Source organism: Melanotaenia boesemani, chromosome 18 (assembly GCF_017639745.1).
Source record: "Melanotaenia boesemani isolate fMelBoe1 chromosome 18, fMelBoe1.pri, whole genome shotgun sequence".
Taxonomy (NCBI): domain Eukaryota; kingdom Metazoa; phylum Chordata; class Actinopteri; order Atheriniformes; family Melanotaeniidae; genus Melanotaenia; species Melanotaenia boesemani.
In genome coordinates this window covers 4,766,196-5,054,553 of record NC_055699.1, presented here as the reverse complement: position 1 = coordinate 5,054,553, position 288,358 = coordinate 4,766,196, and the positions used below count along the sequence as shown (strand labels likewise).

Sequence of the window (288,358 nt, the reverse complement as noted above, 5' to 3'; positions counted from 1 at the left end):
TTCTATGAGGCCTAACATCTATTTAAGAAAGGATTTTTTAATTTTTTTTTAATGACCGAAATGATTAGGAGCTAGAGAATGTCAGCTGTATTAAACAGGCAGAGCTGGCATGCCTCCAGTCTGGAGAAGCAGACAGGCATCCCAACAATGAAATGATGTTAACAGAATCAGCAGCAAAATAATCACCAGGAAAGAAAGAACGAGAAAAAAAACAAAAAAAACATTAATCCTAAATTAAACATCAATAACAGTTTAAGTGTAAGATGTGTTTAGAGTTTTCTCATTGCTTTATCATTCTGTCAGGCAGTGCTTTTTGACTGGAAAGTGAAGCAATTATATTTATTTCTAAAACAAAAGAAAATAAAAGAAAAATAATTGCACTTTACAGAATATGTGCTGGTCAGCTGCTAGGTTCAGTTTGGAGTTTTAAAGGATTAGTTCAAATCTAAATGAATATGTTAAAACCACAATTTGAAAACTATGTTTATGACTAGTCCAGCCAATCTAAGTTTTTAAAGCAGAAAAAGAAAATTCACATGGTTAAACCCCTAATTCATGCAGCTTTTGTATGTGATTTCTCTTTAGGCTTCGATCGTCACGTTCTATTTTAGAATATATAGAATAAATCTGAATTAAACTAGTGTTTATTCTTTCAGCCTAAATTTTTGTTGATTAATTTTAAGTTAAATTTAAATAGTGCAGATTAAACTGTTTATCTTAAAGTAGTTGTCAGTAGAAACAATGAAGCACTTGGTGCACTGTAATTGTATTTTAATAAACTAACCTAGTAGCACCAAGAAAGTGATTCATAAACAGATCAAATGAAAACAATTTAAGTCCCAAACTGTGGTGCTGCAAGGGAAATACAACTGTAATAGATTTAGATCAATTCACTGAAATAACAGTGAGAAATTAAAACAAGGATGAAGTGAAAGAGCTCAATATAGCAGCTCAGGGAGATACTTGGACACATCCTTTTCCATCTTCATGATCATATTGCTGTAAATATTTCCTCTAAACTTGTGGTTTATTTTAAACAGTTCATTTAATTATTATGATGCATTTTTATCAGCATATGGAAGCAAAAAGCAATATGGAAATAGATATTTGTTCCATGATAATAGGAGTGCAATTTCAGCACAGTTTCACGTGAAAATGTATGCTAATAAATTCGTCCAGATGCCCAAAATGTTGTAGTGTGATTCAAATGAAATTAAATGGGATTAACAGCATATTAAGTTCTGCTCAATGACTCATTAATTTGAATCTGGAGTGTTGTAACAGGGAAACATCTCAAACTTGTAAGACGGCAGCTCTTGATGACTGGGATTGTCTACCTCTGCATAGTGTTGTCGTAGTAGCTTGATGTATGTAATTCCTCTGTTGTAGATGGCTCTGTAGAGCAAATTAAGTCTCAAGATGTTTTGCCCTTGGGTGGACCAATTTCATGAAAAGCTTCAATGCTTCACTAGACTTCACCATGCAAAGGTAGGATGATGCATAAAAGAGAGAGGAAGAGTTTTTATTGATGGATGCAATCTTTCTAAAATCCCCTATGACATCCTATCTGAAAGGTTCATATATTCATTGGATCTGCGTTACATTTGTTGCCTGATGGAGCTATATGTAGTTATGTAACGCATCGCAGTCAGGTGCTCAGTGTACTACAGACTGTGTGCACAGCACTGAAGATTTTTTTTCAATGAAATTTATTTGAGGAAGCACTCTATCCCAAACATCTGGGCCATAAAAAATGGTGAAATTGAATTATCAGAGTGCTGTCTGTTTATATTGTACAATGAAATAATATTGTAAAATCTCACAAACTTACGGATTAAACGTCCCAAATTTTCTGCCAGCATTGTGTATGCATTTACAAATGTATTTACAGTTACAATATAGTCATAACATAAGTAACATAAAGAAAATGGCATAAAATCCCAGCATCCACATCAATTCCGTACCTTCCATTGACTAACATTACTTGTTTGATAGAAACAGCATGTTCTACTTAAAGGACTAAAGTGCTTTTAGGCTTAACAATAAAGGCTCTTAGCCAAACCCATTGCTCATAGGCACTTTTTCAAGGAAAAAGTTGGTTGCTCTGGAAACATTGGTACTGTATGCAGAGAGACAACTTGAAACTGACAAGAGAGTGACTTGGACACATTTAGCATTGGGTTCTTCATACAGAAACAAACACAGAAAAAAAGCCTGACACACTTTTACCCTCAGCACACTGTGGGGTTAAGTAGTGGCTATAACTTATTAGAGGATTTGTCCAGCGTCAGACACGCACACACATACGGGATACTCACTTCACCACGTCGGTCATATTGCAAGAATAAACTGTGCACAAGCAAATGCTGCTCAAAAACCTGCTCACCGGACCAGCAGCTGTTTACTCCCTCCCCCGGTTTCTAGACTACTATCTCTGGGCACATCAGGGCAGTGGGTGCACGCCTTTGTGGATCATGTGACCTAACGGAGGAAGCACTAAATCATTATTTTGTTTGATTTGTTATTTTGGACCACACTGACAGACTTTGATATACACATATATGCAAAAAAAAAAAAAAAAAAAACGTGGACAAAAGGGCACTTTGGGCATCAAGGAGCAAGAAAACTGGAGGAATCATTTGTGACCTAAAGTTGTGTTCTGTACCACTCATGGCTATATTGTTTACAGAGGCAAAATAGTTGAAGTGGCTGTTGATAATTGCAGGCTTTGTTTTGACATTTCCAAAACCTTTATGGAAATCAATTTGGTTCCAAGTTATCATTTCCCCCATGGGTTGAATGATTGTTTCATTAACTTTGGTACTCTGCATCAGCAGAGTGGGATCTTGTGCTTCTTTCCTTGTGAGGTAATATTAATCTCTAAAATAGGTATGACATTATGCAAATGGCTGTGGAGGACATCATCCATGCAAGACATTTTTTTTTCCTTTTTTTTCCCCCAAAACAACCTTGGGGGTTGTTTTACAAGAGGTGCAGAGCAAGAACATGTGCCTCTGTCACTGTGCTGGTGTGTGTATCCCCTCTAGCTCTGCATTATCCATTCTGCTGCTGGATTAATGGGGCAATTGATCAACAGCAGACTTGTGTATCCAAGAGAGCAGCTGATCACTCACCTACAGCAGGGCCCGACACTGGAGCACCAATCAGCACCACAACGGCCAGACTGATTGCAGACGCATGGCTGGGCCAGGCAGCAGAGGAGCCATCACAGGCTCCCACCGCCTTTGACAGAGTTGACATTGATAGGAGAAAGAGCTGCAGTAAGGTAGCACAGAAGAAGCTGAAGATGGGCTCAACAAGGCAGAAACCTAACAGGGATGAAAACATAGGTGTAAAGCTCAATCGCACACCTGAGAACAGGCTAGGAGGGAGAAAAATGTTGCCCTGCTCCATCAATATAATGACATACACTTGAACAGACATCACAGTTGAGTGTATGGATTAAGATAAAGATTCAACAGTTTACAGCAGTGTCCTGCTGTTGACACAAAGCAAATGATTATTTCCTAGGCAGCACACATTTCAAAAACATTAACTGCATAAGACAGTTATCTCAAATCTTGCTTCACATGGTAACGGAAAATAGATTTAAAGCTGAGAAATTGTGACTTTCACGATTGTTTTTTGTCAATACAAATAACATCTAGGAGCTGCTTCAGAGTCTCCCTGAGTGCCCCCCCCCCCCACTCATAAAGGTATAAAACAAGCATATAGACATTACAAAATAAAGAAAACATTATCTGTAATTATACATTAACATTTACAGATAAACATAAAAAAATAGTGATTAGAACATAGCACAGTTTCTAGTAGCTAAAACAAAACACTGAAACAGGGCTCAAGTGGTCAGGATATTAATAATTTTCACCCTGTCTACACAAGTGGTGTCCTTGCCCTCCTCTTCCCAGCAAACGCTTGCCCATCACCATTACATATCTGACTCTCAGTGCTGAATATAGTCTGACATGGAACCCAGAGGGTTGTAACTCTCACCATGCACTGCTGTAGCAGTGTAGGTTCTTGAAGCTTTCAATCAATGCAGGAAATGATTCATTTAATTCTGCTGTGAATTTTAGCTTTCACACAGAGGCAGTAAAGACGGCCAGTAATGCAGTGTAATGTAACTAACGTTGAAATAGTAGAGGAGAGTGGCTTCAAGTTGCAGACCATATGGCTTTTTGCCTGGGATGGGCCAGACACCAGACACTTATTTTTTTCTCTTTTTTTTTTTTTTTTTTTTTGAGTTGGGGGGGGGGCAGTTTGTTCAGATTAAATCTGTAGTTTAGTAGTTGCTGCTCAACATGAGAGAATTCAGCTCAAGGGTCTGAAAGGGCCAAATTAACTTTGAGTGAGGCATAACTTACACATTTTGTGGTTATAGACTTAGATATGGAGGAAGTAGATGATGTTTGAGGAGCTTTTAATGGAAATCTACTCATGCTTTTGTTTATTAGATAAGGCTGCTGCTGGGCTGACTGGATAGACTGCAGCAGAAAGTGAAAGTTAAAATGTTGTGTTTAGAAAAAAAAAACAAAGACAAAGAAAAATAATGCATTTTATGGAAATTTTATGTTAAATTAGCTGTCCAATTAGAGCTGCATTAATATGGTTCTTGTGCCATAATCACAAACCTGAAAAGAATTAGCAACTGACAACAGTCTTCGGCTCTATGAAAAGTTAAAGTATGCAACAGTTGTTTTGTCTTTTTACCACACACTGTTTAGCCTTACCTTTTTCCACTTACTTTTCAGCTACAACACTCAGCTTTTTAATGAGGAAAATGCTGGGAAATCCAACAGCTTCCCAGCACTGAGCAGCACAGATAGACTAAATTTCTTGGCAAATGTGTTGGAGCATTTCACAGTTATGACTAAGATGTTTCAGTTGGGAGTTCATAGGAGCATTATAAATGTCAAAAAGGAGCGTGATGGAACATATTTATGCTGCGTCCAGAAAAACTAACTTAAATTAACCTGCTAATGCTGCTGTATGTCTGCTAGTTAACTTCTTGAGATATTTTAAGGCAATTCGTGTAGGAACAACTTACAATGTCCACTCAGTCAGGCATGATGAGGACACACACCACCACAGGGCTCTTAAAGAGACGGTGCATTATTTATGTGTGTCATACTAAATAGTTCAACATTCAACAGTTGTCATTTCTTTTTACTCAAGACACCTTTTGTTATTTTTTTTTAAGTCTGTGTGTGAGAGAGAGAGAGCTATTGCTGTCATTAAATTTAATACATTACTGTTTTGCAGTAAATAAAATAATAAAATGTTCCACTTTCAAAACTAGAAAATACTATGAATAAAATATTAATTTAATTAGCTTATTATTGCATTCTGTTTAGATATTTTACTCAGTGTTCCAACCTTTGTGGAATCAAAGAAGTAAACAAAAAAAAGTACAGAAAAAAACACTTAATGTTCAATTAATGACAGTGGAAATATCCTTGGGTAAATTTACAAAATAATAATAATCTGCATCTCTACAAATCATGTCATCAAATAAAGAGGGATGCTATATTTATACGAAGCTCTGATAAAGAATCCCAGTTATTGATCAGTGAATTAAATATACAAAGAATAATTAGCAACAGTTAGTGCATGAGCAGACTGTAAATACTTAATATTTACTCTCCATACATGTGGTTACATGTATAATAGGGAAAATAAAGTAAAGGGAAAATGTAGCATCTAAGCTTAAGCTGAAAAGCTGTTCCTCATAATATCTGTAACACTCCTCTGCCATACTCCTTCCCATATAGCATCTCCCCTGCCTCCATCCATTACATCCCATCCCAGCCTCACCAGATACCCTCTACTCTGCTCACTGCACCGACCCAGCCCTTCAGTGGACTATGCCATTTGATCCATGCCGAGGATGATTCACGCTCTGCGATCTAGGGGGCAGAGGAATCCCTCTCTCACCCCTCCACATCCATAATTCAGCATTTGCGCCTTTTTCCTCCTCCCCACCTCCCCTCCCCTCCCCACCTCCAGTCTCCTTCCTCTCACTGCTTCTGCTGTTGCTACCTCCTAATGCGTGCTCTCTCACAACATCCACAACCCGAGGTATCAGTCATCTGTAAATCACAGGTAAGGTGAGTGCAAATCTAAGTGCTAGTTTGCGTTCATAAGATTCACAGTTTGTGGTGTGTGAAACATACAGCAGCTGTATGTATATTTTAAAGTCTTGTGGATGCTTCGCTTCCCATCTCACTGCATAATTTACCCTTTATGATTCTTGTTGCTCAGACTGTATGAAACTGTTGCTATGGTAGCTTAGTGAAGCAGCTGGAAACTAAAGTAAAATATCTTGTGGTTCCATTAGAAATTCTTGGAGCGTGTTTCTTTGGCATGCAATAAAGTTTAATATCCCTGTGTGAGTTGCTAATTCCTCCACTCTCAATACACACATGCACACAACATCCACCTATTTTGTAGGCTGCACTGCTTTTATTCACTCGTAAAGGGAATCTATGAAGCTTATCATAAGACCTCAGTCACTGGACTCTTGGTAGTCCTCAAACGGAACTTGACTGTGGTCCTTTGTCATACAGAAGCATAGTAACAGGCTGTTTATGTTTGGTTTCATATGGTGTTTTGATTTTGAAAAAGGTATTACAATTCCGTCATATTTTTTCCCACCCTGAAGAACATATTAAGACGTGGAACATTAAAAAGAAAACCTATCCAAAAACACAGATTTTAACTTAGCTTAACACACTGTAGCATGACAGGCACACCTATACTTCTATCACAGACACTCACATGAACACACATAGCAATATGCGGTCACAGGTTGATGTGCAACCCCAGCCTGAGGGGAGTGAATTGATTTGATACGCTGTGGCATAGCTTTAAGTTGATTTTAGTTGACTTTCTCTTTTATAATGCAGTAGGTGTAGAGCAAGCTGCTGGAGGGAACAGAAAGGAAAACATGTAGAGACAAAGAATGCGTAACATCTCAGTGAGACTGGCTGTTGATGTGCTCCTACATAAGAAAGTATTGGGGAGCACTGAGGTTGAAGTCTGATGTATGATTGTCAACATAGCTGGATTTCAAAAGGGCCGATTCAGAGTGGAATCAAGTTAAGATTTTTCCAACTAGACAATTGCGCCTGAAACAGTGATGTTTACATGGAAAACAAGCTGTAAGAAGCTATTTAAATGTACATTAACATGAGTAAATTGGAATGTCCTGTTAAATAGATATAAACACATTAGTTTGATTGTTTCAAATGTCATTTGTGGCTTTTCATGTAATGTTATACATTGGAACATCTTTACTGCTGAACCAACCTAAAGGTTGAACCTGAGAGTACTGAAACTTGTTGATATAAGATGTAAATGTGATTCAATACTGGGAAAAAAAAAAAAAAAAAAAAAAAAAAAAAAAAAAAAAAATATATATATATATATATATATATATATATATATATATATATATATATATATATATATAGTACTGTATTGGCTTTGGATGTTTCACACACAGAAAAGTGTGCATAAGTGGATCATTTGCTATGTTGAAAACCAATTCTTTCTAACCTAAAAGTTGAAAGTGTTTAAAATATTTTGTTAAATTTGTGTTTTTTTTAATTTTTTTATTATTTCTTTTTGCTTTTATTATTATTATTTTTCCTTTTTTGGCGACATTATTGGTGACATAGTCACAGCCAAGAAAGAACTGGCCATCTGGCATACCAAACATTTTCCCGGTAGACTGGTGTGTTTTTTTGAGCATACAGAGTCTATTTAACTGGTATGAGTGATCCATAAAACTCAGTAGATTGGCGGCCCATCTAACACTGGTCTGGCCTGCTCAAATTTTTAAACACCTTCCCCTTTGGTGTGGTTCTTCTTCCTGAATAATTCATCCATTCAGTTAGTCAGCACAGAACTGACTGCTTCTGGACAAAGTGTAGAAACAGTGTCTTTTTAGCCACTGCCTGCTCTTCTCTTCTGCACCACCTGACCACCGGCCCATGAAATACGTTGATCTGTGACTCTTGGTTCTTTATTTAAATGATACTGGACTGAACCAGTTAGATACTTTAAAACTCTCTTGGATCTGTGCTAATGGCTGCAGCTACCTGTAAGACCTGTGGAGACAAAACAGAAAGGAGGCTCAGAGAGACAGAGAGACAAAAAAAAAAAAAAAAGAAAAAAAAAATGCTGCCAAATTTTCCAAAAGTTCAACCACAGAAGAACCTTCACCAACTGCTGTGGATAATGATGATGATGAAGAAGCTGTAGCAAGCTGGTCTGATTTCACATCACTGAGGTTCTGCTCTGAGTAAAGACAGCCATGATGATACAATAATACGAGCCAGTTAGCAGTGAGCATGCTAGCTGTTTACAAAGTTATGGTAAAAATGCATTAAAGAAACAGCATTTTTTTTTTTTTTACCACATTAATTTGTATCGTTACAAGTATAAAATTAGTTGATGACATCAGAGTTTCCAACAGGAGAACAATTGGTTAACTGGTTGTGTCACTGGTTGAAACAGCAGATCCTAAATTAAGTTATTTTCTGTTTTCCTGAACAAAATAATCCCATTGAAAGTGAGAAAAGGATTTTTAACCATCATTCATCAATACTAACAGTAAGTCAGCAGCTTTCTAATTGTCTTTATTAGCCTGTTTGTTATTGTTATTGTTACTGTAGAATTGATTTTTATTTTTATTTTTATTAACAAATGAGACATATTGGAAGTATTTAACGGGTCTCCTCTCACTGATATCTGCTAACTTAGTGCATGGTTTTAGTGGTTTTAGGGAGTTTCATGGTTAATTTTCTCTTTTAAGGAAGTGCAAACTTTCTGTTGTGTATGATGGTCCATCCGGACCGAAATACCTGAGTTGATTTTTGACCAGTCCGCCCCTCGTCACGGCTTTGTTGTTTATCTTAATATCCTAAATTTAAGGAGTAACTAATATAGTAAAATTACTATTCTGATATAAAATACCATTAGTTGCTACAGTTTCTCCGACTAAAATGATCATATCACTTGTTTGTTCATACCTTTATATATGACTCACAGTTTCCTTCTGTAAAGAACCATCTCTACAAGCAGCATGAAAAAGACATATGACTCATATAAGCGTCTCCACATTAGAGCTGACATCATTAACTCAATCATTTAACAAGCCACAGTGTCCTTAAAAGAAGGAAGTTGAGATGAATGGATGGTGCAGTTAAGTAAAGCACTTTTAGTCATGGACCTTTGTTAGATGTGAGGTCAAAGAACAGCATATATTCTTAATGTAAAAATAAAACTATGATAGCACTTCCTGGTTGGGTCTAGACAACAACATCACTTGGGTTGATTAAAAAAAAAAATTATGTATGATCACACTGCTGAATAAAGTCAGGTTTTTTTCTGAACCATAACTGTGGCTTGGGGGTAACAAATCAACAAAGTACCAATTTCACCATCAAAGGGATGTGTATCTGCATACAAAGACATGTTTGCCTAAACTTCTGATGTCCCAAATGTCAGTGAATGCAGCACAGTCAGTTCACGATTAAAGAAGCAACAGGAGAGGGAGGAGGAGAGTCATGCTGGAACAAAATGTTTGCAAAAGTTTGTAATTTTTTTTTAAATAAATAAAAAAATAAAATAAAAACACTTACATCCCCCATGGGTGTGATGCCCATGCTAGTCTCTCTCTCTCAAACACACACACACACACACACACACACCTACATAAATATAGTATTACAGCAGTGTGATCAAAAACACAGTTACTGCCAATAACACTCTGCTACTACTATGCAGCTGATTCAATCAGAAACACCTCATTCAGGGATAGAAAATTCCAATATGACCCATAAAAGCAAGAAAATTAAGTAGCTGCTGACCATAAAACTCTGACTCACTTTAAATGCCCAGAGCATTATGTACATTGCTGGAGCCATTGTTACCCTGCAGCATCCTGTTGGTGAGAAATTGCTTTTAACAACTTCTGGGGTCACATGCCAGCAACTGGATAACACACTGCCCAACTCGCTCTGTCACTGTTACATTAAAGAAAAGCCAGAGGACATAAACAGAGGAAGAGAAGAAAAGAAAGAAATGGACAGAGCAAGAGATAAGACAAGATTTAACATCAGGCTGACTTTTACTGTCTGAAGAGAGCTCAGAGAACAGGTAGGATGCAGTAAGGATGCCGAATTAGCCATCAGTAATGAGTGCCTCACTCAGAAAATCTGCTGAAGTTCAACAGTGCTTCTTTAAGGCACCTTACGTTATTGAAAATAAAATATTTTATTTTTTTAATATTCACTTGTTAGCTCCCCTGTAATCTGAACCCTTCCTAATCCCAATAACAGTATACGTCTACCCTTAAAAATTATTGTTTTTTCAGCAAACCTGATTCCTGGTTTTATGCCCACTATTTGCCGATTGCAGTTTATAAGTGTGGGACTGCATTCCTCACCTAGAAAAGCAGCTTAAGTAAACTTAAATACGTTGTTTAATATAGTTGTATGTAGTTAATAAGTTATATTTATTGTACATATTTGTCCTATAGATATTCACTGTTGCATTTAACATATTTCTGAACCAGCCAATGTTTTGGAAGATGTGTCCATATGAGTGGCAGTCTTAGTTAGAGTTAATGTAATGCACAAACATTCAATAATCACACAAAATAATTTCATGCAATTTTGCCTTTTCTTTCTCATCAACAAAATCAGAATAGTTGTGATTTGGCATTAGATTGAAACAAGAATGCAGGAATGAAATCAGACGATGAGGCTAATAAAAACAATACTGCTTTTGTGTGAACAGTGCTATTAGCTCCGAATGGTCTGCACCTGGATTCCAGAGTTAACAGAATTTCATTGGTGCACTTTCCATGTAGCTGTTGATTAAAAATGCCTCCAGCAGATAGGTGTGATTACCCAGCTGCTGACCGGTACCGGAACACAATAAGCATAATGGAGGCGACACTAAATTACTTTCATGTCGCAGACTGAACTCTGTTTGACATACAGCTTTAAAATGAGACATTCATTGTTCTCAAGTGGCTCTGAAAACAGTGTGGAAAATCTTTTAAATGTCAAGATTGTCAGGCATGTCTGTTAACTCATTTTTATTGCTGCATATAGTCATGAAGTAAAATTTGTGCATCACCACAGTAGTTAGATTTTGTCAGTAATTCGGGTCCTGTCAATGTGACTCTCGCTTGTTTGTCTCCTTCAGTCAGATTTCATGCATGTGGAATAGCTGCCAAAATGTTTTTTGGCTGTCAAGCTGCATTTGTAAGAAACTCAAATCGCTAGTTTAAAACTTAGCTGGCATCTGCTTTGCTCACCTTATATTTTGAATCATTTATTTTTATAGGTCTCATTTTAGCACGGATATAGTGGCTGTTTAACATGAGATATACACAATATTCTACATCAAACCCTATGATCTAAAACAGAAACATGCCTTGGAATCTAATCTAATAGATTTTATATTCAATGTAAGAAATGGGAGGGGGGTGTAATAAGAAATAAAGAAATTTAATAAACATGGAACAGTTTATAGGGTTAGGTAAAAGAGAAGCTTTGAAATTATTTTTCACCTTTGAAGTTTTATTCACTTTGAGAGAAGATTCATTATATACACACACAAAGACACACACACACACACACACACACACACATATATATATATATATATATATATATATATATATATATATATATATATATATATATATTTTTTTTTTTTCCCCCTTTAAAGTCTCCCTGGGGTGCATCCTTGCACCAAATCCTCTGACTGCGTGTTGGAAAGTGCCCTTTAAAATATTACTTTGATGGCATTTCTTCATCATTAGTCAGCTAGAATTGAAAAGACAGAAGAGCTGTGTGAGAGGGGGTGCAACAAAGCAACATAGACCCAGGCAAACCTGAGATTCTGCCTCTACTTGTAAATACCGTCACCAGCTGAGGCTCAGTGATTCATACGTCTGCTGGCTGTGTCTTGGAAGTTATAATCATCTGTTTTGCAGTGAACATCAGGATATTCTCTTTGCCTTTTACATTAAAACTTCAATATTTAGAATTTCTAGTGGATTTTGGGCATTTTCTTATTTCTTTTTATAAAACTTGAATAAATTATAATTTATCAATGGGACATCATCTGTCTGACCAGGCAAACTAACCTTTGATATTTACAGGCCTTTTGTAGCCTGTTTGGTGGGATCTCATTGATCCCCATTTATTCATTCCACACGAGGATTTCTTGGAGCGCGTTTTCTTTGATCAGTGGGTCCAAGGGGTAAATTTAAACGGCTTCCATCTTTTTTCCTGCTTCAACCAGTCCAAAGTAATCTCTGTGTATGGTTTGAAAATGATAGCATATTGCTAAGACACAGATCACCCAGGCTTAGAGGGCAATTCTTTCTCTTTTTATCAAGTTCTGCTACATTTAGATTTTTTTCTGCATTCTACAAGCACCTTGGGGTCTGGTAAAGTTTTGCCATACAACACTTATTCTGTTGCCCTCCCTCCTTTTCTTTTCTTACATTTTTTAATAAAAAAAAGTACCATTAAATGGATTGATTCTCATACAGAGAGCTAGTGTGCCACAGAGAGGCAGAGAGTACAGGTTCAATCTAGAACGTGAAAATCACTGAAAAATGCCACATGAGACAGCAGCAGTGCTTTGTTGCCAGAGGAATGGATGTTGTTTCCAAAGGGCCCAGAGGAGGTGGTGTTTTTCCACTGATGTGATTCTTCAAAACAAACTTGACTTAACTGCTAAGGGACAAAAAAATCAAGCCACCCCCCCCCCAACAAATATATAAATAAATAATAATAAATAAATAAAAAGTTTTGAGAGCTAAAGACAAAAGAGGTGACAAAAACAAACAAAAAAATCTCTCAAGTGTGTCAAATTAATAAGATGAAAAACATTTTGATCTGTTTCAACATTTCACAAAAATCATTCAAACATTGACAGATTGGGCTGAATCCATAAAAACATTGTTGTTTTCCAATTTCACAATATAAAACTGACTGCTGCAGTCCACTGTGCAGGCTCAGCCCAAACTGTTTTATAGCCCAGTTCCGCACTTCGAATTTATTCTGGTCATAATAAGCACAAGAATAAAAGCCTGTTTTAGTCAGTTGCCCATGAAAAACAGCAGCATTTACTTAGAATTCTCTTAAATGATAAAATACACAAAGATGATGAGTGTGTTGTTGTGAAAAACTGTTATAAACCAAAATGAGTCAGATTAAAGAGCCTGGAAATGCTAATTCAAAAATCACCCAAGAGAAGAAAAAAGTCTAGCCCATAAACAGCTCTTTCTGGACTATATGTATAACAGCAGATCTCACAAGGAGTGTAGGAGGAGAAAAGAAAGAAAAATGAAACTGCAGGTGTACAACAAAGGGTGATTAGGCAAGTGGAAACAGGTGTGTGTGTGCTATGGGATCAATGAGCAGATGTAAAGGCGGCAAACTGAAGAAAAGAAAGTAAGTGGTGAGGCGCTTAAATCAAACGGACCCAAATAAATAAGAATATACATATATATATATATATATATATATATATATATATATAAAGCAATATTCAATGCATCTCTGTCTTCACTTTGGGGCATGTTGCACTTGAAGTTTTGCATTGACCCAAATTACTCTTATAAGCCCACATGAAAAGCACATGCATAAGCTGTATTTTCATTGATTGCACAGACATATTAAAAAGGTGAAGAGGGAGGTGAGCATGTGGTACTTAAACCTGGCTTAGAGACAAAGGCTGTCAAGATGGGACTTGACAGCTTGAGGTGATTTTACGTTCACCTCTGACTTTCTAAAATGGTGCAGTGGCGAAATGAAATATCCGACTTGAACTGCCTCCAATTCTAAATTAGTTCTGAATGTAATAGTGTCATGATTTCTTTTTTCCGCATGAGAAAACTCATTATCCAGAATCACCACAGTATGTCAGCAATACTGCCAACAGTAGCAATGAAGCAGTTATGGCAAAAATATTGTGTCTTATGGCAGTACGCAGGTTTGTCACCTATCAGTCTACTTTTTGAAAGATTAAAATTGACCCCCGGGGGTATTTCAGGCCTTGTTCTGGCTTTAAAAAAGTGGCAGCATGGTGCAAGCAACAAACAGTAGCAGTTGTATTATGCATGACCTAATTTTATCATAATCTGCCCAACACTGAGCCATTTCCCAAATGGCACCATGGGATAACTACATTTGTGAAGATGGTAATTGAAAGGCTGCCACACTGAAGTTGCAAATCAAAACTGCTCACCCTAAATCCCTTTCTGTTGTCTTGAAACATTACTCTCCCGAACGCAAGTGATGAATGTCACTCAGTTACAAGGCAATTTGACTTGTATAGAGTTCCTGGGGATCGATTGGAGTCTGGAATCTGGTGGAGTGGCTTGCCTTGCCTCATTTTATTGGCACAGAAAACAAATCGCTGCAGTGTAGAAGTGAAAACCTCATTTCCACTTCAGAAAAGTACACTTTTAACTCTCTGCAGCTGAATGATTTGTTTCAGTTTCCTTAAATAGTTAAAAGATTAAAGCAAAGACAACTGAAATGATGACTTTATTCACACAATATGTAGACATAGTATCAGCCATAATCATATTTACTATAAATGAGATTCATCATGAGAGGCAGTGGCCACAGGAATATCTGCTTTAGGATTAATTTTGTTCCTGTGGGTTACTGTAGTAACATAGTGGACGTGTGAAAAAAATCACAGAGGTAAAGCAAACTCAAAACAACCCTATCACTGTACCTTAAGAAAAAATAAAAAAAAAAGGATTTTCTCAAGTATCTTTCAAATATCAAAACAACTATTTTGAAATTAAAAGATAAATTCACAAACTCAAAATGTTAATTCATGTCTATCAAGTTAGAGTATTTAATAAGCTGCATGTGTCTGTTATGGAGCTTACAAAGCTTTAACTCATATATGGTCAATTTGTCATTATATTTTAATTCCTGGAACCACAAATCAGATAATTTCACATGACTACAACTACAAATCAGCCCAAATAGCCTTGAGTGAGTGGAGGTGTGGGGGTGCATATTCACCTGCAGTGTGGAGGCACAGTCTTTAGCCATGACCTATTCTTTTTGGCCAATGGAACAGAAAAGTGTGCCAGCATGATTAATGATCATGATTACCTACTCAAACCAAATGTGGTTTTCTGGCCCAGCAGCTTCACTTTTATGACTTAAACCTGGGGCAAGATGTTTTATCATGCAGGCAACGCTGCACACAGACTGCACAGAAAGTGTGTGGTGATGACCAATGTATTACAGATAAAGTATTCAACATGTTTGGGGAGAGAGGTAAAGCCTCCTGTGGATTGCAACACAGATATTTAAGATGAAGTTTATTTTCAATACTGGCCTCAGGAGTTTAGGCCTGATGTTAAATTTCAATCTTACGGTGCGCTTGTGTGGGTGGGGATCAGTACAAAACAAACTAATTCAGTTGCAGACTGTGCTGAGCTGGAGAAAACTGAGGTTAAAAGATATTTGAAATCCCAACCAATATTTGATCTGAATCCAGATCTGATTTTTATCAAAGGAAAGCTGCTGAGCAAAGCTGAGCAAATTATCTAACTGAGCCTTAAGAGATTCACTGACAAAACCACAGGTCCCATTTACCATACTACGCACTTCTTAAATGTCTTTTGGCGAATGCTTCTCGATTGTGCAGGATAGCATTAAAGTCTTTATGTCTGCTTCTGCGCCAAGAAGCTCCCAGACGACAGTCCCAAATCATCAACCTAGAGGTAATTTCTGCCACAAACACTACAGCAATCTTCATTATGACGCAGCACTGCCCCACCTGCACCAAACCACGCTCCATCTAGCCTTAAAGGTTAGTCCCTCTAAAAGGTTACAGCTCCCTGTGACATTTTCCTCAATGACTTATTTGGTACTATGTTTTTGATAAATATCAACTCAGCTGTTGTGGACACTCAGAAATACTTGCTCATTAACCAGTAAGAAGAGGGTTTGTCCTGGATAACAGTGAATTTTTAATGAGGAAAGCAGTCCTGTGATTCATTAACAATATAAATTAGCACTCTACCTGAAAGGGGGGCAAAGTAATCTATGCCTTTGGTCAATCTTAGCCAGAAATCTAAGGGTTTTTAACAACATCAGCAACATCAGAGTTGATGGTGACATGCAACTGACACACATATTAAAGTCACATTACTCAAAGTGAGTAACAGACACCTAGAGCAGAGAGGAAATGCATCAATTGCTAAGTACTCTAATAATCTTTTTCCATTAGCTTTTTTGGCCAGGGAGCAAATTTTCTTGTGGCAGTAACACCATCATCCATCACCAAACAGCTGAAAAAATGAGACCGGCTGAGGTTGTTGCAGTGCTAATAGTTATTGTATTTTTAGCACCTTTAAATATCTCAGTAGGCTCCCACTGTGTCTGTCATTGGAAGATTTTGCCCAAAATAAGTACAAATTTATCTGCACAAACTTCCACATTTTTTCTAAAAAACAGAGGCAGAACAAGTGACTGCATGAATTTTGCAGTTAGTTTAAATGTTAATCAAGAAAATGTACTCACTTTGCATTTGGAGATATGCTGTTTTACAACAGCATTTTATCACATTGTGGCAGAACTAACAAAATCCTTTGCAAACACTAATGTTTTACCAAGAAATCATAACGATAGTACAGCCATACAGCTGCTGGAAGTTCTCAATTTGTAAATGAGTAAATGATGTATATTAGAATAACAGTGGTATATTATGCATAATAAATACCTTATGAACCATGCATGGAACATTTACTATCACTAAAAGACCAACACAGACCCTCATACTGCACATAAGCAGTTGCAGCCAAATCATAGGGATATAAAAATGTGTTACGTCTCTAGTCTCCATCATTTCAGAATGAATAAACCATTTCTGTGCAGACTCAGTTATTTCTTTAATGACTGGCAGCTCCTGTGTTGCTGCCAGGAGACCCACAGCAGCAGCTCAACTGCAGCTTTATGTGCTACTCAGCCACTGGGGCAATGGAGTTTGTTGCCACCATGCATCTGGTGTGCAGTCCCCCTGGTTTCCCTCCTACCATTGCCAAGATTTTTTGCTGCCTGGTATTTTTTTCTTTTTCTGCTATTTCTGATTGCTTTAGCAAAGCTGAAGTATTCTTATATCACCTGTCAGCAGAATGGTGTAGTCTGTGTGGTGTTTATATTGAAGATTGAAGCTTCTGGTCTTAAATCTTTGCAGTGAAAGATGCTTTTTGGAAAGGCACATGTCCCAAAGCGAAGTTATTTCTGTGGTTTCAACCACTGTTGAACACTGTGGCCTAATTGAAGAGTTCACTATTAAAGATTATGTGTAGCAGGGAGATGTTAGAAAATGAAAAGGCATGCTCAGCAAACCTTCCTTAGTTTTATAAATATTTTCATGTTGAGGTGTTAAATTTTTGATCTCAGGCGCATGCTCGATTTAGTCAGTGATGCTCTGACTCACTGTACTGTTCAAATTGATGTTCTGGGTGTTTGTTTACAGCAGATTAAGGCCACACTGCAAAACAGTGTAAGCAGAATCAAAGCTGTGATAGAATGCAGTCATTTATATTCATTCATACGAGTTAAAAATAATAATGAACCCTTAATTAACTCCTACCAAGCTTTATTTGCTTCAATTCAAAATAAATAAATTAAAAAATGATAAGATGATATCATAGAATTAATACTTACATAAATAAAATTCTTGCTTGAGTGGATAATTGATGTGTAAAAAAAAGACTATTGGCGCTTTTTAATACTATCCTGCACAATAACTACATTTATGATCATAAAGATCATGCAAGACATCAATTATTTGAGATAAGTGCTGAAACTTCAAAAATCCATTTGGTAGCTCATATTTACATAAATTGCAGCTCCTTTGCAGTTATGTGTAATCATCCGTAGGATTATACCACAATCACCACCACATTTATGACCACTCTCTCACACATTGTTTAAAGCATCACCTACACACATCAGTGATTTCTGTGTATTGGAACATTTACTGTGCTACTGTGTATATGTAACTGTTCTGTATATGTAAATGTAAACATACAAGTGTAGGGAAAACAATGGCATTTTTTCTTAATGCTAAGGATCTCCTGGTTCATTTGTCCCACATTTTGTTTGTTTTAACCACATTATATGGACTGCAAAGTTAGAGGCTGTTAATCGCTCCACTATTTTGTCTCTAGTCCCATCTTATGGTGCGATCACATCTGAGACATTAGTTTTCATTTGCAGCAAAGTGTAGATCTAACACTATCTACTTAATAAAGTATCATAATGCCACCATAAACACATTTTATGACACTCTTATTAATTTATGTTGTGATCTACTTTCAGAGCAATTCCATGGTGTGAAGAAAACAATTTATATTAGATTGTATATCTCAATAATGTCAGGGGCCGAGGCAACCCTTCTTGTTTGTGCTTAATCTCTGTGTAACTCTAAAGTAACCAGTGGTGTTAAATCCTTTCATTTCTTTAGCACCTATCCTGTTTAAGGAATAGATCTAGATACAGTGAAGACATAATAAATTTAATATGTATTTCTCATGCAACTGAAACAACTAAATCAACAGCACTCACTTTATGCTTCAGAGCTAAAAAGTGTGGAAACAGTCCAATAGGGTCTGACTGCTGCATCACTGTCTCCAGGCTCCTCTCATGCACTTTTTGTTAGTTAAAGGCTGTCATTATGGAAAATGTTTGGGGTGAAAAATATTCTAAATCTAGTGTGAAATTTTCTGTAATTTATTGAGGTGTTTATTGCAGCACAATAACATACTTTTGTGATAGATGCCACAACAGATTTTGACAATAGTCTATCTCAACAGCAGCTGTCCATGTCATGAGGCTTGATCAAGGCAGCTATAAACCAAGGACCTGACCAACAGAACTGGGGGGATGAGATTAAACCCAACATGAAATACCACAGTGTACGTTCACATTAAAGCCTCAACATTGCTTACTTACTGAGCTCTTTCTCATTTTGAATCCTCCACTAATGTACCTAAAGTTTCAAATCTTTATAAGGTTGACCTTCTTCATCAGTATGTTAACATCCAATGTGTCCATATGAGTGATGATGACCACTTTCCATATTTTGCCATTGTTCATTACACCAGTTACACTTTATAGGAAACTTTGCTTTATCCAGAGACGCTATGATATTTTTGTGCAAGACATTGCTTGTTTGATACTTGTGAACGTCAGTGTTTTCAGCAGCGGTATTTTTTTTTCTACTTTTAAATTCTTAATTTTCTTTTGCTCTCAGCTCTGAAAAGGTACAAGTTAGGAGTTTTAAACACTAGTTGGAGCCAGAGTTTATGCATGTAGTTAGGTCTACATGTTAAAATACATTCCTAATAAAATCAACATGGTTGCAACTTACACTTTTTTAATTGATCAAATGATGTTATGTCATGTAATTGCTACCTTACAGAAAACAACCTCATGATTTACAGCCATGTAAAGTGACACTTTAATATATTAAACAAGTAGATAAGCACAGTTTTTGCAAGTTGGGTTGGATTGAGAGGAGCCCTGTTGCAGATCATTTACAATCTCTACAAGTGTCTCTGTCCATGGTGCTGAGGCATTTTTACCATAGACTGTAAGAAGGGGTTTCATTGTTCAGACTCCCATATTAACATATATTATTCTCCTAACTGTAAAAATAAAAGGTATAAACAATATATACTTAATTTATTCGTGAGATGATTTAAGTTTGGGGGATCTATTTAGGGCGGGGGTGGCCCACGTCGGTCCTCGAGAGCCACAATCCTGCTGGTTTTCCATGCATCCCTGCACAGACAGAACTGACTTAAAACCTGCAGGATTGTGGCTGTTGAGGACCGACGTTGGCCACCCCTGATTTAGGGCATGAAGAAAACTTTAGTAAAATAATATATAGTTCAAAGCTAACTTCATAATTTTCAGGGCTGCAAAAAAAAAATAAATAAATAAAATAAAATAAAATAAAATAATAATAATAAATAAATAAAAAAAATAAAAAAAATAACAACACTGTAGCTGTTCGTCAAGCATCCAGCGTAGCTTAAAGAAAGTGTTCAGTTATACTTGCCTCCACATATTGAGTATTAGATAGAAATATACTTGAGATTCCTGCACTTCGTAATAGAAAACCTTCTAATTTAAGCTAATTACTGTTAAAAGAGCCTTTGAAACCTCTGATGCATAAAAGAAAACCTCACTGACAGAGAATGATCTGGAACCTTGGTGGGTTAAAACTGCATGATTATGGACTGTAAAATGGAAATATCTGTCTATTGGAAAATGAAAAAAAAAGTAAAAAACAAAATAAAAAAAAAAAAATTCACACATGCTTCACTCCCTGGACTGGGAATTATATTATGAGTTTTATATACCATAACATTCACAGCTAATAATTTTGCAACCTTTTGTTTGTGTGTTTTAAAAAAAGACACATCCAATTCACCTCAGACTGACAGTTCAGCAGTCCTTTTAAATGAGTTAGAAATAACCTACCTTCCAGTAAAAGACTGTAGCTTCCACTTGAAAACCCTTTAAATAGTAAATAAGTAGCTTGTGCCTTAATCAAGCAATAAACCTCTTGACAGGCACAAAAATACAAAAGAAAGAATTGCCTTCTCTTGAATTAATAATCATGTATATGAACTCATATTCAAAGACTTACACTAAATACCCTAATATAGTAAAAGAGAGAAACATATAATTACCTACTAGTGAAATAAGAAAATGCTAAATAATTTCCTAATGGAATACCAATCAGAGTGGTACAGACTAATCAAATGTCAAATGAAGCTGACTGGCTTCTTTCCAAGAGAAATCTTGACAACGCATTATAAATCACAGGCCCTTAAAGTGCTGATAACACACTTTCCCATTCTGAAACTATCCTTCTGAGCTTTGGGACCTGGGGTGGAAAATGAGTCTGACGTACCAAACTTTAATTATTTGGACAAAAAGTGGAGTCATTAGAAGTCATCTGTGTCTTAGACTAATGTCTTTGACATGCAAACGGACGTGAAAGTCAAGGTTACATTAGTTATGATTAACTGCAGGTCTCAGACATAAAGATGTGCTGCCTTTATTCCCATTTTTACATCAAGGTTACATAAATCAAATCCAACTAATCAATATTTTTTTATGCAGAAAACTGCAGTATTGATAAACAGCTATTGATAAATACAGAAAAATAATAGTCCCTGTATGAGATTACTCATATAATAAGTCAACCCCTTAAGGTACATATGGCTATTACTTAAGAGATTTTAGGATGTGCATGCCAGCTCCAAGACAGAAGGTTTTTGTCCATTTCAATCATATCCCTGTTCAGTGATTATCCCCTGAAGTATCCGAACAGCCTAAATAGTTCCCACTCTATTACTCATAAAGCTTTACTGATTATATTACTCATGTCTGGAAAGACTAGATTATAGTAAAGCCCTTTGACTCTATCACTATTGATTTCCCTCAAGACATTAAAATGAAGTATAATGAATCTCCATTTTCACCAAAACTCCTTGCTGTGAGGAGCTTGAAATTGGCATGCCATGGGCAATAAATGAACCAAATAGCCAGACATATCAAATGACTAAAGTTGGCAGGCTTTGACCCAGGTCTGTAATTTCTCATTTTAGCCCAAAGTCCTTAATCAAAACAATTGTCAGAAAATAGTTAAATATTTCAAGCAGTGCATGACTTGCCAGTAAGTTCTGTTGGAATAATTTGACTTTAGAAGAAGAAGAAAAGCATCGGTGAGTATGGAATTGAACTTACTTTGCACATCAAGGCAACTTGACAAAATAAAATCATCATTAACATGTTTTGTTTTATTTTTTAATACATTTTCAGTATATTGGGGCAAATCTCATTTACAGCTTTTTAAACAAAAATGTTTTGTGAGGATGAGCTGGACACTTTAGCAGTAAGCTTGGGTATTTTTTAATTTTTTTTTTATTGAGCAATGAGTATACAGTGTAAAAGAGTGTATTTTAAGTCCTTTCACCTAAAGGTACATTGGATATAGTGATATTCAGTGGCCCAGTTGACAGATTAAAACCAATTCAATATTGTTTATTGCCAGTCCGTAACATTTATGGTTTTCTATCTATCTATGGCTAGAAATGTAATATAATTTTTGTTAGGTAATAGTAGTAACAAACTTGAATGGTTATTGTAGATTCCAATAATGTGGAACGCAGGCGTGTTACTTAACCTTAAGCAAAATAATAACCACGAACGAGAGAAGCAAAACATCTTAAAGAAACATAAGAAATAAGAACAAAAAGACTTAAAGATGAAGAACAAGACAAAAACACTTAAGATTACATCTTTGGTGTAGAGAGGGGGTCTGAGTCTCCCAGTTGGTATGCACCTCCTACCATATTTCTGTTACTTATTGATTCCTGTTTGATAAGATCCATTTTGGTTTTAGTTGACTGGATAGAGAATGGCTCTACTGGCTGAATTGTGGGTTAGGAGTGTTCCTAAAATCAATTTTCTCCTAAGTTGCCTCAAACCTCCCATATTCAAACTATTAATTTTGTCAGACAAGAGTATTCTCTTTCAGGAACAACTATCCTCTGGTTATCTGTGTCATATCCAACTGTGATATCTGTTGATCATTACAGTTCCAAAGCAGGGCTTTTTAGGTGTGTGTCTCATCTTGATGTGCCCTCACCCTCTACACAGTAGTTTTATAGAATCTGACTAAAATTATCACTACAGAAGAAAAACACTCAAGGATGTCACTGGAGCACATTGCTCTCTGAGGTATATAATGCCATCACTGTTGTGTCATGACTATAGTATACTTATTTATACTGTTATCTCATGCTTTGATAAAACAAAAGCAGATTTAATTTGGCTTTAAAAAAAGTATTTTTCATTTCCTCTAATATTCATACTTAAATACAATATTTAAAAGATTGTTATGGCTGTGAAAAATGCCTTATAGCCATCTTTTCATCAAGCATATTCATCACAAAAAAAGTAAAACTATAAAAAAAAAGTTTAAAAAGTTGTATTTATCTATGCCTTTGCTTTGCTTTAACTAATTCAGTTTACTTTTAGAAATTAAAGCCTAGATTAACTTAATATGTTCAAAAACATTGTTTAATAGTGAAACTCAAATGTTAAAATCTAATCAGACAGCAGTGACCTGACATTATTCTCTAACATGATGTAACCTAGTTGCAATGAGAGTTTAAATTCAGCACATGTGATGCAGGGATTAAGTCAGTAGTCCATGGCTCCAGTGACCTCCATCCAATATGGCTGTTTTAATTTTATAAATGTCAGTCAATGTCAATGTTAAATAAATCTCCAAATTGTATCGGGGTGATAGTGTGTCTTTTGTTGTCCTCATTTTGTGAATAATTCATTCTTTAGATGCCTAAATTTGGTGTTTGAATGTTTTAGTACAGATCCTGTATGTAAGGGATTGCAAAGTCAAATCCTGTTTTTAAATTCCACGCCTCCCAAAATATGTCTTTGTGGAGTAGCTGATTTCATACACAGCTTTGTTGTTTTAAATTTTTGACAGACTCATAGGCTTTCTAGCCAAGGACCAATGAGCTCTCATGAATCAACACTGTCAAAGCTGTATAGCAGTAGGGACAGAGATTCTTGTTTGTTCATGCTTACACAAATGTGGTTTAATTCTTGTGGTAGAAAGGTTTTTCATTTTAAAAATGTGGAAAGTTATGAAGAGGAATTTTTTTGGCTCTGTTCACACTACAGCTCAATTCCAGTGTTTTGCCCATGTGTGACTCATTTTTTTAATAACAGTTGTCGTAGATAAATTCTTTATCAAAAGGGCTGCTGATATTAAGAGTCTGCAGACAGAGGTCTTTAATGATCCTTTATTCGGCCGACCAGGGGGGACACCCCTTCAGGACAAAAGACCCCGTACAATCATTCTCCCAAGCTTATATAGCCTGCCTGTCACTATTTGCAGACACACAGTACCCAGGTATGCAGCCTTGTAGGGCTGACTGGTTGACATCATTTTGATATCATGTTATAATGTCATCCTATTAATATTGTGCTGACCAGGGCAACTGCACCTGTTGTTTTTCAACTCTGATGCATTCAAACTTCCACATTTCCCCCTTTCAAATATTTCAGAGTAATCGGCCCTAAGACGATACTCTGAAACTTACAATAGGGAAACCTTTTTTAAGCACACTTGTCCACACACGCAGGTCTCAAGCATAACATAGGAGCCAATCTGAACCTCCCGTACGAGGGCGAAAAAAAACCCCGAAGGGAGAAAAAAATTCCCCCATGCCCCCCCTGTTGGGCGAGCACCGGTAACTTTTGATCTCACTTGACACTCAGGCACGGGTAGGCCAGTGGACCCCTGCATGAGACCTTCTAAGTACTATGACAGCAAGTAACCATACACACACAACAAAGAAACTCCATTACAATCTGTTTTCACAAGGATAACCTATTACAGAGGATTTCTGACTACAAAAACCACACGTGAATAACACAAGATAGAGTCTTTTTCCAGTCCGGAGGCAGACAGGAGCATTGGGTCACCAGCCTTCCGTTACAGGCTGCTGCCCCTTTTGTCCAACCGACTGTAGTTCTCTTGAGACGTCACAGGTCCAACTCAGTACGGACCAATTGGGCAGCCATGATGAAGGATGTCTGTTTCTTGAGACTCGTACTCCATGCTCTCCTCAGGGCGGGAACGATGCACATGCCAAACAAGAAAAGAAGGATCAGAACCAAAGCTGACCCAACTCCCACCTTTATCAATACATTTTTCCAGTCAGCCATTAACTGGTCCAACCAATCAAGGGACCAGTCGCTCTTCCCAGCATGCTCCCAAGAGTTGTACTTGTCTGGGATAACAACCGGAGGGGCTCCAGGCGCCTTTGAGCACCATATGCATTCCTCCGAAGTCATTTCCTTTACTGACAGCCAAGCCCAGCGATACCAAGTGTTGGCCATCGCTTCCTTCCATAAGTAATCTTCACTAGGTCTAAACCCTCGTACTTCCGGTTGCCCCTTTACATCCTCCCCCCCCTCTAATGTTTTATCATGATAACTATCTACCAAAGTATCTAACCCTAGAGGGGGAAGAGTGAATGACTCAACCACCCCACTGTCTGGTTGGCCATCAGCAACCACGGTGGGCTGCGGTTCAGGTGTAAAAGCAACTTTATTCACAACAGGGGTATTAACTGTGGTCTGGTAAGAACTTACAACCTTCCCAATCTCCAATCGACCTTCCAGTGTGTTCCAAGCAGCAGCCCATACCTGGTCAACCATTAAGGATGTTATACGTGCTAAGTGTTCATACCCCAGTCCTCCTGGTACTGACTGATGGTTACCTATTCCTGCCTGTGGGCGTGGAGTAATGATTGCTTCAAGACCAACCTTATCCGGCTCCAGGGCCGGAACCACAGCTAGAGGGGGAGTGGGCCCCTCCTTTACAAAGTGAACTCCCCATTGCTTGGCAGTAGCAGCTGTGGTAACATAAACACTTAAGTCTGAGCCCAGAGGTTCTAGCCTGGACCCCAAAACCTCACCTCCCTGAGCACCGCTTTTATCATCCACCCCAGGATTCACTGGAATGTTATGGCCCTCTACATCTTGTTCCTTAATTGATCTTACTTTCCGCCTATGTTGTGCCAAAAGGGCAACATCTGTCTGAAATACTGAGTCACGGGTGGTGTGTAGATGTGTGCGGGTGCATGCCGGCAAGAGACCTGACCGATAGTGACATTTGGCATGTGAGTCGTACTCCCCTTGGTCACTGAGGTCGCTCCCTCGTTGCGCAGCTGCCCCTCTGTTTCCTTGAGAAGGCCCTGGTGATGGGACGACGTGGTGACTGTTGCTTCGGGTCCGGATTGGTTGAATTGTCCCTGCCGAGATCCCTGTCTCGCCCAGAAGAAGAAACCAAAGGAATGTCAACCACAACATCATCGGGCGGGAACTCTGAATCTGCCCTGACAGGACTATCTTCGTCAGATGCATGTGAGGCGATACTTCCCCTTTTGGGGGACTGGTCATTTGAGAACGCTGTACAGTCCGACCAGTCCCCAGGGCCCGTTTTGCAGTTGTTGGTCGTAGGTGCCAACGAACAATGGTTCAGATGATGCCAAGCGACGCTCCCTTCGACCTGGACCGCAGTCGGTGTGGCACGGACCACCGTGTAAGGACCTCGGCGTCTAGGAGTGTTCCACTTTCTTCGAAACTCCTTAATGTACACCTTATCCCCGGGCACCACTGGACCAGATGTCACAGAGACTGGTTTTGGCTCGTTCGCTTTTTCCTGAAAATAAATCGCTTTATGGATAGCAGACAACTGTTTCATATAACTGTGCAGCTCCTTCTCCAACTGCTCCAGCGGGGGTCCTTTGAAAGGACCCCGAAACTGCGGACCCGGCATAGGGCGACCTGTTAACATTTCATGAGGAGACAAATGTGTGACCCGATGAGCTTGCATGCGGTAACTCATTAGGGCCAGCGGTAATGCGTCATGCCACCGCAACCCAGTACATGCACAAATCTTATTAATTTTTGCTTTAAGTGTGCCATTCACTCGTTCCACCCCTCCCTGGCTGGAGGGAGTGTAGATACTTCCATGGCGGACTTTGATTCCCAGCTGACGCAGGACGCCCTCGTAGACTTTATTGATAAACGCTGGTCCCGAGTCTGATGAAAGGATGGATGGTAAGCCAAACCTAGGGATTACCTCACGGACCAGGAACTTCACAACCGTTCCCGCCCCCATGTCCTTCGACGGAGTGGCCTCCACCCAACGACTGAAATGATCAAAAACCACCAAAAGGTAGCGCTTACCGTGTACCGGGACCAACATGTCCACAAAATCTAAAATCAGATGACGAAACGGGCCTTCCGGGACAGGAATTCGCGCTGTGGGGGTGACAATACCTTTTCGAATGTTATTTTGCGAGCATATCTCGCACCGATTAAGCGCATCCGTTACCAGTGCCTGCAGGTACGGCGCCCAATAACCCTGTTGTTGTATTCGATGTATCACCTCATCTCGCCCACAGTGGTCTGGTTTGTGACACTCTGGAATTAAAAGAGACAAAAGTGAGATTGGAGCGACGATCAGGCCGGTATGTGACCGCCATAACCCTCGCCCATCTTTGGTAGCACCCCTTTTTTCCCACATGTTTTGTTCACTCGCGCTAGCACGCGCTTGCATTAATGTGATATCATCAGGTGTGACAGATGGTTCCAACTCCACAGCTGGGGCCAAGACGGCGACCTTGCAACCTGAAGCGTGCTTTGCAGCTTCGTCTGCCGCATTGTTTCCCATTGTGGTGATGGAGTTGTCTTTTCGATGAGCAGGACACTTGATAATGGCCAATCGATGTGGAAGCATCATGGCCGAGATCAACTTCATAATCTGTTTCCCATGCCGAACGGGTTTACCATCTGATTTTTGAAAGCCGCGCAGTTTCCAAACTGCTCCAAACAGGTGACAGACTCCGTGAGCGTATGCTGAATCTGTGTAAATATTAGCAGAGGAGTCTTTAGCAAGTTCACAAGCTGCAGTAAGTCCATACAATTCAGCTAATTGTGCAGAGCAAGGTTGTAAACATTTTTCAGCTTTTACTGTTACGAACGTCCCTTCCCTTTGTTGCACCACGGCGTAGCCTGCGTGAGTTCCCATGTGGTCTCGAAAGCATGACCCATCCACATAGTACGTGACCTGTGCGTCGTCCAACGGCTCAGATTCCAAGTCCAGTCTCAGTTTTGTGTACCTCGTGGTCTCAGCGACGCACTCGTGTGTATCACCTTCAAATTCAAAAGGTAACATATTAGCAGGATTTGTGGTCTCACATCTCTTAATTGTTACATCTGGATAGGTGAGCAATGGTAGATACTGAAGGCAACGTGCTGTTGTCAGAACAAGTTTGCTGTGATTGATCAACTCTGTGATTTTATGATGGGTGTAAATAACCACAGGATATGACTTAGTTATTGCAGACGCCTTTTCATACGCCATGTGAACAGCTGCGAGGCCCTGGTAGCAGGGGGGCCACCCTCGTGCTACGTCGTCCAACCTTGCACTGTAGTAAGCGATGGGTTGTTTCCTTCCACCAGCACATGAGTCTTGTGCCAATACAGCCGCTGCATACATGTTACATCTGTTTGAAACATAAAGATGAAAAGTTTTATCATAGTCTGGCATTTTCAGCGCTGGGGCATTTTGCAATTCCTGCTTGAGCACATCAAAAGCCAACAGTGCCTCTGTGGTCCACTCCAAAGACTTCTTTAAAGTCTTGACTTCAGAGGACTTCAGGAGTTCCCTAAGCGGCGCCGTCTTTACTGCGTAGTCCTCCAACCACTCCGCGCTGAATCCTGTGATACCTAAAAAGGTCATTAGTTGCGCGCATGTCTGTGGACGCGGTGCTCGACTTATGCCTTTGAGGTGGTCAGGAGACAGAGCTATTGTTCCATGGGAGATTACTCTGCCAAGGAATTCCACCTGAGGCTGGCAGAATTGCAGTTTTGTCCGAGATGCTTTGTGTCCACATTCTGCCAGTCTCTGCAGCACTTTGATCGAGTCGCGCTGACAATCTTCAATGGTGTCTGAACAAATCAATATATCGTCTACATACCGGATTAGGACGCCGCTCAAATCCAGCTCCTGTAGATCCTGACTCACCACACGATCAAACCACGCGGGGCTGCTTGTCAGTCCCTGGGGCATTCTGGCGTAGCTGTATTGTCGACCTCTAAAGGTAAACGAAAACAGATATCGTGACTCTTCTGCCAGAGGGATACTGAAAAATGCTGAACAAAGATCCACTACTGTAAAAAACTTAGCTTTAGTAGGGATGGCATTCAACAGTGTGTGAGGATTTGCGAAGTCTGCAGCGACATCTTCAAGAATGGCATTGATTGCCCTTAGATCATGGACCAGTCGGTACTTTGATTTATCTGCTTTTAGAACTGCAAGAATTGGGGTGTTACAAGGACTAGAAATCTCAATCAGCACTCCTACTTTTAAAAAACCATCAATTAAGATTCCAATCCCTTCTTCATCTGCGGGATTAAGTTTGTACTGTGGCCGCCAAGGTAAAACTGCACCTGGTTTTAATTTGACAGTAACTGGGCTGGCTGAAACTGCCAGTCCCACATCCGTCTCATGTCTGGACCACAGTTGGTCCGGAACCTGTGTTAAAATATCAGTTTCCAGATCACTGTTAAATCCAAGGGGGTTGGTTTTGCATGTCATCATTATGTTTTTCCCTGGTAGCACCACCATCTGAGGTGTTGCTTGTAATGACAGGTCACACCTAATTCTTAACATTGATCCATTCTCTGAAAGAGAGATTAATGGGTTCTCTGTACTGTTCCATGTTAAATGCTCTGCATTTCTTACCATCGGACCGAGGTCCCTTGAATGGTATCCTGGGTTTACCAACAGTGTAATGTGTGGTAAGGATTGAGTAACACAGTACCATTTATCAATAAAGGTGTTCCGGTTTACCTTTAATGCTGCACCCTGGCCTCCAATCAGGATATATGGAGCCTGTATTTTAACCATCACTCCATCCGTCTCCTTTTCCCACTTATCCTGAAAGGTTGAGCTGGCTGATGGATCAAAGAACATTGTACAGTGAGGAGGTAATTTTGGTGAAGAACCCTCCAGGGCCCAGGCCTCCATGCATGCCCTCCATTTCCCCAACTCCGAACCCAGAGGCCCCTCTATGTTCCCCAGCCAATAAACATTTGCTGGTTCTGCTTGGGCATTCATTTGTAAGTTTAATCCACAACTTTCCACATATATTCCCAAAGGTGAACATAAAATTTTGAGCCCGAGTTTACAAAGTGCATCTCTTCCTAACAGATTGACAGGAGTTTGGTCCGAGACCAAAATGGGTATTTTAATTTCATCATTACCTACTTTCATTTTTACGGGAGCAGTAATAGGAACCAATTGACTTTTTCCCGAGAATCCTACTGTCTTCACAAAGTTGTTTGACATGGGAAGGTTCTTGGCAAGGGATCCCTGTATGCATGAATGGGTCGCCCCCGTGTCAATCATCATTTGGACCTGTCGATCCTCAATTTGGACATTTATCATGGGGTCGGTGCGTGTATGCATAATCAATGGGTACGAACCTTTACCCGCAGGATCCTCGGGACCCCCCTAAAACTGAGAGGGTCTTGGTCGTGGGCCACCCAGGGGTCCACCTCCACCTCTTCTAGGGAAGCCTCCGTTTCTTCCAGGACCACCTGCTGGGAGGGGCATAAGCCGTGGGCACGCCCTTGCAAAATGTCCATACATGCCACAATACCAGCAGCGGTTGGATCCCTGCCACGCCCCAGACGAGGGAGTACCAAGCCTTGAGTATGAAGGACGGAACGGCTGGGGACCCCTAGCGGCCTGTGTTGACTCAGGAACTCCAGCAGTCCGTCCCGCACCTGGATCTGTGAACACAACAGCTTGAACCTTTTCTTTCAGCTTGCCTTGCAAATCATTTAGTTGCATCTGTGCCAGCTTCCTTTGAATCTGGAGGTCCTGTTCAGAAGTCTTAGTTAGGTCTTTCCTGTATCGGGTTACTGCATGAACCACATGATCACGGAACTGTTGCGCTGGCATAGATGTTAGACCAACGACATCCTCCAAACGTCTGCTGACATCCTTTGGCATTGAATCGATGACTGCATTTCTGAAAAGAGTGAGCAAAATAGGATCATTTTCCACATCTTTCTGAGACTCTTGACGCCACCTTTTTAACTGTGTATCGATGTATGCTGCTGGGTTCTGGTCGTCCTTCAGAGGTTCCCCTTTTAAAGCATCAACATCAATTTTATTAGGGTACTGTTTGCGTATTCCTTGCCAAATCACCCCCTTATAGGCTGCTAATTCTGTTCCATCTGCCCTTTCACTCAAAATCCAGTCCAGTTCATTGTCTCTGAAAAACTGCTGCATTTTAGACAACCCCAAAACCTGAGCGAGGACAGCTTTGATGTCACCCAGTGAAAGAAATGTTCCAGCCGTGTTTGATTCCAAAGCCTTAATCCACTTGCCTCCTCCTGCGGATATTTGAGGGAGCTCTGAGACCAAACCTGTCAGGTCCCGAGCTGAAAAAGGATGATAATCAGCCCTTGTTCCCCGTATCAGAATTGGGAACTCCCCCCCTTCAATCTGTCAGGAGGTCTGATGTTAGGTCTGTATCTTAAATCATATTCGTCTCTAGGGACCCCTGTGGACGTGCCGGGTTTCTGTAAGCATGCAGGCATGGAAACTCCGCCTCCTGAAGTCGCCCCCTCCACCTCCTCATTTAAGTCATCTATTTCCTGTTCCATCTCAACTATCTGGCTCCGTCCCAACTCACGTTGCAAATCTTGCTGACGTGGTCCTAAGTTCATCCAAAAGCTATCATCTGTCTTACCTTTCCGAGCCAGTTCGGTTCGATCCTGGTAACAGTTAATGATTCCAGACTGACGTCGCTGTGTACTACAGTATTTTGGAATTGTCATGTGGGGAGGAGTTTCCTGTTTTTCTCGAGGAGAATGTATAGAGGTTGAATGCCTTCCTACCTGGGCGTGTGCTTCCCCAGTGCCCTGTAAGGACGCACCCCGCTGTTTGAAGTTGGGTGGGTCTGGTTGGGGCAATGCATCAGTAGGAGGTCCCTTTTCCGCGAGCCCTGAAGCAGCAGATAACCTATTTTGGATATCACTTACATTTCCGGGTACGCCAGCATCAGTCAGTCCCCCTAGAAGGCTCTGCTGGTCATCAAGATTAAAGTCCCCATCAAATTTTATCGTTCCTGTTAAATTTGGAAAAAGTTCGGCGTTAGTAGTGTTTCCAGTTTCCCCTGGACTATCCGTGAAAGACACAATCGTTTTGACATTTCGTTTAATTGGCTTGCTAATTTTAAATAAGTTTAAAATTTCCAATTCAAGCTGTCGTTTCTTTTGTCGTTTCTTAGAATTATTTTCAGCTTTGTAATCTTCAATGCGATGTTGCATTAATTCACAAATCTGTGGGTCAAAGCTTCCTGTAACAGGCCATGGATTTATCAAATTTTTAGTTCTTTTGCACCATTTTTCAGACATGTGTTGAATCTCTTTCATCCTATGGGGATGACGAATGCCAACAATAGCCTGTGGCGTGCTCATTGTTATCCTATTTAATCAACCCTGCTTTTAATACAATATGATAATCATGCAACTCAAACGAAAACCACTTGGGTGCGCCGCAGCTCCGTTTCCTGTTTCTAGGCGTCGGTCCAATGGGAGGAGTCGTGTTCTGTTGGAAGGAAACCAAAAGAGTTCAGCGGTCTCATTTTAACAGTTATAATAGTACAGATTACATCCTTGTAGCTGCACGAGAGAAGAGCACTATTTTATTTTTGTCAGTGCTTGTGTCTATGCGCGTTAGCAAGTAGCTTAGTGTCAGATTTCACCAGACCACTATGAGTTTGGGGAACGAGTCAACTTATGCACTGCAATACAGATTAATTTTTTTCAACATGCAGCATGCAGTATCACTTCAAACAGAGGCCTCTGTCTCATGCATAAACTTTCTTCCAACAGTTACTTGCAGCGCTGCTTCAATCTCCAGTTACACTCAGTCACGCATTCCTTTCCACATTTAGTCCATTCTTTGACACACAAGCTTACTCGGTGTCCAGTTTCGCTCAGACACACACTCACTCAGACAATTCATCCTCAGCTTTTTCCTCCTCTCAAAGGAGAGTTTAAAGCTTTCTTCTCTTATTTTTCTCACACATGGACATAAGTTTACTTTCAGCGAGACAGGTAAGGCAATCAAGGAATAGTCACACACTCAGTCAGTCACACATTTCTGTCCGGTGCATCACCCACTATCATACACACACTTCAACAGCTGAGCAAATCACCATTAGTCAGAGGAGAATAAACCAGTCAAAACACAGTTTAAAACTTTTCCCTTATTTCCTCTCATAGAAGACATCAGTTTTTTCCGTTGGAGGGGTAAAGCAGTCAAAAGACAATTTTCAGCTCACTCAGACACCCATTCCTATCCGCTTCATACACACACTTTAACAGCTGAACAAATCATCATTAGTCAGAGAGGAATTAACAGTCAAGACCAGTTTAAAAGTCACAAGTTCGCTCCCAGTGAGCAGTCCAAAGAAGGAATATGTCAACAGTCAGTTTATAAAGCCTTTTTCCTTCCTTTTTCTACGTACGTTATTTAATGTTGCAACAAAGTTTTTCACAGCTGTACTGCGCTAAGCCCCTTTTACGCAGATTTCCCGGGTTAACAGAGCTTAAACCTTTCACTACTGGCTCTGTTTAATTTAGGATCAGATTTTTGATCGATCTTTGCACCTTGCTTTCCTATGAACCTAGTCATAAGCTACTCACACCCACTTAACTGACCCCGTACAAGACCAGACTATGGCTCGCAATCTTGCGGGCCCTGTGTTTAACTTTTTACTAAATTTGAACTCAAAACGGATCGATCGGTGCCTTCACATCATTTTCACTTTTACTTCACTTTCACTACTATTTTTGTTGCCAATTTACTTTCGCCGCTATACTGACCCTCCTCTCAAAGTTCCCGGGCGACCGCGTCCAGTAACGCCGAGGTTTTGATAGGGCCTTGAAATGTTACACCTTAAAACTGACTCCCCTCCCACTAATTGGTGGAGTCCTCCGCCTATCTCCTTAAACTGAGCCCCTTTCCACTAGGCTGGTGGGCTCCTCAAAAACTACTTTATTTCTCCTTAAACTGAGCTTCCTCCCAGCTACCTCTGGTAAGGCCCTCATAAACTACTTTATTTGTGCGCACAAATTTATCTGTCTGGCAGAGTCACACAGCAGCTGTATAACTAAGTTCAACTTGTAGCCAGGACGGCCCCCCCGCCCCGACTCACTTCACCCAGAAGGATTTAAAATGGGGCTTACCTCCTTGAGCGGTGAGTCGAAACGGTCCAGGCGTCCGGCCCCAGCGGTTAACTGGCTGGCTCGCCAAATGTCGTAGATAAATTCTTTATCAAAAGGGCTGCTGATATTAAGAGTCTGCAGACAGAGGTCTTTAATGATCCTTTATTCGGCCGACCAGGGGGGACACCCCTTCAGGACAAAAGACCCCGTACAATCATTCTCCCAAGCTTATATAGCCTGCCTGTCACTATTTGCAGACACACAGTACCCAGGTATGCAGCCTTGTAGGGCTGACTGGTTGACATCATTTTGATATCATGTTATAATGTCATCCTATTAATATTGTGCTGACCAGGGCAACTGCACCTGTTGTTTTTCAACTCTGATGCATTCAAACTTCCACACAGTCTAAATGGCACTAAATGACCTTTTTTTTAAATCCGACCAGGCCTTTCATGTGGTCTTAGGACAGCTACATAACCGATCTGTGTTGAAGCTGCTTCAGTCTAAACGGTCATATCATATTACATCCAACTTTGATGTCACAAATCACAACGGCACAGCATGACTTTAAATATATGAACAAATTAAGCAAAATAATACAATGAAGAGAGGGATGGGGGTGTGTATTTAAGGTCCAGATTTCTCTGGAAGATATCCACATGTCGCGTTTGGTAATCATCCTAATGGTTTGGGCGGTTGCGGGTTGGTGAAACTGGACCCACGAAGGACTCTGCACAGACAACTTGGCTGCATTGTCTGTACGTGCCTCTATAAAGCAGTAGGAGCCACTGATCCTCAAAGTGCTATTGTTAACATTTGTGCTCTCCTTTTTCTCAGTCTCCTTCTTTCGTTCATCAACTGGGCATAATTTTATCGGTTCTGAGTGGGCAAGTAAGTCCACATTGATAAACAGACGTGAAGCATCCATTTCATCTGCAATACTATGCACTGTATGATGTCATGGTATCCTCTTCCCGCATGTCACTTCAGGGCCACATACTGTCACACTTCAGTGGGATGAAGGTAGCAGTGAAATGATAATGTGAATAATGACGCAGAAAAATCTGATTTTATTTTTAAAAAAAACTGGATTTGAGGATTAAGATCTGCAATGTGAACATAGCCTTCATTTCAGTGGAAGTCTGAGCATTTACATTTCATTTAAATTATTTATTTATAAAATAGGTTTTAGCATTTATATTTTTTAGTACATTATTCATTAATTCATTAATGTTCTGTACCACTTAGTCCAATTAAGGGTGATGGGGAAAGTTGGAGCTTATCCCGGCAATTAGCAGGCAAGAGGCACCCTGGACAGGTCACCAGTCCATCTCAGTTTTTAGTATATTATATTATAACTTCAATTTATATTTGACAATTTTGAATTTATTATCACCTTTAGAGATGGTTGACCTCAAAACAGTGAGAGACCACACACAGACCAGCGACACTGACTGCATCACTATGACGGCATAAATTCTTATTTAAATAACTTCCACCCATCATGGCCACTGCGTGAAAAACAAGAAAACAGAAAAAAAAAATAATAATAAATACAAACAAAAATAAACAAATAAATTAAATGAGCAGGAAGAAGGAAACTTAAACTAAACTGTTTTTTTTTTTGTTTTTTTTTTTTTGTTTTTTTTTTTTTAACTAAAGGAGGTTTTATCATTGTAGATATCATTTTTGAGGCAAGACAGCAAAGGTAAGAGATTTTGTGACTATGTTTTAAAAACGTGAAGCATAAATTGAGCCTTCTTTTGCTTCTGGTTTGGTAAATCCTGGTCATAGCAAGATGAAACTTTCATGTGCTTCCAGTGGAGATCATTCTAGGGGTCCATGATTGACAGGGGCCCAGAAGGGCCCTCATTGCAGTGAGGAACAAAATGATCTGATACTCAATGATAAACTTACAATAATGCAAACATTTTTGTTAAAACGCAATGGTATTACTAAGTTTCTTTGTTCTGGAAACATTTCTGAACTAGTGGGAGGCCACCAGAAATAATGATTGTGATGCTATTACAAATGACATTACATCATTGGAGATACTATATAATAGAATAGCTGGATAGAATAGAAAGCTGGACTTGAAGGACCTAAAAAGTGATTTTCCAGGGAGAAAGCTCCACGTTGGGCTCTGGTGAAAAAGGCTGAGCAAGGCCCAGTGATTGTGAATGGGATTCCAAGAGCTTGACTCAGCAATAGTGTACCTTTACCTCTCCCTGATATCTTATTGCACAAAGTTCTACCGTTTAAAATGTGATTATTTAATTTTGAAAACTGCTCCCAGCCATTGTTTGGCTGTGAATCTCCACAGTGGTTTGCTTGTGACCGTATTACTTTCAGCTCATATAATAAGATTTTTGAGTTGTTCAAAACCTGGGGTCCGGGACCCCCAAGGGAGTCCCCCAAAGGGCACAGGGAGGTCCCTGAGGCTTTGAACATTAAAGCTATTGTGATTAATGTCTACAAATTGTCCCTATTTTAAGGGGAAAAAAGGAAGGCACTTTTGCTTTATCAAAGGACAGGGCTCAACAAGAATACATTATTTATGGTGAGAATCTTTTGAAAGCTTAAAACCAAGCATGGTTTCAGCACAGGCTGGAGCAGGGGATCCATGGCATTTTAGTATATGCATGAAGGGGGTTCCTGAGGGAAAAAAAAGGTTGGGGACCAATGCACTATACCTTGTGAGGTCCCACTTTTTTTTTTTTTTTTTTTTTTTTTTTTTGTTTCTGAGCCTACCTAATTTATGGGGGCTTCAGTTTCTTTTCACAGGACCAAAAGTCCCTGGCAGCACCCCTGACTACTATAGGAAGTTTGTTGTCATTTTTGAGACACACATTTTTATTTCTATTTTTAGTTTTTAATATGAAAACATAAAACTTGTTACTTTTTTGGATGTAGATATTTGTCAAAAAATTATGTAAAAAAAAACAAAAAAAAACAACAAAAAACAAACAAAAAAAAAAAAACAAACAAACCTAATGAGAAGGTCCAAGGTGTTATGTTTATTTAATAGATTAGTCATGAGATAACAACAGCTTTTTATTTCCTATCTTCTCGGATGCCTCAGTAATCTTTTAATGAGTTCAACTTGATCCCAGAACCAAAGAGCACCATAGGAATATAATTTTTTTACACCGAAGCAGCACCCAAGGCATTCTTCTTTTCTCTATTACACACACACACACACACACACACACACACACACAAAATAGTATTGGTACTTTTAATGTCATTATGTTGAGGAAATTCAATGCAATTATTTCATGACAAAAATGGAAAAATTGCTAAAACCTGCACTTTTTTTTTTTTTTTTTTTTTATCATTTTTGGCCATGTTTAAAGAGAAATTGTGGAAGGTCCAGAGAGCCACTTGCAGCTCTGGAGCCGTAGGTTGAACATCCCTGATTTAATCGTTGTAAACCAAAACTTACTGCATTTTCTACATTTTGTGCGTAACAATACAATTAATCACAACATTTTATGTGATTAATCATGATTAAAAATTGTAGGAAGCTTGTTGATTTGAATGGTAGGAAAAAGAGGTCATCAGAACATGTAAGCACAAATGACTCAATGACTGCTTATTTATGGTTAAAAAGGTGTAAACAAGCTGACCAAAAACCCAAATCTTAACCAGTTCAGCCCACCATAACCTTGAAAAACATAAATGTTAAATGCTTTGTTTGATCTTTATCATCTTGTGTTCTTCAAAAATCCTCATCCTCCAATGAATCCTTGTAAGCAGTTTAAATATTTCTGGAATGTAAAATAATCATTTTTACCAAGTTTCAAACCTTAAAATGCACAATCGATTGTTCTTTTTTAAGCTGTTCATTTGTTTATCTCAATGGAGTAGAGACCAGTCATGGCGACAGTATGTCAATTTCAAGATCAATTGTTGGCTCTTTGCCTCTGGCCTTTGCATTACATTAACATAGTAATGACTTTTTGACCCTCCTTCTTGAAGTGGAGGCTGTGCAATCCCAGTTGTAGACAGAAATGGCATACCTGAAAGTCATTTGTGGTGTGTAATGGATTATTCTTTCAGGACCTTGTGAATTCACATGTCAAGTTCCATAAATGGCTATCTATGGAATGGTTGTAATGAACTGTGAGGTAGCGACCTGAAAACGTCTTCCCATAAATGTACATCTTCCTTTACTACATGTAAATGACTTCTGGAAACAACATTGTATTTCTTTATTTTTTATAATATGTTTACAGAGATATTCCAGCGTAAAGATGTAGTAAAGTATCTATAATAATACATTATTAATCTTGTTTTGAAACACTATACACATTATGGTGGAAATGACAAAAATGCTGCATACTCATAACAAGTATGACTGAAAACATTATTCAGTGTAATTTTTGCAAGAACTTAAGGAATTCATGATTACTCATTGCTAGAGTAATCCAAATCATGATAGTATTTCTAATATTACAAGAAAACCACAAATCCACCATTTTTGTCTTTTTTATTTTTGGAAAGAAACATATTGTATTTAAGATTAAAGGGGGAAAGTCTGTTATAGCTACAGAATAAATGTACAGTTTAATTTAAAATTCTGTAATATTTTACCACTCTTCAAACAAGAATATAGTGACTGAGATCAAATTATAACCATCATTCTCTATGTGTTCTATTTTTTCCAATATAGATTTGTTAAGATCACGTTATAATATAACATACTAGTAAATTGCAACACCTTACTTTATATACACCGTGTTTTGCTTTTTATAATAATTTAAAGCTTTGTATGTCCATATTCTACTAAAACAGATAGTTAGCTTCATTTGTATAGTATTTCACAGCTCACACACACTTATTGAATTACATGGTTCACTCAGATCTGGCATTAATATGAATCTTGGTGATCTTATTACAATTGGAAAGCTGGAAAATGGAAAGACTATATTTACATGATCAGTCACAGTGTACAATTCTCATTCCACTCTCATTTAACACATCAACTTTGAGACTTCACTTGAATTTGAAGGTAATGAAAATACCCATTTAAATTGCAAAATGTGAGCATGACTTATAAGCAGGAGGCAGGTAAATTGTGAACACAAAGAATTAACCTCATGTCTGAAACAGGTAATATGAAGGACTTGACTGACAATGACAAATATTTGGGCGAGAACAAAGGAAACTCCACGGATTATGTACTGTGAGACAAATGAGAAATTTAAGAGGTTAAGAGTTAATAAGCAATGATAATACCAAAACCTCAGTAGGGCATTTGTAATGTGTCTTAATTGTGTTCTGCTGCTTTCTTGGCCTAAATGTTTTTGTAAAAGAGATTTCTGATCTCAATGAGACGACATCTCTGGTGAAATGAACTTATAAATATGAGTATACTCAATCTAGGACCACATACTGATGTGACACCAGTTGGATTTAGCAGTTCAAATTGAAGATCAATTTTTTAAAAAAAAGAAAAAGAATAATAAACTCTGTTTGGATTACTCCAGCAATGAGAAAGTACCTATAGTAACAATCAGGAAAATGATTAGACTGGCAACAAATCAAAAACTGTTTGGTGAATACCTGCTCTGCCACTTGAAAAGTTGAACATTTTTACTGCAAGCAAAGTTAGCCAAGCAAAGTCCAATTTAGCAAACCAAGATGTCACACCTTTCAATGGAAATTGGATGGAAGACCATTAAAGGCTAAAACTTGCTTATTTCAGCCAGCAGCTGCTCTTTTCCCTTTCATTAAAGTCTGACAAACTGACCTCTAATTACACCTGTGGGCTACATATTCACAAATTTTGAAGTGTTATATTTTTAAATGTGAATTAGGCAAATAATGTGAATGATATCAGCTGAACATGCAGTCTTTTAATATGGCTGTGGACCCAGATTTTCTCTTTTTGTTCAATAATAAGTATTAGGCATGAGGAATGCAGTCTAGTTTGGACCATGCCTTTACCTCACTGCTCAAAGAATACTTTGCATCATGGGCACATTTATGTTGTGGTTACACACTGAGAAAATGTAACCAGACATGCAAAAGTGTTTGTTAAAGATAATCGTGTTGGAAGTCCTCCAAAGAACAGGTTTGGAAAATGGCAGGCATTTTCACAAAATACTTGGTAGTTGATTAGATGATGCATATGTCTTTTAAAGTCAAAGAATGTAGTCAATCAGATAGACTAAGGGGAAGCAGCAGTCACGTGAAACCAGCAATATTGATTATCTTGACCCCTATAACTAAACCGTAATAGCTAAATGGTCCACCGCTTGGGTTTGGCAACAAATGGATAGTTTAGAACAAGGAAAGATGGATTCCCTCCTGATTAGGTTCCACATTTTCACGACACACATTTACAGGCACTGTAACACTCTTTCATTGTCGCAATCACATTTACGTTTTAGAAACCGTTTTTACATTTACAAAACAAAGTACAATGCTGAAACACTTTTATCAACGGCTAAACAACTTTACATTTAAAAAAAAAACAACAACTAGTAAGCGTGAAATGCTTCTGCAAATGCTTTTGTGCATCTGCAAAACATTTTTACAAAGTTCTAAACATGTTGCTGAAACAATTTTACTAATGACTAATAAAGTTTACCAAAACACTTTTGCAAGTTCAGGAAACAGAATCACAAAATCTGCGATCCATCAGAATCTGTGACCTACGGAAGTTGAGAGTGGTTGGGATTGCATGCTTTTTTTAACATTGTTTTTCTTGTTATAACATGATAATTGATCTTGCCATCTTGGGAAAACAAAGTTTGTTTTCTCGAGCTGGGGATGAGAGCTTATCCATTATCTTTTTCTCTTCCAACACCTCAACTGTTGGGTCCCATGGGCATCCCAGTACAGAGCTGTTCTATACTGTAACGTCTCAGTACAGCTATGGAGGGAAGCTGGCGTCAGAAATCAGTTGTCACACATTGACTTTTTAACCCACCTTAATCATGTTATCTCAAATAAACGACCTTTGTTTTTATTAGATAACGAGATAAATTTTCCCATTATCACGAGAAATCAGTCCTCGATATCTCGAGATAACAATTAAAAAAGAATAATAGCAGATAATGGCCGCTCTCAGCTTCCGTAGTGACTGTTGCTAGACTGTTGCTCGTCGTACTTGTACTGAAGTCGGAGTTCATCATAATGCAGGTACAGTGAATGCACACGTTGTGATGGCTAGCAGAAATGCTGACCTCTGTAATCCCTTTAGTCTGGGCTATTCTAACATCATGCCACTCTCACATAAGATCATTGAGACCACCATTTCTGGCTACAATTTAAAAGTTTTTCATTTATTTCATGATTATTCATCTTTTGCACTCATCGGCCACCATACATCGGCTGAGAACCACTGTTGCATTTAATTCCTCTCCTCAGGTCCATTTATTGTGTTTCTCTACTGCTAATAAATAAATGAGAGTAAAAAATATCCTATGATATAAGATCTGCTACAGGAAGAAATTCAAATTCAGCATTGTTAAAATGAGAGCAGAAGGTGATGACATACTTTATCTTCCATAACAAAGATGCCAATATGCTCTGCACGATAGAAGCCAAAAGAAACTTTGGCACTTAGTACTTAATTAAATGTTAAATTCTGTGTCAACATGATTGTAAAACGTAATATTGCTGCCTGCTCTTCAAATATTTCCTGAGTTTGAAACAACACAGAGAATATTTTATAAAGCAGAGTCAATGTGTCCCTCAAGTATACATGTAGCAGATTTGTTTTACTTATCCTGAGAACAGAGCAAACATGCTTAGAGTTGTTTCAGCTTTAAACTTCTTTACTTCAAGATATCACAAGTTGAACACATCTTTGAATCAGTGTGTACATGCATATACAAAACTCTTCAGTTTTCTTTGCAAAATGTCACATACTGTGTAGCATGGGAACTTGTACGTCAGGCAAGGACAGTTTGTCTACTTGGAATAGCTGAAAAAATGCTGGCTTAGAACACAGGGAGTGAGAGAGTCCCAAATTATCAAATAAATATATAAATAAGTGGTTCCCCTATTCACAGATGGCTGCGAGGCTGCCATGCAAAATGTCCCTCAGGATACAAACTTGCCTTCACTGCCAGGCAGATATTTGGCATTATAAGAACTGTCAGCAAGCCTTATTTGTTCGCATGGCATCCTGAGCTCATTTACATCGTCATGTAACTGTACAGCCCTGGACGGGTTAGGGCAAGCCCTGACTCAGTGGGGTAAAAAAAAAAAAGACAAATGTGCATTTCCAAGCAAAACATGTTTTAAATTCTACTTAGTGCATTTAAACACTTTGATGACAAGCCTAAAAATATGTTTTAATCTGTGGCAATACTTATAAACAGCAGATGGAAAGCAATATTTCCTACTTTTGGACAGAAGTCAACAATGCAACCAAAAATTTTTAATAGCTTTGCACATTTTTAAACATGTTAAACAGTTGCCAGTGTTAGCACACTTTTGTTCTTTCCAAGGATTAATCATCTGTTATATGTCACTGACCGACTGAACAAATAATATCTCAGAAGACTGGGTCCAAGAAGACTTTGTTCCTTATAATACCTCTGGTTCAGCTCAAAGGCAGCAAAGATAAGCAAAGTGATTTTCCTATAATTTTACAAGCTTGAAAGATTTTCTGTCTGTACTTTACTTCAGTTGCACAATGATATCTGACAGTGCATTGCCCTTGTTTCTTAGAGGCTCTCAGCTGAGACTTACACTCTCTTTTCCAACTGTCTAAAAGCATCACCTTGTGTCACCTTAAACCAGAATGACTGGCTGATTGATTTTCTTTTGATAGATCAATGCATTCTTACTCATCCAGCACTGTCTGACTGTGAGGTCTTTTAAGACACCACTCACCTAAAACATGAAATTCAGTCATTAGCTAATGATGCCAGAAGCTCCAGTTTAGGTGGATACCAGACACACTATAAGTTGTTAACATATCATGAGTGAACTGAATTGTGTTCCCTTCTTAGATGCATGCAGAGACAATGTTATCATTTTCTGCATCTTTTGTATTCTAACAACTAACTCACTGATAATCAGTTTTTCTCAGCTAATCATAAATTTCTGTATGCTCTACACTTTTTCTTGGCGTGCCCCTCCTCCTCTTTAAAAATGCATGTTGGTGCAGTTTTATATTTAAACTTATGTTGCAGTATTCAGTCCAACTGAGGCATTCTTTATGTCTTTCCATTAAATATTTAGGAAATCAAAGCATTATCTCTGCAGGACACTCACAAAAAATTGAACAAATATTCAATTCATACCATGATTTGTGATGAGGGAAATTTAACCACTACTTTAAACTAAAAAAGCAAATAATACAGCAGGAGCATGACACCACAAAAACCACAAGCTAACTGTAATTGGTGTGCAGTTACTCTGTCTTCTCTGGATTACAAATCTGACTGTCCTAATCAATGCATTTTTATTTTAAAATATAATCTTTATCACTTGACATCATGCTTAACGTTTTTCTACTCTAGATAAGAATTTCCACATTTCTGAGCTTAGATTACCTTTAAAATGTCTATACCACTTTTATTTTTGTAATTCTTAAAATAAGTTTACCAAAGTGAAGTTTACAAAACCTTATTGTAAGTTCATATCTACTTGGACCAGAATTAGCCTTAGGCTGATCTGTTAGGGTTAGGGTTAGGGGTTAGGGCACACTAAAAACCACACAAATACCATATATGCTTACAGCCCCCCAACCCACCCAGACTCAGACACACATTTATTCAGCACCACAAGAAGATGCTCTTATAGAGAGAATAAAATGTGCCATTTAAAGTTGATGTGGGTGATTTGTTGAACACCGCTTTAATCTGAGAATGTTTAGGATATATAAATTGTTTTTTGTTCTATCAAGTAAGAAAGCAAATGTTTTGCACCCAAACACCTGTTTGAAGTTATATATTGGTTCCAAAACTGCACAACCACTTGTTAATCAACTTGCATAGCAGTGGAAACGCATGTTTTCTTTTGATTTTTATGATTATATTGAATATTTACTGATGGCAGTGAAGTTTTCCTCAGATTTAACAGCTCATTTAGTTTCCGTCTCATCTGCTGCTTCAAACTTAAAATGTTGTTTCCTGCATGCCAGATGATTTGTTTACCTGGCTGAAGATCAAATGACTGTTATAAAGAACCAACACCTGGCTGGGCAGTGAGTTCTGCCCAGCCAAGTACACTATATTGCTCCTTTTGCTACTTCCTCCTTTACAGATTTTTATATGCATCGTTAACCCAAAGTTTCACTCTGTGCACTTGTGGACTTTATATCACTGACAAATGTCAGATTAATTAATTAACTTGACTCTTATGTGCTAAACTAATGTCAAAAAAGAGTAACAATAAAAAATATTTGACTGACAGAAATTTAGGATGATCATACTACAGTAAATCTCCTGTAATGAACTACTTATAACTATTAACCAATATGTTTGTAGTATTGGGCGACATGTTTATCTGCTGGTACAACGTAATAACCACAACAAACCAATACAGTCTAAATGCTTTCCAAACAAGCTAAACATAACTTGTCAAATTAAATAAGAGGCAAATCCAGTTGAGATGTGGCAGCATAAACCTTGTCTCTATGATGTAACCTCCAACTCATACCATGAACATTAAAAATAAATGGAAGACGGAGAAAAACTGAAGAGGAATTACAACTATGTTTATAAGTGCACACATTGGTAATCAAAGCTCTAATTTTTCAGTTTGTCAGTTCATTAAACATTAATGTGAAAAGCTGAATCTGTGTCTCTCCATAGTTGTAACTGGCTATGATTAAGCAAGTGTCATCATCATACAATCTACATACATCAGACATGATGATGTAGTCAGGATAATTGACATTTGTCACAAGGTATAACTTGCCAGTAATTAAAACAACAGTTAAAGTTTCACAGTGCTTTAAGATATAGTATGTATATGAGATCTTGGCCTGCTTAAGAGGACACATTTAATTTATTCACTGTGCTCAACAGGAAATAAGAGGGATTTCTCTCACTGATAGAAACAACCCTGATTCAGCATGTTGAATCAGATCAAAACAGGCAGAGCATCACTGCATGAAAAGACAGGCAGTTCACTTATGCCTCCAACATCCCCAACAGTCAGTTGTGAATTTGGTGTACAGAAGCTCTAAGATAGAAGAATAAGTCAAATGACATCAAACTTATGTTGAAGTGTTGTCATTCCCTGACTGGAAGACTAACATCAAGTATCTGATACTGTGGCTCCCATAATACTGTACTTACATTGTAGAATAAGATTCCTACTATGAAGCAAAACCGGCTTCTGATGAGGGTCAAGATGTTATGTAGCTGCATAAATTACATATACCTTTGGACCCAGTTGAGAGTCAGTAAACATAACAGTGAAATAGAGCTTCTAATCCTGATGATACATTGGCCTCATGCAGTGCACATGCATGTCCACAAATTTCACACAGCTCATTTATGCAAAAAAGAAAGAAAAACAAATTTCATATGATTAAAAAGAAACCCTTAGCAAGCAAAAGCTCAAAGTTATAAATCTGGCCATTAAACTAGCTGTGTTTAAAACTGAATGAAACACTGTGTGGTAATGATTGGTAATGATTCTGTTCACTAATGTTGCAATCTCACTGAATGACAATGAGGGCATGTTTTGCTTTTTACTAATATCAAACTGAAGACTACCACACATAGCCCTAGGTCTGTCTTCAAAGTGCAGTTAATGTGAATAATAATAATAATAATAATAATAATAATAATAATAATAAAGGTAATCTTGTTTGCTATAAATATTCAATGCTTTTATTATAACCATGATTTTAAGATACCTTGATAAATATTGCTGATAAATATGTGTTGATAAATATGCAATAACAAATGCTTGTGAATGACAAGTCTAGAACTAACATTCTTTAGCTTAAAGGGCAGAGGCTTATTCACCTTCCACCTAACATGGCATTTGCTGTCTTGGGCTGACAATAAACACATCCTTTGTGCAACTGGCTCAGTTGTGAGAATAACTGCTCACATAATTGCTTGTGTACTTTGTAACCAGATGATTCCACTAGGGGGCGCGTTAGAGAACTCAAACCAGATATTGTTGCCGAATTTGGTCTAAACACACTTGTTACGTCCCACTGTAGGGGTGTGGGAGGGAGTAACAAAAGGTATGCCGTGGACAGATGTAAAAGTGAAACAAGCAGGTTTTATTGTTGTGAGCATAAATAAAGTTTAAAGCCAGGTGGCAAACATAATCCAGTGTTAGGGTTAGTGAAACTGCTGAAAAAAAAAACACCAAAATGTTATTACTAAAACCTTACACCAAATCCGCCGGATAAACCAAGCTACGATTATACAAACAAACGAGTGCACATAAACCGGCGTACTTAACTAAATAACAAAAGTGCAGCAGTTCCAATATTCTAAAAGAAATACATTCACAACCAAATCACCTAAGCTAGCCCAACACAAGGAACCATTGTCCTCTAATATCTAAAAACAAAGGTTGAATTTAAAAGGCAGAACACAAACTAACTCAAAGCGCAGCCAAAACAAGCTGTGTGCTACACGAAGGTAGAGCCCAACCAAAACGAGACTACAATTACTCCCACAAGGGAAAACACAAACAGCCAGGTTTAACCCTGCTGAAACCTCAAAGTAGTCTAAGTACTAAAAGGCTACCATTTAAGCACAGCAAACATACAGTCTAGTAACGCAACCACAATTCTGCCAAGCGGAGGGGAAGGCCGTCTGTGCTATCCAGCTTCTCCCTCCAGAATGAACACAGCAGCAGTCCTTTATTTCCTGTATTCCGGCAAGCTGCAATGTGGTTGGCTGGGTGATGAGCCACTCAGCGGGGAGGAGACCGGGGGGGTGTCGGGTCTAGCCAGTCCGAACACACATCAGGGCCTGGCATTTGCATAAAGGACGAGCCACAGGTGTCAACAATGAGCGGTGTTTGTAACACACTATAAACATGGAGACAGCACAGGAGGTTAGTAATTGGTTAACTTTGATCTTGCAGCAGAAAAACAAAAACGAACAAACAAACAAACAAAAAAAAACAAAAACAAACAAACAAAAAAAACAAAACACAAGCACGGCCTATCTTGTTCTGGAAACTTTCCTTAATCTTTGCCGCGTTTGACCCTGTAGCCTTACTTATAAGCAAGTATATTTTCAGCCTTATTTAAAAGTCTATATATTGTATATCATAGATGTCCAGATCTGCTCCTCGAGGGCCACAGTCCTGCAGGTTTTCAATGTTCCCCTGCTCCAACACGCTCCAACCTGACTCAAATTACTGAGTCATTGTGCAGAACTTCATAGGCTGCGGGATCTATTTAATTGAGTCAGGTAGTATTGAGATTCAGTATTCTTTCCTGTACTCTACTCATTGTTTTTAGTGAATAGTAAACATTTTGCTTTTCATTCCTGTTATCCATATACTAATAAATGTACTGCATTCTGAAGCACAACCAGTGCTTTCTGATCCTAGCAGGTTCAAGTATACTTTATTTTGATTCTCATTTAGCAGCCTCTTCTGAGGTTGCTAAACAAGAGTTCAGAAAAGAATGGTTTCTAGATCATCATCTCACTGCTGGCTTTCACAAGAAATGAAAATGAAAAAAGGAGCATTGTGTTTTTACAAGGAAAAAGAAATGCTACTTCTCCAGTTTTAGAGCGTATGTGTACATTTGTGTTTGCCTTTGCAGCTGCTGAGAACGTAGTGGCAGTAAATGTTAGATCTGTACAGGTTCATCTCACCAGCAATTTACAGAATAATGCTGCTGTCTCTTGCCTTTTAACTTCAAAGATATCTTTTATGTTAAAAACATAATTCTTTTTAACACAATGCAAGAAAGAACAAAACTTACAAAAGAGAGAGGAACAATGTGACTTGTAGCATTTTGTATACCACTCTCTCTGAGGGCACATATGTAACCAATTATACGGTCTGTAAGCTACAGCAGAATAACATCTGTGTGTGCCACCTTAAATTAGCTTCAAATTTAACTTACTTTCTAATAAGGATGGCGTGAAATGAAATTGTTTGAAATTAATAAAAATTAAAATAGTTAAACATTTTATAAACCTAACAGCAAAATCTCTTCACCTTTACCATTGTTTCTCTTTTTGGCCTGATTTTATATGTAAAGGTTTTAAAATACATAAACAGAATTTTTCTGTGTTAACGTTTGTCAGGAATATTGGTTTCCTATTTGATTATTTACTCCTGTTTAAGCTTCTAGATGAATGTCAGCTAAAATCAATGCTATCTGTAATTGTGGAAATAATTACTGCAGGTGGAATCCTGCGGTAATCACGAGGGGAATTATAAATGAGATGTCTGTGCAGCTGTGCGTGATGTGAATGTAACCGTTGCATCTTTTATGTGCAAACATTGCGGGGTGATCTAGATGCATGCCCACATTGTGTAGACGTGCTGTGCTCTCCGACTTTTAACTGTGGAACCCTCCATTTCTACCTGCTGTTGTGAGAACACCTGGGTCTGATTGAGTTTTACTTTGTGGAGGCACACCCTATTGTGAAAGCCTACAGTGGACTTTGATGTCATTGATTTTCACTTTTGGGCAAACTACTTTACTCAGTGGCCATTACAAGAAAAACTTTGTAAGGATTAATGATGGTGACCAACACTGATTGCTGCTTTGTTCGTGTGCGCCTTTTAAAACACGATCAGAATGTTGAAGATATCAACTTCATGGTTCAACACCATTTAAATACCAACACTGACAGCTACATATATCCTTAGACCAGACATTTTTCCTTTGGATGATTAAAAAAAAAAAGAGAGAAAAAGCTGTCAGGATTATTTATAGAACTGACAAACAACAGTTGTCTATTTAAAATAAGCCATAGATTAGGTAGTTAGTAGTTAAGTGAGGTTTAGTTTTCCTATTTAAGTATTTTCTGCAGCCATTTAACCATCTGAACCTAATGAATGCACCGTTAAAATTGCTCAAGGACATAAATCAATAAATCACATTATGCTCATAGTGGATAACTGAGAAACTAGAAATCACTTGGGCGAGTTTGTGGAAAAATAAATAAATAAAAAGAAAAATAAATAATACAGACAAATTTGCATGAAAAATAGTAGTGTTTATGGATTCATTCCAGTGAGGAAGCTGCTTGATGTAGAGGCTACAGAGATGATTGGCAGTCAATGACTGCCTGCATTCCCCGAATCTGTTGAAATACTATGGAAAACATAAAGTACAGTTAACCAGAGAACAAAAATAGGAAACACAATCGTCTTGCTCTCCTATACATTATGAACCCTATAGGCCTATATTTACAGATATGCTTAATCTGTAAATGCGTAATATTAATTTTAATTTAGCTTTTACTTAATATTTATTCATTTTATTCTTATTTATTCTATTCCCTTAGCCTATTTATTTTTCTATGTTAACCCATTTTTATTTATTCTATGCTTTTATTCTATTTATATTATTTTTAGGTTATTGTTTTAACCATGGAAAGCACTTTGTGCTGCATTATTGTATGAAAAGTGCTTTATAAATAAAGGCTGATTGATTGATTGATTGAATAACCACCAGAATAATTATGTGTGCTCTGCCTCACAATAACTACATTACTGTTTGAAAAAAGATATTTCCAATGTGAACAATGTGTCAGGTAAAAATAACTCAAACAAGAGAAGTGGCTCTCTACCTTTACCAGTGGTTACACATGAGTCTCAGATAAATTGTGTTTTAAAACAGTCACACATACACACACACCTCCCCAGCAACACAACATGCTAGACTGAAATGCATTTTAGTAATTGTTACACTACTATAAAATTTCATTATTATACCCACGTGAATATTATGCATTTAACTCTGTAGGCAAATTGGGAAACCTTTTTCCACAGGGGGCTTAATGTGGAAATTCCAAGTCTGAATGTTTTGATTTGGGCTACGTAGGGTTGAACTAATCTTATTCAAAATCTGAAACTAGAAGCTACAGCAAAGTAATTTCAACAGTTGGGAATGTGATGTTAATAAAAAAGAAAAAGAAAAAATTGTGTTGTCATAAAGATTGCAATTTGGACCAATCCCAGTCCCCCCAATCTAGGCCTTTGTTTTACTATGAATGACGTATCTCTTTTCATTTGGAAATTAAAGAGTAATGGTCCATCAGCTAATCAAAAAGACTCTTATTCCCAGGTTGAAGGGAAAGTGACCAGTACACTTTTATTCCCAAAGGAAAAAGCAGTTTATCCATTAAAACATAGATGTAGGGCCAATAAATAAGGCCGAGGAAAAAATGGGATTGTGCCTTTGACCTGAATGTTAAGTTTCTTCTTTCTAATAGTTTAGTTCCAACAAGCTGCTACAAAAAGCCTTAAGTAAATTCCTCCTGGGTCCCACCTTTTGTATTGATGCAGTCCCACAAAAAAAAAGAAGTACTTAATTGCACCTTTAGGGGTATAAAGTTTTGCCACTGTGGTTAAAAATAAGACACAGAAAAAGTTTTTTTTTTTTGTTTTACCTTCCTCAGGATAACAAAACTACATACCCATTTGTTAATCTGCTTGGAATGTACAGGTAAAATATAGTAAAACCTTCAAATCTATGAATAAATCTTGTTTATTCAAGTTTTTTTTTTTTTTTTTTTTTTTTTTCCTACTGCATCCCCTTTTCTAATAGAGTACATTGGAACACCTGAGTTATTATCTGTCACAGGTAAGAAAATTTGATTTTTCCTGAGCTGTATCGGGTCATGCCCTACTGTCACCGTCCCTATATGAAATATTAATGCCAAGTATCTCAGATGGAGGTGGTCACAGTGGAGGTGGGTGACAACTTGTTACATCACATACTGTGGCCCATTTTAAAGTGATAATCTGCAAGAGACTGAAGTAGCAACAGCTTTCCACTCATGACGTCTTTGCTGTGGGTCATTTTTATCCCAGAAGATGAATTCTCAGTTAAATATATGTAGGTGGTAATCTTTGTGTATTCCTTTCTTTTCTGTGCATTAAACTTGTTTCTGACTTTTGTTATTGTCTCATTTGAATTTCTCCCTATTGCTTTGGAGGATAAATCTATTAGCTTTTAAAATTAATATTAAAGCGAATTACGACAATTTCAAAAGCATTTTATTATTTCAATAAGTGGTGAGACTAGAGTAACAGTGGATTAAGTATGAAAAATTGCAGAAAGCATCCCTCAAGATAACAAATAACGGTAATAAAATCTGAAAAAAAAAAAAAAAAATAAATCTGCACAGAAATTATGCTCAACATTGTTTTATTTTGGTTGTAAAGAGATGATAAATTGGTGATGGTCACAAACCAAAAAAAGGTCCAAAAACAGTTTATTATTAAAGAAAAGCTTGATAGGAATCCGGGCTTGGAGGGAGTCAGCTTCACAAATAAGTTGGATAAGTGGCAGGTAAAAGGCAAAGATGGTGTGGAGACACAAGATGAAAGACAAGTAGGAATATTTAAGAGCAGGCAAGAAGCAAAAGAGAGAGAGAAAAAAAAAAACAGGAACAGAAGAGGATCAAATGTGAAAACCAAAAACACAAGGAAACATGCAACATGTCCTTTATCTTAATGGTCAATTAACCATAAGTCTTTGTAAGATATGAGATTTTTCTCTTTTTGGGTTTAAACATAAACATTACTTACCCTTAATTAAATAAAAAAAAATATACATCATGGTTTGAGATTACCCCCGAATTCCAACGGGTGTGTGTGCACCACATTATAGCTGTGAAGTGTCCTCCGCAGCTATTCACAGCCATTTTAGTCAATGGTTTGGTTTACACTGGGTGCGCCATGGTGCATGAGAGATTCATCCCAGAAGCCCCTTGTCACTGCTCTCTGCTAAAATTTATGTGGCAAGTCAATTTTTAACAGATACATCAAACTCAGCAGTTTAGAAATGGGCAGTCAGGAAATAACACATGGGAGAAGTGTAAAAGCTTCCGGTTATTTTCAAAATAAAAGCCCCTGTTCAGATTTGCACTCGCTGAACTATGTAAACATTAGGTCATTATTCAATCAGGGTGTCTCAGTGGTTTTTTTTTTTTTTTTTTTTTTTTTTTTTCATCATGGACGACAAAATGTTTATCCAATTCTCCAATTATCCTGTGATTTTATGATCTCACAGATTCAGGCTAGGCCAGGGGTTTCCAACTCCGGTCCTCGTGAGCTAATGTCCTGCAGGTTTTGGATTCTACCCTGATGCAACACACCTGATTCAAATCACTGGGTCATCAATAGGCGTGTGCAGAGGTGTGTTGTAGTAGCAGACAACCTAAAACCTGAAGGACAGTAGCTCACGAGGACCGGAGTTAGAGACCCCTGAGCTAACATGCTCCCGATGTGGATTGACTTGCCACAGAGGTTGAAAAAAAATACAGCACAGCTGGGAGTTAGATTCATTCTTTATGTTACTCATGCATAATGTGAGCCACTTTTAAGGTCATAACAAATTTTTGCTTTTTTTTCTAGTTTTTGTTTTTGTTTTACTTCCACCAAGGTGGGTGTTATGTTTTTGTGGGTATTAGTTCATCTGTCTGTTTGTCTGTTAGTGACATAACTCTAAAAGTTATGGACAGATTGTGATTTCATTTTCAGGAAATCTCAGAAATGACATAAAGAAGAAATTATTCAATTTTGCGGGTGATCTGAATAACTGTATCCTGCACCCAGGAATTTATTCTTTACAGGTTCAGGGCAGGCGCAAATGTCCAAGAACATCTGTGAACTTTAAGTGTTTCGCCGGTGAAAACACTATAACTCCATTGGTTTTTCATCGTCTATCCTCGTAGATTTTCCTTTGGTTTTCATATTTCCTTTATATTTACCAAAAAGTTGAACAAGAGATTGTTCTCCGAACTGCCGAAAAAACACAAAAGCCCAGTAAGATATAATTTCTTGCTAGTGGTTATCAAGCATGTCAGTGACTAATGGACACCTTGGAGTCAATTGAAAAATTTGACAGCTTGTTCAGATCATTTTGTGTCGGTTGAATAAAACATTCAGAATAGAATAGAATACAATAGAATACAATAGAATAGAATTTTATTGTCATAGAAACAAAAGTCCAACGGAATTACAATATATGATACTACTGTTTGTTAAACCTTAAAAGTATGAGAACAAATTGTACACTTCAACATGGACACTGGTATGATGCAGGGTTTCACCAGCGAGCTGTCCATGGTCACATGACCACCTTATTGTGACACTGGTTTGCATCTGCCCTGGGAGATAGGGATAATTTTCCATTAAAACTTCTCTAACTCTAAAACTAATGCCACCAATCCTTGACAAAAATTAAAAAAAAGAGTGCCTCTAGGTTTTTGTTTGCTTTTGCCATGGTAACATAATGTGTTTGTAAGAGCTTCTGCCATAATCTAACAGCCATCATTTGTCTACAAATGCATTACATAAAAAAAAAACAACAAAAAACAACCATGACTATGATTTTTATTCATTGGACCTAACTGGACAAGAGTGCATATACCCCAAACCTTAAATGAATAAACAATCACAAACAAACATGGACACTCATGCATTTATACACTCCATTCCCCAACAAACACTTAAAAAAGTGACTTTTTATGGTGTATTTTCATTTAGTTCCATTTTGAAGATTGATCATATGGTTGCTTCAGTTTGAAAAAGCATTTATTTAAAATCCACATCTACAGATAAACAAAGTGAGAGGCTATGAATATGAATACAAATTCTGCTTATCCTTGACTAGTCTGCCTCATCCCATGCCTATAACGGATGGCCATGAAAACCTATTCTAAAAACTGAACTTGCATGCACACAAACACACACAAACACACACACACACACATACAAACAGACACTCCGGCGGCCGGAGGTCAAAACAAAGTAGTAACGCCAGAAGAAAAGATTAGAATGACAAAGGAGAATGGCACTGAGTCGAGAGCGCTGCAGGGAGGAGGACAGCAGAGATGGAGCTGCTAAATAATGGCTCTCTTGTGGATAAAATATAACCTCTACTGAAAGAGGGGAAAGCAGTGGAGGAAAGTAACCATAACATTTTAGAGGCAGACTGGCGAAAAAGAACACATAGTGTTTAGAAAGGAAAATAACCCTAAATCAACACCTTATGTTATTTATGGGTTATGTGGATGAGGAATGTCCAGCTGAGCTATTCATAAAAGCATTTCCTCTCAGCCTGTTTCATACTCATATAGATTAATTAAACTGTCACTGTATTATCTAAACATTTTAAGATGACTAATGATCAAAAAGATATCCAACATGGATGGAAATCAGAATGTGGGTGTTGACAAGCGAGGTTATTTTGTGAATGAGATGTTCACATATTCCTACAACATTGTGGGATTCATCATTATAGGCAAAGCCGTAAATGTGCATGTTGAATATTAAACACTCCAAACTAAAAGGATCTGTATTTCATCATCATAAGCACCATAAAGCTTATATTATACTACCACTGGATCAAAAATCAGAATTGTTTCTAACTAAATGGCGATCTTCAGTAACATTACAAGAAAGCAAAAAAAAAAAAAAAAAATTCAGGAGCCGACAATGAATTCAAAACCCATGAAATATAATTAATGGACACCCTCCATCCATTGCTAAAAGGCAGGTTAAGAGAAGGTCAGGTCTCTATTTTTTTGCATGTCCAATATGAGTAATAAGGCTATTAATCCCCTCACATGACCCAGAAGTAATGAATGTTCAGTTGTACTGCTTTCAAATGAAAAGAGGAGCTATGAATCTTGAGTATCATGCTTCTGGCAGAGCAGAGAAGTCAAAGGAATAGAACAAGAGAGTAGATAAGAGGAGGAAAGATGGCTCTGGCTGGGAGAAATGAAAACCACCATTGTAAAATAGATAACAGCCAGCTAGTAAAATAGAAAGTATTGAAATGATTTCAATCTGTCTCTTTTATGGTATTTTAGTATTTGGGAGCTTCAGAACAGGCAAAATGATATTTTGTGATGATGCTTTATCAGCTTCTGATGTAGAATCTACATTGCAGATCATACTTCAGCTGAAGCAGATTTGTCAGGTGTGTATCAAAGCTGAGCTCAAGAACAAAAAAGTGAGTGATTTTTGACTGGGATAATTATTATTTAGCCACTTCTTTGTTTCTAAAGTGAACAATAACCAAGCATTATCATGACGTTTTAAAATATAACTGGAGGCAAATGCATCCAACATTGATATTTATTAAACCATAACTGTATAATCATAGTAACATAATAAAACCTACTGAAAGTCTGGAGCACAATCAACTTAGTGATTTTGTTGCAGTTTTTATTGCAATGACAATTAAGTTCTATTCTATTCTAACTTACAAAAAAGTCATTTTAAGGCACTCTACATAAAAAAAACAGACAAACAACAAAAAAGAGCAAACTCTAAGTAAAAGTAATCTATTAATGTGTTTTTTGGATTATAAATGCTACTTAAAAATATTCCACTACATCATTACTTTCCTCTTTCCTATGTTTTACTTTCTTTAGAAGTATTATCTGTTCCAACCAACACTGACTTTTTTCAGGGTGGGGCTCTATGAAAGGATAGAAGAAGGGGAGAGGCTCATTGGGAGGTTCAAACGGATTCCCGGTGGGCTACATAAATGTTGGGCTAGTGTGCAGGTCATAACGTAAATAAATGAAGTGGGTAAGTAAGAACAGACCCACACTTTGATCTAAGTGGTTATCTAAGAGGCCTAAATATTAATGAAATATTAATCGATACTGACATATCTATTCCAACATATATATTACTAAACTTGAGGATAGGTAGGAACTACTTCTTCTGCCGCCATCCATAGGCAGATGCGAAACAAAGCACAGTGTAGCATGGCAGCAGGAGGCGGTTTACGCCCTGCTCAGTGATCAGTCTGACACGCAATGAATAGGGATGGGAACTGATATGATTTTATTGTCATGCCTGCTCCCTCCTCTCGGATGCGCTCCGCATCTCCGGAGTACTGATCACTGGTTTAAACACTACAATACCCAGAAACCCTGACATCTTGGACACACCTGCTTCCTATCACAATCATCATCAGCCTGCACCTGGTCACCTGCCTTCATAAGCTCCCTGCACAGACCTTGTGTGGTATTCTTACTCATGCTCGTAACTCAGAACAGTTGTTATTGTACTTCAGAGGCTTTATTAAAAGTTTCTTTGTTCTTACCTGCGCTTGTGTCCGGCTCCTCTCTGGATTCGCCTGACATTTATTGATATCAGTGCCATTATTACTTCTGGCTTTCATTTATCTATTCACTTATCAATCCCTAACACGATTTTTAAAGAAGAAACAAATATCTACAGCACAGATTTACAGTGTCAAAAGATTGTCCGACATATCTCAACAGAGTAAACCCACACAGTGTAGAGAAAATGGCTCAGCTCAATAATATCTTAAAACTGATCTGGATGCCAAAACTACAGATCTGGTCTGAAAAGGGTGAATAAGTTAAATGCAGTTATAAAAATAACTAATAAAATATAAAACTAAACTATAAGATCATAATTTCAACTAAAACTATAAAATCATAAAGGCTTGTTGGTCTCTAACATTTTCTGAAATTGTCTAAATAAATAATAAAACCAGTTTTAAATTTTTGTAATAACAGAGGAAATATTATTATTTCTGCCTATTTCAGCTACAGGTGTTGTCTATTGTTAGATTTATGACCTTCTGTATCAGAAGTATTCTGTATGCAGGGATAGATTCATCCTGGATTTCACATCATACTGGACCTTTTAGGAATAAGTGTCCAAATCATCAAAAAGTGCACTGAAGTTCCACTTACCTGTTTCACCACTTCACTCTCAGAATAAATTTAATTGACTACAGCCTACTAAAGTCTCTTTGAAGCACATATACACCTGTGGCTACAGGTAAGCTAACTGCTAATTTAACAAGCTGCTAACAGCCTCCAGACAGATACTGCAAGAATATTTTCACCGCAGCAAGTAAAAACTTACACTTGGTCAGTGATGAACTCTACAACATCCACAGAAAGAAAGATATTATTCCATTAATATGATGACTGGACTGAATAAAAAAAAGCTTCAGAGTACTCCAGAGTACTGGATTCTGCATTTTTTCAGAAAGCCATTTCAGAAATTTAACTCAAACTGCTGGTTTGCAACGAAACCAATAATGAACACTGAGACTATTTCAGCCATTTATCTGAGAAACACCCCAACTATAAAAGGGCATGTATTCTCCCAGTCCCACCCTTGTTTGCAGCTCATGCTTCCAGGGAAAAACCTCTAACAGCACCACCACCAGCTGACTGGCTGTATTTCCAGACCATGTCAGCTGTTATCCTGGGAAAACACACTGTATCTATGCCACATGGCTTAAAATGACACTGTCAGACTTCTTCTCACATAGTCTAGAAAGAAGGTGGTTGTGCCTGAGAGCAGCTTTTGGGTTGCTGGCTGTCCAGCCAACTGTTGCTTTCCTGGACAGAAAGTCGATAAGACTTGTGTATTAAGTGCATGATTCTGGCATTAAGTGAGGGGAGTTAGTGATTCTGACCATCATTTTATTGATGTTGTTTTATGCCAGCATGAGCTAACATGGTGAGTTTTACAGTGTCAGAGGAGACTGGGGAAAATTTGAGAGGTTGAAATGTGGCTGGAGTTCTTTAGTATAGTCACTAGTGTGGATCAATATCAAAATATCAATACTACCGATACCAGCCTTTTATGTTCTAGAATCAATTTTCATGTTAGAATATTGATATTTTACTGATTTGGGGTAAAAATGTAGTCTATCACAAATTGGAATACAGTGGAAAGTAACCATATTATCAGGATATTCTCTAAATGATACCCATTTGGCAGGAACTACTTTTTCTTCTGCCTGCCAAAGTCATATGTGAAATGGTCCATTGTAGGGGCACCGGTGCATCTCTCAGGTCGTAACATGGAGCTGAACAGCAACGAGGCAATGTATGATGTGTATGGGAAGACATAAAGTTTTTGTAGCAACACCACAAACCTCCTTAAACGTCTAAAAGTCAATCATAACAGAAAATAATTAAACTGTGACAAGAAAGAGAAAATTAATGGGACAGGTGCTGCAAGGGTGAGACATGTTGGAGTTCTTTGGCTCTGTAGGCAGATACAAACCACTATTCAGTGAGAGACAATGTGGAGCTGTGCACCACTGATGCTAAATTTTGGGAAAGGGATTTTCATCTGTCTGCAAGGTATAAATTTGTGTTGATGTTCACAGAACAGACGATCCCTTCATTCCCAAGACATCCTGTTTTGTTATGTACAGTATCAATGCTGCAACAAGTAGCTCAATGAGTTCAGCTCGGATTGAAAATGTGTCCCTGGGATCAGCTCACATCAATTCAACAGGCTTAGATTTAGTTGGTAAGGATGCTTTAGAGGCTGGTGTCATTAAATATGTGGTAAAAATGCCTTTGTAAGGCTTTAAAAAATATACAGATGAAAAATATTTAATAGAATAGAAAGATAAATAACATCAGTCCCTCTTGTTAGTTTAGACTGATGGTTAAATATCATAATATGTAGGTGTTGGCAAACATATGCAATTATTGTGGCATTTATATATTTATTTATGCATTTTACTGGTAATTTCAGTTTAAGTCACAAGGTATTCTATAAAAATGTAACTACCACAAAGTGATTTTCCAAACACATTAAGTTTCTGTACAAAGTATCGGTATCACCAATACTGGCTTGTTTTTTTACTTAGGATCGGAAAGAAAATGAGTGGTATCACACAATAGTAACAGTCACCGATCCTCACCAGAGCGAGGAGTTGGAAAGGCCATGCAATATTAACAGTTTTAATGGGTGTTTGATAGGTCTACTAGATGAGCAGGCACCTGGTGTACAAAGGCTGAAGCACCTAAATGCACCCCCCCCGCCCGCCCCCCCCCCTTCAGAGCTAACTTCAATATTGAGATTATTATCATTTATCAATACCACATTTGAAAATATTAAAAAGGACAGTTCTGCAATATATGTAGAAACTGTTCATGCGCACTGATTTGTGAGGGCAGTTCTGAGATTCAGGTTAGTATCACACACCAGTGGGCAGGTATCACAGTTGATGCTCTTCTTTTCTAGGCAAGTACATGATTTTTAACAGACTGCAAAGTTGCGCATGGCCACTACATTTCATTAAACAAGACAAGGTCAGCAGCCTGGGCAGAGGGATGTGTTTTACTGGCATTTGAGTAATGCAGTGTTGCTAAATGCCAGCTGACCTTGTTGTTGTATCCTGACAGACAGTGCCTCACATTCCCACCATCATATTCCACCGAGGGAGGAGATGACTTGCTGCTTAGCCACAACAATATGTTCTCACTGTGCATACATAATGTCACACTTTTGCCATTTTATTATATTGATAATAAGTTCCCCGGCTCGTTTTCATCAGTCTAGCTGCCCACCGTTGTTAAACCACCCCTGTCACCCCGACCTATGATGTCCACATGATCCTGTCAAGGGTCTGCACCTAAGTGGCTTATTCAGATAATCATAAGTATAAGCCCATTTGTTGAACATTTTGCAGTATTCAGACATAATAGGTGTGAGAATCTGGAAAGCACTGATTTGCTTCAGTTTGTAATGAACAATTCAGCTTAATCTTATATTTTCTATCCCATTTCTTTACTCCCACTCAACAAGCTTTCAAACTCTCGCAATTCTAATTTAATGAAACACATAAAAGAAATTTAATTCTGGAAGGCCAAACTATACTGAACATTTTTTAATGAACTCTTACCTTGAAATCTGCTGCCATGATTCAAGAAATGTATTGTGTGGCATTCAGGGTTTTTCACCCACACAGAGCCTCACTTTCAGGTCAGCCACACCTAAGTCTGCATGGCCCCTCGGGCTCTGTAATCCATCACTGAAAATTGCCTATGAGCAAGAATAAAGGGAAAAAACATGCAATGAAGCCTCATTTCTCTTGACCAAAGCTGGTGGCCAGTTTCTTTAAATTAATTATGGATTATTATTTTGGGCAGACAGATTATTTTGTTTCCAAAAGACACACAAATCTAATCTCTAATTTTTGAAAACTGCCAGGGTTGAAAACTGAGAGAAGCATTGATTATTTGAGATAGACATTACTTTTTTTTTTTTTTTTTACTTGAGAAATACAAAGTAGAGCTCAGCAATTAGCAGATCCATGCCTATGCTCCATCATAAGCTGGAGCAAAAAATTATTACAAACTAAACCAATTTAAATTTCTAATGACAAACTGCAGCTGTTTTCACTTTCCCTCTCAGGGATGTGTGATTCCCATGGCTTGTGCCTCATTTCACTGCAACATTAGCCTTGAAAAGGACTGAAAAAATAGTTTGAATGTAATATAATTTAGCCTGCTATGTCAGTCTCCTTGATAGCTACATCCATCATTGTCAGCAACAGCTACATCAGTGCAGGCCCCAAGGTTTTGCCAAAGGATACTTGAATTGTGAACGTCTCACTCAGGTGTCTCAAATCATTGTAAGGAGGAACAGACAAGTCTGAGTGGAAGTGGCAGGGAACACCATGCCCTGCTTATTTTGAACAAAAAACATCTCTCAGTCTGGGAACAGACATCAGTTATGAAAAACTGTACAAGAAAGGAAAGTTTGAGGTTTCTCTTTACTTTAGGCATCATGACAAACTTCCAAGCTTGGGTTCAGGTGTAGTGGTAAAATGGAATATTCATTGAACTGTCTCATAGAAATAGGCCTGTTTGTGTTTTGTTTACTCTTGACATTTAAGCTGGGTAATGGCTAAGCATCCTGGTATTCAGTGGGAGGCTATTTTATCATATTTCATTAACGTGGCTCATTAGGATCAGATGAAGGCTCAGATGAGGCATTTCAGAGGAGATTCTTGGCTACTGAGTGATGTCTGTGACTTCCACTCCCATTTCAGACTTCAAGTAAAAAAATGGATAAAAAAAAAGCATCAAAGGCTTTTATCGGCCTTTCATCATGTGGAGGTTGGCAATTTTACAAACCAGTCAATTAGAGTTTATCACTTCCATCACACTGCTGCTGCTCCACATTTAGCAGAGTTTTGTGTGGTGTTTATTAGAATTTACAAAAACACTGTTGCCTTATTTATACTCATCAGTAATGGGAAGCATTGCTTTGTAATCCGCCCAGTCTTTGTTTTGGGGATTAATTTTATGAAGGCAGCTCAGGATTGATGCCACATTTTGATTTAACATAATGAATTAGATTTAGATTGTGTTTGGGTGGATTCTTCTTTATTTCATTGACGGAAAGAAACAATAAACCACAAAGGAAAACAAATTCACCACCAAAGAAAAAGAACGTCTAGGGCACCAGCTACAAACATAGATAACTTCTCTGATTGAGTGAAGGGTGTGTTTTCTAAGATCAGCAACAAAGTATATACATATCTGGAGATTTTAACATTGATTTACTAAATAATCACAAAGCACATGACTTTCTTAATACAATTTATAGAATTAGTCTGTTTCCAAAAATCACAACCCCTTCCAGAGTCACACATAGTGCCACACTGATTGGCAACATATACACTAAAGATGTTGAAGATAAAACTATGTTGTATATTAAAATGGTATAGTGATCATCTGACAGTATTTATTATATATGAATATAATTATGGGAAGACGAAAACAAACAGAATACGGGCGAATAGGGACAGATGACTCAATAATCACATTTAGAAATTAATTATTGGGACACAACTGAAAGGAAATATATATAAAAAATGTAAACAATACATATGAAATGTTATTTAAAATGATTATGAAAATATATAATAAAAATTGTTAAAAAATCACAGAAGGTTAAATTATACTGATTGTCCATGAATTACAAGAGGATTACAAAACCCCTACAGATAAAAGAATATGCTATACAGAGAATTTATAAAATTGCAAACTTAAGAGGCAGAAAACAAGTATAAAAGATATAAAAACAAGTTAAATTACATTATAAGGATGAGTTAGAAAGAATACTTAAGAAAAAAAGAAGTTGATGGCAGCAAAAACAATCTAAGAGGAATATAATACTAAATAAAGCAATCAAAACTAATATTTGAAACAGTTAGATTAACCTCATTACTTTATTGAAAATAAAACTTTAATTTGTAAGGAGAGTGCAATGGCTGATCATAAAAAAAAGAAAAGAAATCTTTATAAATTTCAGAGAGAAATCCTAATTTAAGTTTTATCAAAGCTGTGTAGGACAGAGAGATAATGGACATATTTAAAAAATGTAATGGCAAAAAACACACACAAAAAAAAAAACAAACATCAGCTGATTATAATGACATTGATATGACAGCAGTGAAACGTGTAATCGATGTGATAGTAAAGCCATTAACGATGATCTGTCATTTTACACCAGGTATTTGTCATTCCATTGTTCAACAGTGTGAATAATCATCACTTTACTTACTGCAGACCTGTCCCCTTTATTTTCACATTTTTCAAAAATACTGGAAAAGCTTTTCAATAAAAGATTATAAACTTCTATTGAAAAAAAAAAACTTTCTGATAACCATTATGGGTGACTTGGACAATTGTAATAGCAATAACTTGAGCAATAGAATAAATTACAAATGCTATTGGAAAACCAAAAGATTCAATATTTATTGATATTTAAAAAAAGTGTTTCATACAATTAACCATGATATATTGATATTAAGGTATGGAATAAGAGAGATTGTACTGCATTGGATCAAAAATTATCAACAGCACAGCACATGGGTGGTGTTTGTATTTTAGTTGTGAGGTATCCAAAGGCTCAGTATTGAGACCTAAATTATTTTTGTTGTATATAAATCATATCTGCAAAATGTCACAGATTATATATCTTGTTTGCTGATTACACTAACATTTTCTAACATTTTCTGCTCTGGGTAGAATATGAAAGAGTTGTTTGAAGATATAACCAAGGAAATGAACAAACTAAAGATTTTGTTTTGAATAAATAAATTATCTTTAAACTTAAGTCAATCAAAGATTGTGGTATTTGGGAGGCACAGAAGTACATTAGATGTTCAGATGGCATTAAGATAAAAAAAAGTTCATGAAAATAAATTTATTGGGGTAATAACAGATGATCAAATTAGCTGGAAATCACACTTTAAACTGATTCTTGATTTTAAGGCACTTTGTAACATATACTGTGTCATTGCCTTGCATTATTCCACTAATGTGCAGTAAATGGGGCAATAACTACATGACATCAATGAAACCATTAATTGTTCTTCAGAAAAGAGGGATAAGGATAATTTACAATGGTGGTTATTTGGGTCATACTCACTCACCGTTTTGCATTTAAAATTGTTCAAATTTACAGAAACAGCACAATTTATGCAAATAAGATGTTACCACCCAACATTCAGAGCATGTTTAAGAACAGGGAGGGAGGTTACACATTAAAAGGGAAAAATAACTTTAACATGAAAAGTATTCATACAAACACAAAAAGGTTTTGTCTTTCTATTTGTGGGGTCAAACTGTTGAACAATATGGGCGAGGAGTTAAAACAATATACAAACATAATACAATTTAAGAATAATTACAGGCTGCACGGTGGTGTAGTGGTTAGCACCGCAGCCTCACAGCAAGAAGATCACCGGTTCGAGCCTCGGCTGGGGGGGAGGTTCGAACCTGGGGGGTGGTGGCCTTTCTGTGTGGAGTTTGCATGTTCTCCCCGTGTATGCGTGGCTTCTCCGGCTTCCTCCCACCGTCCAAAGACATGCATGATAGGTTAATTGGTTATTCTAAATTCTCCCTAGGAGAGAGTGTGCGTGTGAATGGTTGTCTGTCTATCTGCGACAGACTGGTGACCTGTCCATGGTGTACCCTGCCTCTCACCTGTAAAATGCTGGGATAGGCTCCAACTCACCCGTGACCTGTAATGGAATAAGCGGTCAAGATAATGAATGAAGAATAATTACAAAAAATATAGGATACTGGTATTATTATTATTGATGTTTCTGTTGTTATGGTCATTGTTATTACTAGTCTTAATTATATTACTTTTTTTCTAAGGCTGAATCTGTTTCTGATTAATCTTGTCTGCTAAGGAGCAAAGAGGATGGCAATAATATTTATAATTAATAAAATTATTGTTTTTGATGTTAATATGTTTTACACATATAGAAAATGCATGAAATGTGGGGAAGCAGAACAACTGAAAGGAGAGACACGGGGAGAAGGAGTGGGATCTAATAAGCCTGGACGTCTTCCCTCTCCTTTTTGAACACTGGTGTATTTAATTAGATGTTGAAAGTCTTTGTTTAGTACTGTTCAAATACAGAAATGGCATGACAATGCAGACAAAGCAAGAAAACCAATTCAGCTGTGTCAATGAAAAAAATAAATGAAATAAACAAGCATTTTGTCAACCTGTGTTGATAGTTTGCTGAGAGCCTTTGAGCCACAGTTATTATTGTTAGACATATATTCACATGTATTCAATGGAGCAGAACTGATTTGCTTTGTATACTGGTAGGGTGGCATTAAATTAAATTAATTTGGACATTTAAATCATCAGCCCTGCGATGGACTGACAACCTGTCCAGGGTGTACTTTAACTCATCTAGGTTCTGCTGGTTTTAGTGTCAGTCACCCTGTGACCTTGCATTGAAATAGCAGGTATAGAAAATGGATGTAAAATCTCACAGTATCATAATATGAGAAGAAAGGGTGCAAATGAATGCTAATACAAGTCAGCTGGGAAATTATTGTTGGACCAGGGAGGATGATAAATAGTAGCTAAAATAGTGGGAACTGGTTCATTGATTTGTAGAATTAGAGCTTGAAATTAACTGTAGGTTGGGACAACAGGAGAAACTCTCCTCTTGTCTTTGTAGAGCATGTGAAGACCATTCCCTTCACCTGCAGTAACAATTCTGGGTCAAACAGCTTCATTAAGCTGTGTGTATTCATTTGGTCACATTCAAGTTTCAGTTAAGCACAAGAAGTCAAAAGTGTTGCCTAGTTATTCGCATATCAAGGGGACCCTTAGTGGTGAGCAAGTAGATGTTAAACAGCCCAATGGAAAGGATAACGAAAACCCTTTTCACAAATCAAGTGATGAAGACTCTCCAGGAGGGGGAGAAGTCATTGTACATGTCATCTCTGAATAGAAGACTTCATAAGAGCAAATGGTTAGAAATCACCACAGGGTGCAAACCATTCATAAGCCCCATGAAAAAAAAGAGCCAAAAAATTATGTGAAAAAGCAGGACCAGTTTTGAAAGTGCACACTTTTAACGATTGAACTAAAATCCATATTTATCCAAACTGTGGATTATCAGCTGTGAAACAGTGGCAGTTGCTTCAATTGCTCCCAATGGCGATGGATTGTTAGTGTTCATTGATGATGTGACAGAAGACAAAAGCAGCCGTCTGAAGTGTATGGTGATGTACTGTCTCTTACGGCTGCCTGTCACTGTGCCTAATTACTCTCTTATTTTGTATGCAAATACCTGTGTGCTGTCACCCACTGGAGATTGGCTGGAACTGATACACCTTCAACTCCTGATTGGTTGATGGCTAGTCCAATTCCTGCTCCTGCTGTCACCTACCAGGAAATAAGGGACTGCTGCACCTGGTCACCTGTTGGCAAATGTTTACACAGATAGTTTGCTTTTGGCTTGCAAACTTTTATTGTGCTTTAATTGGTGGTGGTTTTGTATGGTAGAATTAGTGCTTTTCTTTTCCAACAACAATGTTGGCTTTTGTTTTCCTCGTTTGGCTGACTGATAGTCTTGTTTTAATGTACTTGTTTGGTAAGACTTAAAGCCCTTTTGGGTTCTCTTTTTGTATATTTAGTTAGTTTATAGTTAAAAGAATGTATTGGGCTAATAAAGGTTTGTAATTGTACATAGTATTTTGGTTTCTTCTTAAGCATAGCTATTGGAGCTGCTTCACTTTTGTTAATTTTGTAGAATAGTAGGCCAGTTTTTTGTTCACCCTTTTGGTTATTCTTGGTTTAGCTTTTTACTGGGTTGTTTTGAGTTTAGAAAATAGCTGTGTTGTGTTTTTGGTTTAAGCAGCTTCGCTACCCCCAACATGTGTGATTTACCACCCTTTTTTGTATTATTCCTCAATTCTGCCTGCGATGATAAAATCCATTACCCTCCCTTTTACCACCTGTCCACAGTGCTCTTTTGTTACGGCTTATTTCTCCTAGCTGGGCCGGGTCATAACACTGTCTGCTTCCTTTAAGCCAAAGGCAGCAAAGTTGGTTAAAAGATGGTCTACTGATGGACAATGTCCTGAGTCACACACAAAAACAAGCCAGTAGTATTTGAAATTGAAAGGTGGAATATTCTACGACCTCAATGGCAAAACTAGAAGGTACAATGGCATTCGAAGTCTATGAAGCCCTTAAATTAAGGAAGTCAGTAGGCTTTACACTTCAGGGATATTTCACTGGATTTTGACAAACAATGAAAAGTGAAGATTTTATTTGTGTTAATGTTGATTGCACTAACTAATTCCCAATAGCTTGCTCCAGTTTGACTGCGATTTACCATTCATGCTGTCATGTCATGCTCTTCCTCAGCCGTCCTCTAACAGAGCCAGTGTGTATCCTTCCGTTGATGAATCTTAATGAACCCGCTGCTGGTCCGTCAATTACTTGGACTCTTGTCTTACATTGGTTCATCCTTCAGCGCTTTTTTTTTTTTTTTCTTTTTTCTTGGCCCAGTCTGAGACAGGAGGCAGACTAATACCACTTCTATAAAATCTCAGTCACATAGCAGCAGTAGCAGCTCAAGCATGAAAATAAATCTAGAGTTTGCCATCTGTCAGCTCACTGACTAATGTCCAGATCCAAAAACTAGCCTTGATTTTTACCCAAATTGACAGGAAAAAGAAGAGTGAGAGAGGCATTAGTGAGGGCTAATCCAATCCCTGCGCAACTATGTTTTGGTTGACTTTGCCAATGTCAGCATATTTCATGAGATACGTTGATGCCAGCATTGAAAGTATTTTCATTTATGCACCCCGGTTCCCAGAAAAGTCAGCTGGCAGTCAGAGGCTGCCAGTGAGGAAGAAAAGTCCCATCAACAACATCAAGTGTTGTTAAAGGAATAAAGAGTGAAGTTTAAGCTATATGGTCAAAGCTATATGCATAACTGATTTGCATGACATCTGCTTTGGAATTAAACATTGATTTATAGCATTCAATAAGCTCAAGAGATTAACTGCATTTTAGGAAAGTGTAGTTCTTGAAAAACAAATGGTTATTTGCTTTCATATTTATATATTTTGATATATGTACAATGCAAATGAATTTGTATTGGCCAATGAGCTTCATGTCCAGAGTTTTCAGTTATAATTAATCCTGAGAGTTACAGAATGCTGATTGGCACATAAGCGTGTGTGTGCACAGAAAATCTTATCTGTCTTCACTTATTCTCACCAGCTGTCTAATTTATAAGCATGATGAGATACAAACAGATGTTGTCACAAATGATCAATTGCAGTAGGAGACATTAAAGAGCTATATAAGAGCCACAACATGGTTTGGATGATTTAAAGATGCAGAGCTGTGAGGCTGTCTTCTTGTCCTGCTGCTCAGTTTGGTTACTTCCAAGATGTCTGGTGATTCTATGCTGTAGAGGGAGAGTCTTTATTCCACTGCTGTGGGTGAGCATTACAAACCACTGGAAAGCCAGTCTCTGACAGTTTTATGGATCCAAGTGAGGATTCTCTGAAAACCAAGGTGAACTAAGGTTTATTCCTCCACAGGGCTGAATGGCTACGTTCCCAAACAATCTTACAGTAAATGTGCACAGTGTTTGTCAGTGGATCCTTGGAGAGATCTGTGTTGCTCTGAGACTAGAATGACAATCTTGCCAAAACTGTGAGCATGTGAGTTTACAGTATTTCCAGGTGTCTTTGCAGGTTTTTTTTGCAGCATTTCATCATGAATTTTCCAGTCTGTATGCTAACGTATTTGCATTCAGAGATAATGAACTGCATGTGTGAAAGGGTGTGCTTTAATCTGTGCAATGCATGTTTAGTTTGTGCTGCTCTTCCCTCAGCTGGGATGTTTTGGAGTATAACGTTACACGTGTTGTGACCATTCACGCAAACAAATCCACACATATTCTGCCTGCAAGCAGCAATGTTTTTAATTATTAAAGCGGAAGCATTGATTTCATGAATTAGCAAACAAAGGCAAGGCTTTGAAAGAAACAACTTTTTAAGCGGGAAAAACTACTATGTGTGTCTATCCCCTCGACATGTATCTGTTTGTACAGTGATTTCTCAGCTTATAACGGTACTGACTGGTAACATTTTGATGAGTTTGTTATCAGTTTAAAATTAAATGAAAAGCCATCACAAAAGCATCAGATGTTGCATTATTAAAATGGGAATTCGTTTTTGCCTCTTTCTTTAGGGAAATCAGTGTGCACTGCTTGGATCTTGAGATTATGACAGCAGTGTTCTTGCTCAGAAGAGCTGAAAGAACAATTTTAGATCCAGGAGAAAAAGTGAACTAGAGCTATGTGTTTGAAGTGAATATTACATTCAAGTTACCTGCTGACAAAGTTTTCCTGCTTTGATTATGTAATAATACCCTGTGCTTAGGTTTTTAACTGTGTTAAAAAAAATAAAATAAAAAAATAAAGTAAAATAAAAAAATAAAAAAAAGGTGTCTGTAATGAATTACCCCATGGGACATGTTTCTAACTTCACTGCAGTACAGGGAGCAGAAGGCAGCTCTTATATTCCTGAACAACACTTCTGTATAAACTTGAGTTATGTCGCTTCAGCTGTTGTAGATTTAAAAGACATTAGCAAGAATACAATCACAGACTTGGGTATTAAAGGAGTGATTAGAGCAGGTTTAGTAATTCAAATTTCACACTTTCAAGTATTTATGAAGTGATGTCTTGAAGAAGCCTGAGGGACCAGATGGTGAATGCCATTTCATTTGGTAGAGACTGACAAAAAAGAAAAAAAAAAAAAAAAAACAAGCTTGCAGCTGTCCCAGTTTACTTTAATTTTATTTTGCATGTCATGTGAATTGCCTTTGGCTCCAAAGCTGAGTTTGTTAATAGAAATAGAGGACATTTTGTCCAGTGTGAGCCTCATATCGAATGTATGAAATTACAATAAAGTACCATTACAGTCATTCTTAGGGACAAAGTTATGGCAATTTTGTATATAATTATAGATGAGGGACTCTACTGTGAAATTCATATCAGCGTAATAAAATGGAAGAGGCACTTTTATTGAGAATTGTTTGAACAAAGAACTATAAAGCAAAAATTGGTTCTTAAAATAATGTTAGCATTTCTAGAATGAGTTCTCTCCATATTTAGCTATATTTTTTTAACTTCACCTTTATATTTAGTTACAATCAATCCATAATTATTGCATCTCTTTATTTGCTACATTCAGAATGATTTTATTTTCTGCTTTATTATCTACTGTGATGCAATGCAAACATTTACTGGTTAAATGACATAAACAAAAAAAAAATAAAAATAACAGTTTAGCTCCTAATGATTTGAGGTGTTCAAACAGGGTATTGTATTTTAGTGGGGATGGGAATGCTTGGGTGTGAAAAAGATTCAAACAGATGCTGTTGATAACAAGTGAATCAATGAGTTAACATTTTTCAAGCTCTGTTGATGTACTGTGGAGTGAAGTGAGAGTCAGAACAACAAATGTGAATTTGCGACAGTAGCAAAGCAAAATTTTACAAAACACAACAAGAAAGACAGGCAGCAACATATAAGCACCAATAAGTTATCCAAAGCAACAGCACTGGATGAAAGAAAGAAAGAAAGAAAGAAAGAAAGAAAGAAAGAAAGAAAGAAAGAAAGAAAGAAAAAGGGGAATGGTTGTGCTTTGAATAGTTTATTTTAATAATTTAGTGTCAGGGTTTAAAGTTATAGACTTCAAGATTTTTAATTAATACAAATCTTAATGCAAACTTAATTTGGGATTATATTGCTATGATTACAATGAAATGGTAAAGTGTGTTTAGATTGCTTAGATGATTTACATGGACACAACTTTCCCTGCTGAAGTTCTCATCTACACCTGTGATGCCACAAATCAACTGCTTATATTAACAGATGGCAGCATTGCTCTTATTTATTTATTTATTTAAAAGAAAGGACAAAAAAATCACTCTGGCAGTTAAATCGAACTTAAATTTGAATTACGCCAGGATGCATGTGGACACATTACATCTAGTGCTGTCTGCTTCAGGTAACAGTGAAATGTGACCTACTTATCAGACAAAACGACATCATGAATCTTTTCAGCTGTGCAGGATGAGGGCTTCTATTTTGTACTATTTCCACCTGCACCAGCACTGGCTTGCTGAGTTGAAGCCATTCCTCATGACACCATTCATCTTCTGCCGGTGTGAAGGTTAAGGACCTGCTCACCTGACCACCACGTATCATTGATTGTGGTATAACGCAGTGCGACTGTGTGAGAATGCATGTCACGCTTTTGCTGCACTCCACTGGTTCAGTTGGTGTAGTGTGAAAACATTTACAGTTTAAAGGCCCGCTGGGAGACTGGCTTTACACTGCTGGCTTTATTTCCTTCTTATTATAAATGGACCAGAAGGACTGTTGTGAGTTTGTATAGAAAGAAAGAAAATGCTCAAGCAAATGCAATTTGTTTTGTCAAATTTGATAGTTATGAATACATTTCCAGGCTGTGTTTTACAAGTGGTCAGACTGTGTCTGTGTGGTTCTACAGCAACCTCTGCTGCCATTGTGACAATAATAATGCAAATGTTTGTCTGCAGAAGAAGCCAGAAACAGGAAAATACAGTTTTGCTGCTGCCCATTCTGTTCTTTATTAAATATTTCCATTCTGCTTTTCACGTTTGACATCCATGATAAATTATGCACATCCAACTCTCTACATCTTTGTAAAATGAATGGACTGATTTCTATGTCAATAAGAGACTTTAGGCAAAACCTTTTTTTTTTTCTATTCCTTGGAAACATCGGTTTAAAGCCCCCTACCTGAACATTTAAGGGCTTCTCACCTATTGGGGCATAGCATGGTGTCACAGACAGACAATCCATAGATTAAGAACACCATGGATGTTCTGTCATTGCTTAGCAACTGCGAGAGAGAGGAAAAAAAAGGACCTACCTCTGTGACTTACCACACAGAGTGATTAAAGCTGCTGTCTAAAAAGTGGCACCCCATGGAGACAGTTGTTCTAGGGATAAATGCTGGAGGTCAAGGCAAAATTTAGCTGTGTTTTTAACACTTTTTCTAAAACTTAAGTGTAGATAGATAGATAGATAGATAGATAGATAGATAGATAGATAGATAGATAGATAGATAGATAGATAGATAGATAGATAGATAGATGCTCTGGATTATGCTCTGCATTCAGTTCAGAGCAGCATTATTGTGGCACACACCCTAAAGGCTGTTGTATTTCTCAAAGTGCCTCTGTATATTGAATCAAATAAAGAAACAGAGACAGTGCAGCTTTGTATGGAATGCAGCTCCTCGGCAGAAACCGGACTAACATAATTTTGCAATCTCACAGTACTCCATATGATCAGAAAAGGAATATCAAAGTAAAAAAAAAACATTTTGTTTTTACATGTAGTTGTTGAATTGTTATGAAAGCAGAAGTGAATATGAAAGCTTTACTCGGACAAACTGAGACTTTGATTCTTTTATCATATTCGGCAAGCACACCTATGACTTCATTCATCACAGCCCCTTGAACTACTACTATGTCTTCAGATGTTGAATGCAAAGCAACATACCTGGTTGCTCCCTTGATGTTTCTTACAGTTGCCTCTTCTCCTTTTAACCAGATTTTTTCTTTGTGTCTGACTTGGTGCCATTTATGCTGAGTTATGAGTACAAAGACAAGATTTTTTTTTTTTTTTTTTTTTTGTCATGAACATTGCCCAGAGTTGTTTATCAAGCATACTGTTTTGTGTTTTTTTAACTCTTCACTTGACAATAAAAGACATAATTGTAATCATTCAGAAAAGGGTGGCAGCGTCTCTGACATGACAAAGAAATGCAAAGAAAGCCCGACAATAAGGACAATTAGTCCATTTTTGTGTTGACATTTCTCAGTCATTGCATTTGTTAATTTCAGTGATGCTCTCCCTGACTGAAAGGCAGACAACAACACCAAGTATAATTGTTTCAAAAGAATTTGATTAATTAAGTAATTAATCAAGCAACTCAATTATTTGCTGACAAAATGGATCATACAATTCAACCGGGTAGGTTGAATCTCACTGTGCAGTTCCCTGTACCACAGTGTGTGTGTGTGTGTGTGTGTGTTGACCTTTACATTTACCAGTGGACATGACAATACCAGGTGGCCCAGAAACAGCACGGGTGTGCCACCGTTTGGTGTTTCATCACTTCTTATTTCTTCTGCCTTTCATGGTGTTATTTTACACTTTCATTGCAAAGCTGTTGCACAAGCTAAACATTACTTCAAAAGAATGTTGAAATCTGCTGTACTGTTAAGAAACTGAAACATGGTGTCAATAACTGGTCGTCCAATAACTGAAAGGTTGGCGGTTCGATTCCCAATCATTCCCCACATCTGTCATTCTGTCCTTGGTCAAGACACTTCACCCTCCTTGCCTCCAGTGTTGGCATCACCGGTGAATGTGGATATGAATTATCATTGGTGGGCGAAGGCTTGGATTGCCTGCCACATTTCAGTCAGCTCACCCCAGAGCAGCTGTGGCTACACACTAGCTTACCATCACCAGTGAGGATTGAATAAGTAATGGATACAGTGTATCCAATATAAAGAATTGTACATTATAATGTAATTTTACATTACATTATATACAACGTACAATGTAAGTGCTTTGAGTTCCCTGAAAAAAGGACTATATAAATCTAAATTATTATTATTATTATTATTATTATTATTATTATTATTATTATTATTATTATTATTATTATTATTATTATCATTAAAAGGGATGTTTATGTGAGAAAGTCGCTGTAGTCTTGTAGAAAAAGGTTTGATACATGCAAACTGTGGAACTGTTCTTTATTTTTTTTTTTTATTGCACATGAGTTCAGTAAATAGCAGATTTTCAGACAGAATAAAACTTTTCTCAAAGGCCTCTGAGTCAATTCAAGTAATTGCAAGACGAATTAAGAGAATTTTACTTCCTGTGTCCTCTTTTTGTTTCAGTCTGCGCCAGTACTTTATCTTGTCCATGTTTAAAGCTCCCTGCTGTGTTCTTAAACATTGACATCTGTGCCTTTGCAGCGGGGACAGAAGTTCATCTCTGCTGCTGTGGTAATGGTCACAACAAAGCTGTATGCTCCACGTCCATAAGACCTTAGCTTAGTTTTAAGACCCTGAGCTGTCAGAGCAATAGTCTCATCAGACCACTGTTAGAGCAAAATAACCTCAGTAGCTGATGCAAATGCCTCCTGTTATGGATTCCCTCAGTAGTCATGTGGTTTATTTGCACAAGCATAGGTCATAATGATTCTCACTGCAGCTGAAAAGATTGCCAGCTAAAGAAAGAGAAAAGAAAAGAAAAGAAAAGGAAAGAAAAGAAAAGAAAAAAAAAAAACAGAAACAGGAACAAACAAACACAGACTAACTGGTATTCATTGACATGAGTTAACCGGTAAATTGTTGATATCAAGCAAAAATCAGGGAGGCCGAGTGTATGTTTGGCTTTCAGGTTTGTTAGTGGTGCAGACACAACACAGAAAAGACCAAATCAATGCAAAACTACTCACAGCCTCCAATTATCCTAACAGGGGAATGATAATGGGGATCATCTGTTGCACCACACAAACCCAGTCAGGGTTACATTGGAACCTATTAGATCTTGAGGAAAAAATGAGTGGCTGATGTTGCCAAAGTGCTATGAGTGAGACCTAGGCAACAATACTTGCCCTCATGTTATCTGTGACCATTGCAAGGCATGTTGTTTTTCAGCTGCTGCACAGTGGGTGTAATAGATTAATATCACCACTGAAATAGGACATGTCATACAAAACTAAATAGGAAGGTGGAGACTACACAGATCAATTACGACATTGCACTGATCAGCTTCAGTATCCCAACCAGCTGCATGTGGCATGGAAAAAAAATAAAAAAATAAATAAATCAAACCATCAGAGCAAGGACATTGGTCCACTGGGACTTCTGGGACCTCTGGGTCTTGTTGTGTCTGGCAATTGGAAATTGGTCCTTTGCTTTCTAGGAGGTGCAGAATGAGGCCTCTTCAGACCAGACATGTGAGCAACTTTTTTTAAGTTTTGCCTCTGACTAACATTCCTTCAGTCATTCCAAAATGTAGTTGCATTTTGCTTGGTTAACTGTTCTGTTTGGGTAAATGCTGCCATCAGTAAGTGTCATTGGAGGTGGTGCTTGGTCAGATTTTTTTGGTGGGTGGTAGATGTCAATATTTACATGAATGCTGGAACACAAAGTTTCTTAGCAGAACATTGCACTGAAATATTACATTATTAGCTCTCATGCTGTAGATGAAGATAAATGCAGTTGCCCCTGTCACTACGGATGCTTTTCTTTTTAGCTTTAGTAAACTAGTCATAGCTAGGTGGGTGGGTGGGTGGATGGATGGATGGATGAATAATAATAATAGTAAAAAAAACACTGTATAATTAGTAATACTTCAGAAAAAAAAAACAATCCAAACAATGTCTCAAATATTCTTTTACTCAAAATATTGGTTTCAAACTTCTAAAACTTGCAGGACTACAGCTCTTGAGGACGGGATTTGCCAACATCTAAACTAAATGAATATGAGTTAGTTAAAAATACATTTAATAAACATAAGAAAATAAAAAAAAACAAGCGCCTGTATCACAGTGGCTAATTTAAAAGAATAATATTAACTAAACCAACATAATACCATAGTGATGCACTCCTTCTCTCAGTTATGGTATTGAGACGACACACCAGCAACGTCTGACAACAAAGGAAATTAATTTTTTAATGTTTTAAAAATTGTTTTGGGTTATATTTAGTTGGTGTTTTATTTAGTTTTTATCTCAGTAATCACCTTTGGCAGAATGGTGATTAACATTTTCCTTTTATGAGACAACTCAGAACACATATGTAACTGCTTTAATTGAACTTGTTTTTTGTTTGTTTTTGTTTTTTGTGTTTTTTTTAATAGTAGAGGAATGTAATGCATATTATAGGGTAATAATCGCCATGACACATTTTCAGAGAGCTTGAAATTATTAGCAGTGTTTTCTGTCATAAATCAGATTTATTTGGTCAAGTTAGCAGGCAGTCATAGGCTGTTCATCCCAGATTACTGGCAGGGGAAGCTCTTCCTCAGGTTATGATGCTAGATATCTAATTATCCCCAAACAAAATAAAGATTGAGAGTAATTACATTTTTACCACTCTGTTCCTTCTTTTTTTAGCATCATCAGTGTATACTCACAGTCATAAGGGGACTTACAGCTGAGATTACTGAAGTAAATCAGAAAGCTTCTTAGCCCCAGGACTTCTGTGACATTGGTAGCATCATGACAATTTGTGTTTATGTGTATGTGTGTGTGTGGGTCTGTGTGTGTGTGTGTTGTGAGTTGTTTGTGCTGCACTGACACAAGCTATGAACTCAGTAGGATGGCTTTAAATGAGTGCAGTTGTTCTGTGGGATTGTTCTATTAATTCATCTCCAACTGATAGATGTCATCTGGTGCCAAAGCACAGAAGCCACAAGCTGCTGTGTTTATACTTTGTTAAATCAAGAGGTCTCCTCCTGGTTTGCTTCATTCAGATTATGCCTGCAGGCTCTAAATCTTCGAATGACTTTATTCGTGCTATTTTACTATTGTTATGAATCTTTGTGTTTCATTTATAGATGTTTTTGTCGGTTTAGAGGTCCACTTTTAAAACAACACACTACAGCACCCTGTAATTTAAAGATATGTTGTCTAGTTTTTTGTATTGTATAACTATCTTTATGCTAATACATTTTAACTGATTCTTTGTAACATTTCTTCAATCTGTTAATACCATAGAACAACTTTAGGATTGCTGTATAAAAAAATGTCATTAAGTCAAAATCAAAGTCAAAATTTATTGTTAATTTTGCAGCATGTACATGAAAAAAAGAAAACTGAAATGGCAGTTCTCTCAAACTTTGGTGTGATTATATAAATACAAGACCCAAGTACAGATACAAGTATATATGCAAGCACACACACACATACACACACACACACACACATATATATATATATATATATATATATATATATATATATATATACATATATCACTTAGTAAACACAGCACGATAATAAATAGACAAGGCAAATTACAGTCAGCGAAATATATGTTATATATGTTTATGGCTATAGTGCAAAAAAAGAAGATTTAGTTAGCTTATGTTCTGGTTAAAGTGAATAAAGCTGCTGTGCTTGTTCCTGAGGGTGTAAAAGTTCAAGTGTTAATGGGGGTTGTCAGTGTCCAGGGTGTGTGTGTGAGTGTGTGTGTGTGTGTGTGGAAGGGAGGCAGAGCAGGAAAAGAGTTGAGCATCCTCACAGCTTGGTGGACGAAGCTGTCCCTCATTCTGCTGGTTCTGGGCTGCAGCCTTTGCAGTGTCCTTGCTGATGGCAGCAGGGTGAAGAAGCTGTTTGACGGGTGGATGGGGTCTCTCGCGATGCAGAGGTTTTTGCGGGTGAGGCAAGAAGTGTAGATGTTTTGCAAAGAGGGGAGAGGGGCAACAAGAGGGGCAACAACGGCCTTCTCAGCTGCTCTCTCAACTGAAGTCTATAAACAGCATTCTGACGTAGGATTCTTTTGTGTCCAGATGTGTGAAGGCTGTGTGGATGGCAGTGGAGATGGCATCGTCGATTGAGCGGTTGGACTGATATGCAAACTGGAAGGAATGCAAGGAGGGTGAGAGGACAGACTTTATGTGTTTCAACACTAGCCATTCAAAGCAGTTCATAAGAATGGGAATGTGGACTACTGGACTATTAGAAGGTGCATGTGAAGGTGACAACTTCTTCGGGACAGGGATGATGGTGGTGCTTTTTGAGGACTGTGGGGACAACAGCCTGGCTCAGCGAGATGTTGAAGATATCTGTGAAGACATCTGTGAACTCCCTGGCACAGTCCTTCAGCACACGACTGTGTGTCTCTGCTGCCGCTGAAGAGATGAACTATCCTCCTGGAGCAGCCTCCACATACACACAGGACACCCAATATTTGGAGCCTAGTTACACTCAGCAAGAACAGAATCAGAATAAAAATGCCTCATGTATAAATGTCAGTCTTGATCGAAAATAATTTGCAATCCAATCAAGAACGGTGGTTTAAACATTCTTGTTAGGAATCGAACGAGTAAAGGATTAATGTGCATTTTGGTGTCAAAAGGTTCAAAATAAAAACAAAAATAACACTTCTTCTCAACTAGTAAGCACTACACACGTCAAAAGCTTTTCAATCATATTAAATCTGTCCATCATGTTAAAACAACTGATCAAATCACTTTATCTTTGCAACTTTTTTAAGATTTGGATTGATCTGTTTTTTTAAAGTGCTTTGAGATTAATTTGGTATGCAATTGGCCTATATGAATTGAATTGAATTGAATTGAATTTAACAGAATTGAATTGAACTGAATTATTTACTTTGTCTAAGCAAGTCTCATTACAGATTCAGCAGCTGACATACTGGCAAGGAAGGAAAGAAGTCAAGCCACTGGTAGTAGTGGTTTATCAGTGTCTCCAGTAAATTTTCGAAAAAACATGCCAGGTGAAATATATATGTCTATATATATATATAGATATATATATATATCTATATATATACAGATATTGGTGCTGATGCTAACCTCCCTATCACTCTTGCTCTACACAAAATCAAGTGGGCCACTGGTTCCTTTTGTAAATTTGCTTCTCAGAGTAGGTGCACAGAAATCTGACCTCCATATTGCAGTGCTGACGTCTCTCCTTTGGCTTCAAATTTTTTTTTAGTTTAAGTAGTCTCCCAGTTGTGATTGGGAGAGTACAAGTTCTGCCATCAGAAGTTTTGCCAGTACTATCATCCAGTGAAAATGCATTTCCACCATGAAGGCAGATCAGTTAGCAAGCTACTTGTCAGATAAGGAGCTGAATGTGATGGTTTGCTTGTCTCGGTCCAATGCATTTTTAGATCTAATTATTATATTGTTTTGTAAAGAATAGGGTTTGCTTTTGCTTGGCTTTAATATTCACTCCACTGCATTTGGAATGAAAAAAAGAGGATAATAGTTCAACCACACAATACAATACAACATAGTTCTGTTATTTGTGTGGGTTTTTTGCTTTGTTTTGTTTAAGCAAATTTGTCAAATACATGTACCATTTTTCTATGCAAATATCTGAATTTGCTTTACTCATCGGTCGAGTAATAATAATCCTGAAACAAATCCTGTGAACTCACAAAAACCCCAACATAAAAAGGTTAATGGCTATTTAACAGGACAGGAACATTTTGTATCCTATTAAGAGTTGTTACCTTTCCCCTGGAAGGAACAATCAAGCTTGCATGTAAAAAATCACAATTGGGAGATTGGGTTGAACATAATGCACTTCAAATGTGTGCTGTATGGTGGAAGGAAAAAAGAAATGACTTTCATTAAATTACACTGAATTTTATACATTAGTGATGATAAGCTCTCAGAGGGGCCAGGGACCTCACCAGCCATAATATAGAAGTGTACCATCTCCCTCTGTATGTGCAAGGAAATGAAATATTGTATTCATTTTCTGCAAATGTGTGCTATATGCAAAATAAATTTACATCAGATGGGGAAGAAAAGGCAAAGTGACAGGAAAACATTGAGCTTCCTCATGTTGTGCACTCTAACCACATGTTCCATAATAAGATATGAAAAGAAGAAGTGCTTTAACAGTGTGCTCATAGCACCACACTGGGACTTAATAATGAGTTATATTACCAAGACCAGATGTTCTGCTCATAATGCACATTCTAATTTGATTAACAAATTGTCAATACAAAGTCAGGCTCTTTAGGGAGACTTGATTGAGTTGCATAAGGCGCTAATTTAAAAAGCAGTGCAACATGTAGCAACGTGGGAATGAGGTCACATGCCAGCTTGTTCACCTCTTAACAGTAATTTCATGCATAAGTCAAACATTGGTGCTGCTGTCCAAATATTTGCAGACACATCATTTGTAGCATGCAAACCCATGCAGAGGGTGAACAGCTTGTCTGACTGTCCTGAGATCAGCAGAAATGTTACGCATTCATTAATAAGAAGCAATCTCACTATCAAAGATAGAGAGCTATGAGATGCTAGGACAGTTAATTATTTGCCAGTTAAGGTTCGATTGTCAGTTGCACAGTATGCATTTGATCTTTATCAACTCTAATTGCACTTTAAAAGAGTGTGAAAGAGTGGAGGATCTGCTGTGAAGCTCGGGACATGGGTAGTAGGCATGTATCCAACATGCATGTATGTTAGCAAAGACTAAAGATCAGGTTTCACGCTCACTTACGTTCATAATCATTGAAAGAAAGGGACATATCTGACAAGCTTCAAGTGGTAAAAGAAATCTCCAAAAACCCGCCTTTGAAACTGCCAAATGTAAAACACATACTAAATCAGAACCATCTCAATTGCACTAAGGTCATGAAGTTTAGCAAAACTGTGGCTGGATAGCCATATCCAGAAGCTTTATGACTCAGTTTTGTAGTTTTAAAGGGACAGTCCTTTTAGTGTCAGTAAAACAGTCTTCCCTGTCCACATTTGTTGGTCCTGTACCTGCTTCACATAAACCAGATCTGACTGTAAAAGGCTGAGAAGAACTGATAGAGCCAAGGGTATTTATCGGTCAAGATTCATGACCTGTCATCTTTGAATCACTTATCAGGGTGAAAGTGTTGTCACTTGGACTGGACTCAGCTCCTTTAATTTACACTGTATCAGGAAGCTGTGTTGTAGAAGAGAAATGCTACCAATAATCCTGATGCGCTGTAAATCTTAAGGATTCTAGGTGTGTGGTTCCAGCTCACAAGGCCTTTAAAGAACATTAATATTCAAAGCTACAAGCTTCTGCGAATGAATAAGCACTACTGTGGACTTGCATTGTCTTTAAAACTTCTATAGGTAAAGAAACCATAAGTTATAAGGATATGATATAGACAAATCATGCTTTTGCTTTTATCATATGTGACAGTCGCCCATCATTTGCACGCAAAAACTTAATTGCTATTTGTAATTAAAACCCTCATCATTTATTCACAGTGTCTGCATCAGCAGTACTTGAACTTATAGTACAGACAAAATTCTTGAGCTATCCTTCACTTATTTACATTTCACCATATTGCTTTTTAACGGAGTCAGACCATTTTTTGCAGCCATGTCATTTCACATCTCAATTTTCAGAAAATAATTCTTTTTTTTTTTTTTTTTTTTTGTAACTGCATCTAATTTACAAAAGAGCCAGGGCTGTGTTTACAGATCGCAGTCAATTTACTGTAGCAGAGAACTACTTTTGAATAATTTCTTTTGATATTTTGTTTATAAACTCTAGCTGCAACCATTTATTTAGCTGCAAACTTTGAAAAATTGCTAACTATAATACAGTTTGATGGAGGCAAAATAGAACTTTTACAATAGCAAGGTTTTTTTCAAAGAGCTAATAGACAAACAGTTTGTGTATCTCAGCAAGGTGTGCTTTGGGTACATAAAATGTTAGACAAAACAAAACCAACTTGGTACTTTCTGAACAACTGTTCAGCACTTTAGTTGGTAGTAACTGTTTTAAAGTGCTTTATGAATAAAGTTGGCTTGGCTTGGCTTGGGTGTGTGGACAACAAAAGGGCCTTAGGAATTAAAAAAAAAAAAAAAAATGTGGTGTTCTGTGGCCAAAGTGTAATCAGAAATGGTCCCCCTGGCAGGGTGGCTTTTAAGCCATTCCTAAGGAAGGGAAACAGGGAGAAAAAAAGTATTCATGCCAAAAGACACAAAAACTAGATGGGATCATTTAGGCAGAGAATGAAAACAAAAGAAGTTATTTAAAGAAGAGCTTTGGAAATTCAGTCAGGAAGCTTGGGGGGACTAATTCTGAAGACTACTTAAAGAAATTAAACGAAAACTTGGCTAAGGCTATCACAATATACTTGCTTTTTAACCTCATGTTTGTACATTCAACTTGCTGTGAGCATAATTGTTTACATGCTTGTGTGCTATGCTTGTTACTGGAGGATTCCACTTTAGGACAAATTATAAGGGCCTGATATAGCGGTCATATTTGTAGGGTCTAAAAAAACAATAAACATTAGGGTAAGAATAGAGGAGGTTAGTGTTTGGTCAATTTTGAGATCACAGTTGTAAAAGAATGACAGCAGCAGTATGATAGTTGGTGTATTAGGACCACAAAAGCAAAATATGCAATGCTTGTCATTATGAACAAATTGTTAAAAGCAGGTATATTTTTAACATTAGAGGATTCAGGGTCTCAATGAATAAAAGTAGCTATAGAAAATATTGACTGTCTTGTTAGAATTATACCTTACTTTATTTCAATGTATGTTATTGCATGTTTCAATACATCACTGACTCTATTTCCTGATTTTATATATAAATAAATGAGAGGTGGCACAAGACATTTGCACAGTACTGTTAGTTGTATTCAAGCCCATGAGTGTATGCATTTAAACAGAGGGACACCCATTCTTCTGCAATAGATGGCACCTATTAAATGTAATACTCAATTCCATTCATTTTGATTCACATGTAAGGAAATTACTTAGTGGATGCTGACAGCACAGATCACTAATAAGTCTTTGTTCTGATTGAGGTACCCCCCTCTATTTTCTGAATCAAACAATTACACCAAATGAATACTGTTGTTGCTTCCCTTGATGAGATGGTAGAAAAACAACTGAATCTGTTTGTGTTTGTGTTGTTTAACAAGCAATTAGTTATAAAGCTTAGGCTTTAATCACAGTTTAAATGAACAATAATGGAGCTCATGTGCTGAATTAAAATAGGTGACTAATTTTTAAGGCTATTTTTTCATGCCAAAATAGCATTACTGTACTTAAAAGGGAGAATAGTGTCCTTGCATTCCAGTCAAGTGTACAAATAGTATCATCTAATTTTATAGGAGCAGGATTTTATCCTGCGTGTAAGACGTTCATTGGGGAAACACAGATTTAGTTTCTATTCCAGAATCAGTGTGACATGACTAAAATTCTCCATCATTTCCGTGCAAGGATAACGTTTTACGGTTGTCAAACCAAATTGCAACTTTGTAGAGAGAAAAGGCACATTAGGTGACGCAGAGACATAAATCAGTTCAGCTCACTACTGTGGTGTAAGCTGTCTTTTACTTGCTCAAGAAAATGTTGCTGAAGCAGCTGGTTCTGTTTAACTGGGCTGTATATTATGGCCTGAAACTGAGAAAGAAAACAAATTACAACAAACAGTTACAGAATCTTATAAATATGTAAAGCAATTACGCTGGAAGATCTGCCGTCTTTGACAGGATTCTTTGTTGTCAAGGACAAGGAGGCAGCAGTGCGTTGCAAAAAAAAAAAAGCCATATTCAAGCTTGAGCGTAAGACAAAATGATGTCTTAAGCCCCTTTTTTAGCAGGTGACATTCGTTTTCACAGACAAAGCAAAGCCTAGTATGCTATTTATCGTTCTATCATGTTTTTCCCTCTTATTTACCAACTGAAAAAAAAGACAAAGCTGTGAAGCAGCCTTGGCTTTAGCCAAGCCACTAAATAGATGGAGGCTTTGACGATGATGATAATCATGATTATTGTGGGTATTTTAATTAGCATTTTTCACCTCACATTTATTTTGGAAAGGTAGGAAAGAAGCCATAGGATGAGTTTGATTCCTTTTGACGGTATGATTCAAAGCCACTTTATGTTTGCAAGGCCAAAACACAGAACTGCTTCAAGAGCAACCTTGACATAACATACAGTAAGTTTACAGCCTCCCTCTGTTCTGTATCAGATCTTAACACAGAGTTCCTGCCTTCATTAAAATAGCTGCCATGCTCATCACAACAGATGCCCCTGCACTCAGCATATGTCCAAGGTTATAAATCCAGATTACCTACTTCTTGTGTCACTTCTTGAGCCATCTGGTGTGATTTAAGCACCAGGCAAGGCTTTTCTCGACACCAGCCCCTTCTTAATTCAGGAGAGGGATGGAAACAGCTCAGACATCTCTTAGACACAACTTTATTCAATTAAAGGAAGCCCTAAATAATATCATCAGTTTGACTTAGTCAAATATTAATTAATTTATGTATCCTTTTTTAAGGTATACATGTTTTATAAACAATACACTGATGCTTCATGGGGATTTTTTGTACGCTTTTGATAAAATTCTGCTGCATGATCATTTCTTTTTTCATGTTAAAGTGTCCTGAAAACAGTGAGTGTGTAAAAAGAAAGTGCTGTCCAGATCCATCGGGTTTTTTGGCTTTTTGCCCAATTTGCCAGAATAGTAGTGTCATGGCTATATACATTTGCAAATACAGCACAGACGATGAATTGGAGCTAAAATATTTAGGCCTCTAGAAAATAACCCTTTCTATAGATGTTAATGTCAAAAGTTATAGTCAAGAGTTATATCCAGCAAATTATGACAGTAAACAGTGAGCACAGTTTGTGAAGCAAATTAAGAGTTTTTCTATTATTGATTGCTGTCTTGCACTTGCACTCTCTTTTTAAGAGCTTTGTGCAGATTTTCAGAGATGTTCAAGTCACTTAAGTCCAGTCATTACCCAGATTACAGACACATTTAAGCCTAATCTGGGCTACTTCTGGTACTTACAGCTCAATTATAACAGTTGTAAGTATTATGTGGGTCAGACGTAACGAAAAGGTCACCAATTAGCTTTTACATGGATTATAGCAAGTGTTGTAAAGATCAAACTTGGAGCATTTCTAGTAAATATGTGACCAAGTTTAGGCAGCCACACCTTACCAGCATCAACAAATGCATTTAAGGTCATATATCAGGGGTGTCCAAAGTCAGTCCTCGAGGGCTGCTGTCCTGCAGACTTTTTCATAGATGAATTCATGAATATCTCAACCTGAAAGTTTCTAAATTCATCTTTTTAAATTTACCTTTACATCAAAAGCCAACTATAACTTGAAAATGAGAAAACTCTTGTATAATCCACAACTTTGTTATGATTGTTTTTTTGTTTTTTCAGTTGTTGACATGGACTAAATTTCCTTGTAGCAACTGTATGCTGGTTGACACAAAAAGGAAGAAAAAGGAAAAAAATATGGTTGAAAATCATACATCTGTCATGCTGCCTTCACTTACATTGTTATGTAATCTAGGAATTTGGTTTTGTTTGGAACAAACCTTCCAACTGTATTTTTATTTTCTAGAGAATAAAAGATCATCGTTGGAAAAAATAAAAAGTAAAACTTCTGAATGCCAACATGAATGTCATTTTGTGACACAATATTAATAGTTCAGTGTGGCTCCCTTAAGACAGAGCATATGCTGACTGTTGCTCACGATATCAAGATAAATTTATTTATCACTTCTTATGCTTTTGGTTTGCCTTCGGGAAACTCTGTTGGAACAACAGCTTAATTTAACAACTCATGCAGCTTATAAATCAAAGTTTCCCCAATTCACTCAGTTCAGTCAGTGAGAGGCTGTTTTAAAGCTGTAACCCTTAAAATCTAAACATTTAACATGTCACAACAATTTAATTGAATGTAATTTCCATATAATTACAAAAAAAAAATAACTAGACAAGTTGCAAGTTAACGTGATCATTTGAATTTAGCTTGTATTGCTAAAAGTTATATTTCAGAATATTTTATTTACATCTGTGAGCAAGGCCATATGTCTAAAAAAGACAAATTTCCCCACACATCAAATTTAAAGTAATTTCTTCTCAGCCTGTAGAAGATTCATATTTGCAAATCCTTGTCTTTTTTTCCTGATGTTAGTTTTATTGCATAGAACTATTGCTCCATTTTCATGAACAGGTCTACTTTTGGTGTTTTGTAAGTGTTCTCACTGCTACTTTCCTCGTGCTTCTTTTTAGAAATCACATTATGACACCATGGTGCACACAGGTTGTACAACATTTTTGCCAAGCGCAGCTTTACTTTAGGCCTTAGAATAAAATCAGAGCTTGCAGTCTGCTGCAATAACTGTGCCAGGAGGTCTCCTGTATCTGCCAAATGCCATTGAGAATAAGGCACTTCTTAAGCTTAGCTCACCTGGGGAGGTACTGACGTCTTTGTAGCCCTGTGCCCTGTGATGGAGCATCTCATCTTTCCAGGTGGACATGCTCATTGTCCAGCTGCCTTATCTCTTCAGGGCCATTTTTCCTGAAGATCACTGGGACTGACAAAGCAGAAGCACAGACACTCCTTCAGAAATGTCTGGAGCTAGCAAAACCGTGAATAGAGTTTTGGTGATGCAAGCAGGGAAAATATAAGGTGCCTACACTAAAGACTCTCTAGATGTCTAACCTAAACAATTCTTTTGTGATTCAAAATCTGGCTTGATTATTAACATAATCGGGAAATATGATTGACTTAAAAGGACGAGGAATAGAGGTGCTCTGCAGAACAAATTTTCTCTTACCATATCTGCCATTGTGCTGAAGTGGCAGTTGAACACCTCAAACGATCCTGTAGCATTTGTGGAATTGAATCGATTAGGTATTCTGTTTGTATCCTAATGCATCATATCTGGCATGTGATCCAATATATAAGGATGGACTGCTAGAATGTGGCCAAAGCAGGACAGTAATTTGATGTTAGAGCCAAATCATTCCCTTACATAAAAACAAAACTGTCTGGAATGTATTTTAACAGTGACACTGACTGTAATGCGTTTTAATAATTTTCAGAATTTAGCTTATGCTGCGGGGGATACCGCCTGTTGGGGTTTGTGCATGTATGTTATTGTATGTATTTGACAGTTGCAGGGAATATTGTGGATACAAATGACAAGCAGTTATGCAGCAATGAACACTGATTCTGGATTAGAGTTCATAGTCGTACACATTCTGTTTGTTGCTTTTCTGACATAACACCTGCTGCTACCCATGAATGATTTTGCCATCAGTGCCACTGACAGTAACACTGGACTGAACTCTCAGCATCTGCACCTGAAATGAGAATTTTATTGCACATTATACAGCTTAATGAGGTAAGAGATTAAGATGTAGCCCTTGCATTGCACAGGCTGTATTAGCAAATTGGACTCAAAATGACTCAGCTCAGCTACCTCTCTTGGCATTGTTTGGGGTGAGAGTGACGGACTGGTTGGTGATTATTCCACCAGTTTCTAATGTTAATGTAATTTTTAACTGGGGAATTTGAAATTAGTTGACAGAAATTACTCTTAGGTGGCGTCTTAGGTAGGTCAAAAACATTTCCTGTGATGCAAGTCAGATGTTAGTTAATGATGTTATTATAACATGCTGACGGTATTTTCAAAAGAATTTCTCATTTCCAGAGAAATAAATAGAAAATGTGGATGACTCATTTGTATGCTTCACAAAAAAAAACAAAAACATTTCTTTTACTTTTCTTTTTCTGTAAACTGAACTTTCTTTTTTATTTTTGATTTTTAAGCATTAAATCATTTTTATCCCTATTTTGTACTTGCTTTTCTACAGATTGCATTGTTAGTCGTTGTGTCTGCTCAGCTAATAGTTTGGAATTTCTTATTTTATGGTTGCTTAAAGCAGACTAGCTAATATTTTCAATTACTGCTTGCAAACATAGCATTCACACATGCCTCTTCTTCTGCTCAACAGAACAGTTACGAGTAGGTTTTAATGTTCACAAAGTAAAAGACAAACTGCAATAAATCACAGAATAAAAAAGGAAAGCTTAGGAATTTGCAGATTGTTCTACACTGCTTACTTTCTAAAGCTCAAATCGATACACAGACATCTGCTATGAATCTCTGTAAGAGGAAGTTGTGTGAAACTATAACCAGAGAATAGGTCAGAGTTATGACGTGGTGATTTCAACCAAACACTACATGAGCTTTTAAATAATCCTCAAACCTGTATTTTTGTAGTCTTTTATGACACATACTTTGTCCACAACTGATGAATGCACAGTCCCTGCAGAAAAATAGACCTCACCCTACTATAAGGTCAAAAACAAAAATTGTTTTTGTTGAAGCTTTTAGGGGAAAAAAAGTGGAAGAAGAATGAAGATGAGCACAAAAGCAGAAATTGTGCAAGCTTTCAAAGAAAGCATATCGACCATTCTCACTGACGTCTCACTGGTCGTTTACGTTGCCACACTGGGTGGCAAAAAGCTAGCTCGGACCCAGCTCTCGCTATATTGACTACTAAGTGTTTCTCATCAGGGATGGCGCTAGCTGACTTAATAATGAATGAATCTATCAGGTGTACAGGTCTGTATAAGATTTGTTAAAGAAAGTGTTAGCCAGATTTATGTCTGCATCATCCTCATTCAAAGTGTCGTTTTTACGTGCTTGAGCACGTGTCATCACGCATGTAGGGTTTGTGATCACAGGGGTATCCATGACTTCCAGAGCAAGCAGTACTTTTCCCCCCGCAATGTCTTTCCCCAACAGCACAGAGACGTCTGCAATGGGAAACTCCTTACATACAGCCATTGGATAAACGCTGGTTGCAATTTCTGTCTGCAAGTACACATAATGCACAGGTCGGGGAGCGTATCCCAGTTCTATTCCTCGCAGCATAACACTTTACCCCGCATACGATTCTTCAGAAAAGGGCAGTGCATCTGCTTTAATCTCTCAGTATTTTCACTTTAACGTTCTCAGACAGATTTTCAGACAAGTTCACATCACCAATCATGACAAATGGAGCTAAACATAGGTCTAGAGTTACATCAGCCTCTTTTCCTTTGTTTTTGTTCTGCACAAATCCTACTCCTTTCTCTTTAGAAGAAACCTGTCCACTTTGTTTATTCTTCAGCTTTGGACAGTTACTGATCAAATGTCCAGCTTTGTGACAATAATAGCACAAGCAGTCACTCTGAACGGGTGGCTTAACTGTTTTCGTTACAGATTCAACAGAAGTGTTTTTAATAGGTTTAAACACTGTCTTATGTGTTAACATGTATTCATCAGCAATGACTGCTGCTGCTGATAATGTGTTCACACGCTGTTCATTAATATAAACAACAACGCTCTCTGGTAGCACACCATCGGTCCAAAAGGTTACTTTTGTCCTGTGCAAATTCTACGAACATCTGGGATGGTTTCTTATGGTAATTTCTGAATTGCTGACAGTAAGCTTCAGGCACTAGTTCATAAGCTTTCAAAACTGCCGCTTTTACTTTGTCGTAGCGTTGACTGTCCAATAGAGGGAGCAATGCTACTAACGCTTGAGCCTTCCCCTTTAGTTTGCACTGCACAAGAAGGGCCCACCATTCCTGAGGCCACCTTAAAGTCAAAGCAATCCTTTCGAAAGCTGCGAAGTAACAGTCTACGTCTCCATCCCCAAAGACGCATACGAAAGGGATAAATTTGGAGATATCAAAGGGCTGTGAAGGGACAGAACCACCTGATAATCCACAAGGGATATCAGTTATTGGTGCGGTGGACTGGGTTTGAGCTTCTAGCTCCAGACGACGTACTCTCACCTGCGTATCAGCCTCAATCTCCATTCTATGGATCTCGAGCTGCAATTTGTGCTGATGCTCCAGCCGCATCCTTTCCAGTCTTACCCTCAACCTGGCATCCAGCCGGGAAAACTCTGAGCCACTGTCTGTGAGGTACGGATCAAATTTAGGAAGTGTGACAGGTGAAGTCCTCCTGTCCTCTCTCTCAGGAGTCATGTCCTCCTTACCAGCCCTACTCAGCCGGCAGTCAAGCTCAGCCCCGCTAGGTCCCGCCTCCTCAGATGGACCAGCCAACAGAGGCAACACGGCGGAGTCAGTCTCAACACCACGCAGAACGTGTCTTTCAATTAGCCCAGCCACCATCAATTCCCTTAATTCATGCTTTAATAACTGTTTCTTTACAGGGATGTCATAACAATCGGCTAATACCGCCAGATCATCCTTCCTACACAGATTGATGCGACCTAGAGTCGGGTTACTCTTAAATTCCTCTAGGTCAAAGGAAGCTATGACAGCCACACACTTGTGTAATGCAAATATCAATTATCTTAACTTGTTGAGAGTATGTGCTCTCCTCCTGTCCTGTTTATACAAAAAGCTCCCGGACGAGCCCCCACTTTGTTAAGACCCCTTTCGAGACCAGGGGTAATTAGGGTCCGTAACAAAAGCAGACTGGATCCGGTTTAAAATAAGCACAAATATTTAATAATAAAGTCAAAATATACAACCTGGTGATCAAATTCAGATAATTAACTCAATCAACTCAAGGTGTCCTCAGTGAGGTAATAACAAAACCAAACAAATAACAAATCCTTAATATTTACAAACTAAAACTTATTTAAATCCAGTACAAAATCTAATATTTACACAAACCAAAATATCAATCGTATTATTAACTTATTAACACAAAATGGAGCTACTTACTAATATCCTTCAAGCAAAACTAGAGTCTTACAAACGGTATAAACCAAAATACAAAAATAGAAGGAGAGCTCACAATTCCAACCACCAACAAACACAATAGTGTACCTACAAAAGGAGGAAGTTTAAACCTCTTATAAACCGCAATCGGTACTCAGACCAGCTACTACAGTAACATGCACAATCCCAGAGTTGGCGAGCTGTGTGCCTAAGGAACACAGCTGCCCTGATTCTTGGCTTCGTCCCTCCTTTAAAGGCCAATTCGGATGCTGATTGGTCGATGACGACTCGGCTTGGCCGAACCATTGTCCAATGAGATCCTCACATTGGTCTCTCTCTCCAGAAGGAATGTGGAAGCCTGATGAGCCAATCACTGTAGAGGCAGGAATCCTCAGTAGGCCAGGTGAAGAATGACAGGCTAGGCACCAACCTTACACATATGTGCCCAGGGTGCAGACCCGGGGACGTAACACTTCCAAACCAGTTCATCACTTAAGGGGTCAAGTCCAACAGCGATATTTTGAAAAGGAAAAAAAAAAAAAAAAAAAAAAAACATACAGTTGGTGATGTTCAAAATTTGTACGATTTTTCAAAATCGTACAAATTTTTGTTTAAAAATCCCAAAACATTCGACTGATAGAAATATTACCTTACTTGTTATTGTCATAAATATGTTTCACCTTACCTTGACATACTACTGTCAATTGACAGTCACGCTTCACAAGGGCAGAATTAAAAGTATACAAGTCAGATTAGAGGCTTATAAATATTCGATGGCGGGATGGGTATCAGACCTTAAGCTGCGGAAAATGCCCCCAACAAGAAAATAACAGATGCAGATAACGTTAACGGATGTAAAAATTAGGGATGTTCTGATGATATATTTTGTGTAGCTAAGAATTACTGTGAGATAACATTATACTTTTGTTTTTCAATCATTCATTTATTTATTATCATGCATCTTTAAATAAGAGTGATGCCATTCAGTATAGAATATTATATGATACCAGTGTTGTTTCATTAAATATTTGAAAACCTGAAGCTGTTGAAAAATGTTGTGACTCCAAGCCACACTTTCCAAGAACTGACCTAAAGAAAGGATTTATCGCAGCTTACATATTAACCTGGGAGGTAATGGCCTCTGCTGCTCAGGTCGCCATGCTCTCCAGTGTGTGAGTGCTTTGCCCTTAGGACTGTTATGGGTGGCTGGTATTGATTAGGCTGGTGTTGGAGTTCACACTGTAAATCTCTGATCTTTATCTTGATGCTTTTTGTAGTGTGCTTCCAATTTATAAGTGTGATGTTTGGAGAACTGAATTTTTTAAAGGGGCTTGAGGGAGATTCCTCCTGACCCTTAGGTAAGATATGGACCTTGATCTTTCTGACTGTATGAGAAGAGAGACATCACAGTTTTTTCTGGATTCTCTGAAAAAGCTTTTGATTACACCAAGCAACAAGAGCATTATTTGACCTCAAACTCTTGCATGAATTATAGAATTTTAAATATTTATGGCCTTTGAGATTTAAAAAGTTTCAAAAGGGTGAGCTGGAGATGTAAGGGTCAGAAAAGTAGAATGCAGAAAAAACTCTTTCAGGAGATTTATATTGTAAATTCACCAGTGCATCATGCACCAAGGCCAGTGTCAGTGACTTGACTTGACAAACACTGCTTGTCAGGATAGGTGAGAAGCTTATCCCACAAGATTCTTGCTGCCGTTCTGCAGCATGCCAGCTGGAGACCATATTTAGCAGCAGACACCAACATGCTTGACCTCAACCAGAGAGACACAAGCTGGATTACCTGGTGATACCATCCTGATTCTCTAATCCCAGATCTGTCTTACAAAGATTAGTGCTTAGGTAATCAACCACATGCAAGCTGACAAGTGACTCGCCTTAACTGCCCATTCGGCCTCCCCCTCCTCCACCCCACAGCTTTTATCTATTTATTTTCAACCACACTGGAACTAACTCATAGTAAATAGCTGCTGGAGCAATAGCGCCTTTAAAATATTCATTGAGCTATTTCCAGCTTTCCCAAACATTGCTCTCATTAGAAAATGATTTATCCCACAAGCAGGGGAGGGAGGAGGTTGTTTGTCTGGCTTGTTCAAAGCAAAAACAAAGAATACATGCCAATTTTAGATTTCTCCTCAGCTTGTTTACAAGTTTGAGCCACACTAAGACAATATGTCTTACTTTAAAGTAACATTTAGGAGCTTTTAAACAAATGTTATTATTAATTTATAGTTATAATTACAAATGCCACCATAACTGCAATCATGCGCACTTCTGATATTAGAGACAAGTTTTAAGTATTTCTAAGTCTAACATAAACCTTCACCAGTTTCACTGGCAGTGTGTAAAGCGTGTAAATGTGGTCAGTCCATGCATGAAATTAATCCTGCCCCCGATTTTTTTGGTGCCCCCACCCCCCGGAACTTGGTGGCCTGGTGGCCGTGTGATGCACATGGTGGGAGCGGTGGCACTGCCTATGAGTTAGACGGTTATGATTTCATGCTTACATCTCCAGGTGTAACACAAAGAGGGGTTTGTGCTGCTCCATTCATAGACTATGCTGATAGTTAATAGTTTACACTGTATGTGTAAACAAGTTATTTCACTTCTATGTGAGCTACATGTTCAATGACTTAAACATCTACTTTAGTGTTATAAAACATAACGCGTTACCTCCTGAGAGACATGCTGTTGCAGGACCAAAGAAACTGAAGCCAGACCTGCATACAGATCAAGATACTTGCAACCTTTGAGATTGAGGTTCTGTAATCTTGGAGCAACAAAGTGCTCTCTAGCTGAGAAGTGAAACTCCTCGCAAAGAGTAGAATAAAGCATTTTTACAAAACTGCTGTTCTCCGTAGTTGCAGTGTAGAATTAAATGAAGGTCAGGGTCAGGGTACCATGCAGGAACACAACTATCCTGCTAAAACTTTTATGTGCTGTGTTATGTGTGTAAGATAAAATGGAATTGAAGATTAGGATTTCAAGGATCAGAAATGGATTTGAAGAAATTTTGGCTGAATGTGGGGTTTGTTGTTTATTGTTTATGAGTATTGAAGTGGTTTGGCTATTGAGGAAAGGAAGATATATTGAGCAAAACTTCTGTGAAGAGGCCTGTCATATTTATTATTTGTAAACTGAGTATTAAGGGGTCTAAAGGAGGAGTCTGTCTATAATTAAATAGAGTTGTAGTTATATAACCATTATAATGGGTCAACATAAAGTAAAAAGAAAATCTTCTATTAGTACTACGGCTTGACATTTGATGTTTTAAATGGTATTTTGTGCTTCATGTGCTTCATGCTTTGATGTTGTATGTGCATGTTTATGTCATTGTGTTTTTTTCTGTTTTTTTTCTTTTTTTGATGGCTTTATACGACAACCATCACAACTTTCTCTGTAAAGTTTGGAGTTTATGCGATACAAGTGCATTTTTTTGTATCTGCTGTATAGGTTCTGTTATTCATTAAAATTGTGACATTTCTTTATACATTTTCATGTGCATATTTATCTTTTTGTTTTATTCACCTTCAGTTTTGGCTTATTTTTTCTTATCTTATCTTATCTTATCTTATCTTATCTTATTAGAGATAACATGAAACTTATTTATTAGAGCCAAATCTCAGTTACAATGTTGGATTTTTTGGGGGGGGGGGGTCAGCATCAGTCAAAATTAGTCAGTCAATAGTTCCACAGAATTAGATATGGTTTTTATGTCAACCATTATACACCAATGTAGACAAGTTTTAAAACATTCTTTTGGCTTTATTTATTTTATTGATTCAGACTTCCACTTAAAATTTACTTCATGACAATAGGCTTTTTTGTTTTACTTGATGTGAATAAGATATTTAAAACTGAAGATGAGTTTGTTTTCTTTGACAGCAAGATTCTTGGAATACACAGAAATGCTCTTTTCTTGGTGAAAATACAGGCTGACATATAAGTGTCCAATCAGCATTCAGTCTGCAGTAAACCGACACTTCTGTCAGACAAGTCCCACATTTTCCGATAATGTTGTGCTTAACAAACCGAGCTTGTCATCACTAGGCACCAAAGCCTGCTATCCTATTTGGTTTTCTATTCTCCTTTATATCGCAAAGCTTATGTTTGCACTGTGTTAGAAACATTGTAGGCACAAGGTCTTATCACAGTATTGATCATATTACTACAGGTGGTTTGTGGTCCTGTGTCTGTTTAAACAATCACTAATAGTGCTCTGTCATAACACTGAATTACTTTTAAATGTGTTGTTTAGTGGATGTGATTAGTATTAAATATCACTGGTTACAAAATTTCACATTAAACTACAGATTTCAGCAATGTCACAATACCATTTAAAGAGCTGTAATATAAATATGGATGCACACACATATATATATATATATATATATATATATATATATATATATATATATATATAGTGAGAGAGAGAGAGAGAGAGAGAGAGAGAGAGAGAGAGAGAGAGAGAGAGAGAGAGAGAGTTCCATCTATGGTAGCAAGACATAAGACTCGTTTTGACTCATTTTGGTTCAATCATAAAATACAGCACTCAGGAGTAACAAAATACTTCAAAATGGTATATAAATAGGTCTTCAAAGTACCAACAGAAACTTCAAAATAAAACAGGAACCAACTCACCACAAAAATGAAGGGATAATAATACAAGACAGAGAGACTTTCACAATAATAATAATTTCCCAAGATCTGTGTGCCTTGTCAAACTGGCTTTTGGCCTTTTTTGGGACCTTAATTATCAGCTGATGGTGGTGACAAAGTATGAAAATCAATACAGCGTGTGGAAAATAAAATAAAAAATAAAGAAATCTAGCAGCAGGCAGACATAAATCACTTCCCCAAAAACCAGTGACATTGCTACATGTAGAGGATTCAACATCTCGGCATGGCTCAATGGGTAGAGTGGTTGTCCTGTAACCTAAGGGTTGCCGGTTCGATCCCGCCCGGAGAGCTCATGTCGAGGTGTCCCTGAGCAAGACACCGAACCCCTACTTGCTCCTGATGGGTCGTGGTTAGCGCCCTGCATGGCAGCTTCCGCCATCAGTGTGTGAATGTGTGTGTGAATGGGTGAATGTGACGTATATGTAAAGCGCTTTGGATAAAAGCGCTATATAAGTACAGACCATTTACCATTTACCATTTTCTCCCTCTGATAGTACCTGTCTGCAGCACCAAAGGACTCAGAGTAGCATCTGTCTCCGCCCTAGCAGCACCTGTCCTCCTCCTCCTAAGTTCGCCTCATCACCTCTGCTTCTGTGTTATGGTAGATTCTCTGATGTTTAATGAAGTTTGTTGTCTTCACACACACAACAAACTGCATGCTGTTTATGAAGCTGAAATATCTCCACTCATCACTGTGTGTCAGACTGATCTATTAGCAGGAAATGAACCGCTCTGCTGCGACGCGACACTGCGTTTTCACATTTGCCTGCAGGCAGAAGAAGTTGTAGTTCCTACCTATCCTGAAAGTTTAGTTATATAAATGTTGGTATAGGATGAATAGATATTTCACTGTTGATCTGCACATCAATACTATTTATTCTTCTCAGATACTTAGATCATACCGTAGGCCTGTTCCCACTTACCTTTTTATTTATTAGTTTCATCAGGACACCTGCCCAAGAGTAATGTTGTCCATCAGGAAACCTCCTGAGCCTCCCAATTAGAGAAATCAGAGGTTTAGCATGAGTGCTTGAGAAGTCACTCAAATGCCTCAAATGAGTCTCACAGCCAATGCGTGAGAGTTGGCAGCCCTGCGATAGGTAAATAAGAAAAGGCCAAAAATGAGTATAACCTCCAGCTCTGTGCCAAAAGGAAACCATAAATGAGATGTCAGTCTCTGTGCCACCCCAATTAAAGTGATACCACCCTTTTTTTACTTTGCCACTGTCATATGAATTGAATGAATTTGTCATGTGACCCCTATGTCATGTCCGGAGATTCGTAAATGCTAAAGAAATGTTTTCAGTACAGTTTTGGGATATACTTTTATAATGACACATCTGAAAAACCACCTCATGAACGTAAAAATTTTTCATTACCAGTTTTTTTATTGTTATATTTCGGTTTTGGGCAAGTCTTGGGGTAATGGAAATGCAGCTTCTGTTTGCCTTTGTTGGAGATACTGGCACTAAAGTATAGATAAAGACTCCAAGATAACAGACTCTTAGTAGTATACCCAACACCATAAAAAACATTATTTAATGTGGGCAGAAACTATAGCAACAATAAATACAAAAACCAGTTTTCCACTTTTAAATTGCATCTTGTCTTCTTGTTACTTTTTATTCCCATTAGTTATGAATGAGCTCTGTTCTAGCAAGTCTAGCATGTGCATGAGTTACAACCCTCACACAAATCTCCACTCTTGGTAGGAGGCAGATTGTTTTTTTTGCTTTTTTTTAATTGGAATAGTTTGAGCCTGTGCAAGTCTACTTCGCAAAATATAGGTTGGTTTAGTATGAAATATAATGGTACAGGTGCCCACTTAGTGAAAATAGTAAATGACTTGTTTTTAACAAAACTGAACGCAGGATAATAATAATAATAATAATAATAATAATAATAATAATAAAAATAATAATAAAAGAAGAAGAAGAATCTGCAATACTGATTTCTTACTCACGTTTATCTGTTTGGGCACATTCTAACATACCTTGCTAAATTTCTGAATTTCATGTTACTTCAACTTCCCTTCCTTATTTTGTGACTGCAGCCCTCCAGTCTTGGAGTGTAAGACAGTTTAAGTGGTGCAGGTGTCTCTATTTTTCTTCTTCTTCATGTGAATGACATCTGACATTGTTGATTTCAACAGAACAGATTTAGTTCGGGCTTCAGGCACCTTTCAGCTCATCTCGTCTGCCACAAATCCTTTTCAGACTCTAACGTGGTACTGAAGCTAAGACACTTGTCACTTTATGTTTTATCAAATGATTTTGAGACAGCATAATGAAAAAGGAGCTCTGGAAGCCACCACAAAAATTTTATGCATACCTTGTATATCTTTAAACTAACTGTTTATCCAGCTGAAAGATTGTCGAACAGATTCTTTTTAGTATTCATGTAGATTTTGGGGCGTGGATGCAAGCTCAAACAGGTTGATAGGGACGTCAGGCCCAAAAGTGCATAGTACAATTTACAATTTATTTGCCTACAGTTACCACAGTCAACTAAAAACAAGGATGACTTTTTTACAGTGTTTTCAATGAACGAACTTGATTTATTTTTTGTGACAGACAAATTGAAGATTAAGATTTCAGTTTTACTGACATCACAGATCACTTAAATTCTAATGTTTGACTGTCCCTCCACACTCTGCCTCTCTAAAAAATATATATATATAATGGTCTACACTAACATGTCCTTGGTCATAATGCAGCATTCACACAGCATCATCTCACCATCTGCCTCCATGGTAATATGTCTATGCCCGAATTGTTTACATTTTATTAATGAGATGTAAAAGCTGTAAAACCACCAGATGTGATTGCTGTTCGAAGTTATGTTTTTGTCATTACCATTCCATGATTTTAAGGTTCTTTTAGTTGTTTATAAATATCTTAATGGTCTTGAGCCTTCTTAATCATCAGACTTGCTTTTAGATTATGAACCCTCGCGGACCCTGAGATCCTTTCGTACTTCTGGCTCCTTTTTTACTTGACTGTACATTTACTGACGTAACTATAATGATACAAAAGTATGTCAAGAGGCAAGCATAAAAATGGTTTGATAATCCATATAGCCTTCAGTCAAGTTTATTGACTATCTATCGCTCACCAGTTGGGGGTCTATATATATTTGGTTCGGGGCTTTTTCATTCTATTAAGCCTGCTCAGATTTAGTTCAAAGCATTGCCCGAACAAAACTACACCAAAATCTTTCCAGGCAAGTCTCACCACTCAGCAGCCATCTTTCAAACTATCCCTAAGCAGTTGTGTTGGATTAACAAGACCTGGCTTCTATGTAAATGAGTGGGGAGAAAGCAGTAATTGCAATTTCAGTTGCCACTGAGGCATACAAACCAACTGTACAGTCAAGTCGGATAAAAACCCATTTCCAAAGCTTGCAGCCTTCCCAACAAAAAGTTTTGAAGCGCTTTTCTTCTTATCTGATATATCTAGCACACATGTTCATAGCTTTGAATTAACAGCTTAATTTATGGCTCATATCAGATTGCAGCAGCATGGCCAATGTGAACAATAGTACAAGTGCTTAGTAATCCTGTGCATGATATCCTGTGTGTGATATCCTCCTACTCGATTTTCATTCAAAGCACAGCTCAATGGGAAGTCTGTCTGCACCCTGCCACTACACAGTTGAAACAGTCCTGAACCCCAGCTGTGCTCTTGTGTCTGTGCAAAAGCATGATTGGCTGAACATGTTTTTCAGTTAGTCAGACGATTGGCTCCTATGGGCAGATCAACAGTTTTTTTCATGCCTGGTGATATTTTGGTGTGGACTACCAAAAAATATAATGATGCAATGAAAGGGTAAAACTAACTATAATGCCAGTTACTTATCAAACTAAAACTCTAGATCAAAGTAATGCTGTGCATTCCAGAAGACAATCCATGTGATTAAAAAATAAACATTTCTAGGAAGTACCTTCCTGTCTGTGCATATAAATATTGAATATTGAAATGCATTATGTAAGCACGGGAACACTGAGGTAAAGAGCATGTTATTTGAATTACCACACTCAGTCATGTGTTATTCAGGTGATGTCCAGCTAAATGTTATTAGTTGGTGTGCAAACTGAATGAAATTATTTTAAAGCAATCTATCACCTTCTGTTACCTTGACACGAATCTGATTTCTGAAATCAGTTCTTGCTCATAATTGTCAAGACAATGAGGAATCTGGTGAGGAATTGCTGTTAACTTGGAAGGCAGGTGGATTCTTACAAGACTCTTAATAGAGTACCAGGGAGTTGACGGTAGCAGTTTATGCTACATAGCGAGGAAATTAGATGCCAAGGTAGACTTGGAAAGTGTTTTATCATTGAAAAGGAATCAAAAGGAAAGATTTTCTCTGTTTCTTAGAGGACGTCCACTCTGTGAAAGTGATTCGTTGACAGTAAAAGGCAGATGATTGATCCAATCACCTGCCAAGTATGCTTCTGAAAGTATTTGGTCCTTTTCAAACCAGTCCCCATGGTGACTCCCCAAATCATGCTGGTGTTGATAGCTTATTTGATCAAAAATTTTCTTTCCTTTCTTGCTCAAGGATTTGCCGTATGGCCTAATATACATGTGTGGAGTTACCTTTCATCTAACTTGTACTATGTGGAGGCACATGGTAATAGATTTGTTCCAATATGGGCTGTCTCATGAGGCTGTTGACCTTAAAGATGAAATTAATCCATGTTTTGAGTTCTACATTTTTCCAAAGCATCCTTCTTAATGCACCAGTTGTTATCCATTATTTGCCATGCAGTCTCTCATCCAGCTATTATACTGGATGATTCACTGTCTTGTGGTCATTGTGCCTGCCCAGTTATTAAAGTTCCGACTTAAATTTCATGCACATCTGCAGTCTTCAGATGCAGTATTGATCACATCAATGATTCAAAGGGAGAAAGTGACTCATGAGCAGCTGACAAAAGACAATAATAAACACAAATAGTTTTGTCTGTATTCAAGTTACGGTGTCATTTTATATTTTTATTTGGAGCTGCAACAAAATGAAAAAAAAAAATGTCAATGCTATGTCTCCGTTGTATTAAAGGAGTCAAATATTATGTTGTGTTTATGTTGTGACTTCTCAGAAAAGTGATTTTATGATCAGAAACCAGTGCTAGGTCGCAATATCTTTCAAGAAAATGCAGACTCATGAAATGAGTTCTATTAGAGTGGCTTTAACATATATGTATATGTATATATATATATATATATATATATATATATATATATATATATATATATATGTATATATATATATTCCATTATAGAACAGACAGGATTTATACTTTGGCTACGCAGGGGCGGATCTTGAAAAGTTCTGATGGAGGCCAAGCAGGAGCACTGACCAGGAAAAGGGGGACACCATTGAGAACTTTTTTTTGTCTAGATTTTATGAAATATTGAACTGATTATAACAGCTAAAGTTTTCATCTAATGCAAAAAAAAAAAAAAAGTGAAGAACAGCCAATGATATATTTCATCAGTAGGTGTTTAATTTGGGTGATGCAGCTGTAGGACTTTATCACTGCTGCACAAACACTTATATCTAAATTATAAAAAGAAAAACATGTTTTTATCCAAATCATCAGTTTTATCAGAGCATCTTCATCAGTGCTGGCTGGTTTTACATCAATCGTCGCATCTGGTCATTATATGACAGAAATTATCACCATGGAAGCTTTTGGTGATATAGAAGATGGTAAAGATGATTTAGAACAACATATATAAGTACATGACATGCTACATTTACTGACCTTTGGACATCTAACAGTTACCCAAGGAAAGGTCAATTAACAATAAATATGTGTGTGCATTAGCTTGCTGATACAATACAGTAGAAATGGGCAAATTTCAGGTATTTTTGCAAATCATGATTAACCATGGTTAATTTAAAAGCTGTGACTACCCTGCACACACACACACACACACACACACACACACACACACACACATATATATATATATATATATATATTGTTTCAACTTTGTTACAGTAGGTGCTGGGTTGGAGGTTAAAATAAAGTCAACTGTGTTCAATAAAGTCTATCACCTTCTTGTCTTTGCATTGTAAAATATAGTATATACACAGATAGGCGAATTGTTTACTTTGACTAACTAACAGAACCCTTGTTATGCTCTGGTTTTTTGCACCTTATAGACTAATCAAATTGCTATTTAAGCTGGTCAAAGACCCACAAACACCTTTTAACATCTAGCTGTTGTTTGCAGCACCAAATGTTTTCAGTCAGTGACTCAGCAGTTTTTGCAATATTTATTGGCTTCTCTTTAACATTGGATGTTAAAGGGAAGACACCACTATAGTTTACACTGTTTTTAATAATTTTCATAAATAATAGCACCTTTTGACTGTATAAGAGTTTCTAGATAAAAAATTTTAGATCTGCTTAGAACAACATGAGCTGGACAGCAGTTTAACAAGAACTAATGAGACAAAACGTATCAAGTAATCAAGTTATATTCTGCTTAGGCAACATTATTTAAAGATTTTTCAGAATTTGACCTATTTTAGGTCAAGATAAGGCTGGATTTCAAGTGTCTGTGAAGTAAAACATATTATTTCACCAAGTTATTTCTGATTGGTTACTCTGAGTCTCAAAATGAGGTCTCTGTGCATGACAGGACAAAAATCCTTGGGCACTGCCAGAGGCAAGCGCGCACAGTTTGCCAAAGTTTCCAACATTAACCTGTTGGCATACTGTTAGAATTTTATCATCTGACTGCAATGTACCATCGTTCCATTCACATGCATCTCTTACTGTAAGAAAATAAGTTGTCTACCCTCAATGTCATACAAGCAAAAAGCAGTACATTTCTGATAGGGAATACTTTCCTGTGTGAAATATTATATAATTAATTGTCTACATTTCAATCACAGTAAATTGAAAGTTACAAATTTTACAGCCTCCTGAATGGCAAAGTGTCATCCAGTGTTGTTGATGATTTATTAACTGTAGGGCACAGACAGCTGTGGGACACAACAACGCCAAGAACAAACTAAAAGCCTCCACTATAAGATGCTAACAGCTGTAACACCAGCCCGTACCAGATCACTCTTTCCACACACACACTCTTAAAAAGCAAGAAGAGAGCTGCCCCCCTTAACTTCCAGACAATCAGAGATTTCATGATATGGGTTTTGACAGTGCTTACTACTTCCTAGGCATTGTTGATATGGACCTATCAAATTATATGTCATAATTAATAAGATAAACATGGGTGTGTAGAGCCTACACGGGTCAGCAATCTCATAATAACCTGTCAATAACTTTGACAGATAAAGGTGCTCAGATGATGCAAAGATCTATTGTTTTTATTTATTTATTTATTAGGTGTTTTCCTAATTTGAACCACTTATAGTTTAATGACTTTTAGTTTAGCCATTAAAACTGAAATGGTTGAAATTTGGAAAACACCATAACTTTAATCCAATCACAACTTCTCCACATTAAAATATGCTTTCTCTGACTTGCTTTGTTTCAAAGGCAACCAAAAATTTTAAAATTGCACTAATCTTGTACACACAAAAGAAATCGCCAACTGAAAGTGAATTCTTTCAAAGTCCAGCTGGGTATCACACATTTGTAACAGTCCGTCCCCATCAGGGCTTTCCATTCTGTATCTAGTTCGTATTTAATAGTTCGATTGGGTTGTATGGAGATTACATGCAAAAAAAAAAAAAAACAGATGGAATCACAGTACTGCCCAACACCACCAGATGCTACATCTTTCTTCATTGGAACTAAGTGGTCAAAAGCAAGTGGATACAGATGTTCACATATTTTTCATAGTGTAGCTGTGAGATAAATTGTATTTACTTCAATGCTGAATAACGTAAACAGACTTATTATGTAGATTAGGTTTTTGAAACACATGCAACGTTCACAGTATACCAAAGAAAATAACTAATCACTTTTTCATCTTCTTTGAAATTATTTCAGAACCTGTCTGAAAGGAAAAATGAGTATCATTTTAAATTTTTATATTGCTGCAATTTGGACTTTATGTCTGTTTCAGCCTCTAACTATAAAGGACAATAACGGTGTTGTATCATGTTGATGGTTTGAAAACGCTCTGCTGATTTCAGTTTGGCAATAGAAAACAGGTTGAACATGCAGCCATTACAGCAGGGGTGGACTGGGACCCAGCAGGCCTATACGACTGTGCACACCACAAATCTTTGCACTCCCTCAAATGTGAATATCAACCGTGCAGCTCCTTAAAACCACTAAAGGCATGTAATGAGTTAGCAGGAATCAGAGTGTAGACACGTTAAACACTTTCAATATTGTATTCTGTTAATAAAATAGAAATGTACACTTCATCAGTGATGAATATTAGAGCAGCAGTAATCCTACTTTGTCTTTAATGGAGAAAGAAAATAGAAAGAGAAGACATGAGAAATGATGGATCAGATTATATAGTGTATCTGTCTCTGCTAGCTACCCTTCTCCTCAGGAGACATTATCTCAACCAGGTTTAACTAAGCATTTTTAAAGATAATGATTCAGTCATGTCCGTAATTATTGGATTCTTTGGTTAAGAGGCAAAGAGCTGCATCAGAATGAGGCAGTAAAACAAATGGACTAATGTTTAGGCAAAAAAAAAAAAAAAGAAAAATCTCAAAAAATTTAACTTTGTATTTGAGGATAGAATTAGGTATACCCACCTCCTAGAGACGACTGCTTTCCATATGACATGCTTTCTATAATCTGTATGAATCTTTTCAATCAACTTTTTGCTGCATGTCATGCACTTGTTAGCAATCTCTAACATCTAATATTAAAAAAAGAGGAATCTCTACTGTTACAGCTCTGATGCTGTCCCTCCTCTCACTCACTTTCTATGTTCTCCATTTCTTGGCCTCCACTTGTGTCGTCCCAACTAAGATGTGACTGGATGAGGAAAGACACTACTGCTTCATCTGTCCAATGCGTTGTTGTAGCCTGTGTTCTATGATCTTTGCCAAATGAACATATTAGTTTAATTTGATAACATGTACTGTTACCCAGAGGTGGTAGTAACAAGTTAAATGTACTCTGCATTACAGTTATTTAGCACACTCTTTTATCCAAAACAACTTACAGTGGTTAGTAGCATTAAGGGTCTTGCCCGAGAACCCAACTTAAAGGTGTTAATATTCATTCCCTGGGGGAATCGAATGCGACGGATGCTCTGCCGACTGAGCCATCCAGCCGCTATTTGGCCAGATAGCTCAGTTGGCAAACGTGCTGCTATTCCACTGGATAGCTCTGCTACTCTATTTCATTTACTTCAGTAAACTTTTGAAAGAAAAGTACTAGAGTAGTTTTCCTGCATTAAACTTTTTTACTTTCACTTGATTAGATATTTAGATATGCTTTATTTCTGTCAGTGACAAGTCACCAGTTTCACCAATTTGATGTAGTAATAATGACTCCATCTCACTAAACAGACGTTGCCATGACCACAATCATAATCTATAGCAGCCCAAGCTCGTCACTCCTAGCAGACAGGGAATGGAAAACATGAAAAATGGCAGAGTAAATTGTCTCTAATACTCAAATTGAGCAGCATGAAGACCTCTGGCCTCATAAGGTACGTTTCCATTACCCCAAGAATTGCATAAAATCTAAATATTGCAAAAAAAAAAAAAAAAAACTGATAATGGAAACACCTATATTTAAAAAAACCTCTGAAATAATGCTAAAAAGTTTTTACAATCTCATGAGGCGATTTTTCAGGCGTGTCGATATGTAATATATCACAAAGGTGTAATGGAAACACTTTTTTTGCATTAACACGTCTCCGAATGTGTTAATGTGTCACGTCAGAGCTCAGCTAAGAACTTAGCAACTCTGGCGCTAAGTCTATTTAAAAGAAATCGACCAGCGACAAATCTAGTGACTTTTTTTTTGACATTATTGGAAACTTTTGGAGACTGACCTGAAAGCATGTATAGTTTGCTTCATCTCAATTAGCCATCACTGCAGGCCGCACCCCCATCCAAAGCCTCTCACAGCTGCAGTCAGAGCAGCAGATGTTCACCTTTGCTAGTATGAAGTATTTTTATTGAGTCCCACCGCTAATATATATATATATATATATATATATATATATATATATGTAAAGAACAAAGAATGATAGAAAATGAATGAACAAAAACCCCTAAAGCACTGGTGGACCTGACTTGTGTTATGTCCTGGGTCCTGGGTGAATGTTCTTCCTTGGCACAATGACTAATCATGTTAGTGCAATGAATAATCAAGTTAAATAACCAGGGATCATATTGACCAAACATAATTGTGATAATGATTTTTATTTATTCCATAATTGTGCAGCAATAATACACACACTCAGACAACAGAAGACACAATGGATTAGTCTTGTGAGATGGACCGAAATCATTTGTCTGCATTTAACCCATCCTAGTTGCTATGATGCAGTGGGCTGCCAGATCCGAGTGCCCAGGGGTTGGTTAGTGGTTGAGGGCCTGCCACAGTGGTTTTTACTTTGGTACTTTACTTTTTACTTACAGCAACAGAAGACAGAAAATATCCAGCCAACATTCAAAGAAGAGCAAAGAAGAGCTTTGAAATGTCCTTTAAGAAATATGGAGACTACTTCAAGAAATTACATAAAAATGTATGTGTAAAAGGGATCAGACTAAAGGTATTCTATTAGCTGTACAGAATTTTCTAAATTCATCAAGAAAGAACAGATGCCTCAACATTTTTGCATGGTACTATTACTTCTCCATTTATTTTTATTAAGAGCTGCTCTATTATTCAGTCAAAGTGTACTTTTCCTTTTGACAGCTTGGCTTTGATGCTATTTCCTGCATTTAATCAGCAGTCAGAGTTCTGGAAAAGGTTCCACTTGATATACAAGTACAAAGTAACAGGTTGCTGTCAGTCGACAATTGTTCTGTCAGAGGACTGACTTGTTCTTTTGTTAATTTTTTTTCCTTCAGTTTCTATTATTACAACAGTTTTCTTGTCACAGCCCATATACCAAGTCAGACCTTGATTGGGCTTACTTTAACTTTCAATTGTTTGTCGTAGCTTTATGTAAATAAGCTGCTTGGAAGCCTCCCCATGTGTAAAACCGACTCTTGACATAATTAACTAGCATATACAAAATGTGAACGGGGAATGCAAAACCCTTGAGTGTTACCATTACTACAAAAAGAGAAAAGAAAATTCATCCAAGCATTTAAAAATCTTTACTTCACTAATGATTTCAAAACTAACATCTTTACCTAAATCATTGTGTCATTTTGGAATCTCTGCAAATGCTTAAAACAATTACAGAGGAATCTCTAAAATATAATCTGTGGATGTTCTAATTCCTGTCTAGTAAGTGCATACACAATTGTGCTATAGACAGTGAAACAGCCTTTGAGAGGCAGCATATTCAACAGCAAGACATTTGATGCATTCTAATGAGGAAACAACATGTTTTCTGAGTCGAGAAAGGTTTGTTTGGTTGCTGAGCTGCTATTTGTTTTGACTGGGTAAGAGCTCCTGAGTCAGACAACTCAGAGTATTCTCTACTCTACATGGATTTTTAATGGCAGGACACTAGGTAACCTTGATACTCGTCTAACCACATATAAATTAGATGTGTTGCAAGAGGCTAACAAATTCTCAGTCCCACCCCAGTGATGTGTGTCTCCAAGCTTCAGCATGCAGTCTGCTGCTTCTACCATTTGTCTGTGTCCACAGCAGTTCCTGTGCACACACCCACCCACACCAGCAGCTTGAAATGAGATTCACTCAAGTGCGTAATCCCTCAGTTCTGCTTCACTGTGATTAATTGACCAAATATCTCTCATATGTGAAGGGTCCACAGAACCGGCTTTCATAATTAAAAAAGAAAAAACATAAAGAAATCTGTAACAAAACAACAATGTCCTCACAAGTTAATCGCTTGCCAACTTGTCCGTGGAGCACATTGTGATGTCTGAGTATCGTTCGAGGCTCCTCACCAATTAGCCCCCCTGGCAAAATGATTTACTGACATGTCATTAAAAAGCCGTCAGGGAAATGGACATCATGCAGAGAAATGGCCCTTTGGATCAATATCCAAGTAAGCTCTGAAGCACTGTGCGACTCGTCGTTAGGGAGAAGCATTCACACCTACAGACTTTCACACACAAGAAACTTCTCCAGGCCCTCATTAGTGAATTTGTGTACTTGTAATGAGTGTCATGTAGGTTTACAGACTTCTATTTTTTCTTCATGTTTACATCATTCCCATTGTCTGTGATGTGCAGTATGTATTTATTCTCCCATTTTTAACGCCTGTTCCCACTGGAAAAAATGGAAAATTTCCTCATTTTTACAGCAACAGTGTAACATTGACAAGAAGCAGGATGTTGAAGCTTCACAGTACATAGCACTCCATGATGCACAAAAAACCACAAAGCTCAGTAAGGACACACAGAATAACCTGGAATTTTATCAGTATGCTATTTCATGAGACCAGGTTGTGCCATCAGAGCATCCAACTTCCAAATATGATTTTTTTTTCCCCATAAAAATGCAGATAGTTTTGAGGGTGGTTCAATAACTTCATGGTCTCATTTCCACTGTCCTCTCTTGTTTTACAGTTTTGGGCTCAGAGTAAGGCTGCAACACCTATCTATATAAACATTTCAATGTCAGAGAGGGAGTAAAAGCATAGGTTTTCACAAAAACAATAGGATTGTTCACTCTCATTTATATATTGGTTTTATTTTATTTTCAGTGTATAATACTGTATGAATGTGGATTTCTTGCAGAGGCTAAGATTTGAATGATTGGCAGAAAACTGCTTTTTGATCTGATTTCTTTGATACACAAGTAGCTTTAACTTCAGAAAGCTGGTTAAAGATAGACAACAAAATATATCACAGTAGGATCTAACTACTTACACCTCAGAAAATCATGAAAAAGTCTTACACATCTGGCAGCAAAGTAAAAATCTCAATCACTGGAGGTGTTTCCTTCTTGTATTTTCAAGCTGAGAATGAAAACACCTGCCTGTAGTTTCAAGGAGAGTCATTACTTTGTTTAACATACTGAGCACATCCTCATGTGAGGGTTTTTGAAGCTGCAAGCCAACTTTGGATGTGGACCAGAGACACAGTTGTGTTGGCAGGGAGTTACTGGACTTGGATGATAAATGAAGCTTGAGGCGGTGTGCTGAGGAGTTGCTGACGCCTCAGAGACCCCTGTCTCCCCATGTCCACTTCCTCCTGACTCTCATCTCGCCGTTCGCCTCCTCATCTCTGATGTCTAATCTGTCTCCTCAGCAAGCACACTCTTTAGTTTATTGAACGGCACCCTCCCTCCTCAATCTCCTCATCCCCATGTCCAAGATGCATCAGCCTCCGTTCTCTTCATGCCCTCCCTCAATCTCTCCATTGTGCCCTGGTCCCAAGTGGCCCCTCTTCCTCGCTCATGTGCTCACCCTCCACTCACCAATTTCACTGCTGTGTTCATTATTCATTTAGTTTCTCTTTGGATCTGGAGAGAGCAAAAGCATGGCTGAATCCATAAGCAGACTCAACAGCTGGCCCAAGGGTACCTGTGTGACGTAAAAGTATGCGTTGAGGGGGTGAGAGGGAGCAGCAGAAAAAAGAGTGACTAACTGAGAGAGAATCAAAAAGAAAAAGAAAGGAAAACAGTGAAAGTATAAGAAAATAATCCCTAATGTGAAGATAAAAAGAACTTTCAGAAGAGTGTAATTTGGCTTTGAAACCAGGAAAGTGCGCACAGCAGAGCTGGGAAGTGCTGGCAGCAGATGATAGTGTTTCATTTCATTATGTTGGCAGAATTAAATTATTATTAATATTATTGTTATTATTATTATTGTTGTTTGTTTTTTATGTTTTTTTATGTTTCTTTTTTTTTTTTAGCAAACTAATAGATTTGATGCCTGATCACACACCAAAATTAACCAGCATGTCCACTGTAAAACAAGCAAATAAAGTAAAATGAAATAAAATCTTATGCCAGGTGAGTGGGTGAAACATCTACTATTGTCTTTCAGGAAATAAAAAAAAAAAAAAAACTTTAGCCCAGCAGATCTTTTTATTTATTTATTTATTTATTTTTGTGCTTGGTCCAAAACAGACTGTTTGAATTCTGGCTAGATGGATTCTATTGCAGTTTTGCACTACTTACCAGACTCCAGCTTCCCTGTAAAGAAATAAATAAATAAAAAATAAAAAAAAAACATAGTTTACCTTTAGAAGCCTTTGAAAACTCTGCATGTTCCTAAAAATCGTAACTGTGATGCCACAAAAGTGTGTATCTTTTACTGATGAAACTTAATGTCATGTTGCTATGATCTCTTACAAAGTAAAGCAGTTTCTGTGTCTTATTTTGTGCAGAAAGTGCTTTTCGTTTAAAAATTTATGGCACTAAAGTTGAATTTATCCAGCTGTTGATCACACGGAAAAAAATTTTAACAGTTAGTTGGGTTGCGACCAGAAAGGCATCATCTAAAAGCCCTAAGGGAGCAGAACCAGTGACAGACTGCTAGTGTCACAAGATGTGAGGACACTTAGGAAAGTGTTTTATAGGCGCACATGTGGATTCAGATTCAGCTTTGAATTTCACAGAGTACTACAAAGCAATAAAAAAAGAATAAGGTGATCACAACAAAACAGCAGCCTTTATTGAAGGCCTCTTTTTTTTATAAGTCCTCAAGTGGCAATTGAGGAATTTCCCATGTTGTCTGGAAACAGAATGTTTATTTTATTTTTTTTTCTTTTGTTCTTTGTTACTGAACCAAAGAAAAAAATGAAAAAAGCAATTAATGTTATGTTATGTTAATAAATAAATTATTAGCCTTTAAAGTTCAAGACATTCAACTGAAACACAGGATCAATGTACTCGTTCTCTGCAGCTTGTATCCTCATGCTGTGTAACCTGTTTGAACGTGGGGCTGGAGGATATCAATATGGCCCTGTGAGAGACTGTGAGAAGCTCCAGCCCTTCTGCAATCCCGAACAGGATAAAGCAGATGTAGAAAATGGCACTGATTAATATTGATATGCCATTTCCTTGCTCCAAGATTATTAAAAGCAAAAATGTAATGCAGAATCTCTCCCAAACAGAGCTACACATTTTCTTCTTAAGCAAGGCTAGAAAAGTAAATTAAACTTCGTGAATCTTCAGACTTCTATTGCTTAGATGTTGACCTCTTCCCCCCAACTCTTCTGAACTTACTGCAGTAATCGGTAGCTGTGCCTTCCTGATGGCACTGTGAAGAATCTGCATGATAAAAATAACACTCAGCTCTTAGTGACTCAAAAATTAGAAATAGGAAGATTAAAAATATAAGTTATTTTTGAGGAATGTACCCAGACTGGCATCCTTTCCTCATATTATGTGTTGAAATTCAGAGGTGAATAAATAGAGATAACGCCAAATACCCCCCTATTATTATTTTTTTATTTATTTTTTTTCTCATTGCTTGATTGACCTGCCTGGCACCTGTCCTACACCATGCACTATTAGGGGGGGGGGATGGGGGGATTGGGGGTGAATATCACATAGCATTGTCAGATGTCAACAACAAAATTAAACTTTAATGCATTCAAAAAGTGAAGAAAGGAGATCTTTATATATATATATATATATATATATATATATATATATATATATATATATATATATATATATGTTTTACTTTATCATTTATTCCAGATAGAGGCCAGCAAAGTTGAAATAAAGCAGTTTCTTCATGTTGCTGCTGTAGATGCTGTGAGATGAGATAAAACTGTGGTTCAATCTTATATTTTAGTGGGGCACAATCACAGCTGGATGATGATTTATGTTGTTTAATGAACCTGTTACTCTAGAGTAACAATAACCTGTTACAGTAACAGGTAAATCTACTTTACGTCTGTCCAGATTCACTGAGAAAGTACTTCAGAGGCTTCTGGCTGCTGCAGAGGTGTCTTCACTTACTGTATATCTTCACCACCTGCTGAAAAATAGAAGATTTGCCATTTATTTGTGGTCTCTGATATCACTAGTAATAATAATGGAGTCATTATTATTAGTAGTAGTAAATTATATTATATTTACTGAATGTTGCGAATTGGTTAGCAATAACAGTAAATATAAATCAAAGTTAAGATAAAGTTTATTTAAACAATACGTACTTTATATAAAGTAAAGTGATAAAACAGACTGCATGCAGTGGTGTAAATGTGTGGATGTTCTGTATGTTTGAATCCAGCTAAAAGTCAGCCAGGACGCAGCAGCAGCAGGTCAGACAGCTGGAAACAGGTGAGTTTTATAATTGTTGCAGCTGCAGTCATGTTTCTAAGGTCAGTATGATGAAATCCAGACACATAGTGGACATAATCCTATCAGATACTCACAAAACTTATTTACAATATTCACAAGAGACAGACATGCTCACTCTGGTCTATTCAGAATGTTTTTTGCCAGTTTGTTAGACTAGTAGATTAATGTTAATTTTAACAAACCTGCAAACACTTCTTGGGGGTGGGGCACCAAATCATAATCTCTCCTAGGGTACCAAAGTGGCTAGGGCTGGCTCTGGTAGACAATGTCTGTCTGCCTACTTTAAGAGCTTTATAAGTAGATTTCACTTCGGCTAAACATCAGACAGAAAGGCTGCAGCTCGTAGGTGTAGCATGTGGATGGGCATGGCTATCCTTCTAATAAAAATCCAATTAGTTGTTGGTTCATGCAGACAGAAACAACTTATAATCGTGTTTGAAAAATTTACGATATGTTGCCATGGGAATAACTTGAAAAATCAAGTTACCTAAACTCAAATAGGGAGTGACAAAGTGCCGTCATGTGTTGACACCAAGGCAACGAACAAGGTGGTATTTGATAAGGTGATGTGATCTTGTAAAAGGAATCTATTTTAGACCTAATCATAGTTGATTTCTTACATAAACTAAATAGATCTGATTTTTAACCATCCAGCCAGATCATCACCTAAAACCAGTCAGTGAAAGATCACCGTGTTATTGGCTGGATGTAATCCAAAAGGTAAATAAATTAGACTGCTCTTCATCCTGAAATGTGTCCACATGTATTGTTCACACTTTCAGGTATGATTATTTATGTTCAAAGAATACATAAACCTTAGTGCTTGTGAGTAGACTTGCATGAAAAATAACTAAATAAATAAAAGGTAACGTGTTGTCCCTAAAGCTTCCAACCCTTCCTACACTTTATTCTCAATTGAACTTTGCTGCTTGTTAACTTAAACAACATTAATTGAGGATGGTGTTTTTCTTCCGTATGGAAGTGTTAATAAAAGTAAAAAATACACCTCTGTTGGTCACATTAAAGGGAATGAATGAATTGCTTATTTTGTCATTTTTGTTGGAGGATTTATTCAGATGGACACAGGTTATAATGACCATTGACTGTTTACTATTTTGTTCAGTCATTATTTTTTATTAAACTTGAAGTTACTGCAGCACAAACATCCTTCTCCTTAAAAAGAGAAAAAAAAAGACAAAAAAACTGAGGTGGTATTTATTCCCTTGAAAGAGTTAAAGCAACAGCTACTTCTATACTGCATTCTGAGACAGTAATACTAAGTGTTTCTTGCTTTATGTCATTTGTTTCAATGCTTTTGTTAGGCATGGATGAACCAAAATTTTCATCTTTAAAAACATCCCTTTTCTTTGAAAGTTTACATACTGACAGTTAAAGGGAGTAGTATAAAGACACTGAAATGAGAAAACAAAACAGCATAACATTAACAATAGTCTCAGGCTCACAAACTTAATGATTTGTTGCTTAGATTTCAATCCAGAGTTTGTTGTGCATTTCAAATGAAACTCCAGTTTGGAATGAAAAACAAAACGACTGGTGCACTTTACTGATACAAGCATCCATCTCTTATGGAAATGAGATGCACTTCTGCTCCAAGAATATTATTATACAGCAAGACCTAAGTAACTTTTCCAAGCCAATTGATTTACAATTTACCCAATTTTTAATGTTTCAAGGTGCCTGCTTTTCTTTTAGTGTGCAGGGTTTCTCCATGATATTCTGTAGTCACCTGGGATTTTCTGGGAAGGTGGATGCAGCGGGTATGTGTGTAAGAAAATGAGAATGGGATAAGTATCACTTCCTGATCACTATCTTATATAATCACGTGTTAACAGAGAAAGACAGGAGCAGAGGATGAGGAGATAATAGAGAGAGAGGTAGAGGGGGGCATAGGGAGGAGAGTCAGAGCTTTGCAGTCGTGGATTGATCTGAAAACCGACCAATCGGGCGCCTCCTTCGGCCTGAACCGCCGCAGTAGCTGTGTACGATTGGAGGACGCTTCGGCGGAGAGATGCGCACACACACACTGGCTCGGCTCGTTCTCCCAGTCCTTTGCGCACACACATGCACACGCACACTGGTAGAGCAGAGGAGTGTGGGCTCTCGGCAAGCCGTGCACTGAAGCTTTGCCCCGAAGAGGATGTCAGGGACTGGGGAAGGAAATTGAAAGAGGCAGAAAGGAATGGAGAAAATGAGGAACAAACTCTAACTCGTGCGTTTTTTTCGCCGTTTATCAGCTGTCGTGTGCGTTCAAGAGGGTGCACGCGGGCAGGTAAGAGAATAATAAGTTTGCCTGGCTTTTTATATCTGTATAACCTATTGTAAGTTTCCGTATGCATCTTTGGGACCGTGGCTGACAGAGGCGGGCGTGCCTCCACTGTGCTGAGTTTAGGTGAATCCGTGAAGGCTAAATGAATAGAAGTACTGAGCTTGTGAGCACGCGCCTCTAAGCAATGAGTTTGACTGTGCGCGCACACCTCTGTGCCCCGTGAAAACGGACACATGGTCATTAGAAGTATTAGAGTGCGCTCCAGTCATTCTTCGCTTTTAATGAGTGCATTTGGCTCTCGCGCGCCTCTTCTCTGCTAGAGTGTTGTTGCCCACAGCACCTCTGTGGAGTTATGAATGATAGACAGGCTGCATAACAGAGTGGGAGTTTGAGGCTATCCGATCTCTGTGATGCGCGTGCCGCACCAGTGTAGCCAGACTGAAATTTACGCGCACTGCAGGAAACAGGAGTCCACTCATTGACTGCAGCTTCTCTGTAAGTCAGGCTTTCTCTTTCTGCATCTTCTCACTCTGGTTCTTTGGAGTGAACGATAGGGAGAGGGAAAAAAGAAAAAAAAAAAAGAAAAAAAAATCAAGGCACGTTTGAATGAATGCCTCAGTGGATTCTGTGAGATGCTGTGACAGTTGTGTGTGTGGAAAGACGCAAGGCAAGTGCCAGTTTCCTGCTGTCCCCGTTAATATTGCAGCACAGAGAGAGTGGTATGGCTGCCAATCGCTTGCATTAGATCTTTTATAAGGTACTTATCTCTCAGATGTGCTTGAAAATGTTTAGAAAGACATGCCACATGTCCTGCAATTCAGCAGTACATTTGAGATGCAGTGAGGAAAGAAACAAACAATGATGTTGGCTTCTGTTTTTGCAGATTAATATACAGAATCTATGAACCATTTGGCTGCTTCTGTGTAAACACTGCAGACACGATGCAAATCCTGCTTACACATGACAGGAAAAAAACAGTACTGCTGGTAAAGTTGGGTGATTTTTTTTTCCCTGTCTTTAATTGGAGCGTTTGGGCATTTTTAGTGATTCTTATTCCAGTAGATTACAGCTGTTGTCACTTGGCCATATGGACTGGATGAGGGCAACAACAAATCATCTTCATTATCAGTACATCTGTCAACAATTTAGTGGTTAATCATTTTGGTTAATCTATAACAAGACAAAAATGAGGGACAAAAAAATATTAAAAATAAAATCACCCAATTCTTACATGTGGAAACCTTCTTGCAGCAAAGCTTTTCTTCATGGTTGAGAAATGTTTTGCCAGTCAGCTGCCTTGTGGATTAGTTTTACCACCTTTTGCAACATCAGGACTCTGCTTATGTTACCATTACTGACTTTTAGTATGCATTGTAACCCTCTGTGCCATGAAATGAAGAAATCAGCTTTGAAAGGCCCGGAAGTTGAACATCCCACCAACCTAACAAACCTGTTTTTCTTTTCTGCGTAAAGTTTTTGAAATTATGGACCATGATTTCTAAGCTACATTTTGAATTTACAATCATAGCTACATAAAGTATTTAAAGTTATGTTGAAGCAGACATGGTGAATCATTTCCAGTTATTTAATTATTAATTTGTGGTACCTTTTGATTACTTTTGCACTTATAATAACTCTAAATAGGTTGTAATTATTTCAGGATGATGGACAGCTATTTTCTGGGGAAAACATGCCCCTAAAAATATGTAGATTTAGGGAAAATGTCTTCTGATTGGTCAAGTCATTGGAGGCTTGCTGAAGGAAAAGGAAGAAGACAATAGTGATTTGTTGAAGTGTACCAATATAGCATTAATGCTTAAAATAGTTCATTCTCATAGGGGCACCACCTCCTGTCTAGATGGAGGGAATTCAGCCTTAGTAATAGTTATTACACATTTTTTCTTGATTACTAAAACACATTTCTCACAAGCTTCGCTCCTTTTCTCCAAACTGTGAACACAAAACAGCACAAAGTTTTCAAACTGCATATACAAAACCTCAGACTCTTCTTGCAAAAACTCTCACCCCAAAACAGTTCAGTCTGAGCCCAGAACCGAACTATGTTGTCAAATCGTGGCCCAAGTCAATCAAAATTAAAAACACGACTGAGCAGTAACTTAACAATGCGTAGAAAATTAGAAAACACAATGCTGAGGACATGAACCTGTAGAAATAAATGTTTATTGTTCACTGTAGGCTAAATGGCTTATGTCAAGAGCAAAACCAAAACCTGCCCATTTTACATAGACTAAAAATAAATACTCTGTAGAAGAACATCAAATGATCACTGTATGATGTACATACAGACACACACAGACACACACACACACATACACACACACACACATATATATATATATATATATATATATATATATATAATTTTAAGTTGTGTTCAACTGGTGACACCTGTGCTTTAATTGTGTTTGACTTTTGCCACCTGTGCTCACCATTATGCAACACAGGTGCACCACAATGAAAATATGTTGGCAAGTTGTGTCTAAACACGGGAAAAGTGCTTATGGTTTTGCCAAAAGAGTGACTGATTCAATCAGTGGGTTCAGGCAACTGAGCACTTACTTCAGACAGTAGGATTTAGGGTTTTAGCAATCGTGAAAAACTGTAAGGCTTAAGGTGGATTTCTGGTCGCTCGGCATCTCCATAACCGCTGTAGGCTCGGCGTAGCTTCGCAGCGGCTGGACATGTACCTCTTCCAGATCTGACGTGCACCCCTGCTAGGCAGACAGTTACGCGGAAGTACTCTCTTGTGATTGGTCAGTTTGGAATCACGTGTTGCTGTATATCTGGATCTTCTCGCTGAATTTGTGTGGTAACCACCGTTTTTAAAAACAATAACCAGTGGATCGAGTTGATGAGAGGCTGATTGAATTATTTCTTTGTTTTCTTATACAAGCTCATAAAGACACTGAACCATACTGGACGCCATAATTATTTTAAAACAGAAAATACCTATTGAACTGAAGTGAACCATCAAAAGAACTCAGACCTGGTAAGTTTAAAGACCGATACCACCCCTGCTGCCACCATCAGGTTAGGAGGAGAAACTGCAACACAACACCGAAACGTTGCGCACCCCCTACGCTCGAGTACGAGAGCAAACTCACCATCGTCAGCTACACCGTGGCCAACCACATGTGGATGCTACACGAGCATAAATCAGCCTTTAGGGTATCAGTCTATCTGAAGGATGTGCGTCCGTTTCTTGTTTTCAGAAAACACTGTTAAGTGAAAGAATCAATTCCACTTTAAAGCAAAACAAGGGTTTATTAAATTACAGTAAGTGCTTACATGATAATTTTTAATATTTTAAAACAGGATTTAATTTTTATTTTGAATTAAAGGGGAATTTAAACTCTCATGTAAATGTGTCCACTCTCCCTGAGAGGCTAAATTGCTTATTGCTTTTCTTGTAAAGAATATGTGAAGTGCATTGGGGGTTGGGAAATTCAAGCTATAGTTGTTTGTGTAAGCAATTCCAGGTTTCTTTGATTGCTCTGTGCATAAACGTTTCAGCACAAGTTACTTTCAGCACCCTTAGCCACCTTTGGACGCAATGTACGCACAATGATCATCCAACACAACATCTAAAAAATATCTGAAAATCTTCCGTTAACACTTGAGGTTGAGACTTATGCCTTTAATCGTTGGCTCAGCTTTGGTCTCATTAATAAAAGTAATTCGTAACGTTTAGCAAAAAGATCCATATATTTCTGTGTTGCAGGCCAGAAAAAAAAAAAAAATTCAAAAGGGTAAAATAAAATAATAAAATGAGTCATATATGTATTTTCATATAGAGAATAAAGGTTTCACAAATTAGAAGTTGTGCCTTAATGAATCTAAATGTTATTTATTTCAATGACAGCAGGACCTTTCTGGCTCTTCATGGTCACGTGTTCACAATTCTCCTTCAACCTTTTCCAAGCCCCGCTTAACTTCTGATTGGTTATTAATGTAGTATTTAACTGAGAGCACAGCTGTGTTCCTTTCAAGCTGTTGGCAGATGAATTCAACAATTGAGGTTGGTCTACATTAGTGCACATAGAAAGTTATTGAATTGTCTCTCTTTTTTTCCACCCCAAAAACTCTGCATGCACGAGATCCAGCATAGCACCAGAGTGTGATCACTCATGAGTGCAAAACCTGCTTTTTGGTTTTGGTGGATAACATGTGCACCTTTGTTGGGGTGCAATTCCTTCAGAATTTGACTGCACAAGCAAATCTGGAAACTATGATGTGACAGTGGCCGCTGAAAAAAAAGGGACTACTGAATGAAGCATGTTCTTTTTGCATAAAAATACTATGCAAAATTTGTGCATATACAACTTTTTCTTTTTAAATTTAGGAGAATTTTTTAGGGTGATACTACATCATTGTTCAATGAGCCAGGAACATGGAAAACTGAGTCAGCGAAATAATATTGTATTTATCATTGAAGTTATTATTTGAGACTAAATCAAATCGAAAAGATAATGAGGCAGATACAGGCTTTGGAATCACTTGGCAACCTGGTCACAACAGAAAAAATAAATATGAATGTATTGTGTACAATGGCACAGATATTAAATTACAAAGATGTTGTTAACATTTTAATCAGCGGTTTAATGACTATTGCCCCTTTACTGTGAAATAGGTTTATTAAAACAAACTTACAAAAATCCCCCATCAATACCTGGACAGAATACTCCTTTACTGTAGAGGTCGAGATTTGCCTGTTTTTTCTTGCATCAGTGACTTAGGCTTTCCATCTACAAAAAAGATGGAGTACCTAATACACATAAAGGCCACCCCCTGCCTGGTAGCAATCCAAGATGAACTGCAAATGTTCTGAAAAAATGTAGAGGCCTCACTCACACACTTTGATGATATATTAGCACATGGTTTTCCAGTCTTATTTATTCCTTGCTTTAATGGATCCCAGTGGGTGATAATAAATGGCACAGAAAACAGTAGTTATGTGCAATACCTGTTCATTCTACAAGCAGACTTAAATTGTTTAAATTAAATACCATGGTATGCAGATGTTGTCATAACCACATAGACTTAACAATGATAATCCCTTGAATCCCTCCTTGACACTAGTGACAGATACTACCCTCAAGTATTGTGTCAGCTGAAGTGTAAAGAATTGTGCATATATCAGTCACAGGATACAGTGTGCTTGCAGCAAAACAGATGCCTTAAATGGTGCGTGGAACTCAGCTCAACAGCAAGTTTCAACGCCCCAAAATAAGTGTTTATCAAAGGTGTCATTTTTGATCGCCGATTTAAATAATTGCAAGAATGCTGTCAGTCAGCTTTAGCCACTGTTGCCTCCTGCTACTAATAGAAGATGCTGCCAAATACTTGCCTAGAGGTTTGCTGACTACACCAAAAACACTTAAAAGGGACCCCTTGAGTTTAAGAGGGAAATTTGCTTGTTTAACCTTTGTGGAGACTAGTCTAATCATCCTAAAGAGAAAACAGTGTCTAAGGGCACATTGATGCTAGCGCTGATAGGTATGCTTTAAACAAATCTTGGTCCACTTCACAATAGTCCGGTCTGTTTCGGGCAATGAGAATGCACCTGTGGACTCTGGTGGAAACCAAAGAACCGAAGTCTTATCCTCTTGAAAAGCAGGGGGTTCGTTAGGAAATGAACTCTGGTTCAGTGCATTGACAGTGTGAAAGCAAATGGACAAAAATGAGTAAGTTATGTATGACACAACATACCACATATGTCAGATAACTTGCTGCCTAACTGCTCATACCAGACAGAAAATCATATTAGACTGCATAAATTTATTGTTGCTCTATTGTTTACCTGTTAATGAGCCATTTTTAGCTGAGCCATTTTCAGCCCTGGCCAATCAATGAGATGGATTTTCTCCTTTCTTGTTGGTCTGGGTTTGTTTTGGGTAGTATCAACCCCTGACAAGCAACTGCTGGTACGCTTGGTAAAATGCAGTGTAAAAGCAAACCCAAACCAAACGAAGGTACTAAAATTTTAAGAATTTCCTGCCCAATTTAACCGAGTCCTTTACAGTATCCTGGTATGAATGCACCTTAGATCCTCTGTGTCTCTTTAAGAGATTGTTTAATTCTGGGAAAACCCTGTTTGCACAATTTTATTTGTTCCTCCTTTGACATTTTAAACAGAAACCCTCTGCTGAATAGCTGCAAGGACAAAGCCCCATTTAGACCTTTCTCAACAAGGTTTCTTTAGCTTTTGCCAGAACAGTCTCAAAGCAAACAAGGTGCAATCTGTGCAGAAATGGCTCACCCCATGTGGTGGCTACACAGAATCTAATACAGTTTCTGTCATATCACCAGCAGACTAGACAGGAGTGAGAATAGTGGATTACTGTTCCAACAGCACAGTCAAAAGGCTTTTTAAAAGATGAATCATGCTTTCTGCCAAGCATGGGCTTTCTCTTTCCAGCTTGCAAACAAAAATTGGTCATTGACTGGCTGTGTCTGCCATCCAGGGCATACAATAAAGAGGTTTAATTCCAGTAAGAATTATAGCTTTGAAGAGACAAGTGTTGATGAGTCTTGTCAGTGATGCCATCTTCCCCTAAATCCATTATCTGAAAAGGTAAAATAATCCCCTGCTTTCAATGCAGCAGTGTGATGTTATTGTGTGGTTTACAGAAATAAATGACACATGGAATTTTGTTGTTGCATTTCTTAGACATGTTACCCTGATGGGAATGTGGAAATGAGCTTGCTGGAACAATTAACTTGGTATGTTTACTGGCAGGAGCAGTGGTTAATCATTAGTTGAAGAAGAAACATAAAGCAAAAATGAGAAAAGCGGAAAAAAGACCACCGCCTTGCACCGCCTTGCATTATTTATTGATGGACACAGTTTTCCAGTACTGACATCCTTGTCACTGAAAGAAATTGGCCATTACTTCTCTTTCATACCATTTAGTGGCAGCTACCAGTGTGACTGAATTTGGCATCATTCACTGTTTTTCACTAAGAACAAAAATAAATAATTTGGAAATAATGTCAATGGAGCAAGAATGGTGATACCTGCCATGCTCTCCTATTAACACAGCATAATTTATGTGCTAATGTCATTTGGACATAATTTTATGTACCTTTTTCTCCATATGGCTTGGTACCTCTGCAACCCTGCATTGGATTAAGCATATAGAAAATGGATGGATGGACTTGGTTTACACTACAAACATTTTCCTTCTATAATTTTGTCTGGCCTTATTGTTGTGAGCAATTACTGGCTGCCTCTGACGGCTACTATTACTAGCTGTCCTCCAACAATTAAAAAAAAAAAAGATTAGATTTCATATAGATATGATGAGAAGGCACTCATAGGCAGTGATACAGAGAGGATTCCCAAGAAATCATGCAACATGTGGAAACAATTTTTCACTGCTGATGAAGAACTTTCTCAACTATTTTCCGACTTTGATTCTGGAAGGCAGTATTTACTTCCTGAGGATGAGGATTGGTTGTACAGCGACAGTGAAAGTGATAATTCTGTTAGTAATTGCGGTGCATTCATTCACAAGAATGATGTACCAGAAGCAGCACATGTCAGATATGACATCATGAGGTTTTACCCAAGTTTGGGGAGATAGAATTCAGGGAATATTTAGGAAAGCTTCTGGATGTGGTAGAGGCAGCAGGGTTAAAAGAAAGCTCTAAAAACAGAGTGGGAGCAACATAGGTGGTCAGAATTGTGATATAAGTGGTGGAACTAATTAGGGCTGGGTATCGTGACTAATTTCCTGAATCGATTCAATTCACAACAGCCTATTTCGATTCGATTTTAATTAAATCTGATTCAATTCGATATTGATTCATTTGCAGCTAATTATGTAACCCTAACTGTTTTTCTTCAATATTAAAGATGTTCTCAGATAACTGTTATATAAATTAAAAGTGTGTACACATACACTACCGTTCAAAAGTTTGGGGTCACTTTGCCATGGGATTCAATAGGGAAGTGACCCCAAACCTTTGAACTGTAGTGTATATATAACACTGAGTGCATTTACTTGACAATCAAAAGCAGTTATCTGGAGTAATCAGATTACTGTAATAATCTGATCTGACACATCTACATTAATGAAGTACCGTAACAATACAGTGTTTCCCTGGACTCAGAGCCAGAAATGCTGTGATGGGAAAAAAAATTAATAAAAAGATAAATAAATAAAATAAAATAAAAAATCCACAGGACAGAAATAAAGCTAAACTTTTTAAATGGCCCGATGAAAGCGCTTTAAATAAATAAATATACTTTAAATATTCTTAAAGTACAGATCTCAGATAAAGTGTTAATATTAATAAAACCTACAAAGAATATTGGATCCATTTAAAGCCGTAACACAACTCAGAATTTCCTAAAATGAGGGTAGATTCAGCTTGGTCAGCTGTACTTTTCTCATGATAACCATTATGCTATCGGCATAACACCGGAGCAGGAGACATACTCCAGCTGCTCCTCATTGGAGCAAGAAGCTTCCATCTCCACCTGCCTGAGAGAATCTAGAAAACTCTCATATTTTTGTCTGATTTTCAGCTGGATGATGAACACGTGCACTCTGTCCTCTGATGGAAACATGTATGTGCACGCATGTGTCTGTGTGTGTGCTTTTTAACCCAGCTCTAGCAATGATGCTATTGTCTTTTGAATTTTTAATATCAAAATTTAACATTTTCTTTGGAAAACTGTGGCACATTGTGGATTAAAAACAATTGTTTGGAATTTCCTTAATCAATTCTGCTTTTGCTTTTGAGTTTTGAAGCCAGCGAGTTGCAATTTTCTGTCCAGGAACTTCAATTAACCAATCGAATGAAATGAAATGAAAAATACTTTATTAATCCCAAAGGGAAATTCAATTATATTGGGGTTGTTTACCTCATTTTCAACAAACCCAATATGAGAAAGAAAACAAAATGAAAAGTGATACACCACTGATAACCTGATATCCCTCAGCTTTCTTTTTTTCAGTAAAACTGACATTAAAGGCAAGGCAAGGCAGTTTATTTGTATAGCACATTTCATGTACAGGACAATTCAAAGTGCTTTACATAAAACAAAGACATTACAGATATTTAGAAATAATAAAAGGCATCAACACATAATCACAATAAAATAATAAATTACATTAAAATGATTAAAAGCAAGATAAGTTAAAAAAAAGTTAACATGCAGATTTCATGCATAGGCGCATGAGAAAAGAAATGTTTTTAACCTGGATTTAAAAATATCTACATTTGGTGAAAGTTTAATCTCCACTGGCAGTTTGTTCCACTTGTTTGCAGCATAACAGCTAAATGCTGCTTCTCCATGTTTAGTCTGGACTAGTTGACCAGAGTCTTTGGATCTAAGAGCTCTGCTAGGTTTATATTCTCTGAACATATCACAGATGTATTCTGGGCCTAAACCGTTCTGGGATTTGTAAACAAGCAGAAGGGTTTTAAAATCTATTCTGTGACTGACTGGAAGCCAGTTTAAAGATTTCAAAACTGGTTTGATGTGTTCAGATCTCTTAGTCCTGGTTAAAACTCCAGCAGCAGCGTTCTGGATGAGCTGCAGATGTTTAATGCTCTTTTTAGGAAGTCCTGTTAAAAGACCATTACAGTAATCCAGCCTACTGGAGATGAATGCATGGATGAGTTTCTCCTGGTCTTTTTGGGGGACTAAACTTTTAATTCTTTCGATGTTTCTGAGCTGGTAAAAAGCTGTCTTAGTGTCTTAGTTAAAGATAAGGTAAACTTTAGCTCATTAGAAAACCAGCATTACATTCTCAGAATGTGTAGTTTTCAGACTTCAAAAGGGTACCAGAGAAACAGCAGTGGCCTATCAGGACATGACAAGAAGTCAATCACACAACAAAACCCCAGTCACCTGACTCATACATAGAAATAGAAGGAGAAAGAATAGCTCACCTTTTCTGTCCTGTAGCTAACCTGTGTTTCCTTTTTTGAGTTTCATTATTTACAGAGGGACACAGAAAAGTATGCATCATGCTGACATTATTGCACTATGGGTCTCTTCAGTATGGGTGAGAGCAACATTAGAATGATTCATCTCCTACTCTCTCTGTCAGTGACGAATGGCCAACAAAGCATTTCCTTTAAGAGCCCTCAGCACTATAAGAGGAAGTTTGATCGTGGGCAAGCATCTACAGTAGGTTGTTGCATTATGGCATTTTGCTTTTGACCTCAAAGATGCACAATGAATGATAAACGTTTCCAAACTGTCTAAAATAAAATCAGCTTTTGAAAATATCTTCCCTTTTTAGTCAGCAGCTTAATTTATTTTTACCATTTATTACTGACTTTCTGTTTTGAACACTTTAGGATTTAGTTCTCAGTCTCAACTTAAAAAAAACAAACAAACAAAAACAATTTTCATTCCTCTTCCAGCATACTGCACTTTCAGATAAATCCTTAGTCTGCTAAACACCTTCTCACATCACAAAAATCTTGGCAACACGCTGCCATTCAAGGATTATGCTGAAACACTGGTCCATCCTACATGTAGAAAAAGCTTTTTGTTTGGCTGATTTGATATAGTTCCATAGTTGGGAATTACATTAAAATACAAAACCTAAAATCAGCTTTAGAAAGCTGTTTTATTCAAATGTTGACAATAAAAAAGAGGCAAAAGCTTCCAGTGATGGAAAAATAGTGTCATGTACGAGGACAAAAATGCACTGCACTTGGATTGGTGTGAGAATATTCTGTCTGGATATTTGTTCCATGTTTTATTGGAAGAATGACTTTTCAGACTGTGGAGACAGAGCCATATTATTTCCAATATGCAGCATGAATAGTTAATGCACAATTACAGGGTTTGGTTTTCCATCTCACATTTGTGAGTGTTTGCTCAGAGACTTTCCCTTTTTTAAATACCTCTAAAGGATGAACTGTCATTATGTAATCGCTGTGCATTTCTGCCTGGGATCCTGGGGGCTGCCTCCGAGTGTTTCATTTTATTCTTTGCTTTAAAAGAGTTGTGGCGGTGGGTATGCCTTTTGGTTGCACTCAAGGTGTTTCACCTTCTTTGGGAAAGCTGTGTTTTATTCACCTGGGTACATCTTGTATCACATTTACCCCCCACTTGATTTACAGTCTAAGCTTCAGGCATTTCATTTACACTTTTATGCTCTGCAAATCACACAGATTAGAGTGGCACATATTCGGTGTTAGATTCAGAAAAGTTAAAAACAGGAAGTACAGTGGTAGCATATTGAAAGACAATATTTGGATTAACTTGTACTGACTTTCTTTAAAACATCAGTTGTACAGTAAATATAGTACATGTGTTTTGACTCATCCTCCATTTTTCAGCTGCATTACAACTGCACTTGAGAAGCCCTGCAATAACATCCCTACAGATATTACTTTTAAGTGGAATATGGACTCTAACTTTAAAGCCATGTAAAATCCTGACAGAGTGGAAAGGCGAGTCACGTCAGGTAGTTGTCAGTGTCACAGTGCAAAGAGAAACCCCGATGTGTGGCACTGATAAAACATTAGTGTGCTCTACGCCTGCCAGCCCCGCTCACCCTTCACGTGCATCGCCGGGATGTGAGAGAGATGTTAATTGGACCGTGCCAATGCTCTATGAGAGTGAGAGTGAGAGGAAGAGGGGAGTGTGATGGACATGGCGTCCATACTGATTTGCAGATTTGCGGTGGAAGAGAGGCAAGCCGCGGGGTGCTGTCCAATAGAGTTAAGACGACAAATGGAATTTTAATACCACTTTAATACTTGTGGAGAAAAAAAATCAGCACTAAGTTTTATAAACAACAAATGGTTGCTGTAAATGTGCTGAAATTTAGATTCTGTTCAAATGGGCCACCTGGAGGTTTATATGTGGAATTAAACCTTGTGTATCAAACTAGCATCTAAATATAAATGTACGTTTTTCTGTTTTAGACAAGATGGCTTTGTATTTTTATGTGTTTACAGTCCTTATTAATTAATAATGTTCAAATTATACAGTGAACCAACTCCTGTTGTACTTCATAACTTCCACCACGTTTCATGCTCTACTCAGTTGCATACTGTGTGATCAGATGGCCTTAGAAATGTTTCCAGAATTGTGATTGAACCATTCACTTTGCAACATCTGCCCACTTCCTCACCACAAGCGTTTCACTGTACTTCTGAGTTGCTGCCAAGCTGTCAGATCACGTTCCAAAGTGTCAAATACATCTCCGTGTATTAGAATGAATATCTGAAAGCAATTAAATGACAACAAATCAACAACCCTGTGCCAAGAGACTGAGTCTAAAGTCCCCACAAAGTGTTTTTTTTTTTAATGGTGTCTTTTAATATACATCAAGTATACACCAGTATCTCATCCAGTTATGTCAAGAATTCCCTGCAGTTTTTCCTAAAGGTATTTTAGATTTTGAATCTCTTGAAAAAAGTGTAAAAGATTATTGATGAGTCATTCTGCACTGAAGGGCATGTAACCGATTCTAATGAAATTTTTTCTTGATTTAAAATTTAAATGGACATTTTGACATTTATTCAAACCACAATACAGAGATCACCATTGATTTGTTGAATCAACTGGTTTATTTCTTTGATAAGACATAAAAAAATAATATTTAATTTATGTAAATAATTTAATCTGTTTACACCACCACATCTGATGACATTATCATCAGCTCTGGTAATACAATCAATTTTTGCTGTTTTCTGACATTTTAGTGACCAGAAGTTAGTGATTCATAATCATTAATAATAGAGATTTTTATATTTAAAAATCTGCTAAAAATCAGCATTTTGTGGCAGTGGCATTTCTTAATTCTAGTCTAAATGTCTTAGCAACATTGCGGTTGTTTTCATTTTGTTCATATATACCACAATGAAAGTTTTTATCTTTAATCAATGTAAATTATTTATCAGCTTCATGTATTCAGTTTAGGGATGAGATGATTTTTAAGGTGCCTGTACAAACAATATGCTACACCAAGTTATGTGCAAGCACATGGAATACATATAAAACACAATGCTTCAAATCTCTGAAATTAGTCCCAATGTGATGGAGTGCAAAAAGGATCCTCAGAGGAACATGAAAGAATCCTAAGGCAGTAATGACTTCATGGAAATGCAGTAGTTTTTACAATCTATTAAAGTTTTTTTCCAACTATATTTAAAATTTCATAGGAAAAAAGAAAAAGAAACAAAAAAGTACATACAAAGCCCCCCAAAGCCCTCCCAGCCCAGGCTGCCAACACTATTCCTTCATACACTTCACAGCACTAATCTTCCCCCTTTGTCTCTGCTGTCTACATCACCAGCTTGTTCCTTATTTGGACGATGAGGTGGCATATTTGTCTGTTGCTGCTCCTAACACCGCCCCACGAGTCTCTGTGGGCTCTTGCAAAGCAGTGCAGTGAGCATCTGTGAAACTCCCAAATCTCTTGCACTTCATCCACTCATGTGGGAATTTACCTGGCAGGAGAAAAGCAAGCTTTTCTGTGTATGAAATGCTAATGTGAATAGCCTCAGCCCAGCTTTGTGGATGAGAGCACAGAGCCCTTCTCCTTGTTGTAAAACCCACCTGCTCTGTGTGTTTTAGCATGTGTGAAACGGTGGATTCTGCCAAACCCCAGTAGCCGCAACCTGAATTTAGACTTCTCAAACACGGGGAAAACCAAGTGCTGTAGGTGATATGAATATATTATAATCCTGAATTCATCTTATGCCTTTGTCTTTTGTTCCATTTGGCAGAGGCTAACTTGAATCTCAACAGCTTGACATAAATTCAAGCAAAGCTGAAATGTGTAATTCACTGATTAGTGGATTGATGGGAAATTTTGCCAGCTATAATATCACTGATGAATCAGTCAACCATTCATCAGTCCTGTACACCAATGACTTGCAGCTTTTTAAATGTGCCAATACTACTCTTTGCTGTTTTATTTGACTGCAAAATTCATTTAATATGTACGTGGGAAGAAATGAATGTTTGCTGCAACTGAATATTTCCATCAACAGCTGGTGTGTTGCCTTTTTGTGTAGAATTAATTCCTCGCCATGTAATCCACTGAGGAATTTTAGAATAAAAGACATGCAAATGGTGCATACAGTAGTTGTATAGACTAAAATCACAATTACTATGATTGAGATCAGGTCTTCTATAGGGCACTTAACCCCACTCAAACTGTTAGTAACCCCCTAGATATCATGGCTGTGTATGCTAATCTTACTCCAATAACACCCATACCCACCAGGAAATGTCAACGACCTGTCCTGTCCCACACTCAGTTCTAATAATGGGCTAATTCAGCTGCACATGTCTGAGCCACAGCTACTCCAAGGAAGAGGAAGCTAAATTATTGATCATGACATGCAGGTGGACATTTATTTATTTTGCATAGCTTTCAGCACTGGGGTACTGAACCATCTGTGTTAAACTGGTGGCCACAAACCAGAGTGAGACAACACAAGAAACACAAAAAAGAATTGAATCTAAAAATTAACTGACATGTCCACTCACATTAGAAGAGTTGCCCTCAATAATTATTTATCAGTCTTTATAGTTTGATAAGCAGGGTGCAGACTTTTGTAATATCTAGTATTTTCAACAGTATCAAATAATCTGAATCCGTTGTAATGGAGTAACACAAAAGCTTGCAGAATCTGATATCATTCTATCGCAGGTATAAACAAAACATATCAGGCCTTCTTCTCATGTCTTTTTCACTTAGCTTGTAATAACTTCTATATCTTCTTCTAGCTTCTTATTTCATGCTTTCCTCGTAGTGCAAGTAATGGAACATATGGTTTGTAAAATTAAATATAAAACCAGTTCTCACCGAAACTCCATTTTCAACACAAAATGTGGCTCACTTATGATTAGCCTCTGTAAGTTTAGCTATCCAAAAAAAAGTTGAATTCTTTTTTTTTATTAGTTGTTTCTCCCCACTCCAACCATCACATGATCCATCTTAATAATATGTGTTCACCTTCACACCCTGAGCCCATGTAATTCAGCTTGTATATCTTGTGCTGAATTGCAGCACCATGGACCACTGACTGCATGATATTTTTACAGATTACTCATGCTAAAAAAGTTCTGCTGCTGCATCACCATCTGTGCTACTTTATACCATTATGTGGCAGAATAAACCAGCCTAGCAGTCCTTTTTCCTGCTTCAGTTTGTGTAGACAGGTGTGTCCACATTACTGGAGAAAATCCAAGTGTCCAGTTTAAATTAATATCATAATCAAAGGATGTGTGCCAGACTCAGTGGGTTATATAAAATATTAAACATATTAAATATGATTAAATAGCACATGCAAACTGCTGAACACAACCACCTCATGGAGTTTTCTGAATCGATCATTATGCAGTCCAAATATATTCTTCATGTGCAAACTGGAGTACAGAGTGGGAAAAGTATAATAAATGGGAGGCCACATCAGTTTCCACAGCAGATCAAACGGTTTGGTTAGACTGAGTGAGCATCTTTATGCAACGATTTGCTCTTGAGGAAATGAAAACATATCATATTGATGTGGATTCATACTCAAAGGAATAATGAGTGCAGGACCCAACGTTTCTATCCTTGAGTACAAGGAATTACAGGGGATTCAGTCATTCAGTTTCAAATGAAAATTTTTCATTAGAAGATATTGTAAAGGTTTTGAAATGTCAAAAGATATGCTGTTTCGCTCAAATAGGCCAAACATGGAGTTCCACATTATTCTCCCATTCAGAGATACAAATGTTTATGTGTCCACATACACCTCAGCTATATATATATATCTATATATATATAGATATATATATATATCTATATATATATATAGATATATATATATATATATATTAAACACTGAGACTTGATTTGATTTAATGATAGAAATTGAAAAACAATATATATATATATATATATATATATTGGGTTTTTTTTTTTTGTTTTTTTTTTGTTCCTGCAGTGGCCAGCAGATGGGAACTGTCTGCTTCATCCTGGCGTTCCTGCTGTATGATGAGAGCTCAGGAATTCAGCCATTAAACACACAACAGATGGGACATTTTCCATCTTCTACACAGCTCTCATTAGGCAAACAAACCACATATAGTGGGGTTGAAAAGTGCAGACATGCTTTTCTAATTTGACACCAAGAAAAAAAAAGACACCGGTAACAGCTAAAAGCAGTTACACAAACAAACAAAAAAAAAAAAAAAAGGTTTGTTCAGTTTGGTATCTAAGCATGACCAGATAAAAAACATCAGATGCTTCTTGTTTTGCCAACATTTTCGGCTTGTAGAAACATGTGAGGAGTGGTACATTTTAGGTTGAGATAATCATAGCTGAGGGTTTGGACAGATGGTAATTGGAAACTGGAAGGACAAGGTGCTGTTGACTTTGGGAAGATGGTGGGAGGGAGTGACTGACACACCATCCTCTCCACATGACTCAGTGGGAGTCATTACTGCAATGGGCCTAATTACCTTGAAGCCTAATCTGTATTTAAAAACCTGCTGCTTATTTCATTTAATTACCCACATGTGTTGGAAAAAGATTGAAATGCAAGGTGAAAACATTTGTCTTGTCTTTATGTCAAGAAAATAGATTATTAAATTATTCAAGTCCATTTGTCATATACTGTCCTCATGCAGGACCTTAAGTGCACTCACAGTATAAATCTTTATTTAGGAAGAGGTTCTGAAGCTCTAGATCTTCAGAGCTTTATTTGACAAAAAGAAGTTGTAGCATAGTGATATTCATAAAGATGATTCAATACCATTTTGAGCTTGGAGATAAACCTTTGGTTTTAGCTGTTAAAATATGACCTCAAGTTAACTGGGACAGGAAAATATTGATCACTCCCAGTGTAAAAATATATTGCATATCAATTTAATTTATTATGGATTCCCATTAGACTTCACCAAAATGAAGACTACTCTTCCTGGGATCCAGATCTTTTTAAAGCATAATAATAAAAAATAAAACAAAATATTTAAACATAACATTTAAACAAATACAGTTAAAAATAATAAAAAAATGCAACATAAATTTAATTGCTGAGGCAGATAACAGATGTGTTGCTCTTTGTATCATTGGGATACTGCTAATCATTTTAGTCACCATTTTGTTTGTGTAATGACCAAGAAAGTCAATAATCACACTCAGTGATTTGGCCTGTCTAATCTGCTAAATAGTAAGGCCAATCAAGGCAGCTTATTGGTATAGCATATTCCATGTACAGGACAATTCAAAGTGCTTTACATAAAACAAAAGCATTACAGAGATTAAGAAATAGTAAAAGGCAGTAACAAATACTACCCTGTAAAGACAGATGAAGTTCAGGTTTAGGTCTTATTATATAACCAGAGCCAAATATAATACTCTTTGCCTTTAGCACATTCAGCTTCAGCATATTCTCCTGAACCTAGTTAGAGACCAAAGTTACCTCTGCTTGTAATAGTTTTTTCATATACTGAACATTTTCTCCAGAGAGGAATAGTGTAGTGTCATCGGCATACATTTGCACTGTTTAGTACATGAGGTAAGTCATTCACATAAATGGAATACAGTAAGGTGCCTAGGCAACTTCCTTATGGAACACCACACTGAAAAGTCACCATGTCTGAAATAGAGCCATTAAATTGTACACATTATTGTCTTTTACACAAGGAACTCCCCCAACTTAATAGCACCCTCCCCAAAATGATATGCACGTAACCTTTTTATTAATGACTTGTGACATAGTATTTTAAATGTTTGCACTAACATCCAGGAGTACAGCTCCATGCATTGATTTTCTGTCAATATGTTGCAACCAGTTATCAGTTAGTGATACTAGTGTCTTGCTTGTGGAATACTCAGACCTATATGCATGTTGACATTCAGTATTCATGTTTACTACCAGACAATATTCAATTTGCTTAAACATACACATGCTCACATATTACACATTACATCAGAATGTGTAATATGTTGGTCTACAGCTCTAAAACATATTATCTATCTGAAAGTAGCCACAATATTAATGAGTAAGTAGAAAGCAACTTCAAGGTCAGCAAAAAAGAATATAAAGCAGCAATTCCGCACATTCACAATACATGATCCAGAAAATAAACTGCTACATTCATACACTGTCTGCAAATCTTGTAGACATTAGAAGGACACTGGATGGTAAATCTCCACCAAGTCTCTGAAATAGGATGTTGTCTAACTATTGTTCTGATTGTTCCAAAACATCTCTAGAACATTTTATGACTTCAGCGCATATGTAAAACAGTCAGTATCTGCAAATTCATGATCCTCAAAATGGGTATTTTTATCTAACAAAGTGGAACTCAATCGACACTTGTGTGGAACATGTTGCATATTGCAAGCTACATGGAGTTACTTTCTGCTGTGAGCACTGCTAATTCAGGTCATTCAGGCTTTGCTTGATACTTCTGCTCAGAGACTGTGAAGAGTTTATGAATTGCAGTTTGCCTGTCTAGCAGATGTGTGCACAGACATCCTTTTTCTCTGCTGTTGCATCTCTTGTATAACATTGAATTTGATGTTAAAACACTGCTGTTATTGTGACTCAAGTGGATCAGACAGTTGTTACTTTATAGTTTAAACTATGATAATATTGTTCAGGTGTCACTAAATATCATTTTGGATTTTCAAGAATCATCCCTGGAGCCACTTTTCTATTTGTTGCTCACAGCTGGCAGTATTTCATATTTCATTGTGTGATTTGGTCTTAACTACGTGTTTATTTGCATAGAGACTGAGGACATGAGATCTGATCACTTGTGAAGACACATTTGTGAAGTGATGTACTTAGAGCTGTCCCTTTGTGATCAGATAAGGTACAGAGCATGTGATACCAGGTGTGAACATCACATTAAAACTTGTTGGTGCTGATGAGCCAAAAAAGATTATCTATATAAAAAGATTAAGTTAAACCAGAGGTGAAAGAGACTTAAAAGCTGAGCTATCTTTTGTAAAAGAACCAACCCATAAGACAGTTCACTCAGCCATGATTCCCGATGTTTCCTTTTTTTTTTTTTAGTTAAATGGCATAGTGAAAATACTACACTCTGCTTGGCTAAACCTCTGAATTGCTGGCATCTTCCTGCAACATATTTGTCTCTTCCAATTTTGTGGAACCTCCAGGGTGTACCACACATTCAGAGGATTGCCCCGCTGGTTAAACTAATCAGACTAATCAGCATTCTTTTACCAGCCATGAGCTGAGCTGGGTCAAAGCACCCAAAACACATCAGGGAGACTATGTTCATTTTTAGAACAGGTACAGATCAATCAATTGCATTTTCTTGCTTCTGATAAAAGGGAATATTGTTTGTCAGTGAATCAGAAAATTACAAGTTATGCAGCATGTTGTTCCAAAGGACAATAATGATTGAGTAAAATGCAGTCCTTCCAGTGCCCTTTTCTTTAATAATAAAAATAAACAAGTCAATGAATGAATTGTTCTGCTAAAAAATTAAAACATCCTTACTGTAAAATATTAATGTTAGCTGATTCCTTGTGTTATCAGAGAACTAAAAAGTCAGTGTAAAACATACATATTCTTATTTGTCATGAGCATATTAGGTGACAGGTGAGGGTGTCAGGATTGAGTATAAAAGTCATCAAAGTCCTTTCAAACAGGGATGGGTCATATTTCAACACTTTGTGCCAAACTATGTCAGACAATCAGAATCAATGGCGGGTCCAGGAATCTACATAATAAATGCTACTTTGCCATCATGATATGTCAGAAACACACATTCTTAAGGTCAGACAGTTACACAGTGCAACTATAAGGTAAACAAAAAAAAAAAAAACAAAAAAAACTGCATTTCATACAGAGAATCAGAATTTTGACCAGTCAACTTCTACAGTGTAAGTCTATAATATATTGAAAAGATGCAGGGGATCTGGGGAAATTTAAGAGTGTAAGGGACAAGAACAGAAACCACAGTTGGATGTGTGCAGCATTTGACCCCTCATGTGTCACTGCATGAAAAACATGCCATCATGATTACTGTACAGTAGGTATTTGAGATTAAACTCAACATAGTACTCTTCTACATCCAGAAATGTAACAAGAAACTGTGTTACACATGGAGAAATCTATATATGAATGCTGTGCAGAAATGCTGTAAAGTTCTGTGGATATGAGCTTATGTGGACATAAGGACATGAGGACACGTGTTCCGTATTCAGATTAGTCAGCAAAAGATGTCAGTATTTTCCCAAAAGTAGCTATGTGCCAAGGATGAGAAACACCGTCCAGGCTAAAGGTGCAAAAGCCAGCATCTGTGGTGGAATTGGGGATGCATCAGTGTCCATGGCACAGAATGTGTTCTTGAGTGGGCTGACAGCAGTCCAAGTCTGTTTCCTTTTAAAAATCTACAGAACATGGACTTTTGAGCTGCCAAAATCCTCTATTCAGTTAGACTGGACACAGATTCCTCTTGCAAAACTAACAACTGTGTATAGTGTGTGGTAGACTGCTGTTATAAACATTTTTCACTTTTTAACTTCACGTGACAGTGACATGTGTCTGACTAACTGATCAATGTTGTTTACTTTAGCTCGTGCATCCAAAAACAATACTTTTGGTACCCTAAGTTTACGTCTTGGAAAATGGGAGCTGTGTTTTGGTCTGATTTCACATGAACACATAATGCCGTGTAACTGCTTTTTCCTCTGCTGTTTCCTATTCCTCACTTCAGGCCTAATGTTTACTTACACAAGCTCAGTGAAACAACGCCTGAGACAACAAACAACAAGTGGAGAATGTTAGTATTTGTTCCTTTTGGATGAGGTGAAAACTCAAGAGGCTTTTTTGTTTGTGGTTGTCTTACTATGGTCAGCTCTCTTTGTTCTGAAAATGGAGCAGTGGTTCAGTGATATGTGTTTTGCTTCCCCTATGCTTTCTGCTGTTTGACATCGTCAGAAAGACAAAGATGTGAAATCAAATGCAGTGGATGAGCTCTCAGCAGGAGGGCAAAACATTAGCTATTAGCAGCAGGCGACAAGAGCTTGTTCTCCCTCTCTGATGGACTGAGCTGAAAAGCTCCTCTGTTGTTTTCTCAGCAGCTTGCTGTCTTCTATTTTACTTCATATTTTGCTTCTTTCAAGGGTTTTAGCTCCTGCTGTGTCGTCAGTGGCTGTGATTATGGGCAAGAACTGTTGGTTCTATTCCAGCTAAGGTCTTATTAACTTTAAGTTGTTTATGTAACTCAACGAGCTCCCTGATTTAGTTTTCCTGTTTGCATGAAACAAGAGACAGAAATCTGATGTAGGGCTGAACGATATAGAAAACTGAAAGTGTAGGCAAAAATTACCTTTCAACTTAGCATCACCATGGGGTATTTTTGTATTTTTTCATAACAATTTCCTCCACCTCTCCTTGCTGTGACATCTTTTTCAACAGGTGGTTTGAGAGGGGCGGGAGCTTGGTGACGGAGCTTGCTGGGTTTGCATTTGTGATTGGTTGCAAGGAAGTAATGGCTGTAGTATGAAGCTACATGATAAGCTATAATGAAAAAAGGAAGGAAAACTGTGTTTTTCCATTGAACTTTTTATGAAACCTTTATTTTCTATCGCACCACATGTCTATCGATCGATATGTTGATATTTAAAGGAGGGCAGCTTGATAATGGTTGTATGGTAATGGTAATACAGACTGGTTTCTTTCCACCCAGGTCCCACATAGCTATAGTTCATCTCAGACCAGCAGTTATGTTCTGCCCAGTGTGCGCTGGAAAAAACTTAGTCAGGAGACATTTCGTTTTCACGGTAAAATCTGCGTCAATGAAATATAGCGTGCCATTTATATATGGCTCTATGGTGCCGCTTGACCACAGGTCCGTAGAGGTGGCAAAACATTGGACTGTAGCCACATCCTTCACAACACCCTCACCACACTCATCATACAGGGCAGCGAGGGACACTCCAATAAAATGGAGATGAGATGCCAAGTGATACCAGTTGTCCAAAGTGTTGAGTTTCTTAAATCCCAGGTTGTTTACTGTGTTAACTGAGCACTGGTGTTTGCCGAGAAAAAAGTTCTGTTTGTTTATAACGTTTGTTATCTCTTTGTGTCTCTGGGAGCTGGTGGATTATTTAGTCGCGACTCTTCAGTCTAACTTGAGAGGTGTTGGCAACTCGCGTTGAATAAAACCAAAGCGGTTGGGGCTGTGGGAGGAGTCTGCAGCAGAGCGCTGCAATGCCAGTGGCATTCGACAGTAAACTGTGAAGGAGCAAAACGTTCGATTGTTGAAAACCCAGATCGTAATTAAGATAAAAATTTGATTAAACGTCCAGCCCTAATATGAAGCCCTACTCTGGTGCTTTTTTTTTTTTTTAGTCATTGTATAGCTAAGTGAAATAAAAAAAAAAAGCAGCAAAAAGTTAAAGTGAGGTGTTTGGAGACAGTAGAGAAGGAAGGATGATAATATATGATGATTAATTGCTTTGAGATGACTGTTGTGAATTGGCACTGTACAAATAAAGCTGAAATGAAGTGGATGATGGGTAGGCTTCTTTTGGGACAGTGAGAAATGTTCTTTTGTTGGTGTGCTTGTACTACGTTTGGACCAAAGCAATAATTCAGTGTATCTACTACAGCTGTACAATGTGAAACATGTGAATGTATTATAATTGTACATGTTAAAAAAACTAAGTTAAAATGTGAAGTTATTTTTCATGACTAATCTACAAGAAGCCTGATTAAAATAATAGCACACTGCCTCAGACTGCATCTATTTAGTCACATTTTGCCACTATTTTTTAAATGAGCTATTTCAGAAGAGCAATTTTAAAACTTGGAGAATAGATGCAGTTTTAAAGCTTATCCCCTTTTTATTATATTTGGTTATTTATTTTGTATCATTATCATATTGGTTATACTTGGAAACAGCAGGACCAAAGAAGACTGGTTTTTTGTTTGCACTTCTTGTATGAGAGCAGAGGAGAGCAGAGGTAACCTGATGTTCTGGTCATTGCCACGACAAAGAGTGGTAATAACATTGTACAAAGTGTCACTTGTGTCCAGTCACTTTGTCACTAGTGTTCGCCCTACAGAACTGTTGGTAAATTCTACAAAACTAAGCGTCAGCCCATCAAAGTTCCTCCTTCATTAGACTACACATGCTACAAATCTTTAATAAAGAATGATGCATTGAGAGATAAAAGCCTGCTGTTTCTGACATAAAACTTCCATGTTGCTTTTAAAGAAGCACTATTGTACTTTGGCAGATTTTCATGGCTGATGGCTAATTTGACTTCCATCTTACTTAGTCCATTTTTCATTTTCTTTTAGCTTCTCCCTCTGATAAAATGCTGCTGATGTCTTCGCTAAATCAGCCATGGTGCATGTTCAAAATGGCCAGTGTGTTGTTATCCAGTTGCTAGCGATGATGACGTGATTCTACATTGAGTGATGTAGTCTAAGCATCCCGTTATCTTTGTGTTTATTCTTGCTGCAAATGACTGAAGCACAATGTGGGTAAAACGCTCAATACTGAAGGTCACCTCTAGGACAGTATGCAGCACTTGGATTCTTGAAATAGTAAAAAGATCAATTTACTGGTCCCAAAATACTTCCTATCTGTTGCCAACTGTTGGCACAAAGGCTAGCCAATGTGCAACGGGGGAGGAAAAAATATGCAAATGCTGGTAGTTGCAAACAAAGGTCAGCAAGACGGTCTTCAAAGCTAGCTGCCATTGTGTTTACCTCTGATCTGTCGTGTTCATGCAATTTTTTCGCATGACTGCCTCTAGTGTTCAAGTTAGTATTGCAACTTGTGCACACGACACATTACCTTGCACCAATGGGAGCGGCCTATGTGCTAAACGAATCCATGGCAACCATGATACATACGCAGACACGTTGCTAACTGCAAGTATATTGTGGAAGAAATTTTACTTATTATGCTCAATATATAATATTATAATCACAACTATAATTATTTCCTTTACTATATTTATTTATAAATTATACTTACACTGATTGTTACAATATTACACTTTTTACATTGTACATTTTTACTCATCATGCTTTAATTAATTTTTAAGGTTTATTCTCTTCATATACATGTTCTGTTAAAAAGTTCCCTACGAGGGTAAGATGACCTTTATCTGGCCCTTCCTCAGACCCTTAGTCAGACTGGTTCTGGTGGAGACACAACTATGTGAGGTTGTTTTGACGCCAGCTCTTGGAGTTGTGTGTCCATACTAGGTCTTCAGGAAGGAGGATTCTTTCTACAGAAATGTATAACTATTGTTTTTGCTCTTGCCTCCCCAGAGTCCTTCCAGTGCTCTTTTCTTTAATAATAAAAATAAATAAGTCAATGAATGAATTGTTCTGCTAAAAATTTAAAACATCCTTACTGTAAAATATTAATGTTAGCTGATTCCTTGTGTTATCAGAGAACTAAAAAGTCAGTGTAAAACATACATATTCTTATTTGTCATGAGCATATTAGGTGACAGGTGAGGGTGTCAGGATTGAGTATAAAAGTCATCAAAGGCCTTAGTCCTTTCAAACAGGGATGGGTCATATTTCAACACTTTGTGCCAAACTATGTCAGACAATCAGAATCAATGGCGGGTCCAGGAATCTACATAATAAATGCTACTTTGCCATCATGATATGTCAGAAACACATATTTTTTTTTTTTTTTTTTTTTTTTTTTTTTTTAACTTGTCTTGTCCAGCATCGTTGCAAACAGAATGATTGTCTGGCTGCTGTCTGGTGCTGGGCAATTTTACTCTATCAAGCAGGGATTTATACTACATGTATAAAGTCCCTCTTGATGACATGAAAAACTTTATTAAATCAGACTCTTAATGCTGGACTCGACCGGAGGGGACAGAGAGAGAGAGAGATAGAAAAGAAAGTAGAGAGAAGAGGGAGGGGAGAGAGAGGGACAGAAAGGGTGTGGGGAGTGCGGGTGGGGACTTAAAACATTATACAGAAAACCATGTAATCCATACTACTTGCAACATATATAGCTAAGATCATCCTGGCCAGTAGGTCATTACACAACTAGTTGATAATAGTAACAATAATAATAATCACAATAATAGTAATAATAATAATAGTAGTAGTAATAATAATAAGAGTAAGAGTAATAATAATAAGAACAGAAATAATAAAAAAAAAGAAAAAAAAATATGATAATAGATATAAGTGAAACTGCTGTATTCAAGAACACGCGCAGAGAAACCTGTGTGGATATGCTGGAGAACTCGGCCACATGGCGACGCAAAGACTGTGTGGAGACGTTCAGGAAGGAGTGACCATGCAGAGTGATCATGCAGATGCCACCTCACTTGAACAGAGGCCAGAGTCAGGCCAGCGGTCCCGAGACCCAGGCCACCAGCCCCCCCGTAGGCTACAGATCCCGACCGGTCCACAGAGACGACCACTCGCCCGCCCAGGAAGGCAGCAGCAGGAGACCCCAGCAGGAGCCGCCCCGCGGACACAGGGCACCGGCCCCGGCAGGCCGAGGCCAGCAGTCCCCGACCCCCCCGGGCACCGGCCGCCCGGGACAGACGGGGCAGAGGGCCCGGGCCCAGGAGCGCAGGGACACCCCCCACCCCCACAGGCCAAGGGCCAGCACGCCACCCGGGGGGACCCGGCCCGCCCAGACGGCCACCGCCAGAGGCCAGCCCCACACCCCAGCGCCCAGCCGCACACCCCGAGAACCAGTCCTGCCCCCCCCCCCAGACCAACACACACAAACACACACACTCTCCTTCCACTCCTCCATTCATCCTCCCACACATACACCATCCAACCCTTACATACTCTGTCCTCCCACACACACACACCATCCTTCCACCATCCATCCTTCCACACACACACCATCCTTCCACCATCCATCCTCCCACACACTCACCATCCTTCCACCATACACTCTCCCACACCTACCCCATCCTCCCACACACACATCATCCCTCCACCACTCATCCTCCCACACATACACCATCCTCCACCTTCACACCTCCCACACACACACACACACACCATCCTTCCACTACCCATCCTCCCACACATACATCATTCTCCTACACATACACCGTCCTCCCTCTCCTACACCAAACATCCACCTTCACGTACCCCATCCTCCCACACACACACACACCACCCCTCCATCACCCACTCTCCCAAACATACACCACTCCCCCACACACACACCATCCTCCCTCCCATACACCATCCATCCTCCTGCACACACACCATTCTTCCACCATCCATCCTCCCACACACTCCCCCTCCCTGCACCATACATTCTCCCACACATACCCCATCCTCCCCCACATACATCATCCCTCCACCATTCATCCTCCCACACCCACACCACCCCCCCTCCCACACACCACACATCCACCTCCACCCACCCCACCCTCCCACACACACACACCATCCCTCCACCACCCATCCCCCCACACACACACCACTCCCCCCCCCCCCACATACACACACACACACAAACAAACACCATCCCCCCACCACCATCCTCCCGCCACCCCACGCCGCGGGGGGACAGCCCCAGCCAGGAGGCGAGGAGACACGAGCCAGGCCCCCACCCCCCCCCACCCCGCCCCAGTCCCCCACTCCCCACCCCCAAAACAGCACCTTCCCCCCAGGGCCAGCAGCCAAACCCCCCGGGACAGCCCGCCCACGCCCCGGGCCAACGCGACAGGCCACCCGGCCCACCCCGCCCCCGGGCCATCCATGGAGACAGGGGCGCTTGAAGACCCCATCGCCCCTCCCTCCCCCACTAGTGAGGGAATATATTATGTGCTGTTTGCAATTAAAAAAAGAGGGTTAAAATTGGGGGGCAGTAACACATATTTTTAAGGTCAGACAGTTACACAGTGCAACTATAAGGTAAACAAAAAAAAAAAAAAAAAAGAAAAAAACTGCATTTCATACAAAACTTAATGTCTGGCCAACATTTTTAGACATGAAACCACTTGTTAAGTGATTTAACTGCAGCACATTCTATGCAATACAAACAACAAAAAAGTTTTCAGAAACCACCACTTATCCTGAGTGGGGTCGCAGGGGCAGTATCTGAAGCCCAGCTTTATTCTCCCTGGCCACTTATTCAAGCTCTTTTCATAGCCTTTCACCTTGTCTTCAGCACTTTCTTCTTTACTGGGCAAAAAAAAAATCCTGAAGATAAGGTGAAAAATTATGAATGCATTGACTGCCACATTGATGGATTTAGTACTGATGAAGATTTTGGCTATAAGCACACAATTTTAGGCAGTTTTTGTGAGTTTATGTAAACTCACATGAAAATTCCTTAAATTGTATTAATTGTTAGTTTGATGCGAACATAAAATATTATAACAAAGTAAAGTAACAAAAAAGTCTCATTTCAACTAAATCCCTACTGCTGTGTCAACTAAGAATAAATGCAACATATTAACTCTGGATTTCGCTCAGAGAAAACAGATGGAAAAGATTACAGGACTTCTGCCTGGACTTGGGAGGCTTCTTTCTGTAAACTACATAATAAAAATATTTTTGAACATTTCTTTTGAGCCTGATTAGAGAAACACAGCAAAAATATCTAGCTAGTTTTGACTTCCATCCTTCCTTTTGCAGTATAACTGCTGTTGAAAACATACTGAAAATAATACTGAAATAGTGAAAATAAAAAAACAAGACCATATACAGTATCTGTAATTATATGGATTCTTCTACAGACCATTGCGCTGATGAAAAAAAAAAAAATAAACCTCAACCTAACACAGTCAATTATGTTCAACAGCAATTTATTTTCTTCAAAACAAGTAATTCAGTTTTTCTCATCTGTATAATGTCATGTTCAGTATATTAACTTGCCATGTTCTGCTGTCAGCCCAACGCGAGTCGTACACACTTAGAAAATTACAAATGACACAACATTGACTTGAGTTGTTACATTGGGTCAACAAAAATGTAATTTAACCCAGTTTCTGAACATTTACATTTACTGTGTTGTACAAATCTGGTGGCTATCCTGCAGGTGGTGAAACATCCATTTTTTAAACCCGATCTCTCCAGTGCTATGTCAGGGGTGGGGGTCATCGGGTCCATCCCTACAGCTACTTGGCAGGATGTGCAATCGATGGTTGCCAGTCAACCGTAGGGCCATATTTCCTCTTTTTGTTGGAGCTTTGTTATGCCATGCTTCATAAGCTGGTGAGTCTTCCACAATGACATTTTATTCTATAACAAAAAAAAAAAAAAAAAAAAAATATGGCAAGTATGACTAATCCTTTGGTTTGGAGGGAATAACACTTTCTTTTCAGTAACTTACACAGAACAAAAACAAAGCAACAGACGGTAACATGTGGATGTTGTGCAACTTTGCTTTGTTCTGTGAACAAATTGCACTGATCTGCCAATGTAGTTCAGACATAACCCTTTATGGAAAGTGACAATATTGGGGAATCTTTACGATTAGTAATTGTATAGTTTAATACTGAGATTGCTTGCAAAATGAATTGTGACATACCACAGAATTAACAGAAATATGAAAGTCATGTTTTATGTTAAAGGAATGGGTCATTGTTGTTTTACAGCCAATGCTTCTTCAAAAATGTAGCTAGAAAATAAAAAAAATGTAACTGATGTGTTTCAGTCCACTTAAACAGTGTTCCTAAAATTTTCTAAAGAGTCACCGGTGCTACAAGAGAAAAAGGTTAGTCTGTATGCACAAAAGCAGTGTTCTTTCTACTCTATGTATAAAATACAAAGTAATTTTATACCTTGCCTGTAACTTGTGCAGAGATCTGCACACTGATGTGAGCAGGAAACAGAGGAAAGTGCTGAAAAGAGAGATTTGGTTCCAATAACAAAACAGATGAGGAGTTTATTAGTCAAAACAAGCAGCTGCAGAGCCTCCTAAGACACCAGACAGTTTTTTTTTTAACTTTTATTTATTTATTGATTGATTTATTTGTACTCACATGTGCAAAGTGTTGACCACCTAGAACTGCAAGGCAGGAAGCTGCTGCCTGGCTAGAGATTCCTGCACCTCCTTCCCCAGCAGTGAAGAGAGACATGGTGGTTGCTGACCAGAAGTGGGTCCATCCCTGCAGCCCCCCTCTAACACCAGTTAAACAAGATGCTGATAAAAGGTTACAGTTCTTCTGTGAGCCTCTAGATTTAAACTGCTCTCTCTACACTGCTTTCTGCAAAGCTGCAGACAGGATAGAGTTGGAAGATAAAATAGCCCCAGTTCAATATTGAGTTACATGAACAGAGGCCTCGTGTCTTAAAGATTAAAAAAAAAAAAAAAAAAAAAAAAAAATCTGCTAACATTTTACATTCAATTGCATTTTACTGTTTGTGACAGACCACAGAATATTTAAATGTTCTTTTTTTCTTTCTTTTTTTTATCATGCTTTGAAAATTGTATTTTTTAAAAGTCAATGGTGCATTTACTTACTATGTTAAATGTGATTTGGTTTGCATGGAGGTTGGGCAGTGCAGACAAAAAGAAAAAAAGATGTTTGTAGGATCATTTAATTTTGGCTTCACCTTTTGGTTTGGATTTGTTTTAAGTTAGAAGATGAAACATAATACCATCAGCCATTTCCTTCCACGCTGTGGTAGAACATTTTGGATTGCCCTAATCAGAGCATGAATTAGACTGAATACTCAAATCAAGTTATGGCAATAACAAACCTGTTCTGAAATGAAATTATATGGGTATATAAATGTAGCGTATAACTTTTGCACACATCCTGCCAAAAAAATCACTGTAGCTGCTGCCATGCATAACCCATCCTGTTAAATTCTGCACATGTAAAAACCTGCCGTGGGCAGAGGAATGCTCGAAACAATGTCAACATCATAAAAAGCGAGAAATTATTTTCTTTGACGGAGCCATATGCTGTTGATTTCATGGCTCCCTCAAATCTATTTTGCTTCAAATCAGTATGATGATCAGGCAATTAGAAGATTGGTTTAAGAGAGTCCCGGAAAGCTAAAATAAAGCCAAAGGGGAAGATATTCTCTATGACTTTCTAAAGTGTTACAAATATCTCAATGTATTTTTGACTCTGCAAGAAAATGTTCTTCAGTGTCACTTGGTTGCATTATTAAATCAGAAAAACCATAAAATCTGTGAGACAGCTTATTCAAAACAACTCCTCCATTAGTATTCTCTGTGGGCTTGGATATCATTTTGTCAGTTCAAGGAATAGAGCAGCTGAAGCAGGATTTGGGCGTAGCTGTACCTATGCAGATGAGAATCGTCTTCCAGATTACATGTGTTTAGTGTGCGGCTGAGTATTTATCCTCCACTGCTTTAATCCAAGTCGATGTGGAACAGGCTTTGCCTTCCCCCTCAGTGGCTTGGCTGGCAGTAGGTATTACCCATTACCACCACTGCACTTTGTCAACATGGCCAACAACCATGAGTTCATCCAGCTGAGCTGTAAATTTCCATGAGATATTTAAAGCATGAGGATTACTCATGCGGTTCAAAGCACATCTTAAGACATATGTGTAAAAATATTTATTTTTGTAAGAAAAATAATTCAGTGATTATTCTTCAAAGTATGTGGCAGTCAAAAGTTGCATTAATACCTCTTTTCAATATCCCTCTCTAATGTTGTATGCATTGTAAGAGATAGGGAGCAGCAGACTTTGAAGTTTGGCAGCTCCTATATCCTGTTAAATATCAAATACATGTATTTGTCCTCTCAGTAATCCCCATGAAGCTGCTATTCTGCTGCAGCACTTGAATGGTAGCCCAACTCTCTACTGTAAGGAGGCAATTTAAGACTGTGGTACATCCTATTACTGGGAGGAGGCACAAGCCTCTCTTTTTATTCTTTGCACTTTGCCTCGAATCAAATTTCTCTCATGAGATCATAATGGATGCATTTAGGTTTCTTCTTCTTCTCTTTTCTTTTTTCTTGTCTTTAAGTGTTATGGCTGTTTTAATGTTATAAAGTACATTGATGACGGAAGCTGAAGACATTAGCCACCACAAAACCCAGCAACAATTAAAATGACCGAACAAGTTGTTTGTTCAAACCCATCATTGTAAGACATAGGTGCATCCTCTAAACTACTGCCCCTAAAGATATGATGTATGATGCTTTTATTTATTTATTTATTTATTTTCCCTTATTCACTGAGACACTGAATTAACACTAGCTTAAGGATACAAATCAATGTAGTTACTTTTAGGTTATAGATAAATCATAATTAAGGGATGAAGTGGTCTCTTTTCTAATGCAAAAGTCACTTTATCAAACAGTGCCATTTTCTTTGATGCAATATCAGCACATAATTTTTATTGACACCTTCAGACTTCCTTGTTGCATTTAACTAATAGCATCACTTAGTATTAAAAAACATAAAGAATAGGTCTAAAATACTTTGCGAAGTCTCTGCCATCATCACTATGTTCATATTTTACATGTGTTGTTCTCGTGGCTAGAAGTGTCTCATATTATTTGAATGTATTTAAAGGTTGGTATTTCCAACAAAAACATACAATCCACAGGATGTTTTTGGGGAAAAGCCCTGCCACTTGTACTTCAGCCCTTTCCCTATATTATTGCCAAGCATAATCCAAATTACATTCTGGCATTTTGTTTTTGTTGTTTCTATGAACTTATGCCAGTCAAAATTGTTGTCTGGTTCTCAGTCTGCATCCTCTTGAGACAGCCATCCATGTAACTGTTCTTTATTTAACAACCGTCAAACTATTCTTCAAATCAGCCATCTTCACTTTAACTGTAAGCACAATGAATTTATTATTGAATTGAGAAGAATGATGAGTGAGAAAAAGTGACTAAACAAGCACTCATTTCCACATTTAGTTTCAACACAAAGCCACTTTAACAGAGAAGTTCCTGCAAATTGTTGCAAACAAAGCAACCCCTTTATATGACAGCCATGGCTAAGAAACAATCATTTGGATATGCTCATGCCACTCATCTATATTCCCTTAATGTAACAGCTGCACTTTATTTAAGCATAGTCTCTTTACTAAGACTCTGCTGCTTTTTAAAGAGCCTTCTGAAAACAGTGTTTATACACCTCTTTTGCACTGTTTGTGCTGTTATATACCAATTACCATTCAGTGTTTGGGAAGCATTGCAAAGATTATTCACAAACACCAAAAGTAGTTTGAAACAGTGTTTAAAGACAGCTTTGATGATATTGAGACATTATTTGCAGGGAAAATGAGAGCATTGGGATTTGTCAAGATAACTATCTCAACTGTGGTATTCTTCAAAATTTCTTATTAAACAACATTGAGGTTCAAATGTTGGATCTATTCTAATCCTCTTATTAGAGCACATTTACAATAGAAAGATGACTCTAACACCAGCTTGAACCAGTACTGGATGCATTTTCATCAAAAAGAGGGGTGTGTAAGTAGCAGGCTGAGTGCTCAGTGGCTGGAGTGGATCAGGAGTTGGTGTACAACAAAGAAAATGTAATGGTGCACACAAGTCATTTTTTTCAGATTTTTTTTGTAGCTTTTGTAAATGGACTATTGACATTCATTTAGCTTCATTAATGGCTATTGTATAATATGTAGGGCAAGCTCGAGCAACGTCCATGATCGTAAATTGGAAAAAAAGAATGGATGGATGGATGGGTGGATGGATGGATGTTTATCATGGTATGAGCAGAATAGGAGTTTAAAGACCAGTTAATGTTTCTGTGATCATTTATTAATGGCCTCTGTTGCACTATGAAAATTCTACTCTGGAAACTCTGCTTGGCTTTCACTGTAAGTCAAATATTGGTCCAAATAGTTTTGGCCCATGTTAACTTACGACTCATGTTTTATGAAACAGTTAACAATTGACTGTTCTTACCTTTTGGCTTCTTATATGTATTACAAGTCAACACAGTCTAAAAAGATATACCATTGTAAGCCAAGTGCACTTTTAACTGAGATTATTTTGGTAAAAAATAGCTCTGTGCATCCTCCTGTTTGCTTTTATGGCATCAAACTGAAGGACAATCTCAGAATGTCAAGATCGCATGGTGCAATTTCCTTTTCAAGGAAAACTTTGCAAGAAAAGAAGCATAGAGGACTGATTTCATGCTTCAGCAACACCTAAATAGCATATCTAATGTTAAAATTCACCTCAAAACCAGAGAATTTACGCATTAAAAGCTGCAGGTACACCTGTAATGCATTTTATTTTTTAAAAGTGAAAACAATTAAAAAAAGGAAAGAAAAAAAGAAAAAGAAAAGAATGTCTCTATTCCAGTCCTTCTTAGAAACATCTCCTGTCTCATGTCTAAGTGGCTTCATGTCAGTGCTTATCATAGTAAATGTGTTTTTCCTGCCACACGTATTATTCACCATGCATGAGGGACACTTAAAGCCTTGCGGTCTGCTCAGGTCATGCAAAAACATCCAAATCAAAGCTTTCTCATTTATTTCTAATAGTCAGACCATCCTTTGAGTCACAGGGCCAGGGCTGCATAGCTGTGATTCATGACTCTGACCTCATAGGGCAGTATCAGTCACTGAGCAGCGCTCTGACCTTATAGGCTTAGACTACCTTTTAATAGCAAAAGAAGCCGCCAAGTCTAAAGATATTTGAATAGTCTGTGTAGAGGCAAAAATGGCTGCAAGACCGAAGTGAGAGCTCTTGCTGTCTTTGTGATTTATCACAGTTGGCCAGTTTGAAGTGTGTGTCCTTATCTGTAAAGAATTATGAGTTGCAATTTAATTGGAGGGAATTAGTGGACATTTTGCCTTTAATATCCATCAAATTAATCTCTAACTATGTGTCTCTCTTTCCCTTGCTCTCTCTTCAGGACATCCAGAATGGCTTTCAGGATAAACCTTTGCACTTGATAGAACTACACTGAAGTTCACATCCATTTGCACAGCTTCTCATAAACTGGGAAATTCCATAATGTAAAGTATCTTGCAGTTTTTTTTTAAAACTCCAACTTTGGGCCATGACCCTTAGAGGATTTTCCAGGACCACTATTTCCAGAGTTTGGATTTAAATCAGCTTTTTGTTTGCTGGGACCACTGCGCGGGTCTGCAGCAGTGGCTATTGGTGGCAGCTGCTGCGGCAGTGGTGGGAGGACCTTGCCGCCTTGGAACACGGGGATACATTTACAAAAGCAAGCACCACCATGAGGATATCCAGCACCTCCTGTCTCTGTCCCTTCTTGGTCTGCCTCTGCTTCATCCAGAGGTGTTATGGAGCGAGCAACCATGTCCCCACCAAAGTGCCCTCCAAGAACCAGACCAAACTGGCCACTGGAGAGACAGAGGTGCACCACAGGCCTAAACGAGGTTGGATCTGGAACCAGTTCTTTGTTTTAGAAGAACACATGGGACCAGATGCACAGTATGTGGGAAAGGTAAGTTTTTATTCAACTGTTGTAGCCTGTAAAAAAAAAAAAATAATAAAAAAAAAGACTATTTTCATCCAGAGAACTTGCTATTGAACAGCTTACTTGGCACTTTTCTCCCTCCTCTTGTTTATTGAAAAATGGGTTTCAAAAGGAACGTGCTGTTCTGCTGCAGTAGATTGCAGTGTCGGCATGATACAAGCTCTCTCTCCCTCCCTCATTTTGATGTGAAAATTGTAGTCTCATTTCAGAATTTATGCATGTATTCTTTTTATGACATTACTCATGTCTGTCCCTTCCCGTCTGACATGGGCTAAAACATGTTGTACTCTCTGTAATTAAGGAGTGCCTAACAGCATGGGAAGACAGTAATGCAAGACCATAACAAGTCTGAAAGTGAAACAAGTCCTCAATATCAAGCTATCATTAAACTAAGATATTGAATTTAGTCTGTGTGAAATTAAAACCAGATGTTCTCTCTTGTTGAGAAGTTCACCACAGTGAGAAACTGGAAACTACTGAAATGGTACTATGTGAGCCAGGGTGTTTGGTGTTGTTAAAAATTTTTACAAATATAATTTCACTCATGTCAGAGTAATTGATAGCCTTCACAGTGAAACAGATAGTAGTGGGTGTTTTTCCTGCTTGTTTAGAGCATGGTGCAGTCCGGTTGTTGGCTGTTGGTGGTGACTTTTCTGTTAGCTCCAGAGTAAGCCATAGGGAGGTGGTTAAGTCCTCTGCTTGCAGATTTCCTGCCCTTATCTCCTGAAATGTGAAAATGTGTTTCTCCGCTGCAGTGATCATTATTCCAGGCACTCAGGCACAGCCTAATCCTCAACTGCACTCAGAGAAAGAGAATGAGAAAGGCAGAACGCTTCTCTGACTGCACATATGTCTGTATTTCAACCATTTGATGAGGAAAAGCAAAAACGGAAGGATGAGGAAGGATGATATGCTTGGGCAAAGGTTGAGAAAACAAACAAACAAAAAAAAAAAAAGCAACAAACATTGATTTCTGCTTTGGATGTCAACTTCTTCAATCAACCTGGGGTTTTAATCGGCTGTAAAATCATGAAGCTGATAGACATGTTGTTTACTGTAGAAACATATTTTAGTTTTCATTGTTTGATGCATGAAATCGTAAAATCCCAAAGTGTTAAAAATTGTGCCTTAAGAAGGAGCAACTCCAAAAGATGTTTGCAGAATATTCAAAGGGCCAGTATATCAAGGCCCTAACTGCATAAAGATGCGCTTACTCTTACATCAAATTATTCCACTGCTTTGAAGTTGGTTATTGTAAGCCTGGCCGGCTGTTCTGTACTACTGTTAGAACTACCTCAAGGGTTCCGTTGTTCCTTATGTTTATTTTATCTGCCTGAAAATGTGTGTATGCTGGCTGCTGCTGATGAAGGCAAAACAAACATAAACAGCTAATCCTGGGTGATAATAAAGCACTGAGAAGAAACATAAACATTATTAAGGAATCAATTTGACATGCATGTTTAAAGTGATGAGGTCTCCAGATGGCAAGCACAAAGAAACATTTAATTATGTGGGTTGGGACTAGTGTGCAGTGTCCTAATGTCCTAAAGGAGACAGAATGACCCTTAATTAGACGAAAACAGCAGTGGAGGTGGAGGAGGAAAGGAAGGAGGATTAATGCACTCTGCACATACTATGCTGTATTTTTATTTATTTATTTCTTTTTTCTTTTTCTTCTCTTTGCTTGATTTAAACTCTGGACATTAGTGAGCAGTAAATGAGCAACTCTACTGTAGGGAATTGCCAACAGTCACTTTGACGATAATTGGTTCATCATAAGACGTGAAAAATGAAACAGACACTCCATGATAAGATTAATACAAAAAACAGTCCAGAGGTCCAGATGTTTGAACATAATGTAACGGACGTATAACAAAATGTATGACTTGACAGTTGAAAATCCTTTTTCAAAACCATAACTCTCTCAAAAAAGAAAGCATAGAAAGACTTCTTGGAACAAGTGAAGCGGCCAGTCTGTCAAGAATGTTCTAATCCCTCTGAGGTATCCCATAATCCCCAGTGACACCTTTCTGGGGGGCTGACGCACTTGGGAAATGACAGCTTTGTGCATGAGTGAGACGCAAATGTTTGTAGGGGACAGGGCTTGTCCTGATACTAGACAGGAGACAACCCATTCTCATGATGGAAGGTGTGAATGTCTTCATGCCAGTCAGCTCAGTAGGGTGCTTTGAAGTAGTCAGACAGGTTTCAGATTGGATGGTAATTTTCAGGAGATGATGCAAATCCCAAGTTCTGAATGGATATGTGCTGAAGTGAACTGTCTGCTTTGACTTAGACGAGGTACATTTGTTGGATAAAACAAAGCAGACCCTTGGTCACAAAACCTCAAACTATCTCTGGTTATAAGGGCACTGCCACAATAAATACTTTCAATAAAGTGATATTTGACAGAATGGGTGCTTCATCCGAGACTAGAGGAGTCCCCCTCGTCTTATCCTGCGTTCATTTTCAGAGCAAAGTGGAAACTTCGAAGAAAGATGCCCAAAATCTTTTATTCATGCGTCTAAAAATGGATTGCGCTGTGACAGAATCAGGCAACTGTCTTGTCTATACTTTAAAAGAACAGTGGGGGAAAAGGAAAGCAATGTTTTTTTTGTTTTGGTTTGTTTTTTTTTTTTATTATATTGCTCCTAACCTATAATGCAGTGCACGCAACAAGTTCTGATGGCAAATATGATTATTTTTAAGATAGTGAATGAAAAGCTGATGTCATGGTGCACTGACTTTTAGGCAGCTGGGTTTGATCAAGCTAAATGATATAAGAAGTTTGTTCCAAAGTTGTGACCTTACATATGCTATGCATCAGTAGCCTATCGTGTTTCTATGTACATGCTGTCAAACTACCCTCTAAAAATCCTGTTTTAATCCAATTCTGATCAACAGAACATGATGAAAATGACATCAGTCCACTATAAGTAAAGAAAACACTTTTACAAAAGAGAGAGAGAAAAAACTTCAACGTCTAAGATTCTAAAAAAATCCCAAACACTAGTGAAACTCCTATGCCCACTGACTATGACTCAATAAAAGAGACAGGCAGCTGGATTTATTTGAAAGTGTTATAATTGGTTTACTTCATTGAATAGGCACAAAAATGGGGTCAGATTTTTTTTCCAGTAATTAGATTCCAGCACAAATTAGCAGAGCTTGATTTGCAACTCACGCAAAATGCATCAAAAAACAAGAATCTGAGCTGAGGTACTGTGTCAAGGTCAGTAATTCAGTGTAGCATATTGATCTGTGCTGTTTATCTTCTTCCTCAGCAGCACAATTCAATTTCTCTCATTCATTTTGTCTTTTTTCCCATCTCCACCTCTCCACTTATCTACAAAATGTGACCATTTTGAACAATGTTTTAGCCGAGCTAGACCAAATTTAACCAGGCTCCTAACTGCAAGATATATATTTTTTTCCTATTTATGAATCTATTTTAAATTTTAGGAAATTCTGGTTCTTGTGTGAATCTGTATTTATTTTTGTCCAAAGCCAACAATTATGATCATGATGCAAATAAACAACCAACTTCATATACCTGGAAGAAGCTTAGGGAAAAGTCAAATGTTTACATTGTTTTCCAGCATTTAATAGAGCTGATGAACTTTGTGTGAAATTGCACAATTATTTCCTACTATTAATGCTTTTGAAAGCCTGTAAGGCATGTAGATTTCTTTTTACTCAATACTGTACTTTTTTCTAATCAATGGATATTATTATTTATATGGGTTAGCTTAAATATTTAATCATTAATAGGCTTATACTTGAACAGTGACATACAATTAAACTGAGAAAGATAATTTAATTGTTAACTGCAACAAATAATTGTCTTACAGGTGTGACAACCAGCCTCAGTGTTTGAAATCACTTAACGAATATTGTGTGAACACATGGCTTCGGCCTTATTTCTCAGTGAGCAGTAGATGTGATTTTTAATGTTTCAAGAAATCATATTGCTTATTTAGCCTTTATTTTCACTTACTATATCTAGCCCATTTTTCGCCAGGGAAAACAAGTCTTTACTTTAAGTTAATTCAAATATCACATAAAAATGCAAATATCATGCTAAAATCACAGAAAGTTGGTTGATTTTAAGTTTGAATGCCTAGAAACCCTTGTCTGTGATGTGTTTGCAGCTTCACATACTGACAAAAGGAAACTATATTTGATAATATGACAGTGTTTTTACTGGTGAATACATTGTGGTCAACATACGGTCATAACTTGAACACATTCAATGTTTCATAACTATAGAAGTGGGAGCTGAATACATAAATCTAAAAACTGCCATTGATTTGACATTATTTATAAATGAAAATTTAAACTATAATAAGTAGACACAGTTTTCATCAGAATCACCAATGTCATATTGTGGAGAAAAAAGGCAAGATTGCAATAAAAATACTGTACATTTCTTCAGCTAAGCAAAAGTATTTTCTGTTTATTTACTTTATTTAATAGTTAATTTGTCTGGGACCCCATACAGTAAAACATTAAACTTATATCAGACTGAGCAGAGATGCACTGCACCAGATTATAGCTTCCTAGCTAGTTTCCATCTGCAGTCCCTGTAGCAGGCAGGAGAGAAATTTGAGTGCAAATGTATATTAAAATATATACAGTATTTAAAAAAAGGATTAAAAACAGGTACATAAAACTCATTACAAAATATACTTGGCATAAAGTGTGAACTCATACAGTGTCCAGAAAGTCCATTCCATTCAGTATAGAAGATGCTGTGCCATAGTGCAAATTGATGGTAATAAAATACATAAAAAAAACTTTGCAAAGCAAAAGAGGTAATGAGGTGTTACTTACAATTGAGACATTAAGATACAATAACGTACATTAAAGTGTTTATTACTAAGTTCATATTTACCATTTAGATGCCTTTTACATTACTTCTCAACCAAGGGATGCACAGCTATTTAACTACTGTACGTTTGAGGAATCTTCGATCATTACTCGTTGTATGGGAAGCATCCTCACGGTCTACTCAACTGATAATCATGTTCTTCTTTATTATTGGTAAAGTCACAATGTGACCAATCAAAAGCTGGAGAAATGGGAAGCTAAGTAGTTTAACACACATTTATTCAAGAACTGCAGAAAATAGTATGTCTGCTGTGTGTGCAGGCATGCATAATTTCTAAAGTGCTTTCCTCTGTCTTTTGGTGGAAATGTTCAATTTCAGCACCATTTAGACACTTGAGACCATTTCCTTTTTCTTCGTGCGTGAGCATGAAGTCAAAATATCTAGAGCTGATCTGCTGACAGTTTTATTTCTGTCTCATTCAAATTTGAAATTTTAGCAAGAATTAGGAGCAGAGCCACTAAATTAGTGCCGGAGTTGCTTCTATGACTTCAATAATCTCATTACCGTACATCAAGAAGTCAACTATCCTGCTAGAAAGACGGTGACTCATCCTGTGTCTCCCTCCAGATGTCAAAATAGAGGACAACTATTAGGGCAGATTTGTGTGATGTACACAATGGCATGTCTGCAGCACGCCCCTCATCACTTCCTCTTGATGTATGGTCATTAGGCAGGAGTTCCATCATCAGGGTTTGCTGTGACTGTTACAAATCAATCATGGAGAAGGGGGTGCTCAGAGGAGTTGATTGGGAGGGAGCATGGCCAAAGTGTGGTAATAATCAGACAATCAAACACACCCACATGAAAAGTGATTAAGTCCTCTCGAGTGAAATGTAAGAGCCAAGATTTAATCAAAAACAAACCCACCCCCTTTAAAATATGAACCCAAGACTGATCATCAGTTAGGGGAGGACAGTCCTTTCATTTCTCCTTCTTTTCATCCCCTAACATCCACATTGAAAGCAAAAAAAAAAGCTTCACACCCTGATTCTCACTTTCAATATTAGAGCAATGCAATATTAATGGATCTTTTAGAAACCGCACAAAGGAAATGTCACTATATTCATGTAATGTTTTTTCTTATTTCAAGAGTTACGAAATCAGATCAAACAAAGCACACAAAAATAAATGAAGCCTGTCCCTTCACTCATGCATGCATCTTTTGTGGTGTGTATGCTGTAAGCTTATTTAGCTTTCATGAGGTTATGATAAACCCGAGGATCTTTGCAATCTAACTTGCTGGAAATTTAGTTTGTAAATCAACATTGGACCAATTAGCAGAAATGTCAATGCAGTCATCAATTTCCAGTCTTATTTCCAGCAAGTTCTGCCTCTTGTTTTCCACCTGTTAACTTTTGATGCCGATCCTAATGAGTGGACTTATCAGTGGTAAAGCAAGGGCCTTTTAAGCAGGCACAAAGCAAAGAAGGCAAGCCAGGCACATACATTATGTGGATTTGTAAACTCAATTCAACCAAGTCATTACAAAGGCCAGTCAACAGTAATGCAATTCACCAATGCACATGCATTATCTAGATCTGTACAATGAAAAGGACAAAGGCAGTGAAGATGAGAGGGGTAAAATGAAGGTCAAGCAGTACAGCAACTTACAATGTATCTGGATGGTACTCAGTAGAGCAAATCTCCACCAGTCTTGTCTAATTGTGAGGATTGTATTACATATCATATTTCCTATGCTTTATTAAAGGTTAATGGTAAGCTTTAAATAATTTCCTCGACCTCTCTTGAAGTGTAGGTCCGTTTGTTTGAATTGCAGCCCCTTTCTGAACCTTTTGGCTGATTACTGCAGAGGCAGGTGGCCACTCGGCTCTATTTTTTCAGTTGACGAATTTGTTCAGCAGTATGGTATAACAGGTATGGTGCTTCTACCTAAACTAAGACGAAAGCTTTGTTGTAGTTGTCAGATCTGCTGCATTTTTTTTCTTTTTCTTTCTTCTTTTGTTTGCAAGTCCTTTTGTGAATGTTCTTTTTCGTGATATGTTCAACGCAAGGTAGCTACACTAGTGAACTATGGAAATTGTGGCCAAGGGATTTAGTTTTTATCTGTGGTGATTAAGTGATCCTCTGATTCACTGAGTACTCTGTAATTTGGCTCTAGATAATTCAGGCTCTTTTGAGAGGTGAGGTTTTAATGCTTTTCTACATCATAGAAGAAAGCTATCAATAGATTAAACCAAAAGTGATAAAAAACACAATTTTAATGGAATTTGCCCTGACACATATGTCAGGAATACCTCTCTGAGAGAGTCACTTAAATCTGCCCTATTTGTAAATATCACACAAGAAGATATCCGGCAATACCTGATTCCAAACTGACCAATCACAAGGCAGTACCTCCGCATAACCGTCTGTGTAGCAGGGATGCATGTCAGGTATGGAAGAGGTGTGCGTTGAGCCTCTGTGGACCTACGCAGAGCCTACAACAGTGATGCAGATGGTGCAAGCATAAATCCGTATTTAGTGTTATCACAGATATATTACATATTTGGTTACAAATACTTCTTACATTATTTTAGATTGCTGAGTAAATACATTTACAGATTAACATCACATGGCACATATAGTGTGTGCAGAATTATTAGGCAAATGAGTATTTTGATCACATCAAAAAAAAAGCCTATTACCAATTAAGCATATCAGGTGATGTGCATCTCTGTAATGAGAAGGGGTGTGGTCTAATGGCATCAACACCCTATATCAGGTGTGCATAATTATTAGGCAACTTCCATTCCTTTGGCAAAATGGGTCAGAAGAGAGATTTGACGGACTCTGAAAAGTCAAAAATAGTGAGATGTCTTGCAGAGGGATGCAGCACTCTTAAAATTGCCAAGCTTTTGAGGCGTGATCACCCAACAATCAAGCGTTTCATTCAAAATAGTCAACGGGGTCGCAAGAAGTGTGTTGAATAAAGAAGGCGCAAAATAACTGCCCATGAACTGAGGAAAATCAAGCGTGAAGCTGCCAAGATGCCATTGGCCACCAGTTTTGCCATATTTCAGAGCTGCAACATCACTGGAGTGCCAAGAAGCACAAGGTGTGCAATACTCAGGGACATGGCCAAGGTAAGGAAGGCTGAAAAACGACCACCACTGAACAAGACACACAAGATAAAACGTCAAGACTGGGCCAAGAAATATAATAAGACTGATTTTTCTAAGGTTTTATGGACTGATGAAATGAGAGTGAGTCTTGATGGGCCAGATGGATGGACCCGTGGCTGGATCAGTACAGGGCAGAGAGCTCCACTCAGACGCCAGCAAGGTGGAGGTGGGATACTGGTATGGGTTGGTATCATCAAAGATGAGCTTGTGGACAGGGATGGTGAAACCGAGGCCTCATGAATCATCGAGCCAACTTTGACCCAAATGTTTGAAAATGGCTTGGTGTTCTGAATCATTTGACCAAACCAAAGCGCTCCATCTGCTGGCTGTGGGAGTCTGATGTATCAGAAGGACAGCGTTGACACCTCACATCTGTCATCCCTATCTCAACTTTGAATACGTGTTCAATAAACGATACGTAATCTACCATCCGAGTGAATATTTATTTTCTGTTGTTCATATAAATAACAAGGAGGGTTATTAGGTAACATTTGTTTAGGTAACAGAATTGTGGTGTAACTTAAGTAAACCAATCTGTAATGATAGTAGTTACTCAGTGGGAAGGCATGAGGGAAGGAGTGTTTGTGCAACGGGTATAGTGACTGTGTTAGTTATTTCATACAGTTGTAATAAAATTGTTTACTGTTTTATGTGTCTTATTATTTATAATAGATATTGCAATTGCGTGTTATCGTCTACCTCATGAGTTGTTTTCTTTTGCATAGCTGATCGTTGTTAAATGTGGCACAACAGTTTATAGCACACTGCACATTTATGTACATAGATTTTTTTTTTTTTTTGTTTATCTTCTATGTAGTTTTTTTTTTTTTTTTTTCAAATAGTTTATTTTTATTTTATAATGTTTTATGGCATTCAGGTTTGACGGCAAAGTAAGATTTTCATTGTTCAGGGAAACTTGTTTCCTTACTGTGCAAATGACAAAGACACTTTGAATCTTGAAATGTATTATGAGAAACAAAAACTTTGGCAACATTGTGATGTGTCATAGATTTTTATTTAAAAACGTATTTTCTGTTAGGCTTCAGTCTGCTCCTCTTCTGGTACACTAACTCTCCAGCTTTGGAGAGGTTGCACCTGAAAGAAACACAAGAACAAAATTGTAATTAACCAAGTTTAAAATCATTAAATTCTCTGCTGATGGTGATCAGAAACCAGCTTGGTGTCTAAGGTCCTGCAGGTTGTGGTTTTCCTCTGCAGCTGTAGACTGAGAAGTTTCCTCTGATGCTTCTGGTTGAAGTTTATGATTAACTTTAAAGTCTGCTCTTTGCAAGGCTATTTAAAAAACATCTATATAAAGAAAGGGGAATTAAACTTACCTGTGATGTTGAAGGCACCGCCTGCTCCGTCCTTCTCTCATACTTCGAGCTCCTTCAGCAGTTACTCTGGCAACGGCGTCTTGCGCAGACGTTTGTTTCCCCAAATCTCTAAAAGCTAAATGTGATTCAATATAAGCTCATGCTGATGTGATGCTTTTCCTAAATTTGTTTTCAAAATGCAATGTCGCACAATCGCTACAGAATCTCCTCTCAAAAACACGCGATCTCCTCAGCGTTTGGAATCTGAGAGATTGACAAGCCCGGTCCCTTCAAAGATCCCGCTTGCTGCTCGATACGCGCTGATGACGTAACGAGGCCTCGTTTGGTCTATCACGTGACTTTTGGCATGCTGAATCAATGCTCAGAGACAATGCTCGCAACACTTTCGTGTCACATGCTCGACACGTGATCGAGCAGATCAGCTCGAGCATAACATCCCTACTTGTGGGACCTTTTCGGGTTGAGGATGGAGTCAAGCTCAACTCCCAGTCCTACTGCCAGTTTCTGGAAGACACCTTCTTCAAGCAGTGGTACAGGAAGAAGTCAGCATTGTTCAAGAAAAACATGATTTTCATGCAGGACAATGCTCCATCTCACACATCCAAGTACTCCACTGCGTGGCTGGCCAGAAAAGGTCTAAAAGAAGAAAAAATAATGACATGGCCTCCTTGTTCACCTGATCTTAACCCCATAGAGAACCTGTGGTCCCTCATCAAATGTGAGATCTACAGGGAGGGAAAACAGTACACCTCTCTGAACAGTGTCTGGGAGGCTGTGGTTGCTGCTGCACGCAATGTTGATCGTGAACAGATCAAGACACTGACAGAATCTATGGATGGCAGGCTTTTGAGTGTCCTGGCAAAGAAAGGTGGTTATATTGGTCACTGATTTGTTTTTGTTTTGTTTTTGAATGCCAGAAATGTATATTTGTAAATTTTGAGTTGTTATATTGGTTTCCCTGGTGAAAATAAAAAAGTGAAATGGGTATATATTTGGTTTTTGTTAAGTTGCCCAATAATTATGCACAGTAATAGTCACCTGCCCACACAGATATCCTCCTAAGATACTAAAACTAAAAAAGCCCCACTCCAACTTCCAAAAATATTCAGCTTTGATATTTATGAGTCTTTTGTTCAATGCGAACATAGTTTTTGTTCTATAATAAAATTAATCCTCAAAAATACAACTTGCCTAATAATTCTGCACACCCTGTATAAAGCCAAATAAACTAGCATTACATCAATAACCAATATCAAAGAAATGGGCATAAATGGAATTGCTATAAATGTAATTCAGACATACAATAACAAAGAACAAAAAAAACAAAAAAAAAAAAAAACAAGGGAAACTGTTTTTAAACAGTAGCATATATGGTTATGAACCTAAGGAAATATGAAACAAAATTCATATATCCAGTTGTTATTGATCAGTCTCATTTTTAAACTCCATTTTTTTTAAGTTCTTAATTACCAATCCTTCAGTCTTCATTTGCTCTTGTATGCTCAAGGGTTTGCTGTCTATTTGCATCTTAAGTGCCAGCTTTAAATTCATTAAATGCATTAGGCAGCAATATGAAAATGGGCAAAATTACTGTTTGTTGTTGCAGTATTAATGTTCCAGAGGTGGATTTCTGTCAGGTTTGCTTTCTTCCTCAAATCTCTTTCCTTTTCGTAATTGACTTAGACACCTGGCAAGTGGCAGCAGAGTTAAACTGTTTCCTGTGAGTACCAATTATCCTGTGAGCACAAACAATTTAAAACTACTCTCAACAATGATCATACAGGGTCCTAGTATGAAAGCACAAGCTTGTTGACAAACAAAAGTGAAGCTTCACTTTTGTTAGGGTTGGTATGTGACAAAATGTGTAGAGATGTTCACTTTGAGCTTGTTGTTTCTTAGACATACGGCTTTAGGCTCTCAGATGCTGCTGATTAAGTCTTCAGACTTGCATTTCCAGCTGCCATCCACATGCCAGTCATCTATTCCACTAGTCTTTAATAAAGTCACCCACAGAGGCTGGGATATAAACACAATCCCTTGTTTTGATGCCCTGTGAATGAAATGGATTTCTCCAAGTCTTTGTCGAGAGATGACAAAACAACAAGGTCGCAGAGGTTATATATCACCTTCATCATAATACCTCTGCCTTCTCTGATCAGCCTGTATAAAAGACTCTCATATATTTCCATTTATTATTTACTTTGATGGTTCAGACATGCCCCCCCCTCCCTATTCCTTCTACCATCATGCCACAATGTCCTGATGCACATAAAGCACATATCAGGCTCGTTTTGTGCTGTGGTTTAACAAAATAAATGCTAATTGCAAGAAGGCTGGATGTTATGAATTTTTATGTATGATCAAATTAATGGAGTAAAAATTAAATATTCCCACACTGAAGACTGACTGCAGTGGCAGCACCATCTGTAGAAAAATTGAGATCTGTTTTTTTAATTGTTTGACAGAAAATTGACAAAAGTCTGTTACTTTTTTTTTCTTTTTTTTTAACAACAGTGGAAGGAGACTTGTGAAATATAAATGGCACCTTAACAATAGTGAGGGACAGAAAGAGGGCAGCAAAAAGTGAGGGCTTTTCAGTCCCAGATTCAATCTAGCAAGCTGCTCATCATGAATAATTTGGCTATCATGCTTTCCATAAAAATGCAGCTAAGGTAGATATAAATTTAAATTGCTATATTTAACCATAAAGCATTTTAAGCAGTTACAAATCACAATAGTCAGAAACCTTTTTATAAGTTGCCACAGACATTTAAGATGAAATTTGGGGCAAAAAGTTTGCAAAGTCCATGCTTGCAGGTCTTCCTCCTTTAAAATGTGGTAAGCTGTTCTCACCGCCTACTCTGTCTAGTTGTAGGTTGTTGCCAGTATATTTCAGGAGTGTGGTATGCTTTCGAGGTAAAGTACCTACCACCCAAACTCCAGATGTACGTCACATAAAGAATTCCTGTACTTACTTCTAAGAGCACCCCCCCCCAGAGTAAAACCTGTGCTACAGTCTCATGACACATGTCCATGTTGGATGCATTGCAAGTCAAATCCATAATAACAGTTAAATTGACTTTCAAGGTGGAAACATCTATGCCAGGGGTGCCCAAGCCCAGTCCTCAAGATCTACTATCCTGTAACTTTTAGATGCAACCCTTCCTCAACACACCTGAATCAAATAAATGGCTCAATAGCTTAAGGGAATTGAGCCAGTTGATCCAGGTGTATTGAAAAAGGGTTGCATGTAAAAGTTCCAGTATAGTAGATCTCGAGGATTGAACTTGTGCACCCCTGGTCTATGCCACGATGAAGTATTGTAGACCTCTAGGGTGAGGACCACCTACCATGTTGAAAACAGCTGAAATTCTTAATTCTGTCATCTTTTTGCTTGATTAACCTTATTCTGGTCTAATCACACACACACTTCAGCAGCTGGATACTGTTGCATTTCCATCCTGCAACGTTTGTGTACTGACTAGTACCCTGTTGAAACTTTTATCACTTATAGATTTTGGAATGCAGTAGTCACTATATGCATCATTGGTTCACATTTTGCAGTAAATGATTTATTGACTCTTGCAAGGGAAGTCAATGGCTAAATTAGCAGGCTGACCGGAGGCAAAATTACGTTTATGAGATGGAGTAGAGCGCCGTGGCACAGAAGAGGATATATGCTTGTTGTAGAAGTGGAAGTGGTCTGTTGTTAAGTAATAACTTCAATTCACAGCCTTTAAATCATGCATTTATTGGTTAGAATTGATTATCTAACTTCAAGCAGCAGTGGAACTCAATATTTTTAAATGTGTGGCTCTAAATTCAAAGATAGCAGGCAGACATGGGCAACACTTCAAAACAGCAATGCAGTCCACATGCACTGCCACTGATGTGCAAACCAGTGTCTGATTTCTTTTTTTTATTTACACTTTGATGGTTGTATATCATATTAATACAGTCTAGCAACTTATTAACTACCATATTCAACAGATCTTTCACTCCTTATCTAATTACAAACCTGATATTTACAACGAAAAGGACAGTCCGCACTCATCAAGAGTCAGGCCTGCAATCAAATGCGGCGCTCTAATTGGAAATTCATTTGCTGGTTCATGTTTTGATTAGATTTGGCCTTAACACCTACACTGTTCAACATGTTGGATAAATGCCGTCTGTGTATAGAAATAGCTGTATACTTTGACCACAGATTACTACATGTTAATTAGTTTGCTTTCTCATTTACTGAGCTTGTTTAATTCATGCATTTTTTAGCTTTACTGTTTTTATGAGAAGGCAAAGGTGAATTGGAAAAATATGGAAATTTTTAATAATTATGCTAGACAACAGAAAAACATACAGTATATCAAAGTTTTATCAATACCAGGTGGAGTCTTTAATTCTCCCTGTACAATAGATAGTAGTCCATAATGATAAATGGCCTCTAAATATAGGTTACTGTGAAAGTAGACCATCTTGTCCTCAGCTCCTGTACTCCAAAACAGTAGCTGTGTCCCAATTTTACCTTTTTTTTTATATATATTGCACCACTGTTTACACAAGCTTAAAACATAGCAGCTGCCCAGTTATTAAAATTTAGCTGAAATGTAGACACAAACTACAAAAAATCCAAACATGTCAATTCTTCTGGTTTATTAATCCCTCTTTGATATTGTGTGTGTTATTAGTTTTAACTGCTTTTGCCAGCTGAATAACAACAGCATACAAAGCTTCATATTAGATTTACATTATTTTGCCGCAATGTTTCTTTCATCGCTTCAGTATGCATTCAAGGACATGGGTCTAATCACATCTAATTTACAATATGCACTTGCTTGCTTCGGAGCATTTATTTATTTATATAACTGAGTAGAGTAAAGGCACCATATTGACATTTGTTTTTATCTTATCTATGGCTTAGATTGCTGTCTCCATGCTAACACCTTTGTAAATATCAAACCATTTGAGTTAACTCAAAATGAGGCAGCTTTGGTTGTAGATGTCATTTATTGCTTCAAATATTAAGACATTTAATTGAGATGTGATGACTCAGTTTTATTGACAGCATGCCATTTGGAGTTACTTTTGGTCTTTTAATTATTTCTGTAAAATCTGCTTCTTCTCTTCATCTCAACACTTGGCAAACATTTTTTTTTTTATTTTATTTTACCTGTATCTTTTATTCATTAAATAGAAGTGTGTGCATCTTAGGTCCCCCAAAGAATAAATCTTGTTTGATGCTAGACTATGATGTGTTTTGGAATTCATAGGTCTGTTCACATCTCACAGGTTTGCATCTACAAAGATGAAATAAAAAAAATACCACTAGTGCCACTAGTATGTGAATCCACAGTAACATGGATTGTAATGTTTTATTCATAAGTAAAACTGAAATTGTTTAAATGATGACATGACCACAGCCCCCTACTTTTGAAATTTTGTTGCATTGTAAAATATATTTATAAAGTTTAAAAACTTCAACCTAGCTGAGCTGTTGCATGAAAGTCCTAATCCTCTTGGTATCAATTATGGCTGAACCAATGGTTTGGTTTCCTCTTATTCCTCTGAGTCCTGGTGAGAAAAAGGCAACACTCTTCCGTCTCTAACCATCTTCTAAGGATTTCCTCCAAACCTTTAATCTCTGAAGACGTATTTCTGCATGGATGTTTGGCCATAGTTAGGCTTAAGAGAAGAATACTGAATAATGTGATGTCAGAGTTATTTCTGTAAGGGGAGCAATGTGTTGAGACCACCACGCTGTGAAGTTGTGCTGTAAAGCTTACTCATATGCAAAGTAAAGAGAGTAGATGCAGATCATGCCTTATTGTAATTCAACCCAGGCTTATATCTTAATTCAGAGATGGGCAAGATTTTTTTTTTCCAAAGTAATTTTAATTATTAATAGTGATGTGCATGACTAATTCACTAGTCATAAAATCTACTGCTTTTGTTTTAAGGAGAGTTATGTTTCATTTTGCAGATGCTGAACTATTTACATAGCTGTGCTAAAGGAACAGCGTGGTCCCTTTAGAACAGTGGTTCCCAACCTGGGGTCTGAGACCCCCAAGGGGGTCCCCTAAAGAGTACAGGGGGTCCCCAGGGCTTTGAACATTGAGAACCATTGTGATTAATGTCTACACATTGTCCCTATTTTAACAAGAAAAAAAAAAGTAGGGCTATATGTTTTAAATGTAACTTTGGCTTTATGGAAGGACAGGACTCAGCCAAAATACATTATTTATGGTAAGAATCACACTTTTGAAAGCATAAAACCAAGTATCGTGTCAGCAGGGGGTGGGGCAAGTGTCCATGGCTTTTCAGTATTTGCATGAAGGGGGTCCCCAAGGAAACATTGAGAATCACTGCTTTAGAGCAAGCTACAGAGGGGGAGAGAGAGAGTCAGCTGGTTGAAGTAGAGAATATTAGCTGTAAGAAGCTACTGGTTTAGCGGGGAATGTCCAGTTTTTGCTACAAGCTTCACCAATAAATACCACAGATCTTCTGGTTACAGAAGAGTCCCATGCCTGCTTTTCCACTGCTGAGTAAAGTGAAGGGAGTTAACCCCAAAGCTAGCTGCAGCTTCAGCCCAGGAGGAATCACCTCACCAACCTCAGTTTTGAGGCAGAAGCAGGAAAGCTGTTTCTGTCTGAGTTATTGCCTATAATAGAGGCTACAGCCTCTGAATGCATCCAGCCCAGGTTTTAGTCTCAGCATCATTCTGATCCACTTTCTCATCTACCTGCTGTACAAGGACACTAGAGCCCACAAAATGTAAAAAAAATATATACAAATAACAAATACACTAGTGTGGAGTATGCACATTATGCAAATAGCATTTCACACACGTCATGCAATGTCCCTATGAGGATGAAGTATTTTTCATTGCATTATTGATGATGTCACAAGTAAATGACTAATCAATTTTAACTGGCCTGACTAGTTTACTTCAAAAATCACTTAAAATGTCCATCTCTAATTATCAGTCTAGACAAAGTCATACAGTCATGAGAAATGCTTAGCACAATTTAGAAGATTCAAAGACGCTCAATTTTCTTGTTTTGCTTATATAAAACAGCTAAATTTTGAAAAAAACTTTAAAAATTAGAGGCCTGACTTTTCAGAAAATGGAACTAGATTATGTTCATGTCAATAAACTAAACCTAAACATTTCAGCTATTTTATAGCAGTGCACTTTTATATTTTTGTAACATTTCCAGCTGAATTTTGAAACCATGAAACAAATCTACCACGAAAAGAAGTTTTGGCTGCATTCTTTTTCCTGTATTCTTATACCCTCTGTCTGGTTTTCCTTGCAGCTTCACTCGAACTCGGATAAAGGCGATGGATCTGTCAGGTACATTCTAAGTGGAGAGGGAGCTGGAACTATATTTATCATTGATGAAGTGACAGGAGATATTCATGCCACCAAGAGCCTGGATCGGGAAAGGAAAACACATTATGTCTTGCATGCACAAGCATTGGACCGCTACACAGAGGAGGCCCTGGAACCAAAGTCAGAATTCATCATCAAAGTACAAGACATCAATGACAATGCGCCTACATTTCCAGATGGGCCCTTTGTAGCTACAGTGCCTGAGATGTCTGAAATGGGTGAGTAGTGCTATTAACTCATCTGGATCCTCAAATTATTACTCCACACTATCAACGATGGTAAACTTTCCTATGAATAGTTTGAAAAATGAAAAATTTATTTTATTTATATTAAAAATAATTTTTGGCTGTGGTGAAAAGAATGAATATCATTGAAAGACCTTTGACTTCATCCCTGTGTATGATGCAAAACTATTCATAACCAAACGCTGTAGAAGAACTGCGATCAAACATGTATTACCCTGCACAGCGTTGTGTTTTGTCCTCTCTGTGATAATGTTCTCCAGCATGTTTGATCTTCTATAAGCCAGCCGAGTCCTCTTTTTCATCTTTTTTCTCTGGTTGCTGTGATGGTTTCCCTCCCGGGTGGGCAGGTCTTTAGAAAGCTCTCAATAGTGTCTCCACAGCAATTCCCGCCATTGAGACTATGGACTCTTCTGCATCATGTAGGAAAGTAAAGCCTCTGCCCACCTCCACTGAGACAGCTACTCCTTGCATGCCGGGCATCATGTGGCAAACATCTATGTTTTATTTCTTTGTTCTCCAGTTCTTTTTTTAGCACGATTGAACAAAAGCCAGTCTTTTTTCAGTCCAGTGCATTCTGCCTCACGGCGCCATAGCTCATAAGTATGCTCTAATATTTCAAAAGGATGTAGGTTGCCCAAACAGTAGCCAAACTGCTGTCAGTGTTTTTGCTTCAAATATACTACAAGATAGTACTATTATGACTCTGACAGTTTGCTGCACACATCTTGTTTATTTCTGTCTGTATGTAATAACCCCCTAAAAAGGAATTTAAAGAAAAATAACAACTTTATCAACTCAATGCAAGAAAAAGATGCAAAGCACTGATTAAGCATGCAGACACCAACCATAACTTTTGGAAACCCTCTTGATAAACAGTCAATATTTTCCTGGTTGCATTCTTGAAAATTCATGAACAGAGAATCCAGTAACAAGTACAGCTTAGCTTGTTATTATAATATAGTTATGTAACACATATCCAGTGTCAGTTATGGGTAGATTAATGTATAGTACCTACCACTGGAGTAAAATATAAATATTTAAGTAACAATAAATAATTTTGAATATGTTAAATTTATTTCTACATGACTGTTAACCAGGGAAATATAATTTTAGGACTAATTTCTGTATTGACATCTTCTCTCAAGTTCTAACAAGACCTTTTTTTTTTTTAAGTTTTGCTGTAAACTTCATCAGTTGCACTGATCAAGAATCAATCACCATTGATGACTCAAGGGATCAAAGCACTGTGAAGGGGGAAATAATTAGGCTTTTTTTTTTCTTCCTGCCCCATCTTTTGCTCATGTCCATTAAAGTAATTCCTCTTTCGTTGGGCATCTCCAGCATCAAATCGGCTGTAGCAATCAACTGTCCATACACTCGAGGGCTCTAATCCCCCACTTTTGTCAATACTGGCGCTCCCAAGTGTAGGGAGAGGCTGTCTCGGAGTGTGGCAGCTAATTGGTTGTGATGTTCCTTTTCCTGTCTTAATTGATTAGCTTGGTACATGCCAGGTAGTTCAGCTGCCTCACCCCTGCTACTCATTAGTATAACCATATTTTTTGAGTATTATATGAAAGGGATATCAACTTTCTACTGTATCTTTGTCTCTAAAGGTAGAACGTAGTAGGAGTATTACACTTCTGGGCAAAATCATAGTTTCATTTCATTTTTAATTTTATTTTATTTTTAACTATAACAGAGGTCAGCATATGTTTAGACCAGCAGTTAATATTAAATGGAAATTTTTGGCAGTTCTGTTGAGCAGAATTGTTAAAAGTAAAGTGTTGAGGTCTTTATTTATACAATGAAAATAAAAGAAAAGAAAATAAAAAAAGGGTTTCACTGAAATGACTTTTGAAATAATTAACATATACTAGTTTTTTTTTATTTCAAATTTCAAATTTGCTTACATGGTTAATAACAGACCTATCCTCTTTAATGACATTTTGTATGCCTTCAGGATGTCTGTTGACTTCATTCCATGAAGACTCAACCAACATTTTTTTTTTTATGTGACAAATTGATTAGATTTCACTTTGAGAACAAACACCTCTGTTGCAAAAATAACTTAAGTACCACATCACTGTATATCAGGAATATGGCTCACTTGGAACTGTTTAAGTAGTACCAAAAAATATAAATATAAGTCACAAAATGTTCTTATGAAAAACAAAAAAAGTAAAACTTACCGGAGCTGTACCATTTTATGTCAAACCAGGTAAATGAAGAAGAAAAAGAAATCATCATCAGAGGCTTGATGCAGTTTTGATTCTTGAAAAACATCCTAAGATTCAGTTTCAATCAGCTTCTAAGGCCAAATTCAACCTGTTGATGAAGGACATTGATGGAAAATGGGTTTATTTATGTGTGTTGCCAGCTCAGGATGAACTTTTTAAGGCCACCATCAAAAATGGAGATTTTTACTTCCACTTAATCAAAACAGCAATGTCGAGAGTAAACAAGAGCCCCATGGCCATGAGTCAGTAATGGTGATGTTGTTGAACCTGTTCTAAAAATTCTCTGCCGCTCCATCAAATTTGTTGCAACACAAATGAAGCACTACAAATACAATACTTTAGAAACAGCAATACTGAATATTATTTTCAATTTTAAATGTGGTGGGCTTGAATTAGGATTTTGTAACAGATACAATTAGAATGAAAAGTGCACTAAGGGTTTCTGAGTAACTTATAAGTCAATTTGTGATTCCTCAGTGACAAAGAGGACTGTAACTTGAGTGAAATGCAATAAAATAAAATAAAAAGAATATTTGAAAACCAGATTTCTAGCAGTTCTACTGTTCTTATGAAAATGTCCTTAAAGGTAATTTTCAGCAAATGCAGGCACACACATTTACAGGCACACATAAATAACTCTGTGAGTTTAATGAGTGCAATCAAACCCTTTAATCTAGGTGTAATGAAGTTAATAGCTCTGTATGTGCAATACATATATAGTACTTTAATACTTAAGTTAAAGTGGATGATGAGCAAAGCCAAGCACATTTTACAGTCTATTACGAGTGCATAATAAATATATTGTTCTCATCAGAATATGCAGCATGAACCTGTTACTACAGTTTCACACACACACACACACACACACACACAAAAGTACAATTACTCTGTTACAAGTAGAAGTAGAATTATTTAATATACAAGGCCAAAGACTACCCTTTCATCTATTTACATATCCTTTTGTACAGTTAAAGTCATGGTTCATCACTTAAATCGTATATTAATTTGTTTTATTTATTTGGTACCAGGTCAGTTTCTAAAGCAATCATTGAATAGATGACTTCCAAAGACTTGATGAACTCCAGCTAAAATTGTGACTCCAGGGTTGACACTGATTCAGAGTACATAAGCATAATGTGAGGTTCATGGTTCATTATAGCTGACATTACACTTTGCACCACCACATTTCCAAAAATAAATAATAATAATAATAAAAAATCATATCTGGTGGGACTTGGTGAGTTTCACACTTTAATTTTTAAGGAAACACAACAAAGCAAGTGTCCAGAAGATGCATCACACAGCTCATATCTCTGATCACACAACAGTGCTTATATACTGTATACACCAGAGCATTAAATAAGCCTGGGCTGCAATTACAATGCACTCATCATGTAATTATAATGGGTCAATGAAGCCTGTAATGCCATTTGAGCAACACTTGAAGTGTTAAATTGAATGGCTTTTACACTGAATTGCTAAAAAAAAAAGAGCATCAGTCCAACTTTTCGAATCGTTTGTCTTTGTTTTTGTCATCTTCTGTGATAGTGCCCTTTTTCCAGTTAACGCATCAGCTTGCATTTGACAAAACATACAGTAAGTGCTTATGAATCAGCATCTATGACTTTGTGAATGTGCTTTCAAATAATGATAATGTGACATAATTTATATGTAGAAGGATGTATTATCACATACCAGAAACAGGATAGCTAGGCAGGTAGAACAAGTACATTTTTACTTGTGCTGCTCAACAATAATATCGTTTATTACTTTATTGTATTATCAAAACAAGAACTGCATTTGTTTATTCATGCTACATTTAAAGCAAATTAATTAAGCTCAGTCAATTCCTTTTTTAAGTATACAGCTAAGACAATACATTTAGTCATCTAAATAATGTTTTACAAAAACCAAAATAGGAAAAATATAAAAGTTAAATTATAGATTTTATTTGGTACGTTTTTCAAACAACCTTAAAGCATATTTACAAAAGTTATTTTTGTTGATTGATTCTTAAAAATCCAACAAAAACAGAAGGCTAAAAAATAACACGTATTTATCTTAGAAAATATACAAAATATTATTATCAATTTGCATAGAGTGTAAATAATTATAATAGGCATAAATGTCAATTAACAGGGATGAAATAAATTGATAGAGAACTTTCAAAAAGAAGTCCGTAACAAGAGCTAATATATTTGAAGGAAATAATATTTCTAACTTTTTACTATCAGGTATTGTTTACGTTTAACAAAGAGGCTTATACAACAATTTACAATGGACAGATGCCTGCACAGATCTTCTCTTGACGCAACTTGCATCTGTTGCATAAGTCTCGAGTTTTGTTTTTATTGAGGCATCTCTGTACCTGGCACTACCTGCTTTTAGGAATCTGCTCTACCTTTGAATACTGCTCCACCTGCTGTGGTCTACCTTCTTTCACCTGCTTTGCTGGCTGTTTCTCCCCCATAAACTCTCTCCAAGTTCCTCTGCCAGCTGTTGCAGAAACTTCCTTTGAGCTATTCGGGTGCCAGTGCACTTCTTAATGATAATTTTGGTATTTATTCCTGCATAGTCTAGTATGATGTAAAATACTGCACCAAATCATGTCCTCATACCACCCTTTACAGAATGCTTCATTGACATCTGAACAGTGAAAGAACCTGCATACCTGCATAATTTTCAGACCACATTTTACACATTATACACTTTGCCTAAATCATATTTGTCATTCTTTATAATGTCTGGGCATTTTATAGAATGCTTACACAAGGTATGTAACAAGCGCATTTTATACTTTGTCTAAAACACCCAGCATTCAATAGAATCACTAGGCATTATATACACTGTCCACATTTCGCATATGCCTATTTCTTTAGTTTGAATGGAGTGACTCTATTTAAACATCCAAGTTTGTGTCCATCATTTTAAGTATGCATCTTTGTCCAGGCCTGTGATCTTCTACGGAGATTCTGTGCACAGTGATCTGGCTTATATCTCTACCAGACACTAGACATGGTTGCTATGCACAATTCCACACCACTGTACTTGTATAACATTTGAAAACCTTTTTTGGAGAGACACTTTTATCAGGAAATTAATTTTGCTGTTTTTTTTTGTTTTGGTTTTGTTTTATTTTTAGGCACGTCTGTGCTGCAAGTCACAGCGACTGATGCTGATGACCCCACTTATGGAAACAGCGCCAGGATAGTCTACAGTATTCTACAAGGACAGCCATATTTCTCTGTGGATCCAAAAACAGGTGAAGTACCACTGCATGCTTGGGAAAAAAATGTTCTCCATTGAGCATGCTAGTAAACATTGTTACTAGAGGTCTAAATATGACTGACGTTGTTGATCTTCCAAAATGTTTCACTCTGAGAAAACTTTGCATCATGGAGTCTTGTGCAATGAACACTCTGCTCTATTACTGCAGCATCTTTGAAATCAGAAAAGCTAAAGAAGCCACAGAAGAGTTACGGACTATTCATATAGCTGCTACTTTGTTAAGCACGCAACCCTCTCTTTGTGGCCCAAAAGTAACTCCACTGACATGAAAGGAGTCATTTGTAGGGATGTCTTTAGAGACATTGTTTCCTGCCTTTGGAAAGAGGAGGAAAGCATCCACTGTTTGATATTTTAAAGTCCATCTTTTGTTTGAGAGGCTTCTTCTAGAATCTATTAAATGTTAATAACCCTTCTAAAGTGCAATACATATAACTTTTATATGATGTGAAAAACAAGACGCTGAGAGAGTGTGTAGGTCTGTTTATTTCTGATCTTTCTTCATCTCACACAGGCGTATGTCCTGCTGGTGCTCATGCGTATAAGGTTTCCCATGCCTGCCTCTGTGGCTGCTACTGTCGGTTAACATGAACAACAGTTCTCTTGTATGATTTGATTCATTGCTATCTGGAACAGCTACTGGTCCCTTTGAGACCACACCGCCCATGTAAAACATGAATTCTGTGCTGAATGAGCAGCACAAATGAAATGCTGAATATTTTGACTTTACCTCGAGGGAAAAGGCAATTGGGGATTGATGGAACAATTTCACAGTATTTTTTTGTGAAGCAAAAGCAACGCAGGCTTTTCAATGAAATCTGGAACTTCTCATGTAGTGCCACGTGCAGCACATTGCACTACTAAATGTTGATGTGGTTTAAATTTACTTCAGATCACATTTTGATAGTAAAAATTGATTATTATCCAATGATTTTCCTTTCATTCTCCCATAAGCACTGTGTTTTTGGAAAGCTCAGATGGCATGCTTTGCTTGAGCTGACTCGGCATCTTGTCTGCATTGTAATTGGGCGTGGGGAGTGCAGAGTATAGGGATGTGATTGAAGGCCCAGCCAGCTGCACTCTCCACACAGCACTATTCCACCCACACATATTAATTTATACAAGTAAGCTGTTGTATTCGCCACTGGCAAACCACACTCTTGCCTAAAATTAGGACAAGGACCTCCAGTGGTCAGTGGAAAACATGCACACAAAGGGAGCTGCACTTGGATGTGATCTTTAATATGCTAAGCCCAAGTCCTAAAGCAGTTTTGCTGGCATGCTGCCACATTCGAGCACCTCACAAGGGAGATGAAGCAGCTCTTTCAACTGTCTCGCAGTGCATTAGCTTGCTTACTCCTCCTTATATCCACATGTACCAAGATCCCATTATGCTTAAACTGCAGAGACACTGTCATGACAAGCTTACATATTTGTCGCAGCATTATAAAGAACACATCCACACATACAAGAAAACACTTCTTTCCTTTTGAGCTTGCTATGGTTGCCTGATACACCAGAGGCTGATTTTATGAGTCCATTAAGATAAGAAGAAAGATTGCTTGGAACAGTAGGGGCATTTGCGTGGCACATATGGTGTTGAAGGAATTTGTAAAGGATTGTGTCAAGCTTGACCTACTTTCTCTACAGGAGATAATGTGAATTTTTACAATTTTACCATGTTTTATTTATTTTTCCTTTCCTGGTTGGTGGGGCTTGATGACATCATTTCAAACGTAACAATTGCTAAAATAACAATTTGACGGCTGCAAAATTGCATCAAATGACAAACTGATCACGGTTACAGTGAAATGTACTTTTCAACCTTTTTTCGAGGAGGACAAAACACTGAAATTGCCTTTCCAAAGCAATTATGAACTGTTGTTTCAGCTCTAGTAGTTCTTACTAAATGCCTAACTGATTATTCTTTATGCCTTGCAGCACTTAAACGAAGTTAAATGACCTTAACATCCCTAATCAACTAATCAAGTGGATGCTGTAACAACCTATTATAATGTTATACCTTCAGTAATTTGAAATGCTGCATGGTTTTTATTGCAAATCCATAGCTAAATAAGAGTTTGATGCCTTCATTGTGTAAATAACACATCTTGACTAATTTTTGGGGGTTGTTTGCTTAGATGCTATATTTTTAGAAGCTTTGTAAAGCCAATATTCATTACAAAATTCTGTCAAAATCCTGCATTCATTCATAAATCTCCCCAAGATTAAAGTTTGTTAGAAATAAAGCATATTTTGTTTAAAAAATGTCTCACAGGACATCTATCTGTCCCTCAAAAAGGTTCATGATCAAAAAAAAAATTAAATTGAATAAAGCATAATGGTGCTCATCAGTGTGTTTATCTGCTGGAGACAAACTGTCTTCAAATATAATCACTATAATCTTTTAAATCTGTAGTCTCAGGTGAAAACTGTGTCTCACCTCATCCTTAAAAGGCAGGACTGTTGCACATTCGTGATGACTTGGTGTGCTGTTTGTAAGGTAAAGAGATTTAATCAGGGTTAAAGTTGATGCACTTCTGAGCCGGCAGCCGAGGTAATCACAGAGCCAAATCAACGTGCGTGTAAGGAAGAGAGTGGTGCATCACATCCCTTAAATACCAAGACTGTTGTCACTTATCCTCAACCCTGGCATGTTATTTCAGCTGAAATGCGTCTACATTTTTGGCCAGTACGAACATGCATAGGTAACAAAAGCTGATCATATTATTAAAACTGGCAGCAATTCTAAAAAAAAAAGTAAATATTAAAAGGTCATTTTTCTGTAAATTATTTCTTTTAACAAATTTCTTGTAACCTCACCTGAAACAGACACTTGGATGGTTTAGATTAGTTTGACTGGAGTAGTTTTCGTAGTAAACACTATTTATGTTTAGAAGAGTGTGCTGACTGTTTGTACCAGACTTGTTCTACAGTTGCTCTTCACACAAACGCAGTGGGAGATTTTCTGCTGGAGATCCATTCTCAAGCTAGAAATGTCAGGGGAAGATGCACAGGAGCATCTTTGTATAGCACAAGGGATGATGCTGATCATACATGTCATATATTATATATAAGATATGCACACTGACAATTAAGAGGCATCAACCTCATGTCAGAACTGAGTTTAAACTATTTAATATTTTTTCTCATCTCTACGATGTAGTGTTCAGCGGATACTGCTGAACTCATCACGTTGTGGTATAAGCCCAACTAGTGTTGTACAAAATTACATCATTGCAAATGATACCATGACATTTAAGTGTTGTGTTAGATAAACATTAGCAGCATTTGACCAAACTACAGGGAATTTACTTTTACTTAAAAAGCTTTTCTGCAACTCACAAACAAAGCAACAGAAGCAACAACTTGCAGATGCTGTGTAACTTTGTTTTTGTTCTGTGTAGAACAGGGGTGTCAAACTCTGGTCCTCAAGGGCTGCTATCCTGCAGGTTATATTTATTTCCTTGCTCCAACACACCTGAATAAAATCATGTGGATCCAACAGATTCTTGTCAACTTTTCCAAAATAGCCCATTAATTTCAGTCAGGTGTGTTAGATCAGGGAAACAATGAAAACCTGCAGGATACCGGCCCTTGAGGACCGGAGTTTGACACCCCTGGTGTAGAAGTTACACTGATCTGCCGTAATGGTTCAGCCATAATCGTTTATGGAAAGTGATGATTTTGAGGCATCTTTATGATTTTTTTTTTTTTTATTGTAGAATTTAATACCACAATTAATTGTGGAATTAAGTTATTGTGACATCCTTACAGTGCATGGTATGTGACTACCATGCTACTAACCAAATTCATTTTAAAGAGATATCTACTTTACTTCTACAGCTGAACGCTGTCAAACCAGAGAGTAAATATAAAATAGACGGGCCAACAAAAGTTGGCTAACTTTAGTTATGAGTTTGGCATTTAAAAATAATTGGATTAGATTTATGTAGCGCTTTTTAACACTAGAACCGCCAATATTCCAATACTCCTAGAACCGCCAAAAAGGGTAAATTTTACCACCCCCTGCTGCAACAGCGCAAATAATGCAAAGATGCATTGAAGTTGTTCGTTTACATTAATTATTTTAATAGTTATAATGGAGACTTTAAAAAACTAGCTAAACAGTCAAAACAGCATATCTTAAATAACAAAATATCAGGTTTCAATATTTTAGTTCATTTTAGAGGAAGATAATACAAATAAATGTTGCTGCGAGCCCTCTGACTTGCGTGTGCGTCAGTCTCCTCGGTCGTGTTTCAAGACGGGTCGGGTGGGTGGCCGACATCACCGCTGCGGTTGGGGCACACTGGCAGTCCGCCTCAGTCGATAGTTGCGCTGGGGTCGAATAAAATAAACTAATGTAGAGTTAGCTCAGCTAGAGCAGCGAATGTTACCAGGATGTAACAAAATGACATGTCGTCACCTTTCACTGCAGCCCATCGGCTACCAGGCTGAGTATGTGTGGTGGGTGACTCCTCAGTTGTGACCAAAATCCAGGACCTTTTCCTTGGTCTGCGATCTTTCATCAGCTCATCCTCAGTTGACTCATTACTGGGTAAAAATGACGGATCATCACTTTCTCCCTCCACCGATTCCTCCAGTGTCTCGTCAGAATCCTCCTCACCTACATCCAGAGTTACTTCTCCTCCCTCCGACTCGCCGTCACTCAGGTCTTGGAATAATAACCAAACTTCTTTGGCATTCATCCAGCTCTTGTATTTATTTGTTTGTCAAATTTAGCACTAGATTACCCTAAATGATTATAAAACCCTATTACTCACTCTATGACAGCTGTCAAACTCACGTGCATTACTAAGCAACCAGGAGTGGCGTGAATGGGCGTGGCGTGAAAACATCTGACAGCTGAAGACAGTGCATTAAATTAGGCGGTAGGAATGACCTTCTTCCAGGTATATATGCTCAGATTTCTTTTTATTGTTATCACACACTCACCAAAATTCACTGTATGTTTACTGGATCCATTTCAGTTAAAGCCACAAAGTGAGAGAAGTAGAGATTTTACTAAAAATTTACCCCCTTGACGGTTCTAGTGTTAAGGCACCAAAAGCACTTTACATTTACTCCATTCACTCCACATTTATATTTGGTGGAAGTAGCGGGCTCTCTCACCACCTCCGATTGGAACAATGGGACTTGGGGAATGAGACCTAAACTGCCCCTGAACGACCTGCTCTACCACCTGAGCCACTGCACCTAGGTGACAACACAATCTCAATATGGCTAATTCAAAGTTTGATTGGAATCAGTGTGTCAAAAGTTTTCATTTTTTATCTTATCTTTATGCCCTATTTTCATTCAGTGATCACAGTTAAGTTAATGACTCTCAGGCTAAGTGGTTCTTACCTACGTAAACAGAGATTACAATATACATTCATGGACTTCATTGACAACCACTTCAGTTAATCTGGTGCCTATGATCATTAAAACGTATTCTAGAGGGTGTTGGCAGTTTTAATGTTGCCTTGGTGAAGAGCAGGTAATCAGAAAACAAACCACTGCCAGTTAGTCTAGTATTTACATTTACCCTTTACTAAAAGATTTACTAAAGATGGCTTTCTGATTATTTCTGACCTTGGAAGACATGTTCTCTCTACTAGAAGCACTTTAGATTTGCACTGTTGTAGTGCGATTACAACAGTATACTATTCGGATCATGTTCTGCCTCCTATACACACTTCCCTGTTTACATCACATCTAAAATGACAGGCAAGACTGCTAACTTATGATAACGATTATGCATCAGCATCAATACTAATGTATGCATTCACAGCTGTTTGTACTGTAATATCAATGAAAAAATGGATGACAGGAAAGAGTAGGAGGCAACTACTCATCCTCATATTCCCATGGGCTATGTTCCACAGTGTTAGGAGTAATACTAAACCAATTCATACACTTGTTTTCCCTCATTTACCTCCTGCTGGAGACAGTGCATGTGAGAAATAGGCTATGGTCAAGTTTGTAAAATTTTTATATTTCAAGCAGGAAACAACTGTTTGCGTTTCCCCCGCCCCCATCTGTGATAGTGTGAACTAACAAAATGCTTTGTGATATTACCAAATGTTATTTCAAATATTCTAAAATTCAGTTGGATTCAGTTCAGTTGTTGTTGTCTTGTATTTTTTTTCTTTTCTTTATACTCCCGCCCAGCCAAGCAACAAATTGAGGTCAGGACACACAAAATAAATAGCCTTGCCTGTGACGTCTCATCACAATCTATCAGTGTGGTGAAAATATGCTCTGCTCAAAAAGCTTTAGAAATAATTTAAGAGGTGAAAGAGGCTTTTAAAGATGACTTCTCTGTGTTTGGATCACAAGTAATTTATTACACCTTAAATATGCAGTGTTTAATAATATAATAAAAAAGAAAAAATCTTATACAGTTTCTATATCTTGAACTTGGAATTTCATGTGTATTGTTTTAACAACCTATTTGTGCGTTTATGTTATTGGTCGGTTTGACTCAAACACTTATACCAACACCACAAAAGTGTTAAATATTTACCACACCATAAGCTAATTCAGTTGGACATTTTTAGATTCATAATTCAGGTGACAGATGTGCTAATAGCTTAGTACAAAATGACACCAACTTCATTCTTGTTAATAATTAACTCAGAATGACATGAAGGCAGTTACTTGTCTCCCTGAAAAAAAGAATTCAAACTATGATGAAAAATTGAAAATGACATTTCTATGATGGTTTTATGTGGAATCCAAAAGGTGATCAATTTATGATTAGATTTAATTTGTTCAAGAAATAAATGAACATGACAGACTTTAAAAAGACACACAGCCCATGTAACTGATACTGATAAGGATGAAAGAGCTGAGGGGAAAAGTGATAGAAAGTAACCATGGCAGAAAAGTGTCAAACTTAGTGTGCCATTGCTTGCTGCATAGCTGCAGACCGATTAGAGAGCTGGTGCTGACCTCTGTCCATGGCAGACAGCACCTACATTATCACAAATGTCAGAACTGGACCATGGAGCAGTGGAAGATGGGGACTTATCTGATTTATAGTTAATCTCATGGACTTTAAAGAACTTACAAGACTTGATACTAACATCCAGAGGATACTTCCAGGGGTTTTGGGCAGTTCATGGCTTGATGGTCAGAACTGAGCTAGCTTTAGTTGTGGAGGGTCATCATTCAATTAGAAGATCAGTAGTTCAACTTTCAGTTCCTCCACGAGTCAAATCTTATTTGGAAAAGATATTGAACCTCCATAGTACCCCTGACAGGATTGTAAAGGAGTAAAATCTAAATATAACAAACGCTGTATGAGTGTGTGAATGAAAAACATTTTTTAAAGTATTTTGTAGCACCTAGATAAGGAATAAAAGCCACTTCATGTGTTTGAGAGAAACAAAATGATTGCTTTTAATGCCAATATTAAATATTGAATATCATTGTTGCCAGTTTTGGCATTATAGGAAATAATTCCAATGATTTTATGTGTCAATACTAATTATATTGGTTTTTGAAAGCATTACATAAAACACATTTAAGTTGAAAATTATATTAAATGTCAATGACTGATTGTGAATTTTTTTTTTTTTATTATTATTATTTTTATCTTTGAGATTAAAGATGAATGTAGTCAGATTTAAATGATTGAAAACATATAAAATCATGTCATGATGAAAACTTGATGTACAAAGGCAGAAATGTGCATTTGCACTCTTGTTAGATTTATAAAATTAAGTGTATTTGATACATCTCAGTTATAGGGAAACTGTACAGATGCAAAAAGCCTGAATAAAACTCCCATTTTTATCCCCAAATGGATGAGAACACTTCCTTCATTTTTCATTGCATATTGAGGCATATTTTGTACCTCAGCAAAATAAGTAAATCTTCAACAAATAAACAGCACATTTTCACTGGATATAAAACTAGGAGTCATTGATGAAGTATACAGAAAATAAAATCCATTTTATTTGGTGGTCTCTATATCCATGGCTGAAAAAATTTAACAAAGGAGGGTTGGGCATGGATTTTTAATAGAAGATCAGACTAAGTCAGTCAGTGGGTCAGTGTGTGTAGCCATGTTTGGATGGGTGATAAGCAGTAAGTGTATGTGTGTAAAAAACAAAACAAAAATTAAGTCAGGACCAAAGCCAGGGACACATGAGAAGGACTCACAGGTCTGATTTATAAACTGCTGAGCACAATCTGCTCAGGTATACCACAAAAAAAGGTCTCAGCTCCACCCACAACTACCTGGCACTGGTCCAATCAGTCATGCCGGTAGGCGGGATGTGAAGCAAGTGCAGGCACCAGCTATGAATTAGGGCTTGCACAAACTGATTTGCTGACAAGAAAATGTTTTATAAAACAGTTTGCGAAAGGAAGATTGAAAGCCAAAATCTATAGCACAGCTAGCCATAGTCAATGAAAAGTATCTACCAGCACCATTACATTATTATTTTTTTCTTGCAAGCCACAATGGATTTTATGCAACCTCCTTGTGTTGCCTGGTAACCCAGTAGTAAAAGCAACATTCAAAGAAGTTGCCTCTGTTAGATGAAAATGCCATGTTAATTATTGAACTTTAGAGATGCTGGTGAAGCTTTTGGCTTCCAGCGCAGACAGGCTTGATGTTGCTTCTTTTTCCAGTTTTCATGGTAATCTAAGCTAACCTGTGGGCAGTTGTGGTACAGATAACGTTAACTGCAGGGTGAGCACTTTGATCCATAGCCTTCCACATGCTAAAGTGTCCTTGTGAATGATGCCGAACAACATGCTTCTGGTCCTCAACTATTGCTGATATGTTTTTTTTTTACCTTTATTTAACCAGAACCACATGTAAAATCTACTTTACTAGAGTAAAGCATCACATCAGCACTTAATATAAAATATTAGATATATAATTTACACACAATATAAATATTTTATGTCCATATCGTATTGATAAGCACAATAATATAAGAAGACATGAGAATATAAGAACATGTTTTCAACAGCAGATTAAACTAGGGCAGTTATAGACAGCCATAACCTTTGCAGCCAAGGGGTCCTTTGTCTGATATATTGAGAACTAATTTTGCTTCATTGAATTAAAATGTCACTTTTAGATTCATCTGGTTTCACAGGTTTCCAAGAAGAAGCTGCAGCATATAATTTTTAACCCAATTCTTATAACTTTAGTGACAGCTAGGAATGAAGACAAAAACATCCTGTACTTTCTCTAAGTGTAATAGGTCAGGAAATAGGGCAGAAGTAGACCAAAAATAGCTTTATGGATACACGCATATCAACTTTTGAGTGTATTGGAGAACAAAGCAGATTATCTAGCCTGAGCATACAACTGAGGTTTGTGATGAACCTTAGTGCTTCATCGCAGACTCTGACTAATGCATGTGCTGCACCCAAGATGCATGTATACATCACATCTATAAATTCAACAAAAGTAGGAACATACTGTAAAATCAAAAAATTAAAAATTAAATAAAACAAACAGAATGCAGCATTCATATTTAAAAGGGATTTCCAATTTATTTTTTTCTGCCAACAGAACAGTTTTCTATTTTGTTTAATTACTTTTAGAGGGAATTTTGGCACAGGGAAGATGGGGTTGTTTCTGGATCATGTTTGGATCATTAACTCAGGTTTTTGGATGACACAATGAACTGTGTTCACAGGCAATGATTTATGGAAATATTCCTGAGTCTCTGCACTACTTTTATTGACAGAATCATCAGTGAATTCAATTCAGTGCTACCTGATTGGCTGAAGATGCTGGCTATCCAGTAGTGATTTTCATTCATGCTCCTTTTGCACAAAGATTTTGCCAGATTCTCAGTTTTGTTTTTTTTTTTATTATTTTTTTTATTTTAAATAATTTAACATACTGTAGATGATGGACATTTAAAGTCTCATCTATTGATCATAAAATACCTCATTCTCAATATTTAATATGTTTTTTGTTTTTGTTTTTTTGCCTTGTTGTATAAATAAATTAATAAATGTTGGTTTATAGGATTTGTAAATAATTTATTTACTGAATATTGCAACTTCATTTTATTTCACCAGTTACTGGAAATGAGAAATGTAAGCTTCCGTTAGTTACCCTAAATATTTGTACCTTGAGAAGTAGGAAAGGTTGGAACGTTATATGGCTTTGTTTATATATATATATATATATATATATATATATATATGTTAATACTATATGATAATGTCATAAGTGTAAATGTCAAACATTGTCAATGAAGAGTGTTAAAAAGGTGAAAAGTACTATTTAAGTACAAACCAATTAACATTTGTAGACTTGTACTGAACAGACAGACATGAAAATCCTTTTGTAATGTGTGCAGTGCTCTCAAAATGCCAGAGTATTTCTTTTTAACGTTTTTGTTATATGCCCATGGTGACCTATTCTTTCCAATAACATCCACAAATCCTGGCAAGATGTCCTTCTAAGAAGGACCTTGGAACATACCTGCTGAATACGTTGACTCATCTGTGGATTTTTTTCAAATAAAGTACAAGGACAGCAAAAAAAAAAATAAATAAATAAAGAAAGAAAGCCAGCCAGACAAAACCTTCAACTGCTCAATAAATGTGAACCAACCTGGAGATTTTTTTTTCTTACTTTTACCGTCAGTGCCTGATTGTGAAATTATGAAGCCTGGTGTGACATGTACACTGTGGTAATAATGTTCACTGCAATGGATTTACTTGATCACATCATTTGCAAATCTAAAAACTGCAAGCAAGCAAATTTAGTAAGAGCTTTCTATATCTCAGCAAAAGTACATCTGAGATGAAGCGGATGCATTTATCCTTTTTACTGTTGGGTCATAACTTCTGTCTTCCCCTTCACCACTGTGCATCTGTCACTTACCCACAGAGGCATCAAGTCTGTTCCTCTCAAGTCTCACAGTTGAATGCCCCTTAACCGCTCTTCACACACACACACACACACACACACACACACACACACACACACACACATACAAAGGCACACCACACTACTGAACCTCTAAGTCCCCTTTGAATCCTAAATAGGCTAATTTCTCTGCTGATCTGGGATTTGTGAGTGAGTTTATTGAAGGAGCTGACATAGATCAAGATGTTTTCCTTTTGCAGTTAAAGGATTAAGTCTTACATCGGGCTAAATCAAGAAAAAAAAGCTGTCACTTCGCCCGTCATTTGTTATGTCAACTTGACCATATATTGAAACATACACAATGTGATCAACTGCATAAACAGAGAAATTATTGCAGCTATTATTATTTCTATAATTGCTTTAGTTATTGTTGTCTTCCTTTTTTTAACCACACATTTTGTGACTGTGCCTGCACAAAAGTAATGCATTGCATCAGATGGGCCAAAAACCAAGATTCCTAAAGCTGAAGACTGAAGAGAGCTTTAGTAATCTCCTATAATCCTTTTTGTTCACCCAGGAGATTGTTTTCTTTTAGAAGTTTTCAGCCAGACAAAGAGGTAGATAGTCTGATGGTATCAACTCTAATAGACTAGGGAGGTTGAGGAAAAGGCTAACCATCTCACTGTGTCAAGTGGGGCCCAGGTTCAAAGAAGTCAGCTCTTTCTCAATTATTTTCTAAATTAACTGATGAGTTCTATAGAGATTTAGTCAAACTGTCTGAGGTATTACAGCCCAGAGATGGTCAGGAAAGGGAGTTCAGGGGTGCGATTTTTCTGTCAGGTACTGATAGACCTTTAAGGTACCTGCAGATTCCAAAGAATAGCATTCTGGTTTTCTCTGTATTGGTAAAGAACTTCATTCAAGAACAAGAATGAATGCAGCTTGGTGTTTCACATTTGTAAAAAGCAGCAGCGCATCAGTGTTGTCATGCATTTCTGATGTTTGTATGTTGATTTGAGTTTAAGCTTTTTTCAGCTGGTGAATGAGAATGCCTATAAAATCCCCATTTAGAAAAAAAAATAAATAAATAGAAAACTTCATACTGTCAGTGTGTGGTTATTGTTCCTGAATCCGTAGCAATTAAATATTATTTGTAAGTTCATGAACTAAGAAATATTATGAGAAGATCAAATCTTCTTTCTTGGTTTGATTTTAGTTGCAAGTTTGTGCAACTTTCAAGCAATATGTGTCTTGAAGATCATATTTTAAATAAAACTCAGAGTGGAGTTGATAACAAAATTACTTACAATAAAGTTTGTAAAGCTAGTAGCATTACAGAGAAGTAGTTTGGAGCACTTTAATTGGCTTTGGAACAAAGGAAGACATTGGATCCCTGCTGAGATCTGGCATTTAAAAAAGAGCACTTTGACGAAAATGAACAGATTCTTAGTTTTAGTAATATTTAGTTGAATAAGGAAAGCATTTTTACTCTCTGTGGGAGCCCAAAAACAATGTACTTTTTTTTATAAGAAAAAAGAAAGAAACACTTTTTGTCCCAGACTGTCATATACTGCTGTTTTGTCACAGAATGCAATGTATAGAGATAGGCACAAAGTGTCTTTCAGCATGAGAGCTTTCATCTGTCTGCAGTGGCAGCAGTCATGTCTTAATGTGTTTCAGATAAGTGACAAAGGTTGCAGTAAATCTGACAGAACTGTGTTTCTGAAGATCATGATTTTAATTCTGTGTTAAACAACGACTTTAGTTTAATTGTTCTTTTTTTTTCAAAAGGAAATTATTTTCTCATGTAAATAGTCAGTGCCCCCAAAATGCATCGCTCCTTTGCCATTGTGCCAAGCACTGCAAGTCAAAATGTTTAGATGTTTTGTTACTATAGCAGAGGACCGTTGAAATATCCTTTAGGTCCACCTCTCAGTCTTAAGCCAGTCCTTCATTGACAATGGTTATTGTACCATTTTGTTATTATTTATTTATTTTTTGTCTAGCTAACAGAATACAATCACTTATAAAACTGAAAAAAGTAACATCCATACATCAGAGTAAAAAGAAAATGTATACAGCATAATACACTGTAATATTAACACATAAACAGGGAACTTTATATGTAACCTACAGGGCTATAAAAAAGCTGGAGTTTCACAATACACCAAAATGTTGAAGTCAGATAAAGCAAATAATTGGATTCAGAAATCAGGTAAAGGTGGATCTGAAGCCAAAGAACTTTGTTACCACTGCTTGATTGTAAACAGGTTATAATGATAGACAACCAGTAACTGACTTACATGTACGTACTGATACCTTCCTTTCAAGTGGTACCTTGTAACGTTGCTTTATGGTCATCTGACGCTTGTTTAGTATCCGGTCTATTGTGGAGATGCCTATAGAGTTGACAATATAAAATAATGGAATATGGCATTGTCTTTTAGGATTTTAGTGTGGATCTATCTCAGTGTGATATTATTTGCCAAAACCATGTTTCAGATCTCTTGCTCTTGTTCAATGAGAAGTTTACCTCTGCCACCCGTGCAAGGTTGTCATCTAATCCTAGACACGGAATTCAAAGGACAACACTCTATTACCATTTGTAATGTATGCCTTATATTTTTCTTACAGAATGAGTTACCACCAAAGATTATTGTTATTTTACTTAAAGTAACTTTTACACAATTCTAATGAATCACTGCACAGTGACTAGAATACTACTGTAAACTGTATCTTCAGTCATTCTGTAATTTATTTTCTCCAATATTTTTCTTGTCATATTAAGTGTCATAACAACCCATTGTAACAGCCCCCCCCCCCCCCCCCCCCCCCCTCCCCCCACACACACACACACTAAATTAATAGGTAAATGAGTAAATAAATACATGTTCTCCTTTATGCATAGTGTCCTTTATTAGCTTATGGAAGAAATGGAAAAAAACAATTTGATCAGCCTCTCATCAACTTGGACCATTGGGTGCTGTTTTTTTAAAAATTGCGGTTACTACACAAATTTACTGAGGAGATCCAGAAACTTGTAATCCCAAACTGACCATTAAAAAGGGAGTACCTATGCATAACAGGGTTGCACGTCAGATCTGGAAGAGGTGTGCCTCGGGCCTCCGCAGAGCTACGCAGTGCCTGTGGCGGTGATGAAGATGCCGCGCAAGTATAAATCCACCTTTACTCCTCCTCCACCTGTTCTTCTTCCTATTCCTCCGGCAGGCAGTTGCCCTTGTTTATTTACTTGGCCAGGTGCCTCCATGTTCAGAAATTGTACTGGTCCTGATCAAGCTCTATATATACATGTTTGGCAGCATTCACAATCATGGACCGCACCTGTCAGATAACTAAATTTATGGTAATCTGAGACGTGAGAATCAGTCAAGTTCTAGTTTCACCTGGCTGTCAATCAATTTATCATATATGGTATATGGTATTATCTTCTTGACTAATTTTGACAATTGAACAGACTATTGTGCAGGGCTGGGCGATTAATCGAACTTTAATCGCAATTACGATCTGGGTTTTCAACGATCATAAAAATGAAAGGATCCGATATTTTTGTCCTTCGCAGTTTCCTCTTGTGCTGTTTTCAGTTGGAAATGGAGCGCGGCAGGCATTGCAGCGCTCTGGTGCAGACTGCTCCCACAGCCTCGTCTGCTTTAGTTTTATTCAGAGCGACTTGCAAACACCTCACCAGTTATGGGCTGGACACACGAGAGGTGACGTCGCTCCTTCTCCATTCATTTTCCATCGAACTTGCGCAATGAGGCGGAAATCGCTGCCCTCCTCCAGCCAAGCGACAGGCGCCATTCGTGCATGTGAAATGTTGCACTCGTTCACGCAGACGTGCACACGAGGGCTTGCGACGCGACACAAGAAAATAGAAAAATGTTAAATTTTTATGAGTTGTGACTAAATAATCCAGAGACACAGAGAGATAAACGTTATAAACAAACAGAACTTTTTCTCAGTTAACACAGTGAACAACCCGGGATTTAAGAAACTCATCAACACGTTGGACAAACGGCATCACTGCCATCTCGTCTCCATGTTAGTGGAAGTGTCTCCCTGCCCTGGATGATGAGTTTGGTGAGGGTATTGTGTAGGATGTGGCTACAGTCCAATGTTTCGCCATCGCTGCAGACCTGTGGTCAAGCCGCATCATAGAACCGTTATTTTATATGAAGTCTGCAGAATTTCCTCTAGGATTTTTTTTAAATGTGGGGGAAGGCTTAGCAACCCTCCTTTCTGGGAAAAAAAAAAAAAAAAAAAAAATTAAAAGCTTAAACTTAAAATGTTATAAATGAATTATTTAGGCATATTGAAGTAAAACATAATGTAGCCTTATATCTAAGCTGAGAGCACTTGATTTTTCATGTCCTTTGAAAGAACTATAAGGCTCTGCAGAAAGTCTGCCACAGCTTTCCTGCCACACTCTCCTGCTCTGCATCTCCACTTTTCTCTCCCTCACTACTTTTGATTGTTTAGTAAGCACACAACAAGTGTTATATTCTTTTATTCTCTTTGGGAACATTTAAATATTATCCTTGCATTATTATCACTTCTATTTACTTACATTTATGATAAATTAGAGATGTGATATTCATGAACGAATCGATTCTTTTGAATGACTCTTTTAAATGAACGATGGGAACCGATTCACAGCTGTGAGCTGTTCATTTGTGAGCCATTCTTTTCACATACAAATTTTCCACACTGCCTTCATCACATTTGTGACATCAAAGAAGTCTGATGTCCAACACTCTCCATTCATGGGAAGCATCTATGGGCAGAGAGTATTGTTCGGAAACAAATACTGTGAGTTCTATCCAAAACATTTACTAGAATTTGCACTGAATGCGCCTGTTTATCCTTTTTTAATCAATATTTTTCCTATAATGTTTTAAATCTTGTATAGTAGATTTTATATATGTACATATTTTGATTGTTTGTCATTCTTATATATTGTGATATTTTGTAAGCTACTGTAAGAACGAGCCAGTCTTTTGAATGGAATTTAAGATAATTTTCACAGGCTTGAGCAAAATATTCATTAAACCTATCCTTACCTTTCTCTCAGCCTTGTCTTTCTCCCTTCGATCCGCTCTGTCACCTCTTCCGTCGCAGTGGTGAAAGAAAGTTGAGACTCATTCTTTTTTTTTATTTGCAGAGTAATGTCACATTTCCTAAGTACAATTTCACACTCTTATTAGGGTCCGTAAATGTGTCCAGATATAGACTTTGTGTTTATATAGATCCATTCATACAATGTAGTTTACATTTGTAACATCTGAACAAGAAAATTATTGTTGCGCCACAATGATTTACCACAGATTCACACAGAACCCTGATTCTGTGGTTCTTTGTACATCCTTGAGGTAAACTAGGAGTATATTTTGACAATTTATGTAAAAAAAAAAACCTCCCCTTTTTTTAACACAGTTAAGCTTTCCTTTATTTTTTGTAAAAAAAAGAAAGAAAGAAAGAAAGAAAAACAACTCAACTATGAGCCATTACACAGATAAGACCATGAGAAATGATGTGTTTATGTATAACACTACAGATTCAGATCTAGAAAACACATTTGGACCTCATTTAAAAACAAAACAAGAAACAAAAACAGAAAACAAACCCACCCTGGTAGGCTTCTTTTTTTAAGGCTACAATTATTGTAAAATCGTAGGACATGGGTCAAACCGTGAATACATTGTTCACCAGAGACTGACTCCTTCAACAACTCATGAACCTTATTTCATTGACCTTTGACTTTTATATGTTATTATTCCACAGGGGTCTGTCTTTTCTTTTCAGATATATTTAGCCTCTTTGTTGATTCACTCCTGTTAGATCCAGTTTCTCCAGCAGTTGCCATGACCCCAGTCTCTGTTCTACGTGACAGATGATGTGTAACCTAAGATCCCCTGGATCTTAATACTGTCAGTTGTCTCACTTCTTGACCCACTTTTAATGATTATTCAGCCTGAGGAAAAAGGATTACTTTCTGTCTATAGAGTCCCGGAGAAAAGAAAGAGGAAAATGACCTATTGTATAACACGGGTATGTCTGCCTCTTTTGTGAAATCAAGGAAATAATAAATCTGCATCCATTAACTCCGAAATGGGGTTTGGTGATATTCAAACTGCTTGAAATAGAAACAGAATATTATAAATTGAGGTAAATTATTTCCTTGCTCTGGCCTCCGGCTCTATTTATCAGTGTATTTATACACATTTTACAAAAAAGTACAGCAATCTGAATTATTAATATTTTGTACAAAATAAACATAGCTGTTAATGCAACCATAAAACCAAACTACACAGTTCATGAATAGGAAAAAAAAAAACAAAACCAAAAAAAAAACACCTATTTATTTTATGTTAAATCTGTGTGTTTTAATGGTCAAATGGCCTGTCACGTTTTACAATATCTTATTCAACTAGTTTTGTCTTTGTTAGTCAAAGTTGAGAATTATTATTTATTTATTTTTTTGTTAGAATTGGTTCAATTTAATAGCACCTTCAGTGAACCAAAACCAAAACAACACTCCTTAAAACCTCAGTTGTGGCCATATTAAATATGCCTCTGAGAATGAATGAATGAATGAATGAATGAATGAATGAATGAATGAATGAATGAATGAATGAAAGAAAATTTAATTTATTTATTTCACTAAATGGAAAGATGCCTTTGCCATATTTTGGTTGTCTTGATTCATGTTGTTTAATATAAAAGTGAGTAGTGTAATCCATCAGAGAAAACTGTGGCAATCAAGGCTTCTTCACATAAAAAAATTATAAAGGTGTATAAAGGTATAAAGGTTATAAAGTTTAGTGTTGTGATTTAATTGATTTTTGAGATTCATGCAGTATATGTAACACTTTCTCCCCCATAAACCACTTTAGAAAGTAATACATTTTCACTGGGCTGTTGTAATGTCTGGCTCAATCCTCTGAAGCAATATTTTTCAGTGTTGTTCTTTGTGATTTCCTTTTATCAATGCCATGCCATCAATTGTTCGGTCTGCTGCTCTCAGGCAGCTGTTGTATCTCATTGCAGAGTTCACAAGTTCACAAGATCATAAGGCCAACTTTGGCCAGAGGGTCTTGGCTCTGGGGAGAAGCACAGTTTACAAGAGACACTGATATAACAGGCTCAACATATTAAATCAGAGTTTATGTGCTGGTGGGATGCAGGAGCTAAAATTGTGAATCAACCATTTAACACAGATATAGAAACATACGCTCACCCATCAAACAAATAAACACAAACAAACATAGTAGAGGCATGCACACAAGCACAAAGATGAATATATGTGCATGGTGCCAACTTATTATATCAATAAATCACCTTACTCCTGGCAATATAGGAAGTTAATACTGTTCCTGTCTTTACTGCTTGTTATTGTGGTGAAGTTACAGTTTCTCTGTGGGCAAACGTGCAGTGTTATATCACAGAGATATCATAGCAAAAGTTCATGGCTGTTCTTGCTGTGTATATGTAAGAATAAATGACAGTTTGGCTGGCTTGGTATCTTGCATTTTGTCTTGATCCAAGGTCGCACCAACATTTTAATAAAAAACAACAAAAGGCCACCTTTGACAACAAGGATAAAAGGAAATAGAAGGTTAGACTCAAAAGTATAAAAGATCTTTGTGAGTAATTCATACCTGGAAGAGGTTTGAGAAGGTGAAAGTATTATATTATCTTCAAAATGTAATTTTGTACCTTTTCTTTTGCTACTGAGTTACAGTATGTTTGTTCTAAACATAAAAATAAATAAATAAAAAATTTTCATTGAATGTTAATTATTTTTATTTATTTAACTTTTTTTCTCCAACCTTGCAGGAATCATCAGGACCGCCTTAGCAAACATGGACCGGGAAGCCAGAGAACACTATACTGTTGTTATCCAAGCCAAAGACATGGCAGGCCAGGTTGGAGGCCTCTCTGGCTCCACCACCATCAACATCACACTGACAGACGTCAATGACAACCCGCCAAAGTTTCCCCAAAGTATGTGCTACAAAATATAGTTGTCACATCACAACTGATACTGTAGCATTTAGCAATTTTACAGAAAATAATGGTGAAATCCATTTTTTATCCAGTTGAAATAATATAGAAAGTGCTTGGCTGTTTGTGTTTGATTAAATCCTGCTTTAAAGGAAACATCACCATGCTTTTGTGAGTAGTCTATTCGGAAACACTGCCTGGAGAAAATTACTGCTTTTTGTCTTCTTTGACAGTTGACTAGCTAGATGGCTACTCTATTGTTAATGTCTTGCTACTCCTTACCTGAATACATTAACTTCAGCTGCTGTGCATTTCATTACGACAGTAGTTGTAAGTACAGTCCCATGCTCTCAGACATTTTTGGTCTTAAGCAGAAGACTTTCATGACAGTTCCCTGAGGCAGTTACGTAACCTTAACGGCATTTATAAGACACATTCTTTCACGTGTTTTCATCATGGAAGTGGAAGAGAATTACTTATTTTAAAGTCATTCTGACAGAGGAGCAAAAGTGTGCTGAAAAGACTGGCACAACGTCCCTCATAGGATATGATATTTTTTCTTGAATAAAAACACCATATAATATACACAAGTATTTTTCAGTTGTTCTATTTGTTTAAACACAAAGCTATTTATTAATATTATAAGCAGCAGTCTTAGAATAGTTAGAAAGTAAATTGCTGAAAATAGAAGTCTCTAGTTTACTTTTCACTATAATACTTTCTATGTGACTTAGTGGAATCAATATTGAAAAATTTCCACATAGCTGAGTTAGAGGAGTATTCACCAACACATTTCACTTTGCAGTCTGGATTTCCTCCATTTTAAGACTGAATTTGATAGATCTGCTCCATTGCAGTGCCATCAACCTCACTTTAGTATTTAATGTCAATTAAAGCACTGCAGAGTATTTTTATGAACAAATAGTGATGGAGGGGGGACTGATGACATTGTGTTCTAACTGTCTTTGCTGTCTCTAAACACATATACACATTAATTGTTATCCACAGAAAATTACCAGCTCTACGTCCCTGAATCAGCGCAAGTTGGGAAACCAGTTGGGAAGATTAAAGCCAATGATGAGGACCTTGGCATCAATGCCGACATCAAGTATAGCATCATAAACTCAGAGGGGGCCAACATGTTCTCCATATCCACAGATAGAGACACAAGAGAAGGAATCATCAGTCTAAAAAAGGTAGTAGTATTCTCTGTGTCTTTGGAAGATGTGCAAGGAATGGCCATTTATTATCTAGGTGAGCATTTATCAGTGAAAATGCATAAAATGGTCATCTATGAAAAGCTATTCGGAATGAGTTTTAAATTGAAGTGATGATGTTGATAAAGCACTGACATTTAGTCTACATTTCTGTGAAATTGGCAGTAAGAGAAAAAAGTATCCCGCTGGGAGTCACAGCACATATTATATAATTTCATATCCATTACATTTTTCTATAGAACTTTAAATGCATTGAAATTACATTTTTGCATAGACCTCCTGCTGTACTGTGGCCTTAGAGAAATACCTTCACACCGATTATTTTCTCAAAGAAGACCTGAACAAATGACTGAAGTGATTATAGAACTTTGTTTTTATTATGTGTTGATGTTGTAACCAACTTGCAAAATGGGATGAAAAGAGTTCTTGGGTGTTTGGAATGCATGAAACCCATTTTTTAATGAGAATTCAGGTTGCCTCTTACTGGGATACGGTAATGTTGTGTCTAGATAGATTTTTGAAAATGAGATTGTTTTTTTTTTTCACCTATAGCTTGCTGTAAAATATTGTTTTCAGGGAGATATTCTCATCTTGTTTGGTTCAAAAGTTTTAATATTACAGTAGTTCATAACAAGAAATACATCTGCAGTGGTGCTAATTAGAGGAATATACTTGACAAGGTTATACTGATTTTGTATTTTGCCAAACTGGCAGATCTTTACAGCAGCACAAGTACAAATGTGATTTTAGAGCTGCGAGTGTAACAGCCATACGACATGAGCATGCTAATCTTACGGCCCTGTGGTGCCTTTTCCCAACAGCCTTTGAACTATGAAAGAAAGAAGACCTACACGCTGCACATTGAAGGAATGAACACACATGTGGATCCTCGTTTTTCTTATCTTGGTTCTTTCAAAGATACCGCCACCCTTAAAATCACAGTGGGGGATGTGGATGAATCGCCAGTTTTTTCTATGGATTATTATATCTTGGATGTTTATGAAAACTCTCCAAGTGGAACAGAAGTGGGCACAGTTACAGCTCGAGATCCAGACAGCAGGAATAGTCCTGTGAGGTAAGATAATGTAACTTTATGCATCCCTATTTATTATTTAGGTATTATTTATTAATGTTTTTATCCAAGTTGTATGTTTTGGGATTCTGGTGTACTAACATTACCTTCCCTATAAAACAAAGGCATTTTGGCTGATCTTATATACTGTTTATTAGGCAGGAAGTGAGCACTAAGTCCTGAAGTCAGTGTGTTGAAAACAGAAAAATATTATGTGGATTTAAACAATATGAACAAAGACCAGTTTGTGATGAAGAAACAGCTGGATCATAGCGTCTCTACTGCCGCAGTGCTGTTGGCTAATTGTAGAAATCTTCTGATCCTATACAGAAGAAAGATGTAGCTAAGTTTGCTAAAAAAAAAAAAAAAGTCCTGGTTTCAGTTTAAAGACGTCCCAACACCCAGTGCATTGCACTTTGTTAAGTATGACACTATATAGGTCAAGGTTCCCATGCTGAACAGTGTTGTCTGCCAAAAGCATCTACAGGGTGAGTGGGCAAGTAACTATCAGAACTGGACCAAAGAGTAATGAAAGAAGGTGGCTACTTTTCATTTTTTTCTTTTTTAAATCATGGGTTCTTTTACATTATGTTGATTGCTGCATTGCCTACCGACGGAAGTCATACCAGGATGCACTATGGAAAGAAAGCAAGCCTTCGATAGAAGTGCAGTGCTTTGGGGAATGTTCTGCTGGGTATCCTTGGATCCTGCCATTCATGTGGATGTTACTTCGACACATAACACCTACCTAAACATTGCTGCTGAACAAATATACCCCTTCATGGCAATGGTACTCCTCTATGCATCCAACAAAGATGGTTCGAGAATGTTTTTAAGAATACAACAATAGGCTTGAGGTGTTGCGTTTGCAACCACATTCTTTACATCTCAGTCCATTAATGTGGGATGTGCTTGACAATAAAGTCAGATCCATGGAGGACTCACCTTAGAAAAAGACCTGATACTGACTGATGCTGTTGTGGCAGGAAAAAGGGGAACCATCTTACAGTTAGACAGGGGATCATAACTTACTGGCTGATTAACATCTCAATATACTTTATATATACTTAATATATTTGAATATACCTGTCATTTGAATATACTTTTTAGAGAACGTGACTCTAACACAAATCTAAGTGCTATTAATTTGCATACATTTATCAGTGCATATAAGAATTCGTAATAAAGATCAAGCAGCTTTTGTTTGGAATAACCGAAATGCAACTTTAATGGTAGTCTTTTATAATGAGGATGTTTCATTTTTTTTTCTTGTTTTTTTATTATTTAATTTTCTTCTATTTAGAGGTGAGGTCATTCCAAGGTGAAAACCTTTATCTGAAAGATGTACTTAAATATAATAAAATGCCAACTCAATTTTTTACCCTGTACAAATACTTCTCCTCTAAATCTGCTGTGCACATGGTGAATCAGTCTTATTTCTTTTGGCATCACTAGTTATTTTGTCTGCAAGCTTTAGAATTAACCTGAGGCAATACAAGTCCTTTGCCCATTTGTATGCACTCTAAACAAACACGCGTGTGCTCTTGAAAAAAAGAGACTCATACCAGCCCTAGGCAGTGCACTGAACAGGTGCCTTGTTTGATGACGGTACACTTTAACAACTGCATGCCTGTGTTAATTTGAATTCTCGTCATTTTCTTGACAAAAATGATGGAGCAGCCGTGAACTTGATACATCTCAAGAGATTAAATATTGCTAATATATCAATAAGAAGCTCCACATGTAATAGGATTGTATTTGCAAGCTTAGCCATGGGCTGCGAAGCAGAGGGCTTCTTCTAAACAGCAGTAAACACTGTGACTTATGAGCAGGAATGTTGCAGTGTAATAGTGGGTGATATATTATTGGGCTATTAGCAAGAAAATTTCATTATTACCATTCTGTAATAAGATTCCCTCTGAAAGTTGCATCCAATAATGCATGGCTACAGATGCTCTAAACCTGGTTCTGAGTGGGGCTTGTTGACATTCTGCTCTGGCATTCGCCTCTGCTCTCTGTATTACTTAGTGCATGTGGGTTGAGAAGTATGAAATAACCTGGATATCAAATTCCTCTGAATCATAAACAGTAACAGGCACTAGAATTTGTATAAGTTCATGAGTTAGACCAAGAGTTTTATATTATATATAGGTGAACAAGCACAAGGTTCTCCTGCAACTGTTATATCTGGCAAGCCCCCAAACTCCCAGGAGCCCTGTTTGGTATTCTGTGGCACATGGCATGTAGTTTAGAATGAATGTGAAATGTTGGGGGCAGTGAAAGTGTATGACAGCAAGTATCACCATCAGCCGAGTCAAGTCAAGCATTTGTGTTTGCCTGGGTTTGTGCCACTGAACTGTATAAGCACTGAGAATTAATAGTTTTGTTAAAAAAGAAGCTGAAATAAAATGTTCTGCACTTGGTAAACAAGCAGTATTTTGTAACACAGCACTAAAATTTGCTTAAATGTATGTTTGAGATTCTAGAGCTTCTGTATATGCATGCTGAGAGAGAGTGAGTCTGTTGTCAGTGTTTGGGTTTAAAAGAAAAGGAACAAACAGAGCATGAACTTGCAGAAAGGCATCATCTATGCCTACTCTCCCTGCACTGAGATGCTGACCTCTCTTCAGCAGCTAGCTTCCAATGTACAACTTTAAATTGAGCAGATATAGTGACATTTAAGCAACTTTTATTTACACTGAAAGCCCACAATTGTGGGACAAAACAATTCTTTATATTGTTTGTGTACCTTTTTGGATACATTTATTTTGTATTGTACACTTCCCAAACACAGGTGACCCACAATGTATTGCTGCACATAAAAGCATCCTTTGTTGATGCAGATGGAGCACCAGACATGTCGCTGTTGTGAGCACAAGGTACAGTACAGCTGCTGCTATGCAAGCATTCTGCTCAAGCTGTGCTTCTGTGCAGGCAAAGGACAACACAGTTTAAAATAAAGTGCTGGGCTGGTAAAACCACTGTTCTAGTCACTCTCTGTTAAAAAGGCACAGCTACACTTCTTAAACATGTCTTAATAAAAAGATGAGAAAGTATACGTAACGCTTTAATAATGAACCCCAGTTTTTCTTACTTGTCTCCCAGCTTGACCACTTAAAAAGAAATTCTGATGTTGTGTTTTCTCAAAGGAAATATTCTCATAAATCTAAATCCTGACACTGCACACTAACGAGTCTGTGCAACTTAAGGTATGTTTACCTTTTTATTCATTTGTAAGAAGGATACCAACGAGAACAACCCAGATAAGGATTATTTATTGCTCTTTATGTTTTCGTATGAGATTGGAACTGTGCTGCTTAATGAATAATATGCAAATTAAACTGTGAGGAAGACATAAAGTAAAGATCAATTCTCTAATTCATGTCAGAATCCTAACACAATATGAAGATTTGTAGAAAACAAGAAGGTAATCTACATATCAAAGAGTTTCCTTACCGCACCTGTGGGACGTCTTTCCCATTCCTGCAGAGCATCACTGCCAATGTTCCTTACACAAACAAGACAACAGTGGGAGGTATTTAAAACGACGCCCTCCTGAATCCAGAGAGTTAAACAACCCACTGCCACTGATACTTATGTTAGAGCTAAATGTAAATGCAGCAGGGGTCAGTGTTTGGCTACCTTTGATCATCAGACGTCTTTGCATACGATGAAATCAACGTGTTCTTGAAGTGACATTACAAGCAATGGGTTGAAATTTAAATAACCAAAGGAGTCTTCATGAGTCATTACTTCTGGTTGCACTCTTAATTATCAGGAACAGTTATGTAAAGTTCTTAGCCTTGTTGCTCCTAGGGCCCGGCTAACTATTTATGTATGTATTTATTTTTTATTCCTCTGCGCAGAACATGAGTCTGAGATCTCTGAGTCGAGCATTATTTCTTGAATATATTTGAATCCTATCATCTCTTAAAGAAGACGTTGTGGGCTGTCTTTTGATGCCACAGTTGCAGGGTTGGTTAACAGTGGCCAAACTACAGCTTTATGTAAAACTGGAGCCTTTGTGGTTTCCTTCGTGGTGAGGTTCTTCGGATTCCAGATTTCAGCTTTAAATATCTGCTTTCTGCTCATCAGTGGTTCTCCTACAGCTTGATGTTAATTTCTGCACAAGGCTCTTGGGGACCCACTCATTTGAGTCAGGTGTATTACAGCAACAGGGAAACATCTAAACCTGCAGGAGACTGGTCCTGGAGGTCCAGAGTTGTTAATCCCTGGTCCAATGTTTTCATTCCTTTTTAGAAGGCATTGCACTATTTTACACTTTTCTCTTGCATCTTTTCCTGCATGGAAACAGTGAGGCATAGCCTTCTTAATAGTTTCTCTTTAATTAAGCTCACCTGGGAAAACAATGATCAGATCTGTCTGAGATTGGCATCAGTAATTAAGCAGACAGCAGCAACAATACAAACTAAATATTCCACAGTAAATCTAAAACTCATGTTTTGTTAACTGAAATCCTACATGCAGATTTATTTGGAACACATTGATAAATTCTGACAGTAAAGGTCAGACATAAATATTCTGATTTTCTCTTTCGTACAAAATAATATCCACAGAAATAACCTAAACATTAAAATTTTTCTATAAGTGACTGTCCCCATTTGCTTTGACCTCCATTATTAACAAATAAACTAATTTTTAAAGGTCACGTAAAATGGTTCCAGTGCTTCCCTCACAGACTGTGAGGCAAAAATATTAATCAGAATGTGTGACCCAACTTCAAATCTTGTGATGAAGATTGTCAGATCAAATGCATGCATAAATTAGCGTAAATCAGGATTCACATGCATATGATGTGTTTACACTCGACAACAAGCAGGCCAGACATTTGGAACTGGAAGTGAGTCAGTCAGGTGAGTTGTTTGTCTGGTTTCTTTGCTGCTGTTTGAAAGGCTGATGGATTTTCCTGTTTCCACAACAAGCTACACTAGCAAGGCAAAGATAATAGACCTAGAATTCAGTTTTGGCAACACAAGGTGTCACTGCATTAATTTTGAATAAGAAGCAGGACGAATGACACCTAACGCCTATGTGGAAATTCTGCCTAAGGACTCCCTTTGGCGCCTTCATGCCACTCTGTCTTTCAAAGCAGCTGCAGCATAATCGCATGTCTGTTATCTGTACGTGTGAAAGAACTTTCTCAAATAGCTTCACGTGTAACACAGCTGAATTCAAAGCACCGTCAGTGTCTCTGGTGGTTTTGACTTTTGTAAAATTAGGTGACTGTTTGGTTCATATGTCTTATCAAACAGTATTTCAGTCACTATAGAAATGTTTAAAAAATAGAAATTGAAAATGGAAATCAGAATGACTTTGTTGAGTCAGTTTAAAACACATTTTCTGAAAACAAAAGAAGAGAAGGACCTAAACAGAAACATACAATACAAATAACTGGTATTTTGCAATAAAATTATTTTATCAGGCTACATTTAAATTCCCAGGTAATATAATGTATATTGGCATTCTGTTTCAAAATAGAGATATATTTGGACATATCAGCACCTCAAGGTTGACACCTCATTTCTCCCTCTTAAATGTGAACTTGATCCTTTCTAAGTACAATAAAACCATCATTTCAGTAAACTTTAACACACCCTCTATAACATCTGTGGCAGATGAGCTGTGAAAAAAAAATGGTCCAAGAATTATCCAGATAATTTATTTATTTATTTGTATTGCAGTTTACATTACGAGATTATTAAAATGGACAGACCTTTTGATCTGATGTATCTCCGGTCCAAGGTTTAACTAAACAGTTCGAGATTAGCATGCTTCAAGCTCCAGATGGCTAATTAGCTTAACTAGCAACACTCAACAATTGGTCAATTAGCAAATCATTAAGTGACTATTTCTCAGCTGTCATTTCCCAACCCTTATTCACACATGTTGTTCATACCTTTATGTGATATGCAGTGACATTGTGTTTCTAACAAAGCTCATATGTTCCTGCAGTTTTTTATGAAGCAGTCCCTCTGCTGATAACCTGCTTCTTTGTTCTGCACTTAAACTGAATTTTACAGCCTTTTGGCTGTACATGTGTATTCAGGTGTATTCAGTCTTACATTCAGAGTTTTTACCAACAATGGAACTCCTCTGCTAAACAAAGCCAATACCAATCTGTCACAGACTAATATTTTTCACCAACTGATGTTTTAGCAGCTTCACTAATCTTACCACAGTTGGTATTTCTCAGTTTTGATCTTTGTTTACTTCATAAAATCAAAGATTTTCAACTTTAAAGTTCCACCGTAAAGTAATAAGCATGCAGTCTTACATCTTGCACACAAAAAAGAACAAAATTCTTTAGATTTATATCCAGTAGAGATCACTCAAAGGCCTTTAATGTTTTCTTTGTTTCAAACCATAAAATATTGTACTTTTCTTCTACTATTAAAGGCTCACTTCAACAATGGAAAGGCCTTTGTATTTTTTTTTTGGATCCCTAATGTTCATAAAAGTTTTAATAAACCTTCAAGATATAAAGTTTCTCTGAGTGATACAAGTTACAATGATAATCAGTATATTTAAAAAAAAGACTAATTGTTTATTATTTCCAGTTAATGCATCCATTTCCCCAAACAATTTCTACCTAGTGTCAATTAAAAATGTTACACTTAGGACATATTACGCAGGGGATATACATGCAGGATTAAAGGTGTAAATGGGTCATTAAGGAATAAATTAAGGAATACACAGTCAATGCTCATTTTGTGCTTGAAATAATGAGATGAGAAGTTGAGCCCATTCCTGGTTTTTATGCCACAAGCTGCTTTGCTTGTACTTTGATAACATAGTTGCTGAGAAGTAATTTCAAGTCTGTAAACACTGCCAGCAGAACAGTATTTTGTCATTATTAAATATTGAAAATTATTGCTCTTGAAACATTTATTTTAAGAAGCCAACAGCCATTTAAAAGCAGTAGACATTTTTCCATCCGTGTGCTGTAGAGGTGGGACTGGGCTTTGAAAACCACGCATGCATAAACAAACCCCCTTTGGATTTTGCTGCGTCTGCACTTCAGTGACTTGAGTGTACTGCTTCTGCCTGGTTTTGGTTGACTGAATCTTATTAATTCGAGGTTTTGTTGTGTGGTTTGATATATTTTAACCAAATATGACATTCACATATGTCAAATTGCTAATTATCTTCTTAGGGCTTTGGAGAACTTTAGGCAGGGTTATAATACATGGAATGTTTGCACAGTGATCTGAAGCATTTAACTAGGTGCTTAATGGGAAGCACCACTGATTATACACAAAGATCAGTTTAGTCTTAATGAGCACTATTACTCAATCTCTGAAAACAGTTGTATAACGTCATCCGTGACTCTACAGGGAGCTTTCCAGAGTTAATGATAAATTACCCAGCTCATATCATCAGGGTTATCTTGGGAGCAAAATTTGTTGCATTGAAGTTAGAAAGACATGTCATGTTTAGAAAGCTGGGACGAATTGTGTCTTGACAACTTGGCTGTAATTTTTGGGGGGTTTGTGTTATCAGTTTTTGCTTTGATGTGTTTTTAAATCTGTCTTCATATCTGTTTTGGTTTAAATTGTTATTGTGCATTAGTGCTGTGTGCAGCTTTCCCTCTGTTATGTGCAGTTAGCAATTTATTTAGCAGTTTATTTTGCCAACTGTAAAATGTTTATATTATATGGCATTAATGATTCCTTCCCAGATGCTAACCACAACATGAGCTTTAGTGCAGTTTTGAGCTCAGGTCCACAGTGTTCTTTCTTTGCATAGAGTTAGTTTGCATTTGTAGATATAGACATATGCTGCATTTTCAGTGGTTTTAGAAGTGTTGCTGAACCCATTCAGTTACAGTATTTCCATTAAAGAATTGCGTATTTTTTTCAAAGCTTTGTGGCTTAACAACCGAAATATCACAGCCATTGATTTGTCCTTGTTACTGTCATACAGAACTCAGATTTTTTAAAATAAAATTTTGCACCGGAGAAAACTAGCCCCCTAAACTGTTGCACTGTTACTCTTAGCAAAATTGGTGTTGGACTGTTTACCTATACCAGGCATGTCAAACTGGTCCAGCAAAGGGCCGTGTGGCTGCAGGTTTTTGTTCCAACCAGCCAAGAGCACACAGTTTGGCCAATCAGCTGTCTGAAGACTGAGATCAGTTGATTGAATTAGTCAAATCTGGTGTGCTGCTGCTTGGTTGGAACAAAAACCTGCAGCCACACGGCCCTTTGCTGGACCAGTTTGACATGCCTGACCTATACCGTCGCTCAATGGTGAACTTCTCCTTATATGTCCTTTTGAGAGACACAGCCTCTCTTGGATATTTGGGGTCAGTTGTTCAAACATAATCTGATCAGATCTGAATCAAATCTTGAAGAGAGTGATAAAGTAGATAAAGTAGCATAGGCTACCTATTAAGCCTTTCAGCAAAGTATAGCAGAAATAAAATCATAAGATGATCTTATCCCCATGAAATAAACCCCCAAACAAATTTAAAAAAGAAACACAAATAACATAATCCATTTTCTTGTCATTCATCACTGCATAATCAGAGAAGAACCTGTTAAAAATAATTTATAACAATTGCATCCCGTACTACACGTCCAGTCAGTCCCACATTCTGACAGAAAGCCAGAGGTTCGTCCGGTTCCTCACCACAGGGCTCCAGTGTATAATTAACGTCACAGAAAAGGACATTGCGTCTTTTTAAAGACATTCCCAAAAATATCCACAATGTAGTTGCTAATAAATTAGTTTTATATTTGTTGTGGTTCAGATGAGAAGTCATAAAATTCTAAATAGAAGAGGATGTTTATGATTTCTGTGTGTTGTCTCAAAATGAAAAACACTTAAAGTAACCCCATATTGTCTCTTCTACCTGTTGTTCTTCACATAACTGATAGCCCACATTGTTTTAAGTTCTGGTAATCCGGATTTGGTTATCTTGCAAACCATGATGCTGGATCAGGGCGATCCAATCCAATGCTGCTTTGAACAACCAGGATATAAGTAAGATGGATTACATGATCCTCCATCGTGAAAAATGGAATTCCCAAATCCGGATAGTTTTTATGCAGATTAAATCTGTTAAAAAACTGGCCCCTTGATTATGTTATTGACCTGTTCCCAATTGTTGAATGTCCCAAATGGTGTTGTATGGGGGGTATGGGGAATAGTGGGGAACACAAATCCAGCATTTTAGAAACTTGACCCATTTTACTGAATTAAGCCTGTGCTCTTCTTTCACTGATTTTAGATGAGCACATTGAGTTTAAAATTTATGGAGGTGCAGCTTTTAATTATTGAAAGTCTGCATAATACTACTGATCTTATTTAAATTAGATATTTCAGGGGTTCCATTTCAATTCAAAGCAGGAAGTGACTCCATATTAATAGTGTAGGGACCCTTGACTAATTTAAGAATCTTGGTTTTTGTTGGCTGTCTTTAGTGATAAAAGAATTTAAGAACTGAGCAGAAATTATGTACTAAGACTGCCTAATATGCTGCAGTGATGCAACAAGTCCTCGTTGTGTTGCCCAGTACAATTACCATTAGCACTCATTAAAAAGCCAAAATCAGTTTAATTTAGATTGCCTCTTATTTTGTTAAAAATGTTTTTTTTTTTAATGCTGTGTTTATGTGATATGTCTTTTCATTAACTATTCATTGTGTTTTAATAGTTTCTTCTTGACAGCACTGCAATCTTGTTACACTTGTGGGTCTATTAAGTGCATACATAATATAATTTTCTCTCCTAATAGATATTACTTGGACAGCAAAGAGGACGGAGTAAGGTATTTCAGAATTGATGAAAATAGCGGAGTCATACGAACAACACAGCCTCTGGACAGAGAAGACATGCCTTGGCACAACATCACTGTAATGGCCTCGGAGGTTGGTAGGTACCCAGGTTGCTTTCCACATAGCAAATGGTGACAAGTGCAAATGAGTTTGTAATGCACCTGATCACTCACACCTAAACACTCACACAGGATTCAGCGTAGGCCCTCATGTGATTGTTCATAAATGAGTGGTTTATGAGTGGTTTGCTAAGGCTTTGTTAAAGGCCGATGTTACCTTCCACTTACTGCTGAGTAATGTTGCATTCAATCTACTTCAAGGAGATATCTAGGTTTATAATCATGCAATCTCTTACCAAATGTTTATAATGCTTAAGCTGTTTTAACAATAGAACCACTAACAGTCCAGTACCTGCTAGATCTGCCAGAGGGGGTCATTTTGACCCCCTGCCGACACACCATTAAAAATAATAAGGGTAGAAATGTAGAAGCCATTTTTTCCCCTTTGAAGCTTTTTTTTTTATCATTCAGAAGTAGACAAAGCCTCAATAAATAAATAAATGAGTAATTGATCAGTTTTACTTCAGGCTCATATTTCAAATAGTAAATGTCAAATACTTACTAGCTTACAACATTTGTTAATAAGCTAACATCAAACAAATAATCATTATTTATTTATTTTTATTGTAGGGGGAAACAATTCTTTTAAAAAGCTTCATTTTATGGCGCAGTAACAGAGCAGAGTGCTGTATGTGAGCTGATATTTATTTATCGCATTTCGGAAACACAAATGCAACAACAAATGTGGGAAAGCGTTATATTTAATAAATGATGAATGAAGAATAAATTAAAAACTGTAATTAACACTTAATTGTTAAGTTTACTGTAAACTATAAGCACATGATTAAGAACAACAGCTGTTTGAGGACAGACAGCCGATCTATGTAACCAAACATGATAAAAAATTGATTGTTCAAAGGTAAGTATTTTAAATCGAAAGTATTTATATGAACATTGGGTTTATGACTAAAACATTTTACAATTAGTTATGCAAGGGGCAACAAAATTATTTAAGGAAACACGTGCAGTGACTTACTCATATTTAGCACACATGTACACGGTTGCTGTACACTGTCCACAGACTTCATGCTAACACTTCATGCATATTCTTTTTGTTTTGTTTTTCTTGTATTTATTTATTTATTAATTTATTTATTTATTCATTCATTTGCACACTTGCATTTAATGCCACAGTTTCCCTTCCTGGAAAATGTGGTCTGGAATGTGCTCACTGGACAGCTGCTTGCAAAGCTTAATAATGAACGCATGCCGAGTCTTTCAGCATTGATGCAGCTCCAGTAGAGAACACATGCATTTGGTGCAGCAGTGTTCAAAACGTTATAAAATACTGCAACAGGTCATCTTTTAGTTGTAGCTCGAGATGAATACTGCCTCAGCATCTCGGCATGGATATCTATTCTTAATTTGGCCCTGTTGTAGTAAAAGGGGCTGATCATTTATCCCCCATCTGATTTATGATGATTTACTGAAATCTATCATTATATTAATCTGGATTTCCTAGTCATAAAGGGCTTAATCAAATAAGCTAAGTTTTCTCCATCTTTTGTCTTTGTACTAGAACCAGGTTGTCTAGCAACGCTGACACTGTGATGCTACATCTAGGCTCAGTGTTTTTACATTGTTTTCTATGGGGCCAACATGGCTCCCTTGGCGGTTCTAATTATAAATGATAATCTATTTATTTTGTATAACAGACAGCTCCAAATTCACAAGGACTGATTTTAGGAACAGTCATGAGGTTTGAGAGAGATAGCATTAAATTTAAGAGAGTTACATCAGGTTGAAAATGCGAAGAGGGTAAAAATGACTAGTCTTTATATGCATTTTGGAGAAGTGTTAGTAATATTATTGACTAGTAAATCCATTTATTTGCAACAATTTCTTATAGTTTTTTTTTTTTTTTAGTTGGAGGTTTAACTTGAAGTGTATAATTGCCATTAATTTTTTACTGTCTGCCCACCCTCTGTTTAAATATGCAGCACAGAAAATGTGCCATACATGAAAAATAAGAGGAAACCAGGGAAATATTTTCAGTGTTTATGCAGGAAAATAAGCTTACACTTTCTTCTAAATGTCTTGAAATATGACGCAAATGGATCATTTTAGTTTAATACTAAAATGTTTTTTAGGAGATTTTCCAATAGTATGCCTTTTAAATTACATTTAACTTACCTTAGATTTTTAACATTTTTTCCTACTTATAGAACGTCTCTGTAAATAATAAAAATCACTTAAAAATATAAAAACAAGAAGAAAGAACTATTTTATTAAAAACCTCCTGGAGATACCAGCAGGTTGTCAATATAAAAAATGTGTTTTTCTTACAGCCCTATATTTATTTAATATATCAACACACACAGGCACAAACACACACACACAGACACAAAGGAAAATTTATGGCTTTCACAAGAAAAATAAGCAGATTGGGAGTTGTGAAAACATGAAATGCTGTAAGGCTTAAAGAGGCAGTTGAGAGATGAGTTCTTTTTCTTTTTTTATACAATATGTTAAGCCTCAAGGTAAAACCCTTTTTTATGTATTTTTTTATTTGCATTAAACTCATGGGTAAGTTCTATGCTACACCAGCATGATTTAAATTTAAAGAAACAATCATCAAAAAAGATGCTTTATACCTCGTGTTTTTTCTTTGCTCCCACCAGATAACAAGGTACCCTGCGGGGATATAGTCAAAGGCCAGGCTGAGTTCAAATTCAGAGGGTAAAATTGAAGTAAAAATCAATATAAAATAAAAGTAAAAATCATAAAAAAAAAAGTCCATGGATCTGTACTGCACATGTTCCCCTTACCTGCAGATTTAGATCTTTAACACAACAGTGGTACAGAGCTGTATATTAATCAGCATATTATTTAAAAACTCTTCAACATGATGTTAATTGACACATGAGATCATATTTAGAAAGCAGGTGCTAAAACATACTGTAATCCACTCACTGTGAGTGTGTGTTGACCAGCTAAAGCAAGCGAGGCAGATATTTTTCAAATGGACAGGTTATTTCCAATCTCAAAATGTTTACTTCCAGAACAAATTGTTTGTCTATTTGGGCTAAAATATAATTAACTTCAAAATGATGAAGCCCAACATGGAAAAAATAAAAGCACAATTCTGGATTCATTGCTGAGGAAATTGCTTGAAATTTCCAGTGGTTAACCAGAACAATATTGTGGTTTGCTATGATATTCCTGTTTAGTTGTCAGTAAAGCATAATTTCAGTTCACTTCAATGTAAATGATCAATTAAAGTATGAAGAAAATGATTTTTTTATTATTATTGATAAGAATGTATTCTAACAGGTGAAATTATACATCCTTGTAATTAATTGGAAAATAAAACCAATTTCAACTGTTCAGTTTGCTATCAGCTAACTTGGGTAATTTGTAATCACAATTAGGCAACCCTCCTGCCAGCCGGCAGGTACTGTGCATGCTAATTACTCTTTATCTCTCGACCTCTCTTTAGTATTCAAGGATGTAGTTACATGCCAAGACTACGTCAAAAGGCTATTATAAATTTTTACCACACTGCGTCAGAGACAGACAAAGCACCTCACACCCTTCACTGCAAATTATCGTGCAGCAATTTTAAAAGGGAAAAAAGGAAATATAAAGTGAGCTAATGATTAACAAAATTATTTCATTGTTTTGTTTTGGGTTTTTTTTCCCCCCTTGGCTCACCTTGGTGCTTAACATGGAAAACATAAAACTCTTACAATACAGTGGATGCACTGTCAAGCTTTCATTAGACAAAGGAAAAGCAAGTATAAGTCAAGAATCGTGTATGCACAAAACTAAAATAAGAAAAAATCCAGAGCTAATAATTTACCAGAAGACATGTGCACCTGTGTGACTTTTTTCAAATACTTGCTAAAGTTTTTGCTGACCAAGTGTGCAATTTCTTTTCCTTGCTGTTCTGCTTCACATTCATACTGTTAATATATGCTCACTCCCGCAGGGCACACAGTAAAGACTACTCTACTGTAAGGAATATAGATGTCTCAGGGCTTAACAGTCAACTACTGTGCTCAAAGGGCCAGAAAAAATTCCTATATCCTTCTGATTGTATGATTTTGTGAAAGACTATCAAAGTCCCGTAATATTAAACACAAGTATGTACGTCTGAAGTTAAAGATAACTTGTCATACAGTAAATTTGAACAAATTAGTCAGTATTGTGACTGCCTGACATGTCCTCACACAGTAATTAGTCTTGACATTTCAGCACTCTTGGCACTATAAGGCCACCTGAAGGCATGTATACTTCAATTCAGTTTTTGTTGTGTTGGATCGATTTATAAGAAAAAAAATCTATGTCAGAACACCACACCCTAAATATGTAAGACTTGTAGTTAGTTAAATATCAAAAACAGATTACTAAAGTATACTTTACATGACAAAATAGAGTAACTTATGATTGCAAAGATGAAATAATGCATCACAAGCGTACTGCAATTACAAGCATTTTTCTGCAGGTCAGCAGTGTGAAGGCTGAACTGCCTCAAAGCTACATTCTTTGTAATACCCTGCAGGGGGGCAACTCTCAGGCTAACAAAAAATAATTTGGCTTTAAATGAGGTCTATGAAAAACATACCCCTTTTCTCAATGGTTTATTACATTTAATACATATTACGCTAATGATTTGATATGCTGTTGATGCAGTTTTTCAAGCCTTTTGTAATACTGAATGATTTTGATATACTAAATCATGGCACCACCTCAAATTAAATTAAACGAAAACCAAAGTAGTGACAAGTCACTGCACTATGGGCATGTATAATTTTCATATTGCATGGTTTCTTGTTATTTTCTAGTGAAAAGAGCACAGTGTGTACCAGACTAAAGTGTCAAATATTTGCTATGAAAGTTTTCATTTGACTTTCCTTTGTTACTTGTCCTCTCTTTCTTATAGATAACCCGAACCTTCTTAGTCATGTTCCTGTTACTGTCCAAGTTCTAGACATGAACGACAACCCACCAGAGATAGCAACAGACGAAGATGTCATTGTGTGTGAGAGCTCAAGGTCCGGACAGGTAAGTGTCTTTAAAACTCATCTGGAAAATGCTCCAAACCATTTTCAGATTTTTCGCCACCTTTGTCCTCACAGACTCAAAGCTTCATAGACCTCAGAGACACCTCAAAAAGAAAGTGTGAAGAGCTTCCCATTAGCCACAGCAATTTCCCTGACTTTGCGCACTCTGTGCTGAACTATTGTTTCCATCAGCGTTTTGGGTTGTTCAGCGAGAACAGAGCTGTAACGGCTGTGAAGGCACTGGAGAGAGCTGCTTCATCATCCCTTATTCAAAATGAGTATCTCAGCAGCAAACCATGACAGCTCCAAATCGAAGCTCATTCCAATTTGCTCTCAGTCTTTGATTTGTTCAAATTAAGAAGTTTTTGAGATATAGAGCAATCAGCAACATGGAAATAGCTGAAAGGGTGGTTCTGTAAAGGATGATGGAGTAAAGACTGGAAAGACACATCTAATACATTTTTAATAGTTTAAAGCTGGTTGAAGAAAAGTTTGAATAAAAGTTGGTATTCAGTTTGAATTAAGGTTACATTGTAGCCCCAGGCTTGTTAGCTCAGGGGATGAAGTGAGAAGAATTATAATGTACTAAAGGAGACAGTAGAAAACTATTCAGCAGATATTGTATGTAAAGGAATAAAGTTACTCATTAATGGTTCAGAATTCAATTGCTTTTCAGTGTTCACACCACAGCAGTGGAAATATTTTTGAAAGCTGTCAAGGAATTTGATTTCAACAGATCACCTGCAGATGCAGATTCTTGTGTTTGACTTACTTTGTACAAGTTAATTATATAATTTTATATACCAGTAGTAGCAAGTTTACACTCATCATTCAAGGGGAAACACAGCTGGAGTTACCTTAAAAAAAACTGCTATAAAGGTTTTAACTGTATCCTGCAGGCTGCATTCAGCCACACTTCCCAATAAAACCACATTCTGAGAGAATCAGACAAGATATTATTTACTGAATGACAGGTATTAGCTCACAAAGAAAGACTGAAAGCTAGCTGTCTATAAAATAGAAAATAGTCTTCTTTTTTTTTCCTTTTTAAATTGAACCTTTTTTTGTTCAAGTTGCTGCTGACCATTTTAGAGCTTCCATGAGTGTGTGCACTCAGTCATCATGCTGACTGGAGCTGACCCCCCTGTAACGAAGGCAAGGCAAGGCAAATTTATTTGTATAGCACATTTTTATGTACAAGACAATTCAAAGTGCTTTACATAAAACATAAAAACATTACAGTAAGGTCCAGGTAATGAAGCAGAGGTTCGTTACCTGGACTGTAGAATAATTATTGTAATAAGTTTGTTTATGCACCTTTTGCACTTTAATTCACAGTTTGGCACAGCAATCACACACTGAATGTTTAATTGTTTATTTAAGGGTCACTGTTTCCAGCCGCTCACACAGGCCAGCCTGTTCACACCCCCAAAAATCCAGCAACTTCTTGCAGTAAAAAGCCAGATGTTAGAATGCTGGTATGTTTTTGAACTGAATAAAATAACCTTAAAATGACCAGCTGCTCAACAGAAAACTATGAAATAGAAAACTACATAGTGTACTGGGAAGAAGAAAGAGTCATCTGCTAATAAAGCAACAGATACCATTGTTGGATCAGGAAGGCCATAGAGATAAAGAAGTAAGCACTGAGGAAAATGAACAAGGATGATCTCACACCTCATCACACACCTGGGATGCCATCATCCACAGGATGCCAGACAGCAGGGGGGCATAATCGCCCTCTGCTGTCCGGCAAAAAAGAAAAAAAAGAAAAACCTAAGAAAGAACAGTCTATAAGACATTTCACAGCAACATCATATGACTCCCAGGAAGGCTACGGGAAGTAGTTCAAACAAATACCTTATCTTTTTCAACAGCCTTACTAAAAGGAATTTTTGTACAATCTAATGTATTTATTTCAATAAAACAAATCTATAAAAAGGCATACAGATAACTTGGTAGAAATGTACGAACATTTATTTTTCATTTTGAAAGACTGGATTCTAACCAGGTAGTCAAAAAAGCTTAAGTGGCTTTTGAAAAATTAGTTTGCAACATAGATTCCTAAACACACTGACAGATTTCAGGTGTAAAAACCATTTGTGTGTTGAGAATGGAAGAGATACCAATAGACAAGACCATTAGCTGCTCCTTTGTTCAAAAAGGAACAGGCTACTGCCAGAGCCCTACAACAATGTGCAGCCCGATTGATATTTGCCACAGAACACCAGGATTAGCAGATTGATTATTAGTACCCTCTGCTCTTCATGGATGAGAGCAGGTTCACATTGAGCACATGTGACAGACTTGAGAGAGTCTGGAGATGTTGTGAAGAATGTTCTGCTGCCTGCAACATCCTCCAGCATGACCGCTTTGGCAGAGGATCAGTGATGGTCTGGGGAAGCATATCCTTGGAGGGCCACACAGACCTCCATTTGCTAGCCAGTGGAACCCTGGGTTCCTTCTGATGCATGACAATGCTCGTCCTCATGTGGCTGGAGTGTGTCAGCAGTTCCTGCCTGACAACAGAATTGATGCTTTGGGCTGACCTGCCCATTCACCAGACCTGAATCCAACTGAGCACCTCTGGGACATCATCTCTGGTTTCATCCACCACCACCACCACCACATCACACCATAGACTTATCCAGGGGTTGACTGATACCCTGATGCAGGTCTGGAAGGAGATCCCTCTGGAGAAATTCCGTTTTCTCATCAGGAGCATGCCCAGAAGTTGTGGGGATGCCTACAGGCACGTGGAATATGCACTCTACTGAACCTCATTTTGAATTGTCTTTAAGAATTTCCACAGAAGTTGACTCAGTGTGTGATCTGATCTTTCCACTCCATGGGTTAATGATTTTGATTCCTTTTGATATTTTGTTCTCAACACATTACACTATGTAATAAATAAAGATGTTTATCAGGAACATTTTATTCATCAAGGTCTAAGATGTGTATTTAAGTGTTCCCTTTATTGTATTTAACTGTGTATGAGAGCTGCTTTAAAGTCGATACCTGCAAGTGATATAATATATTCAAGATCTAAACAAAATTTGAATGCAAAAAAAAAAAAAAAAGACCAGGTATTTCAAAGGTTGCAGAAACCTGAAGGCAGCAATAGGGTTAAGTTGACAAAATGTTGGTTCTGAATTAGATATGAAACCTGGAAATACTGGCATGGCCAATAAAATTTAATATGCACCTGGTAACTCTTCAGTGAGCGCCTCCTCTCTTTCCTTAAGGTAGAACTGTAGTGGAGATTTCCCATGAGCCAAGTGAAGGAATTCAGGTACAATGCAGAAGAAGCCTTCATCAAACTGCTACTGCACCTTTCCCATTGCTGGATAGATTCGATCCACTTCATCACAAAGCTGCAAATGATTAATAATGAGCTTTCTTTAGTTTTAGAATAATTGTAAATTTATGCTTAGCTAATCTGTGGTTCAATACAGCCAGAGAAAATTGCTAGAAATGGTGGACTTGCAGCTTACTACTTACACTAAAATCAATTTTGAAAATATGTGCTGCATAGCTGAAAAAGCTACATGTCAGATACAGGAAATACTCAAAAAATCAAGACAAAAGCACAAAAAAGTCCCTGCAAGAACATGTGACCTATTCTTAAACTAGAACCAAATAAATATGCATAGATGGGGTGGCTACGGGTTTAATAAGAGCTGCCATGGCTCATATGGGGTTAAGCCTGACTGAGTTGCAGATTTGCTAACAGCCAGTTTGCTGTTTTTTATTTATTTATTTATTTTTTTTTTTTTCTTCTTACAGAGGAATCCTGTTTCATCTATACTTTCAGGTTGCTGACTATAGGTTCTGTTAAAACCATGTTTAAAAACACATTAGCAAGAAATGTCCTTATCACAATAGGCTCACTGGAAAATCATATATATATATATTTTGATATAAAACAGCACTAATTAATAACTTTGATCATGTCAAGCAGCCAAACAATGAATAAAGTCCATATTTAAGTGTGTTGTCTCTACTTCAGTCTCGGACGTCAATGTTTCCCTTGTGTTTGCTGTGTTTGGTTTGTATACCTGTCATGAATTTAAAATATACATTTCTTTAAATGTTCATGCAGCCATTTTACAAATGGACGGATGAAGACCTGCAAGTTTCCAAACTGTCTGCTGCAACTACGCTATCATACGGAAAATGTATTTGTTAATTTAATATTTATTATATTATGATTCTATAATCAGATATATTATCTGTTTATCTATGTGAATTCATTTCTGAAAAATTTACAAACATCCACTGTTCAGATTATTTGAGCAGCACGGTTTTTCTCTTGAAAAAGAAAAACATTGTGACTTAACTTTGGTATCATCACAGCTACCCAGTCAACGATTGCATCCACATAAGTAGAATCAAGCACAAAAAAAAACACAAAAGCTCTAATACGCCACAGTTAAAGGCTGAGGCTCATGCAAAAACACTGGGAGCACAACAGCAGCCCTAAGGTCACACTGATAAAAAGTACTTTCCATGGTGAGAGAGACCATCAGGTTAGTGTTTTCCCCTGTCAGCAGTGGTGTTCTCTTCACTTTTACTGCTTCTTTACCAATTAAGCACAGCAGTCTGACAAAACTGGCAGTGAGGTTGCCCTGAGAGCACCCCCTGTCATTGTTAGATGCCAGTTTCCCCTTGGCTGAAGCCAAAAGCATCCCGAGCAGACACTTGCCTTCAGGCTCCATACACAGGTGAAGGAAAAATGTTCCAGGAACTTTGGGCTGTGGGTCAGAGGGAATGATACTCTGGCCAGTTATGACCAACAACTAATAAGAGAGTCTTTGGAAACTAAACCAGCTTTTTGTTAGGCATGCAATTAGTGATTGACTTCAATTAGAGAAAGGAATTAATTGTTCTCTGTGGAAAATAGAATTAACTTCTTTTTTTTTTCTTCTTTTTAAACAACAGGTGATCCAGACTGTCGCAGCGGTGGATAAGGATGACTTCGCCAATGGACAGCGGTTTTCTTTTGCTTTACCAAGCCAGATACCAGTTAATCCCAACTTCACCCTGAAGGACAATGAAGGTAATTAATGTAATCAGTTTGTTTGTTTGCATTTCTTATGAGTTTTGTGCTCAGCCTACCGAGGATGCCGCACTGCTCACATTTCCAACTTCCAATAAGCTGTGCTGACTTATTCATACCTTTGAGGTGCGATAATAATATGCTTTCCATCACGTTGGGGTATGGTAAGCGGCGCTGGGATCTGCTTTCACTCTGGTCTGCATGAAACAGAGGAGTCATAGAGCTTTGGCATGTTTGTGCATCGTGTTGTCAAATGGATTACCCACTCAGCTGCTCCCTCTCGCCGGCTCCTGTGTATTGTGCCTGCCCATGGCTAGCAGCAGGTGTTACCATGGCAACCATTTCAGTGTCAGGTGAATACCTAGCCCTAGGGTGGTCTGTAATCACAGGGCTTTCATAAGGTCTCAGCCAGACGATCTCACGGTTGCCCGCTGAGAAGGAGAGTTCACAGCACTCCGGATGCATCGGCGAGCCAGAGAACAGCATAAAAACAGAAAGGAAGGTCTCAAAGAAAGAGATAGAGAAATAAATATATAAATAAATAACGTTAATGTGATTATAGAAGATAGAAGTCTTTTTAGCACTTTGTCAAATTACTTGAATGGTTCCCAGTATAAGTTTTCCTGTCCCTACTTCTATGAAACTGAGGTGCAGAGAAGAAGTTTTGATGCTGTTTTAATGCAACACAGAGAGACATCATCCTCTGTCTCACAACCTCTTCCACACATCTTCCTCCAAATAGAGGTAAACGAATCAAACTACAGCAAGGACCGACTGAAACGCTCCTCCAAAGAATCCAGTTCCCAGTAGGAGGAAAGAATCCAGAGAAGGTTTGAAGTTGGTAACTGAACCTGCAAGTATTGGAATAAATAAGGGATTTTTTAAAAAATGTATTTATTTTTTTCAGATTTAGATTTTTTAAATGTGTTATTATTGTTATTATTATTATTATTAGGTTAATTTGTTATTTTTTACTTTTAACTTTTTTTTATTGTGATCCTCCACGCTGGGGGCTATGCCTGCTAAGTTTACAGGGCTGCTGCCGCGGTTAGTGCCCTTTTTCTGACTGGTTGGTGGGTTCTTGCACTGCATCCTCATGGTTGTAGTGTAGGACCTGGCCAGCCATGATTTGTGTGGATCCTGTTTGTGACGGTTTCTGTGGGCATCGGAAGGGTGGGGGGGTTCCCGGTGTGGATGAATCCCCAAGATATTGCTTCCTCAGAGCAGCATCAAGCCTAATATTGGGGATTGGAGTTTGTCTGTGAAAAAAGCATTGATGGGTGGGTGGGGAGGCTTTTGTGTGCTTTATCTATATCAGGGTGAGAAAGATAATATTTAGGTGTGTTTTTATTTTGGTTAGGTTATATACTTGGATATGTGAAGGCCTATCTTTAACTTTTGATTTGATGTTAAATTTTTTTAATTTGATATTTCGTTATTGCTGTTGTTATGTATGAAAAGTGTTATATAAATAAAATTTGACAGAATAATTGATGATAGCGTACTAGTAGCAAGGATTAAATGCTACCCTTATTTCATCATTCTATGTTCATTTTACTTTAATTTTAACCCATCATACCTATTTTCATGTGTTAAATATTCCAAAACAATTTCACTGTTAAAGAAAGAAGAATAATATTAAAATATTCAGAGCTTAGTGTAAAGCCTCCAGCTGCAATTACACTCTTCTTTTCCTAACCATTCAAGGACCAGCATTTTGGTTTTTCATTGTGGCTATATTTGTTAATTCTAGGTTTAACAAAAAAAAAAAAAAAAAAAAAAAAAAAAACAATACCATATATAACATCTTGTGCCAATTTGCCATATGCTGTATTAAAGAATGATGCTTAGAAAAAGTGTTGCAGTGATTCTGTAGTTTATGATGAATGCCGGGTAATGAGGCATTTTAAATGGCTGTCAACCTTCCCTGGTCATTGTAACAAACACTGAGAGAATGTAGTGCGGTTAAGAGACAAAAACTGCAACAGCGATACTTAATTTTAATATATTGTCCAAATATTTTAAAAGCATCATCCTTGCAGTGTTTTTGTTGGGGTGTTTGGATTAAAGAAATTAAATCCCTCCTCAGATCACTGTCTTTGGAAAATATATTCTTGGATGTTGGAACTAGGGCATACTTTTAGAGCCAATTCTTACATGCAAGTGTCTGATTACTTCTGTTTCATATAATTATATTTTCCCTTTTGGGATTAATAAAGAGTCTGTTTTCATTGCACTATTAAGTACCCAGGAGAACAGGCTGGACAAGATCTGCTAAGAGTGTAGAATGTGAATCAAATGATTAAAAACTTAATTTCAAGTCAAAATACCCACCATGTAAAATTATTTCCCAGTCTTGCAAAATTATTATCCAAAAACTGCAAAGTGAAGTGCAAGTTTCAATTTATGCTTTAGCTCCTTTTGTCCCAGATCACATCCCATATGGGGAGATTTACTCTTTTATTTGTAACATAAAGGCATTTTCTGCAGAAATTATGCTAAAAATCCTGTCAGGATACAACTATTAAATCATGAACTCTCCCAGTTTATGTTTGCAGCTTAATTTCTTTAACTTGATGAGGCCATGTTTAGAGTTAGTGAAACCTCATATTTGCTTATTTGAACAAATAAGAGGCTGTTGCCCAGAAAAGCCTCCAGCTTGTTATGTTGACCAGAGAGTAGCTTCACTGGAGCAGTTAAATTCCTCGTTCAAGATTACTCACACACTAGCCTTGCTGAGAAATAAGTGTTTTTTTTTTTTTTTTTTAGATTCTTTAAGATTCACTTTTCAAGCTCTCTAATTATATACCCCTAACCCTTCAGGCTTCCTAATTATATGCAGCTTTTCAATAAGGAGAAGTGTCATTCATGTGCAAAAAAACTATTGGAAAAATAACTTAATTAGCTTTTTAGATTGCTCTCTGCTACCTGACCTGTTCTTCTATGTAATTTGCTTACTCATTTATTCTATAATTTATGAATCACTAAGATAAATGAATGTAAACGATCATATATCTAAATTCTACTCACTGTTCTTTTCTACACAAACCTTTCTTTGAAAAGTAAAGCTGCTGCAAACAGATTTCATGTGGCTTCATTTTTGCATTTCCACTTGAATTTAATAAAAAAAGAAGGGGGTTAAGAAAACACATCTTTTTGCTTCCACTAGTTTTGAAGTTATTTGCTGTGTTCACAGTATCGGGATAAAATGACAAGCGTGATGCACCCTACTGTTGACTCGTGTGTCTGATAATTAAAGTAAGCTCTTCACACTCAAAGCAGCTTCTTTCATTGCTGTTGTTGCAGACTAACAGTCGGTAGCTGGTCTGTGCCAAGGCCTAATACCTCCCTCTGTTATTGTGCAACTGCTGAAAATCCCTCTCAGTCACTCAGACCCCTAACTCTCTCATGACCTCCTTTCCATCTCAGTTACAGTTTGCTCACAAAAGGATCTTCCTGAAACTTGAATATTTGTGGCTCTGTGCACAATTTTTCACATAAGGCAGAAAGGGTTTCATTCAACCATCTCTGTAGCTGAATAACCAATTTTATCTGAAACTGATTCTTCTCTCTTCTGATAATTACAAAATCCTGACTTTTAAAAGAACCCATTACCTAAATAGTTTTTTTGTTTTGTTTTGTTTTTTCAGGGAGACGTTTTCAGTGCTTGATCGAACTCGATCGGACTTATTCAAAGCCATTATCTTGTTACTATTGGTGCTATTCCTCTATAGAGACTCGTAACTGCAGTAGCTCTCTTTCACAAATTCAGAAACAAAGCAGTTAAAAGTCATTTTTAGCTTAAATGAAAATTAAAGTCTTTGTTTGTGACAATGAAACTGGGCTGCTATAAATTCTGAATTGTCATCTGAATGTCGATTTAGGTAAAGTGCTGGATGTGCAACAATAACTACAGGTCAAACTCCCACAACGTTTTAATGGCACCATTAAAGCTGAAAAACAAGGGAGATATTCTGCTCACTTGCTCTGGGAAAGCACTTTGTGTTAAACCCATTCTGTTAAAGTCCCTTTACATATATTCAACTCAACCATGCCTACTTTCCAATGACTGAAAATTGAATGCCTCTTTGATCCCGTTATCTGTCACATTTGATGACATTTTCCCCTAAAAAGGCAATTAAACTGAGGATATGATCTCTAAATAAACCACATACTTAAGTAGTTCAATTGATTTCTGAAGGCATTTTCTTCCCATGTGCATGCAGAGGACCCTACAATATTACAGTTAATCAGCTGTGTTGAGAAGATTGCTGTCAAGCCATACATAGGACGCTTAATTAACTTTTATGTCATCCGGACTTCTTTTGCAATGGATGTTGAACTTCAACACTTATTATCAGATGAATATGCATAAGGGTTGAGCAGCTTGTCGCTTCCTGGTTTTGCCAAAACATATATAAAAATAGCTAAAAATGGTCAACATTTTACAGATTGGAAGACAAATCAAATTATCAAAGTGTTCAAAGATATAAATAAATATTAAATATTTATTTTCTTAAGCTAAAAGTAATAACTTTCTGGTATAAATAAATCAATATTGCAATACAGAAGCATTGTGTGTGTTGGAGAGCCTCAGCAGACACAGCAGAAATGTAACTCAATTTGTTGCTGCCAGAAAGAACAACCCAATATGGCGCTGCATTTACTAGCCTTTTGGTTTTTACTGCAAAAGGATACAACAGGAAATTAGCTCAATACAACAGAAAAAACCCTATAATACAACATAAGGATGTCATGAATAAGCTAAAACCAGTTGGCAAAACAGTGATGCCTTATCACTGCATCATCACTGTTCCATTAAGTCCTACTGAGTCAGACTAATCTTTAATGAATGTAGAAGCTTCTTTTTAAAGGCATTCTAACATGCCTTTTAATGGCTTGCTATTCTGAATGCAAGGCCAATAATTTATATATAAAATGTTATTCAAATTGGAAACATACTGAGCCATTTCTCATTTTTTAAGGCTGCATTTTTGCAGCAGTGTTTACAGTAATGTTGAAAAAAATACACACATTTTAAGATTTTCTGTGTCAGGATATCATATCAATTGATCTTTTTGTCAGTCATGAAATACAGAAAATGGTCTTTGCCACCATGCTGCAGCCCAGTTTCAGGGTGTTGGTAATGTTCTTATAGCCATTTCTATATTTATGTAGAGAAACAATTGTTTGTTTTAAGATCTTCAGAGAGTTCTTTGCCATGAGTTGCCATTTTGAACTCCCAGTGACCAGTATGAGAGTCTAATAGCAAAACCACCAAATTTAATACACCTACTCACCATTCACACCTGAAAACTTGTAACACTAACGAGTCACATGACACCAGGGAGGGAAAATGGCTAATTGGGCTCAATTTAGACATTTCCACTTAGACGTTAAGGGCTGTGTGTTATTTTGAGGGGAGAGTAACTATTACACTATTATACAAGCTGTACACTAATTACTTCACATTGTATCAAAGGGTCATTTCTTTGGTGTTGTCTCATGAAAATATCTAAGTAAACATTTGCAGAAATGTTAGGCGTGTATTCACTTTAGTGAGATATTGTAGTTTTTCTTAATTTAATTTTGCTCCGACAAGTAAATAGTTATAGCCAGACAAGTAAATATCCCCAGATTAAAATTCATAATCAGATAAATTACACAAAAAACAGAGAGGCCCTCATTGTGGCAGACAAATAGATGAGTAAGAGAGAGCAAGAGAAAATTCAAAATTTCAAATACATGTAACAATCAACCTAAACAGAAATGTTATATTGTAGGCAAAATATGGAAAAGGGAGGGATCATACACAACATAAAAACCACAGAAGAAGAATGTCAACAGTTAAGTAAATACACTAAGTATCTTTGCAAATCTATGAATTTCCTTTTGTTTCTTTGACATCTGAAAATATTTCATTTATTGCTGTATCTAAGAACAGGAACAACCATAGCACTGATATAAATACCTGCAACCCCTAAACCACATGCAGTAAAAAGTACATTTCCTCCCCCAGTTGCAGTTACAACATGAACATTATATGCACCAAATATAAATCGTGACCTGATATATTTTCATTCCCAAAATAGTGGCACCACAACACTTTCTGTTAAGTTCCAAGTGCCAACTGGAGAGAAGCTGATTCCCATCAGCGGCACCTACACACACCCACCAAAGTTCACAAGGAAAGCAGTTAAGAGCATGTGTAGGCAAGTGTGAAGTCTGTAGAGACATGGTTGCGACGCATGTGTCTGTTGTTGATTTATTTTTGTTTGAATTATTTCTTTATCACAGTGTTTATTTTCTACAAAAAGTGAGCTGTAAGGCAAAAATATTTGCATTTTGCGTATAGTAAATGCCTTGAATATGATTGATATAATGCAGTCATGCATTTGTAATTGCTGGAACTTGTATGGACACTAACTGTGACCAGCATCAACTGTTAAGCGAGATACCATACAGTATCTTATTTATTTTTTTGTTTTGTTTTTTTTTTTTTTATTGTGTGTAATGAGATCTTATTAAATCTCAAATCGTGAGATGGAGAAGCGGGAAAGCATAAGTGATACAAAGGTTGTGCAAGCAGTAGTTCTCATCATGCTTTTGGAAAAGTGAAAAACACTGCTATTTGCCAGTACTACCTGAATACTATGCCTGGAGGATTTCACATACTAATACATGAATTCTTAAGTGATACAAAACCAAACACCATAATCATTTAAAGGTGACAACATTTCCTTATAGACATATTTTCCTTCATTTCTTGAGTGGTCTCCTGCTCTGTTCTGGAGATAATGTCACGCAGTGGCAGCTGTCAGAGTTCAAATATGACTGTGAAAGCTTGCACTCTAACCCCTTGTACATGGATGTGCTGTGGCTACAGATGGCTATCTCACTGTGGTGTTAATCAACAAACACACTGATTGCCTCCACCCACCTGTGACAAAATGCAGGTCAATAATAAATTACCATGAGATAATTAATGTGAGCCTTCTCGTGTGGTCTGTACACACCCGTGTTTCTATGGTTCTTTTATTCAGTGTGTGATGGTGAGCATCATGTATACAGTTTGTTTCTCTTTAGCTCAGCCTCTAACTTCATCCTCACGACTATGTCTTTTGCTGAGATATACACACACAAACACCCCACCACCCACTCACACACAAGTGTAACCCTCTTCTTTTTCTTTTTCTTCTCATCTTCCAATCCCCATCTCTCTTTCTTGCAATTTGCATCTTGCACACTCGACTCTCTCAAACCCCCAACCCATATGCTCGTTGATATGGTGATATGTCTAGTCTGACTTAATAAAGCTTGAAGTACGTGTTGTCATTCCAACTGTCGATCATTATAATTATTCATAGCTGGAGCAGAGATTGGAGTGGGAGCGAAGGTCTCACAGCAGCAGCTCAATAGTACAGCACGGTGGAGGTGTTTCACTGGGCGGAAAGAAAAGGTTGCCCTGTGCACGATTCAGCATTTTCAGGTCTTAAATAGCATAAACATACGTCAATGTGCAATGGGTTATCTGTAACTTTTTTTCTTTTGGTTAGTTCATTGTAAGTTTCAAAATTACTCATCCAGGTACCAGACTTACCCAACAACACAGTAACTAACTTCAGCTGTCTGTCACTATACAGCTATTTCAGTCTGCCAGTTTTACAAATCAGGACAAAAAAAAGTTTTAAATATCATCAGGTCTTTACACTTGATGGATAAGGCCTCTGGTGGAGAAGAGCACAATATATAACAGCACCACTTTTTATTTAACAACAGTTAAACCAAATTACAGAAACAGTTTCTGAACAACTAAACATCCAATGATTCAACAGTTTGTAGGACCACCTTTAGCTGAAATATTTCTAACTAATAATTTTATGGATGCTCTAAGTTGGCCCTACATTTCACTCTAAATTACTCTTGTATATGGCAGTATTCATGGACAACTCAATGAGTACAAGGTGTCCAGGCACTGTGGCTGCAAAGCAAATCCAAATCATTAGCTCTCCACCACCAGCATGCTTGACATTTGGTGTAAGGTCTCTGCTTTAGGTCTGTACATATACAATTTTTTTATTTTTTTGTTCAATACCGATTCTGATACCTGGGCTTTAGGTATCTGACAAGTACCGATCTGATCCTTGAGTTATTTTATTGAGAGGTCTATTAAATTATTCATTTAAATAAATTTATCTATTATAGATTTTGATGCACAATATTGTTGTATCATTCAATGAACCGCCAATGGTTAAACTATAAAACATGAATTATATATTTATATGTATTATTTTATTTTATTTTATTAACACATGAAAACAATTATTGCCACAGTTTTTTTTTTTTTTGTTTGTTTTTTTTTTTTAATTATTGAGAAAACAATTTGAAAGAATTTCTTTTAAACTAATCTTGAACATTTTCCACAATGGAGTATTAATTACTGACAAAAGTAACAGCGTTACTACCCAACACTGGTGAATATACTGCACTCATGCTTTTTTCTTAACATTATCAACAAACAGATTTCACAGTAAGGCTCAAAACTGCCTGGTATGTCTGCACAGGATGGTTACATAATTTATTAACAAAAAGCATAAAACATGGTCAAGCCAGTATCAGTGTGGGTTGTGAACAGATGCATAAAAATGTAGATATTGCACAAAACAACAAAACATGCTGAGCCTTCAGTACAGAGGTAATCTCCCAGCTCCACCTGGGAGACATAATGTCTGCAGGCAGGTGAAGGTCTTAAATAGGCAGAGCACACTGGGCCCAGGTATAACCCGTGCTGCTAATCAACCTGCTCAGCACCTGCAAAACAAACTCTGAAAGAACAAGTGGTGGTGGTGCAGTCACACAGACCATGGAGGAAATCACTGCAGCACAGTTGCTAAGTTTTGGAGATAGTAAACAACTTGACTATAAATACTACCAGATGGCCAATAGTCCCTCAGTTGGGAATATTGCCTGTGTTATTATCCAGTGGATCTTAAGATTGGTTCAGACAAATCCATTTTTTCTTCTGATTTCAAAGAGTCTGAAGTAATTCATTATCTGCATGGCTTATATTTGTAGGGCTACTCAATAATATAATCAGTGTATAGGCCCACAATCCACTGATGCCAAATAAGCTAGGCTGAAGTAAACAAGGCTGCTTCAGCTGACTACTATCTGAGGACACAGACTGCTGTGTGTGTTATAAATATACTATCATTATGTCCATAATGGTTAGAATATATTTATTTAAAAAGTTTTACAGCATTGTCTTATTGGCAATATGTGCATAGACTGGATTTTTCTGTTATGATTGTTTCTTTTTTTTTGTTTGTTTTTTCCTTCGCCTTCTTTTTTACATAATGCATTCAGTTTAAAAGAAAAATGTCTCATTGTAGGGATAAAACAAACAAAAGTCACATAATCTAATTTTCAGTCCACATTTGTGTGTTTGTGCGAGTCTGTTCATTTGCTTCATCTTATTTGCTCAATCTTGTCATAAATGCTCTCTCTAGAGATTCCTTCGTTTGCTTTTTTACACACACAAATTCAACTTTTTTTTATTTTTATTATCTACATGACATATTCTGTTACCAGAAGTGCTTCTTCAGAGAGCAAGGTGAACTGTTCCTTTGCAGCACATTAAAAAAGAAATGATCATTTTTTAAAAAATAATTAGCCTCAGCTAGCAGGGAAGCTGCAGACAGTAAAAATCTCAAATGGAAATACCTGCTCAAGCAAACAAAAGTCAAACTGATAATGGAAAGCTGATTTTTCTTTTCTTCTGTATAGCAAACTTTTGTTAAAAATATGCAGGTAATTGCATTCTTCATAGATACTGTGAAAAAAGAGGACACCATCATTTAGTCCTTAGAGAGAAGGGTGTCTAATTTTGTATAACAGTTGCTTCTCTTTTTTTTTCATATTTAACAGACAGCACAGCCAGCATCATTGCCAGGCGGCGGCGTTTCAACCACTTGACCCAGGAGCTATACGAGCTGCCCATAGTGGTCTGGGATGGTGGGGAGCCATCACTGAGTGGGACCAGCACCTTGACCCTGCGGGTGTGCCCATGTCAGCGCCATGGCAGGATCCGGATATGCCAAGGCGAGGCGTTTCTCTCCTCTGCGGGTCTCAGCACGGGGGCTCTGATCGCCATCCTGCTGTGCATTGTTATCCTGCTGGGTAAGCTGGGGCGGCCGCTGGGGGAACAAATATCCAGAAGAGATGGACCATAGAGAGGCAGGGGAGAGGGGAAGGGGCTGAAAGGGTATGACAAGGACAAAGAAGGAGAAGAGGATGAATAGACATGGGAGGACACAGGTAGAATTTTGAATGTGAAAGTTTGGTAGGGGTGGAAGACAAAAAGAATATGAAGGACTTTAGAAAATGAGAACGCTATGATAGAAAGCTGAATTAAAAAGGTGACTGGAAAGGAGAACGTTGGGACAATGAAGGAGAATACAATATCAGCATGATTCAGAAAATAAGTGCAAACAACTGGAAGAATACAAAGAATAACCTACAATAGTGGAAGATGGGAATTTTTTTAAGATTTAGTTACTTTAAATAAGAAAATCTGATCTAAATAGGACCCAAACCTCATTTGTTGACAATTGAAAATCCAATCAACTTCCTAATTGCACATCCTGAGCCCAATTATTAGGCTGATGGGTATTCCTAGCTCATCATTACTTCTGGGCATTCTTATTGAATTTATTCATTTTCAGCTGATATGCATTTCTGTAATGAGGTGAAAAGGATCAATATTTTATACTTCGTTGTATCATTAAGCATAGTAAAATTGAAAGTCAAAAAATTGGAACGTGCATGTTTTACTCATGAAATCACAAAAAAGCCATAAAATATGTGGTTTTATATATTCAACAAGTTCACAAGAATTTGGTTAGTTTCAATCTTTTCTTTTAACTGTAAAAAAAAAGCTGAGAAGAATTTTACACGATCAAAGATTCTTCAGGTACATGAAAAAAACTGCAGCCCTCCAGAAGTGTAAGATATTAAGTGCACAGAGACATGGTGATTGTTTCATTTGTCAAATTTGTGCTAGCTGTTCTCCTCTCTCCTCTATCTTACTGATTTAACCAAAAAATCAATCTTGGCAAAACATTGTGAAGGATATCTTGATCCCTAAAATGCATCCAGAGATGAGGACTGAGGAGAGAGGAGGCAAGGGTATAGATGTATCCTTTGGAGTGGTCATGTCAGCAGTTGTGAATTCTACTAGGTGAATGTTATACTGTTATAACTGACAAGTTGAAGCATCTGTACTGAGCAAAAGAATAAGTGTGTATGGACAGATGACGATGTGTGATTGTTGGTGGACCATATGGATGTCACCATGGCCAAAAGGAAGAGCTTCTATTCATGCTTCAGTTGGGAAAGGAGGGACGATATTTTGGGTTAGACTTCTTCAGGTTAAAAGTAAAGAATAAACTCCCATTTAACTCATATTCTAATTAACATCCTTGCTGCTAGTTTCTGGAAGATATCTTGTGTAAGTAGTGGTATAGGAGAAAGATTACAACATTTAAGATAATGGGGATCTTTGTCAACAACAGCACATTCCCCACATGCTTTGGTTAGGCAACAGAGCCTCAGAAGGTAACATTAATTATCCTGAAGATGACCTTAATCCTGATGATGAATCCTGATGAATCCTGATGATGATTTTATTCATTTTAACAAATCTGTGGACTCTCCTCAAATATTATAACTTAGAGTGAACGAAGATTATATGACCCATAGGATAACATTTGAATAGTCATTGCTGCTTCAGGAAAAGCTGGTCAAGAGCAGATTATGAAACTTTAATTATATAGAATGGTGTTTTATTTAAAGAAAACATGGCAACTTAACTACATCCAGTAAAAGGGTCAGATTCTTCAGTTAGCATTTTGTGTTTCGGATTTGTTACACATACAACAAAATAAATAAATAAATAACTAAAACTAAATTGCAATGTGTAGTTGTGAAGTGAAATGAACAAATGGATGGATATAATCATGGATGGAAGCTGAACTGTTCAAAACAGAGTCTGTGTGTTTAATGGGGTGATCTACGAAACACTGAGAGAAGTGTTGCGTAAACAGGAAAATAGCAACTCAGAAAAACAATGATACAGAAACCTCAGGAATCAGACAACTGCATTTGGAGATATATATCTAAAATATTACTTTATTAAGGTTTTTTTTTTAATTAAGAACATGAATGAAAAGGGTACAAAACTTAAATATATTGTCATCACAGCCTTCCCATACTCACCCCACATTAATCAGGTAGAACAACTACATAAACAGGCTTCAAATTACAGAGGGAGCTAAGGGGAGCTCAGCTCCTCTGTAAAGGCAGATGAGCTCCCATGAAAACACTCATCTGAGATACTAAGGGGGACTCTAAAAATAGTCCACTTTCAGGTTAGATTTAATTATGTATTCCATGAGGTTGTTGTTGTCTCTTAAATTAAAAGAGAAACATTCATTTGTCAGTGTTGTGTGTTTATTCATTTAATACATTTTCAGAACGATGCAGGTGACCCTTTTCATTTCTTTCAGTACTGTGGACGGCAGTGTTGTTTGTTTGTTGTGTGCTGTGAGCCATGCAATCAGCACCCACTTCATTTTTCTCCTTTTCGTAGTTAAAAAAAAAAAAAGCTTTCCAGCCCTGTATGAGATGTCTCTAATTGAATCAGCTGCATATAGTACGTAGTAGCAGAATGTTTTTGGCAGTAACCCTGTTTTTGACCATGCTGCTGTGCACCAATATGTATGTGTGTGCAAGTGACCTGCAAAGTCACCATGCATGCATGAAACTAAGGCTCCCCCAAAAGCCTCTGTGTAATTTGACAGTTACCTCTCATTTTGACTTCACGTGTAAAGGATAAGTCATCCACCATGAATACAAAAGACCATCAGAACTACTGTGAAAACAGAGAGGAACCTTTTCAAAATTACCAGCCAGTCACAGAAGCCGGAAAACATGTCTTCAATGACAGTGCATCCCCTGTTACTATGGCAACACATCTTTGCAGTGACAGCTAATAATGTCATATACACTTTCAAATAAGACCCTGTTGCTTTGCATTCACTGGTTAGATAAAAGATATGTAAGCGACTTCAAAAGTGACACAAATTGAATGTGAATGATCAAATAGAACTCATTAAATTTAAAAGTGTAAACAATCACCTGTCCGCTGTGAGCGGGACTACAGTTTCTTTCTCTGCAAACGTATCAGTATTATGGCTCGATTACATAAAAACTGTCAAATAACAATGTTGCCCCTCTCCCCTTCCTTCATTACTGACTATCTTTAGACAACAACATGTGAAGGCTATACATATTCATAACAGCTGCCCTCCTCATCTGTGAAGAAAGTCTGTAGCTGAGGCGAACAAAAGGCCATCACCACTGTTTGGAGAAAACAGTCAAGTTTTAGAGGTTTTGAATCACTAAACATCAGTACAGTGCAGAAAGAAAAACAGAAACATGAGCCAGAGGAACTTACAGCCTCAGCCGTATATATACGGAGAGGTCGACTCATGTGTGTTACAGTTTCTATTCACGCTTTTCAGTTACAAATTTAGCATCTCACGCATCTTGTAGCTCAGCTACTAGATTTCAGTGAGTCCCCAACATAAGAATTATAAAGATTTTAGTCCATTTAAATCCATTTAGCACCTTCTTATTTGATTTGCCTGTAATGTTTTAGCACCAAAGTTATGACCGACCATCACTTATGTGCCACAGCATAGCAGAATGTGGTAAAATAGTGGTCTAATATGAATGAAGGAAGGATTTCCTCTTGTGTACCAACATCATAAACCTTTGTGAAAAGTTTGGAAAAATAATATTTTTGCATGACTCAACAGGCTGGTTTGTATAAGCTAATGAGAAAAGAAAGACTATTCTCAGTATCATTTTTTCTCAAGGATGTGAACACACTGATAATGCCTCATTTATAACAGATTCAGGTTAAATTGAATTCTGATTACAAAAGCATGCTGTGCTCATTAATGCCTTGCTGTGGCATGTGTGTTTTAAGATGCTGATCACATGCAAATGCTAGCATAGATGTCTGTTACAGAGTACAGACATTGTGGTCCTTCAAGGAACATTTAACTTCTATTGACATTACATTAGTTTAATCAGTGATTGTATGATTAAGCTAATTTGTCAAAGTATGTTCTTACTTTCTTACTTAAAAAAATTATTCATTTCACACACAAATGCACTAAACAGTTTTTATTTAGCTAAAGGCAAAAAACAGCAAATTAGCCTTAATATAAACAACAAATAAGGCAAAAAGTATCTTAATAGAAGTTTAAACAAATAAAAAGACTAAAAAGAAAATAGACTTGCTAAAATAATAATGATAATAAAAAAAAGGCTAGCAAACAAGTTATTATATGTTTGCTTTTTATTATTCAACATGCAATGATATGTCCTGGTGGCCTTGAACGTATGTTTGTTGGTTGACAAACACGTGTCACGGCACAAAGATTCATACTTCAAATTCTTGCTTGTCTCTGTGATTTGTTCATGCCTGATTGTTTTCTGTTTGTCTGATTAATGTCCATGCTTTACCTCTGTGTCCTCTAATAAGCCACCTTAATTGAGTCGCAGCAGACCAGAGAGGGATGAACACTGTGTGGCTGACTCAGTGGATAATGGCTTGCACATGACTTAGATAATATTAATACAGAGTTTCAATTACTAATGCTAATTTTGTTTAGAAGAAAATGGGGAGTATTACTATACTAATCGGTTTAGGTAAAGAAATGTTAATAAAAACACAATTCATTGTAAATTTATGTCTTCAGTTCTCTCATAATTCACATGAAGTCATCCAAGTTTGTCCACAGAACAAAAAAGCATTTGTTATACATTTCTTGTGAGATGAACTGTTTGTAATTATACAAACATATTATTTTATATGATATTCCTTAACATATTTTTTTCTCGTTTCAGTAACTGAAATGCAAAACACAACTGAATTTAAATTCTTTGGATTTAATTCTGTTAATTTGTTCTCTGGAAAAATGTGAACCTGAAGACTGTCAGCTAATCTGAATTAGACTTATTTTACATAATAGTCAAGTCCTGTTGCTTTCCACTGTAATATAACATAACCAGAGTATGGATGCAACATAAATTTGACTCATGCAATGGCCTCGATATGTCTGTAAACTTACATACAGATTCCTGATGACATAAGTGGCAAACTGAGGAACTGAAGAATAATTAGACTTTAGCAAGTATTGGCAAGGCATTTGAAATGACCTGAATGGACCACTGAGGGAGCATCCGTACTGACTGTAATACAAAATGATATGTGAAGTGGATAATAAAACCCTGCAAGCAGATCATGAACTGTGGAAAGTGTTGTCTGGTGTATGAAATGCCAGCAAGTAATAAAAATTCATTATTACCTTGTAGACACAAATGGGTATTTTAATAACCACAGATTTCTCTGTGCATTTGCACCTATTGACAACATACAAACACAGTTTATTTGCTAAACTCAAACAATCTGGAAAATGCCGTCCAAGATGAGGCTTTTCACCAACACTGAGTAACAATAAATGCCATAGAAAGCCAGAGTTTTAGCTTTCAACCTCAGACTATGCTGCTTTTCCCCTGGTTTAACACCAAATAAGTGGTGCTTAAATAATAATGAATTGGTACTAAGTTGTCCAAAGTGTACCAAGAAAATATCCACTAGTATAACACCATTATACCACCAACAGCCTGAAGCATTGCTTCATGGCAGGATGGGGCCATGCTTCAATGTTGTTTTCAACAATTTCGGAGCCTACCATCTGAATGTTGCAGCTGAAATGGAAACTTATCAGACATTTTTCCATCCTTTATTTTCCAGTTTTGCTGAGTCTTTGTGAACTGTAGCCTCAGTTTCCTGTTCTTAGCTGCCACGAGTGGCACCCGGTGTTGTGTTGGCTTGTTGTGTGTTCAGTGATGGTATTCTGCATACCTTTATCAACAAGGCATTTTAGTCTAGACAGCTGCTGGATATTTTTCTCGTTTTTTTAGATCAATTTTCTATAAAAGAAAACCCTAGAGATGGTTGAAATTCCCAGTAGATTTGCAGTTTGTATAATACTCAGACCAGCCCGTCTGGCACTAACTACTATGCCATGTGTAAAGGCACTTAAATTCCCTTTCTTCCCCATTCTGATCCTCGGTTTGAACGTCAGTAGGTCATTTGACTGTGTCTACAAGCCTAAAACAACTGAGTTTCTGACATGTCATTGGTTTATTGGCTAACTTTGTAATCAAGCAGTTGAACAGGTGAATTAAATAAATTGGCCTGTTGGTGCACCAGTGACTAATATAATTTGGAGCATCCCTATCAGAGTGAATGACCCAAATCACCTCACAAACTTTATTATTATTTATTTTCTTGTTTCTATAAAGTACAGTGATCCCTCGCTATGACACGGTTAACCTTTCTTTGTCCTAATTTTTTTATGTGTAATTTTACATGTTTTTTTTTTGTTTTTTTTCATTGTGTTCTGCATCCTTTGGTTTCATTCTATAATACTGGACCTTTTTTTTCTACAAAGGTTAGAACTTTGAGGGTGTTTAAACAAGAGAGAAAAGTGTGAAAATGTTAATGCCTGTCTGAGAAAAGTGTCTAAAGTGTGTAGTGAGGGGTTTTACAGCCTTATAACATTTATAATAATTGTAAAAATTCTACTTCATGGATTTCACTATTGCGGGTTATTTTTAGAACGCAACTCCCGCGATTAACGAGAGAACACTGTATAGGCATATTGAGTGTTCTTCATAAACAGAAACACTGCAGATTACATTATATTTCTTAGAAAAACAATCTTTGTGTAATGAATTTTCATAAAGTCAACCTACTTGTTTTCAAGTTTCTTTAGCTGAATTTGAATTAATATTCAAGTCCAACTCATTGAGTTTTTGTAGCCATGTAAGTAATTATTCAAAATTTTAAATGTCATGCCCTGCAGTTACAAGGTAAAGAAAAAAACAATAAACAAATACAAATATAGATAATTTATTAGGCTTTAAGTATAACTGCATGCTTTAAGATGCCCTTACTGCTTCTACTGAGATTATAAACTGGGCTGGTGATGATCAAAAAAAATGTTACTGTAGAAGGCCAGCTTAATCTAATCCAAAACAGTTTAGTTTGAGAATACTATGCACAAAAGTGTTCATACTTCATTTTCATACATGAGCTGCAACATTGATAATGCAGATCTGGTTTGTCAGCAAAACAACTTGCTGGATGAAGTCTAGTTGAACCAACTTTCTCTGCTTCCAATTATGCATTTTTGCCTGATTCCTCAGATTTGACACCTCTACTGACACCCATTGAAATGGTTGTGACGGTTTTAACAAAAGAGAGAACATCTGTTTTTTTTTCCTTTGGGCTTCCTCGCAGATCAATCTGACTATAAGTACAACCAGAAAAGAGGAATTTTATGGTTCAGATTCTTAAGTCTGACGAAACCCTAAAGCACTTTTTTGGCCCACTTAGTTATTCACTTTTACCATACTGCAAGTAAACTGGGGGAATAAAGTCTTCAGTTAATGTTTGACTTAACTCAAGCTTGATTTTAATGCATTTGAGTCTAAGTCTGCTTTGATCTTCTCTTTGAAATGGCTTTAGAGTTTGTTTACAGCATGCTATAGTTGCCATGATGGCTTTGGAGAAATACACTGCATGTGACAATGTTAGATAGACAAATGCATCATTGCACCCTTGAGGTGATCTGTGACTCTTCTTTATCAAACACAACCACTTTCAAGTCTTGCACCTTAAACTAAAAGTCACCTCACACTGAGAGGCTGCTCTGATGCAGTAGTGCATTTCTGTTTATACCATGTAAAGAAAAGCTTTTCATCAGTTAGATGTCTCTTTTTTTCCCTTTTTCTTTTCTTTCTTCTGTTCATACAGATTACCGTTGCATTGTGAGGCAGCATTCCTTCTGCAGAAAAACGCTCATCCTTCTCCACTACTAAAACATAATGAAGCCCAATTAGATAATGTTAATTTCAAATTTTTGTTGAACGGTCATCATTAACCCAAAGAAGTGTGTATCTCATTAGTAACTGAAAAAACTTCAAGTTAGAGCATGTGATCAAATATTATTTGACTTATTTGACTGCACTTGGGATCATCCTCCTGATATATCTCCCAATTTCAGCCTAGCTTTTACTGTCAGACAGATGGCCTCACATTTGAGGAGTTGGAAAGGTTATTTACTCTGTCGGCTCTAGATAAGGCTATATAAAAATGGTTGCATGGCACACACATCCCTGTGCTCACTGCTCAAATGATATATTGCTTTGTACATTGTGTGAATTGGCTCCTCAAAGTAAACTTTGCACTACATTTATCCAAACAATAATCATGTAATCATTTGGTCAATATACAAAAAGCTCATGTAAATGACTAAAACAGCAATCTACAACTCACAAAACGGACATGTGCTCAGTAGATGTCTTTTTTTTTAAAGTAATCATAACTTCTTTATCTCTACAAGGACTTGAGTTAAGAAATACAGACACATGCAGAAATTTCCCATTAAAAAATTAAAAATGGGTCATTTAGTAACACTATCTTCAGCACTTACATAATATTAATAAAAAATCTTCTGTGTTGCAGCAATCGTGGTTCTCTTCATTACACTGAGGCGCAGCAAAAAGGAGCCCCTCATCATCTCTGAAGAGGACATAAGAGAGAATGTGGTGACCTATGATGACGAAGGTGGCGGCGAGGAGGACACAGAGGCCTTTGACATCATCGCTCTTCGTAACCCGGCTGCCGCAGAGGAGCTCAAGTTCCGACGGGACATTCGGCCAGAGGCAAGGAATCATTGTGGCCTTCCCCACGGCCGTAGGAGCCCGTGTGTGGAGCTGGATGAGGTGGACGTGCACGAATTCATCAAGCAGAGACTGATGGAAGCCGACATGGACACGAGCGTGCCGCCCTATGACTCCCTTCAGACCTATGCTTTTGAGGGTCAGGGTTCACCTACAGGATCCATCAGTCCGCTAGACTCTCTTGCTGCACAGTCAGAGCAGGAATATAACTACCTTGATGACTGGGGACCTGAGTTCCAGAAACTAGCAGAACTCTACGAAGAGGCAGAATCAGATGTGACGACCTAGTCTGTGATTTCACTCCCGTTCAAACCAAACCCGTTTTTCAAATTTCCAGTGAATGATATGAACACACAGACGTACTTTCAAAGAGTTTCAGTGGTTTTCAACTTTTACTGTTGAACTAAGAAGACTGCTCTATTTTTTTCCCGTTTCTTTTTTTTCCATTTTGTCACATTGGATCATGGACCGTTCATCTGGAAGTGTCAGATTTTAGGATGGAAAAACACAAATATGAGGAAAAGGGGAAATGGTATTTTCCTTGGTGTATATTTTTTAATGCTCAATAAAGTCCTGAAATCCATTTGATTGGATATGTGAACAATTTGTACAATTGTCTTCTTCCTCTTAGAATAGATGTAGCACACAGCATGCAGTTATTATGGTGGGAGGCATCAGATGTTTTCATGATTCATTGTAGGATAGAGCTGAGGCAACCATATGCACATCAATCACGCCTCCAGTGAAACGAGCTTACAGTATATAATGCATCTTTATTTCATGTGGTCCCAAGTTTTTGATTTTTTATTAAAAATAAGCCATTATGTAAATTTGATAAAAAAAAAAAAAAAAAAAAGCAGGTGGAAATACAACAAAAGTGAATATCGGTTTAAAGTCTTTTATTTACCTGTTGAAGGACTATGTATTTGATATGATCCAAAATAGACACTAAATGGGATCCACTATAATCTTTTAGTGAACTGTTAAACATAATCCCATTTAAACTATATTGCATATTCTTTGTATTACAAACTTCCTGACTTTCAAAAACCTCAAAAGATAAAGATAAAATGCAGCTTTAAGGGGCAATAAGCAAAATCGTTTCACTGCAATATTTGCTGTTGTGTGCTGCCTGTAGACTGTAGAAGTGTGTAATAAGCCATACCTCCTTCTACCTCTTCCCCCGCACACACTAAGCAAAACAATCTCAACATTTTGTGAGACAACATTCATGTTGTTACTTACTGTCCAGGAGAAGAGCAAGCGTCGAGTCAAATTTTAGCTTCTTTAGCTCTCAGTGCTTTCCTCTATGAAAATACAAGGCCAATGTTAATCCGGGTTATGTCCATTTCGTTTTAGTCTTTTTTTTTTTTTTCAAGGTAATGTCGGTTTATGCGCTGTCCGCCATTTTGCTTTGAATATTTGTGCTGCTATTGCTCGCTGGCTGAAGCCTTTTATAGGGAGGGAGGGCCGAGGGCTCCGAGAGAAGTGAGAGGGCGTTGATTCACATAAATGTACATGAACGCTCGGCCAGACCAGCTGGTAGAAAAACAGGGCTGGAAATTAACACAAAGAAACAGTTTGTGATGTCATGCTATACTCCAGGTGAAATTACACCTTTAGCTCTTCACATAGCTGTTTTCTAATTCCTACAATCTAGAAATGATTAATTTCCGCTCATTGCCCCTTTTATATAATGATAATAATCACATAATTGGCTCTTATGGTTTCTTGAATTTTGTCACATTTTGCTGACTTGTTTTCTTGCCCATCCATGATGGTTTTTAGCAGTGAGATGGCTGAAAAGAATATGCAAACGTGAAAAATGTGTCTCTCTGTCAGACCTTAAGGTTTTCAGCTGTAGCTTTTTTTTTTTAAATCAGTCTTACATTACATGATCATGACCCCTCCACAACCGTGCTTGACAGTTGTCATGAGTGGTTTGTGCTAAAATGCTGTTTTGTTCTTGGAAATGTCTTTATAACCTTCCCCAGATCAATGGACATCAACAGCTGCTTCTCCAAGATCATTGCTGGAGTCTTTCCACCTTGGTATTGTCACACCTGAATTCTGCAGAGCAGCAAACTGCTAAAAACGCCTTCTTTTCTGGAGGTGCACATAGTTGCTGATGATCAAATAATCATTCTTAAATAAACTTGGTAAATTTGGACATTTTTTTTTTCTTAAAACCAAAGGATCATATTGTCAGAATTTTATGTTCAGTTTATCAAATATACAACTTGTAGATTATCATAACATTATAAAATAATACACTATGCACCCTTTTTGTTGATTAAGAGCACAGGTGAAATATTTATTTATGTATTATTTACCAAGCATTGAATTTATTACTTCAGACTTACTTATATATATATATATATATATATATATATAAAATTTAACTGACGCGAAGAAAGATGTTTGCATCCTTCACATCATTTGGGAAACAAGGAATCTACTAAGTTAACGTACTGAACAGAGAGCATTTCTACTTTGTGGTGTCATTTTGCCAGTTAAAGTTAAAGTAGCTTGTTCAAATCCAAAATGCACAAATTGCTTTTACTTTGGTTTTGATTCTTGAAAACCATAATAACTACTGCATTTGACAAATGTCTCATAACAAAGGTTTCCAGCTTTTCAGAGCAATGGAATTACAAAAACGAAGAGTAGCTGAGGGCCTACAGGCATCATATAGCTATCTCCACCTGCCCCTGGCTCCTTTCTCCTGTCATGCTCTTGATCAACAGTATTTCTTTTTTTCCCTCATTTCCAGAATTGCTGACGATGGTCTTAAGAAAGACAAAAGGAATTCATGAATATTTTAGGCCCTCCACTCATTCACTTTGACATCATGACTCTAACAGCCCGCTGTCTCATTCTTTTCCCATGTTTTCTTGCTCATTAGTTCCATCTGCTTACAGAATGACTGTTGGATTAAAACAGGGAGACAGGCCTAGACATTTTTCCAGCATTTGTCAGGAGCCCGGAGCTGGCCCATGGCAAAGGTCATAGTTAGCCAAAGGCAAGCATGGAAGTTCCCTCAACTGACAATTAGTGGCCATTCCTCTGCTTCCGTTTCAATTATATAACTGTATGAAGTGACACACTTGAAGTGGAGAAACAGTGTTTGATTTGAATCTAAATTATTTAATAATCAGGTGCACACAGCAGCAATTAGCTCACAAAGTCTCACCTTTTCTCTCCTTTCCTTTCCTCCTGTTGGTGACAAAAATGATTTTCTCATGGCATTGTTGCCAAGGAAAACATGGCCCAAATCACTGCTGCTTTCTGAAGGTTCCTAAAGCGTCAAGATGTCTTTCTTCAGGCAACAAAAACACATGCACCTGCTCTGTGTTTATAACAAGCAAGAAATGGAGTCTTTCTCTGACATGTTTATAGCTGCCTTCTTCCATGTAGCAGGACAAGAACAAACATTATAAAATCCAGGATGTATTTTACAAGAGACTCAAAATGCACTATTGTGTTTATATTATGTTTTAAATTAATATACTGTAGGCTTTATGATTGAAAGAATTTACTTAGTTATAAGTTAGGCTAAAATAAACATGCCTATATAGTTTTGAAGCAGGAGATGAAGGTTGCATAGGAGAATGAATGCAGGACTAAACCGAGTGATCTATTTTTAATACTGTTTAGAAATGTTGCTATATTGCTTATTTCTTTTGTGTATTTTTGGGTTACTATTACTTTACTTATAGTATAGAAAGCTATTGTTGGTATTTACTCCCAAGATGCTTGATAAGTTTCCACCTGACAGCATGACAGCCCTTTTTGTGTCTATCCAGGATGCATTTTGAGTTTTTCTCCAAAGCCCAAAGATTCTGGAGGAGTCTCTTTAACTGAGCCAGTAAGCTGTGTGCAAATCACTGTTAACTGCACTATTATTTTTGGCTCGCAAAGTCACTTTCTTCAAATCTTGAGCTATTATAATGGCTGTTCCACAGAGGTGGTGCAGGTTTTGGCTGCACAGGGAAAGTGTGTGTGTGCGAAGAAAGATGTTTTTCATTCATGTAAATTATTTGATAAGCCAGAAGACGTTGCCAGAGCAAATCAATCACCAAGCGATGTTATTCTTAGCTGATAAGAGGAAGCAAAACATAACATGGATTATCCAACTTTGGTGCATCAAAACATTTTTAGTTTTTTCTTAATAACACACCATAAGAGAAGATTTTATTGTTAACAATTTCACATGTGTTGTTAGTGCAAACATAGAGCCCAGAATGGAGCAATGTTCCAGTATATTTACAGGCCTTTAATTTCTGAAATAATAATTGGGCATCTTCTTGTACTTGATTGTTTTGCAAGACTGCTTTCAGATATCAGATTTTTGTCATTTTGACTAAATCCATCAACGTAGTAAACTGCAGAGTTATTGATATTGACACTCATTTCACACACAAAACTATTTTCTAAATGTGACCCTTAATGGATAACATGATCTTTATGTTGTATCACCACCTCTCCTCGCTGGACTAATGACAACATTATCAACATAGTTTCCTCAGCAGATTCAGTATTGTTTTGTAGTGTGCAGCTCGTAATTCTCCAAAAGCATGCAATTTGTGCAGAAGATAAATCTTGTGGAGAATAAAGCTTTTTAAGTGGGAGGGATTGGTAGGCTAAGATTTTCCATCTGACAGGAAAGACTAATCTCCAGGCAATTACTTGCACACATGACACTTAACAGATCAAATTGTAGCAGAGAAATGGAAGTGAAAGTTAATTAATTAAAAAGCTATGTAAAGTGTCTCCAAGATGGCTAAATTGTTCCTTTGTACAAAAATATGAGATGTTTGGATAAGTGCTAGTTACTGAAAGAGGTTTGCATGGATTAAGCCAACACTTTCTGAATAAAGATTTCTTTTTTATTGGGCCACAATCTATCAAAGCCCTGCCAATACATTTCTGAGATAAGTGAGAATATTTGTTGGGGGAAATAGCTCTTTGAGTTTTATCTTTTGACAATAGAAGCACGATGGATTATCTATGAAAATGCAAGTCCTATTGCAGGCGGTGATGGTTCCCATGATGTTTTACTGCTTCTTTTACCCTTAACTCACCATGATCTTCTACAAGAGTAGGCATGCATCATATCAGAGGAGTTTATTTACAGCGTAAATTAGACTTTGCATATCAGGTCATGGATGAATGTGCATTAGTGTTGCATGCCTGAGATGAAGGGTGTGTATGCTATTTCCATCTTACTTTATTTTTTATTTTTTTAAGTTATTCAGGTAAGATCTCAGGGCCAGCAGATCCTGCCAGTGCTACCTTTCATATGTTTGAGGTCAGAGGCTTTTGAGAAGGTTTGAAGCCTTCACGTACGGTTTGATTTAACGGAGGAGGGCTTTGCATATCATAAATGTTCATGACTCTGGAGTATGTGAAGGTGAACTGGAAATAAAAGATCAAAGAGACTAAAATTCCGTTAAAATTCAAGCTCATGATCATTAGATGTTTTTTTTTACCCAAAAGTTTGAGCATCAGGGGTTTGTTTGCAGTTTAAAAAATGCATTGTAAAAGTTAGTTGATATTTGACAATGCAAAGTGACTTAACAGTGTCACATCTTCTTCCAGTCATGTTCATAGTAATTAAGAGACCAGTTTAAAACTACATGCCTTTAAATTCAGGGTTTGAAAATGAGCCCATTTTAAATGCAAATATTTACCTTTGATCTGTGTGCCTTTTAGATGCGATAAAATCTTTGAAGGAAATGCAGCTGAATATTTGTTAAATTAGCTTTGGTCTCCTTAGTACTTCACTTCTGCAGTAACTTCCAATGACATGATAGAATAAACAATAAAGAGCTTAAAAACCATGGTTCAGAGCAGCAGCATTGCAGAGACAGCTGACCTAGATAGCCTTCAAAAGTTATGCAGAAGGCGGGGGACAGGCTGCTGCTGCTGACTCTTCTCGCAGTGTGACGAATGAACAGCTACATCATGAAACTGAGATGGATTTCTGTGCTTAATGCACATGAAATTAGCTGCAAATTTTCAGTCTCTGGATCAGTTTAGTGTTAACTTGAAAAAAAAAGCTCCTGGTGCAAAGGGACAATAATTTCTGGTAAAAAATGTAAAGTGACCTTTGAAATTTTTTTTTTTTTTCCTTTTTTAAGACTTTTTGCATCTATTACCATTTGAGTTTTCCAGTGAAATCCATGGATATATATAAAATTATAAAATATCAGTCTAAATATTTTAGCCTAAATATAATTTTAGCCTAAAAATTTATTTTGGCCTGATAAAACAAATGGGCTGTTTTTGCTGTCTGTCAGCATATAAGGCGTGATTATTTAATAATCTTTCCAAATGCAGTAGTTAGATGGCATTTTTTCTTGTGCTTGATCAGATAGAGCCACGTTTAGTTACAGTTCAGTGTCAGTCTGCTGCCAGTTTGGCAACCATACTTAACAATATTGCTCCAAGACCCATTTAAAAATCTTTTTTTTTATTTTTTTGACTTTACCAACTTTGCCTTTGTGAGCATGTGCACTGGCGCCACAGGTAAGGCAAGGCAAGTTTGTTTGTATAGAACATTTAACATATAAGACCATTCAAAGTGCTTCAGATAAAACATTATAAGCATTACAGTAGGGGACAGAAGAAGGATTAAGTACATTAAAACAAACTTTAAGCATTAAAGCTACAGTAAAATAAGTTAAAATGCAAGAAATAAAAGGTCCCGTGTTAGGAATTAACTTTGATTAAAGGTGGCAAATAGAAAAAGTTTTTAACCTTGATTTAAAACTTCTGAGAGTTTCAGCAGACATGCAGTTTTCTGGACGTTTGTTCCACATGTGAGGAGCATAAAAGCTGAACTTTGCCTCTCCATGTTTAGTTCTGACTCTGCGAAAAGAAAGTAGACTTGATGCTTATGGCCTGAGGGATCAGGTTGGTTCATAATGAACCAGAAGTTCCTGAATGTATTTTGGCCCTAAACCATTCAGTGCTTTGTAAACTAACAGCAGGATTTTGAAGTAATTTTTTTGACTGTCAGGAAGCCAGTGTGAAGATCTGAGGACTGGAGTTACATGATCTACTTTCTTAGTCTTAGTGAGGACTCGAGCGGCAGCGTTCTGGACTAACTGTGGCTGCCTGATGAATTTTTTTAAGGAGAACTGTGAGGACAGCATTACAGTAGTCCAGTCTACAAAAGATAAATGCATGGAAAAGTTTTTCTAAATCCTACTGAGTCATCAGTCCTTTAATCCTTAATATTTTCTTTAAGTGATAAAAGGCTGACTTCACAACTGTCTTAATGTGACTCCTGAGTCCATGACTACTCCCAGAGTTTGAAATAGAGCAGCTTCAACTTTTTCCAAGATGATGCCATCTCTTTTTCATTTCATTATACCTAAACAATTTAAATAAGGGGTCCAACCAGTTACGCAAATGATTGTATCTAAATTTTTGGCAAAGTTGGGATATTTAACTATGGTATATTTACCTAAATTCACCTCTTGAGTTTATAAAAATACACTGATATGGCCATATTTAAATACAAACCATGATTTGTGAGCACATAATTTATTAGTTTAAAAGTGTAACGCCATAGTTTACCACAACATATTACAATGATTTTTCCAATAATATGAACGTGCAACAAAATCTCTAAACATTTTGCTAAACATTTACTTTAATTTCCTCTCCAGGATGAATTGTATTTTAATATAAAATAACAATTTTCTTATTTGTGTCTAATTATTTCATTGAGTATTGTGAAAGTCAAGTAAGGAGTGTGGTATACACACTGTTGGTATTTATTACATTTTGAAAGATGTTCATTTGAGACTAGGCCTTTTGCTTCCTCTGTTACACATGAAGGGCCCATTGGTATGACACTGTATCGGATGACTGCAGGATTAACAAATCTTTAAGCTAAACACTGGTCATTACATTGAATAAACTAAGTTGTTTTGTTTTTTATAGCTACAGTTTAGTAAATCTACAAGAATTTTTGGTGCTTACACTTACTTTTTGTGTTGAGTAATTGACGTTAGGTCAAAATGCAGGATGAAACAGGCAGGGAATATACTATCAAATTTTACTGAAAAAAGTCAAATTAACAGTACTTTTAACAGTAGAGAATCCAGAAACACATAACTAAAAAAAACTTTAAGGTGGACAGGTAGAAAACCAAGACATACTGGCATCTGAAAAATGCAAAGAAAGCCAAGTAGTGTATGTACTGGGAGGTGATTAGAAAAGTGAATGCAACTGAGTAATGAGTAACAAGGAGCAGCTGGTAATATTACGATCTAGTGCAGGGATCCCCAAATCTGATCCTCGAGGGGTGGCATCCTGCAGGTATTGGATGCTTCTCTACTGCAACACCTTATTTAAATAAAATGGATCTCCAACAGCTTGTTGTCAAGTTTCGCACAAGTCTGTTAATGACCAAATCATTTGAATCAGGTGTGTTGCTGCAGGGACACATTCAATACCTGCAGGGCACAAGCCCACAAGGACTGAATTTGGTGATCCCTGATCTAGAGACAGTGTTGAAGTAACTCATTGTTTCTAAATCCAGTTACTCAGGACCCACTGCCCTCTATGTTTTAGATGTGTTCCTACTCCAAGACACCTGATTCAGATTGAGGAACTTCCTCATCAAGTTTTTTGCAAGCCTGTTAACGAGACATTCATTTCATTCAGGTGTGTTAAAGTTGGGTTCTCTAAAACAGGGGTATTCAAGTCCAGTCCTCGAGATCTACTCTCCTGCAACTTTTAGATGCATCCCTTCTCCAACACACCTGAATTGAATGGCTGAATTCCTTTATCCACTTCATTCAGCTCTCCAGAGGGCTGGTGTAGGGTATTCCAGCCTTTGTCAAAAGGAAAGATTGGAACTTTGTTTAATTTCTTTATGTAACTAAACAATTGATGAACTTTTCTCCTACAGGCCAGAAAGGCTCTCCCAAGATGAGAGTGGGGGTCTGACTCGTAAGCCCAGCACTCATGAATTTATTACTTTGTCCAGCTCCACAGGTCAACAAAGGTCGTCTCTCCAACCAAGATTGGGGAGTACATTTCTTAGTTTACATTCAAGATCTGGAAAGTTTCTGAATTAATCTTCTGCCCAGCCACAAATCTGTCACTTGACATGACTAAAACAAACTAATATTTACTGCTTTCAGATGGATGTCCGAACTTGTGATGTGGAACTCTCCCCTATTTTTAAACTTGTGTTCTGTTATGAAGCTGATAAGCTAAAACCCCCACAGGCCTTCTCTCAATTGGGACCAAGTCAGACCATCTGGAAATCCACCAGAACTTGTTTGTTTTAACATTCCACAGGGCAATAAAACATTTCTAAAGGTTTCGTGTGTTCCAAAAAGCAAGAAAGGACTTTCTTTGTTTGAAGGAGATAGAATAAAGATCATATTATTTAAATGATGTTGACTTACATGATGTGATTAAGTCAAATTATATATGGGTTTATTTAGATGTGCGTACAATCATCATCATTTGTACAAGGTTTAATCAACAAGTTGATTAATTTATGATTTGAAACCAGTAATCATGTTTACTTCTTTGTTAGTATTATAACATTTGTTTTACTTTAATTGTGTGATCGATGTATTGTTTTTCTTTAACAATGCATCATTTTAAGGTTTTTATTATCTTGAAGTATACAGATATGTTCACCAATGTTTAATTTTATACTTTACAAAGGAACTAGAACGGTAACACTGAACCAGCCCACGTTGTTATCTGACCTGACCACCAAGCCCGCTCATTGGTTGAATGAGTTAGACACACTTGTGTGTGGGCGTATACCACACTAAAACTTCTAAAACTGAAAAAGAAAGAGAGACACAAAATGAGTTATACTTCTGACACAGAACAGCTACAGAATGGTTACAGAGGAGATGCAGAAGAACTAAGAAGTCTCTCCAGAGATGGAAAAAAATAGAGGTTACCATGCTTCAGAACCAGTTTTTTTTGGGGGGGGGGGGGGGTCATCAAAACTGGACCACAAACCACTATCCACCATCTGTGACAACCCAATCCAGCTGTATCTCTGGGAACAAGACCGAAGGAGCAGACTCAAGACCCAAACCTGCGGACCATCAAGTGGGATGAACCTCCTTTCTCCCTGGAAGCTTGAGTCGGAACAACCACCAACTCAGGCATCCCCCGGTGAGCTGAGTGTAAACATAATGTCGTAAGTCGGCTTGATCTGAACAGGACCGGACGAGTCCCTGCCCGGGTCATTCTCTGCTTGTTTGCCAAGAAATGGTTGGTTATGTGACAGTTGGTTTTTGTGAAATAATTTGCTTTTTAGTTAAGCTTCCAGCTTAAATGGATGAGATTCTCTTTTTATTCTTAGGATTAAGAAAACCTGTCCAGCTTGCTTAAACATTAGTTTGATTAACGCCACAGGGTAATTAACTTCTGTCTCCGTTCTTATACACACATTACATGGCCTGACAATAAGATTCTGGTTTGAACATCATACTTGCATTTCACAATGTTTAGGTTTTTTTTTCCCCATTCAAACTCTTTGTAAATATCCGTCTGACAATTATGCATGTTTAGACTAGTTAATAAATGTTCACTTTATTATAACTGGTCGTGGTTTTGTAATTTTTTCCTTTTAAATCATGTTAAAGGTCCCTTCGAATTAGAAGTCACGTCATTACCATCTTGAGACTGATTGATTGATTTGATTTATTTTAATTAATTAATTTATTCAATAAATTAATCTGGTACTTTAATGATTTTCTATGCTTCTATTAGATTAAAAAGCAGTTGGTGCCCGAGGTTTGTTTAATATTAGCATTAAAAACTCATACTTTATATTGGTTATTAAAATTATTATTTTTATCTAAACATTTTTAATTAAGATAAATCATAACATTGGTAAAGAGCCATTTACATTATTCAGGTGTGTTGGAGAAAGGTTGGGTCTTTGACCTAGCAGGGAAATGCTGCTGTACTCTCCAGAAACAGTCAGCAACATAATTGTGCTCCAGCATAGCCATAGGAGTGGATGCTATACAGTACAGAAAAGACAGGAGCCAACCTGTCTTATAAAACATGTAGTCTATACCTTAAAGTTGTATACAAATTTAATCAGTAGGCTGTTTCCCATGCAGCGCACTAATTTCTTAATAATTGTACATTTCTTTACTAGATGAAAATCCTATAGGCTACCAATTATCTCTTTTGGAGGCTATAAAAAGTGGTTCCATATAACAGTGCCTTGTACACAATAATGCTAAAGTAATGCTAGTGAACACAGACTTTTAGCAGCTTAAAAAAGTTTCATTGATCGTTTATTAATGTTTCCATTGATCTCTTTTAGCGTGCTATTTTCAAGTGCAAAAGTAAAGAATTGTGACTTTCACCTTTGACTCCAGTTTGTATGCTGCCAAACAGCATCTCTGTATTAATTTCCACCTTGCAAGTAAGGATTTCAATCTCGACCTCTGAAAAGTTTCTGTTTTGGCAGAACGTCTCTTAATCGTTTGAACTCACTGGGCAAAGCCTCCAGACCACAAATAATTAAAGGCGTAACATGTACATGACGATGGATTTTAGCCACTGCACTTTTTAAGGCCCAATCGTTCCTATGCTAGGATCGGTCAGAACATTTCAGAAGCGCAGTGTTTATAAATGCGCTCGTTTCCATGTTTGTTTAATAAATGAGGGCCATTATGTGCTTTTAAAGAGATGATAGCTTTGACTCAAATCCTTTTGACGTCCAGGGAATGTAAACAAGTTTAATTTATTAATTTATTTTTTTTGTATGTTTTAATTTATCTTGTTTGAATGATTGATCAAGGTTTTATTACATGTGCATCATCTCAATGTTTTAACATCTTATAACCTACACATGTATTCACAAATGTTTAAATCTCATACTTACAACATGAGAAATTGAAGAAATCTGAAACGTTTATACACTCAACCTACTCTTGATATGCTGATCAGAAAATCTGAGTTTGCCACTTCCCTCTTAAAAACTGAGCTAGAAGGGGTAGGGTCAACCCCTACGAACTGGGACACTCCTTCAATAATCACATAAGTCATCAGTTGTCACTGCTGGCTTTTCCGGAAGCAGCCTCAACAGGCTGTTCCCGGGAATATAGAGAAACCATGCTGTCTACAGCCGTGGTGATCGCTCTTGCATGGGTTATTGGCATCTTTTTAAGGTTGTCTGTAGCTAAACGGAGGAATGTGAGAAACAGAGATGTCTTCAAAGCCTGGGAAGATTGGTGGACTATTTTATGGCATGTAGGATGTAATGTAGAACTTTTGTGTACAATTAAAATTCATTGTTTGTGCGGGCATATTCTCTTTTTCTGTGACTTTCTTGTATTGCCCTTCACCTCAAGAAAATGTGATGTGCGTAGAAACACTTGCTTTCTCATATAGGACAAGGAATTTTTCATACCCCTCCGTTTTAAGTGTGCCTCTGAAAAATCTTTGTTTGAAGGGGTATATAGACCTACCACTTACCCCTACCCCTCTGTCTTAAAAGAAATTGGGACAACGTAGCTCTACACATGAATGCACAAAACGGAGGGGTAGGGCTAAGTGGTAGAACCAAGGGGTGAAATGGGATTCAGCCTAAGACTGATATATCTGAAAATAATATGAATATAATTTATCCACGAGCGCCTTCTGCAATGGATTTCCTCCTGATAGAAAACAGGGCTCTTTCAGGATTTCTCTCGGATATTCATCGTTTACGCCGAAGTTCGTCCACTTCAGTTTGCAGCCCTGGTTCTTCATCTGCTCCTTCTTTTTAAATTTGACGAACTTCGCTATAATGGGTCTTGGTCTGCTGGCCCCGGGTTTCCTCCCACCCAGATGATGGACTCTGTGAAAGGAGATGTTTTTCACCATTTCCTCCAGGAGCTTCTGGTGAGTTTGGATGAAATTTTTCACCATTGTCTCAGGGTCCTCCGTCTGCTCTATGATCCCTGCAAACACTAGATTTTCTATCATACGCCATGCCTACAGATCGATCTTTTCAGTTTCTTTTATCCTCTTATTTTCCTCAGAGTCAGGTCAATCCCTCGGTACTCTCTGTGGCTGGCGTGATCCGCAGCCAGGGTTCTGGCTGAATTCCAGCCACTCACATAATACCTAGAACTCTTTGTGGAGAATCTCTACTAGGTACAAATGTGCATCCAAACTTCTAAGTTTTTTATCTGTAGAGATAAGAACATCCATTGAGTTGTTCCCCAGTGATGAAATTGCTCCAGGTGAATCCTCATTTCGATGTCTTTTGGCCTTAAATGAGGTGGATGAAGTAGATGTGTTATTTGGGTTTCACATGACAATTCTGTCGTAGCATTGATCTATATAATCTGTCAGGCTGGCCTATTTGAGCGTGTCTGGTTTGAATCGGCCATTATGCCAGAACTACGTCACCTACAACATCAGCGTCACTTACCTGCCCCGCAGCTAATCAAACCAGACAACCAACTGGTACACCTGTACAGAATAAAAATTTATATTTTATTTAAATGTTAATAACGTGTTATGACGCCAGACCAAAACATAGTCTACGATTCAAAGGTTAACAGTCATTTTTGAAAATAAAATTTTCACACAACTTCATACCACAAGGATAATAGGACCCTGGGGAATGAAGCAGCAGTTTTCTTAAGAGAAAAAAATTGTGTGAGTACTGAATTAACAAAAAAGCCTCCAAAATTAAGGTTTATCCACTAATTAGATCCCGATGTGGAAGTGTGGCAGAAGCTGTAGCCGAATCTGGAAAGTTTCAGTGGGAATGTGAAAACACACTGTTTGATCTACAAAAAAAAAAAAAAAAGACTTCATCCTCAACAGTCATGTTTTTGTGGTGTAAAAGTTTTAAAACAGCTACACTGCTTATAAAAGTTAAAGTTATATCTTTTGGAAAATCTTTTCTCCACCTCGAATATGATGGCTTATTTTTGTATTTCGGTGTAATATCTGGGACTTTTGCTCCCCCATGTTTTTACCTTTTCCCAACACTGTCATAACATTACTGTATATTCCGCATGTTGTGGCAATAAAACCATATAATTGCTGTTAATATGCTAATTCCACCCTAACAATGCTCTGAATATGTAATTGCAAGCTGTGGTTAAACTGCAAGTATCTCATCTTTGGGGAGAACATCTTAGATGTGAAAGCTAAATAGACAAGCGAAGGCAGCTGTAACCAATTTGTACATTTCTTCACTAATAATGGGGCGATACTTCCCCTACTGTCAACAGCCCCGTAAACAAAACAAGTGATTACTGTGGGTGTATTGCATAGATTTATTCATCTAGGTGCTCTGGTACCCCCCACTGTTTTGACAGTTTGAAGTCACAACAGCATAAATGATAAAGTCTGAAATAACCCCCATGTACTCCACACATGGAATGACTAAGTTATTGCAGGTGCTCTGTGGGTACAACTGTGGTTTATTTCACTGAATTGAAATGAGGTGATTTTAAATTGATGTCTTTGGCTGCTTGTGGGTTTAATGTTGGTTGGTGTGTGGCCAGCTCAGTATGAGTGAATTTAGGTCTGATCAGTGTTCACAAGCTTATATTAAACATGTTTTAATATCTATGATACCTACAAGTTCACACGCTGATTCCATGACATCCATAAAATTTTAATGTGGCATATATGCATATAATGTGAAATGTTAAATTATGGAAAACCTAATTCAAGCAGGAGACATTCTTTGACTTAACATCCAGATTAAAAGCCAAGTGTGTGGTCTTAATGGAATGGAATTTATTACTAGCATTAAAGAGGTGGGATCAAAAATTGTACTCGTAATAGCTGATATGCTGCATGTTCACCTGCCCCACATGTACAATTTATTTTTGGAGGGGGAGGAGCAAAAGTAATTGTCAAAAAATAAAATTATCAGCTTTCATTTCTAACATATTACACATGACTTGCTTTTGTGTCATTCGAAACACATTCATGTGTTGCTGTACGAGTGGAGAGTATTCATTAATGTATAAAAGATGTCCCCTGTCAAAGCTGATTGACAGTAAAATGGCCTCAAGCAGTAAATCCACCCATAGGCCGCATGATGGGGAAACACTTACCCTGCTTCATTGTTGACCAAACAAGCTTCACCACAACAACACAGCAGGACAGTGCAAATTAGCAGCAAATAACCATACCTGTGAAGATGAAAGAAAAGAAAAACTAGAAAGAGGAAGGAAGTCCTACTTGAATTTTAGCCTAGTTGGAATAAAAATAAAAAAGGTTTTGATCATCAGCCCATTTATCTCCAGTGAGGGAGGAAAGGATGGCTCAGTCTCAGGTGCTCATCATAGACTGGGTTGTTTGGGATGCCAGGTGTACTCATTTATCTTTGAAATAATTGGAAATTAAGAGGATAATGAGGTCCTTAGGGAGACACTGATGAGTGTTTCTGACATTCAGCTGAATGGGGGACAGAATATATAAAATTTTGCTATACCTCCATAAGACAAAACTGTTCCACGTTCTCAATTGAATGCTTGTAGAAATGAGGCCACAAAAGCATTTCAAATGACAATTATAAGAAAAAAATCACAAACAAAAACTACCATGTGATACAAACATGAACAAAATGTATCTATTAGTGAAAGAAAAACCTACAATAGTCACTGAAATAACTTGAAACTGACTAAAGCAATAAGAAATAAAACTTTGCTGAAAATTAATCACTGAAAATCAGACATTGCTTTTGAATTGTTGTTCAACAGAATCATTAACAAAAATAACTATTGAAACATAGAGTCAGTAGTTAGGCTGTATGGTGTAATAGGCCTGTATGGTGCACACTGAAAAGCCTCTGTTTTAATCAGCATTAAATACTTCTGCTGGAAAGGCTATAAAAAGAATAAGTGTGATTTTATGCTGCGAAAATGTAGAGTTTCAAAACGAATGGAGAAACGACTCTCAAAAGGTGTAAGTGTGTGAAACATCAGTCATCTGTGATTTTCGTTCTGCGAATGTAAAATTAACAGACAGAATTAACAAAAAAAAGAAATATAATATTAGAAGAGGATATAAAGTAGGAAAAAGGGGAAAAAAGTAAAGAAATAGCTCTTTCTTGTACGTGTATCTAATGTTTTATTTTACCAAGGATCATGAATTAGAAAAAAAAAAAACAGAATTATTTTAATGGTTAATTGAGCTCAATAGACACATGCTTGTATGTAGCTGCTATATATCACCTTTGAGGTGAAATACAGATGTTCATGCACCTCTGGCAGACTGCAGCAGTATCACAGACTGCAAAGAACTTGGCGCTTCTAAACATCAGGTGGATTAAATCACCATGAGAATCTGATATTTTTTAAAAAAATTTAAGAGGCTTTCTTTTATGCTCTGACTTGACCTCCGTTTTGCTTTCAACATGATGACAAATATCTTGTAAAGAGCTTTGTAGTGTGAAAGGACTGGAAATAAATAAATTCACTGTGGATTTAAAGGGTTAGGTGAACATATCATAATCTCAAATATATATGTCTTCACTGTTTTCACTCAGAGGAGACGAACACTATGACACACTTAAAAAAGCCTGGGTGACATAATTTGCTACTTTAAATCCATCACTAGCTGTCTTGACACCCTGCCAACAGGGCTTTTAAAAGAATGTATTTCAGGATGTATGGCTTCATATATTTTAGAGATTGCATACAACTCTGCTTTCTGGCATCTTCCTGCAGGGGCATAGCAGAAAATTCTAGGCCTTATGTACAAACCATCTAGGTGGACCCCTACTTGATTGATAGTTCTCACACATATTTTCCTCTCCACACTACCTTCAGAGCAACCTTCACTTCCAATTTATTCACTTAGATCTTCTATCTATCTCTCTCTGTCTGCTACAAGGAGGATGGACCTCATACAAGAAAAATAGATGCTAGATTAGCTTAACCTGCCTATAGCAGAACATATAGTTAAAGCTATTTGATATGCTACTAATATTTTACTGAGGACCAGCTACAGCTGACTGTAAATTAAATAACTGCTTCCATGAGTTCACCTTGTCTCACATCCTCAGTGATCATCTGGATATGATGTTGGACCTGCTGCTGCTGCTGCCTAAAACTGATGACCATGTGGTTCAAGATGTTAAGATATGCTAATACTAATATACTGCAATTTTACTGTAGTACTTAACATGTCAGGGTCTGTTTTTTTTTTTCTTCAGTTTAGCTCATGTATTGGTTCCTGCTCTAATCTTTTTCTGTCTTCCTCCCTTCCTCCAGGCAGAGGCAGAGCAGCGGCCCTGGGGTGTGTCCACACACCTGCACTTTATCATCATCACCATCCTCTTCAATTTTTTAAGGACTTGTGTCACACTCATTCAGACAGATGGTTGCCAAACTTTCATGTTGATTTGGATATCTGACTGTCCAGAACCACTGCCTGCTTTAGCCTTTGCTGATTCCCCTGAGGACCTTTGTCATTCTGCCTATATTGTCTGAACAATTAAAACTTTTCTGACCCCCCCAAAGTTTTGTCAAAGCGTTCTTTCTGGGTTGGCATTTTGGGTCTTGGTTCAATCAAACACATGACTTTAAGGTGCAATATGATTCTGTCCAATTAACCATTTTCTAAGCCACACTAACAAACACACAAGTCATGTTTAGTATCTGTACCACCCGTCTTATCTATTACTCACTCATGCGCATTAAAAACACAGAGGCTGCCACCAGAGGAACCACCTAGATTACAGTCTTCTGGGTCCCACACCATGCCCAGTAGGCTGCAGTGCATGACTTCACCAACGATCCATATAAAGGTGAAACTTGCAGCAGCGATCCCGCTGACTGAGTGGGCGTGGAAAACAATGGGGTTTAAATAAAATTTTAAAAAGTAAAAAGATCAAATAAATATAAAATCAAGGAAAAATAATAAAGAATTAAATTTATGTTAAGAATCTTGCTAATAAAAGCATAAAAACAAGCATGGCTTCAGCAAGGGGTGGGACAGCCTTTTCGTATTTGCATAAAAGGGGGTTTTCAAGGGTAATAGTTTGGAACCACTTAATTAAACTACTAGAGGTTTCCCTAAAAAGTCCACCAGACATCTACAGTTAGTCCAGAATGCTGCTGCTTGAGTCTTCACTAAGTCCCAGAAAGTAGATCATATAACTCCAGTCCTCAGATCTTGACACTGCTTCCTGTCTGCCAAAGAGTTGACTTCAAAATCCTGCTGTTAGTTTACAAGGCACCAAATGGTTTAGGGCAGAATTCTGGATCTTCTGATTTGTTACCAACCAATCAGATCTCACAGGACATCAAGGTCAAGTCTACTTTTTATTCCTAGAGTCATAACTAGAACATAGAGAGCATAGAGAGGCAACATTCAGTTTTTATGCCCCTCACATGTCGAACAAACTCCCAGAAAACTGCAGGTCTGATGAAACTCTCAGCTGGTTTAAGTCAAGGTTAAAAACTTTTCTATTTGCTGCCTTTTATCAAAACAGCTGTTACTTCCTCATACTGTAACTTTTATTTCTTGCATTTTTTGTGTCATATTCTCTTTTAGATTATCTTGTTGATATCAATCTCAGTCTGGTCTATATGTTATTGCAACTTCTACTGAGGAAAAAAAAACAAATTCTTGTTCACACATCTCGGATGCACAACTTTTGCTTTTGTTTGTGCGGTCAAAACAGAATCAAGAATGAAAATGACCACATTTTTGTATAATTTCAGATAAAGAATTCCACTTTGCTGTTTATGTTATTCAGATGGGAAACAAAAATAGCAATTGTGACCCAGTTGCCCAGTTTTATGGTTGACACTAGACTGAGTGAAATTTTAAACAGATTGACAGATCCTGTTGTTCAGTTGTCTTGTACATGAAATCACTTACAATCACTATGATGAATGGGTTTCCCTGTGACATCTCATAAAATAGACTATTTTATTTTTTAAAAAAAGCAGTTTAAAAGAAGCAGTTTACTTACTTTACTTAAAAAAAAATCCTTTACAATACAGAGCAGGAATGTGAAACTCATGTCCGCGAGGACTAGTGTCCTGGATGTGTATGATGTTATCCTTCTCCAATACACCTGATTCAAATCACCTTGTTACAGTGCTGGAGTGGCTACTGGGCATACCAGCATTTACCCAGTGGGCTGATGGTGATTTTAGGCCAGGCGTTTCCTTTGTTTTTTTTTTTTTAGCCTACTTTTGGTACTAATGGTACTAATTATAAAAGGTATGATACCTGTTGGTAGGCAAATCTGAAAGATTGGCCCACTAGTCATGATTGATTCTGGGCTGGACCAATTACAGCCGAGGGCTGATACCCCCTCCCTCCTGGGCAACGGTTTTCATGTCAGTCAATCATACTGTGAGAGACAGAGAACAAGATGGAGAACAAAAAATGTATAAGAAGGCGCCAAAAAATTTCGAGCCAAAAAGAGGCAAACCCTTCTGGCAGATGCAGCTAAATGTGTTAAAATAACACAAATTTTTGCTGCTAGTGGTGGAGTTTTCTCAGCATCAGAATCAGCCGCAGGTGATGGAGGTGGCTGGCAGGTGAATGAGAGGAAGGGAAAGAAGAGGGAGAGACTGGTGGCGGCCGCTGGTGCCAGTGGTAGGGAAACTGAACTTCTGGTAAGTGATGAACTGTAGTAAAAAAAAAAAAAAAACACTTCGTCTAGCACTACATGACAGCAACTGGACTCACAGCAGTCTGACTACTACTTAATTATGATGTCACATCCTGTTTGAATTCTTGCTAGTGTTTTTCTTTCTCTCAGATGTAAGTCGCTTTGGATAAAAGTGTCTGCTAAATGACTGTAGAGTAGAGAGTAGTAAACAGTGGGTCAGATATAAATCAAGTTTGGGTGTAGTTTATTTTTGTTTTGCTTGATACCTCTTAAAATAACCAGGAGTTACAAGTAGGCCATTTAACAATTTAGCTAGCTATACATGCTAGTTAACTAGCATGACATGTTTCTCTACCACTGGACGGTTTCTGTCATAGATATGTAGACGGTGCATTGGTACCACTTCGTATGTCAATGGCGCTGCCATATTGATCCTGGGAATTACTTTTAACAGTAAAAATGGACAATTGTTTTATAATCTATAAATAAATAACTTTAGGTACTTGTTAGTCATACAGGAGCCTATAATGTTGTTATCCTAGCCTATTTCATTGATTAGGCTACACGTGAGATCCTTCAGTTCCACTTCAGACATAATCTGACAGCATCTGAATGATCCTGGAACCTTTTCAGTATTACAGGGCTGGTGGTTGTCATTTTTTAGAGTATGATCTTTCAAAATACTGTAAACACATTCTGCCATTTTTATTTAACTGCATCATGACAAAATAGATCTACTTATGGATGCATGTAACTACAACCAGGCTAATTAGGTTTTACTACTTTATATAGGGAAACCTTTAAAACTGCAGGAATATGATAAAAATATCTTTTTTGGGTCACCTTCTTATCTGTGGGAGGAGAAGAGGAGGCTAAGCTGCCTTATTTATATTTTGTTCCAGTGTAAGACATTTTATTTGGTAATTTTATTTCTTTTGAATACCTGTCAGACCATTAATTGCACTTATTATTACTTATTATTTTTGTGTGTGTGTTTTTTTTATATCACCTGCGTGTTTCTGCTACTGCACCTGTACTGTTGCAACAAACTAGTTTCCCCACTGAGAGACTAATAAAGGTTTCTTGATGTTATTATCATTATTATTATTATTATTATTATTATTAAATTATTGTTATTATTATTATTATTATTATGAATTTCACTTTAAGCAGTACTCCTAAAATATATTTTTATTTATCTACATCTCCAGGTTTCCACAAAGTACTGTATGGAATATTGGGGCAGGGAGGATGGTGTTGGTTTAAGTTTATGAGACAAGTACATATAAATCAACAAGACAGTGTATAAGCAATCTCATAAGAATGTTATTTTTCAAGGTGTGGTCATCTTTCCATCAATACCTGGTGGCGGGCTAGTCTCGGCTCAAAACACCTGGGCTGATTTTTTGTCCCAGTCCAGCCCTGCATTGTTGTCAAGTTCTGAACTATGACCCATTCATTTGCACCAGCAGCAGAGAAGGGAACCATCTAAAACCTCCAGGATAGCAGCCCTCAAGGACCGGAGTTTAAAATTCCCAGTCTAGATGTCAAATGTTGACTTTTCTTGGGAATTTTTTGGTCCATTTTTTTAAGTAGTAGAACATATTGTGTTTTCTGTATCATCTATAAATACACAATACTTTGACCTAACCTATGTCATTATTGTGAAACTCTGACACAGTTATTTTTTTTAATCTCTGATTTAATATGTTTACAAAGAAACCTTGTGCAGTAACACTGACTGACTGACAAAACAGCATCTAATGAAAGAAAAGCATTCATAGCAACAATTGAAATAAAAACACATGATGAATTCCTTTGGGGTAACTGGGCCCCCTAAGCAATGTTAGCACTGCAGTGATATTATTTGTAGAGCTCGGAAATAGTAAAGATATACAGAATGATCCTTGAAAACCTGCTGAGCAAAACAGCATGCCATAGTTAATGCATAGGCCTCAAGTTCATCACTGTTTGCAGCTTCATGATTATGCATATTTATGTGGGCCTTGAGATTATCCTGTATTATTTCTGATTTGCAGATAAAAAGGCAAGCTGAATGCAGCCTCAGGGGATGAGCTTCAGCTGCTGCTGTCCATGTCTCCTGTGGTGTGTGAGTGTTTACCTGATTTACCCACAAGCCTGTCATCGAGCTAAATACTCTCTTACTGCCTCCAAAATGAGCAAGAACCTTGAAAAGAAAAACATATTCAGAGATTAAGAAGGAACATCAAACAGGTAGAAATGGGACAGCGAGTGCCGTTGCGCTTTGAGGAATTGTTAGCAATTCTAATGTGAAGAATTTTTAGAAGAACCTTTCTTCTTTTGCTTGAGGTGTCTGTTATGGCAATATGACAAATATGCTCTTTTGGGCAATAACATCAAATTAGAGTATTCTTCATATGAAAGAGACAAAGAAAAAGTCCACATCTATAACAGCAAAGATTAAAAAAAAGAAACATAAATAGAACAAATAGTGATAGTGAGATTTTATTGTGTAGAACTAAGCAAAATCGTTTTGCTGTTATCAAATATGAACTGTGAAAAACACAACTGGTTTCCCAGACTCCAGTTGCAAGGCTCTGGGGGAATATTTAGAGCCCATATGTGGAGATGACGTATTAAAATCAGCAATGCTGAATTCTGTCCCAGTTACTGAAAGCCAATATATGCACCCAACAGACTGGCTACATAGTGCAGTTATCTCCGAGCTGAGTAGACAAATCTTCCAGGGAAGTTGATTCATGCCTAAGAAGGAATAAACAAACACATACTGTGTTGCACTGCAGAATCTGCAGAATCTCTTAAGTAATCTTCTATGTGTTCTCCAAAGTATAAAATTTTGTTTGCCAGTTGTTTCTTGTTAGTTTTTTTTCTTGTACTGCCTGGTGTTAGTTGTAGTTTTTTTTCAGTGACCACTTGGCATTAAAGAAATTGTTATCAAATTATCAAACAGACTATAAACTGTAGTCTGATGCAATGCAAAAGCTACTCTACTGTAGCTCAAATTCCTGAAAAAGTTTATGCTGTTTCAGACTAAAGGTGTCAGAACACACACCTCATTTGTGTTACACTTGGAGCTGCATAGCCACAAATTGATTAGTGTGCCCATTCTGACCCAAGTCCACAGCTAAAAATACCTAAAATGGGCACATCCACATTAGAACACAACCTGGGAGCAATGTGAGGTGACATGGTTTATGGAGATATGTTAATTTTCATATGGATGACTAGGCCAAGGTCTATTTCTTTAGTTAATCTTCTGTTGGGAAACTATGAGTCTTGCCATTCTTGCAAATGTTAATTTGACTCCTATATCCTACCTAAACATTGTTACTGACCAGGTCTCTGCTTTGGGGTTAGAATTAGTCTTTTAGCTGGATAATGTGTATCTGTGTATACATAAAGTGATATATGAATGAGATAAATATCCATCCATTTTCTGCTGCTTATCCGGAGTTGGGTCGCGGCGGCAGCTGCCTAAGCAGGGAAACCCAGACTTCCCTCTCCCCGGCAACCTTCACCAGTTCATCTGGAGGGATTCTGAGGCATTCCCAGGCCAGCCTTGAGATGTAGTCCATCCAGTGTGTCCTGGGTCTTCCTCGGGGCCTCTTTCCGGTGGGACATGCGCGGAACACCTCACCAGGGAGGCGTCCAGGAGGCATCCTGACCAGATGCCCAAGCCACCTCATCTGGCTCCTCTCGATGTGGAGGAGCAGCGACTCTACTCTGAGCCCCTCCCTGATCACCGAGCTTCTCCCCCTATCTCTAAGGGAGAGCCCGGCTACCCTGCGGAGAAAACTCATTTCGGCTGCTTGTATTCGCGATCTTGTTCTTTCGGTCACTACCCACAGCTTGTGACCATAGGTGAGGGTACGAACGTAGAACGACTGGTAAATTGAGAGCCTTGCCTTTTGGCTCAGCTCCTTCTTCACCACGACAGACCAATGCAGAGTCCGGATCACTGCAGACGTCGCACCGATCCGCCTATTGATCTCCCGCTCCATCCTTCCCTCACTCATGAACAAGACCCAGAGATACGTGAACTCCTCCACTTGGGGCAGGACCCTATTGCAGACCCAGAGAAAGCACTCTACCCTTTTCCGGCTGAGGACCATGGTCTCAAATTTGGAGGTGCTGATTCTCATCCCAGCCGCTTCAAAGTCGACTGCGAACCACTCCAGTGAGAGCTGAAGATCATGGCCTGACGAAGCCAACAGAACCACATCATCCACAAAGAGCAGAGACTCAATCTTGAGGCCACCAAGACGGATCCCCTCAACACCTCGGCTAGAAATTCTGTCCATAAAAGTTATGAACAGAATCAGTGACAAAGGGCAGCCTTGGCGGAGTCCAACCTGCACTGGAAACGATTCTTATTTACTGCCGGCAATGTGGACCAAGCTCTGACACCGGTCGTACAGGGAGCAGACAGCTCGTACAAGCGGGTCCGGCACTCCATACTCCCAGAGTACCTCCCACAGGAGTCACCGGGGGACACAGTCGAATGCCTTCTCCAAGTCCACAAAGCACATGTAGATTGGAAGACCCTGAAGAGGGTGTAGAGTTGGTCCAATGTTCTACGACCAGGATGAAAACCACACTGCTCCTCCTCAATCTGAGGTTCGACTATCCAATGGACCCTCCTCTCCAGCACCCCTAAATTGACCTTACCGGGGAGGCTGAGGAGTGTGATCCCCCTGTAGTTGGTGCACGCCCTCCGGTCCCCCTTTTTGAAGAGGGGGACCACCACCCCAGTCTCACCGTCCAGGGGAACTGTGCCAGATGTTCACGCAATGCTGCAGAGGCATGTCATCCATCCCCGGGGCCTTGCCACTGAGGAGCTTTTTAACCACCTAAGCAAACTCAGCCCCAGAGATGGGAGAGCCAGCACCAGCTACCCCAGACTCTGTTTCCTCATCGGAAGACATGTTGATGGGATTGAGAAGGTCTTTGAAGTATTACCTCCACCGCCTCACAATGTCCCAAGTCGAGGTCAGCAGCCCCCCATCCCCACTGTACACAGTTTTGACGGAGCACTGCTTTCCCCTCCTGAGCCACTGGATGGTGGACCAGAATCTCCTCGAAGCCATTTAGAAGTCATTCTCCATGGCCTCTCCAAACTCCTCCAATGCCCAAGTTTTTGGCTCAGCAACTGTCGAAACTGCACCCAACCCCTATGGCCCCCTTCTGCAGGTGGTGAGCCCACGGGAGGGGAGGCCCGACCGGGCCCCATGGGCAAAGGCCCAGCCACCAAGCGCTTGCCGGGCCCCATGGGCAAAGACCCAGCCGCAAAGCGCTTGCCGCCGTGCCCCTCCTCCAGGCCTGGCTCCAGAGGGGGGCCCCGGTGACCCACGTCTGCGCAAGGGAAACCCTGACCCTTGCTTTGCCATCACGATTGAGGTGATTTGAGCCGCACTTCATCTGGTCCCTCCTCTAGACACCTGTTTGCAATGGGTGACCCTACCAGGGGCACGAGCCCCTGACAACATAGCTGCTAGGATCTTCAGGTCACGCAAACTCCTCCACCACAATAAGGTGTCTCAGTGAGGAGTGAGAAGACATGTAAATATTACAAAATATAAACTACAGAAACTTTGAATGACAAAACTGAAGTATTAAATGTCATTAATAATATTCATTGTAGTCCAAACAGACAAAATAATTCTCATAACATTTCCAGGCACATGTGCCTTCGTCCAGGTAGGGATGTCTTGATTACATTTTTTTTTTTTTTGATTATTGTCAAAGAAATAATCATGATTATTTTGCATTAAATAATATCCTGACACTTTAAATGTGTAAAATCATATGAACACTTATAAGTGTTTAGGTTTTAAATAGGGCTGTCAAAATCATTACATGGTGCAAAGAGATTAATCTGTGTAATTAAAGTTGTCTTTTACATTTTTTTAGGCATAAACAACAACGTTATTACTCTTGCCATAGTTAAAATCTGAATTTGGCATTATCTTGATGAGAGGAGTTGATTTTAGACATGTAGACCCTTAAAGCTGTGAACAGAATCCACCAAAAACTACTTTATTCTCCTTATTTTTAAAAATTCTGACAGTTTTCAAGCCTTACATTTAGCGGATAGCTGCATGACTCATTTGATTAATCAAATAACTCTGTTGTTGTCCCACACACAAGTTGAGTTGAGCTGTCATTGTGGTTCAGACTTGATATTTAATGTAAAGTGAACATATTTAGGAATTTTTGTGATTAATTAATTGTGGCATTTAAAAATGTGATAAATTATGAAATTAGGTAATTGTGACTTCCCTTTACTCAGGTCACAAAACTTTTTTTAGCCATACCAGCTCCAAGACTGTGTTTGGAGATGATTGCAATGGAAGGGATATTTAAATGTCGTTTTCACCAATTCAACAGGAGTTTTATAAATAAATGGAAGGCAAAGATTTGAAACCCTAGACATTATACTCTACCCCCACACCCACAAAAACACATGAACCCCAAAGGGCTCATTTTGAAGATTCAGGACCAATAATAGCATTTTTAACAACAAATATTTTGACATGAAATAGCAGGAAATACACAAGTGTGTTGATGATGGCTGCATTCCACCTGGGGGAATTCCCACCGCTGCACAGGCTGGTTCAGTCATTTGTTTACTGGGGCATTAACAGGAACATAGGTAGCATTATTTTAGTTTGCTAGAACTGTGCTTTTTATGGTGTGACAAATCAAATGTTGGCTATGAAAATATGTGAAAATATAATTTGCAAATAGGTTTCATGTTAGTGCTAAACCTCTATTATCTGTGGGAAACAATATTCATAGCATTGATAAATACATGCAGAGGCCTATACAAAATTGAGCAAATGCCACCTATCTGCTTTTGATTTCAGCATTTAAATATAACCTTTTCTGACTTAAACAGCATTGTATTTTAAAACTGGTCATCACACATTAACACATACTGAAACATACCGAAAAAGTTTAGGTCTGATTTCACATTTGAGACTTCTAGTCTTCTTGGTTCTCACCACACATTTAAAACCATGTCATATTAATAAGTGCATGATTTATCTTTAATAAATGTTTTAGAGAGCAGAGAGAGTTTATTTTTTAGGTTTTATAGCTTTCGTTTTTGGAAAGAAGCATCTATAACTACACAGTTTCATGTCCTGTTTTACTTAAAACTTAAAAACATAAAGCCATAATAACTTAGATACATTTTAGTTATTTAAAAATGGTATGAAATTTCTGGAATTGCAAGAACTGACAATATAACCATGTTGCTGTTGAAGCCATTGAACACTGTCTTAGTAGTTAAAAGGAATCATAAGTAGCTTTTTTTCAAAGATTTTATTGGCTCTAGTGACCTTTATTATACAGTTAGTGGACAGAAAAGGGGGTCAGACAGCGAGGGTTATACATGCAGGCCACCATATAATAGCTGTAGCCTCTGTTCATGAACTGGCTGTTCAACCAGTTCAATTCAGTTTAATTATAAATATTAATTAAACACTTAGAAGACAAAACAAATAATAAAACGCTCATGACGAACAAGTCTCTGCAGTTTTGGAGGTTGCGAATAACAAAAGTTCCATCTTTTCCTCAGTATGATGGCCGGGTAGTGCACAACAATATTAAATTGAGTGAACCACTTTAGATTTTGGCGATACACGTTTACGCAACAGAAGCCATATTTACATTTACAAAACAAAAGTACAATGCCAAAACACTTTTACCAAGGGCTATACAACTTTACATCTCAGAAAAAAAACAACTGTACAAAACGTGAAACACTTTTTTAAACCTTGATGCAAACGTACAGCAACTGCAAAACATTTTTACAAAGTTATTAATACATTGCTGAAACACCTTAACCAACAACAAAGAAACTTTACATCGATGTCAAACACTTTTACAAGTTTACCGAAACACTTGTACAGTTTCAGAAAACAAAATTACAAAGATAGTTGTTTCACCAAAATCTGTGACCCATCAGAAGATCTGATCGCAGGAGGCGATAGCATACTTTTATCAATGTGACCCTCACAAAGCCAGGATCACAGAGGTCCCCATTTCTGATAGCTATCAGAATGTGTGAATTTACTGTACCTGCAATATAATGAACTCTGACTCCCGTGTTGACTTTTTCACATAAACATCTGCTTTGCTGCCTACTCCTCATCATCCGTGATCATCATCAGAGGGGCTGTAATATTCTTCCATGTTGTCTCAGTAAAGCGAGGTACACATATAAAGATTATCAGGCTGTTTTTGTCCAGATTTTGCCTCTTCCTGACCAAGGACGGCAAACACCCAATTATCTTAAGTCTTATAAGATTTTTCAGTAAAATTATCATTTGGTCTGAAGTGTGTTAAGAGCGAATTCGTCCCGACAATCAGTTCAGGTCATGGACGACAATTGGAAGTATTGAACATGTTCAATATTTATGACCAAAAGTCTTCGCGTGTGTAAGTAAATTATAACCTTAATTTCTGTAAGCAATGATGTCAACATCTTGGCTTTTATTGTAAATGTAAAATTGCCTTCATCCTCTAATCCTGTGCTTGGCAAGATCGAAGCCCTACACGGGGACGGGTTTAGGTGGTTCTACCACAGTTGTTTAATGCTTGGATTTTTCACCCACAAAAAAAAAAAAAAAAAAAAATGCCATTTTGGGAATCCGAAACCACAGCTTTTCTAAAATGGTTCTCCAGGTGAATAGCTCCACAAACGCCACCCTTTTCTTTTCGTGCGTACAACCTAGACACACCTATTTTTGCAACCAAGTGACACAATAGCCCCAGTGTCCCCTAGACATGCACATCCTCCATGTTCTTCTTCATTTTTGTAGGTGGTTTGCATCTATAAATGCTCCATGCCTTTTAGTTGTAAATATTGAGCATGTTCAATATTTACAATCAAAAACCTTAACGTGTGTGGGGAAAGCCGACAACACCTGAGTTGTGACTGTGTGCAGTGCGACGTGGAACAGAATGTAGCCAATCCGAAAGTGGGCTGACCGGGGAGCAAGGAAGGATACAAAGTCTGTGTTCATGCTGTCTCCAGTCTGTTATTTTTTCCAGTTCTGGCTTTTTCTGTAAACAATAGTCCCAAGACCACCATCATTCCCTCATCCTGTATATCCTCTTCCATGTTGGGTGTTGTGTTTTCCAGTTATTGCCATGATTCTTCTTCTTTGTTTTTCTGGTTGTTGCCATGGTTCTTTTTCCTCATTTTTGTTAGATCACATTGGGTCACATGAGATTTCTGGCTCGGAGGACTAGATTCTAGATCGGTTATGAGAAAGCACTGTTATGTGTGTGTGTTGTTCTGTGCTGAGATTATCGGAGCATACACACACAGTAAAATCAAAACTGTTAAATGCCTGATTTTTTTATCTTTATGTGTGAGGTCTCTAACAAATAAAAAAATCTCTTCAGATTAAAAATGTGTGTACCAGCTTTAATGCAAGTTTTACATTCTCCCTGTACGATCATTGGATATTAAGCTCAATCATGTTTTCTAAAGTTGGCATGTTTTCAATAGATGTTATGACAAGAAGCAGTGATACAGCCTGGAATGGTAAACACCTGCCAGAGAAATTGCTGTTGATTCTGCTTGGGTATTTTATGTAATTCATAACACTGGTTTCTGGTGCATTTCAAGCTGGGTGATTGCCAGACTAATAAACATCTCCTATGGTGTGATTATTTTAAGGAGAAGCTAATACATTTCTGCTGCTGCATGATATGGAACCTTCACTGTAGTATGCAAGCCTCCCACTCAGAATCCTTGACAATTCTGCATGACGGAGAAAATAATCTCACACTGAGCACCGTCATCTTCACTGAGACAGTGATTAAAGATCAAAGACAGCCAAATTGCAACAAAATTGGTTTGAATGTGCAAAAACCTCAAATTTCACCACAAAGTCTAAAATTATGATTGAACAGCGCTGATGCAGTACTTAGAATGAACCTATTTTGGCTTTCATCAAAGAAAAATAATTTTGAGTGTTGTTCAGAATGACCACCAGAAAAAATATATATGGCCCATGAATATGTGCCCGATTCTCAGTGGGGGTTTTATACATCCTTTTACTGGCTAAAAGAAAAGCCCAGTCTAACTGCCATTTGTGAAACAGCTATGAAATATGAAGAAGACATTTATCTTTGCATAAACATGCAAAAACAGAAATGTTTTTGTTCAACATGAGCTCAGTATTTTCAACAGACTAAACTAAATACACACTCATTTTTTGGTTCCTCTACTAGAGCGTTTACATCAAGAGGAAACTAAAAGTAGTAAATTACTCCTCTCCTAACCATTTTCTATTTAAATCTACACTTAACCCTTGACTTGTTAGTTATTTAATGTTAATGCAAATTATAATATTGTTGTTGCCAGACCATGTGGCAATGCAAAGCCACGTCTATGTGCTGCAATCCCATCTAGCAGGAAAAGACGTTTTACATTTGTAGTAACCAGTTATGTGCAATGTGTATCTCCATACTTTACTTCCAGGCCAATGGGCTCAAATTTACTGCCAAGCTATGAGTTTTTTTCATTTGAAAACACAAAAGGTGTGTCTAAGTTGTACACGTGGAAAGGAAATGGGTGGCATTTGCAGAGCTATTCACATTGGGATCTGTTTTGGAAGAGCTGTGGTTTTGAAATCCCCAAATGCCGATTTTGTGTGGATGAAACATAGAAGTAATAAACAAATAAGATCACTGAAACTTGTCCCTGTTTAGGGCTTTGGTCTTGCCAAGCATAGGATTAGAAGATGAGGGCAAGATTACATTTTCAATAAAATGTTGACATCATTGCTTACAAAAATTAAGGTTGTCTCTTCACAAATGCAACATGCAAAAGGTTTCAATTGCAAGATACAAAAAGTTTTTTATGTTGTTTCAACATAAGTTTTATTTAGGCTGCACAGTGATGAGGTGATAAGTATTACCGCCTCACAGCAAGAAGGTTCCTGGTTTGTACCTTGGCTGTATTCTTTCTGTGTGGAGTTTGCATGTAGAGAACCCATGCATGCATGTACCTTTGCATACTGTCTCTATAGGTAGTCCAGCTTCCTCCCACCATCCAAAAACATGCTTGCTGTGTTAACAAATATCTCTCTAGAAATGAGTGAGAGTAATTGTTGTCTGTCTCTTTTGGCTCTGTGATGGACTGCTGACCTAGTGTGTCCTGATTTTGCAAACTAGCTGCTTGGATGGGCTCCAGTTTCTTATATTTGTTGTTACAGAACTTAACTGACCTTCACAGATTCATATATAACCCATTTAATATCTTATATCCAATTATGGAGAGGAGACTGAACAACAAGCACCCAAACTTAGCAGCAATCCTTAGTGATTCTCTTGAGCTCAAGAGATTATTTTGTCCATACTGCCTCATAGTTTATTCAAAATATATTACAATATTCTAAGAATTCATTAAAATACTTAAAATTCTTTTACTATCTCTTAGAATGGCAATGCAGTTGCAGCCAACTCACAGGAGACATATAAAACACCCACTTGTATGTGTCTATCCAAACAGTGAACTGAACCCTAGACCACCTGTGCTCATAGTATGTATTTATGCAGTCAAGACTGATGATAGATTAATGATTCATATGCTGGCAAACCACACTTTATCAGTATGGATATGACTCTTTAGTTACAGATTATTGGAGGACATAATGAACTCAGGAAATTTTCTGCTAAAAAAAATTTATTGCAAGACCTACCTTCCTTCACAAATTATTAAGAGCGATGATACTTTTACTTATTTTACACCTATCACTGAAGAGACAGTGGATATTTTAAAGAGGCCACAGTGCTGACAAAACCCTGGTAGCTATTTAATTCATCATGCACAACATCTGTTTGACAGGTATACAGTATGTATGGTGGTGTGAATATAAAGAAAAAAAAACATAATAATAATAATAATAATAATAATAATAATAATAATAATAATAATAATAATAATTAATAGTAATAATAATAAATGTAGAAACATTAAATCTTATAGCTTATTCTTGCATATGTGATTGCACTCCTCAGTGCTGAGCTTGGCCAGATGGATGGATGGAGAAAAAAAAAAAAATCAAATCAATTTCTGTGTACCCTGTGATACTTGTAGATGTATGTTTAAATGCACACACAAATATATAAAAAATTACGCACACAAAATGAATTTACACATGCACAAATTACAAAAAATACACTTACATTTAAAATTGTACACACCTTTTATTTATTTATTTTATCTTCAACCTTACAAATCTAATACTTACATGTTCAAAAAGGCTCCTACAAATTGTAAAATATGTGTGCACAGATCGCCTGGTATGCACGGAAAAAAAACTGCATTTATCCAGAGATCAGTTTGTAAGTGCATGAGGTAGTTTTGAGACTCATTTAACACTTCCAGGAGCCTCACAGTTTCCTTTGGACACAGTGCTTTTAAGAGCTGGTGGAAAGCTGGGTCATCTGGATGTTCTTCTCTAGTTATTTCAAACTGGGAAAAATGCTCTCTGTTCGCCCTTTAGATAGACAGACAGACCGATCGATCGATAGACAGGAAGAGGTGTTGGATTAAAAAATATCACATAATAAGATGATATCTACTGCATATTGTACTTCTTTGGATGTTTTTATTTTGTTTACTTTTCCTTAAAGTATATTTTACTTTTTTTCCTTTTTCTTTTTTTTTCTTTTTTTTTTGTAAATCTGTCTGACACAGTATATGATTAGACTGATGATAACTTCACTCTTAATCATCAATACATAGCAACAATGACATCCCACAAACAGAAATAGAAGGCTTTCAGGGGTGAGTCACATGGTACGTGGTGGAAAAGGCCTTTTGGATAGGTGGAACGGCCCGGATGGTGTTGCTTTCAGTGCTGCAAAGTTTTCTGACCCTCAATTTTAACTGCTTAACCAACACGCACTCTGTAATTATTAGTGAACAGGGGCAGTTGGGGGGAGGGTTCTTCCTACACACCTGTTTCCTGGATGCTGCCTGGGGAAGAAGGAGGTCTTGGGTGGACTTGGTCTTCTGGATTGGGGTTTGTGCTGATAGCACTGCTGGGGGGCTGCAGGCCATGTGGTGTCCATGGTGCTACACTGCTTGGGGAGGTGGAGGAGGAGGACGAGGAGAAGGGTGAAGCTCCATGGGGCTGGAGTGCTTGGCCAGGGCATTGGGGTGGGTTGCTGGTTGTTCTGTATCTGGGGGCTTCTTTGTTTGCTTCTTATTCTTGGAGGAGGAGCAGTTGCATTTGCACAATCACTTAAAATAACTCATAGCTCATATCTTGCCCTCCGTCTCTGTCTCTCTCTCTCTCTCTTTCTCTCTCTCTCTCTTTCACACACACACACACACACACACACACACACACACACATGCTACAATGCTGGAATGAAAAAAATAAATAAAAATAACATTTGATTGTGTAAGTAGATAGAGTTTTGATTTTTGATGGAAACAGCAGCTTTCTTAAAAAATCAAATAAAAATCTAATTAAAAATGTATTAATTTTTAATCAGTCTAATTCATTTAATGGCAAATGGACATTTTATTTACATTTCTAGAACTTTTACTGTCCAGCAGTGTCTCAAAACTGAGAAACAAAACTTTACAACTTTTGCCCCCCAACCCTCTTGTCAGCTCCAGCGTAAAATGTAAAGTCAGCGATAGACAAATTATAAAAAAAAAAAAGAAAAAAGGGGACTTTGTATCCATAAAGCTCTACTTGGCAAAGCAAAGCAAAAACACAACAGCCAGACCATCATTCTGCTTGCTATGGTGCTGGACAGGACAAGGTAAAAATAATAATTAAAGCTGCAAGCAGCGATGAAGGCCCTCGCACCTCTGGCGCCGTTCCGGCCTATTGCACCGCCCCACCAGCCGGCAACCTCCCTCCCCAAGCAAGCTCGCTCTGGCTGGCAGCCGTATGCTCAGTCGTCCTCATATTTTCTGCCTTGGGTGGTCAATGTCTCCCTTTGAGGGTCAACTGGTACATCACTGGGCCCAAAAATGCATCAGAAGTGTTCATGAGCATGTTCTCAGCAATTGTGTGAAATAAATAAAAAACAAAAGCATGGTTTTAAGATCAGCAGATATCAGCACGGCCAGTAGGTGGCGCTATAGTGTTTGATCATGTACCAACATGTTGAGGTTGGGACTTTAATGACAACTGCCAAATATCACATCCTTTGGTCAACCGAGTCCAGAGTTATAGCCACTTCCTGTTTGATGGCGAGGGACAGAATCCTCCCTGGCAGCCATTTTAATCATGATGGTGTAAGTAGATTGTGATATTTTTAATGATGAGGTCTCCAAGAACGATATTGATGAGTTTGATGATGTTTGTAAGGTTTTCAATGGTAAAACATGGGGTACTTCCTGTTTCCAGGGGGCGGGGCTATGACGTTGACAACATCTGGACATGTAAATGTGGTCAGCATGGAAATGACATCATACGTGGCCATTTTGGTTAAGATAGGTTGTTTTATATGTAAGTTATATCAGTTTTGTCTGTCATGGCGAGATATCAAAGTTTGAGGCCACGCCCCCGCCATGCCCTTTCTCCTTTGAGAAAGTTTTGCATAACTTTTGATCACACATGCCTCTGGAAGCTTCAGAGTGATTTTGAGGTAAATAGGATAAAATCTGTAGGAGGAGTTCGTTCAAATGCAATGGCAAGAAACAGGCCAAAATGACCCTGAAAATGACACGTTTTACAAAATGGCCGACTTCCTGCTGAAATTAGCAAATAGGTCTAATGGACAGTTTTGTGCATCCTGGCATAGTAAATCAATGTGGTGAATTTCATGCATGTCTGTCCACATAGTGGACGGGGCTGGTTGATTGAAATATTGTAGGGGGCGCTATAGAGCCACTATGTTACTATTCTAGCATATGTCAATTTGGCTCAGTTCCACGTCTGAATACGATCCTTCCTGCCAAGTTTGGTGGAGATCGATGGTACACCGGGTGAGTTACAAGTACTTCCTGTTTGGTGGCGTCGGACCAATATTCGCCATGGTTACGTTTGGCGAAGGAATTTGAGATTTTTGTTGTAGTATCATGAAAGGGTTTGACCTGTTGTGAAGCACTTTCAAGTGTCTGGGGTTCATGCCTGAGGAGAAGGACCCCGGCAACTGAAAAAAAGCACTTCCTGTTGAAGTGCTCCCACCACAACGTGGCGCAAAATCAGTAGCTAGACTCTTCTCCTCTGTTGTTCCCCGGTGGTGGAACGATCTACCAAACTCCGTCCGATCCGCAGAGTCCGTATCCACTTTTAAGACCAAGCTAAAGACTCAGTTGTTTAAGGAGCATTTCCACATTTAGCTTAACTAAATGAGTCAGAAAGATTTGTCCAGCTTTTTGGCTCAACCAAGTACTGAAGAAGCTGTGTGCACTTATGCCCAAGATGATATTGTGTGATGAAATCATGCACTTATGCCCAAGTTGATATTATGTGATGAAATCATGCACTTATGACCTAGTTGATATTGTGTGATGAAATCGTGATCCTGTATTAAAAAAAAAAAAAAAAAAAAAACAATTATATGCACTGCACTAGCACTACATGACAGCACCTGGGTCCAACTGGACTCAAAAGCGGTCTGACTATCACTTAATTATGACGTCCCATCTTGTTTGAATTCATGCTTGTGTTGTTCTTCCTCTCAAATGTAAGTCGCTTTGGATAAAAGCGTCTGCTAAATGACTGTAGAATAGAATAGAATAGAATAGAAAGTGGGCGGGGCTTAGGGCTAGACCGGAAGTGGTCATACGGGTCTGTTCGGGACCGGACCATGACTAAGCCCTGTAAGTTTAATGGTGATTGGGTGAAAAATGAGGGAGTTATACTGATTTATGATGTCATGGCGTCTTATCGAAATTCGCCATGGCGCCACGGTCTTGTGATGCAGCGTAGAGCAACAGTCTTCACCGGATATCATCCCCAACTTGTTTTCAGGTGTCTGATGCAGTTTGACCCCGGTTGTGTTCAAAACGTCAGAGAAGTGGGTTTTCGAGTAAAAAACATGACTTCCTGTCGCCAGGGGGCGTGGCCTATTCATAATCCAATAATGACCATGTAGATGTCTTGAGGGTGGGACTAGTGTCATACGTGGCCATTTTGGTTCAGAAATGTTGTTTTACGTGGGAGTTATTTCGATTTCGTGTTTAATGGCGAGACATCAAACTTTGAGGCCACGCCCCCTGTACGCCCTTACTCCTTTGAGAAAGTTTTGCATAACTTTTGATCACACATGCCTTCTGAACATCCTGAGCCATTTTGGTGTCAATACGATAATATCTGTAGGAGGAGTTCGTTCAAATGCGAGGTCAGTAAAACGCCAAAATGGCGACTTTGACCCAAAATGGCCGACTTCCTGTTTTATTTAGACCTATACTATAATTTCTTTTTTTGTTCCCCCCACCATGTGGAACATGTGTACAAAGTTTCATGAAGATTGCTAACTTGCAATGGAGGGGCATCACAAATAGGTGGCGCTCTGGTTCAGTTTTGCCTGAACAGTCCCGAGCACCCCAAATTATTAAATTTTTCGCATTCCAATGGGGGGGTACGCAAAATTTGGTGAGTTTTGGGGTATTTTGAGACCCCCAAAAATTGCAATTTGTAGGCTGAAGAATAATAATAATAAACGCTTGCATAACAATAGGCCTTCGCACCGCCTTCGGTGCTCGGGCCTAATAATAAAATAAAATAAACAGAGCATGGTGTGTTTTCAGTACTGAACAGAAATTTCAGCCCAGATGTGGATGTTTTCACTCAGTGGTTTTTACACCATTACACCATACAACTGCTCTGTGACACTCGCAGTGGTGATACAACAGAATTTGTGGGATGGCTGATGAAAAGAAGAAGTCAGGCGTTTTGGGCAGCCGACTTAGTACAACTAAATTATTTGAGGGATACATATAATGAAAATTTTGAATGCTTTTAAACATGGCAGGAATATAAAGTGGCTGTGAATAATTTAGCAGATTCTGCTCATTACCATGTAGTTGGGATTATAAATGTAATGTCCTTCATTCAACTTGCGTAAACACAATATTTGGAATATGGTCCTACAGGAGAAAAAAAAAAAGTTTTTAAAACATTGCTGTCTATGTAAACAAAACATTGAAATGCTCAAGGTTAAAATATATCTTTATTATAATCACTATTATTTTGTTAAACCTTCTTACCAGCCATAACTGAGTGCTTACAATACACTGACACTCTATTTAAAATAGAATCTGCAATTTACTGCTTTTTATCAAAGTGTAACACTGATTAATGATGTAACAAATATATTGCAAAGCAAGTGTTGCTTCTTGAAATCATGTGCTGACACACTTCTAACTTCATTTATTGAAAGCATATCATTAAAAAACAGCTTTCCAAAATTGCAATCTTGAAGCATCTAAGTTCAATCTGCCTTTTATTCATTACACATACTAGTACATGCATTACTTACATGCATGCAACAACTGAAAAAAAAAAAACATGCAGTATTCTGTATATCTGTCAGTGTTGTTACATTTATTGTTTTCTTTGCCATCATTATTTATTTCTGAGGGCAGAGGTTTTCACACTCCATTATTCCCAACAAGCTGTTCCATTTGTTGCAGGATGTGTAACTGCAGTGATCAGGTGGCTATGTTGTATGTGTGATTGTATGAACATTCAGCCTCATTAGACCTTTAGTGCCCTGGCTCGCCACAGTCCCATCCAGACACAATAGCCTATCTTATTATATCTGTCTCTCGCCCACCTGACCACTCTATTGAGAGCCCTGACAGCCATAGTCAAGCTGTTCGAGTTCATAAGCGACCGGGACCTTCTGTGCATTGTAACATCTGCAGACCGGCTGCCTGCAACAACGTCTGGTGTTGTGATCTCTCCCAGAACAGATATCTTTGTCAGCCTCATCTTCCACCCCGAACTCTCTGCTCACCTTTTCCTTTTTTGTGTGTTTTCCTCTTTTTCACCACTGTTTCACCAGCTTTACTTGAAATTGCTGAACATTCCCCCATTATATCATCCCTTCACTTTTCTGTGTTCCTTCTCATTCTACAGGATTTTACTTTTTATCTCTGCTCTTCCATTCTTCGTCTCCCTGTCTGGATATATAAACATCTTCTCTAGTCCACACACACATGCATGCCTACGCACACACATCTGTCTCCTCTATCTTCCTGCCTTCAAAGCTAAAACTGTCTGGCTCCCCACTTGGACAGTCCTTGGAGGATGTTGACTTTAAGTACCGTATATTCTGGCATGGAATGCACCATGGGGACATACTTTTATACAAGAGTGAGAAAGGTCATTGAGGATGTTACACTTTTTCAATGTGTGAGCCTCAAGTGATGGAACAACTAAGGAAGGCATGTATGGACTATATAGGTCAGTGTTCCATGTTTGAACAGCCTTTGTTTGTTTGATTTAATTTTCTGTTTCTTTCTTTCTTCCTTGTTAAAGAACAGGAAAGGAAGAAATTAAATTAGAATACCATTCATTTAACAGGTGTTATTACATACCGAACACCTACTGAAGAGTGCATAATAAAATCAACCAAGGTCAAGTATGTTTTTGATTACTGTGTTCCTAATTGGTGTGAAAAAATACTACAAAAAAAATACTACTAGAAGGTAAATTACACCAAGTGCTCAGACACTCCATCATGTTCAGCTGAACTCAGATCTGTTGTGACACACCCCTGCCTTCAGACCCTGTGGCGAGATGACAGATTACCAAGACTCCGCGTAACAAACAAGCAGCGTGTGTTAGTTTGTTGTGAAGCTTGTACGCCCTTGCTTTACTTACAAAGTGGATGTTTCTGCTGCAGCACGGATAACACGTAGGCGTGACAACAACTACCGACAACAGATAATCGTATCAGGCAAATCTGCAATATGCAGTTTTGAAAGCTTGGGGATAACATCATTAATAATGGTGCCGCTGAGGAGGAAGGCACTTTTAACATGGAAAAAAAAAAAAAAAAATATCCTATATGATATATCAAGAAATTATTCAGTCCAGAATTAGAACTATATAAATAAACTCGAGGGACTGTGTTCAGTAGGTTTATTAATGATAGACAGGGGTGGCTGTGATGGTAACAGCAGAGCCAGTGTGACTGTACAAATGAATTCAGGCAGAATATGCTATTGCATGTATTTAATGGGACAATGAATTGGCTCTACTAACAGTTACACTGCACCACATCAGTTTTTATATATATATATATACATATATATATATATATGTATATATATATATATATGTAAAACCCTGTGTTTTCATGCCTAAATCCTTTTAATCTAGGCTTTTCAGTAAAGTGGTCTCACTGGGATGAATCATTTGTGATGTATGTTGGTCTCAACATGGGTTAGTATAACAAACTGCACACAATCTGAATCTTTTTTAACACAGCATCATTTAACCCCTATGTTGGGTTTTTCTGTCCCATTTTCACTGTTTACCAAGGGTAAAAATAACATGAATTATTCTTTCAGCTTTACACTCGCTGGGCAGTCTTATTTCTTTTGAAGAGCAAACTAAAGAACATGTTTTAATTAAGTGCACACTGTGCACTGTTTGGGTCAGCGGGACCCGGGGGTAAAAGACGGAGCTGTAGGTCACCACATCCAACCCTCAGTGAAAATAAAAGGAAAAGGTTTCATGTCTTGCTTCACTCTGTCTTCCTCTTATTTGTGTCTGCTATGTTTCTTTAGATATGCAGCACATGAGCATGGCTATCCCCAGCATTTTTAAAAGCATTGCTGGCAAATATTCTAACCCTTGTTCCAACTCTGAGGAAAAATTAAAAACGAAACACCACAAGCTAGCATGGACCTGAAATCCCACAAGGCGAAAAATTTAAGGATAACTAGCCCATCATAAAAGAATTATGTTTTTAACTTTTTACAGCCAAAGGTAACAATTTCTCTATTAACTGCTATTGTTTGTTTAGTTTGGTATTTCATATGTTTAGATTTGTGGCATACCAATGCGGAGTACTATCAGCGAGGCATCCTAAATTTAATTCTGTATTGCATGATATCTGAAGAAAAACAAGTCTGTAACTAATGTTATGCCCCCTACTGAGCTCAGATCTCATCATCACTGAGTTATCTGGCATTACATGAAGAGCCAGCTACATCTGAGACTGCATGAATTGACAGAGGAACTGCAGAAATTTCTCTAAGACGCTTCAAACAATGCACCTGCCAAGCCCTTTGAAAGACTACTTTTAACACAGCACAGCACATTAGACAGACTTGTCATCTACTCAGATTGAAAACCTTTACTTTAATGCCTAAGCCTTTTACACATCACGCTACCTCTTGCCTCGTATTTGTTCACTTCTACAATTGCAACAACTCTGAATTCATCGCACCTTTTTTAATATTCTTACCACTTTTATTGTTAACATGAGTTGCTTAACTGCAATAATGCTAATTATTATTTTAACAACACTTATTATTTCCCCACACTTACCCATTTACTCCTACTCTTGTTTTTGTCCTCCATTTCTTATTTTCCACAAACTTTTTGTGCTGATATATGCCAAGGTCTTACCCTGGGAATCACATTGTTGGTGCAAACAACACTATCTGTGTCTGTTAAATTGTCACATTTTAACTACAGTTTTTCATATATGAAAATAAAGAAACTATGTGTCTTTTTGGCAGAATGCTAGTAACAAATTTAACTTTCTCCTAATGCTGTAGTGCACTTTGTAACAGGTTAAAAGGTTAATATCACTCAGAAGGCATGCAAAGTCAAAGTAATGATCAGAAACTTGCACCGGTTCTGGGGTTTCTGCAGTGCTTGTCCCTTTATTACATAAATTCATCAACATTACAAAGCTGCTCTCTAGTCATACATGAAAAAAAACAGAAGCTACAACAAATATTTTACAAGAGAGTTGGGAATGCATGAGGCTGCATCCCAATCTGCTGGGTGCTGTTTGATGACATCATTACAACTGGACAACCAAAGTAGTCTTAAAGGGACATTACACAGTTATGACTGTTACAGCTTTATTAATCATTTCCTGCTTTTGATCTGGTGCTTGATTTTTTTTTAAAACCTGTTAAAATGTGCCTCAACAGGTATCTCTATATTTTGCTGAGTCCCTTTTTGTCTCACACCTAAACCTAATGAAGTGTCAGATCACACAATGTAAGAACCAGGCAGTGTGATTTCAATCAGCTCATTAGTAAGAGAATGCCCTGAACTCCAGACTGACACTGATGTTATCCATCAGATGTGAACTTATTTGCACTTCAGCTATCATATTAGCACAAAGTGTCAGCACATAGTGTCACGGCTTTCCTGTGGACTCCAGGTTATTATGCTGTTGATTCTGCATGTGTACACTTTCAGCTGCCTGTCAACCCACTTTCAGCACACTACATGATTAATGAGTCATTAAGTCTGGTCAGGGGGGCATCTCAGTTTGTGTCAGTAGCACTGACTGTGTGTGCTTGTTCTCCCAGCTCTCTATCACACACTGCCTGCTATTACCCTGGCTACACTGGCTGCACAGTCGTACAGAAGAACCTGTCTGCAGTTTACGTCCCAGTCAATTACCAACTTAGAGGGCTTGTTAGAAAAACACACCACTCCCTCTGGCAAAGACCTAAATGAACATCAACCATTGGTAGCATGAAGAGAAAGGTCTATCCATCTCAGTTTCTTCTCTCTGATAATGGCACCCAGTGTCTGGTGGTAATAGCCTCTCTATGCCATGTTGAGTGCAGCCACATATTAATGAATGTTGCCATTTGCATGCACAAGCAGTTTCACAGGGTCCAGCAACCTTAATTGCTTTACTCAGAATGAACGTGACCCCACCACTGGCTTGGTTTTGTAAATAAGTCATTATCCATCTAAGGCATAATTACATTGTTAATGTCAGTATGTTGTAGGGCCTTGGTGGATCCTGCAAACATGTACCTGAGTCTAATTAATTAACTTATACAGTATATTGAAGTGTTCACATATTACTAAATGGGACTGTTCAGTTAAAAGTTACAGGAGTTGGGGTTTCCATGAATTTAGGGTACCTTTGTCCATGTAATAGATGTTTGTGAGAATTAAGATCCTCAGTATGTTCTTAAGTAGTTACTACTACTATACTATCGTAAGCCATTTCCTTCATGCATGTCACTGCCATGTCCCGATGATATCAGTCAAATCACTAACCCCAAATTAGTTTAAATTAATTTCTTTTTATCATTTAATTTTATTGCCTCTTTTCAATTGGTTTTTGATGCGATTAGAGAGATTGGCCCTTGTAGGATAGATCAATGGTAGAAATATCCATGATGGTCCTCATATGCTGACAAGCAAGAGCAAAAAGCAGCCTCAACTGTTGGATGAAGCTAATTATATATTTTTAATTATTTATGTTTTTAAACAACTATAGAAGCTGAATGGTGAAGTACAAAAGAAACAAGTAGACTGAAGAAACACATGCATGGTCAAGCCAATCTGAAGGTAAAGAACCTCAAAAGACCAAAGTTCAATGCAGCCACTATTTAAATCATTTTCACTTCCTTTCAGCTGGCAGCACAATAACTTCTACATTTCATTTAACATCTCATGATTGCATAATCCAACATCAACACCCAGCAGCTTAATTTTGCTTTTGTAAAACGAGTAACAAGTGTTACTGTTATCCAGTCTTATCCATTAAGACGATTTGCTGAGGTACACCCTGTTTCATACAAGCTGAAAGCTCTGTGTTACTGCACATCAAGATGCTTTCCCAGATCCCATTACAAGCTTGCAGCTTTGCAATGAAAACCTGTGGTGGATTAACCTGTGTGAAACCCAAATAACTGAAGAAGCAAAGAGCAATGGCTCGGTGTTAACATGTGTTTGAGGGCGAAGTGGATGAATGAATGAATCATCATATTATCAGTTAAGTGTCAAAGTGAGGGAGCAGCATGCAGAGAGAAGCCTGACTGTGATACATTGAAGTTTTGGTAATCAGCATGCCATCACAGCCAGTGTGTTTAGGTGTGTCATCACTAATTAGATGTTCCCAGCTTCAAGTGCTGCCACTCCTGCAGGTTGTAAATACTCTATTCCAGCCATTAACATTGAGAATGTCTTGGTTTTAAGTGATACTTTCATTTTGGCCTTGGATAAACTTGTACTGAGTGAGAGCCTCAAATGTTGTTCTGAATTATTGATTACCTCAAGCTGAGTGCTGTTGTTCATGTTGTTTACCATGATGTTGAATAGTTGTAAGTTGTCAGATTGCTGATGTTACTACAACAATAATTTCTTTGTAGTTTTGACCAATTATTCAAGCACAACTTATTGTCTTTCTGTTTCCCAAAGATATAGTTTCTGAATTGTCTTTTAGGCTTTTGTTAGTTTCACTCAATACTTTGAACATTTCTGTGTCATTGACACTTTTCAGGGTCAATCCCGCAGCCTTTTGTAAGTTACAAAACAGTCATACAAATTCTTAAAATGTAGTTTCCACACAAAAAAAAAAGGGGGGGGGGGGGGGGGGGGGGATCCATGTCTTTGAGTTGTTTTACTTATTTTTAAAAATAGTGCAGTGGCCTTTGGTGAAAAACTGTCAGAGATAGTCTGGAGTGAACATACCACTGCATAAATCAATTCATTCACCTCTCATTTAGTTTCACGGACTCGGTAGGGAAATCAACATGACACTGGAACATAAATGTCTCTGTTCATTTTGCAGACATTGTTCTGTGAACGCTTTGATGAGCTAGAATAAAATAACACATCTATATAAAAGGAAGACACAAAAGACAAATGGCTTACAAGCGGCTGAAAACCAAGATTATGGGTCAGAATTCAGAATCCTAGTTGGCAATTAAAAATCATGAGAATGCAAAGCAGGAAGCCTGATGTTGTCTGTGACAAATGAAGTGAGGGGATCAGTGCACAGACACCGCCTTTGTGTTATAAACAAAGTGATAATACCCTGGTTGTGCTTCACCTGCATTTAATGTCTGTGCAGGCAGATATGCTAATGAGACGTGTATGTGAGGAGTATGAGCAATTGTTCAGCCAAGCCCTTCTCCTCTGAGCAGGGTGTGCTGCCGAGTGGTGTTCGACTTCCTTGTCTTTTGTTTTGTTTTTTTGTTTTTTAGCAAACACTTCTGCTGCCAGGATGCACTGAGCATTCTGTAGTGGTGAGGAATTAAATGCAAAAATGGGATTAGTGCAGTGAACTCAGTACCCTGTTTTCATGTGATTCCAGCAGCAAGACATGGGCCTGCTAAAGCCAGGGATAAAGATGACTTGTGTGTAGCACTGCAGCCTAGATTACATGTGATTAGGAAGCGCACATTTCTTTGCAAATGATTACCTCCCACTACTTTCTCAATAGAGTTCTCAAGCTTTATGTCAATGCACTTATTTTTCATTTTGAAGTGCTATTCAGTACGTTTCCTGACAGGAGAACATGACAATAAGAGAGGGTTGCTTTTATTCTTAGGCTGGACTGTCACAGCTGGAGCCTGTTTGTGGATTCATATAGTAGAAACACTATCCTTATTTCTGTCCTCTATTACAATCATCCCATAACAATCTTGAAATCTTGCAGACGAGGACGAGTATTCCTAAATTAGCATGAAATTCCTTTATTACAAACCTTTTTGTTGTACTACATCAAATACTATCAGGACCTCTGAGAGTGTGTATCAGATGGTATTGATAAGGACTGTGGCTGTTGTGTATTCTTCCAAGAAATTTGATTAATGAAATGTTTTAGATACAGAGTTTAGTTGCACAAGTCTTATCTTTACATGATGGAATAATTTACTACATGCTGGATTCATCAAATGCCAAAAATGCTGCCTCGCCTTGGATGAGTAATTCTGATTAAAAAATTACTTCTGGTTAGTTATTTAAATCACACACTGCTGGACCATGAAAACCACTCATCCTTTGATTACTGTTGTGCATGCTCTGGCTCTGGCTGATCATGACTTTCGGAGCCCTGCCAGTGTTTGCACCTACATCTAAAGAGGGTCAGCAGGCATTATTGTGTATCCCGTTGATTCTCGGTTTTGCATCGCATCCCTGCCGTGTTTTCTGCCACACTTTTTCTGTTTCACTGTCAAGTATCCTAGCTGGCGGATATTGTTCAGTCTCACCTGGGCTTCCTTGTATTACTCAGGGCTATATAGGTGCAATTTAAGTATGGCTCCCTCATTATTGAAGCTCCACTGGGCTGAATACAGATGCACACTGCCCCCCATACATACACAAACTCCAGATAAACCCATTTGCCATCCATTATGCCAAAGCCAACAGGAGTCATACTCTCTGACAGGTAAAAAGAAAGAAGTAACAATAAATCTATTCTGAAAAAAAATAAAAAGGCTTTTTTCTCCTACAGTTTTCTGGAGTAATGTGAGGGAAAGATTTGAAGACATCCAAGCATATAATCAGTAATCAAAATCTATGCTGGCTGTAATAGCCTTTGCCTGCTAGTAGATTGAATTTGAATGTGCCATAATGACTGCGTTTGGGAAGTATTTCCCAGTGCTTAATCACCTTAGATAATTAAGACTACACAGAGAAAATGTACAGACATTTGTCTGGTAGCAGGCGACCGATTAGAGAAGAAGTCTTTAAAATTGGTAACTGTTGCTCAATGGACCAATCAGAAAGCATTTACATTGCTTAGAGAAGTTTTTTTTTTTTTTTTTTCCCTTCCTTTTGGATTTTTTAAGATGATCTTAACAGCAGTTATAAATAACTTCATACATAGTAAATCTATTAAATAATATGTAAGTCTGAAATATATGAAAACATATTGACCCTTGTTTGTTCATGTTGGTCTGGTAGATTCTGACCAACCTTGCAGTTACATCTCTTATGATGTCAGTGAATGAATCACAGTAGATATTCATGAAACTTTTCCTGCATTAAAAAATCCTCTAAAACATCACAGTGAACAGAAATTGAAGAAAAGTTTTACATTCAGTTTATAAACTATGAAGAAGTTTAGAAACTATTGAGTGCCTGTTCTTCCGGGAAGCAGTACTAATTACTTTGGCACTGGTTTAATTCCAGAGAGCCTGTCAGCGTCAAAGAAATACCTGGTTGGCAGAAAGGAGAAATTGTTGTACATAATCACTTTAAAGTGGGCTAACAGATGACAGGATGTAGGTTCTGAATTTCAACCTTTTCTTTTTGGGACTAGAGAACATCTTCAACTTATTAGCAGCAGTATCATGGCTGAAGGTGTTTCTAAGCATTGCTGTCTTAATAGAGCTAAGCACTATGTGTTTACTGGTGTTGGATGGTTTGTATAATTAGTTAGTACACTGCAGAAGATTCTGATCAAAATAAAACAAGGCTTGTGAGGAAGTGCTTTTGTTGCTGTTCTAAATTAGATGCAGCAAAGACAATAAATACAGCTGTTGGGTTTGTTATTTTTAACTCTCACCCATTGAAGAATACAATGACAGTAAGTGAATTAGAGGCATATGACATGTTGAAGGAAATTTCTTGGAGCAAATGCAAGGTTTGTTTATGGTTTCCATTGTCATGTCTCAAACTTTCAAAACAGAACATATTGAAAATTGAGTTTTTGGGGAAGAGAGCCACAAGTGCAACATATATTGTTTTCTTTCTGCAAGCTCAGTATCCAAACATAAATATCATGTTATCAAATATATTTTACCAGCTTGTTAGCTAAAGCTAAAGCTTTCCATATGATGCCCCTACCAACAGAGTACCCAGAGTTTAAAGAGCTAATAATTTTTTTTTGCTTCAAATCATGTAGATAGATAGATAGATAGATAGAGAGAGAGAGAGAGAGAGAGAGAGAGAGAGAAGTGCAGACTAACATATATATATGTTATATATATAATTAATAGAACAAACAAAATTACAAGATGTGTCATAAATGTGATGAACTCATAGCATTAACTTAAAATTTCCTTGCATGTCATTGTTATTGAAAATAGTTGTGCAGTAAAAGATTTAATGATGTGACAGCCCTGGCATCCTATCAGCAATCACAGCTAAAAAATGAATTGGTGATATCTATGTGGTTGCAGAGTGTCTGTCATATTACAGTCTAAAGCTGTGCAACCAAAGGTCTTTGTCCTACAAGTATGTGTCTCTTTTTCGATTTTTCCCCAGGCATCTCTGCAAATCAAATAGTTCAAACATAAAAAAGAAAACATGCACATTGTCATAAAGGTAACCAAAAACACAGGCACTAAATGTCAAGAAGAGAAAATGCCAACATGTAAAGGCAGTGCTTGGTTTTTGTGTCTTGAAATAATGATATGAGGATCACTAATTATCTTCATTAGCAATAAAAAAAAAATAGTACTTTAAAATTTGGCTAAATTTTACTTAAATGAAAAACAAAACAAAACAAAACAAACAAAAAAAACTGTTTCCATTCTACTTTGTATGAAGTGAAAACAATTTAAAGAAACTTCAGCCTCTGTGCACCAAGGTCAGTCTAAAACAGAATGAGCAGTTCTTTCTGGAGGGCAATACTCCAGTGCTCCTTCCAATAAATGCTTGAATTAAAAACCCATTCAGGCAGCCACAATTGCATCCTCCCATGCTATCAGTTGCTTGACGTGATGAGTGACCCTGCAGTTGTCACCCTTGCCACAGGGACCATCGATTGTACCGACCGTTCCAATGGACAGGAGGGAGAAGGCAACATTTTGTGTTCTAATGCAGTTGTGTTTATTGCCTTTGCATCCCTCAGAGCAGAGCTTTAATGAACTATGAGGACAATAAAGACCTGACACACACATGCACACACACACAAACATTGGCCACTTGGAGCTGGTGATCATACAGTGTGAGTCACCAGAGAGAAGAAAGCTTTTGCAGTCAATGGGTAATGAAGCCGTAGCAGAGATCAAGTCTAAAGGCAGAGAGGCTAACTGTAAGTCACAAGAGTCCAGAAAATCAGTGGTCCATTGAACTCGGCCCTTTTGATTTGGAGGTGTGTGTGTGTGTGTGTGTGTGATGGGGGTGTAGTTGAAGAAGAAGAAGAAGAAGAAGAAGAGGGGAAAAGTAGTGGAAGCACAACAGAGATCAAAGATCAAACCGACCCACTGGTGGACATGAGGCTTAAGGCACTGCTCAGACTGTTGTTGGACTGCAAACAACAAATCATGCTTCCATGGTGATAGATAGATAGATAGATAGATAGATAGATAGATAGATAGATAGATAGATAGATAGATAGATAGATAGATAGATAGATAGATAGATAGATAGATGCATGTCGAATACCACTGCTAGGATGAAAAGAAAATCAAATCCATATACAAACAGCATGGAGCTGCTGTAACTACTGAGTCAAGTTTCCCAGTTTGCTAAAATTATTCAGAAGTTCTGCTGCTCTGGTCTTCTCATCTGAACCAAAGAGGAATATATTTTGCTTGAGTTGAAATCAAAATCAAGTTACTATCTAAATTTAAGTTTTTATTTACTCATGTGACCGCAACTTTCAGAAGAAATTATTAGTGTAAGTCTGGACTTCCCCTAACCTCAAAATATTACTAAATATGCTTGAAGCATTTGAAACACAGGGAGAGGTTTTGAACCAAAACATGGTACAAAACCTCACAGGTCATAATTAACACAATAACACATGAGTGTTTCCTTATTAATTTGTAGGATTGTTAGAATAAATCTAAAGTTTTACAAAGATGCTTAAAGTCATTCAAATAAAGACTTAATCAAATACAAACTTTTCATTCCATTGGTTTGTCTGCAGAACACGAGGTGTCTTCCATTTAACTTAGAAGAATATTAAAGGTTTAAATATTGATATAAAGTCCTGTAGCTTTACTTGCATATTTCCAAAATCGGGCTTGTGCGCTCTTTAGAAAAGAAAAATATTAGAAATAAAGAAATAATGCAAATAAAGCCATTTTATTTAAACATAGTTTCTTACTACTGTGTGTGAAGGTTATTGAACAGTAACCTTAAAATTGATTTAATATAGAGGACTGAAATACCAATATACAGTTATTTGTCACATTTTCATGAATTTAAATGAGCTCATCAAGCAGTAGAAGACATAATAACTGAAATGAGGTGTAAATGATGAATATTTTCTACTATTTAGAGAAGCTTTAGATTTCTAACACAAGCTTTGATAAAGGAACACTATGAAACTATTCTGTGGGAGTTTATAAGGGGAAAAAAGACACTACAGAAGACATTTAAACTGTTTCAGGCAGACCTGATGCAATCTGAAGTTTTGATTTCAGTCGGCATCATATGCTGCACTCTGTCTCATATAGAACCGAGGAGTACAAAGGCCAAGCAGGACATCACTATCGACAGCAAGGCTCGATGAGAAGTTGCAAAAGGCTAGCAGACAGACCACTGTCTTCCTAAGATAATGTTCTGTGGACAGAGCAGACCAAGCTAAAGCATTTTAGGAATGCAATATTGCAGTTTTGCAATATTTATACACACTTAACTGAAGCCCATGAGGAATAAAGCAGCCCACATACAGGATGGAGTTTTCCTCGTGGTGCTTGGCAGGGATTGAATGTAATAAAGGAATGATAAAATTTTAACATTGCTAACATATTTTAAAGATGTCACTTTTTCAGCAACTGTTTTTGCCTGACAGCTATTAACTGCAAGTGAGACAATCACACCCAGCATCACAAAGGAATGGTTGAAATAAATATATAGAGGTATATAGAGTCTTTAAATAGCCACTATATCTCACCTGAATGCCATTTAAAACATTTGGAGGTGACATATGTGATGTGGCAATAAAAACAAACAAACTAAAAACTCTTGAATCCATGGAATTAAAGTATTCAAACTAAACTTATTTCTTAGTCTTTATTTTTGTGTAACTGCTCTGGTATGATGACGTTATTGCCGGCATTTGTTTTGTTAATCAGTTAAACTGTTCTTAAAATCTCGTGTTTTTGTCTTTTTCCTTCAAACCCTTTTCTGTCAAGCAGCCATCTTCTTCCCTTTCTCCACCACATCCTGATGCCTGAAGAGTCTTATTGGAAGTCTAACCCATCTGCTAACTGTTCTGTCATGGCAAGCAGCTTCTAGACTCTGGAGAGCCTTTCCTATACCTTCTTTTTTATCAATACTTCACCATGATTTATTAGAGTTTCTCTTTATAGAACCGATGCGATAGAGTACAAGTCATTCAAGGACAAATTTTATTTCAGCACAAGTATATAACCAGTGAAATACATGAAAAAAATATATAAAAATTTCGGTAAATGAGCAAAATAAAGTCTAATAATTATCATGTTCAATTCAAGACAGCTCATTGCTATGCATGCAGCCTGTCAGCTCAGGCTTGAGTACAGCTTGCAATTTGGATGCATTCAACCTTGCAGTATTGGAAAAATAGCCCAATATTGAACCTCTAGATAGACACACAGAAGCTTCAGTAATTCAAGGGGAAACAGGTGTTTAATTCAAACAATTTAAACAGGGAAGTTGAGTTGATTGCAAAATTTCACAATCTTGAATGGAAACAGAAAAGCACTGGGGTTGATTTATAATCAGCCATTTCCTAAATGCTTTCATTACAAACACACTTGAGCATAATATATGAGGTTATTAAGGCAGATACGGGTGTCTGATATTACTATTAAACAACTATACATGTCTGAATAATTAATGCCCTCCATTTTCTTGCTTTAGGTTTATTCTTTCACACAACTTAACAGGGCTTTAATATGAGCCAAGGGCTCTCTCAATTAGAGAGCCAGCTAGCTGGCCAAGTGGAGACACTGAGATATGGAAGTTGTCAAGATTAATTTATCCATCAGATGGGTTGGTACACTAGCAACAGATTTGACAAGCTTTAAAGGGCAATGAAAAGGCACAATGAGCTGAAGTAAAAAGGGTCATACAGTTCAAACCAGTCAAGCTGTTTGCTGTGATCGATATTACCACCCTAAATTGTTCTCATCCTCATATAAAGGATTTAAAAATATAGCAATAATTTTCTCATCATTAAAAAACACATAAAAACACAAAACATATAAGATTCTTGTTTAAATGGTGATGTATATCATGTAAGGAAACGACCATGTTGATTTTGAAAGAAATGGCCTCCCTTCAAAAATCTCATAGTGTGCAGGTGTTACTCCGTATATGAAAAGTTGGGAGAATTTTATGTATTGTCCAAAAGACAACTGCATGCAATAGAGCAAAATTGTTACCATGTTAACACAAATGTAAATAGTGCAACTTATATATATATATATAGAATATTTATCTTCTTTATCTCTCATCCTAATGCTTTCATCTCCATGAAGGAGCTTCTATATCCTTTATTTCTGCATGGATGGAAAAGAAAATATTTTCCTTCCTTTTTCTTTTTTGTTTTTTTTTCTTTTTTGTTTTTGCCACTCTTCAAACATGACAGTCTGTCATTTGATTTTAGTGACAGCAAGTCTCTAAGAATCCAGTGTGACAGGCCTCTTCTCCATCACTAACACCACTGCTGCATTTACACTGACGTTTCCATGGTGTCTTGGGGTAAGTTGGGGTTCTGTGGAGAGTCTTGTCTGCAAAGAGCCAACACTAATGTTAACATTGCTGCTGTTGGAAGATATGTTTAAAAGATGAACAAATGGAGTTTTCATATGAATTGCTTTCTCAAACTCAAACTTATTTCCATTGTGTTCTCAGCTGTCTTCATGTTCCATGTTTTTGCACAAAATGGCACAACTAGATTAGGATTAGGGTCCAGCTGACACTCTGAGGTGCTGCCTGCCAGATAAAGAAAGCTTAACTGCTGACAGAAAGTCTTTGTGTTTCTGTAGCCTACCATGCTACAAAGACACACATTTTGTCTGACAATAATGGCTGCATTTTTGTTTTCCAATCACTGGAAAGCATTGATTTAGAAACAGCATGAACACTTAGTAATAAGTGTTTAGTCTGTATTTGTGCATAGCCAGCCATGGAATAAATAAAATATTTCTTCTGCAGTTGTACTGTCAATGTATGTCAAGCCAAAGTAAACAAAGGGAAAAAAAGGCAAAAAATGAAAAGTAAGAAATTGACAACAGCACAGATTTGCTGTGTTGTGTTGTGGATAAGTGTGTGCACTGTTACATTTATTTTCATTCTGAATGAAAATATCTTTTTTGCCAATATCTTATACTGATGATGTCCTAGTCAGATGCATGAAGTCTTCCCCAGTACATCCCAAAAGTTCTCAGTAGGGTTAATGGGGTGTTTGGTGGGCAATCCATGTGTGAAAATAACACCTCAGTCCTTCTCATTCAACTACGGGTATTTTGATTACCACAGATTTTTGCCACAGATAAAGATTTTGGCAGACTCTGTTGTATGATAACCCCACGGATATCATTCAAATTTGATCAGTTATGCACCTCTTAATTCAACTTTATTGCATGTGCAAAATCATTACACAAGCCTTGTTGTAAAATAAGACTATTTCTGACTTTGTTTGCTTGTTTCAGTTTGGTACAAAACTACGATTAATTTTTTTTTCCTGACAAAATAAGAAGTGATTTTTTTTTTTTTTTTTAATCAATATGCTGCTTTAAAATAAGCAGTATGTAGTTTGCATGTATGAGCAATATGTAGAATGTAGTGGTGAAAGAGGTGAAATTGCAGATAGCAATCAGCTGCAGATCTTCTTTGATCTTCTGTGGCAACTAAAAAATTAAAAACTCAAAACTACCTTCCTTTTTGGACTAATTAGAAAATGTAGGCATATATATATATATATATAGAAGTGATAATTGGAATAGATAAGTGGAATAGATCAAACTGTGCTTATATAAAGTGCTTATGTGAGTTTACCAGGTTAGTGAGCCAAACCAGTCTAATGTTCTGAGAGTAGTTTAACAAAAGCCTCACCACTAACAGTGCATTAGCAGACCTGCCACACTGGCTGCACAAGAAGTGTGTCATCTTTACCATCCCACCATAGTAAGTATTCAAATGGAGGGTAGGAAGGTGTCATGCTCTCTGCTAAATGCATTAACTCTGTGGCTGAGGAAAGAGTGCCACGCACATCTGCAATCCAACCCCCTATAATAACTTTCTAATTAAAAAGTGCCATGCACAATTAGAGCTTGGAATTCATGATCCAATAAAGTCATAGCATCAAGCATGATATTATCTTCCTCTAAAGTGAAAGGGCAAAGGACACATATATTATCTATGGCAGAGTAATTATGATGATGAGAGTAGGGTAGCATTTTTTACACTGCAGATGATCTTGCATTATTTTAATAATTTTTCTGTGATAACAAGCCACTGCACTTACAACTATAATGCTGTGAAAGCAAAGGCCAGCTATAATACTGTAATGGTCAAATAAGTTTTGCTGAGTGACAAAATATGAAAGAAAATATTTCAAATTTCAAACAATATGGCATGGGAAAGCTTTAAAAAAAAGGAAATGATTTTTTTTTTTTTTTTTTTTGTGATCTAACCATGCCATATTGTTATTTTCAGAGATTATCTATCAACTTGTCCATACTTTCCAATTGGGTGAACACAAGCAATTCTTACATTTTTTTTAGTGTATGGGAATCGCCTGCTAAAATGTAATCTGTCTGAAATCGCTTTTTTTGAGGCTGTATTTCCCCTAGTTTCATACCTCGGTCTGAACATAAGATGTATAACGTATTGTATTATGTTTTCTGTCAGTCAAAGATGGTAGGATTTTCTAAGAGTTGTAAAATAACTCCGCTGGTTTAACATGAAATTGTACTGAACTGAGTTGAGGCAAACGACCATATGACTATTTATATTCATTCTTTGGGTATCCAAATTTAAAAATGATGCCTTTTCAGTTAATATAAGAATAATTTAATAAATTATCTCTGAATGAACTCAATATGCTTTTTCATAGAAATAATACATTTTAAAGAATCTACTTGTTTTGATTTGTCTGGATGAAGTCTAGTCTATCCCATTTGCTGTAATTTTATTTTTTATTATTTGTGTCATATTTGTCACAGATACATCTTAAAGTGTTATATCAATTGTATTTTTAGAAAATAGCTACACCAGATTGTCTCAAAGCAAATTTATAAAAACTTCAAAAGTCCTAAAAGCTTTTCAAGTCTCCAGATGTCCAAATTGATGCAAACCATGCTGTTTTTTTTTTTTTTTTTTTTTTTTTTATAGAAGGAAATAAACTGGCTAAAGCATGCAATTGAATCATTTTCCAATGCCATGCAAAGGAACGTAATTTACAGTTTGTCAGCAAAAATTACCTTGTTTTTCCACCACCTCGATGCCCACACTGGTCTGGTCCATTATGGACTCCATTATGCTTTCTTAGGCCTTCATTCTTTTAAATAGTCAGCTTATGACTGTGTAACTTGAGAATGTAACAAATCCAAAGAAGCAGCACTATCACAGGTCACTGTTTACAATATAGACAATCTGACAACCAGTGAGTCAGGACACATTCTGACATGAGGAACTGATGGACAATCTGATTTCACATACCAAGAACTCTGGTTTTCCAGTTGACATGTAAAGCACATAGAAATTTTCCAATTGGTAGGATTTTCCCAAAAAAGTCTGTTATCACTGACTAAAACTGCATCTGTATATGAACAGTCTTTTTTTACATCTGAAAAAGAACAACATATTTCTGTAAGACAGAAACAATCTAATATTTTTGTTGGGGACATCATCAGGGTCAGAATCAGAAAGATTTTTCTGTTGTGAAGCAACCACTGTAATAACAGTTAATTACCACTAGGGGGCTAAAGCGCTTTAATCATGAGGTAATTTTGCAGACCCATCAAGATGTATCATAATACAGTGTTCTGTGATAAAGACAGTTACTAAGACGATGAAATATGTTTATCTCTTACTGATATCCCCAAAATATCACAGTATGTATTACAATTATTGAATGAATACAGTTTTGGACAAGTACTCAGCACAGCGTACACAGAGCAGAGAGAACTTTGCACAGCTGCATCAAATGAAAACTTCAGATCTGAATGACTTTTTTTTTTGTTGTTGTTTTTATCTATTTTTGTGTTGTGCACGAAATCAGAAAACAGTTTATAATCTAAATTTTGGTGTTGGATTTGGAAATGAAAATAGGAAAATAATGTTTTTGGCATATATCACTTCAAATTAAAAAAGGAACTGCCCAAATGTACACAGTCAATGAAGAAACAAACCATGCATTTTTTTCATTCCAATCGTTCCGTTGAGGAAATGCTTTTCTTTGAGTCCTTCCTTTTATCCTCAATTTCCACAGCGGTCTCTGCAGCTTTTTGCAGCTATTTTAGTCTGTGGTTTAGTCCTCCGATGAGGAAGCAGAGTCTGGGATAGCTGGTGCTGGCTCTCCCATCTCTGGGGCTGAGGTCGCTGAGGTGGTTAAAAAGCTCCTCGTGGCAAGGCCCTGGGGGTGGATGAGGTCCGCCCAGAGTTCCTTAAGGCTCTGGATGCTGTAGGGCTGTCTTGGCTGACACGCCTGTGCAGCATGGCATGGACATCGGGGACAGTTCCCCTGGACTGGCAGACTGGGTAGTGGTCCCCCTCTTCAAAAATGGGGGCCGCAGGGTGTGCTCCAACTACAGGGGGATCCCACTCATCAGCCTCTCTTGTAAGGTCTATTCAGGGGTGCTGGAGAGGGGGGTAGTCGAACCTCGGATTGAGGAGGAGCAGTGTGGTTTTCGTCATGGTCGTGGAACAGTGGACCAGCTCTAGACCCTCTTCAGGGTTTTTGAGGGGGCATGGGAGTTTGGGTCCAGCCCCAAGTGGAGGAGTTCACGTATCTCGGGGTCTTGTTCATGAGTGAGGGAAGGATGGAGCGGGAGATCAACAGGCAAATCACTGAGGCGTCTGCAGTGATGCAGACTCTGCATCGGTCTGTCGTAGTGAAAAGGGAGCTGAGACTAAAGTCAAAGCTCTAGATTTACCGGTCGATCTATGTTCCTACCCTCACATATGGTCATGAGCTGTGGGTAGTGACCGAAAGAACAAGATCGCGAATACAAGCAGCCAAAATGATTTTTCTCTGCAGGGTGGCCGGGCTCTCCCTTAGAGAGGGTAAAAAGCTTGGTGATCCAGGAGGGGCTCAGAGTAGAGTCACTGCTCCTCCACATCGAGAGGAACCAGATGAGGTGGCATCTGGGTAAGATGCCTTCTGGACGCCTCCCTGGTGAGGTGTTCTGTGCACATCCCACCAGAAAGAGGCCCTGGGGAAGACCCAGGACACGCTCTGGGTTTCCCTGCTTAGGCAGCGGCCCACGTGACCCGACTCCGGATAAGCGGCAGAAAATGGATGGATGGATGGATAGATGGATGGATGAATGGTTTAGTTCATACCAGGTGCGCTGCGGTTTATGTCAGAAGCATCCCACAAGTGCCTTGCCGAGACTTTTTTTTTACAGAGCACGTGTCCAGAACGAGTCAAACTCAGCAGTTCAGATAGGGGCAGACAGGAAATCAGACACGGGAGAAGTGTAAACCCTTCAGGCAATTTTCAAAATAAAAGCCCCCATGCAGATTCGTGCTCTCTGAACCATGTAAACATTATGTCAATAATTGCTCAGGGTGTCTCAGTGTTTTTTTGTTTTTTTTTTTATTTTATCATGGACGACGAGACCTTCATCCTGGAAGCAGGGCAGTTGCCATGGGCCCCTCTACCCCAGGATTGTTGCCTCTTTTTTGTCCGTGAATTATGAGGTTTTTCCGTGTTCTTGACAGTACCTGATGTAATGCACCCAATTTGATTTCTTCTTTACAATGTCGTAGTAGTAGTATTATCTAAATGATGTATTATTAGTTGTCTCATTTTTTTTAATTTTCATGCTATGGTACCCATAACTACTTAAACCACATTTTTACACCTTTGGTTGCAAATACATTTTTAATAAACCACTCAGCATATAGGTAGTGGATATTTTATTGTGAACAATGAAGCACTGATGTGCAAAAAACAATAACTTAAAGTGTCCCGTTTTTTTGTCCCTTAAACAATTCCCTTCACTATCTGAAGGAGCCCTGCTTTGGGGATATGGGCATGGCTCTGTCAACAATAAGGTCAGTGACTTAAGTTGGGTTATAAATACATTTACCCTATATTTTGCTATTGATTATATAATTGAAATGGCTAATGGGTTGATTAATGTCTTAGTAATTACCAATGGTACAGCAGTTCACTAATAAAAACAGCCAACCAGTGTCTAACTCACCTACTCACCCTCAAAGGCATCATTGGACTGCTGGAGATGAAGGTCTGCTGCTGGGTCGGACTCAGACGAAGCAGCCACTGATGATTCTGGAGCAGCAGAGCATAAAGGCTTATTGTTCCATTATATATTCCTTTTGTAAACAATATATGTTGTGTTTCATGGAAACTGATCAACTAATCAAGGGTTGCTGGTCCAATCCTCGCCCAGAGAGCTCATGTCAAGGTGTCCCTGAGCAAGACACCAAACCCCTAATTGTTCCTGATGGGTCGTGATTAGCGCCTGGTTAGCAGCTTCCACCGCCAGTGTGTGAAGGTGGTTGTGAATGGATGAATGTGACGTACATGTAAAGTGATTTGGATGAAAGCGCAATCCTTAGGATCACTGTTACTGATTGTATAACTTTCTGGGGTAGATAATTATTTTCCAGCCTGCACAGTAGATGAATGAGAACACACTGCCAGTTGTCTCAGACTGAAATATAAAGCTCTAACCTGCTAAATCTACATATGTGACATTAGAAATCAGGTGAGCTGTCATCATTTATTGAAAATTAGCATGAATACCCAGCTGTTATGTCTCTATCAATGGCAATCAAACTGAAGCCAGTTAATATCTGTAACTATTGCAGAGTAATTTTTATACTTATTAAACCCTTTTTCCACTGCTTCAAATTCCAGATAAAAGCCACTGTTATCAAGCTTGTTGACCAGTGGGAAAGGACTGGGCTATATAGAATGCACAGCTGACTTGGGGTTGTTACATAAAAACTTCAGGGTTCAGATATACAGGATAAATGACCAAGCTGGGTTCATCAAACCTAAAACAAGAGCGTCCAGACTTAATTGGTTGTGCAAAGAGCAACCTAGGATGAGCAGACACAAATTCATCAAGCAAGGTGAAAGTAATCCTGAATAAGTGCCAGCTCGTGGCTTCGTCAAATAGACCATTATGCTCTATTACAGAATCAGTGATCCACCATGGCAACAAGAACAGCGTACTTCTTCAGTGGAGGAAATCCTCCTAGAAGCATATGAAGATGTCAAGGAACAAATTTTAAAAAGAGAAACGCTGCCATAGTTTAAAAGACAGAGAGTGAAATTGTGGCAGAGCATAGCAGACTGCCTGAATGCATAAGTAGTGCACAAATACACACTCACTACTCCGCTAAAACCATTACAATTACAATCCACATAACTATCATCTCAGAAAACATAGGTGTCCTCTGATTTTGAATCAGGTGAAATTGACTGCAGATGTGAGTGAAATTATTTAAATGTGTGTGTCTGGCTATCAAAGCTCTATGAGATGTATTTATCTCCTTCACTTACCACAGAAGACTCTGTCATATCAAAGAGGATTTTATAGAAATGAAGGTAAGAGAAATTACAAATTACAGGACAAGTGTTAACAATCATAATAGGAGACTCATTGCTTTGTGTTACACATTTTTTCCAATGTCAGTGGTGCACTGGGCTGTACCCACATCAAAACAAAATTTCCCTCAGGTGCCTATGAGGGGTGAGGACATCCTTTCACAGCATTAATGTTCAGGTGAACATTGCTTGTGATGTGTATTGTTTGGTTTAATAATCTACATCTTATAATTTCAGATGATCTGCAAAGCTAACTGCCTAATCAGCAATGTTGGGGCAAAGTGGCCTTGCTCGGTCCATGACACTAGAGTCTTTCGGACCTCTACAGTCTATCAGACCC

At 37.5% G+C, this 288,358-nt stretch overlaps 2 protein-coding genes across 4 annotated transcripts; one reads left to right on the top strand and one right to left on the bottom strand.

The window, feature by feature from the left end:
- Positions 1-26,245: 26,245 nt before the first annotated feature.
- LOC121629316 lies at positions 26,246-34,375 on the bottom strand. 3 transcript variants are annotated; one of them, XM_041968998.1, is made up of 3 exons: positions 33,999-34,375; positions 30,216-32,352; positions 26,246-26,379 (listed from the first exon to the last, which is right to left on the bottom strand). In XM_041968998.1, the coding sequence occupies exon 2, from the start codon at positions 32,220-32,222 to the stop codon at positions 31,218-31,220; it is 1,005 nt and encodes a 334-aa protein (XP_041824932.1). In that variant the 5' UTR covers positions 32,223-32,352; positions 33,999-34,375; the 3' UTR covers positions 26,246-26,379; positions 30,216-31,217. The 3 variants fall into 3 exon arrangements, with proteins under 3 accessions (XP_041824932.1, XP_041824934.1, XP_041824931.1); XM_041969000.1 differs by lacking the exon at positions 33,999-34,375 and adding an exon at positions 33,636-33,984; XM_041968997.1 differs by lacking the exon at positions 33,999-34,375 and having other exon boundaries at positions 30,216-33,621.
- A 78,300-nt stretch (positions 34,376-112,675) lies between these two features.
- Positions 112,676-230,404, top strand: LOC121629179 (cadherin-18). The gene is made up of 12 exons (XM_041968774.1): positions 112,676-112,872; positions 146,665-147,225; positions 163,922-164,216; positions 169,623-169,742; positions 188,484-188,651; positions 189,660-189,847; positions 190,690-190,943; positions 200,700-200,836; positions 205,744-205,865; positions 210,806-210,923; positions 220,851-221,102; positions 229,594-230,404. The coding sequence occupies exons 2-12, from the start codon at positions 146,995-146,997 to the stop codon at positions 230,097-230,099; spliced, it is 2,391 nt and encodes a 796-aa protein (XP_041824708.1). The 5' UTR covers positions 112,676-112,872; positions 146,665-146,994; the 3' UTR covers positions 230,100-230,404.
- Positions 230,405-288,358: the final 57,954 nt, after the last annotated feature.

Bases quoted from the DNA above. Each gene is read 5' to 3' on its own strand.
- LOC121629316 (XM_041968998.1), bottom strand. From the start codon at position 32,222: ATGAGCACGCCACAGGCTATTGTTGGCATTCGTCATCCCCATAGGATG.
- LOC121629179 (XM_041968774.1), top strand. From the start codon at position 146,995: ATGAGGATATCCAGCACCTCCTGTCTCTGTCCCTTCTTGGTCTGCCTC. The intron at 147,226-163,921 runs GTAAGTTTTTAT...TTTTCCTTGCAG, and splicing joins ATGCACAGTATGTGGGAAAG to CTTCACTCGAACTCGGATAA. The intron at 164,217-169,622 runs GTGAGTAGTGCT...TTTTATTTTTAG, and splicing joins GCCTGAGATGTCTGAAATGG to GCACGTCTGTGCTGCAAGTC.